Raw genomic sequence first — 219,438 nt, 5'->3', positions numbered from 1 at the left:
TTACTCTCAGCCCGCAACAGGAGACAAGTTTTATGTTATGCAGAAAAAAATCTTCTGCATAATAATAATACACTTGTATGCCTGCTGCCTTCATTTCAAAATACTTCCCCATTTGTCATTTCGTTTCATCCTCAAAAAAGTAAGCAGAACAGCTACAATTGCCTCCGTGTCTCAAATGGGGACACTGAAATCCCTGGGCCGAGAGGAGGTGTGATTCTCCATTCCTCTTACCAAGTGTCTTATTTTGAGTGAAATACAAAAGCCCCTGATGGTGGCAATGCCCTTGGCCCCAACCAGACCACCGCCTGCAGAGACCATTTTGCCAGGGCAACTGGGCGGGGCTACATCAGAGCACACAAGCAGGGCCTGTCCAGCCGCAAGCGGGTATGAGTCAGAAACTTTGGGGCTGTCTCTGGCTTTGTAGCAAAAGCTTCTGTGAGTCTCTTCATCTGCTTTGTTTCTCTTAGGCTATGTGTGTGATCAGTGTCCCCAGAAAAAGAGGGAATGGTCTACTTTAATTCCCCGCTGCACAGAGCCAGGCACCAGGGTGTCCCATAGACTCTGGAGAGGAAAGGAAACAGAGTCCAGAAGGGCCGTGGGCAGCCAGCTGCCAGGCCGGGCAGCCATGGTGGACCTTCAAGTTAGAATGTGCTGTCTACCAGGGCAAGGACTTGGTTTGTTCACAGCAGTATCCTTGACTCCTAGAATGATTCCTGGCACGTAGAAGGTCCCAGAAAGTATTTGCTCAGTGAAGGAACCTGTCCTATTTATACTTCTCCAGGCCCAGGGAAGGCCTCCCAGAGGTCAGGAAGTCTGCCCAGTGCCTGGCCTCCTGGGACTTCCTTGGCCTCCTTTGGGGAAGGATGTCAGTTCAAGACAGCACCTCCTCCAGTGAGGGGCTACCGTGGAGAATGACTTGGGGTCCATGGAGCGGGTTTTCTGATGACGAGGAAGCAGCAGCAACAGCAACAGCAAGACACCCCAGAGCTCCATGTTCAGTATGGCAAGAGGCAACTAGCGCAGGGGAAACAGCCCCGAGCAGCAATGCAGTAGCAGCAGCGGCAGCAGCAGCTGCCTGGGAGCTCGGGCAGAGGAGTGAGACGGTGGGCACTCACATCTCTTTCCTCCATCTCTCAGCCGCACAGCCCGAGTGAGGCTGTGTGAGAACTTCTTAGTGCACATTGTAAATACCATCTGTCACACTGCCTGCCCAGACGCGGCCTTCCTCCCTGGAAGGGAAGCATTCTTTATTATTTATGCAGAATGCACCCTACTTAAGTGTTGCGCCACCAGGAGAGAGGGAAAAAAAAAAAGCCTGTAAGAGTCAAGGACTGCAGGGGTCTGCCCCTCCGATTGCAGACGGTTGGGAGGGTTTGGTTGCCCATCTTTCTGGGGTAGGAGGTTAACTCAGTCGGGCAAAAGCACAACCCTAGGAATTAGGAGGCCTGCATTCTCGGCTTAGTTCTGTCACCAGCTTGCTGCGTGACCTTGGGCAATCACCTCACCCCTGCGGGCCTCCATTTTTTCATCTGTAAATGCAGGGGTCAGACTAGATGATCCGTGACATTCCCTCCAGCTCTAAATTTCAATTGCTGTCCCTCTAACCCTTCTCCCTCCTGTGCTGGGTCAGAAGCCTGTTCATTACCCATTGCCCTTTTTCCCAGGTGGGAGACCGAGAAATACAGCTCAGGATGTGACTCCTTAGTACCTGAGATTGGGACAGGGGTCAGCAGACCTAGGTTCTTATCCAAGCTCTGTCTTGCGACCCTGGGGAAGGCGCAGTCTTCTAATCTTAGTTTTGTCATTTGTGAAAAAAGTGGGAGGGACTAGGAGATTTCTGTAGGAGAGTCCATCTCTGCATTCCATGATCTCTGATTTTCCCTTTCAAAACACTGCTAATAAATAGCTTTACAGACCAAGCCTCTAGACACCGACATTAGTGAGACATAATTCTGTGCCTTCAATGAGCTCCAAGTCAGGAGGAAAAGACATGCTAAAAAAAAAAAATACCCTGCAGGTACAATGTGACAGGTACTAAGTAGAGGTGGATGCAGAGGATGAGGTGGCACAAAGGGGTTTGCCAGGTGGATGAGGCTTGCTGTGCTCCAGACAGATGAAACTGCATGTGTTGAGGCAGGAAGGTGTGACTCTGCGTAGGAACTGCCCACCTGCCCATCATTAGGGTAACGGGACGTTCTGGAGGTCTTTGCATTGACCACTTCCTCTCCCACTCCTTGAGAACAGCCCAGTACTCACTGGGTTGGGGGTGAGGGGGGTTATGGTTGATGGCTCAGTGTGGCCTCCCTGTCCATGAAGTACATCACCAAGGAGATGAGTGACTTAAAGAACAGGTCTCCACTTCCATCTCTTGCCTTTGTCTGTTCTCTGAATTAGAGCCAGTGAAGCAGGCTGAAATTAGGGGGCTGGCTCAAATGGCCACAGGTGACCCACAATTCTCCAGCCTTGCACACCATCAGGCCGGTTCCGAGGAGGAACATGGCACTGTGCAAGATGGGGCCCGGCGGCTGGTGTAGGCAGTCTCGGTTTGCTGGGCATCCTCCCCTGTGCGGTCAGAGCACGTGATCTGTCCTACAGCTGTGGCGGCCTGTTGTGGCTCCTCGGGGAGCTGTCCAAGTCCTCTGCAGAGAGATGGAGTGAACCTGTCCCTTCTCCGTGAAGGACGTCCTGCAACAGAAATGTGCTTCTTCCCCTCAGCTTCTCGATCTGGCTGCTGCAGCTCTGGTCTGCAGCTCAGACGCCCGGCTCTGCATTCTCCAGAATACACAAGAACAGCAGAGAGGGGAGACGCATGCATCCGCGACATCGTTAGCTGTGAGCAGTCTCCCGGGCTACGAGCTGTGGGGTCAACCAGGCTCAGAGAAAGCCTGTGAAGCGCCGGTGAGCGTTCTGCTGGCTTGGCTCCCTGCACCAATTTATATCCCAGAAAAAAGGGGCCACAAGTCAGGGAAATACCAGCAATGCTGAAGGAACTGGCACATTTGCCAGATGGTTCCCGGGGCACGATTGTATCTGCAGAGGGACGTCTGCAGGGGAGGTTCTTTCCTCTGAGAGCAAAGGCGCTGGCTGATGGCTCATTCATTATCCCAGGGCTCGTCTGGAGGAGAGTGGTGGTTGGAGCACACCCACGCTTGTCCTCCCTTCCCAGAACCTGGAAACTGTGGCTGCCTGAAGCCGAAGCATTTGGGGTTCAAACACTCCCAGCTCTGCTTCCTCAGACACCTGCCACCTGTATCTTCTTTCCCGACTCGCACCAGCCAGTCCATTCTCCCGACTGCCAGCTGTCATTCTCTCTGCTTAATGTAACTGGCCAGATTTAGTGAACAACGCAGCTTGGGCTCCGACGATACGAGTTCGGTTATGCTGCCAGGGCTGAACTATGAGCCAGTAGGGACAAGGCTGGGAGGAGGTAAGTGGATTTGAAAAGAGGAATAACTGAAAGGGCATTTAAAATTATTTGCTGCATTAGCGCGGAATTTTCAAGAACTCATTGCTTTTGTCCTGATAACGTATGTGTCTGCCTTTGTCTTCCCCCACTAAACTACAGATTTTGAGCAGTAGGGACTATGCCTGTCTTGGCTCTGCTACATATTCCAGGTGGATTGGTGGTCATAGCCTGAACCATGCCAGTGCCCCCCAGAAGCTCTGGTCACGGGGAGAGGTGGGGTGAGGGTGAGCAGTCACACAAAGGCATCACTACAAGCAGAGCCCAGTGACGCCCTATCGCCAGTGGTCGGTGGCCTCCCTCTGCATAAGGACAGCATCACAGCAGCACGGATAGGCTGTGTGTGGAGACGGCTGCGTTGTTGAGAGGGTGTCCGCTTATTAGGAGTCCTATAACCATTTGTCCACGTATTGTAACTTCTGTGTTATACCAAGACCTCCTTGAGGACAGGATGCCTCTGCAACCACCTCACTGTCTCTACAGCCTCGTACCTGCTGTCACGTGCACACGTTTATTCATGTAGATCTCCATTTGCATCTGGCAGGAGAACCAACCTCAGCAAGTTGGTTGTCCTCAAGGAGCCTCAGTTTCCTTGGATTTAAGTGAGGCTGATATTACCCATCTTGCAAGGGTGTAGATAAAAGGACGGGACAGTGCCTAGCACAGACTAGTCTCCGTAAGCTTCAGTTCTCCCTTCCTTCCCCCTCAGGATACTCAATACATGGTGTTGAATAAATGAATAAATTACTTCAGAGATGAATACACTTTGGCATCTTTCTTGGATACATTCGCATTCCCCAAAGCCCATGTATTGCAGTTAAAAAAAAAAATCCAATGATGAAACCAAATTTGTTGTTTATAGCAGGAAGCAACCACCCTATGGAGGGCTAAAATGGTTTCCAGCAGATGGAGAAGTACCTCTGGTTGTTGTTTTTTAAAGGGAAACACAAAGAAACTACCTCTGGGAAACAATGCCACAGGACGTTGTGTTTGACCTCTTTCATCTCCTTGACACAGGAAGCACACAGTTGGCGCCTAATAAATGCACACTAAAGGCTTTGCCTCTTGAGAGGTGCTGGAATAGCAACCCTGGCTGGGAGCCATGAGAAGTCCTGGAGCCACAGTGTCCTCTAGTGGGGAAGCACAGCCACAGCACCCCACAGAGCTGACCAAGACACACACTGCCCACGGCTGGACAGGTTCCCTAAAGTGACCAGGACCAGTCCCATGGTGCAGCCACCAGGGCAGACTTCCAGGGCTCTCTTCAGGACTGGAAAATAACAAAGAAAAAACCCACATACTTTGCAGGAAATGTTTTCCTGCATATATTACTCAGAGAGCCATTGCAGCCACATTTGTTCCTTAAAATTCATTAATGGGTCTAGGCAATGATTCTAGGCTACTAACATCACAAAAAGAAACCAGATATTTGCTGCCTCTGATGGAAGTACACAGCACCACCTACGAAGTATTTTTACTGCAGAATTAAACCTGAATCTAATCAAGTCTCTAGATCTACCAATTCGTAGGAAATAAATTGGTAGTTCATGAATAAATAATGTGCTGTCTGGGATTTGTTCAAAATAATTCCAGAGGCCAGGCACAGTGGCTCACGCCTGTAATCCTAGTACTCTGGGAGGCTGAGGCAGGAGGATCCCTTGAGGCCAGGAGTTTGAGGCTGCTGTGAGCTATGATGACGCCACTACATTCCAGCTGGGGCAACAGGGTGAGACTCTGTCTCAAAAACAACAATAATAATAATAATTCCAGAATAGGTGGGAGAACAGATGAAACAAGACTGGCCACGTTGTTGAACCTGGGTGATAGGTACGTGAGAGTTCATTATATGGTTTGCTTTACTTTTGTTTTTATTTGAAAATTTTCATAACGAAATGTAAAAAAAAAAATTCCTACTAAAAAACCGTCTATTTTAATTCTCCTCGAGAGAGCCCATAGGTGACTCCTTTAAAAGCTTTATTCTGCTGCCCCAGAGAAAACAGAAGCCCACTATTTGACAACTTCTGCAGGCGCGGGTGTTATAGATTGCTTTCCCCTGGCACACCTGAGCAGCATGGGCAGAATCAGGTGAGCTGCTACGCTTTACAACCGCACCATTTGAAAGAGCATCTGTTCTTTCATTTGCCCCTGGACAATAGGGTGGGAAGAGGCCAAGAACCAGTGGGCAGATCTTTTAAGGGCAGCTTTGACAAACGCTCTGACTCAAGGGAGCCAGTTGCTCCCGTGCTCCCTGCAATTCCCAAATTATCTGTATGACCCTCTCTCCTCAGCAATAACTTCTGACCTCAACTTCCCAACACAATGTGCTGGACATCAGAGCATGAGCAACGGTATAGCAGATTTAACAGCCCCTGCTGCCTTTGTAGCCCTCGTCCTCCCCTCTGCCACCAGCTTACATAAACACAGCTGTATCAGCAGCACCAGCTGCCAACTCTCCTGGAAGATATTCGGCGTTTTTCCTATCCTGGCTAAAAATAAGTCCCAGGCTCTCCTGGGCATCTGCAGGTGGTGCACTCACTCTGTCATGCTGGAGTTTTCTTAGGATACTGTAAGTCAGAAACGTGGAATTGCTTATACCAAGATAGATGGTGGCAGAAGCTCTGCTCCTTCCCTTGGGAAATGGTCACAAGCAAATTCTAAGCGGGAAAGAGCCCTTCTGTCTGTCCCTAAAGGACTTCACTGACTGGGTACTAACCTGGAACATGGCACCTGCAGACAGAGGGCATGGGTTCAAGTCCCAGTCCTGCTACTTAGCTGGGTCTGTAACTGGTTACTCAAACTCCTTTAGCCTTGGTTCTGTTATATTTATAACAGGGATGATGGCAACATGCATACCTCTTGGTTATGAGAATTAAATGATATGTAAAAAGGGTTTTAGAAACAGCTCTGTAAACATGTGAACACTTTTTCCTTCTTATTACACTTGCCCGCCCACTCCCTTGTACCAACAGGCTCCCATTTATGCATTCACACAACAAATATCTGAGACATTATAAGAAAAGAAAACTACAGACCAATACCCTTCAAAACAGTCTTTAAAATTTAGCAAATCAACTCCGAAATACATGAAAAGGATAATAAATACATCATGACCAAGTGGGGTTAATCCCAGGAATGGAAAGTTGGTTTAGCATTTGAAAATCAATGTTATTTACCATATTAACAGACTGAAAAAGAAAAACTGCAGGACAATCTCAATAGATGCAGAAAATCAAATGACAGAATTCAGCATCTACTTATGATAAAAACTCTCAGGTGGCTGCTGTGCTGAGGGCAGCCTGAAGGTGGGCAAAGGGGGAAGCAGGGAGACCAGTTAGAAGGTTTTCACAATTCCAGCTAGAGAAGGCCGGGCACGGTGGCTCACGCCTGTAATCCTAGCACTCTGGGAGGCCGAGCAGGGAGGACTGCTTGAGCTCAGGCATTCAAGACCAGCCTGAGCAGGAGCAAGACCCCATTTCTACTAAAAATAGGAAAAAAAATTTAGCTGGACAACTAAAAATAGAAAAAAAATTAGCCGGGTGGCACATGCCTGTAGTCCCAGCTACTCAGGAGGCTGAGGCAGGACAATCGCCTGAGCCCAGGAGTTTGAGGTTGCTGTGAGCTAGGCTGATGCCACAGCACTCTAACCCAGGCAACAGAAGAAGACTCTGTCTCAAAAAAGAAAAAAAAAAAAAAAATTCCAGCCAGAGAAAGACCAGGGTGACAATTTCATCATGAAGGTAGTGAGAAGTGATTACTCTCCGATTATTTTGAAGGTGAGCTCAACAGGATTTGCTAATAGAATGGCTACAGGGAGTGAGAGAAAGAAAGTAATCCATAAGGATGACTCCGTTATATTCAGGAGTCTTCAGCATATAGTTGATGTTTAAATCCAGGAAAGCAACGAAATCACCAAAAGTCTGAGAAAAGATGGAAAAAAGGTGTCAAGGACTCAGCCCTAGTGGGGCTCTGTCATTAAGAGATCTGACAGCGGAGAAGCCAGCAAAGGAGACAGGGAAGCAGTGGCCAGTGAGGCAGAAGAAAACCAGGAGATTGTGGGAGCCAAGAGAATACAGTGCTCCAAGAAGGAAGAAAATGTTGTGTCAAGTGCTGCTGCTGCAGGTAAGATACTGTCAAGAACTGACCATTGAATTTGGCAACGAGGAGGACATTAGAGACCTTGACAAAAGCAGCGTCAGCACCATAATGGAAGCGAAAAGCTGACTGGAGAGGGTTCAAGGCAGACTAGGAACATCCATCCTCACAAACTCTTCCAAAAAATAGAAGAGGAGGGAACACTTCCCAACTCATTCCACGAGGCTAGTATTACAATTGTAAGTATTAGTATTACTCTGATAACAAAACCAGATGAAGACATTACGAGAAAACTACAGGACAATACCCCTTCTGCTATAGATGCACACATCCTCAATAAAATATTAGCAAACTGAATCTAGCAACATATAAAAGGGATTATATACCATGACCAAATGGGAGTTTCCCAGAAATGCAAGGTTGGTTCAACATACAAAAATCAAGGCAATATACCTTATGAATGGAATAAAAACAAAACCTAAATGATTATTTCAGTAAACACAAAAAAATTACTTGACAAAATCCAACATCCTTTCATGATAAAGACACTCAACAAACTAGGAATAGAGGGGAATTTACTTAATTTGATAAAAGACATCTGAAAAACACACAGTTAATATCATATTAATTCTGCAAAGATCAAATTTTCTCCCTAAAATCAGGAACAAAGCAAGGATGTCTGCTTTCACCACTTTTTTTTTTTTTTTTTTTGAGACAGGGTTTTACTCTGTTGCCCTGGCTACAGTGCAGTGGCATCATCATAGCTCACTGCAGCCTCAAACTCCTGGGTATGGTGGCGTGTGGCTATAGTCCAAGCTACTCAGGAGGCTGAGGTGGGAGGATTATTTGAGCCCAGGAGTTTAAGGCTGCGGTGAGCTATGATGACGCTGCTGCACTCCAGCCTGGATGAAAGAGAGAGACCTTGTCTCTAAAATCAATAAATAAATAAAATAAAAAATAAAATGGGCAAAGGATTTGAACAAATGTCCTAAAGAGGACATACAAATGGCCAATAAGCACATGAAAACATGCTGAACATCACTAGTCATTAAAATGCAAATCAAAGCCATGACATAATATTTCATATCTACTAGGTTGGACAACAATGTGTTGACAGTGGGAAAGGATGGTAGCAATGTCAGTCTTGCAGTCACTTTGGAAAACAGTTTGACAGTTACTCAAGATGTTAAACTTGAGTTACCCCTTGACCTAGCAATTCCACTCCTAGGTACATACATACTCAAGAAAATTGAAAATATATGTCCATATAAAAGCTTATATGCATGTTTGTGGTAGCATTATTGATAATAACCAAAAGAGGGAAATAACCCAAATATCCATAAATTGATGAACAGATAAACAAAACGTAGTTCTTCCTTGCAATGGAATAGCATGCAGCCATAAAAAGAAATGAAGTACTAATACATGCTGTAACATAGATGAACCTTGAAAACACTATACTGTATGAAAGAAGCCAGTCACAAAGACCACATATCGTGTGACTGCATGTGTATGAAATGTCCATAAGAGGAAAATCCATAGAGACAGGAAGTAGATTAGTGGTTGTCAGGGGTGGGGAGAAGGGAGAACTGGGGAGTGACTGACTGCTAATGAGTATCGAGTTTCTTTTTAGGGTGATGAAATGTGTTGGAATCAGGTAGTGGTGATGGCCACACAGTTTGTAAATATACTAAAAGCCACCAAACTGTACACTTTAAAAGGGTGAATTTTATGGTGTATGAGCTATATCTCAGGTTTTGAAGAGACAGAATAAGAGGACACTGGAGAAAAAACTCTTTCAAGCAACGTTGTTGTAAAGGAAACAGAACAGCCAGGCGTGGGGAATCCCAAGGCCGCAGGTTCCCCATCCCAAGAAGATGATTTTTTCAGATGGAAGAAACAATAACATATTTGCTTTTTAACAGAAAGATCCAGGAGGGAGAGGAAAAAAATGGAAGATGCAGGAAAGACAGGGAGAATCGCTGGAGGATGTAGACGACAGGGGCCAGAATCTACTGCTCAAGTAAAGGAGCTGCCTGTGGACAGCGTATGTGTAGTAACAGGACAGAAAGCACAACAGACATGTGCAAGTGCAGGTAGGTGGGTATATATGGTATGAGAGCTTGAGGAAATTCTCTTCCAGGAGCTCTCCTTTAGAGAGCTCGGTCTATTTTCCTTGAACATCTTGCTTATAGTCTCCTGTCTCAAAACATGCCTCCAAAGAAAGCAAACTTGTTTGAAAGAAAACAAGTGAGAAAGCAAACAAATTCCCCAAATCATCTACCCCAATAGCTTTTATTTATTTATTTTTAATTAATTAATTATTTTTTGGAAACAGAGTCTCACTCTATCACCCTGGGTAGAGTACAGTGATGTCATCATAGCTCACTGCAACCTTGAACTCCTGGGCTCAAGCCATTCTCCTGCCTCAGCCTCCTGAGTAGCTGGGACTATAGGTGCACACCACTGCTAATTAGCTAATTTTAAAACTTTTTTGTAGAGGTACGGTTTCACCATGTTGCCCAGGCTGGTCTTGAACTCCTGGTCTCAGGTGATCCTCCTGCCTCAGCCTCCAGACTTGAGCCACCATGCCTGGCCCTTTCTCCCTTTTTTAAGCCACAAATGGTATCCAGACTTACCCACTGTTCTGCATCTTTCTGTTTGTTATATGTTCACACAGTCCTTGATACTTCTCCTTTTAAGCTTGATTCCCTTCCCCTTAAATGTGGGCTGGACTTAGTGACTCCCCTCTAAAGAACAGAGCATGGCAGAAGCAATGGTATGTGCCCTCTGAGATGAGTCATAAAAGACAATGCAGCTTCCTTCTTGTTCCCTACCTTTTGGGTCACTTGATCTGGGGGACGGCCAGCCGCCACATCATTCAAGCAGCCCTGTGGAGGAGGCCCATGTGATGAGGAGCTGAGGCCTCTTGCCAACAGCCATGAGAGTGCACCATCTTGGAAAGGGATCCTCCCGCCCAGTCAAGCCTTCCGGTGACTGCAGCCCTGGCCAACAGTTTGGCTGCAACCTAATTAGAGACCTGGAGCCAGAACCACCCAGCTAACCTGCCCCCAAATTCCTGACCCACAGAGACTGTGAGATAGCAAATGTTTATTTTAAGCTGCCAAGTTTTGGGATAATTTGTTATGCAGCAAGAGATAATTAATACACATTTAAGATGTATGTGTCCTGTCTCCTCCATCATCCCATTTCAATATGAAAAGCCCTTTGCCAGCCATAAGGTGTGTCATGAGTATAAAGCATAATGCTTTCTTGTCCCATTTTCTCTCTCCGCATCTCTGATGGTGATCAGCACATACCCTTGACTTTGTTCAAACCTGTTGCTCTGCAGTAAGACGGTGTGGCATGTGGGTCTTTGAACCAGGTTTGTGCTGACCCATCTCATGTGTTCTCAGCTGATGATTTTCCCCCAGAGAAGTTGATATTTTCATCAGTACTTCCACCTGCAATTCTCTGGGTCAGCATCAGAGCCATGTAATGTGAAGTTTTTGAAATGCTCGAAAAGTGAAATCAGCTCAGAAAAAAATCTGGCTCTCTGGGCCTTTCCTGTCTCTGCTCCTGATCTGGGTGCCTCCCCGCAGTGTGGAGAGGACCTGTCAACTGTACTCTGAAGATAAAGATTTAAAAAAAAAAAAAAGAATCTCATCTTTTCCCTGGAGTGGGAAGGCAGCTAATAGCATTCAGATATTTTGAGATGAAACTGTTACCATGGGAATGTTTCCATATCGCTCCCTTAATAATGATGGGTAGAAACAATGAACAGCACAGCTCTCAAGAATTCTAGAAATAAAGGAAACAAGGAAAGGAAAATGAAAGCTGGAAAAACAGGTCCCAGAGAAAGGATTGATGAGTTCAGTAAGAACCCTGCTCTGGCTGCATTCCAGGTGAATAGGGGAGTCCCTAGGGCAACGGTTTTTCTCCAAGGGTCAAGGTTCCCATATAGGCTAGAGACCGGTGGTCCTGAGGTGGGTAGTGGGCGATTCTACAGAGTTGCTGGTAAGGAGGAAAAGTGGGTCCCTCCTTCTGGGGCTTGGTGTCTGGGGTGGAGAGTGGGGGAGGAAAACTGGAGATGAAACAAACCCAGATGCTTCTAAATACTTCTCCATCTTTGTCCTGGCAAGAGGTCAGAGTGCTTGAGGTTCTCTCCCTCCCCCGGGCCCCAGACTGTGTCCTGAAATTAGAAGCATGCTGGCACATACCTTCATCTCACAACCTCAGAATTTCCTATACTGTACTGTCCTCTGCAAAAGCTCAGGAATAATTTCTTAACCAAGAAAGGACCTTCCCCTCCACCCACTGCTTGAAGCATTGCTGGGGTCCCCACAGGTCATTGCCAGTTGAGCTCCTGTTTCTCTAGGGCCTTGAGAAATCAAAGGACAGATGACTCATTGATGAGCAAAATAATTTTTCTCTTGTGACAGGCATTTTACCCTTGTCTGCCATAACCCTATACCCTCTCTCAGAAGGATTTGTTACCTTTTTTGTCATTTCTACTTTTTGAGAAGGGGCACCCTAATAAAGCCATTACACCTACAAATCGAATGGGAATCCAATCCACTAGCTGGGAATTTAAGAACTCATATTGGTAAGAGGGTCAAGATATACAGATTGGGTGTCTGTCCCCTTTTTATAAGCACCCCTTAAATATCACACAAAGAGGAAAGAAATGGATACCAGCCCAGCAAGCACTCCTACACACCGTGAACTGACCTAAGCTGAGAACTGCCTGCTCACCGAAATCCTTATCTGTCAATTTCTCAACCCCATCCCCAGACCCAAGTTTGTGTGGAGTGTCAGAATCTAGGGATTTCTTCTTTGTTCTTGGGATCTTTACTTAAAATACAATGTAAGCAGCCGGGCATGGTGGCTCACGCAGGTAATCCTAGCGCTCTGGGAGGCGGAGATGGGCGGATCAGCCGGAGACCAGCCTGAGCAAGAGTGAGACCCCATCTCTACTAAAAATAGAAAGAAATTAGCTGGACAACTAAATATATATATAGAAAAATTAGCCGGGTATGATGCCACATGCCTGTAATCCCAGCTACTCGGGAGGCTGAGGCAGAAGGATTGCTTGAGCCCAGGAGTTTCAGGTTGCTGTGAGCTGGGTTGACGCCACAGCACTCTAGCCCAGGCAACAAAATGAGACTCTGTCTCAGAAAAAAAAAAAAATACAATGTAAGCAGCGCTTGAACTGTTCCTTGGAGGTAGCAGCTGAAAGTTAATCCTTATAGGAATGCAGGTTAAGGACCAGAAACCATATTGCGTGGGTAAAAAAACAGAAGACTGAGTGTCTTCTTTCTCTAAACAAGCACCTATGGCTTTGGCACCGTGGCTCACACCTGTAATCCCATAACAGCACTTTGGGAGAGACAGGAGGATTACTTGAGTCCAGGAGTTCGAGACCAGCCTAGGCAACATAATGAGACCCTGTCTCTACAAAAATATTTTAAAAATTATCTGAGTGTGGTAGTGCACGCCTGTAGTCCCAGCTACTCAGGAGGCTGAGGCAGGAGGATCGCTTGAGCCCGGGAGTTCAAGGTTGCAGTGAGCTATGACCGCGCCACTGTACTCTAGCCTCAACAACAGAGCAAGACCCAATCTCTTAAAAAAAAAAAAAAAAGCACTAGTGAAGCAACACATACAGTCCTGTCTCTCATACCCTCCAGAATCTACATTTTCTGTTCAAAAATTCATGATCCACAAGGAGAAAATCAGTTTAAAAATCTGCTGTAACATAAATATAAGCTCAGCAGAGGGAGTGCAGCAGGGAACTCTAAAGATAGGTGGCTCCACCAGCACAGAGAAACCAGCCAAGTGCCACCCAAGGCAAGCTTTCTTGGCTGACTTCCCAGGTCCCTTGGCTTTGGGCTCTTCATAGTCCTGGCTACGTAGGTGACAGGCATCTCTTAATTCTTTACTGACTACTGGGCTGGCAGAGCTTCTTCATTTGGGCTTGGAAGGTCATTTCTGGCAAATAGTAACTCTCACTTCCAAAATATAAATCCTAAAATGTGGCACAATCCTGATTGCTGTGTAAGACGCCACATCTGCACCTGGCTGGCAACAACAGTTATAATCTGGTACTTGTTTCAGCTGCCACTTACGTAGAACAGGTGAGCATAGCTTTTATGCTGCTTGAGATAAACACCTATTCTGTTCCAAGCACATTATTACACAGTGTATTTTTCAAATTCAGCTGCTACTTTGACATTTTTTATGGAAGTATGTGTCTTGATTTTTACATACGAAGCGGGAGACAATTCCTTCAATGAGGTGATTACTGATCTCCATCCCAGGAGTACGAGGCACACAGGCACCTGAACTCTTTCAGCCCAAATGGAACTAACTACTCTTTATGTATGAATCGTTCAAGATGCAAGTTGAACACTACCTCCTCCACAGAGCTTTCTGGGAGCTCCTCAACCGGAGAAAATCTCCCCTTTGCTAAAATTCCCATTGCACCTGATTTTTTATATCTTCTAGATCTTCTCATTTTTCTACCTATAGTGGATACTTGTTTATATATCTTCCTACTGTATTGGAAGATCTTTGAATCAGACACCTCCCCCATAACTATTTCATTTTTATTTCTCACAACACACAACCCAGCACCTTATACAAAGAGGCTCCAAATACATGTCCAAGCAGTATGGAATCCGTCCAGATTAACTAAGGGTAGCAATAGGAGAGAAATCATTGAGCCCCGGCCAACAAGCCTTGTTGACCAGATGACTTGAAGATAGGCTCAGACCCCAATTCTGAGGCCTGTCACCACCGGATCTGAATTATCAAGTTCCTTCCATTCTGTAGTCAATTTTACTGGGGCCTTCCCCACAGTGCAGTTGTCGAAGCCATCTCTGCAGGAAATATTTTGGTTTTCCTTTAGTTTTATTTCCTCCTTCAGTCCAATAAGCTGTACTGACTTCCACAGAGTTTTAAGGCAAATAGCCTGAAGTTCATTTATTTGTCCATTTATTCATTGATTCAACAATATTTATTGAGTACTAACTATATACCAAGTATTATTCTAGGCCCTGAATATAAAGTGGTGATTAAGACAGACAAGGCCCTACTCTTACAGACCTTACATTCAAGCAGCGGGGAGACACTCAACAAATGAAGGGAGACACATGAAAAAAGAAGGAAGGAAGGAAAGAAGGAAGGAAGGGAGAGGGAGAGGAAGGAAGGAAGACAGGCAGGTAGGCAGTGGGATGCTGAAAATCCAGGGTGATGTCAGATTGAGTTTCTGGGTGGTTTCTTTGGATCACATGGTCTAGAAAGGCTCCACTCTGGGGAGGTGACATTTAAACTGATATGTCAGTGACAGGCGTGAGGCAGCTTGCAAAAATGAGAGAGAAGAGCATTCCAAGCAGAGAACAGTCAGTGCAAAGGCTCCGAAGCAGGCACACAATAGGTTTGGAAAGAGTGAGGTCAGAGAAGCAGGCAAGGAGCAGCTCAGGAAAGTGTTATAAGGCAGGACAGGAGTCTGGGTTTTATCTAAGTGTGACAGGAAGACAATGAAAGAATTTAAGTACAGTAGTGGCAAGACGGCTGCTGTAAAGAGAATGGATTTTAGAAGGAAAAGAATGAAATGAGGAGGTTAACCTGCATTTGGTCCCGGTGAGAAGTGTGGTAGCCTGGACCCAGGCGGCCGTAGTGAAGACAGAGACAAGTAGGCAACACACGTTTTGGAGGGAGAGTGAACAGGACGTGGGAGATTTGGAAAGGGACAGTTAGTGCTGGGTATCAAGGGCTCTGTTTAAGGCGCCTCAGATATCCAAGCAACAACAGGCAGGAAACTGCAAATAGGAGCGTGGATTTCTGGAATGAGGTCAAGGCTGGTGATACCAATTTAGGAGTCATTGTCAGATTGTATTTAACGTCAGGGGGGTGCCAGTAGCGATGAGCTATACCTATTGTCAGATCTTGGTTTCTATATACCATGCTCCGGTAAAAGAAACCAGAGTTCCTCGGGGAAATGGCTGATGTCAGGACAAGGGCAGGTAAAGGACAGGATAATGCTGGGAAGTACACAAGTTGCTTGGAACAGCCTGTGGTGCCGGAAAGTAAGGAAGTGCCCAGAAGACAACGGGGCACATATTGACCGGGTACTTCGGCCAACTTGAAGGGGCTCCCTGTGACCACATCTGGGTTAACAACTGATGACCAACAGTGAACAACAAAATAAATCATGATAGTAATGGATTATGACCCATAGAATAAATATCCATGTGTCCATATTGATGTAAATAAATATTGAATAAATAAATGGGGTAAAGGACACTATTCTCCTTTATCATATGATTCCAATTAATAAACATAGAAAGAATGGTCAAAGTAGAAAATGTGGCAAATACCACAGGCACAAATGTTCTGGGGGAAGATCAGCAATTGTCAAAACCACATTCTAATGAGTATAAGATACCATTTCACACTCATTAGAATGGTTACCCAAAAAAGATAACAATAAGTGTTGGCAAGGAAGTAGAGAAACTGGAACCCTCATATATGGCTGTTGAAAATGTGCAGTGGTGCAGCCACTTTGGAAAACTGTTTGGCAGTTCTTCAGAATACTAAACATTAGAGTTACCCTATGTACCCAGCAATTCTACTCCCAGGTATAAACCTAAGGGAAATGAAAACACACATTCACACCAAAACTTGTACACAAATGTTCATAGCAGCATTATTCATTCATAAATACTCAAAAAGTAGAAACAACCCAAATGTCAGTCAACTGAAGAATGAGTAAATAAAAGTGTTACGTGACCGGGCGCAGTGGCTCACGCCTGTAATCCTAGCACTCTGGGAGGCCGAGGAGGGAGGATCGTCTGAGCTCATGAGTTCGAGACTAGTCTGAGCAAGAGCGAGACCCCATCTCTACTAAAAATAGAAAGAAATTAGCTGGACAACTAAAAATATATAGAAAAAATTAGCCGGGCATGGTGACGCATGCCTGTAGTCCCAGCTACTTGGGAGGCTGAGGCAGGAGGATCACTTGAGCCCACGAGTTTGAGGTTGCAGTGAGCTAAGCTTACGCCATGGCACTCACTCTAGTCTGGGCAACAGAGTGAGACTCTGTCTCAAAAAAAAAAAAAAAAAAAAAAAAAGTGTTATGTCCATACAATGAAATATATTATTCACCAATAAAAAGGAATAGGCCGGGCACGGTGGCTCACGCCTGTAATCCTAGCCCTCTGGGAGGCCGAGGCGGGTGGATCTCTCGAGGTCAGGAGTTCGAGACCAGCCTGAGCGAGACCCCGTCTCTACTAAAAAGAAATAGAAATAAATTATCTGGACAACTAAAAATATATATAGAAAAAATTAGCCGGGCATGGTGGCACATGCCTGTAGTCCCAGCTACTCGGGAGGCTGAGGCAGTAGGATTGCTTAAGCCCAGGAGTTTGAGGTTGCTGTGAGCGAGGCTGACGCCACGGCACTCACCCTAGCCTGGGCAACAAAGTGACACTCTGTCTCAAAAAAAAAAAGGAATAAAGTACTGATATATGCTGCAACGTGGATGAACCTTGAAAACATTATGCTAAGTGAAAGAAGCCAGTCACAAAAGCCCACATGTTGCATGATTCCATGTATAAGAAATTCCCCAAGGAGGCAAATCCTGTTATTATTTTTGCAACTTTGTTTTCAATATTTCAAATTTTTCAACATAAAAAGTTAAAAAAATAAAATGAAGGTGCTGCATGAGATCACCTAGAGACAAAGTATAGACAGAAATGAAAAGGAAACTCAGGAAACTAGAGAACCCTGGGGTACTCTCACATTTTAGAGGTTGAGCAGAGGTCAAACAGCCAGCAAGAGGCTGAGAAGGTAACGAGTGAGATAGGAAACTCAGCTGTTTGAGCTGCCTGCCAAGACACTAAGGGCGAAGGACAATTGGTTGGTCCCTGCTATAGTCTGAATGTGTCCCCCAAATTCACATGTTGAAATCCTAACCCCCAAGGTGATGATATTTGGAGGTGGGGCCTTCTGGGAGGTGATTAGGCCATGAGGACAAAGCCCTCAGGAACAGGATTAGTGCCCTTATAAAACATGCCCAGGGGAGCTTGTTCTCCCCTCCCACCATGTTGAGGACACAGTGAGGAGGCACTGTCTATGAACCAGGGGACGGAAATCCACCAGACACCAAATCTGCCAGTGCCTTGACCACAGCACCCTCCAGAACTGTGAGAAATACATTTCTGTTGTTTATAAGCTACCCACTTTATGGTATTTTGTTATCTTATAGCAACCCAAATAGACTAAGACAGTGCTGATACTCAAAAGAATCAAGACATTTCTCAGATACATGTAGACAAAGCACTGGCTGTCACCCAGCCTCTCCAGCTCACTCAGAAGCAGTGGCTCAGCTCTGCCCAAGTGAAGAAAGAAGGGCAGAGGCTTGCTGGGGGGACGCAGATCTACTCTCCTGGGGAAAAGAGGTGAAATAACACCCATCAAGGACGGATCTCCGTGAATGTGCACAATGACCCTCATCTTCATTTTGTAGGGGGAGAAAGAGAATCAGAAAGCTCAAGTAATTTGCACAAGGAACGTGGCAAAGTTGGGATTTAAACTCGGGTCTTAGCTCTTAAGTCGATGCTTTTCTACTCTCCCATCCACAACCTAGTGAATTCCCAATATCGCTAAGAGATCGTTTAGCTTCCACAGCTGCTGGTCAGTATTTCCACGAGGGCTCAGTGACTGAGTAAAGTTGCTTCTCAAGAAAGGGTTGTGCAAATCAAGAAAACTAAGTTAGACACAGTACTCCCTCAATACGTTAAGAGTAGGCAGGCACGTGGCAGGCAGGTGCAAAGATCCAGGACCCAGTTCAGTGCCAGTAGGGCATGGGTGGCAGGATGGAGATGGGTCAGCTTCCCCAGAGCCAGTTCCTCAGGGACAGGGGAAAGAGCAATTTGCTGAGACCTGACTAGTATAGCACTCCCCTGCTTAAAACTCTTTAATAGAATCTCTAGAAAGGATAGGAGAGAATCTCTGGACAAAGCACAGGTGAGAGCAGGGGTGCCATACTGTGAACAGCAGGGTGAAGTGGAGAGAAGCACACTAAATGCCAAGACTCAGCTCCTGGACGCTGGCAGCCAGGCCTGGGCCCTCCTGAGACCTGAAAGATGAAGAGCTGGGAGGACAGGGTTCTAGACAGAGGGAGCATTTGCAAAGGGCCCAAAAGAGAATGAGCAACGTGCATTCTTAGAACTCAAAGAAGTTCTCTATGGCTAGGGTGTAGCTGGATCAGGGGAAGGCAGATTTGGCTACAAAGGTGTGGGGCAGGTCTGCAGGGACTTGTAAGCTACCTTAAGATCTGAATTTTATTCTAAGGGAAAGAGGGAGATATCGAAGGGTTCTTTCTATTTTTAAATCAAAATTATACTTATGCATAATTTAATTATTTTCTAAAAAATTTAACCACTGTACTGCTAGGAAATTTATAACTTAGTTGCCCAAACAGATTTGTAACCTCTTTGACTTCTTTAACATCTAGTGCAGCAGTTCTCAAAACTTAACACGCTCCAGAATCATGGGGCAGGGGTGGGCAAAGGTGGTTATTAACACAGACTTTTGCTGGGTGCCATACTCCAAGTTTCTGATTCAGCAGGTCTGGGGGAGGGGGGATGAAAATTGTATTCCTTACAAGTTCCCAGGTGATGTGATCACACTTTGAGAATCTGGGAGAAAGGTTAAGAGATCTGAGACGGAGTCAGTAAAAATTGTGGATGTGTGAAGACACATTCAGCCATTTATGCTCTAGATAGTATATAGATAGAAGTGGCTGGGATGGAGGAGGCTGAAATTAGAGAAATCCCAGAGGCAGATTAGAGAAGCAAAGATGAAAACGGTTAAGTTAGGAACAAAATTTTATTCTAGGACTTTCCCCCCCATTAAAGCCCCTGACACCAGGTACTTTTCCATTTATAAAACGTGAATAAATAAGAAGCAAGAGCTGGGCATGGTGGTTTATGCCTATGATCCCAACACTTTGGGAAGTGAGGCAGGATTGCTTGAACCTAGGAGTTTGAGACCAGCCTGGGCAACATAGTAAGACCCTGTCTCTACAAAAAATAATTAGCCAGGCATGGTGGCGCATGCCTGTAGTCCCAGCTACCCAGAAGGCTGAGGCAGGAGGATGATTTGAGCCCAGGAGTTTGAGGTTGCTGTGAGCTATGAGGACACCACTGTACTACAGCCTGGGTGGCAGAGCGAAACCCTGTCTCAAGAAAAAAAATTTTTTTTTGGTTTGCCAACATTAACCCTTTTTAGTAGTAATATAAATGTCAAAACTCTTCTGTGGGTTTTTTCTTCTTTTCTTTTCCCCTTAGGCCTGGTTTTTAAAATAGAATACACTACAGATTTCCTACAGGTAGAAAACAAAGCCCAGTCATTAAAGGCCAGCCCCTACAGTGAAAGTAGTACTGAACTGGGAATCAGAACACCTGGCTCCAGTCCTAGCTCAGGGACAAAGTAATAGTGTGGCTTTGCATAAGTCATTTTTACTCTTTGTGCTCAGTGTATGCTAAAAAAGGATGGAGTTGGACAGATGACTTTTATGCTATTTAAAGCTATTTATCCTCTGAAATTTTGACTTTAAAATCTAAAGAAATAAGAAACATTATCACATGGTCATAAACTCCCCAGATAACTAGAGTTCAAACTAAACATTCCCATGGGATTCTTTTACCTTCCCCATGTGCCACTACACAATAGGACAAATTGAAAACAAATGTGTGTAAACTAAAACTAAAATCCTAAACTGCCCCCCCCCACCTCCAACTGAACGGACCTCCTCTTGGCCAAGGGGACCCCAGAATAACCTTAAGGCTGAGTTCTCCACCAAGAAGGGAATGGAGGTCGGACATGCCTCCTAATACTCCCCGCCTTTTGGAGTTTAGACTAATTGTAAACTGGACCTAAGGGCATACAAGGCAAAAAGGTTAAGTCATGCCTGAAGGCCATCAATTTACTTAATCACTTGGAGTATTCTGATTAGCAGACCTGCTTATCTTAACCCAATATTCCTGTCGACTGACTCCAAGTTTTCAGACAAAGCTCTTCCTTTTTTTTTTTTGAGACAGAGTCTCGCTCTGTAGCCCAGGCTAGAGTGCCGTGGCGTCAGCCTAGCTCACAGCAACCTCAAAATCCTGAGCTCAAGCAATCCTTCTGCCTCAGCCTCAGAGTAGCTGGGACTATAGGCATCCGCCACCATGCCCGGCTAATTTTTTCTATATATTTTTAGTTGTCCATATAATTTCTTTCTATTTTTAGTAGAGACAGGGTCTTGCTCTTGCTCAGGGTGGTCTTGAACTCCTGACCTTGAGCAATCTTCCCACCTTGGCTTCCCAGAGTGCTAGGATTACAGGCGTGAGCCACCATGCCCGGCCAAAGCTTTATTTCTTTAACCAATAATAAAATATAATAAATCAAAGAATCTCTGAACCCACTCATAACTTGTAAGCACCCCCTTCAAGATGTCCCACCTTGGCCGGGCGCGGTGGCTCACGCCTGTAATCCTAGCACTCTGGGACGCCAAGGTGGGTGGATTGCTCGAGGTCAGGCGTTCGAGACCAGCCTCAGCAAGAGCGAGACCCCGTCTCTACTAAAAATAGAAAGAAATTATCTGGCCAACTAAAAAATATATATAGAAAAAATTAGCCAGGCATGGTGGCGCATGCCTGTAGTCTCAGCTACTCGGGAGGCTGAGGCAGTAGGATCGCTTAAGCCCAGGAGTTTGAGGTTGCTGTGAGCTAGGCTGATGCCACGGCACTCACTCTAGCCCGGGCAACACAGCGAGACTCTGTCCCCCCCGCCAAAAAAAAAAAAGATGTCCCACCTTTTTGGGCCAAACCAATGCACACCTTCTGTGAACTGATTTATGATTTTACTTGCAATTCCCCTCTCCCTAAAATGTATAAAACCAAACTGTGACCTGACCTCAAGACCACTTGCTCAAGTGTTTTTGGATTTGTGGATCAAGAGCCATAGTCACTCACAGAGACTCAGAATAAATCACTTTAGAGGTTCTTCCCTCCATTAATACATAAAGTGCCAAAAGAATAGCTTTGGCCAGGCACAGTGGCTCATGCCTCAGAAGTGGAACTGATGCTCCCTTTACCTTCTGAGCATTAAACTGCCCTCTGAAGTTGGCCCCAGCGTGGCCAGAGCACCATGATGTTGTGAACAATATGATCAGTAAAAGTGAAAAAAATCCCAGCCTGAGCAAGAGCAAGACCCCGTCTCCACTAAAAATAGAAAGAAATTATCTGGCCAACTAAAATATTATATAGAAAAAATCAGCCGGGCATGGTCGCACTTGCCTGTAGTCCCATTGACTCGGGAGGCTGAGGCAGGAGGATCGCTTGAGCCCAGGAGTTTGAGGTTGCTGTGAGCTAGGCTGACGCCACGGCACTCACTCTAGCCCGAGCAACAGAGCGAGACTCTGTCTCAAAAAAAAAAAAAAAAAGTGAAAAAAATCAAAACCTACTGCATGTCCAATCTTAATTTCCATATAAACAAAACATGACTACAGTATTTTTAAGTTCTTCCTAGTATCGAACCTTCTCAAATCCTAAAACAATCAGGTAACTTTTTTTAACAACGAGTAATTGCTGCTGTGCATTTACTACTATATTCTCATCAGTTACACCAGGTATTGATCAAATCTGGCTGTCAGTTTTTGTATAGTCTGTGAGCTAAGAATAGTTTCTGTTTTTTAAAAAAATAATATTTTAATTTAATTTTGTTTTTTAGAGATAGGGTCTTACTGTGATCACAGCTCACTGTAACCTCCAACTCGTGGGCTCAGGCAATCTCCTGCCTCAGCCTCCTGAGTAGCTGGGACTACAGTCACACATCATCATGCCTGGCTAATTTTTAAATGTTTAAAAAGTTTTTCATTTTCATTTTATTTATTTATTTATTTATTTATTTATTTATTTATTTATTTATTTATTGTAGAGTCAGGACCTCGCAATGTTGGCCAGGCTGGTCTTGAACTGCTGGTCTCCAGTGATCCTCCTGCTTCATCCTCCCAAAGTGCTGGGATTACCGGCATGAGCCATTGTGCTAGGCCTGGCTTCTGCATTTTTAAATGGTTAATAAAAAATCAAAATAAGAATATTTTGTGGGCTAGGTGCAGAGGGTCATACCCTACACTACTCTACAAAAAGTAGAAAAATTAGCCAGGTGTCATAGTGCTGTAGTCCCAGCTACTCAGGAGGCTGAGGCAGGAGGATCACTAGAGCCCAGGAGTTGGAGGTTGCAGTGAGCTATGATGATGCCACTGCACTCCACCCAGCATGACAGAATGAGACTCTGTCTCAAAAAAAAAAAAATTTTTTTTGCCACATAAAAATGATATGAAATACAAATTTCAGTGTCCATAAAGTTTTATTAGAATACAGTCATGTTTGTTTATATATTGTCTACGACTGCTTTCATGCTATGACAGAGTTGAGTAGTTGCGAAAGCCTCAAATATTTACCATCAACCTTTTACAGAAAAAATGTGTGACTCTAAACTACAGCATAAGTACTCATACCATTCTAATAACAAATACTTCCAAGGGTTCTTTGATTATAAAACACTTATATGTAAACTATGAATAGAAAAATGCTGAAAAACAGCATTATTGTGGAATCTGGATTTTCCAGTGGATGAAGATAATACTGGCAATGCCTCTGTGTGTGTATGCAGCTGACACTCAGCTTTTAAACCCAGAAGGAATCACAATCTCTCAGTTTCACTGTTGGACCTCTGCAACTGTCTGCCAAAGAAGATAAAATCTACAGAGCAAAATACTATCACTGGAAAACACAGCCAGGAAACAGAATGGCACTATGAAGTTAGGAAGTGTTTCTTAATGGTATCAAAATCTCACCTTCTAGTAAGGTGTCCTTACTTTCTGAACCCAAAATAACTGGGACAAATGGTCTGACAAGTCTGAGTGTGTCACCGGAGCAAGGGAACACTTTTTGAAATCGGGACATACTAGAGAAATCTGAGGTACACAGCTGTGATACTCACAGGTCAGAGACTTCCACAAAGCTGAGGGCCAAACAGGTTAACAGACACTCACTCTCACTGATAGTGACTTTTGATACAGTTAAAAAGACAACTATCTGCAACCTTAGGGGTTTATACAAGTGTGTTATTGGGCTGTGAATCTGGGGAGGAAGGTATTTGAATGGTCAGGCTACCTGTGTGGAACATTCTCATACTGTGAACATTAAATTTAGCATCTTGAGGCCGAGGTGGGAGTATCGCTCAAAGTCAGGAGTTCGAGACCTGCCTGAGCAAGAGCGAGACCCTGTCTCTACTAAAAAATAGAAAAAAATTAACCAGACAACTAAAACTATACAGAATAAGTTAGCTGGGCATGGTGGCGCATGCCTGTAGTCCCAGCTACTCGGGAGGCTGAGGCAGTAGGATTGCTTGAGCCCAGGAGTTTGAGGTTGGTGTGAGCTAGGCTGACGCCACGGCACTCTAGCCCAGGCAAGAGAGCGAGACTCTGTCTCAAAAAAAAAATAAATAAATAAATTTAGAATCTTGATGAGTGTTATTTCTCAGAAAGTATCTGGTCCCAAATCAGCTTCCAAGACACACACACTGTGTGTGTGTGTGTGTGTGTATATACATGTATGTATTTTTTTTTTTTTTTGAGACAGGGTCTTATTCTGTTACCCAGGCTGGAGTGAAGCAGCATGATCATAGCTCAGTGTAACCTCAAACTCCTAGGTTCAAGTGATCCTCCCACCTCAGCCTCCAAAGTAGCTAGGACCACAGGCGTGTGCCACCACAAGGGTTGATTTTTAAAATTTTTGTTGTAGAGACGGGGTCTCGCTATGTTGCTCAGGCTGGTCTCGAACTCTCAGGATCAAGCAATCCTCCTGCCTTGGCCTCCCAAAGTGCTGAGATTACAGGAGTGTGCCATTGTGCCTGGCCTGGCCTGTTAAATATTAAAGCATAGTGTGGTGGCACAGGCCTGTGACCCCAGCTACTCAAGAGGCTGAGGTAAGAGGATCGCTTGAGCCCAGGAGTTCAAGGTTATAGTGAGCCAAGATTATGCTGCTGCACTCCAGCCTGGGTGACACAGTGAGATCCTCTTAAAAAAATAAACATAGGCCGGGCGCGGTGGCTCACGCCTGTAATCCTAGCCCTCTGGGAGGCCGAGGCGGGTGGATCGCTCGAGGTCAGGAGTTTGAGACCAGCCTGAGCGAGACCCCGTCTCTACTAAAAATAGAAATAAATTATCTGGCCAACTAAAAATATATAAAGAAAAAATTAGCCAGGCATAGTGGCTCATGCCTGTAGTCCCAGCTACTCGGGAGCCTGAGGCAGTAGGATCGCTTAAGTACAGGAGTTTGAGGTTGCTGTGAGCTAGGCTGACGCCACGGCACTCACTCTAGCCCAGGCAACAAAGTGAGACTCTGTCTCAAAAAAATAAATAAATAAAAAATAAAAAATAAACATAAAAAATAATAAGTATTATGCCAAATAAATAAACATGTTAATGAGAACTAGTTCACACACTTACTTTTAAGCTCTGCACATATAAAGACATCTTTATACTGACCTTTATTAGTGCAATTCAGACAAAGCTAACCCCAGTTGTCAAGACTGGCTCTTCAGTATATTTCTTCTTTGGTGCTTTCTCCTAACAGATGAGGGACAGGTGTGCACAGATATCCACGGCCCTCCTACTTCTCCTCTCATGGGCCATTTTGGAATGGTAATGTGCTCCCCAAACTGCTCCAACATTAGAGCCCACTCCTACTGTAGTATTGTTATCACTAACAACAATGTAGGGAATTTCTCATTTTTTGGTCAAATGTGAAAGACAGGAATGGCAAGAAGCAACAGGCCCTTGATGTGCTAAGTCAGGCTAAGTTACTACATTATGCCATAGGACCATACACCTTCAAAGTGATGTTTCTTCACACAACTGCTTTATTATTCACTGAAGCACTGTAGCAGCCTCAGAAGTGTCCATTTGAAAGATAATGCAATTGGTATAAAGTGAAAGATTTCCTTTCAATCCTCCAGTTCCTATTTTCCTCATTTTCCCTCAGTACTCTTACAGCTTGCATCTCCTGAGCAAATTGTAAAAGCCAGAAGAAACCTATTACTGTACTCACGTATTTTCCCACATTCATCTCTAAAGTGGACATGAAATAAAGAAAAATAGCCACATGTGCCTGTGGGTTAAAGAGGAGAAAGCAGTGAACTTTCCTTCTGCTAACCCGCCCCGCCTGGACTGGCGGGAGAGGAAGGCAGCTGGGCTTGGCGAGGGGGTGCAGGGGGTGCGCCTGGAGTAGGCGCAAGACAGGGCAGCTGCCCTCTGCCTTCCTGTGAGAACTCAAGCCTATAAACACACCACTTCTCAGCTCTTGGTAAACAACCTTCTTTCCTCTGTTTCTCAAAATCATAACAGTCTATAAGGTATATTCATTGAAAGCAATATTTCAGTCAAAACAGAAAAGAACTTGGAAGGAAAGAATTAACTGTCATTGAAAGCTATATAACTAACAAATTTATTTGGTAAATGGGAAATTCTGAGAAAATAATAAAAATGAAGAGTTACCAGATTTCTGCTTCATTTTCCTTTTCCTCAAATATAGAAAGGAAATGGAGGGGGGAGAGACAGGGAATATACAAGTAAATATGGCAAATATTATTTTACAAGCTTATAGCTAATAAGTTACGCTGTTACTAGTTGCTCAAGAAGTGTGATCTTGCAAGAAAACGTCCCTCAGAACAACAAAGAGGAAAAATCATGTTAAAGGAGAAAATGAACTTGCACATTATGGCAGAAACCACATCAATCAGGTATGTGTAGGGGAAACAATCGGCCTTTTCTAAGAATAGATTTCCCCAGAACGTTTAAATAGATTTCCGCTTACATATATAAATCATACTTGACTTCTTTCCTAGTATTATCTCTTTATGTAAAAAATAATTTTCAATGTAAGAAAGATAGAAACCAGAGGACTTCACTCACATCTATCCAGTAATATTTACTTTGTATGACAAAAAACTCAAGGTCACAGTACACAGTAGTTATTTATTTAAATACTTGAAAAGGTTGATGATGGAAAAAATAGGTTTATCGTGAGAGTTTATATTCATTAGATTTATTTTATCATTTAAAAAAGTGCTGCCTCTAGGTTATCCTAGCCAGATAGAGAACACACTTCATGACACATGCAGCTACTGCAATCTACTGTAACAGACACAGCCATTATAGAATGATTTACACTTTGGGAGGAAATTCAACAGTAGTAAGGGTGACTCTTTATTTAAACTAAAAACATTGATAATATACAAATTGTTTTTCTCATTTGATTGAAAGGGCTATAAAATTCAACATAAGGACAAAGGAAGCAACATAATCACATAGATAACACCTCTGCTAATTGCTTTTACCTTACTTCTTTCTTAAAAGAATCTTGCACTCAGCTATACAATTCTCTAGACTGAAGGATGGCTTCAAGGCTGGCCTACCAGAAGTGACTGAAAGACAGTCATGTTGGTAAGCTGACACTGGCTTGTGTATTTTCAAAAACGGAGAGAAAATGGCAAATTGTGCCTCATGTACTTATAGAACCCAAAGGATCATTCTGAGTAAATGTGAAATAAATAAGTGATCCATGAGTAAATACAATCTCTGGGCTGACTTAGAACTAGGAGATTGAGCCAAGTGAGCACTAACAATACCATGTAGAAACGTCTAGAAACGTCATTTCTAGTACTCAGTTTGGGAGACCATATCTTGCTTGAATATGTACATTATTTACAAAATATTCCCTTTTGGCCTCGGAAATTTAGCCATTTTAGTTTGGCTGTTAGCTGTTTTCTTTCCATATGCTAGCCAATACTGCAGTTATAACTATCATTAAAATACTCTTATGCATGAATTACAAATATTAATAAAGTAACTCTGCATGTATAAATATCTCAATATTTCTAGCAGAATTTAAAGCATTCAGAATGTACATAAAAGTATTTGTTTTTGGTAGGGCCAGTATTTTTTTTTTTAATCATCGTTGTTTCAATAATGCTTTGTACATAGCAAAGCCCAAAACTGCAAAAACAGTAGCACCAAAACTTGCTCGAAGCCAAAATGTGGAGCTCTTGAGGTCAGCTTGTGTCACGTGCCTGTAGTCAGAAAATATAATTAATATTTAAAACATGATTAGTATGAAAATCTTACACCACTTATGTAACAGTCTACTTTAGGGAAGTATTAGCACACTTGTCAGGCTAATTGCATACAGTAATGCTTACCAAAAACATTTACCAATATAGCCATGTATACATTGCTTAGTCATTACCTTAAGAAAATGATATAATGTAGACATTACTAAAGACAAATGTCTTTGCAATTAGCTATTACTTGGGAGTAGACATCTAAAATTTTACACATTTTTTTCACATGGGAAATGAAGATGTTAGACAAATCAACCTACCACTTTTTACTACCACCACGGTCCTTCAAAATGAGTTCTCACAATTTTGAGGGTCTATTTATGGAACTTGGATAATATGCAATCTCCTGTCCCCACAAATTGAAAGCTATTTTGTAAGCAGTTAAGCGACAAGTGATAATACTTTTCTAAGAGCAACAATTAAAGTTAACTTTGGAAATATTGAGCCCCATAAAAATTTACCAAAAAAATCCCAAAGTGGGAGGAAAAGGTTTACAAGTTTGCATTAATTTGGTTACCGCTATTTAAAGAGAAAAAAAACCAAACCCTGGTGTTAGTCAGACAGACAGTGATAATGGTACCAACTAAAGGACATGATGTAACACGATGGATTGAAAGGTAATGACATAAAAGAAGCCAAATTATGCATGACAAAAACAGGGGCAGCCTGTACCACACACTGAGTTGTGAGCATGCTCAGTTAATAACACTGCTAAGCACCCTCAAGAGTCTCAAGTATGACAGCTTACCACCAAAAGGATAAAGCTTTAAAGCAAAGATTGGAACATTTTATTCAAATTGTCACTGCTGTCTTAGATAAATGAACACAATTGAGGTGATGTAGAAAATTTACAGAATTAAGAGCTTAGAGAGGCTGTCTAGTTTAGGTTATTTTAGAACTAAGTTAAACAAACAGATTTGAAGCAAAAGTCAGACGTCATTAAAAGACCAAGACACTGACACACGCACAAGAGTTAAGAGCCAAGAATTCAAATTGCATAAAACTACTTTGCCTCAGTAATAGTCACAGAATGACGAGATTAATTCTCACAAAATTCAGTCTGTACAACCCTAGAAACAAATCTATTATACAACACAAGCCAGAGTGCTCCATGCTTATCACCATGGCAAAGCAACACACAACACTCCAATTTTTTATCCTTACCAGTCTCTATTAAAGAAAAAAAAAATCACTCCTCACACAATTATTTTTAACAAAGCAAAGTGGTAACTCCTACCTTGCAAGTTAGTTCTTCTAACAGGCAATGTTTTATTTAAAAAAAAAAAAAGTTAGAGGAGAGAATACTTAGGTTTTTTTTTCTAGTTGGAAAAACTTCAACGAGGCCAACCCATTGGTTGTGGGAAATGTTACCTGGCTTCAAGAAAAAGTGGACCATGGGATGACTCCATGAAGATGGAATCTTCTACAGAGCTGACGGCGTGCACCTGATGAGTAATACTGCCTTCGTCGTCTGCTAACAGCATGGCACCCCACTCAGCTACCCGGGCTCTTAACCTTTTATACACATGCACACAGTTTGCAGTTCACAGCAGAGCTCACAAAAGAAGGGGACTCAAAATAACATCTCTCAATTACATATCCCACACATAAATTGAGTTGCCACCCTATATGATGCATCTTATGCTTTCTATATTTAAAATAAATGTATTCTACAGCAAATTGCCAAACTTAAAAGAAATTCTATCTATATGTACTCTTTTAAAACATTCACACACCAGACAAGGAAACCTAAAGCTGTTACATACATTCTCTAAATATCCCTCTGAGGCTGGTCTTGGTATATCTAAAACACTAAGAGAAGTCCTTGAAATCAATACCATAGGCAGTACTCAACATGTGGTAAACCCTAAGTATTCATTTGAAATGAGGGTAACAACTGTTAGTCATGAAGTTTATAGATGCTTATAATTTCAAACTATCAAAAACTACAAATATACGTCTGTGAAAAATTGAGTCCAAAATCCCAAACTCAGACCAATATGGACCCTGAAGAAAGTAACAAAGTTTACAACTTCAAGTCAACAGAGATGTGTAGAATTTAAAGTGAGAACACAGGTCGGGCGTGGTGGCTCACGCCTGTAATCCGAGCACTCTGGGAGGCTGAGGCAGGAGGATCGCTCGAGGTCAGGAGTTCGAGACCAGCCTGAGCAAGAGCGAGACCCCGTCTCCACTAAAAATAGAAAGAAATTATCTGGCCAACTAAAAATATATATATAGAAAAAAATTAGCTGGGCACGGTGGTGCATGCCTGTAGTCCCAGCTACTCGGGAGGCTGAGGCAGAAGGATTGCTTGAGCCCAGGAGTTTGAGGTTGCTGTGAGCTAGGCTGACACCACGGCACTCTAGCCCAGGCAACATAGCGAGACTCTGTCTCAAAAAAAAAAAAAAAAAAAAAAAATATATATATATATATATATATATATATATATAAAGTGAGAACACAGCCTAAAAGTACATAAGAGCTTTTGCTTCAGCTTTGGTCTCCCTTTGACTACCATGCATCTTCATTGTTGGAGATTTTTCATTTTGTTTTTGAATTTTTATTTTTTTTTATCTTAGGGGGAGAAAGGAATTAGGATTTTAGTTAGCTGTAACCATCTTCAAATGAGTCAAAATGATTTCTCATAAATAGACTCCAAGTATGGATATTTGTTTCACACAACTCCCTTTGTTGTGCTTTAAAATGTATTATCATTCATGAACTAGTATATTCTGACTGACTTTATTGCTTAGTTTTCTTTAGCATTTCAAGATCAATATAGATACATGTTCAAGATACAGCTAGTTTAAAATTTAAAGTAATTATTAACTCAAAATATATTCCAATGGCTCCATCAATGTTACAGTAGTTAGTTAAGACACTTTTAGACATAGAAAGCTACTTAGAGAACTATTGTATGCCTTTATCATGTGCATTTAAAAGCTGCACTAACAAACTCTATTTATAAAAGAGAAAGCATTTATAATGGATGGCACACTTGTCCTTGCTTAGCTAACTGACACCACCTGAATAGAGAATAATGTGATCTTAACTGTAACCCATGAGTATCAAAAATGGATTCATGTTTGTCATTTCAGTTCTCAAACAGAGGCAGAGTAACAGTTTTATAAAGCTGCTTTCTGGTTCATTTCTAAACTTAAGCAGAAATAATTCTTCCACAATTCAAAAGCATAATTCCTATAAAATGACACATAAAATATCATCTTTGAGTAAATCATAATATATTATTGCATAGTTTTTCTTTCTTTTTAAAGTTTACTGTCTTTTCAAATACAAAAAAGATAATATATACTTCTTAGAAAATTTATGGAAAAAAAGCAAAGTAAGAAGAGAAAGAAAATCACCAAGTCTTATCACCCAGGGCAACTAATTAAAATTTCAGTATTTCCTTTTAGCCTTTTTCTATGTAGTTCTTACATAGCTGCAAACATAATGTGTGTAATTTATATATATTTTTTCCAAATTTGCTATAAAGTAAGGACTTTTCCATCAATTATGGAAACTTTTTTTTTTTCTGAGACAGGGTCTTGCTCTGTTGCCCAGGCTAGAGTACAGTGGCATGATCATAACTCACTGCAGGTTCAAACTCTTGCGCCTAAGTGATCCTCCTGCCTTAGCCTCAGCCTCCTAAGAAGCTGGGACAACTGGCACTTACTACCATGCCTGGTTAATTTTTAAACTTTTTGAAGAGACAGAGTCTTTCTATGTTGCTCAGACTGGTCAACTCCTGGCCTCAAGTGATCCTCCCACTTCAGCCTCCCAAAGTGCTAAGATTATAGGTATGAGCTACTGCACCCAGCCTGATTATGGGAACATTTTAAATAGCTGGATTATATTCTGTTCTCCTATTGTAGGTTATCTCCATTTATTGATGACTATTAAAAAAGTGATGGAATGTCTTTCTACATAAGATTTTCTCTATATTTAGGATATTTTCCTTAGGATAAACTTCAGAAATGAATACTACAGGGTCAAAAATGTATATTTCTGTGTATATGTGTAGAAGTTCTCTTTTTTACCTAGTAATACATAGGAATCATCAAATGTTCCTATTCTATGTGGAATAAGATCATTTAGTTCAGTAATGTCTCTTTTTAGAACGTAAGAAATAGTGACTAAATGCTGGAATATAATACTAACTAATCATTTGCAACTTGTCAGAGTTATCAGGTTTTTAGGTGGAAAATTCCTGTGTCTGGGATGCTGGCCTTCTGGCTTAGAAGTGCTGAAGGCGCATACATATATCAGCCATCAAGATCTCCTTGACACAGGTGTGGGAGCCAACCGACATGTTTGGACTTGGTATTACTAAGGTTGCTGCTTAATAATGGTGAGAGAAGAAAATGTTTCAAAATTCAGGCAATAAAGAAGTAAATGAAGAATTGTTTGTGTGAACAGTCACACAAGGCATATATGGGGTGACCAAAATTCCTGTGTACCTTTGCACCAAATACTTTAAAAAAGGCTTTTGATTAATTTTATAATTTACGGTGAATATAACAACATGAATTAAAACCTTTATTGGCTTTCTGTATTTAACCAATAATAAATAAAGCAAATGTTATCAATTGTAATATTTAGAAATGTAAAATATTAAATCCTAAAGGGTTCAAGGAATTAAATCCATTCTAGTTATTCCCAAATAGGGTATTTTTAATACTCTAGTTGAAATTGTTTTTTATAATGTGTCACATGACTTTACATGTGAGGTATAAAAACTATATTGTAGAGATCCAAAAGTCTACAAAAATGAGAACTTGAAGAAGGGAAAAGAATTCAGAAAGGTCCAGATATCAATTAACCTTATCTTAAACTGCAAGCAATTATAAAGAGGAAAAAAAACATAGAACTCAACAGCACCAAAGCTAAGAAACTTTCCTCAGAGTGGCTCCAGCCAAATAGTCACTTTTATCAGTCTTCCCATGTAACTTCTGAGAAATGAATTTGAATTTCCTATTTTTTATCCCTCTCATCTTGCCATGTTATCCTTTCCAATCAACTAAGAGATATACAAATGCACTAATATGAATTGTCTCCTAATTTTATAACTCTATCCATATATAAATCTCAGGTATAAACTTTTAAGATAATACTCTGAAACAGTCAATATAACTGTAATACACATGTACCTAAAGTTACTGGGGCACAGAACTATCATATATAGCTCACTCTTATTTGCAATTACATAACTCAAGTTGAAAACTGTACTGAGGTCATCAAAACTATAGTTAACTTTTCTGTCTTTAAATATTCCATTTTTAAAAAAATGTCTTCTGGACCTCCCTGCTTTTTTATTCCTCTAAATGTTTCTATCTGGTAAAGTATTTTCTATTTTTATTTCTAACAATAATACCACTACTGCTAGTGATAATTTTAATAATGACAATTTTCCTAATTGAACTAGTAGGCATGAATATTTTAATAAGATATTTCTCAAAATAGGTTAAAAAATCTATATACAGCGTTTAACAAAGATGAACTGCAACACAAATCATAAGCAAGCTGTTAACTGAGCATGCCTAAATAGTAACACACATTGGAAAAGGACATGGGTGTGCACCAATGTCAAGGAATGCTTTACCAAGCATTAGGAAAATCCGAAATTATAGATAATAAAAGATACACAGAAAATGCTCTAATATCTGTATGTTAACTAGTGATACTTAAAGATCAGATTAGGCAAACTCCACCCTCTCATGTCCTTTAATATACCAACCAAATAGCAAAACTTTAAAAATTATAAGCAGCAGCAGCTTACTTAATGAGAATCTATAAAAGAAACTCTTATATAATTTTAAATTTATGACTATGTATACAAATTTAAAGAACAGCCTTATAAGGACTTCTCACACAAGTGAACATAGAAGTTTCATAAGAAATTAAAACAGGACTTCCTTGATACAATTATTTTACTATAACATTCTAAGAACTCTTAGATTCTAAATACCTAACAACATTAAGATTCCCAGGACACTAACCTCTTCATAAGGCAATCCTACGAAAAAGCTGTTCTTTTTGGTCTAACAATAATAAAATCCTTTCTTCAAAAAAGGGCTCCTATATTAAGCAACATGAGTTCAAAATGCATAAAGAAGGAACTTGGGTGACGAATGCAAGGGTACACGAAGTGCCTTAAAATAAATGTACATATATTCAATTAAAAATACATTAAAAATAGGGTAAAAATTACAATGGGTACGATGACTGTCCATCATCCCTTTGAGTCTCTGTAAAAATTCAGTATGAATTATACACTTGGTTAACAAAGTAAAATGCTGCTACCAAACTTAAGAAGTAACATGAATAAACAACTTACACAGTTAATGCAAATAATAAAATGGAATGTTAGAAATCCTAAAAATCAAATATGCACCAAAGGAAATCACACCAAAATAATAAATTAAAAATAAATAATTTTAATTAAACTATAGGTTAGGAGAAGTGGTGGGATTACACACAGAAACCTAGCTGGGAAAGAGGTCAAGGGGATTAAAAAAGTGACTAAGTGGCACACACAAACAAATGAAAACAAACACCTAAAGGAAAGGACAAATTAAAGTTCACAGCACACTAAAATATAGTTAACATTCTCATGCAAAGTAGGAGTGTTCTCAAGTCAGAGTAATAAATACTTAATAAATAAAAATCCTGGGTAGTTCAAACCAACAATCAAGCTCATTCCCACATAATCGTTTTATCACTTTCAGATTTAAAAGGTATTCAAAAATTAAAATATATTGAAAAGGTATCTTCCCCCAGTAACATGATTTATACCATTTGAAATGAAAGCATTCCCAAAGATTAAAATCATCTGACCACATGTTAATCATCTTCCAACTGAATTTAAATTCAAATAATTCCAATTATTCATAAATTATTCTAAAGAAAAACATAAACCTATCCAGATCTAAGAGTGAAACCATAATTAGCAAAGTACAAAGCTACATGTCAGACAGATGTGTGTCTAGTCTAACACTACTCTCACGTGTTGAAATCAATATACATTCAATTAAATCGGAAAGAAAAAAATTATTAGTACAGACTTAAAAAATCCAGTGTCAGTAAATAAACTTAAGAAAAGACTTAATTTTTTCCAGCAAAAGAGTAAAAACAGTTTCAGAAATTAACCCACTGAAACTACCTAAACTTATGATCAGGTTACAGCACTTTCTTTGTTAGCATGAGGGACTAAGGTCACTGAAAATGTAACCAAAGTTAGAAAAAATTTTTTTAGTGACATTATTTAGAAGGGTATTTAAAGGCAGGTATCATATCTTCTTCATCTTTAAAGTTTGTCTCAGTTCACAGCAAGGAGGTTCTTATCCAAAGTGGGTACTTAAATAGGTATTTAAATATTCTGAATGAATAAATCAAGGAGGGGGTTGGGGCAGTAAGGTAGCAGGAGAATGTAGCCTCAAACATGTATTATATCTGGTAGAAATTTCTATTTCAGCGACCAAAATTTTTACAAGCATACTAAAACAATGCATTAATTTGAGACCAGCATGTATCAATTTTTGTCTACTAATTTAATTCTTTTCAGATATTTAATGAAACTTTTTACTTAAAAATGGCAAACCTTTTAGAACTGCTCTTTCACAGTTGTAAATCAAACACTAAGCATGGTAGTTTGGAACCCTCTCTATTGAATGAAGTACAGTGAAAAATTCTTAAATGACTTTTACTTAGCTAATCAATCTTTCTTCTGCTTATTTAACATTCAGATATGTCTAACACGGCAAACCAATAGTGACCCATCACCAAAGGCTGCCAAAACTTGAGAAGTAATAGGGAAAAGTAGTTCCATTTTCACCCTACCACTCAATTTTTTCAAATTTTTCATGGGAAAGGAGAAAAATATTGGTGGGGGGGGAAACAGAGACATTTTCATTCCATAAGTGTTCTTTTTTAGGCCTCCACTGTCATGACTCTAGGCCATACCTTAAGACTGAGGTTGCAAACTGGTGGCCTATAAACATGCTTTGTTCTGATTAGTACTTTTAAATACTTTTTAAAATTAATTGTTATTTCCTAAATATCAGGAAATTTCACATAAAAATCTTGATTTGCAGTTCTTGTAAGGTCAGAAAACCTGGCAACAGCACGCCTGCACAAGAACACAAGGCCAGAGCTGGGTGGTAGCGGCCTCTTTTAGACCAGGCCTGTCACAGTCCCTCTCTCTCCTTCTTTCTTTAACTTGGCCACTTTCATTCATTTACATTATCCATTCAGGCCCTCTGGGCACTGAGGTCTTGGCCCCCACCCACCTACCTTACTTACCTTTCATCAACTAGAAGAAACTTCAATATAGAACCCCTAAAATTCCACTGTACTTCTATTAAATAAATGATTGAAATACTAACAGGGATAAGGAAGGAGTTCTTTGAAAGGTACACTGGTTTCCCTACTCATCTTTTTCATTCTTTCTATTCTTGATTACCAGATATCAGTGATGTGTGCTGACACTACTACCATTAAATTATCTCTAGTTTATAAACAGATATGACAAAATGTACTGATTTCTCTTTGAGGATCACTGTATAGAATAATTTACTATGAGCAAATGTATCTATTTAACACATTAACTGTCATATGAGTTGCATTTAACTCATGCTAGTTTTGAGCTGGGGGCCTCATGAATCATATGTAAATCACATGTCTCTTTACCTTGGGAGCCACATGGTGCATAGGCAACTCATGCTGCCATGCTGTAGCATACATGTTATATGATGGCTGGCCTCCTGGGCAAAACCCCACAGTTGGTTCATGAAAATCTTGTTGATGTTCTCATTGTTACAATTAATATTGACAATTTAACTGCATATAATTCACATACAGAAAACAATAAAAAATGACAAATTTTTCATTAAATTATAAAGGATTGTTTTGTTTTCAAAGCTTTTATTTTACTTTCATAATAAAACACATTGGCCCAGCCTGGCGCAGTGGCTCACGCCTGTAATCCTAGCACTCTGGGAGGCAGAGGTGGGCGGATTGTTTGAGCTCAGGAGTTCGAGACCAACCTGAGCAAGAGTGAGACCCCGTCTCTACTAAAAGTAGAAATTATATGGACAACTAAAAACATACATAGAAAAAATTAGCCGGGCATGGTGGCACATGCCTGTAGTCCCAGCTACTCGAGATTGCTTGAGCCCAGGAGTTTGAGGTTGCTATGAGCTAGGCTGATGCCACAGCACTCTAGCCTGGGCAACAGAGCGAGACTCTGTCTCAAAAAACAAAAAAAACACATTGGCCCCAAGGAAAAATTTTTTCTAGTGTGGCAGTCAATGTGTTAATGCACATTCACCCTATTTCATTTGGAAGCTGACTAAACTGACCTAGGAATAAAATTGTCACCAGAGATGCAGACAACGAATCAATCTGTAATTATGGACAATCAAGAGCTTCTAGACTAGATAATAAAATAGGTGGTTTGTTATCAGCAATTACTGGGAGCCAAGGTGAGTTCACCAATAAGACATCAAATAGTATTACTTCCTATTTAAATAATGACTACACTGGTAGATCAGAGGAATGTGGTAGAAATCATATACTGGTTTTAGAAAAATCCTTCATGACATCTCTGATAAGACCTGAAGATAAAATGTGGGCTGGATAATACTATATTTTTAATTGACTGAAAAATCCTTCCCTAAGAATTCTGAACCTGACATTGGGAAAGAGTTCTCTAGTGGAATACTACAGGACTTGCTTTAGTGCTCTTTCCCTCTCTCCAACTGCTGGGTATTCAACATTAATTTTTTTATCAGTAACTTGAAAGATAAGATATCTACCAAATTTGCAAATAACACAATGCTGAGAGAGATATATAATGGGACAAATGACAGAAATAATGTTTGAAATGACTGATCTAGAACAAATGGATCAAAAAGAATATGACATTTAATAGAGATATATATGTATCTGCATTTAGATTCAAAGCGTCAACTAAAAATGTCAAATACATGATTAGAAAGGAGGGGACATCTCCCTCAATTAACCCCAAGATAATGTATGTTAACAGCAGGATGGAGCTGCTAAGGTGATTCATGCACTGGACAGGTGCTGTCCTAACTGTGGAACACAATTGCCCACTGTCCTGGACTAGTCAGACCACATTTGGAGCACTGTTATCCATTCTCAGTGGTACCTGTTAAGAGGTACTCTGAAAACCTAAGGGGCTTTCAGATAAGGACAACCAGGAATGATGAGGTCACTAAACCATCTAATTTAAGAAAAGGCTGAAAGAAATGGGGAAGTTCTACCTGGAGCAGAGAAAATTAAGGGAGACATGATGGCCGTCTTCAAAAGTCTGAAGGATTGCTATGTTGAAGAGGGAGTAGAATAGTCGTATGTTGTTCTAAAGGGCAGAACTAAAACTAAAGGAGAGAAAGTTATAGGGAAAACATTTTAGTTAAAAAAAATAAAAGCAAAAGCAAAAACCCTCTCCAATGAGGAAAGCCATGAGCAGATAAACAGCACTCTCTCAGGAAAGCTTGCAGGAAGGCATTCTAACAGGAGGTTAGGCCAGATGAATTCTAGACTCCCTTCCACTAATATTCCCCATGCTGGAGCTCCTGAACGTTGTTTGGTTTGAACTAGCCTTGCATTTTCTCAGTCAGTCATCATGAGAGAATCTTTCTGGGTTACTACTTTACAAGATGTCACTCGAAGGACAGAGGGAGAATTTTACCACCAAATGAATGTGGTGATTCCTTCAAAGCAGTCACCTGAGAGGCTGCATTCTTATTCCAGAGCTGCTAGCACTCAAAACATCACGGAAACTCCCAGAATACCTTCAAAATCTGTTTCTGACTCACATAAGAAATAGACTCACTGCATCATAGACACATCTACCATAGTGCTGGTAGACACAAACTGTATCATCACTTGATACAGATGGAGTCTAGCCCTCAGTGAGTGTCCAATGGTGAACCAAATAACTGACCTATTTCTAACCAAAATCTATTATTTAGCTTGATCATCCATTTTAATCAAGCCCAGTTCCCAATGACTTTTAAAAGACTTTAAAAACCTAATTCATCCTTAGACACATACAAATTTGATGTCAGATACAAATTAATATTACATAGGCTCTTAAATGATCAAAAATGTAAAACTGATTTAACAAAGGTAGCATGAACAGAATAAGAATATAACCTTCCAAGTTCATTGCTTTGAGAGAATGTATATATCCTTTTTTTCTCTTTCTTTTTAAAAAGCATATTACTTTACAGGAATGTTTTTGGCTCAATTATAAAGACCTCAAAAGCCAGTAGTACAGATCTTTTTTTCTTTTCCATATTCCTGTGAGTCTTTAAAGTTACTATCTTCATTTCTAGAAACCATGTTCTTTCAAATAAACACTCCAGGTACTTAAAAGTAGAAGTACGATTATGATTATAAATGGTTTCAAGAATAGAAATTTTCTTCAAGCCCCAAATACTATTCATATTACTATGGTTTTAGTAAGATATATTAATTGACTATAAGCTGAGTATAGTATAACACAATATCTTTTATTTGGGATCAATGTGTCTTTTCCTTACTATAAAAGTCCTAATCTATTTTTACCACTCACAGCCAAAAGATTTTTATCTCCCTATACATATTATCACCTAATAATAAAAACACTCCACCTTGCTTATGAAAAAAAAACCCAAAAATCTTCTTTTATAGTCCTTTAGATATACCTATTAATTTAAAAACATTATTAAGGATGCTTCCAAAACTAAACATTGTCATCACAGTGAGAATTTTAGTGGAAATTAGTTGGGCATCAGTCAGCTTGTTGTCTCTGTAGTGAGTATCTGTATAATAAATAGTTATCCATTTTTTTCTTTTGTATTTTAACAGAATGCCTGGTACCCAGTAAATAAAGTTAAGAACCTGTTAAGAACTGCAGTGAAGATTTTGTTCTTTACAGATTGCAGCAAGTCTGAGTTGAGGAAGTTCTGACAGATGCAAAATGTACACCTGTTGCAGGTGCACATACAGCGTAACCGGGCATGGCTGCGAAAACACACAGAAGGACAGGAGTTGAGTTCTTACTTATAAATACGGCACAAGTCGGGGTGTGCCAACTTAAAAAAAAAATATTTAGGCATAAGCAACACTCTTTGTAGAAAGAAAAAGGACAGTGTGGGGCATGCTAAAGTTGTGCAGAATTCCACATTTACCAAAAACATAATAAAAAGTAACAGCTTCCTCCTCCCTCCCTATAGAAAAATCTAGGGAAAATTAGCTAACGCTTTTGCTTTTTTTGGAGGGGGGATGGAATTATTTTTACATGAGTTTTAGTGGAATAAATATGCACAGCAATAGATGGCACCCTCATCTAAATTAATAAAAAGAAAAACTGAGTAAGCCATAGCACCCGCCAAAAGGACAAAGTTTGCTAGCATTTAAAATAACATTCCCTCCTCCTCCTCCTCCTCCTCCTCCTCCCTCAGCATACACACATGCCTGAAAACCAGGAAGGAGAAGAATGATAATACACAAAAGAGTCAAAAGACGAGTATATTCAACCCTAAGAAGATATGAACATCGTCTTTAATTCATCAAGCACCCTGGTTCCCAAAGGAAATCAAGATGCTTCATGAATTTCTCCTCGAACAAAATATAGGGTTAATTTCATCTGCTACCAAAACACAGCAGCTAAGTATGACAGTATGAAACTCTGGGTAAGGATGTAAAAATCAACAATGGAACCAATTGAAATTGGGTATGAAATTTGGGAAGGCTTTCTGACTCCTTTCTGGTTGAGTGGAGTTGCACTAGTTGGTGCAGGCACATGGGACAACCCATTTCACCTCAGCTCTAACTACCAAAGTAGGGTGTCTCCAGTGACTGTTCAGTGGTCAGAGCCACTCATTCATACAAAGCCATCACACCACCCATGAAGAGATACTGGCGCAGAACCCACTCAGAAGAGCGCCACCTGATGAATCAATGCCATTACTTCCTGTAACACCTGAACATTTTAACAGGCTTCTCAGTCAAAGGACTGGCCCAATCTGACTTGGCTTAGCTTGTGAGATCTGATGAGACCACAGCACACGGTGGCATGGTTGTGGAGATTAGCAGCATCCCAATAATGCCTAATTCCCAACATGAAGAAAAACAAGAATTAATTTTTTAAAAAACTTTTATAGGCTCAAGACATTCCTTTTTAAAATTTGACTTGTGATGATGAACATATCACTGCTACTAAGTCACTGCCAGCTGTCATACTGGAATCCATCTGTTATTTTATAAATTGAATCTGACTCTTCAACATACACCAGGCTCCACCCACCAAAAAGGAGAGATGCAAAGTATGCTTAGCAACAGGGAGATGCTTCATGAGAAGTAGTTTGGGATTAACCATATAAACAAGTGTCCAGGGTATGTACATTTATCATATACACACACACACAAACACACACAAAGAATTAGAGTCAAATGTTCTTAAAGATGCAGATCTAAAAACATAGTTGCAGTTATTTACAAGATTTAAAAAGTACATTTACATCGCAAAGAAGACACCATAATATATAGTTAGGCAGTAAGCCTGACCAAGCAGTGCGTTTCTAGATGATTATTAAATGTTAATTATGGCAAGAAAGGAGATCTGGTCATCCTATAAGAAAACGTCAACAAAATCCCCACAGAAGTCATAAAGAAAAAGCAACTTACAAAGCAGTTTTTAGAAAGACCCAGATTTTTCTCAAATTCTCTATTCTATCAGTGTTGCCCGTGTCTCGGGAGAGTCTGTCTCTGTAATGATCCTCTCTGCAGATAACATACATGAGAGTTTTAAAGCAAAGGTAAAACATAAATAAGGTTTTGCTTATCTTATAGTAATAGGAATGACTTGTCTTCCAATACAAATAGAAATTCAAGGATTTGTTGCCTATTCTAAAAGTATTAGTTAATAGAAGAGCAGTAAAGTTAACTTTGATTTTAAAAATCTATACAAATTAATACCTTTCTTAAAAACTTCAGTGTTGGTTTACAGCAATGTTTATTACTCTATTTTATACTGTGGTTTTCATAAGAAGAAAAATAATTTAGAGATTAACATAAGAATAAATAGAATAAGCTATAAAGTCCTGAGAAACGCACTGCCTGAAAAACTATTAATATTTTGTTACAAAACAGAGTTTATACAAACACGCTACTTGAAGAGAATGCCATAAGAACCATGCAATTTTAAGGCAGTTAGTAAACTACAAAGATGACCACAGTTATGTGCTTGTGCATATGCATGTATAGATATATAATAAATGTACATGAAATTTGTGGCTCATAACACTTAATGCAAAACATTTACATAGTGGAAATTACAAATTACAACTACTTTTTACAGCACTTAAAAAAGACATACTGAACTCAAACATACCCATAATTTCCACATAAATTCATAAAAGATTTTAGAAACCTTCACATATCCAAAGTCAATTAATCAACAGAAAAATATAAAAACAAACTTTTTGTTCATATTGAAATGCTTTATAAGCATAAAGCAACATGATGACAAACCCATTTACTGTAGTAAGACTATTTTTTTATGTTGGGTGGGGGGCTGTGTTTTATTGTACTATCCTTATTAAGATAGTTACAGCCTGCTCAAAAATATACAAATGTCTCAGAAGTATTGTTTACATCATTTTATTATGATAGCCAAACCAAACTTGCATTTACTCAAATTTGTACCTTCTCATTACAAAGTCTCTTTCTGTTGCTGAACAACTTCTATGTGACAAAGAATTCCCCCTCATGGCTAATAATGGCATGCAATGTTATTATGAACCATGCAACATGAAAATGAAGACAGAGCAAGTACTTACGGGTACATGGCCATTGTTGTCAACTTAACAAAGATATCCTTACTGGGTGCATCAGCAGTATTGCAAGTGAAGGCTTGTGGTGGAGGCATTTTATGTTTCCTGCAGAAATCAGTAGGTGAAATACTATATTCTTGTTTAACTTCATGCAGGTCTGACTTTGCAGCTATGATTAAGCAGGGTGTTCTGCTGTCCATAAAATGTTGCTATGGAATTAAAAAATGAAATCAAAATCTGATAACAAGTTTAAAGACTACTATTTAATTAAAGTGAAAAAAATTTTTCTCTGGATAGGCAAAGCAACAATAGTTTCAAAGAGAGAAAATGAACCAAATGGCAAAGAATAGCAGTGGTCTAGGTCAGTCTCATATAATAAGTAAGACTAGGACCATTTTTCTAATGCTGATAACAAAATGGACCAATACCGATTCTTTAGATTATTTACAATTTTTAAAAATATACTTTTTAATTAAAAAGATACATTAAACATTTTGAAATACTAAAAAAATCCATCTAAATTCTTCTATCCTAATGAAGACTATTTTCATATTACCTCTAATCCTGGAGCACATTTATATATCTGTCTATATAACTGCAGTCATACCAGATATAACCATTTAAAAATGCAATACTGTATCTTCCATGTTCTTCAGAACCCAAAATTATTATTTTTAATGGCTGCTTAATATTCCACTAGATTATTTTATCTTACTTCAGTAAATCATCCTATTGTTAGCCATCTAGATTTCTAGTTTTTTGCTATTAAAAGCTATGCTAGAATAAATACCTTTGTACATATAGCTCTTTACTCCTACTAAATCTTATTGATAATCTCAAAGTGACTGGATAGACTTTACAAGTTTCTGGTTTATCCCCTTACTATGGCTATTATTCTTGGTATAACTGGCAATATACAATCCATATGCATTTCTAACAGTCAAGAAGACCCCCCATTAGTACAAAAGTTCTTAACCAGGAATGTACATCACAATCATGTGGAAAATTTTTTTTAGAAATATATATGTCTGAGACTCTACCACTTCAGAACAAAACTAGAACCTTTAGGGACAGGGTAGAGATGTATTTAATGTATATTTTTAAAAAGCTCCACAAATGATTTTGTTGCATTTTTATGGTTAGGAAAGACCATACTGCAATTCCATTAAAACTACATATTTTATATTTAGTCATAGTCTGTAAGAGCAACAAACCTTAAAAATCCTGGCACAGTATTCAAAGGATTTGGGATTACTGACATCATATACCAGGCACACAACATCACAAATGATCTCAGCCTCAGTGAGAAATTCCGATTCTGAGATATCATGCAACTTGTAAAAAGAAAAAGATAATGAGAAATGTAAGTATCATCATATTCATGTGTAAAGCCATGATGTTTTATTACTTGCTCAACTGGACTTCCTAATAAAATTGTACTAGTTAAGCGTAACTTTCAGACCATCATTAGGAGTAGAAAGTATGGATAAACAAGTATCTTCTGATTCTGTAGATTAAAAATGGTGATTAAGATTCTACAGATGCTAACATTTTAGTGGGTGGCTCATTTGTGGGGATGGGCCCTTTGCATGCATTGTCTACATTCTACAGATAAAGATTCAGGCTAGAAAGATTAAGTCAACTGCCCATCTGATGACATCTAAGAAGTCATCAGACCAAAATCTGAACTCAGATGATTCCCAAGTCTATTTTCTTTCTACCACACCACCTTTTCTCCCCCTAACTGAAAACACAAAGCAAATAAATCTTTACACTAAAGTCATTTCATTCTACTTCATTGCCTACTTTTTTCAATGTTTATTATAAAACCTCTTAAATATCCCATCTGTGATATGATAATGATCCAACGAGAGTAAAACTCAGTACGGAGTTAGTTATATAAGAGAGTGTGTCTTTGCTGAGAAGATGAAAGGGGACACGTAGAGTCAGAAATGACTCAATATATTCCAAATAAAACACTACTATAGCGTGCGCAGTCAGAGACATCAAAGATATGAATTTGTAAAGAATAGTGTAAGAATAAGAAAACAGGAAAACAGGCTCCTGGCCTTAATTTTTTTTTTTTACTTTCTTATCATGGTGTAGCTAACATATAAGTAAGTACACAAATAGATGAACTTTTACTTATATCTATACCCATGTAATCACCACACAGATCAAAAGAATTAGAATTCCAAAGTATAAAGGTGAAAAACATACACAAGTTCTATGTATACCAATTAATTTAAAACCAGTTTGTTTTCAGAGTCATTAAAAATGTACCCAATAATTAATAATCTTTTTATGCCATAGAATTTCTTACCAACAAGTATTTCTCTTGTCCATATACATAAACAGTGTTAATCGCATAGTAGGATTTATGATCATCACGAATTTTCTTCTGCCTCTGAAAACAGAACCAAAAATCTCAATATTTACAGTAACTGGTTTTCATCAACACATACAGCTCTGTGTGTATATGTGGGTGTGTTATAAATAAAAGGGCATTTTTTCCTACACTATGTACTATTTACCAGTACAAAGGAGATACTGATTTTATGTTTCTTAGTTCTTAAGATCTAAGACAAAAGATGCATTTGTTCTGTATAAAGTACAAGCAGTAGCTGAAAGGGAAGGAAGCTATATGCATTATTGAAAATATATTCTAGAGCCACCTACTGGCAATCCTCATTATACTCTAATTTGGTCTGATATAAAACTAATCTGGAAACACATTAGTCTTCTTACTCAAGGAAGTAGTTAGAACTACTTATCAGTATTCAATTCGAAATATTTACTGTGCATTTACTTCATGCCAAGGACTGTGTTAGGTGCTTTCACATGTGTAGTCATTTAATCCCCATCTAGACATTGGTTAAAAAAAAAAGACAAATGATAGCTAATACCAATGAAACAAACATAAGACAGTTCAACAAGATTATTGTTACATTTAGATTGTACTTTACTAACATACTGCAGGCCACTGAGTTCTAGAAATCTAAAAATGTTAACAGCTACGAAAATATTATGTAAATTTGTGACTATAAAAATTTGTTGGACACAGTTCTATTTTCTGAGACCTCTTACCATTAAGTTTCTTCCAAGAAGAGACTGAAGAACTCCACTTTTCCCACAGTTTTTCATTCCAATTACATTACATCTGAACACATTTCTTTGAGTCTGTTTTTTCTGCAGGTCTATTTTTTTATCTCTTGTTACTAAAAAGAAAAAAACCCACTAAATATGTACCACTTAGATTCACTGAACCTCTCTATTCTACCTTTTGCAAAATAGGGTATTGCTATGTATAACTTTTGTGGAGTGTCTGATCTTTAAACAAACATTGTACAATAGTTAAGCTGCATGTGAATAAAGTACTAAATATAATGCAGAAGGGGCTAACTTAGTAAAAAAGATGCATTTCTGAAAGTTGACTGTAAAGTGAATTTCTAGTAACCAAATATTTGTATCACCATAAATAAAATATCCTACAAGTGAATGAAAATTACAATGAATATATCCAACACTATATCTCATCTAATTTCTTCTGTGATAAATTATCATAAATTACAAACTAAATGAGGCCATTTCAAATCTGTGCTCTCTTGGAGCTGCATCTACATATGGGAAAGGGACATACACTCTGGGTTAACCGGCCTTTCAAATGTGAACTGTAAAAGAGGCCAAAAAACAATGCTGTTATTAGGACAACGTGGCATCTCTTCCTGAGATACAGAGATCTCCTTAAGTTATACTCAAAGACTCAACTACAAAAGTCCTCACCAGAGGCTCTACTGATAGTAGCAAAAACTGAAAATGATACAGTATCTGTATAATGATACAGTATTTAACATTAAGATATATAAAAGTATACTTATTGATATAGAAAGATGTTCGCAATACGTTTTTGAGTGAATGAACCTCACTGCTGGCTAGTGATTAGTTTCTTACCCTCTAAAGCTAAATTAAATACTGTCTAATTGGTTAAGTACTTTAAAGCAGCGGTCCCCAACCTTTTTGGCACCAGGAACCAGTTTCATGGAAGACAATTTTTCCACGAGGTGGGGTGGGAGGTGGTGGAGCTCAGGCAGTGATGCAAGTGATGGGGAGCAGCTGTAAATACAGATGAAGCTTCGCTCATTCACAGATGGGGTGGGTAAGGGGAGCTCAGGCAATGATGCATGGCCCGGGGGTTGAGGGCCGCAGCTTTAAAGTGTATTTGCTCTGTCAATTTAAGAGAGGCTGTCTTCTTGTGCTAGAGCTTCCTAATCAGATATGACAGATTTTCCACCAATTGGGATATAAGAAACTCTTGAAATGATCAGCTCCTTAATTTGCTATTTCCATATCTATGGGTTTTCTTTAAGTGAAGCACATTGCTTAGCAAGAATGCCTGGTTTACATTACAAGATCTGTGAAAGATTTATTAATATAGAAAAAGGTTACAAAGCTGAGAGAAGTACAATTAATCAAGATCAATATCATGTGTTAATATGCTTGTTTAAAGAAAATTAAAATACAAGATAGATTGGTAAATCCTTAATAGCTGATAGTCCTCATTTTCATCAGTGGAGTACTGCCAGAGAGTAGACGGGAAGCAGAATATCCACTCTTTCTTTTTTGATAAACAATAAAATCAAGCATCTCAACTCAAAAGAAATTACTAAATCACAAGGAAAACGAATAGAGTATAAACAGAAGACAAGAGGATGAGTTTATTGTTATTCTTCGTTACATTCGAAACTGGAATCTTAAAAAATGTCACCAATCATAAGGTGAATAGTATCCAGATACTGACCTGTAATGGCTGAAGCCTGAGACTCTTGTTCAGTCAATATTGAATAGCCTAGATAGCCCAAATACTCCAGGCACCGCTGTACATCTAAATACGTTGTGAGTCTATGAAAGGAATGAGTTTAAAATGTGAAAACTTCCTGAATGAACAAGGAAAAAAATGCCAACAGCTCAAAAAATTTTATGCATCAGACCTAGAAAATTTTTGTCAGACTGCTTTAATTTCCTATGTGCCCAGCTATGGCTTTTCCTACACTGCCATTCTTAAGGCAGGGAAGAAAGGCAGGAGAATGCAAGGGGTAGGGAGGTGGAATTCCTTTATCTACTCCACCTGCCCAAAAAGCAAGGCCACACTAATGAGCAGTGAGTGGCTGGTAAAATTTAGAGTGGAAATATTTTATATAATCTGCTTCCCAAGTTAATATCCCATAAATATTGGCTAGTTGAGGACTTAGTGATAATTAAACACATCTGAAAAGGTTTGACAAAGGCACAAAATGACTGACCGGCACGTAAAATTAGCCCTTCTTATGTATTTCAAAAAAGAAAAGATCCTAATGATGAGGAAGTCTCACCAAAGCTAAAGCAATGTCATCTTGCAAGACCAGAGGATTCCCTTAATACCCCAGGCATAATGTTAATGATGCTATAACTAGGTTGTAGACAAGTCCCAAGTCTTATTAAGAATTCATTAAAAAAAAACAACAAAAAAATGCAAAACAAGTCTTCAGTTCCAAGTAAAATACGCTTCTTCCCATATTTTGAAGGAATAAGAACTGTGCAATAGCAATGACATTTCCAATTCCCTTAGTCAAACTAAAAAGTACTAAAATTTAGTACTTTGATGTAAGACTTATTACTTTTTCCATGTATGTCACCCAAAAGAAAACAATCCCTACTGGATAAATTTATAGAACATCTATAGTTCATCTTAGAGATAGCAGCAGCACAATAAATCCTGCTTAGAGGCAGCTATGATTGAAGCATTTTATAAGATCTGATAAGCTTACAAAGTGACAAATGTAATACATCACAATTTTAAACTAGTTGTAACTCCAGAGGAAAGAGGTGAGCTCTATACTCACGTCCACTGGGAAAGGAATCCCTGGTAGGTTATCCAGCCTCTTTCATTGGTACATACTGTGTTATTCACATCTGGCCCCCAAGGTATGTAAGGGAAAACTTTAAATAAATCTTTAAGCTCATCAGGTGACAAAGCACAGTCTCTATCCTGAAGATACACAAGGAAGCATACATAATATTTAGATACCTAAGAGAATAATTCCCAAACACAAAAGCCCTCTAATCTAGTAAAGCCATGCTTCTAAAAACTAATTAACAAATGACAAGAAATATTACATTTTACCAAGAAAATTCCACACATGTATATAAGAAAACCTGTAAAAGAATCTATCGGATACTAGACTTTTTCATCTTGAGAAAACAAAAAAAGTAGATAGCAAAAAAAAAATTTTTGCTAGTTTAAGAGAGTTTGAGTAATTTTTGGCTATATGACATAAGCATCCCATAGCTAAGAGAACAGAGTTAAATCATTCACAGAAAAATATTTGCCATATATCATGGAAAATTACAGCTAAATGCTTACCAAATCATGTTTGTCAAAGGTGCTTTGGAGAAACAAATATGCATGATGATTTAACTCAGTAGTGCAATCAGGAGGTATTTTTAGCCTGTTGATAAAAAAAAAATTTAGGAGTAAAATAAATCATTAATCAAATATTAAAATTTAATTTAAAAAATGAATATAAAATTCCAATGAGTCTTTCTGTGGGATGACATCATTTACAAAAATATCTTCATTGGCACTATTTAGATTTCCCCAGGGAAAGTCTCTGGAGTGGTTATGGAACTCCTCAGAAGAGTCATAATAATGCTCATTCCAAAGTGACACACGATGTTTTCTTAATTATCAGAAGGGCAAGTTGAAATAAAAATTTTACCAATAATACTGATTAAACTGTAATGGGTTTGTTCTTCCTATGTATAAATTATAAGTCATAATTATGAGGTTTATATTAATTCCAACATTGTAATGAGTTGCAAATGATGTGAAGAGATGTTATTTTTACCCAATTTGACCTGCTATCTAACCCACCTTAAATTCGGTTCAATAAACATTAACCAAATGCACTGAGCTAGGTACTATGAAAACAAAAACAAGACAGGCTCCCCACTTCTAAGGAACCACATTGAGCTGGTTCAACAGAATGAGGCATATGCCAAGAATGGGTAAGCTAAGGATGGCAGGGGAGCCCACATGAAAGTGGAGCCTGGGGATGGGAAGCCATCAACACTGCTGAGACACGGTCACTTGAATTGAAACTTGAAGGATGAAAGGCATTAATTAGGTTGGGGGAAGAGGGAGGGAGAGAGTGAAAATAGCATGGGCAAAATCCTGGAGTAGGAAACAACATATGTTTGGTGGACTATAAATAGTTCGATATTTACTTCCAGAATGAAGGCAGAGAGTGAGCATGAGCAGAACAGATCATGAATGACCTTGTACAACCATGTTAAGAAGCTTGGGCTTTATCCTGTGTCTTGAAGGGAAGTGACATGGCCAAATCTGTATTTATCCATCTACTAATCTAGCAGCACTGTGAAGGACAGAGGCAGAGAATTTAATAAGAAGACTAGAGAGATTCAAGTGGTGGCTACAGGGGGCTATTCTGCAGAAAATTATAGGTAGACAGCATAAAGAAACTGAAAGAGATGATTAGTGTAAGCCACAATGCCATAAGACATGTAGTTTCCTAAATGTCATACTTAAGAAAGCAGTAACAAACCTCCTGTAGAATTTATCTATTCACATAAACAGGACAGAAAAGAAAACTAGATGAAAGGGCCGTGGGACAAATTCGTTCATTCAGTACATATTTATTGAAAAATCTGGGAAATTAACTTGAGCCAAGATATGGTAACTTAGTCAAGGGAAATTTCAATTTAGAACTGATTAATGGACTAGGAATCTAATCAGAAAGAACTTTGCTTTCTCCATGATGGAGAAAGAGAAACAACAAAGTATTTCTCAACCATTACAGAGATAGCTGGAGGCACTATGCTGAAAGAAAAAGGATACTGGTAATGTACCACTGAAAATGTGAAGAAGAAAAGCTGAAGTCTCCAAGGCCAGATCTTGGCAAATCACCATCCCTGAAAAGCCTGCTTCCCATGGATATAAAAGAGGCATCCTGTGGCAAGTCAGTCTCCTGTTTGTGGGTGGCAGTAGGTCCATTTTTAAACAAACAGAACTTAAACATAGCATTATCAAAGGAAAATAACCACAAATAGACTGGTTGTTTAAGAAAAATACTTATTTCATCCTGAGCTAAGAACAGGCTATAAAACTGAGGGAGGAGAGGAACTGATGAAAGAAAAAATGATAACCAACATATTTCTGATCTCTTTATTCCAAAACCAAGTTTGCCTAGCATCTTTTTCTCCTTCAGTAAAATGAAATTTTAAAAGATGCTTGTATTCTCCATGAAAAGAGGAAAAGTTTCAGCCATACTATAAACCAGTGGCTCTCAATTGATTTTGCTTTTAAGGGACATCTGGCAATTTCTGGAGACAGTTACACCTAATAGCCTCTGGGGGAGGAGGTGTTACTGCCACTAAAGTTGTGCCAAACATCCTACAATGCACAGGGCAGGCTCCACAACAAAGAATTACCTGGTCCAAAATGTCAACAGTGCTAAGAAGTGTTGAGAAACCCTGCTAACGTCTGCTATAGTTCCAAATTATTTCTGGGTAGCTTGAAGCCTACCTATCTATGTACTAAATAAAACTTAAAAATACTTCGAAAGTAAAATCAATTAGAAAACAAAAAGTACATACAGGGGGAATAAATATTCAGGTGTCAAATCCAGATCATCATCATAACCAAATCGCCGAAGCACAGTCCAAGTAGTTTCGTGTCTCCCTCTCTGGATAAAAAGTGTGTGTAAAAAGAGAAAACCTGAAAATAAAGTAAATTAGTAAATACAGTTGATGTGAAGAAAGGTACAGAGTCACAGGGGAGAAAAGCATGTAACATAATGGCAAGAGCTAGATTTGTGAACATATGTATGCTAGTTTTGCACAGTAAAGGTCAAAACAAAGTTCACAAGTGTCTCAATGAAACAGAGCTGATTTCAGAATCATTTCACAAATACACCCAGCTCAGCAAGAGAGAGCTCTGGAGGAAAGGGCCAACGTTACACCCCAAGGAATATACCCACATTCACAAAGTTATATGACAGAAACAAATGACAATGTTTTATAGATCTTTGAGCTTATTTCTATAATGGAAAATTGTGGTTTTCAATTTCATTTCTTATTTCACTGTGTCTCTATAATATATTCCACAGGGAATATCCTATACTTGGTAAATTTGACTCATAGACAAAATTCCCTAAAAATAGGTACTATTTAAAGTAGGAAGAATTTTAAGATATATTTGTTTATCACAGATGTTTCTTTACCTCAGATGGACACTGCATCCCTGAGATCCAATTTCCCTACCTCTAATTTATACTGACAGTAAAGGATGATAATCCCCAACAATGGCCTGTCTCTTCCAACTCTTAAATATCCAAGTCAGATTTTAGGCATATTAGTAAATACTAACATTTCCTTAAAGTATAAATAATGCAATAAAGACCTTCACCTTCTGCCAAATTTTGAAAGTAGTAAGTTCCAAAGGGGGAAAAACACCATTCACCCACCTTTCAGTGTCAATCCACTGTCAGCCACACCATCACTTATATGTTTTCTGACTACATTCTTGACATCTTCCAGAGCTTGCGGTGCTAATGGAGTGTTGAAACAAATTCTCTAGCAAAAAACATAAAAATAAATTTAAAAACAAAGCAGCATTAAAACCACAAATAATATAAAATAATCTACAGCTTTAAATCAAAAATTTGCAACCAAAAGAAACAAATTCTACATTAGGATAGTCTTCACTTTGTATTATTTATGTAAAACATGTCATACTTAGAAAGAAACTTTCCTAACTTCCCCCATCCTATTTCTAAAACATAGGGTTCTTTGCGTAGCTATGTTATATAAAACCCAGAAAGCAAAAATAATTCAGGGTTCAGATTTCAAGCCATCCTTAATACACCCACTTTCATCACTTTATACCATGGAATGAAACCATCAAAAACTCCCCTCAATTCCTAAGCATACGAGAGTTTTATAGCATAAGTAAAGGCTATTTAAGCTACTTAAGCTTGATGTGAAAGATAGTTTTATATGAAAGAGATATATGTTTTTCAATATATTGTTTTTGTTGTTTACACTAATCAATTTTTTATAGCTTTTATCAGCAAAAAAGACAAAGATACACAAACATCTGAAATAAAAAGACAGCTACCTGAAAGAAGTTGAGTTCAGCATCATTGAGGGTACCATCATTATCTTGATCAGATATTTTAAATATACGAGTAAGGGCTTTTATACAGGCTGGTTTCATCTATAAATCAATGAGAAAGGAAACAAGTGTTTTAATTAAAGTAGGATTTTAAAATGTGATTTTCATAAGCAATGCTGGGAATATTATGATTGTTTTGACATAACATTAAATACACCCAACAGGAAAAATGAACTAAAGCAAAGCCATTTACTTTTATACTCAAGCCTTTTTAAGTAAATTAGGCAATTTTTACTTGCACTGATATTTGGAATGGTCAAACTCTCCCCTCATGACCACAAATCGTCTAAGGATGGGCAAAAGAGAAGTTCATCTTTAGGAGAGATTCATTCTTCCAGTCACATAAAGAAGAACTATTTATTTACTTATGTCCTCTCTCACTCCATAAAGAATTTGAGCTGAATTTTAAAACTACTAAGTGCTTTTTCCTTCCCAATTTCTGGTTTCTGACCAACAACCTTCTGGTAGCAGAATGGGACTTGTTTTGATCTGTCTCTTGTGTGCATATATTAAAGTTGGTATATAAAATGTGCTTATTTACAAATAAGTGGCAAAATATCACGGGCTATTAGGTGTAAAAGACTTTTACTACCTTCCTATTATAAGAATTATTTACATTTTTAAAAAGAGGCTTGCCTTTTATGACTCTAAAGCTTTTATAAGTAAATGCTGCTGGAAATATATTTGCCAACTTCCTTAATTTTTGTTTTAGGATTTATAATGGATAGAATGTTTCATTATTTAAAAATAAGGTCCACATGCTTCTACTCTGTATAACCACTATAGGGTAATCACTGCCAACAATTCTAAGAATAAAACTTTCAGGAATGTTTGATCTAAAAAACTTTCTTAACGGTGTCTGGGAGCTTAAAATAATAAGATCTTTGAACTCTGTGTAAGCTTGCAGGTAGATCTCTTACAGACCTATCTAAACCAGAGAAATGAGATGGCAAGGTGAGGAAATGTGTCCTTATTAACTAAGAACTTCAGTCATATGGCTATCCAGAGCAGAATGGTAAGGACGACAGCTTTGATCATGCTTTCAAACTCAAACACAGAAAAGAAATTCTTTAAAAAATAGGAAAGGAAATTGTTACTTTCCAAACATTTTTTTTGTTTGTTTTAAATGGTGTCTCTGGGAGAGCAATTTGATATAGTGAGAAAAAGATAAAATGTAAGATATGAGATTAGAAGGAAATGAGAAAAAGAATTCAAACATCTAAAGAGGATTTGACAGGGCCTCCTGTGTAAGAGTACTAAATGGAATATAACCTATAACATCTACAATCATGGGTTATTTATATTCAAAAATAATGAATGGTAAGATATCACTTCTATAAATGTGATCCTTCTATTAGACATTCCAGACAGATTATATTCTTATATTTTACTTGCTCTAAAAAATCCCATTATATAATAATCTAAATGTTTCCAAAAGTAGTAAAAGCTAGAATGATGTACAAAACAGAACCTAAAAATAATCTTTTATTTTTCCTCATAATAATAAAAGGCTACGTTTAAAAAAAGTAATTTGGAGACAAAAATAAACAGTGATATATTTTTCATTAAAGCTTGATATGAATCAGCAGCTAAAGTGGGCTCTAAGGTATTGATTGGCTCAATGCGATATTCAAATACTAATCACCTTAAAATATAACATCAAAAAATTACCACTATTAAAAATTATACTCAATAAAGCTACAAAAATTTTATAGTAATAAATAAAAAATATGTATATGAGTAATCTAAACCCTCACACAGTAAGCACAATTATTATATAATAGTCACATCTTTTTCATTATTAGGTAAGCTGAGGGCACCATGGGTCACACAGAGTTCACCATCACTGGAAACATATTTATAGCTCAGGCTTTAATTTTGAATATGATCTTTTTGATGATTCCTCCTCAAATCCATATTAAAGGCTTATTATTGCAAAGATTCTGGTTTAAGCTTAGATTTAAGTTTGTACTTCTTTGGTCCCCCACCCCTGGTACTGGTCCCTGTGGCCTGTTAGGAACTGGGCTACCCAGCAGGTGAGTGGCGGGCTAGTGAGGGAAGCTTCCCTTGTATTTACAGCTGCTCCCATTGCTTGCATCATCACCTGAGCTCTGCCTCCCAGCCCCACCCTCCCCCTGGTTCCGTGGAAAAATTGTCTTCCATGAAACTGGTCCTTGATGCCAAAAAGGTTGGGGACCACCATTGTACTTGTGTAAAACAAAGGACAGTGTAAAAGTCTGTTATTATTTTTTTTATTTTTAATGATTTCAGGTAGATGTAAAAGTTGATAATTTTTTACCTAAGAAATGAATAACAGACGGTGGCAGATGTTTTACTCTTGTGGGACTGGGGGAGGGGAAGAGGGATTAGCAGATTAGCAGAACTAATAATAGGGTTGAGAACAAAGTAGCAATTAAAAAATTAAGAACAAACTAATAGAGGAGATTTAATATACTGCTAGGCTAAGGCCTCAGAGGTAAATCCTTACAGTATAAGACTGTTTCCCAAATTTCCTTGATCACAAAATAAATCCCCTGGCTGAATCAGAATAGATGCTATGTTTTTAACAGGTACCCCTGTTAACAGGTGACCATTATAATGAGGCAGGTTTCAGAAATACTGGATTAAGAGAAAATCAGACAGAAGCATCCTAATTAAGGAATAAGAGTAAAACAGGGTCAGATTAAGGGCTAATTCAGATTAACTACTTATATCAGCAGTTGGCACTTTTTCTGTAAAGGACCATGCAGTGAGTATTTAGGCTTCGGGGCCAACAGGCCAAACCAAGGATATCACTCAGGTACTTACATTGCAAGAAAGAAATCAAATTTCCACCAAATTTTTATTGACAAAATTCAAAGTATAATAACTGAGTATAACTCTACAATACAGACCTAGTAATGAGAAGAATGGAATTCTTTTTGGAAGGATAACATTTTGCTTAACGGGTTCAAAGTTAGTGTTCTCTACCATGACAATTAATTGCTATTGTTTATATGTTAATGCTGATCTATAAAAACATTTTACATGTTTCATCTATGAAAATGTCTTTTTGCACAAATATATACTACGAATACTGATACATATCCACAAAACCATGAATTTAACAGAGTACATTCATTGCTTGGAAGGTATTTATAGAATTACATTAGATTCTTGATGTTTGCCTTTTAGCATGTTATTATACTGCAGATTAATCAGTTTCAACTGAAAGTTAGGGGGAAACTCAGCTGCATAGTTAAATGGATTATGAAATAAAGAAATTTTCTTTGCGCTTGCATCAAGGTCCAAAAAAATGATGCTGGAACTGTAGTTTGAGCTTGGAAAATATATCTGCTTTCCCATCTAAAAATCCACTTTTTTCTTTTCTTTTTTTGGCATAATTGGTGTGCACTGAAAATAAATAAAATGTCATGGTACAGTGATATACATGATACTTGAAATGCTGTCAAGTTATAACTGTGTCAATACAATTAGGAGTGCACTGAGCAGCAGTGATAAGAGATGAGAGTACCACATATGAGCTATCTTGAAAATACTCAATTCTGTCTTTATAGCATGAAAACAGCCACAGACAAACAAACAAACGAGCATGACTGTGTTACAATAAAACTTCATTTATGAAATGACAACATTTGAATGCAATATAATATTCACATATCACAAAATATTTCTTTCCGTGTTTTTTCAATCATTTAAAAAATGTTAAAATGTAGGTGTGGTGGCTCACACCTGTATTCCCAGCTACTCAGGTGGCTGAAGCAGGAGGATCACTTGAGCATGGGAGTTAGAGAGCTGCAATGAGCTATGATTACACCACTGCAGCCTGGGTGACAGAGTGAGACCCTGTCTCTTAAAAAAAAAAAATGTAAACTGTATTTTTAGCTTACAGGCTATACAAAAATAGGTGGCATGCCAAATTGGGTCATAGTTTGCCAACCATTCATGTGTACTATAAACATTTCTTGAAAGAAATGTGCAACTTTTTATTTCTTAAAAACAATACCTCACCTGGGTGCAGTGGCACACTTCTGCAGTCCCTGATACTCAGGAGGCTGAGGCAGGAGGATTGCTTTAGCCCAGGAACCTGAGCAACAGGCTGGTATTTAAAAAAAAAAAAAAAATCAAATAATAAAAAGAAATAACCCACTTAAAAACCGGGCAAAGAACCTGAATAGACATTTCTCCAAAGAGGATATAAGCACATGAAAAATGTGCAACTGTCATTAGTTATCAGGGAAATGCCAATCAAAACTAGATACCAATCACATCGACTAGGATGGCCATAATAAACCAAAAAAAAAAAAAAAAGTAAAACAACAAGTGTTGACAAAGACGTGAAGGAACCAGAGCCTTGATACATTGCTAGTGGGAATGTAAAGTGGTTCAGTCATTGTGGAAAACAGTTTGTGGTTCCTCAATAAGTTAAAAATACAATTACCATGGGACTCAGCAATTCCACTACTAAACATATACTCAAAAGAACTGAAGACAGGTGTTCAAACAAAAACTTGTATATGAATGTTGATGGCAGTTTATTCATAATAGCCAAAAAGTAGAAACTGCCCAAATGTCCATTAACAGTTAAGGGGATAAACAAAATGTACTGTATCTATACAATAAAGTATTATTTGGCCACAAGAAGAAATGAAACACTAACACATGCTAAAATGTGGCTGCATCTTGAAAACATTATGCTAGGTGAAAGAAGCCAGAAACAAAAGGTCACATATTCCATTTATATGAAATGACCATAAGAGGCAAATCCATAGAGGCAGAAAGTAGATTAGTGCTTGCTAGGCGCTGGGCGAAGGGAAGAATGGGGAGTGACTGCTAACGGATACAGGGTTTCCTCTGGGGTGATGAAATATTCTACAATTAGTGGTGATGGTTGAATAACTTTGTGAATATACTAAAAACCACTGAATTGTATACTTTAAAGGGATTGATTTTATGGTACTTGAGTTGTATCTCAATAAATTTAGTTTTTAAAGTCTATGACAAAATATTAAATTTTAGATATTTCAATAAGGAATTATTGTGTTTCTTAGCTATAAAACAAAAGGGAGCATTCAAGTTGTATTACATGTTGTACCTATCTCAAAAAAAGTACGCAAATTTTTTGTTTGTCTGTGTTTTTAAGTTTGTATTTTATAAGAGCAAAGCAGGTAGACCATTAGCTAAGCCTTTGAATTTTTTTGTTATTGTTGCCAATTCTTCTATTTACTTTAATGGCACTTCCTGCAATAGTATTTGATGTGGAAAATAGTCTAAGTATTTAATGTGAATGTCATTGAAGAAAAGTATCTTGAAAATGTAACCATTTAGAATAAGCAATAAATTTAAATTTCAACAGTTTCATCTTCACAAAAATACTTAAAAGTTAATAAAAAATCACTCTCATACTAGAGTTACTACCTACACATTCTAGCCCCTACAAACACAGCCTGGGAGGTTACCTCCTTCTCCTCTGGACAGTACAGGGGCCCTGTAGGATGAAGAACAGCTTTCTGTGCATAATAAAAGAGCTCTGATATGTTCTTCAGGTTTTTTGCTGAACACTGAAAAATAAAGTTTAAATTTTACATTCTGAAGTCAATTATGACAGCTAAAAACAATTTTCAAACTATCAACATAAGGTAATAGTAAAATTTCTGGAAGAAAATGAAAAATGCATTTTTCTTTGTAGACATCACAATGTGAATGTCTACGAAGAGCTCAGGCGTCAGCTCCAAGTTCCCTGTTTTATTTGGTTTACAGGACTTCACAAAGAAAAGGAAATTTATTCTATCCCACATTGTCCCCCCACTCCTATTCAGAATCTTAATTTAGTGAGAATTCACCAAAAATAAATTTTCAAATCAAATGATGAGGCATACCTCCACACAGGTTTCTATTTCTGTATACTGGTTCATAATAGGAAGGATGGTCTCCATACTACTATATTCCACCAGATCAGATTTGTTCCCAACCAATATTAAAGGCAGCCTGAAATAAACAGGGAACATTGTAATAAGGAAGGCGAAAGACATTAGGTTTATACTGTTATTTACATAATAACCCACTCTTCCCACTGTAAAATGGGAAGCCATTGAATGGTTTTAAGTGGGGGGGGGGGTCAACATTTTTAAGAGCAGTAATTTGTTATCTTTCAGAGAAATATATTGAAATATTCATAGAATGATATAATATCTCAGTTTGCTTCAAAATGATAAATATGGGAAGGGTAACAGATGAAACAAGACTGGACATTAGTTAATAATCGTTAAAGCTCGATGACAGACACACAGGGATTCATTATACTATTCTCTCCACCTTGGTATGTGTTTCTTTTTCTTTCACTATGGATCGTTTACAACAAGATCTACCTTGGTACATTTTTTTATTAAGAACAAAATTCTTTAAATGTGGTGACTTGACTTTAAATTCTTTAAGTACAGTGACAGTGAAGACAGAAAATATTCATATTTGAGATGTATTTTAGAACTGATAGGAACAGTTGGTAGATTAGATGTAAAGATTGAGGGAAAGGCAGAAATTAAGAAAAATATACAGGTTTTAGCTGAACAAAATGGGCAGATCTCCTAAGACTGAGAAGATTGAGAGGGATTTTTTCCTTTGGCAGCAGGTAGGCAGGGAGGGAATTAAAAATTTTGTTTCACACAAGTTAAATCTGAGAAGCCCATGGGGAAATATAAACGGGGATACAAAGAACGACCAGCCTAGCAGAGAGAGAACTGCTGTGAATCCTGTAAGAGACCTTGGAAGGGAAGCAAATTATCTTGCTTGAACTCCAGACTGCAACAAAAAGACCTGAACGCATTTAGCTTACCTAACCCTTGGTGTGACCATTATGCTTAAAAGGACTGACTCTCTATATGCCCCAAATAGAGAATTTTTTTTTTTTTTTTTTTTTTTTGAGACAGGGTCTTACTTTGTCACCCAGGCTAAATGCAGGATCACAGCTCACCACAGCTTCAAACCCCTGAGCTCAAGCAATCCTCCTTCTTTCAGCCTTCGGAATAGTTGGAACTACAGGCGTGTGCAACCACACCCAGCAAATTTTTGTATTTTTTGTAGAGACAGGGTCTCGTTATGTTGCCCAGGTTGGTCTCTAACTCTTGAACTCAAACAATTCTCCTGCCTCTGCATCCCAAAGTACTAGGATTATAGGCATGAATCACTATGCCCAGCCCCTAAATATAGATTCTTAACAGAAGCAAGAGGTTTTCCAAAAATGTAGTGGTTTGTAATCAAAGGTATATAATCAGGATAATTTATGGAGCTTAAAAAAAAAAATATATATATATATATACACACACACATATACACATATCCAAGTCCTAAACCTAAACTTGCTGATTTTAAAATTCTAGGAGTGGAGGCCAGGTACAGTGGCTCATGCTTGCAATCCTAGCACTCTGGGAGGTGGAGGCAGGAGGATTGCTTGAGGCCAGGAGTTTGAGGTTGCAGTGAGCTATGATGATGCCACTGCACTCTAGCCGGGGCAAAAGAACAAGACCCTGTCTCTAGAAAATCAAAATAAAAAATAAATAAAATACCAGGGGTGGGACAAAGGCATCTATATTTTTTGGAAAGTGCCTCCCGTGATTGTGATAGGTATGCCTCATAAAGAACCACTGTGACAGCTGGGCGTGTACCTGCAGTCCCAGCTATTTGGGAGGCTGAGACAGGAGGAACACTTCAGCCCAGAAGTTCAAATCCAGCCTGGACAACATAGTAAGACTCTGTCTCTTAAAATAAAAAAAATTAAAATAAATAGATTAATTAAGGTTCTGAAGCTGAGATGACCTTTAAAAACAATACAAAAAATAAATTAAAAAAAGTAAACTGGGGCTGGGCTCAGTGGCTCATGCTTATAATCCTAACACTTTGGGAGGCCAAGGCAGGAGGACTGCTTGAGGCCAGGAGGTCCAGATCAGCCTTAGCAAGAGTGAAACCCCATGTCTACAAAAAATAAAAAAATAAGCCTGGCATGGTGGTATGCACCTGTAGTCCCAGCTACTCGGGAGGCTGAGGCAAGAGGATGGCTTGAGCCCAGGAGTTTGAGGTTGCAGTGAGCTATGATGCCGCCACTGCACTCTAGCCAGGGCAAAAGAGTAAGATCCTGTCTCAATCAATCAATCAATACTGAAGGTATGAGGCCTGGGGAAGAAGGTATTGGAAGTATAAGGTTCACATAATAAAAAAATATATTACCTTGGGAAAAGTCAACAAGAAAAATAAGTATGCTCATGTGATTCAGGGATGGAAAAATAAAAGTCCAGGGATAAGCTGGAGCATGACTATGGACCACAGCCACACCTGAGAATGCTAAATTAGATTTTCAAGTGTCAAAAGTCACTTCCAGATGGCACTGAAAGGGCCACCAAACAAGCCAGAGCATTTTAGGAAGCTGTTGTAGTAAAGCCAAAATTTCTTGATTTGGTGGCCGAAGATGGTGCTTAATAGAGCCTGGCAAAACTATCTTCTCTGAAGTGTCCCTCCCAGAAATGCCTTAAGCAATGGGTGTTTGATCCTCCAAGGCAACTCTGTTCAATACAACATTCTATGGTGGTGGAAATGCTCTTTGTCTGTACTGTCCATTATTGTAACCATTACATGTTGCTACCAAGCACTTGAAATGTATTTTTAGTTTTATAATATTTAATTTTAATTAATTTAAAGTTAAATTGCCAAAACTGATTAGAAGCTATTGCACTGGACAGCATAGCTCCAGAGGGTCATTCTCTCCTTTCCACCTTGTCAATAAGCCAACATAGAGTTCAAACCATGATGAAGAGGAGCCATAGGAACTGCAAGGCACAGCACACACAATGCTTCCATAAATATGTAAGGCAGAGGCAATATGGCCATAGTTATCTGTTTAGAATCAGATCTTTGGAGTTTCAAGGCACAAAAACATTGAGAAACCTAAAACATTGAGTAAAGGACCAAATGCATACAATACGTAGATATTAGTCTGATTTTCCTAACATACAAAAGGACTCAAATACTTTGTAAATAATTTATTTTTGATTAAATAATATTGTAAGAAAAACATTTTGTTTCCATTTTGATTTCAGTTTAGCCCAGGCAACAGAGTGAGACCCTGTCCAACAACAACAACAACAAAAATCACCAAAAACTAAAACCTCAAAACATTAAAACCTAGTACTGCCATTCTGCTCAGAAAAGTACAGAATCTGTTTTCTCTTGTTTTTTCTCTATCACACATGTATTTCTTTCGAAGAACTGCAAAGAAATTTCCCTGCATGAATTCCTAAATGAAGATCTCTACAGAGTTTTTTAGAGAACTTAAGTGCTTACACATGTATTATTTCATTTGATTCTCAAAATAGCCACATGTAGCCAAGACAGGTATTATTCTCATCTTCACATACAGATGAGGAGACTAAGAAGCCAAATGAAATTGAAGTCATAAGTGGAAAACTAGATTTCAAAGGTTGTTCATTCTTCTCCAAGTCTGTGCCCTCACCCAGGCCACTCTGTAAACAATCAATGACAATGGGGAAGAGGACTATACCTCACCAAAGGGCCATCTCAAGAGAGATGCACATACAACACAGGTGGAAGATGTATTCGAAAGATGAGACTAAGCAGTTTGAGTTTCTCTTACATTTGAAAGATTTATGATCAAAATATTTAATCTGTTTGAAGCTGTGAATCATTACAGTATCAGAGCTCTGTTTCCTGCTTTAGTCATGAATATATTTATTACCTCAAATGACTCCCCCGAAAAAGGTGTGTGGGTACGTGTGTGAACAGGGAGACAAACCAACAGAGAAAGCAAATGTGGCAAAATGTTAACAACTGGTGGATCTATATGAAAGGTTTACAGAATTTCAATGTACTATTTCTTGTACCTTTTCTGTAAGGTACAGAATTTTTCAATACACAAAGTTTGAGAGAGGAAAAAATACCTGCTGTCTTTGTCCGTTCTTTCATTTATGAGAGGAATCCATCGACTTGTTACCTAAAATGAAAATCAACAAGAGCTAAGTCATGATGAGGATCTTCGTTGAAAAGCACATCCTCCTTTAGACCCATGAAACTCTAAATTGAGGATCAACTTTGAAAATGCCCCATTGAAATTTAAATATAGTGAAAAAAAGATCACATATTCATACCTTATCAATAGAATGCTTGTTGTTAACAGCATAAACTATGCAGATGACATTAGCCTAGAAGGAAATTTAAGAAATTAATAGTATTTTTAAATCACAAAAATATAAACAGCAGCATTTAATTACCAAATAGTTAATATATCTGAGACAAGGGAAGAAAACATTTTAAAAACTCAAAAAAAAAAAAAAAATAGCTTGCCTCTAAGAGGAAACAGGCCCTAAGGACTTATAGCAAAAATGCATACTCAGTATCAGCAGTAACAACAAAGAACTGAAAAAGCCCTCTTGGTAAGTGAGAGAATGAAAAAGGTAGACTCATAGGATCATCACTGTTTTTCCACAAAAAAAAAAAAAAAAAAAAAACCCTACAACTATTTCTTTTGAAACTCACCTGTGATATTTCTTGATGAAGTTGTTCATCACTTTGTTCTGCTTCTACAAATGACAGAAAGTCAATGCTCCATATTGTAAACACTTTCATAAACACTAATGGTCACGCTAAATAAAATATATGCAACACCCATCCAACATCCTTCAAAATGACACGGTACAGTGGACACTAGGTGGCAAACACAAGGGCAAGCCAGGGGAAGGAAATAGTTAAACTATGATAAGGTAGCTGGCTAGCACTAAAAGATGAGTCTACAAGGGGATAACTCGGGCCCAGAAAAGCAGAGGCATTGTGTAATATAATAAATCTAGGCTGACATCTGATCAAGAGTTGAAAAGAGTCAGACAAAAGAGATCAGAAACCCAAGCAAGACGACTAGGTGCTGAAGAGTGAGAAGCTTGGACAAAGAGTCTACACACACAGAGTCAAAAGGCCACATGAAAATCTGAGTAATACAAGCTTAAGATCTAGAAAGCAGATGGGAGTAATAATAACCATGGCCCAGAAGCAAAACTGTAGCATAATAATGAAGAGTCAAGAATTCCCTCTTATAAACTTCTTGCTAGAACTGGTCTCAATGAGTGGATGTGTCTGCAATTCTATAGGTGCAGGGGATATGCATGATATAGCTAGGATGAGGAAATAAAGAACTGATAAGCAAAGCAATTACTGGCATACTAATTTAGACCATCTTAGGTTACATATGTCTCCCCATAAATGCCTCTTATTTCTGACATATGAACTGATATATGAGTTCAATGGTATTTTATACGACGCTAAATAACAGGCTATATTTTTAATATCTTTCCATATGTTGCATAATCAATGGGTTAAGGCTTCAAGTCTAATACTGAAGTGAATCTAATTATGTGACTATACATATTGAAAAAGAATAATTCTGCAAATAAAAGTAGTTATGAGACTGATTGTAACAGAAGATATTCATCCTCCCTCAGTTTATAACATACAGTGCTGTCCAACAAACAATAAAAGCCATGTAAGTAATTTGTTTTTTTTAAAAAAGACAAGGTCTCGCTCTGTTGCCCAGACTAGAATGCAGCGACCTGATCATAGCTCACTATAACCTCAAATTCCTGGACTCCAGTGATCCTCCCATCTCAGTCTCCCAAGTAGCTAAGACTATAGGTGTGCACCACCATGCCCAGCTAATTTTTTAATTTTTTGTAGAGACAGCCTATATTGCCTAGCCTGGTCCCAAACTCCTGGCCTCAAGTGATCCTCCCATATCGGCCTCCTAAAGTGCTGGGATTATAGGTATGAGCCACCATACCCAGCATCACATATGTGGTTTTTAATTTTCTAGTAGTAACCTTTAAAATAGGTAAGTTAACAGGTAAACTTAATTTAATCCAGTATCAAAAATATTTAAATTTCAACATGTACTCAATAGAAAAATGACTAATGAGATATTTTACATCCTTTTTTCATTCTAAGTCTTGAAAATCCAGTTGTATTTTACACTTATAACACATTTCAATTTAGAATAGTCACATTCAAGTGTTTAATAGCCACAGGCATTGAACAGCATAGTTCTAGTGTTTCTTTTTTAGAATATATGGAATACCAGCTAAGCCAAACAAAGTATTATCAATGATTTATGCCCATTTTTAAAAAAAGAAGTTCTAGAACAAAACAAAATAATTTAATAGTTCAGTAGTATGTAAAAAATTTTTCAGTTATTGAAAGCAATACTGATATACTTCTAATATCATATATTAATAATAGGAGCAAGCTGACAGTTGTTTTAATTATTATCTTATTTGGAACAAAAATATTGACAAATTAAAGAGCAAATTCAGAACTCAACAAATTCTCAAATTCAGAACTCTTTCTAAATCATAATAGCATGCTTGAATGCCTGATAACAAAACTGACCCAGAACTTCTCTCTGCAAACATGTCAATTCAAGGAGGGTAATGACTGCTGGTAATTTACCATTCCTCCTTCCTTTGTATTATTATGGAACCCAACTTAGTAATTTGGGGACAGAGAATTGGCAGACAGAGGCTTTGGATGGGGTGTGGGGTTTGTCAGAGAGACATATATGAGACAAGAATTGTAAAGGATCATTTACTGCTACAAAGAAAGGACGACTTTTCTTTGAACATTTTTAAAACCTCAGTAAGTATCTTTTCCCAAGAGTAGTTAACCCTACACTTTTACCTACAAGAGGACATTTATTACCTGAGTAATCTACAATGTGTGTTGGAACTCTCTCAGGGGTGACATCAGCTGGAATGGTTATTTCTTCTGCCCGAGGAGGAACCTTCATTTGCAAACAAATATAGAAAAGGAAAAACCTTTGGATATTATCAATCAAACTTGTGAACAGATTATATAAATTTATCTGTACAGGTTGAATATCCCTAATCCAAAATGCCAAAAACCAGCCAGGTGCAGTGGCACACACCTATAATCCCAGCACTTTGGGAAGCTAAGGCAAGAGGGTTGTTTGAGGCCAGGAGTTTGAGACCAGCAGAGGCAACATAGTGAGACATCATCCCTAAAAAAAAAAAAAAAAAAAAAAATTAGCCAGGTGTGGTGGCACACACCTGGAATCCCAGCTACTCAAGAGGCTGAGTTCAAGGCTGTAGTGAGCTGTGATTACATTGCTGGGACTACAAGGCGTGAGCCACCAAGCCTGGCTAACATTTTTATTTTATTTTTTTGTAGAGATGGGGGGTCTCACTATATTGCCCAGGCTGGTCTCGAACTCCTGGCCTCAAGCGATCCTCCTACTGAGCCTTCCAAAGCGCTAGGATTACAGGTGTGAGCCATTGTACCCAGTGTAGATTTTATATATGTTGTTTTCTTTTTTTCTTTTTCTCTTTTTTTTTTTTTTAAGACAGAGTCTCACTCTGTCACCCAGGGTAGAATGTGGTGGCCGCATCATAGTTCACTGCAACCTCAAACTCCTAGGCTCAAGTAATCCTCTTGCCTTAGCCTCTCAAGTAGGTGGGATTACAGGCGCATACCACCATGCCCAACTAATTTTTCTATTTTTAGTAGAGATGGGGTCTCCACTCTTGCTCAGGTTGGTCTGGAGGCCCTGAGCTCAAGCAATTCTCCTGCCAAGGCCTCTCAGGGTGCTAGAATTATAGGAATGCTCTTTTTTTTTTTTTAAAGAGACAAGGTCTCCCCATATTACCCAGGCTGGTCTTGAACTCCTGGCCTCAAGCTATCCTCCCACCTCAACTTTCCGAGTCACTAGGATTATAGGTGCGAGCCATCACACCCAGCTCATTCTATTTTTTGTTTGTTTTAAGCTAACACACAAAGTATTGATCATTCTATTTTGCTGAAGGCTTAAGATACTCTGCAAATGAGGAGCTAAATTAATTCAAAATAATTTCAAATAAACCAATAAATTATCAAAATTTATTTCTTCTAGAAGATAACTGATTTGCTACATAAGCCTGGTATTTAATGATTCCATTGTTCAGAAAGGATATATGATTTTTTAATTAATTAAAAAACCTTACCAACACTCAAGAGGACTATGCTAAAACAATTTTGATTTAAGTTAAACTATCATAGAAAACTTTTAGGTATTATACTGAGTGATTATAAATTAACATTACTGATTCCACAAACAACACATGAAAATATACATTTCTTAAATTAAGTAATTACTTATGTAACTATCTTATCTAAGAAAAAAAAGTAAAACATCAATGAATAGTCATGTGGTAGCTATAAATGTTGAAAACACTACTACATAACACATCATATTCCTGTCTGAACAAGAAATTATACAGATATTCCTACATAATGTAAAGACAGGGTAAATGTGAACTGTGACACTAATAATACCTCCTATGTAAGAAATACATGGAAATCATTTTTATCCCATTGCCTGGATCCCATTCCCTATAACAATATCCTAAATTTACATAAAGATTTAGCCAATAGCCCTTCACACTAGAATTTCCAAAATATAATATACTGCCAGTAATAATAAAACTACTTACTACTTTTGGTGGCATTTCACTACTATTAAGGTTATCTCATTTGAGACCCACAACAATCCTTTGCGGTAGGCAAAGGTGGAATGAATTAGTTTCATCATTTGTAAAGCAAAGGAGGCAGATAATATTAAAGGTTTTCAAACATATGTGTCAGAATTTTAGTGGTTCTGACCAAAACACCTCAAAGACTGGGGAGTGTCAGGCAGAAGTCAAGTGGGGATCCACATCTTTCATCCTAACTTCAACTGGAACACTCATCGTATCTTTTATATTTTGAACCTATGAGCAACATTTTATTTTTAAGAAAGGGTTGTACAGCTTAGATAGATTATATCCCCTCCACTCCCATTTTACAGATGAGACAACTAAGTCACAGAGAGAACAAATATCCTAGATAAGGTCAAAGGTAGGAAATGCAAAGGACTTAGGCAAACTTAGATGTAGTTTGGTTCTTTCTTCTACACCGTATTTCGTAGATGTCCTCTATAAACTAATATGAGCCTTTTAAAAGGTCACAACTGTCATCACCAAAGCATTTCCTTCAGTTAAAAAAAAAGTCACACCTGTCAGAAAGGAAACATGTGCCACAAAAAGGTAGAGTTTATTTCATTTTAACTTAATTTTGATAAATTTAAAAAATTTTAAATATGGAAAAGAAATAAAATGTTTACCTCTTCTGGAAATTCTTCACTGACGAGAGACATAATCAGTGATGTCTTCCCAACTCTAGCTGTGAAAAGAAAAATCATTACTTTAATAAAGTGTTTAGATTCTACATAAGCTCAAATTCAGCAACCACATAACGAAGTCTGTTATTTGTTACCTAAAATCAAATGAATCCAAATTACCAAGTTTTAGTATAATGCTTAAAAGTACATCTTTTTTCCTGCTCAGAAAAGTTAACACATAGTTGGCCAGGTGTGGTGGCTCACATCTGTAATCCTAGCACTCTGAGAGGCCGAGAAGGGAAGATTGCTTGAGCTCAGGAATTCAAGACCAGCCTGAGCAAGAGCAAGATCCGGTCTATATTAAAAATAGAAAAATTAGCCAGGTGTCATGGCGCACACCTGTAGTCCCAGCTACGCGGGAGGTTGAGGCAGGAGGATTGCTTGAGCCCAGGAGTTTGACGTTCCAGTAAGCTAGGATGATGCTACTGCACTCTAGCCAGGGTCACAGTCCAAGACTCTGTCTCCTCCCACAAAAAAAAAAAAAAAAAGTAACACATATTCATTGTTTTTTAAAAAATTACCAAAATATATATAGTTTCCCAGATTTTTCCTATACTTATGCTAACTTATAATAGTTTACCACAGTGGAATCAGAGTATTCACACTACTATGCAGTTTTTCTTTATCAATTAATTATGCATTTAGGCAGTATTTCATGTCAATACATAAAAACCTCCTGGGAGGGGAGAAGGGAAGAGTTATTGTATAATGGGTACAGAGTTTTTGTTGGGGATGATTAAAAAGTTTTAGGTACAGATAGTGGTGATGATTATACATATTGTGAATGTACTTCCTGCCACCAAATTGTATACTTATGAATAGTTAAAATGATAAATATTATGTTATATATATTTAGCACAATTTTTAAAAATAGCAATAATAAACTCATTTTATACTACCATTAAAAAATTTCTCCCAGTCCCAGCAAGAACAAGACCCTGTCTCTACTAAAAATAAAAAATTACCTGGGCATGGTGGCGCATGCCTGTAGTCCCAGCTACTAGGGAGGCTGAGGCAGAAGAATCACTTGAGCCCAGGAGTTTGAGGTTGCAATGAGCCATGATGACACCACTCACTGCACTCCACCCAGGGCGACAGAGTGAGACTCAGTCTCAAAAAAAAAAAAAAAAAAAAGCCAAACTTCTGCATTATTTTTAATAGTTGTGTAAAAACCCATTATATGATATATTATAATTTATTAATGTAATCTCCCAACAATGAACATTGGGTTGTTTTCAAGTATTTACTTTTACAAACAATGCTACAATTAGTATTTCTACAGGGTAAATTCCCAGAAGTGGAACTCAAGTCAGCACACATGATCTTTTTTATTTTTAATAGATATTGTTAAACTGTCTCCCCCAAAAAATAAACCAATTTACATCTTCACCAACAGAATATCAGAATGCCTATTTCTCTATATTCCTATATTCTTTCTTTTTTAGGAGTATTGTAAAGAGTTAGAAGAAACTTCCCTGTTACATTTTGTATTCTAGAAATTTAATATACAAGCTTTAAAATATTAATTTTTATGAAATTTGACTTGTCATCACTTTTTAATCATATAATTACTATTGTTAGACATTCAACTGCTTATCAACTAAATCCTTTTATGATTCTAGAGGAAAACAGTCTACCTGCCTATTAATCTCTTCCATAATAGCAAATGATAGTTTCCAAAAGTAAAGTCTAAATGGAAATTTCTTTTAAGGTAAGTTAAGAAAAGTCACATTCCCTTCTTAAATGATTAAAAGAAAAAGTAAACTAAAAACACAAGTCAAGTCTCTGGGAAAATAATAAATGGCTGGAACACAGGAAGCATAGTCAAAACAATTTAGAGAGTGCTCTGAACAACTGAGTACTGATGATTTAACAGGTGTCTTCTAGCTGACTTCTATGGACCTTTTCGATTGACTTGTGTAAGAAAGCGTGGGCCTTTTTCAAGTGGCAGACGATAAGGTTAACGTTTCACTGGGTTCTGATGATGTCACTGAATCCAGAGAAAATCATCATACAACTGCAGGAACCTAGTCAACAATGTCAGCTTACTCAGCTCCCTGCAAAATTTTCAGATAAGGAAACTGGGACCCAGAGACAGTGATTTTCTCAAGTCCTCACTAAAAGATTAGTTGCAGGTCAGGTGTGGTGGCTCATTCCTGCAATCCCAGCAGTTTGGGAGGCTGAGGTGGGAGGATTGCTTGAGGCTAGGAGTTTGAGAACAGCCTGAGCAACATTGTAAGACCCCATCTCTACAAAAAAAATTAAAAGATATTCAGGCATAGTGGTGCATGCCTGTAGTGTCAGCTATTTAGGAGGCTGAAGCAAGGGGATTGCTTGAGCCTAGGAGTTCGAGGCTGCAGTGAGCTATGATAGTGCCACTGCACTGCAGCATGAGTAACAGATCAAGACCCTGTCTCAAAAAAAAAAAAAAAAGGTTAGTTGCAAACTGACTCATCTCTGGCAGGCCAAACCAGTGCTTTCTGTTTACTATGTCATACTTTAAAAAATATCACTAACAGTTAATAATATCGAAAGGGAACAGTGATCCCTGAAGACAGCATGGATCACATACACACACACTGTTTTTTAAACAGCTAATTAATCTTCAGGTCACATATGGTGAAAAAAAAAAATAATAAACATCTAATTAAAATATTTACTGATTCACTGGTGACTAATTCATCAGCTCTGGCTCAGTTTTACTTTTTTTTTGTTTAACTTATTTTGAGAAAATTTCAGACTTACAGAGAAATTGCAAAAATAATACAAAGGATTCATGTCTATCCTTTATGAAGATTCCCCACAGGTTAACATTTTACCATATTTGCATATAATTATCTCCTCTCATATATATACACACATATATTTTTAAAACATTTGAGAGTAAGTATAACCTTAGTGTATATTTCCTAAAAACAAGATCATTCTTTTACGTAACCATACTATAGCATCAAGAGTAGGAAATTAACACCAATACAATCCTATAGACCTTATTCACATCTTATCATTTGTCTCACTATTATCCTCTATGGAAAAGAAAAAAAAATTTTTTTCTGGTCCAGGATCAAATACTGCATTTGGTTGTCATGTTTCTTTAGCTTCCTTTAATCTGGAAGAGTTTCTTATTCTTTTTGTCTTTCATGACCTTAACATTTTTTAATGTTTTTGCATATTTGGCATGAATAATCCAGAAGTGATACTGTGTCCCTCTCAGTGCATCATAGCAAAAGGCAGATAACATCAATTTGTCCCATTACTGGTGATGTCAGCTGTGATCACTTGGATGGGGTGGTATCCCAGGTTTGTATGCTCTGAAGTTATTATTTTTCCCTTTGTATTTAATAAGCATCTTATAAGGATGTTATGTAAATATCCTATTTCTCATCAAACTTTTGCCTACAAGTCTCAGCACTCATTGATGATTCTTGCTTGAAACAAACATTGCTGTAGTAGTTACTAGATAGTGATTTTCTATTTCTATCAATAGTTCTACAACACTTCACATTCTACTATGAGGAAAAACTTTCTGATTCTCTCTCTCACATACACATACACACACACATACACAGGCATACGTTGTTTCACTTTATTGCACTTTGCAGATACTGCATTTTTTACAAATTGAAGGTTTGTAGCAACCCTGTTTTGAGTAAGTCTATTGGTGCCATTTTTCCAGTAATGTATGCTCACTTTGTGTCTCTAGGTTACATTTTGGTAATTCTCGAAATAGTTCAAGCTTTTTCATTATTATTATATCTGTTATAGTGATCTGTGATCAGTGATCTTACTTTTTTTTTTTTAAGAGACAGGGTCAGGCTGGAGTACAGTGGCTATTCATAAGCACCCTCCCACTACTAATCAGCATAGGAGTTTTGACCTGCTCCATTTCCAACATGGGCCAGTTCACCCCTCCTTAGGCAACCTGGTGGTCTCCCGTTCCCAGAAGGTCACCATATTGATGCTGAAATTAGTGCAGACATCAGAATGGCATAGCACACTACAGCCAAGAATTCCTGGGATCAAGCAATCCTCCTACCTCAGCCTCCTGAGTAGCTGGTACTACAGGCACCTGCACCTGTTACTACTGTAATTGTTTTGGGGCACCATGAACCATGCTCATATTAGACAACAAATTTAATCTATAAATGTTGTATGTGTTCTGACTGCTCCACTGACCAGCTGTTCTCCTGTCTCTCTCTCTCATCTTGAGCCTCCTTATTCCCTGAGACACAATAATACTGAAATTAGGCCAATTTATAACCCTACACTAGCCTCTAAGTGTTCAAGTAAAAGGAAGAGTTGCACATCTCTCATTTTAAATCAAAATCAAAATGATTAAGCTTAGTGAGAAAGGCATGTTGAAAGCTGAGATCGATGGATAGTACCAGTTAGCCAAGTTGTGAATGCAAAGGAAATGTTCTTGAAGAAAATTAAAAGTGCTACTTCAGTGAACACACCAATGATAAGAAAGTGAAACAGCTTTATTTTGATAGGGAGAAAGTTTTAGTGATCTGAATAGAAGATAAAACCAGCCACAACATTCCCTTAAGCCAAAGCCTCATCCAGAGCAGACCCTAACTGTCCTCAATTCTGTGAAGCTGGGAGAGGTGAGGAAGCTGCAGAAGAAAAGATTTAAGAAAAGAAGCCATCACCATAACATAAAAGTGCAAGGTGAAGCAGCAAATACTGTAACAAGTTACCCAGAAGATCTAGCTAAGATCACTGATGAAGGTAGCTACACTAAACAAGACTTTCAATGTAGATGGAAGCCTTATATTGGAAGAAGATGCCATCTGGGACTTTCAGAGCTAGAAAGAAGTCAATACCTGGCTTCAAAGCTTCAAAGGACAGGCTGACTCTCATAAGGGACTAATGGAGCTGGTGACCTTAAGTTGAAGCCAATGTTCTTGTACCATTCTGAATATCTTAGGGCCCTTAAGTATTATGCTAAATCTATTCTGCCTGTGCTTTACAAGTGGAACAACAAAGCCTGGATGACAACACTTCTGTTTACAGAATGGCTTACTGAATACTTTAAGTCCACTGTTGAGACCCACTGCTCACAAAAAAGATTCCTTTCAAAACATTGCTGCTCATTGACAATGCACCTAAGATCACCCAAGAGGTCTAATGGAGATGTACAAGGAAATTAATGTTGTTTTCATGCCTGCTAACACAACATCCATTCGTCAGCCCACACAGATCAAGAAGTAATTTCAACTTTCAACTCATATTATTAATATTTAAGAAACATATTTCAGGCCGGGCGTGGTGGCTCACGCCTGTAATCCTAGCCCTCTGGGAGGCTGAGGCAGGTGGATCGCTCGAGGTCAGGAGTTCGAGACCAGCCTGAGCAACAGCGAGATCCCGTCTCTACTAAAAATAGAAATAAATTACCTGGACAACTAAAAATATGTATAGAAAAAATTAGCCGGGCATGGTGGCTCATGCCTGTAGTCCCAGCTACTCGGGAGGCTGAGGCAGAAGGATCGCTTAAGCCCAGGAGTTTGAGGTTGCTGTGAGCTAGGCTGACACCACAGCATTCACTCTAGCCCGGGCAACAAAGTGAGACTCTGTCTCAAAAAAAAAAAAAAAGAAACATATTTCATAAGGCTATAGCTGCCATAGATAGTGATTCATCTGATGTATCTGGGCAAAGTAAACTGAAAACCCTCTAGAAAGAATTCACCTATCTATATGTTTTTTTCTTTATAACTATTTTTAAAATTTTTTCCTTCCTTTTTCTCTCTCTAGCAGTAAATAAAACGCCAAAGAATTCACCATTATAAATCTGTGATTCATGAAAGGAAGTCAAAATATCAACATTAACAGGAATTTAGAAGAAGTTAATTCCAACCTTTATGGATGACTTTGAGGGGTTCAACACTTCAGTGGAGGAAGTAACTGCAGATATGGTGGAAACAGCAAGAGAACCAGAATTATAAGTGGAGACTAAAGACGTGACTGAATTGCTACAATCTCAAGATAAAACTTGAACAGATGAGGAGTTACTTATAATGCATGAACAAAGAAAGTGGTTTCTTGAGATGTGGTTCTGGTGAAAATGCTGTGAACACTGTTGAAATGACAACAAAGGATTTGGAGAATTACATAAACTTAGCTGATAAAAGCAGTGGCAGGGTTTGAGAGGATTGATTCTAATTTTGAAAGAAGTTCTACTGTGGGCAAAATGCTATCAAACAGCATCACATGCTACAAAGAAATCTTTTATGAAAGGAAGAGTCAATCAATGTTGCCTTATTTTTAAAAATTGCCACCGCCACCCCAACCTCCAGCAACAACCACCCTGATCAGTCAGCAGCCATCAACACTGAGGTAAGACCCTTCACCAGCAAATAAGATTATAACTCACTAAAGGCTGAGACGATGGTTGGCATTTTTTTTTTAGCAATAAAGTATATTTAAATTAAGGCATCTATATTTTTTAAGACATGATATTGCACACTTAATAGACTATAGTACAGTGTAGTTTCCCAGTGCATAGAATTTTTTTATTGCTGTGGTATAGAACGAAACTTGCAGTATCTCCAAGGTATGCCTGTATATATGAGCATGGACTGATAGATTCCCATATTATCCTATTATTTTATAGGTTGTAATCCATTGTTGTCATTATTTGGAGGCTCAAATTTTTCCATTTATTTGTTTATTTATTTATTTGAGATAGGGTCTTGCTCTGGCACCCAGGCTGAAGTGCAGTGGCATGATCACAGCTCATTACAGCCTCAAACTCCTGGGTTCAAGCGAACCTCTTGCCTCAGTCTCCCAAGTAGCTTGGATTACAAGTATAAGCTACCATGTCTAGACCATTTTACTTTTAAAAATGACATTTATATAGGTATAAATCAACATGTGCAATATGATCCCATTTTATAAATAAATATGTAAGTACACAGAAAAAAACCCTGGAAAACATACACACCAACTGTGGTTATCTCTGAAGTAAATGTAATTGCAATTTTCTTTTTTGTATTTTTCCATATTTTCTAGATTTTCTCTTTTTTTCTTTTTTTTCTCAGCGTGAATTTCCAAGTCATAGATTTTTTAAAATAAAATTTTTACTACTAGAAAAGATTAATAAGTATTATTTTAGAAGTCATTTTTTGGTAGCAAAACTTGTCATGTTCTAAATTGACAGAGGGCAACTGAAATTCACCCAAAGGTTGACAGGTTAAATCCATTCTTTCATCCCTTCAACAAATATTTCTGGAACACATCTACATGCCAGGCACCATTGCTGATGATGGGGCCACCACTGATCATGGTGACCACATCTTCCCTACTTTTATGCATATTACATTCTAATAGACTTACATAGCTATTTAACACCTTCTACACATCAGGATAAAAAGAAAGATTCAAAACTGTAACCATCTCTGATTCACCTTTCCTCTATATTTAGCAGTCAAGATCTGCCAAATTTTCCTTTAAAATTTCTAATATTCATTTCTTCCTCTTTGTTCCTCTATTTCCCTAATTATGGTACTTTTATTAAAATAACTCCCAGTTGCCACCTTTCTACCCCCTGCTCCAGTCTCTTCCCTCATTAATCTACCAACAATACAAATACCAGTCCATTTTTCTTACACACTCTTCTCATTTTCTAACTCACCTAATCAGAAGACTTCTTTGACTCTCTACCTACCACAGCAAGGTGAAACATTCTATTGGCCTTTGAAAATCATATATAGTCTGACTTCAACTCACCTATCTAATCTCATTTCCCACTATTCCCCACAGACACAATTTGCTCAAATAAGGCCATTCTGCTCCAATGAATCCTGTCCCCCTCACACGGTTTTCGTCATCTAAAATGTCCTTCCCTTTCTCCTCTCTACTTTTCCAAATCCTAATCACCTTTCAAGGCCAGTTCAAATCTACCTCATCCTTGAAGACATTCCAGACATACTGTAGCTCTCAATTCTTCTACTTCCTCCTTTGAACTACTGCTGTGCCACATAATTTTTATTGGATTATAATTTATATATAAGGTATATACTCAAGGTAAGAGTCTACATTAACACAATAACCAAATATTTGGAAACACTTGGATAATCAACTAAATTTTCTAATTTTATAGGAATGGAAAAAGGACCTCTGACACTTCAATCAGACTGAAATTTGTGACTTGCTTTCACTTTGCCCAAGCACAACAGTATTGCTACAGCTTCAGCACTACCACTAGGGAAATCAGTCTCACCTCCTGGAGCTTCTGGAACTCCCATTCAAAGCTTTCCTTAAAAGCAATTGGAGAGCTGTGAATAGCAGGTAACTGCTAAGGCAATTCAAAAAAAGTTCTAAAATTACTTTATTTGATTAGTTTTTAGTAAAAAAAAAATAATGTTGAAATTTCAAATAATATTAAGGAGGGTGTGGTATAATAAATACATCTGGTCTTTGTCCCCAGTTCCTGGCATAGAGCTACAGAATCCCATGGAATTTCCTGAATGATAGGAGCATCTTTTGTTATGAATAATGAGCCCCTTTCAGCCACACTAGAGTTCATCATCCTAATGAGGTGACTCACAGGGAAGAGGGGGAATGGAGCAAGATAGCTTCAGGATGGGGGCTGGTCACCAGAAAAACCAACTACATGATCAGAAGCTTGGAACTTTCAGCCCCAACTCAAACCCTCCAAAGACAAAACGGTGACTGGAGATTGAGTTCAAGTACATGGTCAATGATTTACTAAATCATCCCTACAAAATGAAACCCCATATAAAAACTCTAGACATCAAAGCTCAAGAAAGCTTCCTGTCAATGAAGCAGGAAGATGGTGCACCTTGACTCTATGGGGGAGTGCTCTTGCACCCAGGGCCCTTCCCTGTGTATGCCTTCATCTGGCTGTTCATTTGTATAATTTTAAGTATAGCACTTTCCTGAGTTCTGTGAGTTATTCTAGTGAATAACTGAACTTGAGGGGTTGCGGGAAACCCTGAATTTGTACTCAGCCAGGCTGAAGTACAGGTAACTTAAGGGGCCCACTTGCACCTGGCGTCTGAAGTAAGGGCAATCTTTTTGGGAAACTTGCTCTTTGGTGAAATCTGATGCTAACTCTGGGTAGTGTTAGAACAGAATTGAGTTGTAGGACACTCAGTTAGTGTCAGAGGGCATGAAAGGTTTTTAAGTCATAGCTTAAAAAAAACTGAGAAACATTGTAATAGATTTTCTACCCAACATCACTACTTCCACCCAGATACATCTGCACCCTGTCTGGATCAAACTAGGAAAAACATTAGAAGAACATACAGAGTATTAATTTACGCTTCTATACAACCTATCTTTTTTGTGCAGACTCCTACTATTAGTTCATTTGATAATTATTTACCTGATTGTCTTATAAGTACAAAGTTTAGTTTTAGATACTATGTGGGGATAAGACAAAAAAATGTATTAAATAAGACAAAATTTCCATAAATGCATGGATCAAGTGCTATGTTCAGTCATGCATGTAATTTAAAAATGAAGGAAGGGAGGGGGGGAAGGAGGACGAAGGAGGAAGGGGAAGGAGGAAAGAGAAGGGAAGAGAAGGAAAGGGAAAGGAAGAAAAGAAAGGTATCTATTTCTCCCAGAAGTCTCTAAACATAAATTAATAATCAGTGATTCAGTTAAGTAGTCTGTATTCTTAAGACAGTGTTTCACCTGTGAGATATCTAGGCAACCTTCTAGCATACCACCAGTGATCTCCTCTAGGACTTCCTAGACCTCCTTGATGAAAGTATGACATTTCTAACCAGCCACTGAGCATCTCCAGAAAGATTAAGGAACATGTATTTCACTGTCACCCATAGGAAAATCCTCAAGGGCAGAGAACGTATCTTTATTGTTCATTGTTGAATCCCTAGCTCCCAGCAAATCATAAGGCACTTAATAAATGCAGCTGTATAGCTCAGCGGTTAAGAGCACAGATTTGAAACTCAGGAAAGTGGATGATTACTTCTGAGGGAAAAAGAGGGCAATAAAATGAGAAGGGAGTGTCAACTGGTAATATTTTATTTCTTCAGCTGAGTGATGGGTATTTGTTTTATTATTCTTTATTACCTTTTATATAAATAATTCATCAAAAAAGAAGAAAAAAGAACAGTCTTTGGAATCAGACAGAATTGGGTTGAAATCTTAGTTCTAGTACTTAATAGCTGTGTTTCCTTGGGCAAGTCATCAAGTTTCAGTTTGTTCATCCATAAAATATAGCAGAGGAAGCAGGGTGGGAAGGTGCAGAAAGTAAAAAATAAAAAATAAAAAATTTTTAAAAATTAAAAAAAAAAACATAATACAGACCAGCCTCACAGAATTGTTAAGAGGATTACTTAAGATGAGAGCTGTATAATGCTTAGCACGATACCTGGAACATATTAAGTAAACAAATGTTAGTTGCTGTGATGATGATGATGATGATGATGAGTTTGAATTAAAGGAATTAAGTGAGCACAGGCATGGGCCAAAAAATCTGGATTCAGGAACAAGCTTTTGCCTTTAACACTATGACCCTAAGTTGTCACTGACTCTCCCTAGACCTTAGTTTTCTCATCAGTTAAATCAGTTTAAAAGAAAAAGGTGGGGGGTTGGACTATCTAAATGTTTATAATATATGCTTAAACTACCATGTAGCAAACCTAGAAAACAGGTCTGGGCTGGGCACAGTGGCTCACGCCTGTAATCCTAGCACTCTGGGAGGCCAAGGCAGGAGGATTGCTTGAGCCCAGGAGTTTGAGGTTGCAGTGAGGTACGGTGACGCCACTGCACTCTACCTGGGGCTACAGAGGGAAACTTTGACTCAAAAAAAAAGAAAAGAAAGAAAACAGGTCTGTAACACACACACAAAAAATGCATGTTAATGTTAGATAAGATACAGTACCCTAGGCCGGGCACGGTGGCTCACGCCTGTAATCTTAGCACTCTGGGAGGCCAAGGCAGGAGGATTGCTCGACGTCAGGAGTTCAAGACCAGCCTGAGCAAGAGCGAGACCCCGTCTCTACTAAAAATAGAAAGAAATTAGCTGGACAACTAAAACTATATATAGAAAAAATTAGCCAGGCATGGTGGCACATGCCTGTAGTCCCAGCTACTAGGGAGGCTGAGGCAGTAGGATTGCTTGAGCCCAGGAGTTTGAGGTTGCTTGCACTAGGCTGATGCCACAGCACTTGAGCATGGGCAACACAGTGGGACTGTGTCTCAAAAAAAAAAAAAAGATACAGTACTCTAGAAATGGCAGAAAGATCTGCAAATTGTATCTGTTTTAATTATGTATGGAAAAGTGATTTGGCAGAAACATTTATCTAGCTACAAGAACAAAGTAGGACTCCACAAGGGTCCAGGAACTTCTAGATCTTGCTGACTTACATGCAACATTTTATAACTTTTTTCCTTAATAACTCCATTCATCTTGGCTTTGTTTAAGGTCCCAGCAACCCCAAACCTTCAGCTAACTTAAGATAGTATTCCTCTCAACATCCATAGCAGTCCATCCTAATTCCACGTGAGTATATACAATGGCAGCAAAATACAGATGCTTCTTGACTTACCATGAGATTACTTCCCCATAAACCCATCATAAATCAAAAATATCATAAGTTGAAAATGTCTTTAATGCTGGCAATACAGCAGATGGTCCCTGACTCACAACGGTTCTTCTTGGGATTCTTCTACTTTAACAGTTGGTTTATACAAATAACAGACAGCAGACAGAATGCTTCTGTGAAGTCTCCTCAAGTCTATCAGGCCCTGTACTTTATGTCATTTATTTCAGCAGTGCTATAATTCCCAGGTACTCAAAACAACAAGCCTTTTAAGGGATCCAATGCCTTTATAATTCCTATGACCTTTGAACTTCTGGGCCTTTCTGGTCCCAGTAGAGATGTCTGCTTTTCCCTAGTGTCTCCAAAATTCCACAGCTACCACCAGCACAGATGTTCCCAGACATACAAGACAGTGGTACCAAAGAGTGGGAACAATCCAGTTTAAGTTACTTACATCAGCTATTACCTTTTTAAGTGTGATATGTTTATTTATTTCTTCATTCATATCCTGTCTTATCTGGAAAAGAATTTGAGGCAATTTAGCACTGACTATGACATAAAAATACCATCTAGTTTGCGAAGTAACTGCATAATAAAAGATCCTTTAAAAATCAAAGAACATGGCTAGACACAGTGGCTCATGATTATAGTTCTAGCTACTTGGGAGGCTGAAAGTCCCATTGGATTGCTTGAGTCCAGGAGTTTTGAGATCAGCATAGACAACACAGCAAGATCTGGTTTCTTAAAAAAAAAAAAAAAAAAAAAAATCAAAGGATGTGAATCTCTTCCACATAAAAATCCAAGAGTAATTTTCTTTTTTAAAAAAGTTCAAAATTGGAGCAAGAAAGACTGACTACAGTGAACTTAGGGGAAAAGTCTGGCATGTTTTCATCAGTAGCCTTTTGGAAGGCTAGTGACATGATAGCTACTTCAATAAAGGATTATACAGATGTGACTGAGTTAAGAAATGCTTCAGTGAATCTAAACTAGAGCTTTTTGCTTCCCCTAAGGCCTGCCTACCTAACTCTGAGAGAGGCGATCAAAGAAATAATGAAGCAGCAAGTTTAAAATTAAAATAGGCCACTTTTTTTTTTTTTTTTTAAGACAGGCTTGCTCTGTTGCCCCAGCTGGAGTGCAGTGGTGCAGAGGCATCATCATACTCCTGGGCTTAAGTGATCCTCCTGCCTCAGCCTCCCAAGTAGCTGGGACTACAGGCATGCCACAAAGCCCAGCTAGTTTTTCTATTTTTGGTAGAGACAGGGTCTCGCTCTTGGTCAGGCTGGTCTCAACTCCTGAACTCAAGCAATCCTCCTGCCTCAGCCTCCAAGAGTGCTAGGATTATAGGTGTAAGCCACCATATATGGCCAAAATAGCAAATTTTATTTATTTTTTAATTAATTAATTAGTGTTTTTTTTAATTTCAGCATATTACAGGGGTACAAATGTTTAGGTTACACGTATTACCTTTGCCCCACCCAAGTCAGAGCTTCAAGTGTGTCCATTCCCCATATGGTACGCACTGTACCCATTAGGTGTGAATATACCCTTCCCCTTCTCCCCACTTAAGCTAATTTTAATTGAGATATAAATAAGAGTGCCTTAAAGATAATGAAACATTTTAGAATATTCAATTTTAAAAACTATTTAAATAAGCCTTATAATCAAAAAAGTCCCTTAACAATGAATGATAGATATGAATATAAAGATTAGATACATTTTTATTAATAACCGCTGCAGAAAATAAATATTACTTCCATGAGAGAACAAAATCCCAAGCTCTTTTTTAGTTATTATATCAATTTTATATTTAGTGTAAAAGTTATAGAACAACTACATATAAAATATATGAAAAATAATTTATTACAAATGAAAATTTATAATATATAAAAATGTAATATAAATATATTTTTAATTTTAGTTTAAATGTAAATATTAATATGGAGGGGAAAAAGTATCCTTTGTTAGCCAGCCATCTAATGGTCTCTATTTCTTCTATTTTGCCTGAGAAATACTGAAGTGATCTATAAAAACTAAAAGGCCATAATTATCCCCAAGGACAGAAGGCCTTCTGATCCAGTTCAACACAACATGCCACAATTTTGTCTGAGACTCCATGCTTCTAAGTAGGTCATCCATGGAAAACATAATTCATCACTACAGAACAAATTATCTAGATTTATCCAAGCTATAAATTTCTTTGTCTTTGCATCACATCTTTTGAATATCCAGTTCCAAATGACAGCAAATTCCTAATATTCATGAAGCAGAAATAACATTCTCTGGTTCCAATTACCACCCTACCATCTATATTGGCTATTTTTCTTGATAACCGACACCCCTTCCTTCAAGTAGCAAAGGGAACTACTCCTCATTTTTTATCTGCTTCTTTATTAAGAAGCCTTGTTGGCTCTTCCTAAATTATTGTAATTAGAATACACTAGGGGGAGGACGGTGACTGTGGAGTGATATTTCTAACTGGAAACTTTCAGCATTTGGGGAAATAGCTAAACATTGTTCCAAAGGAAAACTTCTCTGACCATATGCAGACGATGTGGCCTGCAGGACAAATGCTGTCGCACAGCTACAACCTAACCCTCTCCTTCAAACCAGATCAACACTGGTGCCAGAGGAGCAAAAACAACAAAGAATAGGTTTCAAGACACATGTGAGGATGATATAGAAAAGACTCTATTTATGAATAGAATGGACTCTTTAGGCAGAATGGCCATGCAGAAATCTGAACATTCTTGGCCACAGAATATCACCCAAGTAGTAAACAATAGTATAATTGAAACTGGAGCAGTTTAATCTTTAAATATCATTCCAACAAAGACGAGAATGAAAAGTAATATGGCCTTAAAATGACCCTAGAGAGTTTTTTTCTAAAATAAATGCTGGCTTATACCTAAGTCTCTTTGACTCTTACACCTAGCTTATACATGAAGCTCTTTGCTCCCACCCCTTCTATCCTCTAAGATGGCCTCTGTTGTTTCAAAGCAAAGTTGACCTCTTGGCAAGACTATGATTCTGGCAGCCAAGACACGACACAGACATAGCATTATCATCCTAAAGCACTGTTCTACTTTACTGCCAGAACACAGGAATCTCCCAAACAAAACCAAGCTAAGGACACAGAATAAGAGAATGAATGAATGCCACCCCTTCAAATCCTAACAATGACCACATCAGACTGGATTTAAGAAAAGAGAATGGGCTGGGCGTGGTGACTCATGTCTGTGATCCCAGCACTTTCGGAGGCAGAGGCGGGAAGATTGCTTTAAGCCAGGAGTTCAAGACCAGCCTAGGCAACATAGTGAGACCTGTCTCTAACAAAAATAAATAAATAAGGAAAGGAAAAAACGAAGGAAGGGAGAGAGGGAAGAAGGGAGGGAGATATGGAAGGAGGGAGGGAGAGAGGGAGGGAGAAAGGAGAATGACCACATTTTTATGACTGAGAGGAGTAGTTTGGAAAACAAGTCTAAACAAACTGAACTAGCTTGAACTCATTTATTCTTGCAAGAAACACTTAAGTGCCCACTTTGTGCCAGACCTCCTCTAGCCACTGAGGATATAGCAACAAACAAGACAAATCCTCTGTCTTTATGAAGCTTCCTTTCTAGCCTGAGAGACAGGAAAACAAATGGGCATCCAAGATCAAGCCACCAGGAAAAGAAAAAGAAAAGAAAAGAGAAACAAATGAACAAATAAGCACAGTAATAGAGATAATGACTAAATCGGGGCCTTCTTATAGAGAAAGGAATGAAGGACAGAGTAGTTACACAACTGTTATGTACTTACAATCAAAAATTAAAAATTGGCCAGGTGGGCGCAGTGGCTCACGCCTGTAATCATAGCACTCTGGGAGGCAGAGGCGGGAGGATCGCTTGAGGTCAGGAGTTCAAGACCAGCCTGAGAAAGAGTGCCTGTAGTCCCAGCTACTAGGGAGGCTGAGGCAGGAGGACTGCTTGAACCCAGGAGTTTGAGGTTGCTGTGAGCTAGGCTGACGCCAGGGCACTCTAGCCTGGGCAACAGAGTGAGACTCTGTCTCCAAAAAAATAATAATAAAATTTAAAAAATTAAAAATTGGAAGAAAAAAAAGAAGTAGTATAAAAGAGAAACAAGGGCCTTCTCTTGTGGGCCTACATTAAAAAGCTTGGACTCTAAGTGAAAGTAGAAATCATTGGATAATTTTTAAAGTGGATAATAGGATCTGAGATATTTTTTAAAGGTGGATCTGCCTGCTACATGAAAAATGATGAAAGGAGAAGCAGAGAGACTGATTAAGGGGATATTGCAAAAGTCTCGGCCAGAGCCACTCAGAGTTTAAACTAGTTTATCAGAAGTTACAATGATAATCAGAGTTAGACAAACCAGGTAAGAGCTACCAGATTCATTTAAAAAGAGGATATTGGTTCCATTTTCTTAATGAATATGGCCACTAGAAAACAAATATATCTCTAATTTAATTTAAAAACAAGACTTTATTAAAACTAAAACTATCCTGTGTATTTTTAATGTAGCTACAGGATTTAGATAAAAGGATAATAAGGCTTTTGTGAATTTTATCTCAACAGGGACATTTGTTAAGCACACTAAAGCAAATCTAGTTAAATATTTAGGCCAGTGAATTCGACCATAAATATTATGACCTGAAGAACTAAGTTTTGGGTGGGTGCATTTTTAAAGACTTTTAAAATTTTGTTTTGTTTAAAGAATAGTAATTGACTTTTGATTTGGGCTGAAAGGGATTGATATTTTCAATAATTAAGATGCATATATTTAAGACACTTTGGCTTTCTCTTCAAATAAATACCTTAAAATTTATAGACAGCTTAACTTCTTTGATCTAAGCACTAAGTAGTCATTAAGCAATTAGCATTAAAGCCTGGCTGGATGAGAACTGAGCCAAGAAAAGATACATTTCACCTCAACAGTATAGATAATGGTTTAGCCGACAGAATATTGAAACCATTCACAACTATTTCAGAGCTTCAGTGAATGAAGCTGCTACTATGTGTTTCAGGGAAAGACTGACAACAATAAAATGTACTGAAGTGACAGAGAGTGAATGAACAGGCTTTACAACAATAACACCAGAGATGACACTTCTTTGTCTTGGCTTTTCCCATTCCCCTCAGTTAACCATCTTAAAATGACAATTGAAAACCAAACTTGTTCAAATAAGCAAGTAATAACTCACATTGCTACCCTTTTTTCTTTTTTTGAGACAGAGTCTCGCACTGTTGCCCAGGATAGAGTGCTGTGGTGTCAGCCTAGCTCACAGCAACCTCAAACTCCTGGGTTCAAGCAATCCTCCTGCCTCAGCCTCCCTAGTAGCTGGGACTACAGGCATGTGCCATCATGCCCGGCTAATTTTTCTATATATATTTTTAGCTGTCCAGATCATTTCTTTCTATTTTTAGTAGAGACGGGGTCTTGCTCTTGCTCAGGTTGGTCTCGAACTCCTGACCTCGAGCGATCCACCCGCCTCGGCCTCCCAGAGTGCTAGGATTACAGGCGTGAGCCACCGCGCCCGGCCACTACCCTTTTTTCTAATATCAGTGGTGTAGATAAATCCATATATCAGACCACTATTAAAAAAGCCTTGGTTGCACTTATGTTTAATGTGTGACCTAGCATTTAAAAGTAATACAGCTAGGCTAACAGTTGTCAAATATTTACATCAAATCTCAAAAAGTAAAGACTCAAACAATTCCCCCCAAAATATCATCCTTTAAAATAATAATTAAGGCTGTGCACGGTGGTTCATGCCTGTAATCTCAGCACTTTGGGAGACTGAGGCAGGAGGATGGCTTGAGGCCAGGAGTTCAAGACCAGCCTGGGCAACATGGTGAGACTCTGTCTCTATAAAACAAAAAAAATTTTAAATCGGCTGGGCATGGTAGCCCATGCCTATAGTTCTAGGCACTCAGGAGGCTCAGCCTAGGAATTCCAGATTACAGTGAGCTATGATCTGACCACTGCACTCCAGCCTGTGCACTCTAGCCTGGGTGACAGAGTGAGAACCTGTTTCTAAAAAAAGAAAAACACTAAAAAACAAACAAACAAAAATTCAAATTATATATTCTGATTAACTATAATTCTATTTCTAATATTTTTAAATGTGAAAAAAATCATATATATGGCAGATGGCTAAAGCATCAGGTACCATACTTTTAAGAAAAATGACTTCCTATGGCCAGGCACAGTGGTTTACACCTGTCATCCCAGCTACTTGGGAGGCTGAGGCAAGAGGAATCGCTTGAGCCCAGGAGTTGGGGGCTGTAGTGCACTTAGATTCTGCCTGTGACTAGCCACTGCACTCTATCTAGCCTAGGCAATACAGCAAGATCCTGTCTATTAAAAAAAAAAAAAGAGTTTCTTTCTCAAAAACTAAGGCTTTCTCCTGTGTCAAGTTGCTCAATATGATCAGAAAATTCTTGCACATACATACAGTTTTATCAACTCTCTTAATAGCTTTCATTTCTACGGAACATGGCTTGCAATTTTTCTAACAAATTTTAAATTATTTTATGCATTCCTAAATAATACTGTTAATATTTTAACTTAAATGTCCTAATGCTGACATATTGTACATATGTACAGCATTTCTATTAGATGTTTTATACACTAATGATATGTACTTGCTTCCTTCCCAAAATATGGGATCTTTCTTTTTAAAAAAAATTAGTGTAAAAATTATTATAAAACTATTTTCTGATACATTTAAGGATCAGTTTTTTAAGCAGGTCATCTAGTCACTTTCCCTATCTTGCTCCAAAAGCATCAGTATGAATCATAACATCTTCATGAACTTTTGTCAAGGAAGTCCATGCAAAATGGTGATTAAGATATAGTTAGTTATAAATAAAAACTAAAATCTACAACTGCAAACCAAAAAGTAAACTATTAGTATGTCTGGCTAAGCTTACTTCTAAATTCTAATTCTAAAGGAGTTTTCTCCAAACAACAGGTGAACAGAGATGTCAATGAACATCAAAAAACACTACAGAAGAAGGTAAAAATGTGTTAACTTTCTTCCTGGTGAGTTCAACACAGTGATATGGAGGGGCTACTCAAGAATGGAATGCCATTTAGAATGGAATGCTTCAAAACAGCAATGGCAGAGAATTAACTAACGTACTTGAAAACAAACAATCCAGTCCTCCCAGTCCACTTTCTTATTTTAGTCCTAGCAATGAAGTCACATAACTTGCACATTGATATCAAGTCCTGCTGTTCTGTCCTCATGTCAGTGAACAGAGGCATTTCTCCTTTATTGTAACTTCAAAAGGTGAAATCTAAGACTCTCTAGGGGTGTCTCATGCATCTGTTTGGCTCTCGTGCCCATTGTTATTTATGAATTAACTACCAAGTAACTGTGGAACAATAATGCTTAAAAAGAGGGTGAAAATTGGGCTTCAGGGTAACAATAATTGCCTCAACTAAAGGACCCTCCTGGATAATTATCATTCATTGAGCACTTGCATAACTTGAAGTTGAGACTAAATTTTTGAGGAAATTACACGAGTACCAGGAGTTATTCCAACGCAAAGTATAATCATCGCTTTAAAAGCTCCCTATCTTAATGTCAATGCGTAGAGGGAGCGAAGACCGCGAACGCACAAAAATCCAGAAACCTGACCTTGTCCACAAGTCGAATAGTTCTGCACCCCTCCCCCTAGCTTTCCCGGGAGCCAGTTCAGGCAATCCCAATTGGTCAGTCTGCCTATTCCAGCACCTGCCTGGCAGTGACAAGGGGATCTCCAGGGAAGACAAGAGGGTCTGAAAGCAGGCAGCCTGGGAGACGGTGAGGCCCAGGAGGAAAGCAGTCGAAGAAGAAAGGGAGGAGAGGATCTTCGGACGCATGCGGTCGAGCGGTTAGAGCTAATGGGGACATAGCTCGGGAGCCGACTGGGGAAAAGGGAAGAAAGGAGGGCCCAGGTGAGGTGAAGGGATGAGGGCCGCCGGCAGGCAGCTGAAAGGGCAGAGCGAAGCAGCCGGGAGGCCTGGGGAGACGCGGAGAGAGGGGATGCAGAGAGGAGGGCTGTGAGGGGCGAGAAGGACTCAGACTGCAGGGTCGGGGGCTGCAGGGGCTTCCGGGGACGCAGGGGCAGGGCAGACCGGGGCTGCAGCGGCCAGGCCGGGCGTGCGGACTCACGTTCTCCCACCAGCAGGATCCGCACGTCTTTCTTCATGTCGGTGGCTCGCAGGGGCCGGCCTCGGCCCGCACGCATGGAGTGGACTCCTCTCGCCGGGGGCGCCCACTCCACGGCGGCGCTCAACTCGCGCTGCCGGCGCCACCTGCCAGCCTCTTCGGCCGCCGGAGCCCGCCGCGCCGCCTACTCAGCCGCTTCCCCGCACCGGAGCCGGGACAGCGCCAGCTCCGCCTCCTCCGGCCCGGCGGGCGGTGGCGGGGACGACGGCGCGCGGCGAGGGACATGCGCTTCCGGAACGCGAACGCTCTCCGGGCCCGACTGGCGCTCCTGCAGTCGGGCTCCCCGCCGCGCCGAGCCGGAGTCTCGCCCACCTGCCCCCCGGGCACAGCGGCTGGGGGTACGCTTTGGGCCCGTAATTTGAGTAACACATTCCCTAGTCCAGACCCATTTATTTTGCGGATAGGAGCAGGAGAAGTTTCTCGTCCAAGATCACATAGCTAGAGGTTGCCAGTGACTCAGAGCAAGGATCTAAGAATGGTCTCACCAGACTATAAATTCCGGGACGGCAGCCACCTGCCTACCTGGTTTTCGGCTGTGTCACCACCGTGTTGGACATTGCCCTGAGAAAACGCTTGATCCAGTAGGATGACTGGCTCCCAGGGTCGGGCCCTTTTCCACTACCCAAAGCTCATCATCTTAGTTGCTTTTTGCCTGTGGTGCTTATAAAATATAATTATAAAGTAATGTTGTTATATTGTGTGAACAGACTCATTTCCTCGTAACCAAACTAAGTGACTTTCTTCTGTCTACGTGGCTTATTTTATGGCAGGGTCTTCTGATGCTTCTCTTTACTGAGGCTTACCCAGCCTAATGCTACATACACAGGAGGCCCTGGATAATAAACTCTGATTTTCCTAACGTTGCCTTAATGTTCTCCTGACCCTCTCCATCTGGAGGAATTTGTTGCTACATCCCTAATGCTTGGCACACAGTGGGAAGTAATTAAGTAAATACATAAATGATATATATATATTTTTTTTTTGAAGTAAAGAGGAAGCACTATCTGGGCATAATGTACCTTTTTTCTATCTTAAATATATTACATAATAAATTTTTAAAGAGAATAAAATGTGCATAATACCAATCTCCCTCTCTCCTAGGAGAAGCCATGTGGTCTCCCGCAGCAGTTAAGAGCTGCTGGCAAATTTCTGGGGTTTGAATCCAGATTCCATCATGCCTAATAGCTATGTGATCCTAAGTAAGTTCTTTTACTTCTCTCTGCCTGTTCCTCCTTCTGTAGCATGGCAATACTGATAATAATACCTACCCCTTAAGGTGGTTGTGAGGAATAAATAAGATAATACACATCAAGCATTTGGTACAGTGCCAGGCTCAGAGTGTGTGCTCTACTGATCTCAGCTATCATTATTATCACAAAAGTTCACCGTAAAGTTGTACTGCACAGGTTTAGAGACAAATATGTTGTGTTCACTACAATATTTCACCATCTTCATTATATGATGTCCCAAAGGAGCACAGGAGAGTTAGCCCTTTCAAAAACCATTCTGGCTAGGCACGTGACTCACACTTGTAATCCCAGTGCTTCAGGAGGCTGAGGCGGGAAGATGGCTTGAGGCCAGGAATTCGAGAACAGCCTAGGAAACATAGCGATACCCTCATCTCTATAAGAAATTTTTTTTAAAAATTAGCCTAGTGTGGTAGTGCACAACTGTAGTCCCAGCTACTCGGGAAGCTGAGGCAGGAGTATCACTTGAGCCCAGGAGTTCAAGGTTATAGTGAGCTATGATCGGGCCACTGCCCTCGAGCCTGGGCAACAGAGTGAGACCCTTTCTCTAAGAAAAGTAATTAATTAATTTAAAAGAAAAACCAAACCACTCTGTCCCTGTCCATGACAGGATAGGATAAGGATAGAGATGAGAAAGACACACTTCTTGTTCACTGGGAGATAATGAAGTCATATTCCAAGGTGGATGCAAGATGCAGATAAGGTGCTTTAGTCTCCCTTCTCTCACCCATACCTCAATGAGTGGAAATGTGAAATTTAGGAGGCTTGATTACCTAATCTTTCAGGAAAAAGTATTCCTCAGAATTTTAGTGTTACAAAATGTTTAGGTTAGGAGAACTCTTAAAGAGCACCTTTTCCAATCCCTTTACTCTGTAGGTAAGAAAAGCAAGGTCCAGGCCAGGTGCGGTGGCTCACACCATTAATCCTAGTACTCTGGGAGGCTGAGGCAGAAGGGTTACTTGAGGCCAGGAGTTTGAGACCAGCCTGAAATAGAGCAAGACCCCATCTCTACAAAAAACAGAAAAAATTAACAGGGCATAGTGGCACTTGCCTGTAGTCCCAGCTACTCGGGAGGCTGAGGCAGGAAGATGGATTGAGCCCAGGAGTTTGAGGCTTCAGCGGGCTATGATCACACCACTGTTCTCTAGCCCAGGTGACAGAGCAAGACCCTGTTTCAAAAAATAGATAAATAAATAAATAAAATAAATTATGAGGGAGGTGACTTCTGTACACCTCTCTGAGCCTGAGGATAGAGCTTCATGATGACACACACTGCAGCAAAACATAAGCCAGAGAATAGAGTTGTTGGCATTAAATTTACTGTTGGGATTTTACAGATTGATTGTAATATATTAAATAGATTGGCTAAGGCCAAGAAGATAGATTGGTATCTAGACAGCACGGATGGAATTTTCCTCTAGAGGGCTAGGAAGAAGTTCTACCCTCACTATACAGGTTTCATGACTCCTCAACTTGCAGGGGGCACCGGGAAGTCAGAGCAAAATGCTTTGGACAGGAGATAAGAGAATCCATCCTTTATGCCTATCAACAGGGAAACTTGCAACACAGCCTCTCTGAGTCTCTGAACAGCAGAACACCCAAGGCCAGTGGGCAGGCCTGCTGGGTAGAGGTAGTGTGTGTGAAATGACTGACATTGGGTGGAACAAGGGCCCGTCTCTGATTGGTGACTTAGACACAGTCCTGGGCAGGAGGCCAAATAAGACTGGGTTTGGCATCAGTCCCGCTCTTCAGACCCATCTATCTTTGGTCTCTCAAGTTAAACCCAAAGCAGCATCCATTATCTGCCTTTTCTTCACTTTTGTCTCCCATTCCTTCCAGGACGCCTTTCTCCTTTTCGTAACAAGTACAACTCTGGTGGAGCGGAAAGGCCAGTGCCTTAATACCAGGTAAATACTGAATTTCATCTTGCCTTTTAATGCACTTGTTCTTGGTTCATTGTTTAAACATCCATGTCCTCTACATAGTCACAAGGGTCAGTCTCTAGAGGACATGGATTCTGTTTGCTTGATTTGGCTTGAAGGTACCTCACTCAGCATAATTACTTATTAAAAGGCGTTTGATTATAACTGAGTTGAAAGAACATTTCCAGACAAGAGCCTCATCTGTTGATGAGCTTGCATCCAGTTTTCCTTTTCATTTCCTCAAGTTCCTTCCAGATACGTTGGAAAATGAATACCCTTAATTAAGAAATAATTGGTATTGAGAAGCCTCCCTGACCTTCCTCTCCCCAAATGGTCTGAATTCCCTGTGGAGTGGTTAAGAGCATAGGCGCTGGAGTCTACATGTTATCTCGAATACTTTGCTAGCTGTGCAACATTAGGCTAATGACATAACTTCTCTGAAAAATATAAACCTCATCTGCAAAATGGAGCTATCTCATAGGGCTCTTTTGAGAATAAAATAACACAGGTAAAGGATTCCTCACATTCCTTACCACACAGTGCATGCTCATGTATCACCCTTAACAGCTGCATTTTAAATTTGGAATTCATTTGCTGATTTGCATTATCTTTCCAAGGCAAATTGATTAGCCTGTCCACCATATTGTAAACTCTGAAAGGCAAAAATGCATTTAATTTTTAATCACTTTAGAGATATTAAAAATTTTGCTGACTTATATATATAACAACCAGTGATTCTCAAAATTTCTTAGGCCACAGGCTAAATTTTTGCAAAACAAAAAAAAATTCTATAGAATAGTAAATTTATAGTTTCTGTTTACCTCTGCAAAGAAATCACCAGAATTAAATATATCCCAAGAAAATAACTCAAAAGAATTATACAGATAGATAGATGTGATATATACAGTCAGCCCTCCCTATCCACAGGTTCTACATCCTTGCATTCAACTAGCCAGGGACAGAAAATACAGTTTTCCCAGAATTTGGAACCCATGGTTACAGAGGGCCTACTCTTCATATCTGCGGGTTCAGCAACTGCAGGATTTGAGCATTTTGGTATCCATGGGGGTCCTGGAACTTATCCCCTGTGGATACCAAGGGATGGCTCTGTGTGTGTGCGTGCGTGCGTGTGTGTGTGTGTGTGTGTGTGTGTGTGTATAGTGTATTTTTACTATACTTTTTCTATGTTTAGATATGTTTACATACACAAATACTTACCATTGTGTTACAATTGCCTACAGTATTCAGTACAGTAACATGCTGCCCAGGTTTGTAGCCTAGGAGCAATGGGGGACAGTCTTGTGGGACTGAGCCCTTAACCTGTGGGATCTCCAGGTAGATAGTATCAAAACTGAATCGAATTAAAGGACACCCAGCTGGTGTCTGCTGCAGAACTGCTTACTTGGTGTATGGTGGAAAACCCACACACATCTGCTATCAAAAGTGTTGTGACTAGATTTTGGTTTTTTTCCCCCGATATCTCAGATAGATATATTTTGTTTATACCAATACTACACAATAGTAAAAAAAATAGAAAAATGTACAGTTGTAGGGTAATAGCTAAATTATGATAGAATGATTGGAATTTTATGATCATTAAAATTAGTGACTATTAATGATAGGAAAAGTATAAAATGAGTGAAAAAATAGTTATACATGCAACTATGACTATGTAAAAACTATGTGATATATTCATGCATTTTTAACCCTCTATACTTTTTAAATTTTGAACTTTTACAAGCATGCGCATGTGTCACTTGGGTAATTAAAAACTAATGGATGGGCCAGATGTAGTGACTCACACTTATAATTCCAGCACCTTGGGAGGCCAAGTTGGGAGGAACGCTTGAGGCCAGGAGTTTGAGACCAGCCTGGGCAACAGTGAGAACTTGTCTCTACAAAAAAATTTTAAAAATGAGCTGGGCATGGTAGTGCATGCTTGTAGTCCCAGCTACTCAGAAGGCTGAGGCAGGAGGATCGCTTGAACCCAGGAATTTGTGATTAAAATAAGCTATGATCATGCCACTGCACTCTATCCTGGGCAACAGAGCAAGACTCTGTCTCCAAAAAAAAAAAAAAAAACCTAATGGTTGTACATAAATATATAAATATTAGATGATGAGAGCAGTACAAAGAAAAAAAGGTGTTAAATATTATGAATTAATTTTTAGTACAACCATCTTTTATAAATTTTCAAAGTTCATTTAATAATTATATCCCTTAAACACAATAAATAGAAACATTTAGAATGTTAGCAATGCTTTAAGTGAGATGTTAATGTAGGACATCATGTTTATTAAGTCATTCAACAAATATTTACCAAGTTCTATCATGTGCAAGGCGCTGTGCTAGATTCTAGGAACATAGTAATGAACAACACAGATTTATTAAGAGAAGCAAGTTGTGAACAAGAAAGTTCATCTTTAAGCATCCATCTTTCTTCTCATCAGAATCCTCCAAATGATTCCCTATCTACCCAAACTGCCCCTTTCAAAAACCATTTATATGAGGTGTATCTCCTAAGCTACATCTCTACCTTCTCGGCCCTCACCCCATCTATAGCCCAAACCTCCCTGGCCCATGGACTGTGTTCCATTCCTTCTAGCAATCTGCTCCCCCTGCTTGGCTGTGTTACTAGATGAGCTCCCAGGCAACACAATGCTTTAACCCCGCAAAAATGCAAATATTGCCAGAAATGTCCTAGGAAAGTGAGCAGCCTTCTTGTCCCTGCTTCTACTCTTATGGGTCAGCTTTGATCTGATCTAAACTTGCTGTGCGCACATTCCCATGTTAGAGTGTCAGTGAAAGATGCCAGTCCCCGTAGAAACCAGTTCTGTATATACACTCTGGGGAAATATAGTTTTCAACTGTGACTTCTTTCTGGACAAGGGGAGGACAGTATAGGCAAAACAAACTGGAGATGCAAAAGTACATGGTGTGCCAGGTGCGGTGGCTCACACTTGTAATCCAGCTACTCAGGAGGCTGAGGTGGGAAAATCGCTTGAGCCCAGGAGATTGAGGCTGCAATGAGCTGTGATTGTGCTACTGCACTCTAGCCTGGGCAATAAAGCAAGACCTCATCTCTTCAAAAAAATTTTTTTTGAAGTATGCAGTGTGAGCCAAAGCAAGGTAGCTAAGATCAAGGGTATAGGTGGGAGAATGACAGGAAATGAGGACTCGGGGCAGAAAGAGTAGAGAAGTAGGGAAGCTGAACGTGAAAACTGGTGGTGAGTCTTAACCAGACAAGTAACATAATCTGATTTGTGCTTTGGAAAGTTCATATTAGCAGTATTAGGAGAATAGACAGGGAAGGGGTTCTAACTAGAGCTAGAGGGGCTCTGTGATATTGTAAAATATATACAAGGGAACTTCAAAAAGTTCATGGAAAATGCATATTATGAAAAAAACATGCACAGATTTCAAAAAATGTTTGCACCAAAATAACTCATGTTAACTTGTTATAACATGTCTGAACAGGTTCTAGTTTGAGGCACTAAGAAGGATAAGACATCAGTTTGAAAAGATCCCCCATTAGAGCAACATGAATTCTGCAAAAATTGAAGAACAAACATAAATTTATGGTGAAGCTTGGGTGGAAGAACAGTGAAATCATTGATGCTTTACAAAAAGTTTATAGGGACAATGCTCCAAAGAAACCAGCAGTTTACAAATGAATAACTCATTTTAAGAAGGGACAAGACAAGACAATGTTTTTGTTTGTTTGTTTTGAGACAGGATCTTGCTCTGTCACCCAGGCTAGAGTGCAGTGGCATTATCACAGCTCCCTACAAACTCCTGGGCTCAAGGGATCTTCCCACCTCAGCCTCCTGAGTAGCTGGGTCTATAGGCACCTGCCCCCATGCCCGGCTAAGATGATGTTAAAGATGAAGCCTGCAGTGGCAAACCACTCAAGTCAATTTGCAAGGAAAAAATACATCTTGTTCATGCCCTAATTGAAGAGGACCAATGATTGACAGCAGAAACAATAGCCAACACCACAGACATCTCAATTGGCTCAGGTTACACAATTCTGATTAAGAAATTAAAGCTGAGCCAACTTTCCAAAAGCAGAGCCAAAAGTGATAACCACCTTCCCTGCTTTCAGGACTCCCATGCTTTGGCTCCAGTGTGGGGAAATCATGTGGCCAGCAGATAACCCCCCACACTCCTGGGGGCCCCATTATTCAAACTGAGAGACAATATTTAACCAAAGAACCTAAAGAGGCTAAGACCCTGGACTCCAAATTCTGATTCTTGGCACAAAAGGCAAACATCAAGGTAACTCTGGGTGAGAAGATAAAAGCTCCATAATGCCGAAAAGTGAGGGCAGAGAGCCTCTTACTGGTCACCTGGCACAAAGAGAGAAGCCCTGTCTCTGCTTAGACAACCCAAGGCCACAGTACTAACTTGGGATGACTACCAACAATCAGATAAAAAGAGTACCTCATGACTTCAGGGCTAGCTGTGTCCCATCGAAGCAGAAGGCCAGGTCCTGGTCTCAGCGTGGGACCTTATCAGAGGGTAATAAGAAGGTTAGAGACTTGATAGCAGGAAAACTGATCTGGTCCCAGCTCTGCCATGACCAGCTGGTTGGCCCTGGACAAACCACCAAACCTGTCCCGGCCTCTGCTTCCTTGATGATAATGCCCATCCTGCAGCATGGTCTTGAGGCCCAGAGAGCAGATCAGTAGATCATGTGGTAGAATTCTTCTTGCCCCTGTTTTGAAGGCTATGTATAGCAATTAGGTGTGACTCTCGAGATGTTAGAGGTATTAAAATGTAGTTTTCATCGCTGCTGTGGTTATAATCACCCTTGCATTCTTCAGATGTCCTTACCTACTTTATTTAATTCTTTCAGCAACCCTGTAAGGAAGGTTAGGAAGGGCAAAGAATAATTATCTCCATTTTATGTGGGAAAGAGAGGCAAAGAGAGGTTAGATGTACTGTTAAAAGTTGCCTGGCTGGTTTGTGTGACAGGGCTTTCTGCTCAATCCAGTCCTACAGAACTGAATTTCTGCATCTCCAAAACAGGTGCTGATCCAGACTGGGGTCCTTCTACAGATGAATTGTAAGTGGAAAAAAAGGGAGACATGTGTAGATTAGGAGACGTAAGGGACGTGTCAATTGATAATGGTTATGAGGGTTCTTTCTGGGGCGATGAAAATATCCTAGATTAGGGTGATGGTTTCACAACTCTGTAAATATACTAAAAAACATATATTTGTACACTTTTTAAATAAGTGAATTTCATAGTATATAAATTATATCTCAATAAATGTTTAAAAAAGGGCATGTCAATTTTTTAAAAAATGGGCAAGACTAATCTATTACGGCTATGGATGCATATTTGGGTGAATAAAACTCTAAAGAAATGCAAGGCAGTGATTAGTTTGGAAGTCAGGATTCCTGTCAGGTGGAGGGAGGGTTCCTTGATTGCAATGGGACACAGGAAGGAGCTTCTGGAGTGGGGAGCAGGTTTTATTTCTTGACCTGAATGGTAGTTACAAGGGCGTTTGCCTTATGATAACTCAGTAAGCTCTACATGTGTCTTGTATAGTTTTCTGTAGCTGCTTTGTTATATGATAAAATGGTTTTAAAAAATAGAGGAAGCCAAGTATACGTAACACCCTGTGCCAGACATACTCTAAGGTGGCCCCCAGGAACCCCACCTGCTGGCACTCATGCCCTTGTGTAATCCCCTCCCCTTGAGTGTGGGTGGGACCCATGACTTGCTTCTAACCAACAGAATGAGGCAAAGGCCATGGGATGTAAGCAATTCCATGTTTATGTGATTATGTTATATAAGATTTTGTGTCCATCGTGCTAGAAGATGCCCTCTCCCTTGTTGGTTTTGGAGAAGCACACTGCTGTGTGCCCATGGGGTAAGGAACTGAGGGTGGTCTCCAGCTGACAGCCAGCAAGATTCTGAGGCCCTCATTCCAACAACTTGCAAAGAACTGAATGCTACCAACAACCACGTGAGTTTGGAAGCAGATCCTTCCCCAGTTGAGCCTCCGATGACACTGAGGGCCCCAGCTGAAATGTTGGTTGCAGCTTGTGAAACTCTAAAGCAGAAGCCTTAGCTAAGCTTTGCCCTGATGTCTGACCCAAAGAAACTGTGAGATAATAAATGGGTTTTTTTTTTTTTGAAGATAGAATCTCACTCTGTCGCCAGGGCTAGAGTGCAGTAGCATCATCACAGCTCATTGCAACCTGGGCTCAAGCAATCCTCCTGCCCCAGCCTCCCGAGTAGCTGGGACTACAGGTGCACACCACCACCCCTGGCTAATTTTTCTAGTTTTTATAAATATGGGGTCTCGCTCTTGCTCAGGCTGGTCTCAAATTCCTGACCTCAAGTGATCTTCCCACCTTGGCCTCCCAAAGTGCTAGGTTTACAGGCATGAGCCACTACAGCCGGACATAAATGTGTAGTTTTTCAAACCACTACATTTGTGGTGGTAATATTACACAGCAATTGATAAGTACCACATGACCCTTATGTTTAGGGGTCCCTAAGACCACCCTCAGGTTCAGTGACTCACTAGAAGGACTCAGAGAACTCAGCAAAACTGTTATACTCACAGTTACAATTTATTATAGTAAAAAGCTACAGATTAAAATCAGCAATGGAAAAAGGCACACAGGGCAGGGTCTAGGAGAAATTCCAATTATCCTCTCCCAGTGCAGTCATGAGGACGATGCTTAATTCTCCCAGCAATGACATGTGGCAATATGCATGGACTATCACCAACCAGGAAAGCTCAGCCAGGCCTTGGTGTCCAGGGCTTTTATTGGAGTCAGTCATGTAGGCACAGCTCACTGCCCACATGGCTGGCTTAGTCTCCAGCCCCTGCTGAAGACAAGTTAATACTGCATGGCCCAAGGACCCCAGGTAAACAAGGACACTCTAATCAGCCAGAATATTCCAAGTGCTTAAAGATTATCTCCCAGGAGCCAGTCCTTTCTTTGGAATGTGCAGGGTTCAAACACCCTAAGTGTAACTGCTGAGTTAATCCTGTACTGCACAAAAGAATTAACTTCTTCTTCTTCTTCTTTTTTTTTTTTTTTTTTTTTTTTTGAGACAAGGTCTTGCTTTGTTGCCCAGGCTGAAGTATAGTGGCATAATCACAGCTCACAGCAGCCTCAAACTCTTGGGCTCAAGCGATCCTTCTGTCTCAGTCTCCCCAGTAGCTAGGACTACAGGCACATACCACCACACTGTGCTAGTTTTTTAAATTTTTTTGTAGAGACAGCATCTCACTATGTTGCCCAGGCTGTTCTCAAACTCCTGGCCTCTAGCAATCCTCCTGCTTTGGCCTCTCAAAGTACTGGGATTACATGAGCCACTGCGCCTGGCCAAGAGGATTAACTTCAGAAGTGGTTTTCTTAAGCCAAGTTACCACTCTGCTTGAAGGCAAGGAAAGAGACCAGGAAGTCACTGTGATTTAACCCCTGAGGAACCCTTACTCCCTTACTTGCTTTAGGATCAGGGAATTTCCAGGATGTAAGCCGTACAGCCAGAAGGCAGGGTGCAGAGGAGCGGAGGCAGAGACCGGGCACTCATACAGAAGTTTCTCCTGATTGGCTACTGAATAGAAGGCAAGCTTCCCCTCCTCAAGGTCCAGCCAGATGCCCACCACCCCAGGTCTGTCTGAGCCAAGGACAGTTTCCTTGACCATGTGCCATGCAGAGAGCTGGTTAGTCCCCTTCCACTCTACACAGCAAGAGTCTATAGTCCTTCCCAGGATCCGGTCACGGCTCATCCCCCAGGAAGCCACTCCAACGGCCCAGTGGCTGCAATGCCTGGTGTCCACTTCCCAGTACTGCTGCCCAGAAGAGAAGGCCTGGGAACATAAGACCTGGCTGGTTGAAAACCTTTCACAGCTCCGGGGATAGGATTGTGGGTGGTGAGACACAGTCACTATCTGGCAATCCTTGGACACCTCCAGGCTACAGGAGAGGGTCTGCAGGTCAAAGGTTGGATTGATGGCCCCTGGGTGGGGGGGGAAACAAGAACATAGCCCATCAGCTTTTGATTGTCCATGCTAAGAGGTCCTCAAACAGCAAAATGCACCTTTGCTTTTGGCGTGATAATATTTTACTCATATTGGCATTAAATCGATACACCAACTTGCAATTTTCTGTATGTATCCCTGAGGTTGTTATATCAACAAAATCCCTTTCCCACCTTAATTTTTACCTACCCATTAGCCATCTTTCAGGAAGCCCCCTCTAAATCTCACCAAGGAAAAGTCATCTCTTGCTTTTCTCAATTCTAGGGATTTATGTGTTCTCTCAAGATACTTACCATCTTCTACCTATAGCATGGTGATTTATGACCATTTATCTCTCCAGTTAAACTGAAGCTTCCTGATAAAGGACCGTATCTTTTTCTTTTTGTATATTTCATACTGTTTCCTATAGAGTGAATAAATAATTGCTAACACTTATACGGCATAACTATGCCAGGTGCTTTATACACATTCACTCATTTAACCCTCATGGCAATCCCACAAAAAAAGTACTATTATCTCCATTGTACTGATGAGGGAACTGAGGCTTTAGGGGGTTAAGTGGCTTGTCCAAGATCACACACCCAGTGAGCAGAGCTGCTGGGAGTCAAACCCAAGCAGTCTAGCTCCGAGATCCATGCCCTTAAGGACTGCCCTAGACTGGGAACAGGCAGTTGGGGAACAGGCAGTTGGCTGTAATTAATTGTTGGCCCCAGCACAGACACCCAAAGGTTGCCTGGGCTCTGAGTGCTCGTGGATCTGGCTGAGCCTGGAATTTGGGAGTCTCAGCCTGTTTTGCCTTTGTAATCAGCTCCCCCCTGTGGAGGAACCTGGTCTGGGGAAGAAATTCAGGGACAGCAAGGCAAGGAGAGGCCCTAGCAGCAGGAGGATGGACACAGCCTGTTCTCGGCAGCTCCTCTCTGCAGCAAGCCAAACCCAACTCGTAAGTGGATCACATATTACTACTTACATGGAGCAAACCGAGAGGCTCTCTTGGGTGCAGGGAGGCTCTGGTTAGGCAGTGGGCATGAGGAGGAAGACGGAGCTTCTGGGAGTTCCACTAAGGCATCAGAGAAATTGGAAGGAGAAAGTCCCATCAGAAAAAGGCAAACTGAAGGTATCCAAACGTCATGCCCAAGGCACATGGCTTGTCTTCCTCATTATTGGCACATTTTTGAGCATCAGGCCTTGATCGGGCAGTACATGCAGCCCAGGAACATCCAGCCCCGTGTTCTCACTGTGGACTTTTTTAGGCCAGGCGCGGTGGCTCACACCTGTAATCCTAGCACTCTGGGAGGCCGAGGCGGGTAGATCGTTTGAGCTCAGGAGTTCGAGACCAGCCTGAGCAAGAGCAAGACCCCCGTCTCAAATATATATAGAAAAAATTAGCTGGGCGTGGTGGGGCATGCCTGTAGTCCCAGCTACTCGGGAGGCTGAGGCAGGAGGACTGCTTGAACCCAGGAGTTTGGGGTTGCTGTGAGCTAGGCTGACACCACAGCACTCTAGCCCGGAGAACGGAGTGAGACTCTGTCTCAAAAAAAAAAAAAAAAAAGACATTTGCTAGTTAAAAATGAAAAAGCAGCCTCCAGGAAGATAACACAGATGATCTATAAGGTTCTAGGTTTATGAGTCTTAGAAAATGAGTTTCTATTTATTAAGGGCCTGTGATACATCACACCTCCAGTCATTTCCAAAAACATATCTAGCCACAAAAACACCTTAGCCCACTCCTACTTGGTTTACAAACACCACAAATGATAATGCAACTGAGCTCTGGGATCCTGTCCCTAAAGAACAAAACCATGGAGCACTTTACCATTTCCCCCCGGCTTCTCTATTTAATCCTCCTCCATTAAATAAAATCAACTCACCCTGTATTTGTTCTTCAGAAGCCTCTTTCCACGTGAGGTTTTCTCGTAATTTTTCCTGAATTTCTTCTAGATCATGGAGAACATCTCTCATTTTTCCCTCAGATGTGTTGGAAGTCACTAGCCTTGGAGAAGCCAAGGAGAGGTTCACCCCAGAAGAAAAAGTCTATTGAAAAATCATTAAAAAAAATAAATCAATGCAAGTTCCCTATGAAACCTATAAATATATTCAAGTCCTGTCATCCATCTTTAATTTTCCATCTAACTCCTAGCAAGTTTTAAAAACAAAATTAGGCCCTTCAAGTTGTGCCTTGGAAACAATCTGGAATAACACATAGTTCCACAAAAATATCAGAGTGGTTATTTCTGGGTGATGGGCTTATGGAGGATCTTAATTTGTTTTCTCTAAACTGCTATATATTTTCTAATATTTTGTACAACAGACATGGATCTCTAAGGTAATACCAAAAACAGTTTGACATTTGTAGGCCCATCTTGTAGGGGTTTACAAAATAAATAATACAGATGGTCACTGAGATAAGCCACAGAGGTGAGAATAATGTCACTTCTCAAGAGCCACCTCTCAAGTTGCCTGCATCCAGCCCTGCTTTCTGGGGACTCCAACACATGCTCCCTGATTTTCTTTAGCCCCAAGTCCTGTTATTCCTCAATACAGCCCTGCATTTGCTCCCCAATTTCAACCCTTGACTTTCCCTCCCAGGTTTACATGATCCATTCCCCATTCTTTTCACCAATCATAATACAGTAGTAGTAGGCACTACACTTACTGTTTTCCACATGCTAGGTATCCCCCACCTAGCAATGCCTATATGTAATTTGCACAATAGCCTCACAAAGTAGGTTAAAAAACACCTATTAAAAAATCCTCACATTACAGGCCAGGTGTGGTGGTGTGCACCTGTAGTCCCAGCTATTCAGGAGGCTGAGGCAGGAGGATCACTTGAGCCCACAAGTTTGAGGTTACAGTGAGCTATGATGATGCCACTGCACTCTAGCTTGGGTGACAGTCTCTGTCTCAAAAAAAAAAAAAAAATCTCCTCACATTATAAAAAAAGTTGATTTGCATGGAGGTTAACAAGTAATTGCCATCATTAATTATATCATTCTACATTTTCACCTTGCCCAAGCACTTTCTTATGCAAGACCTCCTTTAATCCTCACAGCAAACCAATGAGGTGGCAATAATGTCATTATTCCTATGTTATAGATTGGAACCTGAGACTCAGAAAGATGAAATGACTCGCCCAAGGTCCTAATACTAGTGAGTGGCAATGTCAGGTCTGAAAGTCAGTCTCCCACGCTTTCTATCCCAACATGCTGCATCCCTGAAGACGCATTTGTCACTCATTCAGTGGGTATTTATTGAGCACTTACTGCATGTGCCAACTACTATGCTAAGGCCTGGGAATGCAATGGTGAACAAAAGAACAAAAGCATCAGAGTCCCTATCCTCATGAAGCTGAGTCCAGTGTGGCGGGAAAGGAGGAGATAGCTGTTAATAAAGTATGGCACAAATCATCACAGAGTTGCAAATGTGGTAACTACTACAATGGAAAGGTACATGGAATTCCAAGAACCTCTGGTAGGGGGTTTTGATGTGTTCAGGGAAATCAGTTGAGGTTTCTCTTCAAGGAAGTGATGATCTGGCAAGGATCAGCAAGCATTACCTAGGTGATGGGTGAAGCAAGAGCATCCCATGAAGGGTGCCCTGCAGTGGGAAGAAACAAGCCACACTGGAGGGACTGAGGTGGCTGGAGCTCACAAAGCCAGGGGGAGGAGGGGAGAGATGAGATGGGAGAGGCAGAAAGGGATGGGATCCCACAGGGCCTGGTTGGTCCTGTGAGGATTTGGGTCTTAATCCTAAGCAAACTGACGTCACTGGAGTGTTTTAAGCAGATAAGTTCCATAATCAGATTTGTGTTGGAGAAGGTTGCTCTGATGACCATGGGGAGAACAGAATAGAGGGGGTAGAGTGGAGCATTTAGAAGGCAATTATGGCAATCCAGACAAGAAATTATCAGAGGCTTGGATTAGAGAAATCTTAAGGGAGCTCAAGAGTAGTGCTGTCCGAAAGACCACCAGGATGGCCAACTGGTAGAAAGGAGAGTTGTACTGGTGGTATCATTTTGCAAACCAGGAAGAGACAGTCTCCAGCATGTATCAAAGGTGCTCTCTCTTCGAAGAAGGAAAGGGCAGGTTGGTTTGTATGCCTCACAAGATTTATATTATACAATAGAGTTATAGATATTCAGCAGGTTTGGGGGGGAAACTATACATATTTATGAGGGGAGTTGAGCACATGCGCAATGGGTAGACCATACATAACATACATCCCATGTTCACTTTAGGACAGGATTTTACCATTAAAATGAGGTGGAATTTGGCTGTCAAAAGGTGAACTATAGGACACAAAGACAGTTCGTGTAGTTTCTTTTCCTTTTCCTTTTTTTTTTTTTAAGAGAGAGAATCTCACTCTGTTGTCTGTTGCCTGGGCATGAGGGCAGTGGTGTCATCATAGCTCACTGCAACCTCTAACTCCTGGGCTCAAGCAATCCTCCTGCCTCAGCCTCCGCAGTAGCTGGGACTACAGGAGCTGCACTGCCAGGCCAGGCCTTGAGTGCAGTTCCTATAAGGTGACTGAAACTGGCCTGAGGTCTGCAGTTGCTTATCAGGAAAGAATGTTTGTAAGGCTGGTCCTCTGTCTAATCAGAGTTGTAGTGGCCCTGGTTGTCAATCTGCCTGATAGTTCCTATTGTTAGGGAGTTTAGCAAGCATGTCTTTTTTCTTGTAGGAAGTTGCCATGCCAGTTGCGTCCTAAACTCCTGACCCGTAGGTAACATTTATTTCCTTAGCCTTAGAGTCCATCTTAGTTGATAAAGAGACATCTATTTTGGTCTCTCAGATCACATTAGTGAATAGATTTGAGACATATTCAGGCAGGTCTTGGAACTACAATATACTGCACATTAGGGTGAGGGAGAAGAAGGTGACATCACCCCTAGGTCTCAGGCAGTGTACTTGGAAGGGTAATGGGGCCATTATTGAGATGGAAAATCCCAGAGGAGGAGCAGTTTGGGACTTGTTAAGTGTGATCTGCCTTCGAGACATCCAAGAGGAAAAGTTGAGAAGGAACATACCAGCTTAGTGCTCAGAGAAGGTTCCAGTCTGGAGCTGTATTTGTACCCAGAGGTGGTAATTAAAGGTACTGGTGTGAGGAAGACAACGCAGAGGGGAAGACGAAGGGATCTACAACTCAGCCTTGAGGATTCCAGCACTTAATTGCTGAGCAGAGGAGAGTGAGCTTGCAAACAGACTGAGAAGGATCAGTCAGGAAATCCAGAAGACTTGTGTTCCAAAAGCTAAGGCAAGAGGAAACTTCTAGAATGAAGATGTGGTCAACTGTGTCAAAGGCTGCTGAAAGGGCAGTGTAGAGAAGGTCTGAAATGTCTATAGGATTTATACAGAGGAGAGAGATCTGGTTAGGTAGAGTGATCCTAGCCCACTTGAAGCTTCCAGACCCTATCTCAAGCATTCCGAACTTTGAATCATCCATGTTTTATAGTAAAGAGAATGGTAAAAGATTGTGACTTTTATTGCATCTTTCGACTTCAAACATATTCATGTTGCTCCACTTGAAAGCTGTCCCTAGCCCCATCCCCTCCCACATCCTTTCCTCTCCCAGCTGAGTTTACCGTGCCCAGGATGCCTAGTTCGTTGTCTGGTCCAGATTCTGTGTAGCGTCTCTGATTCTGAAGGCTCCTGACAATGTCTACGAGCTGTTCCACCAGCTCTGTCAGCTTCTGACCAACTTCTGGGATGCTCTTCTGTACTGCCGCCTTTAAAAGAGCAAAATTTGGTTCCTGGGGTCCATAAAACTGGACAGAGGGAGCCATAAACACTCTGGTACTGGCATGAAGATAGACATATAGACTGACGGAATAGAACAGACAGCCCAGAAATAAACTCTCACCTTTATGTTCAAATGATTTTTGACAACGGTGCCAAAACCATTCAATGGAGAAAGGACACTCTTTTCAGCAAAAGGTACTAGGAAAACTGGATATCTACATGCCAAAGAATAAATTGAACCCTTACCTAAGACCATATACAAAAATTAACTCAAAATGGATCAAAGGGCGGGGTGTAGTGGCTCGTGCCTATAATCCCAGCACTTTGGGAAGTCAAGGCAGGAGAACGCCTTGAGGCAGCCTGGAGTTCAAGACTAGCCTGGGCAACATAGTGAGACCCCGTCTTCTCCAGGTGTGGTGGTGGTGTGTGCCTGCAGCCCTAGCTACTTCGGAGGCTGAGGTGGGAAGATTGCTTGAGCCCAGGAGTTCAAGGTTATAGTGAGCTATGATCGAGCCATTGCACCTTGGGACACAGAGCAAGACCACCCTGATCCTAAAAAAAAAAACAAAGAATGGGAGAAAATATTTGCAAATCATACATCTGATAGGGGGTTAATATTAATATCCAAAGTATTATATATAGAGAATTCCTAAAACTCAACAACAAACGGCAAAAACAATTTAAAAATGGGCAAAGGAGGCTGGACACAGTGGCTCACGCCTGTAATCCTAGCACTTTGGGAGGTCAAGGCAGGAGGATGGCTTGAGGCCAGGAGTTCAAGACCAGCCTGAGCAAGAGCAAGACCCTATCTCTACAAAAAATACAAAAATTAACTGGGTGTGGTGGTGTGTGCCTGTAGTCCCAGGTACTTGGGAGGCTGAGGCAAGAAGTTTGCTTGAGCCTAGGAGTTTGAGGTTGCAGTGAGCTATGATGGTTCCACTGTACTCTAGCCTGGGCGACAGAGCAAGACCCTGTCTCAAAAAAAAAAAAAAAAATGGGCAAAGGACTTGAACAGACATTTCTCCAAAGAAGATATACAAATAGCCATGAAAAGTACGTGAAAAGATGGTCAAGATCACTAATCACTAGGGAAATACAAATCAAAACTACAATGAGACACCACCTCACACCAATTAGGATGGCTACTATAAAAAAAGTAGAAAATAACAAGTGTTGGTAAGGATGTGGGAAGACTGGAAACCTTGCACACTGTTGGTGGGGATGTTATACACTACGGCCACTGTGGAAAACACAATGGTGGTTGCTCAAAATATTAAAAATAGAATTACCATACGATCTAGCAATTCTACTTCTGGGTATATACACAAAAGGATTGAAAACAAGATCTCAGAAAGATATCTGTAAACTCATGTTCATAGCAATGCCAAGTGTCCACACCCAGATGAATGGATAAGCAAATATGGCATATACACACAATTCAATATTATTCAGCCTTAAAAAGGAAGGAAATTCTGACATATGCTACAACATGTATAAACCTTGAAGACATTATGCCAAGTGAAATAAGACAGTCACAAAAAGACAAATACCGTATAATTCCACTTATATAAGGTATTTAGACTAGCCAAAATCAGAGACAGAAAATACAATGGTGGTTGCCATTGTAGACCTAACAGACATACACAGAATATTCCACCTAACAACAGCAGAATACATATCCTTATCAACTATACATGGGCTGGTCCGAGTGCAGTGGTGTTTACAACTAATTGATCACAAATAATTACAGGTTCCTTTGTTCCTTCTCCACTCTCACTGCTTCACTTTACTAATTTTAAAAAATTTAAAAAGTTTAAAAAGTTTTAAAAATTTAAAAAGAAAAAAAACCTATACATAGAACATTCTCCAGGATAGACCATCTGGCCACAAAACAAGCCTCAATAAATTTAAAAATCATAGAGTTATACAAAGTATCTTTTCCAATCATAATGGAATGAGGCTGGAAATCAATAACAGAAAAAATAAAAACTTCAAACTCATGTAGTTAGAAAACAACACACTATTTTTTTTTCTTAAAGAGATGGAGCCTTACTCTGTCACCCAGGTAGGAGTGCAGTGCCATGATCACAGCTCGCTGCAGCCTTGAACTTCTGGCCTTAAGAGATCCTCAGCCTCTGGAGTAGCTGGGACCACAGGTGCGCACCACCACACCTGACTTAAACAATACATTTTCCAGTAACAAGTGGATCAAAGAAGAAATCATAAAAGAACTTAGAAAATACTCAGAGATGAATGAAAATAAAAACATAACATACCAAAACTTATGGGATACAGTTAAGGCAGTCCTCAGAGGGAAATTAATAACTATCAAAGCCTATATTACTTATTTTGAAGAAAAAAATCTCAAATTAATAACCTAAATTTATACCTTGAGAAACTAGAAAAAGAAGAGCAAAACTAAACCCTAACTAGCAGAAAGAAGGAAATAATAAAGATTAGAACATTTTATTGCCCTTACTTTCTGTTTGATAGTTTATTTTCCTCTGTTAGATAGGTTATTAGTAAGGCCACCTTTCGTGGGTGCAGTGGCTCACACTTGTAATCTTAGAACTTTGGGAGGCTGAGCAGGAGGATTGCTTGGGGTGAGGAGTTCAAGACCAGCCAGAACAACATAGCTAGACCCTATCTCTACAAAATAAAATAGAAAAATTAGCTGGGTGTTGTGGCATGCACCTGTAGTCCCAGCTACTCAGAAGGCTGAGGATGAGGCAGAAGGATCTTTAAACTAAATTTATTGTAATATTGTCTTTTGACATAACAATTATAAATATTTATGTACCAAACCAGAGTCCTTAAATATATGAAGCCTCTGGACTCTAGCCTGGACAACAGATAAAGACTCTGTTTCAATAAAATAAAATAAAATGAAATACTATGCTCCTATTTTTTAAAAAAAAAGACATCACAAGAAAACTACAGACCAATATCCCTTATAAATAGTGATGCAAAAATCCTCAAGAACATACTAGCAAACCATATCCACCAGCATATTAACAGGATGATACACCATGACCAAGTGGGATTTATCCCAGGGATGTAAAGGGGAGTCAACCTAAGAAAACCAATGTAATATATCACATTAACAGAATGAAGGGAAAAAAACACATGATCATCCCAAGTGATGCAGAAGGCATTTGACAAAATCCAACATCCTTTCAAGATAAAAAAAAAAAAAACCACTGGGAATAGAAGGGTATTTCCTCAATGTGATAAAAGAAACTTATGAAAAACCCACAGGTGATATCATACTTAATGGTGAAAGACTGAAATCTTTCCCCCTAAGATTGAAAACAAGACAAAGTTGCCTGCGTTTGCCACTATTATGCAACATTGCACTAGAAATTTTAGTCAGAGCAATTAGACAAGAAAAAGAAATAAAGGCATCCAAATTAGAAAGGAAGAAGTAAAATTATCTCTATTTGGCATGTGACAAACTCATAAGGAGAAAATCCCAAAGAATCCACAAGAAAGCTAATAGAACTAATAAATGAATTGGGCATAGTTGCAGGGCACAAGATAAATACACAAAAGTAGTTGTGTTTTTATATACCTGCAATGAATAATCTGAGAAGGAAATTAAGAAAGCAATTCCATTTATAATAGCATCTAAAAGAATGAAAGACCTAGGGATAAAGAGGACCAAAGAGGTTAAAGACTTATACCTTGAAAATTATAAAACATCACCAAAAGAAATTAAAGATCCAAATAAATGGAAAGACATTCTGTTTTAGGGAAAGACAACTTAATATTGTCAAGACAACTTAATATTGTCAAGACATCAGTACTACCCAAAGTGATCTACGGATTCAACACAATCCTTATCAAAATTCCAATAGCTTTTTTTGTAGAAATGGAAAAGCCAATTCTCAAATTCGTGTGGAATTGTAAGGGACCTTGAATAGCCAAAACAATCTTGAAAAAGAAGAACAAGTCAAAGGACTCATACTTCCCAATTTTAAAATTTACTACAAAGCAATAGTAATCAAAATAGTGAGATATTGGCATATGGACAGACATATAAACCAATGGAATAAAATTGAGAGTCCAGAAATAAACCCATACCTCTATGGCCAGTTGATTTTTGACAAGGATGCCCAGTCCACTCAATGGGGAAGAACAGTCTCTTTATCAAATGGTGCTGGGACAACCAGATTTTCAGATACAAAAGAATGAAGTTGGACCCCTACCTTACACCATAAAAAAAAATTAACTCAAAATGGACCAATGACCTGAATATGAGTTAAAAACCATAAAACTCTTAGGAGAAAAGAAAGGGGTAAATCTTCATGAATTGGGATTTGACCATGGATTTGTAAATATAACAGCAGAAGCACAAGCAACAAAAGAAAGAATTGGACATCATGAAAAATTAGATTTAAAACTTTTATACATCAAAGGACACTATCAAGAAAGTGACAAAGCGACAAGACAACTTCTAGAATGGGAGAATATAAGTAAGTCATATATTTGATAGTATACCTGTAAGTCTGATTTAATATCCAAAATATATAAAGTAAAATATATAAAAAGTAAATATTTATAAAAAGTAAATATATAAAATAAAATGAAATACTATGCTCCTATTTTTTAAAAAAAAAGACATCACAAGAAAACTACAGACCAATATCCCTTATAAAGAATCTCTAAAAGTCAACAACAAAAAGACAACCCAATTTTAAAAATGGTCAAAGGACTTCAATAGACATTTCTCCAGTGAAGATATACAAATGACCAATAAGTACATGAAAACATTGTTAGTCTTTAGTCACTGGGAAAATACAAATCAAACCACAATGAGATACCACTTCACACCTATACTAAGGTATGAAGGCTGTACTAAAAAAACAAAAACAAAAACACCCAGAAAATAACAAGTGCTCACAGAACGTGGAAAAATTGGAACCCTCGTACGCCACTGGTGGGAATATAAAAAGGTGCAGCCACTGTGGAAAATAGTTGGGCCATTCTTCAGTAAGTTAAACATAAAATTACCATACAGTGTAGCAATTCTACTCCTACATACATACCAAAAGAATTGAAATATGGACTCCCGATACTTGCACAATTTCCCCTACAGCATTATTCACAATAACCAAAAGGTGGAAACAATCCAAATGTCCATGACAGATGAATGGATTTCTTTAATGTGGTATATCCATATAATGGAATATCATTCAACCATAAAAAGCAATAAAGTTCTGATACATGCTACAACTTGACCCTTGAAAACATTATGCTAAGTGAAAAAAGCTAGACACAAGGGGACAAATACTGAATGATTCCACTTACATGAAATATCTAGAATAGAAAAACTCAGATACATAAAGTAGATTAGATGTTACCAGGGCTTGGAGGGAGGGGCAATGAGGAGTTTCTGTTTGTGTTGATGAAAAGGTTTTGGAAACAGTGGTGATAGTTGCATGGCATTGGAAATGTAACCAATGTCACTGAATTGTACACTGAAAAATGGTTAAAATGGCAAACTTTATGTTATATATATATTTTATAACAATAAAAAACTTTTCAAAACAGAGAGACTGCAGAAAGAGTGGGAAGAAGTGGAAATATGCCAAGGTGTGCAGCAGCTAGGCTTTCCGGAGATTTGGAATTTTATTTTTTCTGTTTCTTCATACTTTTCTGAACTTGATTCTCCCAAGAGCAGGAGTCGACTTTTGGACGGAGAAGTGTAATGTACACGTAGAACGGGTGGGAAAGGGGGGGACGGGAGCCTCCCTACCTGCCGCCGTGCTGGGTGGGGCGGGGGCCTGGGGCCCGGGGCGGGGGCCCGGGAGGGGCCCGGGGCGGGGTCCTCCCCCAGCTCGCGCGCCGCCCGGCGGTACTTGTCCGCCAGCTCCTGCAGCAGCGTGTTCTTCCGCAGCTGCGGCTGCTGCCCCGCGCCCTCGCGGCAGGTGGGGCAGGCCCAGGGGCGCCTGGCGCCCCGCGCGCCCCACAGGTCCTTGAGGCAGTCGCGGCAGAAGGTGTGGCCGCAGGGCAGCGTGGCGGGCCAGTCCAGCAGCCCTTGGCAGATGATGCAGCCCAGGTCGTCCTCGGCCAGCCACACGGGGACCGCCAGGCCCGCCATGGTGACCAGGCCGCCGGGGCACCGGGGCGCGGAAGTCGGGGCCGAGGCTGGGCCCGCCCTCGGCCAAGTCTCCTCCCTCGCTCTTCCTCTCCCCTCCTCTTCCTCTCCGCTGTCCCGTCCCCTCCTCGCTTCGGTTCACCCTTTTTTCTCTTCTCCGGTCCCGCTGGAAGCTGACTCACAGCCCACAGCGTCCTGGGCAGAGCTGACCTTCAGTAACGGCCTCTTGCCCTGGGAAATTGGCTCGTCCCAAGCCACTAGGAACCCGCTGATGTCCCCAAGATTCCCTTTGGCTTGATGTCACCCCATTAGGATGCAACCCTGACAACTCCTGGGAAGAGAAAGAGGATTCGATTCAGGAACTCACGTATGAGAGTGTGCCCACTAGGTGTCATCCGCTCCTCTAACAAGCAGAAGGGATTGACGAGCGCCTGGCGCGCACCACCTGGAACGCTCCTTTAAAGTACTGATATTCGGGCCCCACTCCCAGAGAGTCTGATTTTATCGTCTGGGGTTCAGCCCCGGCACGAGTATTTTATAAGACCTCCCCCGAAGTGATGCTAAAGCGCAGTCAAGTTAACTGACTCCTCGTCGTTTAAAATCGCTATTATAATGCAGAATCGTGCCGCGCTCTCCTTACTGCCCTCTGCGGGCTGAAAGCACGTTGCCCAACAGGCACCCGGACAAATACACGAGAAAGTGTTTTCCTGAGATGGCAGGCCTAGCTCTTGGGCTTGCCTTCTCCCCACTCGCCTCTTATTCCAGTCCTCAGCGCACAGCCAGAAAATGTTAGAGCTGGAGAGCACTGAGTCCTCCCCAAAGAGGTAAAGGAACTTCCAGGCTCAGGCTCACATAGCAATAGCGAACCACAATTCTCTAATCTGTTGAAATGAACTGACAATGGCTTTTGCTTTACCCCATCTTGCCTGGGCTCAAAGTAGGTACCAGATAATACAAGTCTGTGGCTATTTCCCTTATGGGATATGACATGGAGTAGTCATTAGCGCTGCTCAGCAGTTTCCAGAAGTTTCCTTTTCTAGGCACTTGGTAGGATTGGCGCTCCTCTGACCCATTTAAAACAGCAGAGGTAATACATGTCACTTCCCTATCTACTTTAAAAGGTAGTGGACGAGTCGTTGTATCCCTTTCTGCCAGCTGCCCCAGCTATGGGCATGAAACCATATTCTGGTGATCTGGGTCATTGAGTGACCAAAATGAGCAGACTCCTTGCCAACCCACCCTAGGACATGTAAGGGAGAGAAATAAACTTATGATATGTTAAGCTTATTGAGATATAGTGAGTGCTTGTTACTACAGCATAACCTGGCCTATCCTGACTGATACAACTACCTGAATCTTGTTCCAGGGTGTCCATGTTGTAATAAACTCATAGCTTCTCTGTGCCTCTCTTTCTTTTCTGTAAAATAGGCATGGTATTAAACATTTTATTTTTTTTTTTTGAGACAGAGTCTCACTCAGTTGCCCAGGCTAGAGTGTTGTGACTGATGCCTCAGCCTCCCGAGTAGCTGGGACTACAGGCATGTGCCACCATGCCCAACTAATATTTTCTATATATTGTTAGTTGTCCAGCTAACTTCTTTCTATTTTTAGTAGAGACGGGGTCTCGCTCTTGCTCAGGCTGGTCTCGAATTCCTGAGCTCAAACCATCCACCCGCCTCGGCCTCCCAGAGTGCTAGGATTACAGTCGTGAGCCATCGCGCCCGGCCTTAACTATATTTTTGTACCCATTAACCATCGCCACTTTATGCCCCCTTCACTGACACCTTTTCCAGCCTCTGGTAGCTGTCATACTACTCTCTGTCTCCAGGAGATCAATTGTTTTTAATATTTAGCTCCCACATATGAGTGAGAACATGTGAGATTTGTCTTTCTGTGCTTGGCTTATTTCAGTTAACATAATGGTCTCCAGTTCCATCCATGCTGTTGCAAATAGCAGGATTTAATTCTTTTTGTGGCTATATAATATTCCAGAGTGTATATGTACCACAGTTTCCTTATCCATTCATCTGTTGATGGGCACTTAAGTTGATTGCATATCTTGGCTATTGTGACTAGTGCTTCGATAAACACGGGAGTGCAGATATCTTTTCCATATACTGAATTCCCATCCTTTGGATGTATACCCAGCAGTGGGATTGCTGGGTCATATGGTAGTTCTGTTCTTAGTTTTTTGAGGAACCTCCATACTGTTTTCCGTAGTGGTTGCACTAATTTACATTCCTACCAACAGTGTACGAGGATTCCCCTTTCTCCACATCCTCGACAGCATTTGTTATTGCCTGTCTTTTTGATAAAAGCCATTTTAACTGGGGTGAGATGATATCTCACTGTAGTTTTGATTTGCATTTCTCTGATGACTAATGATCTTGAGCATTATTTCATATACCTGTTGGCCATTTGTATGTCTTCTTCTTTTTTCCTTTTTTTTTTGAGACAGAGTCTTGCTCTGTTGCCTGAGCTAGAGTGCTGTGGCGTTAGCCTAGCTCACAGCAACCTCAAACTCCTGGGCTTAAGTGATTCTCCTGCCTCAGCCTCCCGAGTAGCTGGGACTACAGGCGTGACACCACCACACCCAGCTAATGTGTATGTCTTCTTTTGAGAAATGTCTCATCAGATCCTTTGCCCATTTTGTAATTGGATTATTAGATATTTTTCTTACTGAGTTGTTGGAGCTCCTTATATATTCTGGTTATTAATCCCTTGTCAGATGGATAGTTTGCAAATATTTACTTCCATTCTGTAGGTTGTCTCTTCATTTTGTTGATTGTTTCCTTTACTGTGCATAGTATTTCAAATTGTTTCTTTATTTGACATCCCAAAGATTTTTATGCCCTGGAGCAATGTACTCTATTAAGTTTTGTGGTGCGTGAGAAGTATACCTGTCTTTTCTAAATAGGAGCAGAATAATGTGTAGGAAAGAAGTGGGACAGGAGAGCTGGTATGATGCCTCAGACACAGGCCCACAATTACAAATTACTGTTGTGTCCATGATTTACTGTAATGGCCTTTTAATCGGTATGTCTCCTACCTACGCTCTAGATTGCTGCTTTCTTTTATTAAAACTCAAATCTGATTATGTCCCTCCCATGCTTAATGCCTTCAGTGCTGGAAGTCTAAATGCCTTAAAATGGTTTATAGAGCCCTGCCTGATCTGCTGCCAGCCTCTTCTGTCTCATCTGTAATTCTGCGCTACCCCACACCATCCCATCTCATCTTTTGTTTTTTATCAGTCTAGCCAAGGGTTTCTCATTTTTATTGATCTTTAAACATACTCTCTCTCTCTCTTTCTCTCTGCCTTTGCTCATTTCCTCCTTTATTTGTCTGTTTTCTATTTCATTGATTCTGCTTTATCATTTCTTTTTTTCTACATACATTGGGTTTACTTTACTCTTCTTTTTCTAGCTTATCAATGCAGAGCCTAAGTCAATGCTGTCCTATAGAAATATTATGTGGTACCACGTTTGTGATTTTAAATTCTCAGTACTCATATTTAAAAAACTAGGCCGGGCGCGGTGGCTCACACCTGTCATCCTAGCAGTCTGGGAGGCCAATGTGGGCGGATCGTTTGAGCTCAGGAGTTGGAGACCAGCCTGAGCAAGAGTGAGACCCCGTCTCTACTAAAAATAGAAAGAAATTATCTGGCCAACTAAAAATATATATAGAAAAAATTAGCTGGGCATGGTGGCGCATGCCTGTAGTCCCAGCTACTCCAGAGGCTGAGGCAGGATGATCGCTTGAGCCCAGGAGTTTGAGGTTGCTGTGAGCTAGGCTGATGCCACGGCACTCTAGCCCGGGCAACAGAGTGAGACTCTGTCTCAAAAAAAAAAAAAAAACAAAACTAAAAAGACACAGATAAAATTAATTTTAATAACATATTTTACTTAACCAATATATCTAAATATTATCATTTCAACATGTAATCAATATAAAACATTTTAATGAGATGTTTACATTCATATTTTTGTACCAAGTCTGAAATCCAGTGTATATTTTCTACTAAATTTTCACTGGAAATACTTGATTTGTATTTAGATTTTATGAAATTTAGAGTTGAAAAAGTAGGTTCACATATCCAGTTGTTCCAAATATGCTTAGAAGTATTCCAGTAACTGAATCGACTATCAAAACATCATCTTCCTTTAATATTCACATTTGTGTTGACAAAACTATTTTATCTTTTTGGGTAGAATTGATTTGACTTTGAAACAAAAGCGTATCAGTTTCAAAATTATGCCTACCCCAAGTTGAATAAATTCACTAAATCCACTGTGATCTCAGTATTATTAACATTAAGTTCAAAAGGATAGTGCATAAATTTAAAAGCAACTTTTTTGTTATTGTTGTTCTTTTTTGTGTGTATGAAGATACCTGAAGGTGGATAAAAGCAACTTTAGTATCTATAAAATGTTCTTCAATATTTCTTATAGTGTTCATGGCCAATTTACATAACATTATTGATTATAATTAAAATCTTCTGAATGTTGATTCATGTTAGAAAAATATGTAAAATTATTATTGATTTATATTACTAAATATTTTGCTTTCAACATAAATTCTTATAACTGTCTAGTTAGGCTACAAATTAGCTTTTCCTTTCTTTTCTTTTTTTTTTGAGACAGAGTCTCACTTTTGCCCTGGCTAGAGTGCCTTGGCGTCAGCCTAGCTCACAGCAACCTCAAACTCCTGGGCTCCAGTGATCCTCCTGCCTCAGCCTCCTGAGTAGGTGGGACTAAAGGCATGTACCACCATACCCAGCTAGTTTTTTCTATATATTTTTAGTTGTCCAGCTAATTTCTATTTTTTTAGTAGAGATGGGGTCTCACTCTTGCTCAGGCTGGTCTCAAACTCCTGAGCTCAAACAATCTGCCTGCCTTGGCATCCCAGAGTGCTAGGATTACAGACGTGAGCCACCTCACCCGGACAGCTTTTCCTTTCTTTGGAGCTTCAAAATTAGCTCATTTATAAGTGGTGTGGTATCAGTGAGAAAATATTATCTCACTGCTTTATACCTTTGGTTTCAAGAAAATCTTGAATTGGAATTAATGGTACATTAAGTCATTATAAAACTCATCCAAAATTCAACCAAAAGCATTGGCAAATAAGATCACTAAATTACCTTCCATTTCTTTCAACAGTTTCATAGTATTGGCTTGTATACGCTGAATAACAACTGTATCCATGACAATTTATTTCATAGAATCTGCTTCAGAAAATTGAGCACAAATATTTTCACTATGTATCATACAATAGCACAACCCCATAAGGGAATCTTTAGTCTCTTGTTTTAAAATTTCAACATATTTTGATTTTCTTAACCTAAAATAGCTTAAAGAACCATCTTTCACAATAGCAATTAAGTTTTCTATATCTACCTGAAATTCTTCCTTCTGTCTCTACCAAAAAGAAAAAAGAAAAAAAAAAGTAGAGTTTCTGTCTGGTTTCATTTCCCTTCATACCAAAGAACTTCCTTTATCATGTCTTATATTGCAGGTCTCCTGGAAACAAGTTATTATTTTTGTCTGGAAATATTTATTTTGCCTTTTAATAAAATCTCTCTCTTTACTTTTTTTTTTTTTTTGAGACAGAGTCTCACTCTGTTGCCCGGGCTAGAGTGCCGGGGCATCAGCCTAGCTCACAGCAACCTCAAACTCCTGGGCTCTAGCGATTCTCCTGCCTCAGCCTCCCAAGTAGCTGGGACTACAGGCATGCGCCACCAAGCCCGGCTAATTTTTCTATTTTTATTAGAGACAGGGGTCTTATTCTTGCTCAGGCTAGTCTTGAACTCCTGAGCTCAAGGTATCCTCTTGCCTTGGCCTCCCAGAGTGCTAGGATTACAGGCGTGAGCCACCTCACTTGCCCTAGATTGGTAAGTTTTCATTGATCCATCTTCAAATTCACAGACTCTTCTGTCATCTCCAATTTACTGTTAAGCTGAATGATTTCTTCACATTGTATTTTTCAGTTTTAGAATTCCCATTTGGTTCCTTTTTAGAGTTTTGATTTCTCTGCTGAAGTTGCATATCTGTTCATTCAAAGGGATCATATTTTCCTTTACATAGTGAGCATAGTTATAATAGCTGCTTTAAAATTCTTGCCAGCTATTTTAACATCTGAGACATCTTGGACGTCAGTCTCCATCGATTAACTTTTCTCTTGAGTATTGTGACGGTCAATTTTTGTGTGAACTTGACTGGGCTGTGATGCCCATGTAGCTGCCAAAACATTATTTCTGGGTGTGTCAGAGAGGTGTTTCTGGAAGAGATTATCATTTGAATTGGTAGAGTGAGTAAAGATTGCCCTCATCAGTGTGGGTGGGCATCATCCACTCCACTGAAGGCCTGAATAAATAATAAAGGGAAGGGCAGGGCCAATCCACTCTCTCTGCTTGGGCTATGACATCCATCTAGCCTTTAGACATGGGCACTCCTGGTTCAGGCTTGAACTGGAATAGCACCACTGGATTTCTTGGGCTTTCAGCTTGTAGATGGCAGATTGAGGGACTTCTCAGCTCCATAATCACCTGGGCCAATCACTCATAATAAATTTCTTTGTGTATATCTATATATGTCCTATTGGTTCTATTTCTCTGGAGGATCCCAATACAAGCATGATTCATTTTTCTTGTTTCTTCATATGTCAAGAAATTTAGGGTTATATCCTGATATTGTGAAAGATACATCATAGACATTCTGGATTCTATTGTTACTTGAGCAATTAGGCAGTTCATATACAGAATTTAGGGCTCCCCTTCTGTGGCCCTCTCCTCCCAAACTTTCCCCTTTAATTTTCCCTTAACCTCTATCCTCTGTAAAAGAAAATAAAAATCTCAGGACCAGCCTCCCTCCCGCCAACTCCTTATGCAGAAGAGAAGGTAAAGTCCTCAGGTACCTGCGAAGGACTGGCCCCACAGATCATCCATTAAGGAAATTGCTTGCTGGACTCCCATAAGCAAGGACATGCAAATTGTCACTTTAGCTCTGCAGGCTACCTCTAGCTCCTAAAACTAAAGTCTGTTTGATTCCACACTGATAACCAACTATAAGTAGATCTTCACAAGTGAAGAACAGAGACAAGACAGGATCAGACATTCTTCCACCTACCCAGGGACATCTACAAAAATTGATGCTTCCTCTGCTCCCTTCTTCTCTTCTAACATTTGCCTTGTCTTATGTAAAAGGTAAATGTTTTTGGGTCTCACAAGAATGTCATCATTTTTTCTCGCCACCCACCCAAGCTCTGCCATATTCAATTATTTGAAGTTTCCAGAACAGGCCATGTTCTCTCTTGTCTCTGGGCCTTTGTACGTGCTTCTTTCTCTGCCTGACCCCACCCCCGCCCCCCAACCCAAGTATCTCCTACTCATTCTTCAGGATTCGGCATAGATACCATCTCTATTGGAGAACTATATCAGTCGGAACTGATTCAAGGAACTTCCATGCACTAACAAGCCAAAAAGGAAGAGGAGGACTTAATGCAAGGGTACGGAGGTATCTCTGGGGAAGGAGCTAACCAACCAGGCACTCTGTTTCACTGGGACTTTATCTCTTGTCTGTTCTCTGTCCCTCTGAGGAGCTCCCACCCTTTTTTTTTTTTTTTTTTTTTTGAGACAGAGTCTCACTCTGTTGCCCAGGCTCGAGTGACTGCTGTGGTGTCAGCCTAGGTCACAGCAACCTCAAACTCCTGGGCTCAAGCAATCCTTCTGCCTCAGCCTCCCAAGTAGCTGGGACTACAGGCACATGCCACAATGCCCGGTTAATTTTTCCATTTTTAGTAGAGACAGGGTCTCGCTCTTGCTCAGGCTAGTCTCAAACACATGACCTCGAGTGATCCTCCCAGAGTGCTAGGATTACAGGCGTGAGCCACTGTGCCTGGCCTGCTCCCACCTTTAGAATCCCAGTTTCCCTCTTCGAGTAGCTTTGTTCCTGCTTGCTTACTTCTCTCCCTGCCTCTCTAAACTGTAAGTTCCTTAAGGTTGGGACTATGCCTTTATTAATTTCCTCACCTCCAGAATTTAGCAGAGTACACCCAACAGAGCTCACAAGTGGTGAAAAAGGCAGACAAGTAAACTGACCCTTCATACTTAACCTAGCAAGTGTTGAAACAGGCAGTTTCAAGGTGCTTTAGGAGCCAGAGGAGATGGATGACTCAGGCCTCCATCTGGGCAGCCAGCAAGCTTCAGGAGGAGACACCTTGGTGTGTTGCTTGTCCTTTGACTGGAGGATCCAAAGGAAAGTCCCATAAAATGCAGAGAATCTCTTAAAGGCTCTCCCACCCCTCTGAGTCTCCACCTAAGTAAAGAGAGAACACAGAGGGTGTTTCTGCATGTCACTTGAAGGAAGGGGAAAGGAACAGCGAATCACAGAGCAGGGACCTTCATGATCTGTTTCTCTAACATTTCAGCCATTTGAGATTTCTTCCAGTCCCTCTTTCCCATCTGGGGGTCTTTGAATATTTTCTTCCCTCAGCTTTGAGTGTCTACCTTACCCTCTTCCCTTTGACTAACCTCTAAACAGCTTGAAGGTTTCACTCTCTGGAGAGGAAGGAGGCTTCCCTCTCCCCGTCAATTAGGGTGAACCCTATCGCCACACCCTCCCGCAGCAATCTGCTCTTCCCTTTTCTTAACACTCACCTCATTGTGCTGCCCTTCTGAAGGGCTGCACCCCAGCAGTCCATGATCTGTGACAGCAGGAGCACGTCACGTTCCTGCCTATTCACAGGGCCTGGCACACAGCCTGGCACCTCGGAGGTCGTCAAAAACACTTGTTACTTACTTTGGATCTCAAGAGTTAGTGCAACTTCCTCATTTTAAAGAGAAGAACCAAGGCACAGAGGTAAGGAAGTGAATTTTCCAACGGTCTCAAGTTAGCGGTAGAGCCACACAGAGCCTGGGCTGGATCGGTCTCCGCCCTGTGGTCCAATGAAGCTGTGTCTTCTCAGCTTTCTTCTTTTCTTCCCAATCACTGTGATGATCAATTTTTTATATTATCTAGGCTTTTATTTCTTCTAAAATGTGCACAATGATGGCACTTTCCCAGGAACTTTTGAGATAGGGTCTCGCCCTATTGTCCAGGCTGGAGTGCAGTGGTGTCATAATAGCTCACTGCAGCCTCCAACTCCTGGTCTCAAGTGATCTTCCTGTCCCAGCCTCCTAACAGGAACATTTTTTTTTTTTTTGAGACAGACTCTTGCTCTGTCGCCCAGGCTAGACTGCCATGGTGTCAGCCTAGCTCACAGCAACCTCTAACTCCTGGGCTCAAGCGATTTTCCTGCTTCAGCCTCCTGAGTAGCTAGGACTACAGGCACGGGTCACCACACCTGGCTAATTTTTCTATTTTTAGTAGAGACCAGCTCTTGCTCTTGCTCAGGCTGGTCTCAAACTCCTGACCTCAAGCGATCCTCCTGCCTTGGGCTCCCAGAGTGCTAGGATTACAGGCGTGAGCCACCGTGCCCAGCCAGGAACATTTCTGACTCATGCAGAAATACCACTGCTTTTGAAGAATGAAAAATTGGTGTTTATTTCCCCCAACTTGTTAATTTGAAAACTTTCAAATCTATATAAAATTTGCATGAATAAGACAATAAACACCCATCTATACTTCATCTAGATTCATCAGTTGCTAACATTTTGCACAATGGTGTGCACGCTCTCTCTCTCTCTATATATATATATGTACACACACATACATACTCTATACATATACATGTACACATAAACTTATTTTTTGCTAAACCATTTAAGAATCAATTGTAGACATCATTATATTTTACCCCTAAATTTAACTTCAGCATGTATCTCCTAAGAACAAGAACATTCTCCTATACAAATACAGCATAATTATCACAATCTTACAATTCTGTTAACTAATCTACATCCATATTCAAATGTTCCCAATTATCTCAGTTATGTCCTTTACAGCTGTTCTTTGAAAGAATAGGGTCCAGGATCCAATGGAGAATCAAGAATTGCATTTGGTTGCCATGTTCGGTCTCTTTTAATCTAGAACAGTTCCCAGACTACGTTAACTTCCATGATATTGACATGTTTGAAGAGTCCATCCCAGTTGTTTAGCAGAATGTGGATTTGTCTGATTATTTCCTCATGGTGAGATTCAGATTAAAAAAATTTTTTTTGGCAAGATGCCACTTGCATGGTGCCATGGGGGCCTTTTCATGGCAATGCCTCCATTTCAGATGTGAGAAAGTTCTGGGACTTGTTGTTTTTATTTTATTTTATTTTCCTTTTTTTATGTTTACTCTACACCTCTTTCAGTGCCACACCTCTGGAAGTTCTTTGCCTTAAGGACGTTTCAAGCCTGGATGTGTATGGGGAGGAAGGCATACGTGTTCATCCATGTACCAAACCCCCAGACCCCTAGGGCTGGGCCGCACGGAAGGCCCAAGGAGCTGGCGGATAAAGCCACAGCTTCAGTGTTGGCAGAGTTCACTGCCAGGGATGGCTGCTGACTGTAGGGCACTAATGCTGGGCAACCAGGACCAAGGTGAGAACCTCTCCTTCCCACCGGGAGCTCCAGGTGTTTGGTGGTCCGCTGGTTCCTCAGCAGATGGGTCACCTGGCGCTGCAGCCACTCTCTGTTGATGCTGCTGCAAGAGAAACAAGAAGAGGGCTGAGGGAGGTGGCCATGCCAGTGCAGTCCTACTGGAGGGAAGGGACAGCGAGGGGACAGGCATAGAAAGACAGAGGGAGCCAGAATGAAAAAGTGAGAGAGGAGACACACACACCAGAGAAGGAGAGAAAATCCGAGAGACACACACACAGAGACAGAGAGAAACCAAGATAGACTAAGACACAGAGGCCCACAGAACAAAGAAAACACCAGCTGATAAGCTTCACTAACAGTTTACAAGTCTGTTTGGCTTTGGGATTTGGGACAGTGAAGAGTGTCTGTGTTTATACTGGTCAGACTCCAGGGCCACAAGGGTTTCCCCCAAGGGGCCGTGTGGGGTCACCTGCTCAGTCTGTACTTTTCCAAACAAACAACTTCTCTCTTGTGCCCAGAAGCCAGGCCCTGGGCCAGCAGTTCCCTGCTCCAGCTCAGCATCTCTGTCCTTTTTTCACAGGGCTGTCAGCAGAGAGAGAAGTCCACTCGTGACACAGGACAGAGGCAGACAGAAGAGAGGGTCCAGAGAAAAGAAGGCACTAAAAATAGCCTTCCCTCTGGGGTAGGGAGGAATCCAAAATCCCAGGAGCTGCCCAGCGGGTGTGACCTTAGCTAATAATAACAGGCCAGGGTTTTCTCACGAGAACAGCAATCAGGGAGGAGGAGGAGTGAGGGAGAGAGGCTGCTCAGCTCCTAGACGGAGTGGGGTACACACGGCATCCAGGGTTCTGCCAGAGCCAGTCTCCTCTGGAAGCTCCTGGGGAAGGGCTCTGTTAGGGAACTGAGCGTGGCAGTGATGCTCACTGTCTTGTGCTTTTCCTTGGCAGGAAGAGAAGATCGTGGAAAGAGCATGGACAGGGCACTCTTTTGGCATCACAGGTGAACCTAAGTGACGAAGCCCCTTTCTGCCCTCTGCCCTTGGCCAAAAGAACAACCCCCAGTTCCTGTTTCTTACTGATGAGGTTGAGGGGTGTTAAGGGGCGAGACAGGACATCCCGCAAACTCTCCAGCCATTCCCGCTGCTCCTTCTCGCTGGGACAGGTGAGGACGAATCTCCGCTCTGGGGTGACAATAGTGATGCCGGCTTTCCAGCGATTCCCTCGGATGCCCTTGGGGAGGTCTTCATATATTTCGTATCCCTGCTCATTGCTCCCGAGAAAAACCTGGCCCTGCTCAAAAGCATCCTGAAAATAGAGGGTACGTGGTCATCAGAGGCCACCCCGGGGTGGGGAGCAGGGGGGCCCCTGCAGCCCTGACAGCCCTCAAGTTTTATTTTGGGAAAGGGGTGTGAGTGTCCTTGCCAGGATTTCTGCTAGGTGGGACCCAGAATTTGGAAGATTAAAAAACCCTGGAATAAATCACACACATCATCTGTTAAAAAGACACTTAACATTTACAGAGAGCTTATTAAATTCAGCACCAGGAATTTAAGTGCTTTATATGTAGTAACTCACCACGCAGCCTCTGAGAAAGGCATTCTTGTGAAGCCTATTTTTCAGAGGAGGAAACTGAGGCACAGAGAGCTAAGTGCTCTTGCCCAGGGCACACCATTACAAGTGGCAGGGCTGAGACCAGAGCCCAGACAGCCCACACTCCTAAGCACTATGCTTCATGGGACTCAAGGAGGGAATACACCTTGTTTAACTACAATTGGCAGCATTTTGGATCCTAAACATGGACTTCCTGAAGGTGAGTGGTGAAGCCTCCTATTGGAAAAGCTGCAAGCACAGGAGATGCAAGGGGTAGAGGTCTTCCCTCAACCTCGGATTTCTCTAGCCCTGGGGCCCTGGGAGGTGTGTTCATCTGTAGCTTCGCCAGAGTCCCACACAAGCACTGACGCAGCTTCATGTGGGGGTGCCCTGGGGAGGGACCCCGTGTGGCTCTTACCAGTGGGTGCTTGTAATACAGCAGCCTCCGCTCCTGGGAGTCCAGAGCGAACCACCTTTTCTTGAAAGGTTCTCTCTGCTGCAAAAGAGGGAAGCTTTTACCAGGGATGACAAGATCTCTTTCTGAGGACAGAGGTCAGGGGCCAGCCCAGGCCAAGCCAAGGGAGCTGGCCAGTCCCACGGGTTCTCCAGCTGAGCTTCCCCAGTCAGAGACCCTAATACTTCTCCTTGGGGTCTGGGCTGGGGCCCTTGGGCTCTGAAGGCTCTGCCTAGCCCCCTCCCCACCGCCCACCTCACACCCCACCCCTGCCAGCTTCACCCTGCTGCCGCCAGGTGCTGCCTTGAGTTGGAAGATGGGCTTCCCTCTTTCAGGCTGTGGACAAAGAAGTCTCAGAAAAAGGAAGTTGGGGAAATCAGAAGTGACTACTTCTCAGCAAGGCTGAAAGTGCTGGCTTTGGCCAAATTCTAACCTAGGTCAAGGGAGACGAAGCCCTGGGACGAGAACCACAGGGAGGGGCTGTGCCCTTGGCTAGTAAAGGAAGGGAACCTAAAACAACCTCAAACTGCTTTTTCAGCCTGCCCCGGGCTTTCTTTCACACTGATCGCCCAACACCTTTCACTGTCCTCTTATCAACCATCCTATAAACATATCAAACCTTTTTTTTTTTTTTGAGACAGAGTCTCAGTCTGTTGCCCAGGCTAGAGTGCCATGGCATTAGCCTAGCTCACAGCAACTTCAAACTCCTGGGCTCAAGCAATCCTCCTGCCTCAGCCTCCCAAGTAGCTGGGACTACAGGCATGCGCCACCATGCCCGGCTAATTTTTTCTATATATATTTTTGGTTGTCCAGCTAATTTCTTTCTATTTTTAGTAGAGACGGGGTCTCACTCTTGCTCAGGCTGGTCTTGAGCTCCTGACCTCGAGCGATCCGCCCACCTCGGCCTCCCAGAGTGCTAGGATTACAGGCGTGAGCCGCGGCACCCGGCCTCAAACCTTTTTTAAAAAAAGCACTGGAATACTGTGCTTTTGGGGAAATTTTTAGGGAGCTCCCTCTGCCATTCCCCTCCTTTTCCCTTCTCCTCCTTCCCCACCTCCCCTTGACAGATGACAGTCGCCCCACCCAGCATCCAGGCTCCGCTCCTCTGGACCCTCCTTGGGAGGCACCAGGACAGCCTTCCCCTCCTCCATAGATAAGTGGGGATTGAACAGCCACTGGGGAGGGTGTGCACGCAGCCCCTGGGTGCACATGTGTGTTTTCTCAGACCCGTCACCAGCCCCTTTCTCCCTTGGACAGTCCTGGAAGGCTCCAGGCACACAGCACACAGGGTCCTGGAAAGCCTAGAAGCTCTCAGCTCAGGGAGTCCCTTTTCAGCTCTGCTTTCCCAGGGGCAGGGCCAGATAGATGGAGCTAGGATGGAAGAAGCTGCTGTGGGCGTCCCTAACGCTGGGGAGAAGCACCGTGGCTCACACATCAGCTAACGCCCAGTCTCCACTGCTCAGTCCACGAACATCGCTGTACTCAACAAACATCTGTTCGCCTCCCCCAACCTTACCCATTTCCCCACCTCCCAAGTTCTGCCCTCCTGCTGGCTGGGCCGGGGCCGTGTAAGTCCTCCAGGGAGTGTGTACCTTTGGGCCAGTCTTTTCCATGAAGCCTTGTTTGAGGTAGTTCCTGGTGAGGAGGGGCACGAGCTGGGGGAAAAGAGACAGACATTGACCCTCCACGCACACCCCAGGGGCTCAAGGTTCCCCACCGAGCTTGGCTCCCCGACAAAGGGGAAGTTTGGAATGGGGAAGGATATGTGTTCATGGTTCACAGGGTTATATTTGGAAAGTGGAATGCATGTAATGTTAATATTTCAACAAAGCCAGTGAAGAGCACCCCAGATGTTTGCAGAGCTTACTGGCATGTTTGAGTCTTGGTCTAAGGAGTCCTTCTTTAACCCCTGGGCACGGACACAGGCAAGGCTCAGAGGAGACCCTCTTGGTGTCAGGGAGCATATTCTGAGGCTCTACCATGTGTCAGGCTCTGGGTACAATTCTCAGCCACCCTGTGAGGTGGGTATTATCAGCCTCATTGTACATCTGAAGAAACCAGTCCTCAGAGAAGTGGTCAGGATTTTCCCTAAGTCACAGAGCTGGTGCACGAAGCACTGGGATTCACATCTAGGGACAGTGGACGCTAGACTGTACCCCTACCACTACACTACGATGCTAAAGTATAAACATGCCAGAGCCCTCTGAGCAGGCCCCTGGCCGAGACCTGGTCACTGGTAGGGATTCTGACACAGGGCCACGAGGAGGTGACAGCAGAGTGGGCACACAGAGCTCTGGACTAGGAGTCGGGAGTCAAGGTTCCAGCTCCAGTTCTGGCCTCTACCAGCTGTGGCCTCGGTGAGACCCGACATCTCTCTGGGCCTGTTTCCCCTGTGTAACACGGAGACTGGACCATGTGACCCCTAGGATCCCTTCCGGCCTGCCATCCTGTGCTCAGAAAAGCTTCCAGGGATAGGCGCTGGCCTCCTGTGCTCCAGGGGGTCCACCTGGAAAGTCAAGAGCTTCAAATGACAGTCTCAGTTTCCAAGAACACAGGAGGTTCCCCGGAGCTCCAGGGCCCAGGGCAGGGGCAGAGGGGAAGTGAGGTCTGGGGAATAGCGATGGGAAATCTGAAAGGGGGAGAACTGTGAACTGAAAATGAAAATATAAATTATACCATCCCTCTTTCCCTAAAATATGTTCACTAGGCTTCAAGTCCTCCATTTGGAGAGAATAGAGTCCCTAATGGCTCAATATTCTGAACTTGAGCCAATGCAGAGCTACTCAAGGCTACTCGGGAAACAACTGGAAGAAGGAAAATCTTCACATGGTTGGAGTACTCCTTCCTGCACTCAGACACCTTGGCACACTCGATTATCGCAATAGGCATTGTCCCCACGGTGACAGATGGGTACACTGAGGCTCAGAGAGGTGAGGTGACTTGCCCCAGGTAACACGTCGGCTCCTCTGACTTCCATATGCCTTTCCTACTGCAGGGCCACAACCCCACTGGCACTCCCTGGGCTTCCAGCATCTGGAGCCCTAAGCCTGGGCCAGGCCGGGGGATTGCCCAGAGCCTCACACCGTACCCTGACACAGGGTGGCAGGAAAGCAGAGGAAGAGGTGGGCTGGGCGGATACTGGAGAAGAGGTCATGATGGTGGAGGAGTGGGGCAAGGCAACGTTGAGGATGTTGGCCAAAGACTAATTTCCTCCACTCGGGTGAGCAAAGATGGGAAGCGAGCCCGGGTTAACAAGGCTGAGGTCTGCACTTTGTCCTCCCTTCATGCCAGTCAGCAGTCAGCACTCTCAACTCCCGCCCATGGGAGCCTGCGTTCACCAGTTCTGGGTGCTGACTCAGCAGGCCGACCTCGAGGCCTGGCCCAGGCCTTGCTGGGACTGCTCCCAGAGAGCTGCCATCTCAGTGAGTCACTGAGAGGTCAACAGAGGCTCCAGGTGTCTGGGGACAATCAAAATGACGTTCTCAGGCTAACCAATACCTTGGCCACAGGAGGCAGACCGGGTCCTGTGACAGTTGTAATGAGGAGGACCCCGTGGCCTTCCGGAGCCCAGAACACCACAGGGCAAAGGGAGGATGGCAGAGAGGGAAGAGCACCTTTGGTTATTCACTTAACCTTCCTGGGACTCAGTTTCTCATCAGTAACATGGGAATAATCACCCCACCCCCACTGCCCACATAAGAGATTACTCGATAAAAGGGATTGCAAGGTAAAACGGGCTCCAAAGCACTTTGTAAGCAGTATGTTAGGGATCATTTGTACATTTCAGTGGGAGAAGGGGTCAGAAAGAGATGCCCAAATGCTGAGTCCCTTGACACCATGGATAGCAGCCGGGCATCCTCAGGGGAGAGACTGACCTGCTTCCTGGAGGTGGCGGGTTAAGAGCAGCTCCCGTGTGTGAGGCTGTAATCCCCCCGCTCCCCAAGAGATCGCTCTTGGTTTCCTTCTGTGCCCACCCCTCGAGTCTAAGGCCTTGCCTGCAAACACATCTAGCTTGGCCTCTGAGTGTCTTCAGGGTCAGCAGACAGAGGAGGAGGTGACAGAGAGGAGGCTGAGAAGTTGGGGTCCACGTTTAGCTCACCTCAGACTCCGGGAGCTCAGGAAAGGCCATTTTTAGGTATTGCAGGCGGGCTGCGCGGAGGGCGTTGAACCAGTCCACTATCTCCTGCCGAGAAAATTGCAAAGGACAGACAGCTGGTGAGATGGGTCGGGGTGGAGGCTGAGTCGGTGGCAGGAAGCTGGCGGGGCTGGCGGGTGTGGGGCAGCAGTGCACCCAGCACATGCAGACACCCCACAGCTCCACTCAGGGAATCCCGAAGGCCTCCGTCAGAGCCCCAGGGGCTAAAGCGGGAAGCCACTGACATGGAGAACCGCAGAGCCACGGGAAAGGCCTGGGGTGAACTGCACCGGCATTCCGAAATGGCCTAGGACAGAGCTTTTCCTTTTCTAACGTGTGCATGAACCTCCCAGGGATCTTGTTAAAGTGCAGTTCAGTAGGTTTGGGGCGGGCCTGAGACTCTGCATTTCTAACAAGCTCTCAGGCCATGGAACACACTTTGAGGAGCAAGGGTCTAGGAAAGTGCTGTCCTCAGATGTCAAAGCCCAGCCTTTGGGGGCGGGGCAGGTGCTCCTGGAGATGCTCCTCCAATAGGCATTCGCCCGTGGCCTGGAGCGCAGCTTAGGCCACAGCTGGCTCGACCCTTTCTGCTATCTCTCTGCGAGAAGGCATCCCTAGGCAGTGCGGGCCCCCACCATCTCCCACCTAGACAACCACGCATCCAGCTGGCCTTGATCTTCTGCTCGCAGTTGGCCCTCTGACGGCAGCCAGAGTGATTTTCTAATCACTGACCTAACGCAGTCTGGCTTGGGGTTCTCTCGACTACCCTCAGGAAAAAAGTCTGAGTTCTGTAATATGACTTGCTTTGTCCTCTGAGCTCCTTCCACCCCCAACTTTTTGCAACCCCCCAACACATGCTGTTCCCTCCCCTTGGGACATTCTGTGTCTTCCACCTCCCTCCCACACACACCTTTTCTCTACAACATTTTACTCATCCTGCAGGTTCGTTTAGATGTTGTAATAGATAGATTTTTGGGTGCTTGCTCAGCCCAACCCCTGCTTCTATGGGAACTGCCCCACCGGTCCTCACCCACCCCCTGCTGCAACGCCATTCACCACTGTGATCCTGCCCCTCCTTGGCCACAGCAACTGGACCAGGGCTGGACCAATACAAAGGCTCCCCTGGGCTTATCAGATTCTTTCTCCCAGGAATTTGGAATTGGGAGGCCAAAAGACTTGTTCAAATAGCTGCAGTGCTGGACTTTGGTGTAGGATGGTGACTGGGAAAGTCATTTGAATATGGTTCCTTTGAAACCATTTCCTGTCCTCTCCCACAGGCCAGTATTCCAGGGTTCTGAGCTCTCTCCGTGCAGGGGTTTGTTAAGAACCTTCTTAGGTCTCAGGCACTAAGGGAATGGGGCCAGCCCAGAAAAGATGCCCCCCGGCCTTCACTTTGGAAGGTTTTCCTATCACAAACTGGTGACCTTGGGGCCATGTTTGTTTGGCTCCTGAAGTTTTGTTTGTTTCAATCCTTGATGCAGGTTTTCCTGTTTGCCGCAGCCCCCACCACTCCTTATTCCTGTCCACTTCACTTTGGAATGACCCACCTGGCTGCTAAGGGCATGAGTTTGCAACCCCCATGATGCCATCTGACAGAGGCTGCAGCATAAGTGAACAAGGAGCACGGCCAGCCCCAGGCTGTCAGATGCTCCGCAACTGGGCCAATGAGAGGGAGCCGGGTCTCCTAAGTGTCAGAGACCTCTGGCACCTCAACAAAAGTCCTCATGGCAGTGATTGGCATGGACAGGTGGCCACCAGTGTCCGCCCAGTCTGGACATGGGGCAACAGCAGGGAGCCCACCATGGACTGAGAACCAGGGATCCCCTCATGTCTCCCAGATGGCATAAGACCCAAGATTCTGGTAAAACCCAGGAAGGGAGCCAAAGAAGGGAGTCAAGGAAGGGAGCCAAGGGAATTAGCAAGGAGATTTCTTGCTAATTTTAGGAATGGAGCCCTTGAATTTAGAGAAACAAAGAAGTATGACATTATTTGTATCCCTGGTGTCATAGAATAGTTTGTTAGAGTGTACTTTCTCTCTCTCCTTCTCTTCTCTCTCTCAAAAACATACACAGAGTATCTGACTCTAATTTCTCATGAGTCGCAGCCATACTTTTTGCCCTTGAAGTAAATATCTCTGTATTTTTCCTGTCTATGCCCCACCTTTTTTTTTTTTTTAGGAGATGGGGTCTCACTATGTTGCCCAGGCTGGTCTTGAATGCCTGAGCTCAAGAGATCCTTCTGCCTCAGTCTCCTGAGCAGCTGGGACTATAAGCACGCACCACCACACCTGGCTCCTCCATGCCCCCTTTAAGCAGGTTCAAGTGTGTTCCTATTTAGTCTATTCACATAATTATTATTATTATTATTTGAGATGGAGTCACACTCTGTTGCCCGGGGCTAATGTACAGTGGCACAATCATAGCTCACTGCAGCCTCAAACTCCTGGGCTCAAGCCGTCCTCCTGCGTGAGCCTCCTGAGTAGCTGGGACTAGAGGTACACACCACCACACTCAGCTAATGTTTAACTTATTTTTTGTAGAGACAGGGTCTCACTATGTTGCCAAGGCTGGTCTTGAACTCCTGGCCTCAACCCATCCTCCCACCTTGCCCCTCCCAAAGTGCTGGGATTACAGGCATGAGCCACTAGACCTAGCCACACAATTCTTAAATAGCAACCACTTCCTACAAAAAGCCTTTTTGACCTCGTCCACCCCCACTATGCCACTTCCACGTCTCCTGGGTGTCCACAGCATGACCACCACCTATCACATGGCGTCCTCAGCACCTGCTTCCCTGCCTGTGTCCCTCCCTACACTGCAAGATTGCTGAGGCCCACAGCTCTGCCCTATCCACTGCCACACTCCCTAGAACCTAGCACAGCGCTTTGCACATTACAGGGGCTCAATAAGGACTTGTGAATTTCAAGAGTGGATTTATAAATTAATAAATGATACAGGTGTGAAATTAGCTGCAAGACTTTGCCTTTTACATCTGCTACAATCATGAGCAAATACTAACTGCAGTGACTAACATTTGCGGTGCACTCCATGGTTATGAAATATTCATGGTTCACGTTCACTCAATCCTCAACACCCCTCTGAAAGGTGGGTATTATAATCTGCAAACAAGCAAACTCAGGAGGGAAGGGGCCTGCCCCAGTAACAGCTGAGAGCAGCAGAGCAGCTCTGACTCCAAACTCCTGCTCTTCAGGTTGTCCTACCAGGAACTCTACTCTGACTAGGAAGAAAGTATGAAGCCTGCTGGGAGGGTGACCATGGTCGCCACCTTGGTACTGGGCCCCTTAGGAAGGTCTAGTCCCTGCATCTGGTTCCTGGCTCCTGCTGCCAACGGCTCTCCCTGTAGCAGAGGGACATAGGGTAATACAATGGGTGCAGGGCTCGGGAACCATCGGCTGTGTGGCCTGGAGCAAGTTACTTACCACGTCCCACCCAACATGGGTGTTGTTCTGAGGATTAAGAAAGGGCAGATAGGCCGGGTGCGGTGGCTCACACCTGTAATCCTAGCACTCTGGGAGGCCGAGGCGGGTGGATCGCTCGAGGTCAGGAGTTCGAGACCAGCCTGAGCAACAGTGAGACCCTGTCTCTACTAAAAATAGAAACAAATTATCTGGCCAACTAAAAATATATATACAAAAAAAAAAAAAATTAGCCGGGCATGGTGGCGCATGCCTGTAGTCCCAGCTACTCGGGAGGCTGAGGCAGTAGGATCGCTTAAGCCCAGGAGTTTGAGGTTGCTGTGAGCTAGGCTGACGCCACGGCACTCACTCTAGCCCGGGCAACAGAGTGAGACTGTGTCTCAACAAAAAAAAAAAAAAAAAAGAAAGGGCAGATAGCAATCACCAAGAACAGTGTCCATAGGAGACTGTAGACTATCACAAAACATCAGCCCCCACCTTCACCCTACCCCCACTTAGCATCTCTGGCCCCTGTGCAGTCACATGACCCTGCCCAGGCTCTGACCCAGCTTATTTTCTTGGCTTGCTCTTCTCTGCCTGGACTGGGTTCCCAAACAATTAAGTGTGCCCCTCAAACTTTAACATGCATAGGGATCACTGGAAATCCTATTAAAATGCAGTTTCTAATTCAGTAGGTCAGAGGTAGGCCTGAGACTCCATTTCTTTTTTTTTTTTTTTTTTTTTTTTCAGACAAGGTCTCACTTGGCCCCCAAGGCTAGAGTGCAGTGGCATCATCATAGCTCACTGCAACCTCAAAGTCCTGAGCTCCAGCGATGCTCCTGCCTCAGCCTCTCAAGTAACTAGGACTGCAGGTGCACACCACTATGCCCAGCTAAATTTTCTGGTTTTTGTAGCGACGGCGTCTTGCTCTTGCTCAGGCTGGTCTCGAACTCTTGGCCTCAAGCAATCTTCTCTTCTCATCTCAGCCTCCCAGAGTGCTAGGACTACAGGGGTGAGCCACTGTGCCCAGCCCTGAGACTCCATTTCTAACAAGCTTCTGTGTGATGCCAATGCTATTAGTCCAGGACCATACATTGAGAAGCAAGGTGCCCTTGCACTGCCACCTGATTGTCTATCCATTCCTCCCCCCATATTTGGAATCTCTGGCCCTACCTGGTTTGCCATCCCTGGGCATAGCTGCTTCTGCTAACTGGACTCCCACAGGTGGCTGTGCACTGCCAGATATATCCATGGCACCAGCCAAGTTTTCTCCCTGATCTTGCTCTGCCTTCCTCCTACCTCTGTCTCAGGCTGGGAAGTGACAATAAATAAAGCAAACAGCAGCGGAAGAATCTCAAGAGGCAGCTGAGCACATCACCAAACGGGCAAGGCAGGTGGCGAGCTGGGCCTGCGGAGTCCTGGAGTGCTGAGCTGCGGTGGTGCTCCTGTCATCTCACCTTCCCGTTTTCATGGTACACGAACAGGTTCCTGATGTGGCCCTCTCTCCTGTAGGTGATCTGCAGCCCGTGGGGGTGCCCTATCTTCTCTGTCTGGAAGGTGGCATTCAAGTCCTTGATGCTGATGACAGCTTTAGGGCTTTTACCCTGAAAGAGAGAAAGAGGATACTGAAGACGCTGACAGTCAGCAGGGTGACTTCTAGTCAACCTTCACCAAGGCCTTAATGCAAACAAAAACCAATGTGTAACTTTGTATGTTCCTGCTCTCATATCAAAATGCACTGGCCAGGCCTGGAGGCTCATGCCTGTAATCTTAGCACTTTGGAAAGCTGAGGTGGGAGGATCACTTGAGTCCAGGAGTGTGAGGTTGCAGTGAACTATGATGACATCACTGCCCTCATGCCTGGACAACAAAGTGAGACCCTATCTCCAAAAAGAAAGGAAAGAAAAAGAATAACTTAGATCAATATTACTAATATGAAAAAATGTAATATTGTCCATGATATTCATGAGTGAGAAATACCAAGTCCCAGAACAGGAGGTATAGCAGGAAACTATTAATATAAAATTTATACACAAAGGCACATATACACATAAATATATTAACACATAGATATATATAATGTATACTTGTGTGTATATTTGAATAAGCATAAAAAGTATAGACGGATTTGCAACAACAGTCTTAACAATAATTTTCTTGGAAGATTACTGGAAGACTTTCCCTTTTAAAAATTTACTATGGGAGAGGCTGGGCATGGTCGTTCATGACTATAATCCCAGCACTTTGGGAGGCCGAGGCAGGAGGATCACTTGAGGCCAGGAATTTCCAACCAGCCTGGGCAAACAAAGTGAGACCCCGTCTCTGTAAAAAATGAAAATATTAGCTGGGTGTGGTGGCACCTGTAGTCCCAGCTACTACTCAGGGTCAGGGGGTGCTGAGGCAGGAGGATTGCTTGAACCTGAGAGTTTGAGGTTGCAGTGAGCCTTGATGAAGCCACTGCACTCCAGCCTGGGCAACAGAGTGAGACTTTGTCTCAAAAAAAAAAAAAAATTTACTATGAGAAATACTAAAAATACATGAAGTACATTTAATTTTGTTAATATTCCTCCTAACTTTTTAAAAAACAAATATGACACTGCTAATAAAGCCAATCCCTTTAACCGAGACTCACCAATCCCATTCTCTTCCTCCATTCTCCATGGGCAAGCACTGTCATGAGTTTGATGTTTATTCTTTTAGTTCATTTTTTATACTTTTACACACATACACACCTATGCATATATCTATGAACAATATATAGTATTTTTATTTTACATAAATGGTATCATACTACATGGATCATTCTCTATCTTGCTTTTGTCACTCAACATTATATTTCTGAGGTCTATCCATGTTGAGAGACACCAATCTAGTTTGCTCTTGTAAATGACTATACCAAAAGTTATCAACCTCTTTTCCTGTTGACCTATATTGAGATTGGTTTTGATTTTTTGCTATTGTAAGTAATGCTGCAGTCAGTGTGTATCCCTGGTAGACATATATGTGAGTTTCTGTAGGTCACAAGATACACCTACGAGTGGAATTGCTAGATGACAGCTGTGTACATCTTCAACTTACTGGAAACTGACAAATTATTCTTCTGAATGGCTCCACAGTGCTTATACCAATATTTACTTCAATCAATAACGCAGAGGAGGCCGGGCGCGGTGGCTCACGCCTGTAATCCTAGCACTCTGGGAGGCCGAGGTGGGTGGATCGCTCAAGGTCAGGAGTTCGAGACCAGCCTGAGCAAGAGCGAGACCCTGTCTCTACTAAAAATAGAAAGAAATTATCTGGCCAACTAAAATATATATATAGAAAAAATTAGCCGGGCATGGAGGTGCCCACCTGTAGTCCCAGCTACTCGGGAGGCTGAGGCCGGAGGATCGCTTGAGCCCAGGAGCTTGAGGTTGCTGTGAGCTAGGCTGACGCCACGGCACTCACTCTAGCCCAGGCAACAAAGCGAGACTCTGTCTCAAAAAAAAAATAAAATAAAATAACGCAGAAGACTTTCCTTTCCTCATATCATCACCAACACTTGACATTGCCAGATTTAAATTTTTTTGCCAATATGATGGGTATGAAATTGTATCTCATTGTTAATTTTTATTTAATCAACTTTATTGAGGTATAATTTATAAACAATATACTGTACTCATTTTAAGAGAACTGTTTGATTTTTTTCTTTTCTTTTCTGTTTTTCTTTTCTTTTTATTTTTTTTAAGATAGAGTTTCACTCTGTCACCTGGGCTAGAGTGCCATGATGTCAGCCTAGCTCACAGCAACCTCAAACTCCTGGGTTCAAGCAATCCTCCTGCCTCAGCCTCCCCCACCATCCCAGTAGTAGCTGGGACTACAGGTGCCACCACACCCAGCTAATTTTTGTATTTTTTATAGAGACGAGGTTTTGCTCTTGCTCAGGCTGGTCTTGAACTCTTGATCTCAAGCGATCCTCCTGCCTTGGCCTCCCAGAGTGTTAGCATTACAGGCGTGAGCCACTGTGCCTAGCCAAACTGTTGGATTTTTGACAAATGTATATACCCATAACCACCACAACCATCACGGTATAAAATATTATTGAATCGAAACTGACTCAGAGAAAAATAAAAATTAAGAATATATAAAACATTACTATTACTCCTCCAGCTCTGCCCAATCCCCAGTGAAGTGCGGCAGAGTGAGGGGCCCAGCTCACGGGGAGTGGAGCACACTGGAGCAGCCAAGGCCTGCTTGAGTCCCTGACCTGCAGGATTGGGAGAAATAGAAGTTGATGTTTTAACTCAGCAACAAACAACCAAACTACTCAGTCCTTGGACATCCTTTCTCTGCTGAGGTGACCCCAGCCAGTCCCGTTGCTAAACCAGCCTACATGCCAATGACTCCAGCTCCAAACTCTACCCAAACCTCCACACTCATATATCTAACTTCTCTCTCAATGTCTCCACTGGATGACTAATATGCATCCCAAAATACAGAGGACTCTTGATCACCCCCGTAGAGGGCTAAGTCTTTGCCATCTCAGCAAATGGCAAATCTATCCTTTTAGTTTCATAGGGCAAAAATCTGGGAATCATCCTTGATTCCTCTTACTCTTACAACCCATATCCAAAACCTCAGGGAGCCCAAGTTTTTGCAAACCATATATATGATAAGGGACTCATATTTAGAATATATAAAGAACTATTGCTACTCAGTAATAAAAAGACAAATACCCTAATTAAAATGTAGGAAAAGGATCTGACTAGACATTTCTACAAGTATTATATACAAATGGCCAATACACACATAAAAAGTGCTCAATAACATTAGCCATCAGGGAAATGCCGATCAAAACCACAATGAGATACTACTTCATACCCGCTAAGATGGCTATAATAAAAAAGACAGATAAGGCCAGGCATGGTGGCTCATGCATGGAATCCTAGCACTGTGGGAGGCTGAGGTGGGAGGATCGCTTGAGCCCAGGAGTTGGAAACCAGTCTGAGCAATAGAGTGAGACCCCATCTCTACAAAAAACAAAAAAATTAGCTGGGTATGGTGATGCATGCCTGTAGTCCCAGCTACTCCAGAGGCTGGGGCAGGAGGATCACTTGAGCGCTGGAGTGTGAAGTTGCTGTGAGCTAGGCCATGGCACTCTAGCCTGGGTGATAGAGCGAGATCTTGTCTCAAAAAAAAAAAAAAAAAAAAAAGACAGATAATAACAAGTGTTGGTGAGGATGTAGAGAAACTGGAACCTGAATACACTGCCAGTGGGAATGTAAAATGATGCAGCCACTTTGGAAAACAGTCTGGCAGGTTCCTCAAAGGTTACACATAGGTCTGCTCTTTCCTCACATATCCATGCAATTCACTACTCATGTGTTTTCAGTTATCTGCTCAAAAGTTACCAGACAGGCCCTCTGTGACCACTCTGTGGCAGCACCCCTGCCACATTCCCATTATTCTCCACCCCTCCCCTTCTTCTATTCTGCTTCATAGAACTTACTGCCACCTGGTATAGTATATATTGATGTGTGTTCTGGTTACCAGCTTACCTCCTTCTACTAGACTGAAAGCTCCATAAGCACAGGAGCTTTGTTTAGTTCATTGCTGTATCCCCAGTGCCTAGAATAATGTCTAGCGCATAGTAGGTGCTCAATAAATATTTCTTTATTTTATTTTATTTTATTTTTTACTTTTACCACATCTGAGTTTCTGTATTAATAAATATTTTTTAAGTGAATGAATAAATGAAGTAAAACCAAGTGGTCATCATAAGTTTAAACATGGACCAGTCTAAGCTGCTTCTAGGTGAACAGAGTGTGTTATTTATTTATTCTTTCGAGACAGGGTCTTGCTCTGTTGCCTGGGCTAGAGTGCAGTGGCATCATCATAGCTCACAGCAACCTCAAAATCCCAGGCTCAAGTGATTCCCCTGCATCAGCCTCCCAAGTAGCTGGATTACAGGCATGCACCACCATGCCTGGCTAATTTTTCTAGTTTTTGTAGTGATGGGGGTCTCGCTCTTGCTCAGGCTGGTCCCGAGCTCTTGGCCTCAAGCAATCCTCCTGCCTTGGCCTCCCAGAGTGCTAGGATTACAGGTGTGAGCCATCATGCCCACCTTCTAGGTGAACAGAGAGTGTTATTTATTTATTTATTTATTTATTATTTATTTTTTGAGACAGAGTCTCGCTTTGTTGCCCGGGCTAGAGTGAGTACCATGGCGTCAGCCTAGCTCACAGCAACCTCAAACTCCTGGGCTTAAGCGATCCTACTGCCTCAGCCTCCCGAGTAGCTGGGACTACAGACATGTGCCACTATGCCCGGCTAATTTTTTTTTTCTATATATATTTTTTAGTTGGCCAGATAATTTCTTTCTATTTTTTTTTAGTAGAGACAGGGTCTCGCTCTTGCTCAGGCTGGTCTCGAACTCCTGACCTTGAGCGATCCACCCGCCTCGGCCTCCCAGAGTGCTAGGATTACAGGTGTGAGCCACCTCGCCCGGCCAGAGAGTTATTTTTCAGTAGACTGGATTGATTGTACAGCCAAGGAAAAGGAGAATGTTGTGCCTAACTCTTAAGTGGCTGAGATTATCCACAAGACAAGGCACCATTGATTAAAATGTAGACCTTAGTGGGGTGAGAGCCCAGTGCTCAGGGAGGGAACCCCTTGCTGGGCTGACCTCTTACCTCTTCCTTAGTGTAGTACTTCAGGAGGCCCTCTCTTGCCAGAAGGACAAACCTTCTTCTCAGGAACTGTGCGTTGTCCCTTCCCCGCTTCCATAGGAATCCTTCTCGGTTACCTTAACCACCAACAATCAGAAAAATTGAACACCCATGACCTTGAGGCACATGAGCAGCTCACAAAACTCATAGGGTCTCAGGGTGGAAAGAGCCCTCCACCAGCTGCCCAAATATCTGCAACTAAACTTGGCTATTTCAGCTGCAGGACACAAGGGTCCCACCTGGGGCCAATTCTGCGATGTCTCACCATTGCAGTTGGACTTCCCCCACTGTGCAAAACCTTTCCTCTTTGGCTCTCCATGGCACCAGGCTATCTCATAAGAAGACATAACAAACCCTGAAGAAGGCTAAATCCTGAGAGACTGGACTGATTCTAAATATGTATGGTCCTCCCCAACTTCACATTAACATAAGCCTAACGTAACTTCAGGAATAATGAATGATTTCTAGGCATCTCTGGTTTGAGGAATAACTTGTGCTCCTGGTAGCCAGGAGAGCTGAGCATTGGCTGCCTCGTGTCCTCCAAGAGTGGTTTTGAATACTTTGCTCTCTGGGTCAGTCTCAGCTCGGACTCAGGGCAGCAGGGTGAAGCTGCCACAGGTCCAAGGCCACTAAAGAGGTTGTACCCTGCACAGTAGCAGAAAGGGAGGCTGAAATCCAGCCCATGCTCCCCACCCCAAGCCTCGAGCTGTACCAGGAGCGACTTTAGCCAAGGGCAGGGGTGCCTTTTTCTAATCGGTCTGCCCACTGGAGGCGTCTTCTTGCAATTTATACCAAAACTCTATACGTGCTTGTGGCCCAAGGACTTGTGAAACATATGCTTCTCTGCTGCTCAAACCATAAAACCCCACCAGCTGATGTGTTGCTATTTCAAAGTCAGAGAAACTCACACCTTGCCCTCCATGGCCAAAGCTAGGGCAGCAGTTATCTCTTGGGTGGATCTTGCTTTTAACATTCAGGCACTTTATTTTTTAAAACTCATTAGAACAGAGATCTCAAAAGATGATGAAAATAACTTTACCTGGGGGTGAGATGGTTTTCCCATCAGCCATAAATTCCTGTCTCTCATACTTAGCTCGAATCCATTGTTCCTTTAAGACCCTACAGAGAGAGAACCTTTGGTCAGCTGTGTCTGATGCACTCTTTTCGCACTGTAATGTTCCAAGACCCTGCAGCTGAGAGTGGGAACATCACAGCCGCTGCCTTGCTGCCTGCTCGGGCTATCCGGGGTTTCTCAGCCGCGGCACTATTAACATTTGGTGCTGGATAATTCTCTGGTGTGGGGGGCCGTCCTGTGTTTTATAGAATGTTTAGCAGCCTCTCTGGCCTCTACCCATTAGATGCCAGTAGCACACCCTCCCCAGTTGTGACACCCAAAAATGTGTTCAGACATGGCCAAATGTCTCCTGGGGGAACTATTTCTCCCAGTGAGCTATATGAGAGCCACTGCTCTGGGCTGTTCCAACCCCAGCCTCAGCTCTCTAGGTCAATGAGACAGGTACCGACTCCCCTGGACCATCTACACTCCCCCCTCCCACTGCCCGTTGATGAGGTTAAGCCAGGAGAGTCCAACAGCCTCTTCCTGTGGCCTGCCCATGACATCTGGGCATGCTACACTGGACACAGCAGTGGTCTTGGGGTCTGACCACCTCGGACTAGGTTTCACTCCATCATTTATCCACTGTGTGACCAAGAGCAGCTCACTTAACTCCTCCGAATTTGGGGAGCATATGCCTATCCCCCAGAGTTGTTGAGATGTTTAAATGTATGTAAAGGGCTCAGCACTATGCTCGGCACATAGTATGTATTTAATGCTACCCCAATGAGATATTGTCATCTGTGACCCCTGCAGAAAAACCATGCAGCCAAGAGTAAACTTAATTTAATTGTTTGATTCCCTCTCACCTTTTCCAGGTAAATGTTCCAAGGTTGACATGACCTTACCCCATAGCTATGAGAATGCTCAAGACCAGGGCATATGGCATTCAAAGCTCTGGGCGCTCCTGGATTGTGGGACCAAAAGGACCGGAACTGTAGGAGAGACTGATTGGAAGCCCCCTCCAGGGGCACGCTGGGAGGTGGAGCCTGGCATCGGGAAGTGGCCTTCCTGCTGGTGGCATGAAGCCAGCCTGGCCACTGATCACATTTGAGCTCCTGGCTTGGTCCTTCCTGAGGCTGGCTCTACCTCTGTCCTTCCTGTGGTCTGATCCCCAGAACCCATAATATCCTCTTTTGCCTAAGTTAGTTTAAATTGTGTTTCTGTCACTTACAATCAGGAGTCCTTCCTAATGCACAGCCCTCACCCCCCAGACAGGGAGGAGAGTCACCAGGCCCACCATGGGGTGGGAACCCTGGGTCACAGGATCAGAGCTGGGAGAGGGAATGGGGACCAAGAGACACCAATCCTAGTCCTGGGGATGGGGATTTAGAGGAGTTTTGGAACTAGGGGGAGGCAGCCATTAGTATTCAGCTAAAAAAGGTTAAAGTGCAGGGCTGCTGTTAGAGTGATAGCAAGTAATGTCTATGTGGTGCCAGCAGAAGTCCTAGCACATAGTAGACACTCACTGGGAGCTTGGAACAAAGAGCAGAGTGGCAGCAGTGAGACAGGAGGAGACAGGCCCACTCGAGTTGAGCCAGCACTTCCTGCAGCTGGGCTGGGCACTGGCAGTGTTCTGAAGCTGACACTGAGAAATGGATTACAACTATTAATAGTATGTCGGGTGGCATGTGAGAGGTTTTACATAAGTTATTTCATGTGATCTCTACAACCATGCTACATGGTTGGGCAACATGATCTACATTTCAGAGATGAGGATGCTGACAATCAGAAGTCTGATAACTTGCCCACCTCCTTACAGCTGGCTAGGGTAGAGTCGGGAAACAAAACCAAGGTCTTCTAAGTAGAAAGCTATGCTTCCCCCACCACTCCACCTGCATCAGTAGCCCTTGGGTTGACTAAGTACTGAGAACTTGCAACACTACCAGGTACAGTTGTGTAGTTTGTGCACTGCCCAAAAGCACCCTACTGAGGCTAGGAAGCTGCGATGCAGCTTGCTCTCTGCTTGCCAGCCATGTCCCTAGAGGGATACCTTCTCCTCATTTACACAAGGTACTGTCTAGTAGCCCTGGTGGTGAGGCTGAATCCCTGGGAAGAAGTCTTAGGCTCAGGCAGTCTAGTCCCACAGAGGTCCAGTGTCACACTGACCCCCATCTCCAGGGCACCTTAACCTCCTGCTGCTTCACAGCCATCCCCCCACCGCCATCATATTAGATTCTCCCAGTGCCATGATACAGTCCCCCAGGCCCTGGTGTGTGATGGACTAGACTCAGGTCTGCCTCTATAAAACCCAGGTTTTCATCTATGTCATGGGGATAATATTAATAGCGGTACTTATCTCATAGGGTTGTGAGAGAATTAAATTAATGCACATAAGTATTTAGCACAGAGCCTGGTACAGAGGCAAAGCTCAATAAATATTAGTAGCTACTTTTTTTTTTTTTTTTTTTTTTTTGAGACAGAGTCTCGCTCTGTTGCCCGGGCTAGAGTGCCGTGGCATCAGCCTAGCTCACACCAACCTCAGACTCCTGGGCTCAAGTGATCCTCCTGCCTCAGCCTCCCAAGTAGCTGGGACTATAGGCATGCACCACCATGCCCAGCTAATTTTTTCTGTATATTTTTAGTTGTCCAGCTAATTTCTCTCTATTTTTAGTAGAGACGGGGTCTCACTCTTGCTCAGGCTGGTCACGAACTCCTGAGCTCAAATGATCCGCCTGCCTCGGCCTCCCAAGTGCTAGGATTACAGGCGTGAGCCACCTCACCCGGCCTAGTAGCTACTATTATGTTTATGGTTATTATTTAGGGATCTGCAGCTCAGTTACGTGGAGCCAGCTTGAGCTTGGGTGGGACAGTCCTAGAACATGACTTGATAGGAACTAAGTGAAACACACTTGTTCTATTAAAATAGCAGCATTTCTCACCTCTATCTGAAGGCTACAAGAACATCAGAGGCAAAAACATAGATCATAGAGAAAATCCCCCATTTCCCAGCTGTGGAAACTGAGGCCCAGAGAGGGGACGTGACACACCCAGTAGAAAGAGGCTTAACCCAGGTGTCCCACGTGCTCTCCATGCTGGTACCGAAGGCTGTCCTGGATCTTTCTCTTCCGTAGAAGAGACCACCACAGACAAAGGCTCCAGAGACAGGCCGGGCTGGGGAAGGAGGAACCAGGAAGACCCTTCACCCAGTCCCTAAGGAATCACCACTCACAGGCAGTCGTTGGCCTGGGGGATGTAGTAGAAAGCTGGAACTCTGGCTTCAAACTTGGCCTTTACACGGAGGTTCCCGTTGTGGGTCATAAACTGCAAGACAAGAGCAACTCAAAGTAATATTAGAACTCGAAAAAATGTGAAATGAAACTATGGTCTACCCAGAAGGCTGTTGGTCTCACTGACTCCTAGGCTGAGTCAGTGAGAAACTGCCCCCAAGGAGGAGATGTTCCCCCCCGGGCTTGTGCGTCCACACTGCTGGGCAGCCCCAGCCTGGAGCAAGGAGGGTAGTAATAACTGTGCCTCACATAGGCACAGCACTTGACAGTTCTCATTGGATCCTCAACTATTAAATAGCACCATTCTCATTTGAGAGAGGAGGAAACTGAGGGTCAGAGAGAGTAGGTGACTTGCCTAAGGAAACACAGCTATAAGCAGGAGAGCTGAGATTTAAACCCAGATCTGTCTGACTCCAAAGCTCATGTTCTTTGTCCAAGTCCCTCCACAGACGGCCAGGACCCCCCGCAGCCCTGAAAGTCTGCAGGAGACCAGTGTAGCTGGAGGGAGGGAGAAGCGGGTGCAGGCCCCATAGAGCACACAGGTCCGGATGACTAGTGGGGCCCCTTGGCACCTAAGAGACCCAGAGGCTGATGTGCCAAGAGGGGCCTTGGCAGCAGTGGCATATCTGGGGCGAGGGCAGGAATGGGAAGAAACACCAGGTTATTAATTCACATCCCTTGGGCAGAGTGAACCCTACTCTCCTCCCCTGTAGGGCCTGCTGGGCTGTGTCACAGGATTTGCACCAGCTTTGGACCCAACGGAGCAGAGTTCAAATCCTGACTCTGCCATTTATTCACTGAGTGAGCTGTGGGACCTCACCTGGAAAAAGGAAGAAAATATAACAGGGGAGTTATCAGGCACCAATAAAAACCCTCCAGGTGCATGTGCTGATTTGCTGGTTTCCCCTGAGGAGAGCAGAGCGGTCCTCTTCCTGGCTGGGGGAGGGGACCACAGACCGTGAAGTAGGATATTTCCCTGCCCTGTGCCAGGACTTCCACTAATGACAACAGCAACTATTAACCGACTACTTGGTGCTTGTACTGAGCCTACGCTGAATCGTCGCAGCAGCGCTGTGAAGGGGTGGCGGCTTCCCTGTAATCCAGACGTGGAAACTGAGGGTTCGCAGCTGAGATTAAGTAACTAGTTCAAGGCCCTCACAGCTTGCAAGTAAGCAACTGAGGGAGCCCGAATTTGAACTCAGGGTCTCTGTCTCAGCCGCCCTGTAAGAGGCTGTGTTCCCTTTTGCTAGAACTGCCCCGCTCTGGGCCTCAGTTTTCCTCCTCTGTAGAATGGGAGCGTCCCGCCCACCACCTCCCCCCCAGCTCCGCGTTCCAGGGCTCTCCACACGCACGCACGCCCTTCTACCTCCACAATACTGTCGTCCCAGAAGTCAAGTCTCACGGATTTAACCTTGCTGATGTCCGGGAAGTTGCGGTGGACGCCGGAGCAGTTGAGGCAGATGAAGATGCCCAGCTTGTAAGAGGCCCAGTCGGGATCTGCGGGGCAAGAGCGCAGGAGGGGAGCTGAGCGGAGCAAGGCGAGGAAACCAACTCCAGGCTAGTGGCGCAGGGACAGGCAGGGCCCGACAGGATTCTGGGGGCGGTGGACAGCTCTGCGCACCCCTGGGACCCCTTCTCTCTCGGTCTAGGGGTAACTAGGCTCCCAGCGTGGAACCTTTTGGTCAGCCCACGGGCGTGGCACGGTGGCGACCGGGGTGAAGATCTCGGAGGGAGTCCAGGAGCTGGAGGCGACAGTCTGAGGCGGCGCGACGTGGAAGTTACGGGACTCAGGGGAACCGAAAGGAGGACGGGGAGGGCGGGCCCCGCAGGTGGGGAGGTCTGAGTCAGGGTCCCTGGGCGTCCGCGGGGTCGCAGCGCTGTGCAGTGGGACCTGGGGAAGGACCTTGGGCGTCCGGCGCCAGGCAGGGGGCACAGCACGGCCAGGGGGCCTGGGTCCGAGGTCTGGGGTCCCTCGCGTGTGGGATGTCTGTGTCCGAGGGCTTGGGGCGCGCCTGGGTGGGATCTAACATCGGGGTCCAAGGACACAGAAAGGTCCGTGTCTGCTCTAGAGTGGGGAGGCAGGGGCCCGGCTTCGGGGGCTTGGGGGACGGGGTGCCGGATGCTCAGGGGACTGTCTGGGCCCGGGTCGGAGGTTCCCGGTCTGGGTGACAGAGGGTCCGGGCCCGAAGGCGCCGTGAGGGTCACGTCTGGGTCCCGCGGGGCCGGGGCGGGACTCGGCGCGGTGGGAGGGAGGAGTCTGGCGGCCCTGGGTCCGGCGGGGGGTCCCGGGCTGCGCGCGCCGCCGCGCCCTTACCCGCCGCCCCGCAGTCGGCGCAGTGCGCGTTGCCGGTGCCCGCCGCCTGCAGCAGCTCCAGCAGCCGCTTCTTGTTGCGCTCGCGGTCGCCCATGGCCCGCTCGGCGGGCTCAGCGGGGCTCAGCGGGGCTCAGCCCTGCAGCCCCCCGACCCGCGGCCGCCCATGGCCCGTGCGCTCGGCCGGGCAGCGGGACAGGGACCCAGCCCGCGGCGCCCAGCCCCGCCTCTCCAGGACGTCCCGCCCCTCCCTCGGCCAACCCAGCCCGGAGCTCCGCCGACCGGCGGGGAGGGACAGGAGCCTGGGACTTGGGGTTGGGCACCTGGCCCGAGATCAAAAATCCTGGCCCGCCACTTGCTAGCTGCGAGACCATGGACAACCTATTCAACCTCTCTGGACCTCAGCTTCCACCTCTGTAAAAGAGGAACAAGGGCATATGTCTGCATCTCAGAGCTCCTTGGAAAATTAAACAGAATCTAACTTCTACTAAAGCGTTCTCCGAGGTAGGATCTTATGTCTACTGAGAGACATAGCTATATGCAATGCCACCTCCTCAGGAAGCCCTCCTTGATACCCAGTCTTGAGCAATCTCGACATCCTCTGGTCCTCCTAGAACACTGATACAGGATCTGTCCATTTCTTTTGGCCTTCTGCACATTTTTTTTTTTTTTTTTTTTTTTTTGCGGTGGGTATCTAGCTCTGTCATCTAGGCTGGATGCATAGCTCCCTGCATAGACCCTGACGGTCCTGCTCCCCGGGCCCAGGGTCTTGGTGTCTTCCCTCCCACCCAGGCGCGCCCCACGCCCTCGCACACAGACATCCCGCATGCGAGGGACCCCAGACCTCCCTGCATAGTGGTGGGTTTCAGAGCTTCCTGCAGCCTCGAACTCCTGGGCTCAAGTGATCCTCCCTCCTCAGCTTCCCGAGTAGCTGGGACTACACGAACCGCGTGCCACCACACCCAGCTAATTTTTCTTATTTTTTTGTAGAGACAGGGGTCTGTGTTGCCCAGGCTGGCCTCAAGCTATCCTCCCACCTCTGCTTCCCAAAGCGCTGGGATTACAGACCTGAGCCACCGCACTGGCCATGGTCCTGAGTACTTTTTTTTTTAAGCAAGAAAATGAGGTTTATTGAGGAGAGAAAGATAGGATTATAGAGCAAGAGGGAGATACAGGTTTACAGAGCAAGATACATCGTCCACAGATGACGACCGGACCCATTGTCGTAGCAAAAGAGCCTGAGCACTTTCTATCTATCTTGCATCACACTTATTTATATACTTGTGTTAATTTCACCCCTTGCCACCAAACACTTGGCCACACTAGAAATTTTCACCTCAGCAATTTTATTTCTGTATCCTTCATAGCTGCTAGAAACAGCACCTGAACATTTTTAGAAATCCAATAAATAGTTGCATGGTTGTGTTCACCAGGAAGTGTGGTTTCACGGAGGTGGACACAGCTGGGCACATTGATCTGTGAAGTTCCATCACCATGAGGTGACAGCAGGGTGTAGGTGGTCTTGAATTTGGGCATTTCATTAATCCCCTTCCTCTGTTCTGGAACCTTGTCACTCCTTGACATCATCCTTGGTGACTCCTGGAACTCCTGGTAAAATATATACTGTGCATCCTTGCTCTCTCCTCTGCAGGTAAACACCCATCTATTATATGCACGTGGCTTAATGCACACAGATGATGGGTTTCCATCCCGATAAATTGCAGCTGATATTCTAGCTGACCTGTCTACACCCGCTTTCAACACACATGCACAGGGCCACCTGGCATAACGGAATGAATCCAGGAATCCCGAAATTCAGGCTTTAAGCGTTGGTTCCATCACTGACCAGCTGTTTGTCCTTGGGCAAGTTCCTTTGCTTCTTTGAGCCTTGAACTCCTCATCTGTAAAATGAGAATTGTGAGATCCACTAATAGGGTTGTTGAGGTGGCACACAAAGCCCTCAAAACACAGTGGTTCCCTTGCTTCCCCTATCCCTCTGGTCAGCTCGTGGAATTGCCATTTGGAATGCTGTGTGTTATTTCCCTCCTCCCCAGGGTGGAGGAGGTCAAGCTGCCAGGACTGCAGGGGGCAGAGGAGGGGGCAGAAGATTCCCAAGAATAACCAGCCCTGAGGGGTCTTGCTTGTGAGGGGGTAAGGCCTCGCTCTGGAGCAGCCACAGAGGAAGCAGTGGGACAGCTGGGGTCAGGGGGCATGGGGCTGTTTACTAAACAGGCTGAGAGATGATTCATTTCCGTTGCTTTAGATGAAAAAAGAGACAGAAATAAATCTCCCAGGAGAAAGATGGGAAAGGCAACCTAAGGCGGGGAGAGGAGGAGAGGGGACACGGCGAGGGCATTTCTCCTCTGCCTAATGCTGGGGCAAATTGTGATGTTGGGGGTGGCTCTTCGGTGCCTCAGCCTTCCTGTTTCTGCTCCTTTGCTCCTCTAAACTGCTCTCCTCTGACACCTTGAGTCTCACCGTCTCCTCCCTGGGAGTCCCACAAAAGCCAACCCAAGAGAAAATACAGCATCTCGTTTACGGAGAGGAGCCAGAGTTTGAGAGATTCCTTTAGTTTCCCCTTTTCCCTTCCTTGTTTCTGGAGGTTTCCATTTAACAGTAATCCAAGCCTCAAGGTGGAATTTCAGGTATCCTCAGAGCAAAAGAATAGTACTGTGGTGTTTTGATTATGATGTGTTTCTTCCTTTCTTTCCTTCTTTCTTTCTTTTTTTTTTTTTTTGGTGGTGATGGGGTGATAATGGTAATTAATTATTGAGGCCAGTTGAGGTGGCTCATGCCTGTAATCCCAGCACTTTGGGAGGCTGAGGCAGGAGAATCACTTGAAGCCAAGAGTTTGAGACCTGCCTGGGCAACATAGTGAGACCCCATCTCTAAAAAAATAAGGAAAATTAGCCAGGTATGGCCTGTAGTCCTAGCTATTTGGGAGTCTGAGGCAGGGGGATCAATTGAACCCAGGAGTTTGAGGTTGCAGTGAGCTATGATTGCACCACTGCAAAAAAAAGCCCAACAACAACAATGACAACAACAAAAAACTAAAATAAGTTTTGAATGTTTTACAAAAGAGGTTCACACATTTGATCATATTTGAGCTTCATGAGCACCGTGTGAGGGCAGCATGGTATCAGGCCATTTTGCAGAAGAGAAAGCTGAGCCTCAAAGGAGTTGGAACCAAATATGGAGCGGAACAGGCCTAAAGCCAGGTCTCCTATCGTGGTGTTGGCCAGTCCTAGGTTATTTCATGAAAGCCTCCCTCCCTTTAGTCCTTTCATCCCAGGTTTTTTTTATTTATAAAAAAAAATTGTGGTAAAACTTATATAACATAAAATTTGCCATCTTAACCATTTTCAAGTGTACAATTCAGTGGCATCAATTGCATTCAATTATATTCACAATGCTGTGCAATTATCACTATTCTTTTTAAAAATGTTTCATTGACAAATAAGACTGTATATGTTCAATGTGTACAGTGTGATGATTTGACATACACATACTTTGTGTAAGGATTAGCACAATCACATTAACGAGCTCACGCTGTACCTTAGAGCCCCAGAACTTGTTCATCTTGTAACTGAAAGTTTGTAGCCTTTATTTCCACCACTATTTATTTCCAAAACTTTTTCATCAACCCAAACAGAAAGTGTAGCCCATTGGGCATTGGCCGTGGTAAAAGTTGAGCTTCGCTTCTAGGCTCAGAACCAGAAGCAGCCCCTGAGGGAAGAGTACTGCACCAAAGGCTGTCGTGACTGAGGCGGACACGGAGCACTGTGACCCAGGGTTTGAGGCCAGGGTGGGCCGAGGCAGCCTCTCTGGCGGCTCAGTCCATACAGCAGATGCTGGAGTGAGGGAGCAGATCTGGCCCTGGGACAGAGTGTCCTCTATAAATAAAGCTCCCGGGGTCCCTTCAAGCACAAACATCCAGCTCTGCTCTCAGATCACTGTCTTTGTCCAGCCAAGCCAAGCCGCAGCAGGGCTGGAAGAAAGCCTCCAACTGCATTCCCAGGAACAGGCTCGCGGTCCCCAGGGAATGGAGCACAGCCCCTTTGAAGATTAAATAATTATGTTTGTTAGCTTTAGAATTAAAGAAACAAAGCTGTAATTATTAATTATAGGAAATTTGGAAAATACAGTAAAGAAGGAAGAACACATCTCCCGCAATGATGGCCACCATTTATTCAGGGACTGCAGTGAGCCATGCACCTTACAGGCGTTATTCCATTTAACTTTCACCACAACACTGAGATACAGACTATTTTTCTGCCCATTTTACAGATAAGGCAACTGGCTGAGAGAGAGGTTGTGTCCAGGGTTACACAACTGAGGTGAGGCAGACCGAATGATGCATACTAGAGCCAGGATTTGAATCCAAGTTTGCCTGGGGCCCTTTTCACCAATCTATTAGGTTGAGCTGTATGAAATTGACTTACAAAAATGGCAATGTTGCTGGGGACAGTGGCTCATGCCTGTAATCCTAGCACTCTGGGAAGCCGAGGTGGGAGGATCATTTGACGTCAGGAGTTTAAGACCAGCCTCAGCAAGAACGAGACCCCATCTCTGCTAAAAAAATAGAAATTAACCAGACAACTAAAAATAGAAAAAATTAGCCGGGTATGGTGGCAAGTGCCTGTAGTCCCAGCTACTCGGAGGCTGAGGCGGGAGGATAGCTTGAGTCCAGGAGTTTGAGGTTGCAGTGAGCTACGATGATGCCACTGCACTACCCAGGGTGACAGAGCAAGACTCTGTCTAAAAACAAAAAAGGATGGAGGAGAAGGAAGAGAAGGAAGGAGGAGGAGGGAGGAGGAGGAGGGAGGAGGAGGAGGGAGGAGGAGGAGGGAGGAGGAGGAGAAGGAGAGGAGGGAGAGGAGGGAGAGGAGGGAGAGGAGGGAGGGGGAGGAGGGGGAGGAGGGGGAGGAGGGGGAGGAGGAGGAGGAGGGGGAGGAGAAGAGGAAGAGGAAGAGGAAGAGGAGGAGGAGGAGGAAGAAGAAGAAGAAGAAGAAGAAAGAAGAAAAGTTGCAGAAGCCCCAGGCACCAGGAAGATGAGATCTTCGACATAGAAAAAGAGAAATATTAACATGAGATTACACAGCAGCACATGGTTGATCAGAAAGCTGTGGACTGGCAAATTTTACCAAAAATCAAATCGATTCCTCAGCTCCAGGGCTACCTGCGATCTGTGTTTGCCCTGACAAAGGAAGTTTATCTTCACAAATTGGTGTTTTAAATTTCTTAACAAAGAACCTAATTAAATAACTGATACATTTTTTAAAAAATGGCAGTATCATGCAGTTCAACCTAATACCATGCTTTTAATAATTCTGCCACCAACCATCAATAACATTTTTGTGAATTTCCTCTGGCCTTTTATGCATATTTAAATATGACTGGGACCATATTTTTCCTACAACTTTATAGTCCTATTTTACTTTCTTTACATAGTAAGCCTTGTATCATCTTATTATGGCTGTTTCATGGCATCATTTTAATGGCAACGTAATGGCGCATGGAATATATGTCTTTCTTTACTGTTGGACAAAGAGATCGTGACTGACTTTTTGCTGTTAATACATAATAGCGTAATGAGTATTTTTGTGCCCAAAGATTTTCTTATCTTTAAAACTGTATCTTCAAGCATCACATGCACTGCAACTGCTTGCTGTTTTACTGGTCTCCCTCACTCCTCAAAGCTTCACGAGGACAGGGGTTGGGTCAGTTGTGTTCTCCGTATCCCCAGCACCTGCCTGCCACATAGGAAGGATTCAGTAAATATTTGCTGAATAAGCAAAGAAATGAGTATTGGTAAAAAAAAAAAAATAATCATAATAAACAACGAAGTGAGAGGACTTGGGATCACAAAGTGCTGTCCTCTTTTTGAAGGAAAGAAATAGCAGGGAAGCAAGTGAAACAGCTGACCGTCAAGCAGAGGGTCTGATTGAGTTTCCTGTATATTTGCATGTTCAATGTCACGTTGTTTTCAACAACAGGAACCAGCTCAGATCCCAGAGGAACTCCCCGCTGCAATACTGCCAAAGTGTTTGCTCATTCAGTCATTAAATATTTAGGGGGCACCTACTATGTGCCAGGCACTGTTACGGATTCTGGGATATAGCCATGTAGCTGGGGATAGAGCTGCCTTCATGGAGCTTACCTTCAAGTTGGGGAGATAGAATATGAACAGAGAAGCAAATATACATATTAATGTATATAATATGGGGCAAGAGTGATAAGTGCTATAAAGAAAAAAAAACAGAGTAAGGGGATAGAGAGGGATAGAAGATGCCATTTTGATAATGAAGTCAAGGGAGTCCTCTCTGAGGAGGTGATATTTAAGCAAAGATCTATCTGAAGGAAGGGATCCAGCCAACCTGGCAGCTATCTGAGAGAAGAGTGTCCTAGGAGAAGGGAACGGCTAGTGCAAAGGCCCTGGGGTAGTAACGTGCTTGGTATGTGCTTTGTCCACCTCCTTTGAACACAGAGCTGTCCAACTCTATGCCCTTGTGCCTTGTTGGTTGATCCAAAATGTTGGTTGATCCAGTTATATGAAATATCCGGAATAGGCAAATCCATAGAGACAGAAAGCAGATTAGTGGGTGCTGGGGGCCAGTAGGGGTGACTGCTTAAAGGATATGAGGATTCCTTTTGGGGGGATGCAAATATTCTGGAACTAGACTATGGTGATGGTTACACAACACTGTGAATGTACTAAATGCCACTGAATCGTACAATAAAATGGTTAAAATGGTGAATTTTATGTGACATGAACTTTGCCACAATTAAAAAAGATAGTTGAATTGAGTGGAGTTGACACACCCATTTACACAGGCGGTCCAGTTTATAGGAATTTGCATTGTGAATAAAATGCGATGACCCAACAGAGATCCAGAAAGCTGCAACATCCATTTGTGAAATCTGAAGTGTCAGAAAATAAATTCTGAATAGACACAGGATTGTTTGCATTTTATATTGTTACCTGGAACACTGAGTGAGAAGTTAGGCATAGAGCTTTAGTCACAACTATAACTGAAGGGATTAGAGTGACACCTGTTGGAAATTTGATTTGAAGACTGGGATGCTCTTCTGTGGAACTAATTTTAAAACCGGGTTCAAAAATCCAAAACCAGCTGGGCGCGGTGGCTCACACCTGTAATCCTAGCACTCTGGGAGGCCAAGGCGGGAGGATGGCTCGAGGTCAGGAGTTCAAGACCAGCCTGAGCAAGAGCGAGACCCCTGTCTCTACTAAAAAATAGAAAGAAATTATCTGGACAACTAAAAAATATATAGAAAAAATTAGCTGGGCGTGGTGGCGCATGCCTGTAGTCCCAGGGACTTGGGAGGCTGAGGCAGAAGGATCGCTTGAGCCCGTGAGTTTGAGGTTGCTGTGAGCTAGGCTGACGCCACGGCACTCTAGCCAGGGCAAAAGAGTGAGACTCTGTCTCAAAAAAAAAAAAAAAAAAATCCAAAATGTCTCTTTCCTTTAGTTATACCCAAATCAATCACCTAAGGGGTAGTCTTATCAACCATCTGGGTATTTTCTTCTTCAGGTAGTTTCTTAGACAATCACAGCCCATTTCAGTCTATTAATATATAATCAATTGTCCAATTAATAACATCTCTCATTGTCTAACATTCTCTATTTTACCAATCATCTATATAATTTTATTTCCACAACAACCCTGTATGAGTGGGGTTTTTCTGTTTTTTGCTTGTGATGGAGCCTCGCTCTGTCACCTGGGGAGAGTCCTGTGGCGTCATATTAGCTCACTGTAACCTCAAACTCCTGGGCTCAAGCAATCTTCCTGCCTCAGCCTCCCCAGTAGCTGGGACTACAGTCACATGCCAAGACCCTCTGCTAATTTTTCTATTTTTTTAGTACAGATGGGGTCTCACTCTTGCTCAGGCTGGTCTTGAACTCCTAAGCTTAAGCGATCTTCCCACCTCAGCCTCCCAGAGTGCTAGGATTACGGGTGTGTAATCTGATTTTTATCACCATAGATTAGTTTAGTTTGTTTTTGTACTTTATATATAACTGTGTGGCTTCTTTCACTCAACATTGTATTTGTGAGATTTATCCATGTTGTTGGGTGTAGTTGAAGTTTATTCATATATACACAATAATCTGACATTGAAACATTCCAGGTTTTGGCTAATACGAAGAGTACTGCTAAGAACATTCTTGTAATTAGGTTTAACCATGTGAAATTGCCATTTTTGTAAATCAACAACTGTCAAATACTGGCAATTTTATATGTATAATTCAATCTGTTACATGTCTTTTAGTGCAGGTATGTTTGCATTCTGATAGATATACACCCAGGGGTCAGATTGCTGGGCCATGGGATATACACACCTTCAGCTTTAGTAGGTATTGCCAAACAGTTTTCCAAAGTGATTCTACCAACCCACCCTCCCATCAGCAAGTATAAGATTTCTAGTTATTATACATCCTTAACACTCTGATTTATTGATATATCAGCATTATATGTGTTTTCATTTTAGCTATTCTCATGGGTGTGCAGTGGTATCACAATGTGGCTTTTTTTTTTCTTTTTTGGAGACAGGGTCTTGCTCTGTGGCCTAGGCTAGAGTACAGTGGCCTGATCAGAGCTCACTGTAGCCTTCAACTCCCCAGCTCAAGCGATCCTCCCACCTCAGCCTCCTGAATAGCTGGGACTACAGATGCAAGCCACCATGCCTGGTTAACTTTTCTATTTTTTGTAGAGGCAGGATTTCGCTCTTGCCCAGGCTGGTCTCAAACTCCTGGCCTCAAACGATCTTCCTTCCTCAGCCTCCCAAAGTGCTGGGATTACAGACATGAGCCACCATGCTCATGCTACGATGTTGTTTTAATTTGCATTTCCCTGATGACTAATAAAGCTGAACACCTTTCATGTTATTGGTTATTTGAGTGTCTTCTTTAGGTGAAGTACCTATTCAAGTATTGCCTGCCTTTTTCTTACTGATTTGTAGAAATTTCAAAAATATTTTCTGGATATAAATTCTTTGTCAGTTATATGTATTACAAATATCTTCCTTCACTCTGTAGCTTGCCTTCTCACTTTTTCAATGGTGTCTTTTAATGAACATTCTTAACTTCAATGAGATCCAATTTTTCTATTTTTTTCTTTATGGTTAATGCTTTTTATGTCCTGTTTAAAAAATGTCTGCCTACCTCAATGTCATGAAGTTATGGAACACTAATTTTTAATGTTTTTCCCAAACAAAATCAACCTTTTGAATTTGTCATATATGTGATTTTCATTTATTTCTTCAACAAATGCTTAATGAATCTCTAAAAGTGCCAGGCAATGTGCTAGATATTGTAGGGGATATAATTATAGTCTGTATTGCTCTTCTGCTGGGGTGCTCACTTATGGAACCAGAGTTTTAAAATTAGGATCTGAAGATGCTCAGAAAGGTGACATCACTTGCCCCAGTTCACACTGCTGCCACAACAGGATTGGAACTCAGGGTTGAAACACAGGAGTGACAGATTCCAGAGTTTGACTTTAGCCATTGAGCTCCTCTGTTTCCAGAGGGATGTTGAGGCATCAGGAATGGATTTTTGACACATTCTGGTTGGCAGTTTCCAGATCGCCTTGGGAATATGCATAGAGTCAAATAAGGGGGCAAAGACATGTAGTCAACACACACACACACAAAAAAAACAAAAACCCCACAGTTCAAGACAGTACATATTATGAAGGAGATATGGATGAAATCTTTGAGAGGAGAGAGCGAGAATACTTCTGGTTTGGGAGACAGGGAGGCAATGGGCATCCCAGTTGGCCCTTAAATGGTGAGCAGAATTTAGATTATTTCAGGGAAAGAGCATCCCAGGGAAAAGAACCGGCAGATGCAAAGGTGCAGAAGTGAGACAGCATGAAATGTGTGCAGGAACTTCAAGCCACCCAGTTTGGCTCCTGAGTGGGTGTATTAATCAGCAAGTTATCAACTCCAAATAACAGAACACTGAGCTAATGTGGCTCAAACAATAAGCTTGGCCCATCATCTGAACAATGTTATCAAGGCTCTGGTGCTATTCGTCTTTCTGCTCCTCATGCCACGTCAGCACTGTCTGTCGACGGACAGACAGCTGCTCCTCTCAGCTCTTCCTCCCCTAAAGGGAGCCACAAGTAGAAAGGGGAGGTCGCTGGTTCTCTTTCCACATCTCTCTCCTACTCTTTATCAGGACATAAAACATTTCCCTGATATGCCCCAAACAGAATCATATCCCCTTTTATCTTAATTGTTAGCACTGGGAAATGGGACTACCATTAACTGGTCTACCTTCTCTCAGGACATGGCCACCTGCCCACAACCAGGGACCTATCAGAGGAAGGAGGAGAGGCAGCACTGTAGGTGTTGAGTGCCACAGTGGGGTGCCTGGTGGTGAGCAGAGAAAGAGCTGGAAGGTTTAGGCGAGGCCCCATCATGGGGCAGGAGCTGGAGCACTGGGACTGCTGGCCAGGACAGGTAGCATGTGTGTGGAGGGGGTGAGGCTTATAGAAAGCTGGGAAATCAGGTGGGTGGGTACTACAGGAGCCCAGGTGAGAGACAGTGAAGCTCTGATTAGGATGGCCATCGTGAGGGAGAAGTGAAAAAGACATTTGGCAGGTCAGGCTGATGGAATTTCGTGTATTTTAAACTGCAAGCTGCCACAAAATAGTGAAATTAATATCAATTTCATGGCTCCAACTAACCCAGCTTTTAAAAAAAAATCCCTTTCCTCCTCAAAATCCTTTATGTCTGAGGCCGGGTGTGGTGGCTCACGCCTGTAATCCTAGCCCTCTGGGAGGCTGAGGTGGGTGGATCACTCAAGGTCAGGAGTTCGAGACCAGCCTGAGCAAAAGCGAGACCCCCGTCTCTACTAAAAATATGGAAAGAAATTATCTGGCCAACTAAAAATATATATAGAAAAAATTAGCCGGGCATGGTGGCACATGCCTTAAAAATATATATAGAAAAAATTAGCCGGGCATGGTGGCACATGCCTGTAGTCCCAGCTACCCAGGAGGCTGAGGCGGTAGGATCCCTGAAGCCCAGGAGTTTGAGGTTGCTGTGAGCTAGGCTGACGCCACGGCACTCACTCTAGCCCGGGCAACAGAGCAAGACTCTGTCTCAAAAAAAAAAAAAAAAAAAATCCTTTATGTCCTTAGTCACTTTAACTTGACTTTATCTTGTTTCCTTTTACATCTCTCTGAAAATTGCTTCTCGATCTTTTAGGGCATCTGACCCCTCTACCCACTGTAATGCTGGTGCTTCCAAGGAGTTCCATCCTTGCCTCTCTGTGCTTTTCTTACACGACCTCTCCTTGGCTCATCACATCTTCCCTCACGGGTAAAGTACCATCTATCCATGCTGACGGCCTCCACACCTATGCCCCAGCTCGGCCCTCTTGCCTAGCTTCAGACTTCCCTGTCTATCTACTGGATATCTCCACTCAATGTCCTGCAGGTTTAAAAACAGACCAGTTTTGTTTTTTTTTTTAAAGAAGGAAATAGAAACTATCAGTGTGTATCACATGTAAAAACAGAGCATGTTTTTTTTTTAATGAAACTTTTGTTTCACACATGTATTTATGTGTCCTACGTCACAGTCAAAACAAGTTTTATTTATTTTTTATTTTTTTGAGATACAGTCTTGCTTTTTTGCCCAGACCAGAATGCAGTGGCATCATCATAGCTCACTGCAACCTCAAACTCTTGTGATTAAGCAATCCTCCTGCCTCAGCCTCCAAAGTAGCCAGGACTACTGGTGTACTCCACCACTCCTGGCTAATTTCTTTTTGTAGAGACAGGGTCTTGCTATGTTGCCCAGGCTAGTCTCAAACTCCTGGCTTCAAGCGATCCTTCCACCTCAGCCTCCCAAAAGCTGGGATTACAGGTATAAGCCACCATACTCAGCCTAAAAACCTTTAAAAACATGGAAATTAGATGACAGGCTAGATATAATGATGAAAGGAGTAGGAGGAGCCAGGGACATCTGCATCTGGATGACAAAAACAGGGAAGTGAAAAGTTAGTTTCTGGAGGAAGATGAAGACTTTCATTTTGAATGCACTGATTCTGGTTTACAGTAAATCGTGCACAGTGGTTGTCTCTTTCCCTACCACTTTCAGCCTCTGGTCAAAGTGTAATCCTGAATGAATCCTCTCAGGAATGAGGGTGTTTCCCCTACAGGTCATTAATTATTAGTTCTCAAGAAGAGGTGATTCTTTAACAGGGAAGCCAACATTTTCTTGAACTCTTATTTTGTGCTGGGTTCTCTGCATCCAGTTTCTTGTTAATCCTTCAAGCAGCCCTGTTAGGCAAGTACCATTATTTCTGTTTTACAAATGAGGAAGCTGAGGTTCAGAGGGGATGAGAAAACTGCCTATGGTCATGCAGTTAGTACGCGATAAATTGTGTCTTGCCAGCAAACCACACCATCTCCAAGAGCATCACCAGGATGCCCTATGGCCTCATGCATTAGTTTCCCGTGACTGCTGGAACAAATTACTACAAGCTGGGGGGCTTAAAACAGCAAAAAGTTACTCTCTCACAGTTCAGGAGGCTAGAAGTCCCAAATCAGGGTGTTGTCAGGGTTGGTTCCTTTAAAGGACTTTGAGGGGAATCTGGTCCATGCCTCTCTCCTAGCTTCTGGTGACTGCTGGCAGCCCTTGGCCTTCGTTGCCTTGATCTATCACTCCAATCTCTGCCTCCATCTTCAGATGGCATTCACATGCCTAGCTTCTCATGAGAACAACAGTCATAATGGATTAACCCCTGCCCCAGTCCAGTGTGACTTCATTTTAACTCATTACACCTACAATGACCTTATTTCCAACTAAGGTCACATCCTGAGGTACTGGGGGTTAGGACTTCAACATATCTTTTCTGAAGGATGCAACTCAACCATAACACCTCATTAAACTGAATAAGCCCTGGAGTTAAGAGCAACTTATTTCCTCCTGACTTGGAGGATTTTGCATAAAAAGTTGATGTTCATTTCTTGCTAGATTCCTAAATTCCCCAGACACTGCCAAGATTACTAGACTTTCTATGAGTAATTCTTCTTAATGATTTCCCACATCTCCACTGCCTGCTAGACAACATCCACACGGACAGTCACTCCGCTGCCACTTCATGAGAAATATAAACCTATCATCTTTCTCTCCTTCTTGAATTCCCTGTTTTCCACACAACTGGCTAACATCACCCCCTCTTCCAGAAACAACCCTTTTCTTTCCACTCTCCTCACATCTCCCAGGTTCAGTTCCTTACGGTTGTCACTGTCATGGGAGGATACACTACCTTCTCAACTCCTCTCCTTGCTTCCAGGCTCTTCACCTCCAATCCAGCCCGTATACAATATAAGGCCAATTTTCCAGAAACACACCTCAAGGCTGACCCCACAAATCAAAAATCTCCGGGGCTTTGGGACAACCTGGTGGAGTTATTCAACTGCTCCACTCCGCATTCAAGGACCAACCAAACTTGACGCCAGACTATCTCCCTCCATCCCTTCCCAATGGAATACTACTCCCTGTGCCAAAGCCATCTCCTCCTCCCTTGCCCTTCCCTAGTCCCTTACCTGCCCTGTTTCCCTGCAGAATTCTGAAACACCGCGGATCTCTCACGGTCATTCCCTTCTACCTGGTGATGTGGTTATTTGTACCGCTCCTCTCGCCCCAGGATGGGCCTAATAGGGGCTCCTCAATCTGTTTTCTAGCATGAACCCAAGGCCGGGCGCGGTGGCTCACGCCTGTAATCTTAGCACTCTGGGAGGCCGAGGCGGGAGGATTGCTTGAGCTCAGGAGTTCGAGACCAGCCTGAGCAAGTGCGAAACCCTCGTCTCTCAAATTACTAACTAACTAACTAACTAAATACATAATTAGAATAAACTCAAGGAGTCTCCATGAAAGAGGGAGCTAACAAACTGGCCTAGGCGTTTCCTTCCCAGAGATTCGGCCAGGCCGCTATCAGAGTCCGCTGCGGGCGAGAACGTTTCCCTGGTACAGTGGATTGAGTCTGCGGGCCAGCCACGGGCTCGGGACCCGCACAAGGCCTCCGCCGGCGCCCCCGCAAGCCCGCAGTCAAGCCGCGACCAACGCACCGCTCAGTGGGACACACCTCGGGCCCGATCCCTGAACGCCGCCTGGACCGGAACCTTTCCACCGAGTCCAGCCCGGGCGCTTCTGGGCGAAGCACACAGGAACCGGAAGTTAGTGGAGGAGGCTGAGCCGTGGGAGCCGACTGGTTTAACTTGGAAGATGAGCGTCCCTGGTCTCCTCATGGCGGGAGGTAGGGTGTCTGGAATACTGGGTTAATTTCCCGTCTGTCATTAGCCCCTGATCCTGGAGTGTTTCCCTCTTCATGTCCCGTGTCCAAGTACCCCTCTTGGAGCGTCCGCTGCGCTGACGGGCGGTTCTGGTCCCCGAGCCTCGGAACGTTTGTACTTCCCTGGCCCAGACATCTGAGGGCGGGTCCTCCCCGGACTGGGCGTCAGGCAGAGGATGCAGATTTTAAGAGCCGCTTGCCTACTTCTGGCTGCAGTATTTTCCTGTGGCTGCGATGTTAGAGTGACTTTCCTTTGGTTTTACGAAATTACGAAAATGGTGTTTCTTCTGCTTGCAAAAACATAGTAATGATAGATATCTTGAAAAGTGCAGCCGGGTGCGGTGGCTCACGCCTGTAATCCTGGCACTCTGGGAGGCCGAGGCGGGAGCATCGCTTTAGATCAGAAATTGGAGACCAGCCTGAACAAAAACAAGAGCCCCGTCTCTATTAAAAATGGAAAAATTAGCCAGGCGTGGTGGCGCGCAACTGTAGTCCAGCTACTCAAGAGGCTGGGGCAGGAGGATTGCTTGAGCCGAGGAGTTTGAGGTTGCTGTGAGCTATGATCACACCACTGCACTCCAGCCCTGGTGACAGAGCAATACCCTTTGTCAAAAACTAAATAGATAAATACATAAAATTTAAAAACATTTTTTAAAAGTGCACTTAAGAAAATAAAACCACCCTTAAATCCACCACTTAGCTAAAACATTCCTTATAAACGTATGAAATTTGATTTTATTTGGTTTCACCAGATGAAATACTAGTTACAAGAAGATCCCACTAAGGTTAAGAATATCAAAAACGTTAAGCAATTGAAATCATTATTTCAGCTACATGCTTCTTGGTGAGTTTAAAATACAATTTCCCAGGTAGTTAAACTTAGGACTGATTCATAAAGATCACGGGACATCTCTCGTGAGTTAACAACAAAAGCCCTATTTTAAAAATACTGTATAGGCTGGGCACCTTGGCTCATGCCTGTAATCCTAGGACTCTGGGAGGCCCTGGCAGGTGTATCGTTCAGGCCAGGAGTTCGTGAACAGCCTGGGAAATCTCTTATCATAATAAAACAAAACAAAAAACTATAGCTATGTACAACTGTGTATTTACATTTATGTATATATTGTATGTATAGTTATGGTCAAGCCTGCAACTACCACTAAAAGGAAGTAGGACATTCCAACTTACATTAAAAAAATTTTTTTTTTTTTTTTAAGAGACAGTGTCTCCCTTTGTCACCTGGGCGGAAGTGCTGCTGCAGGTTCATAGCTCACTGCAGCCCTTAACTCCTGGGCTCAAGCGATCCTCCTGCCTCAGCCTCCCCAGTAGCTGGGACTACAGGGTTGTACCACCACACTTGGCTAATTTTTTTATCTTTTGTAGAGATGAGGTCTCACTCTGTTGCTCAGGCTGGAGTGCAGTGGTGTGATCATAGCTCACTGCAACCTCAAACTCCTGGGCTCAAGCAATCCTCCCACCTCAGTCTCCCTAAGTGCTGGGATTATAGGTATGCACCACTGTGCCTGGCTTGACTTACATTTTGCTAAATTTTCCTTTCAGGGAGGTGGAGATGCTTTCCAGTTCCTTTGGGGTCATTCCTGTTCCAGGCTCTACGTAGTTCCTGCTGTCGGAAAAAATCCACTGCACCTAAGAACATTATTCCCAATGTTGCTTTTTGTGATGAAAATGCAAAGAAGTCTCAAAATGCACTTGACAAACTCTTTTCTTCAGAACAGCAGGCTTCCATCTTGCATGTGTTGAATACAGCATCTAGTAAAGAACTTGAAGCTTTCAAATTGCTTCGTGGAAGAAGGTCCACCAATGTTGTAGAGCACAGAGAAAAGTTTGGGCCATTTCAGAATTTGGAGAGTTTAATGAATGTGCCGCTGTTCCAGTATAAAACTACAGTTCAAGTTTGTAACTCCATACTTTGTCCAGAGACTGGAAGGAAAAAAAAGTTACAGGAAAACCGGCTCCTGGGAAAGCTCATCAAACCAGACGTAGGAAGAGAAAGACTTAAGGTATATTCTTTTTCTTAGTGTCTGTTATACTGTCTGATATTTGAGACCCTACTCTGTAAATCACTCTTATGGGCATTGGGTTGGGAGTTAATGAGGTTCTTCAGGTTTAGCTGGTGGATCTAAATGTACATGTATACATAGATAACCTATTATACAAATTATGTGATCACTACCAGATAATGAGATGTATAGTAAGTTGGTAGTTGAGAGGAGAAAAAACTGTGGGCTATGACTGTTGGGGAAGGTTACTGGAAAAACTTAATTTGGATCATAAAGGAGAGAGTGAATGAAGCTGGCTGGAAGAGAAGGGCATTCTAGGTAGAAAGTTAATGTTGAGAAATAGATCTGTGCAAGGTTTATTTAAGAGGAATCTTGCAGAGATACCCAGCTGTGTCTAAGGATTATGTTGGCAGTAATGGGAAATTAAGGTGCAAAAATGGGTTATGGCCAAAGAATGACTTTGAACATTATACTTTTTTTTTTTTTTTTTTAAGACAGAGTCTCACTCTGTTGCCTGGGCTAGAGTGCCATGGCATCAGCCTAGCTCACAGCAACCTCAAACTCCCAGGCTCAAGCAATCCTTCTGCTTCAGCCTCCCAAGTAGCTGGGACTACAGGCATGTGCCACCATGCCCTGCTAATTTTTTTCTGTATATATTTTTAGTTGTCCAGCTAATTTCTTTCTATTTTTAGTAGAGACGGGGTCTCGCTCTTGCTCAGGCTGGTCTCGAACTCCTGAGCTCGAGCAATCCTCCTGCCTTGGCCTCCCAGAGTGCTAGGATTACAGGCGTGAGCCACCCCATTATACCAGTAACAGTAGGATTTAAAATTATTTTCTGTTCTCTCCTCTACTTTAAAAAATCATTCTAAAAGTAATTCTTTTTCAGTGTTATCTTAAAAATAAATATTACAGTTAGTTGACACATCAGTCAAACATTAAACTCCGGAGGAATTTATGTCCCATGTAACATTGCTTGATAAAATAGTCTCTTATCCCATAACAATAATGGGCATCATTTGTTTCCTGGGCCAGTGGTTCCGTTTTTGGGGGAATATGGATACTTTTAACACCTTGACTGCCACATTAGAAAAAAATAATTTTTCCTTGGAGCCACAGTGTTTTATTATGAAAATAGAATAAAAAACTTCAAAACCAAAATGATCCTTTCTAATTTAATGAAAAATTTGTTATTTTTTATCATTTTTTGTGCGTGAGTTATATGCAACTTGAAAAATAGTTCTCATGGCTCCCGAGGTGAAAAGACATATGAGTTACATAAGCTTTATGAGGCCCTGGGCTCAAAACTAGCCAGAGGAGTTAAATACAACTCACATGGCAGTTAAGGTGTTAAAAACCTGATGAAGACTATGGACCCTCTTCCCAGGAAAAAAATGTAGCACATATGCACAGAGTACTACGTATACTTTCAGAGGACTGGCATATCCCAGTAAGTCCATCCATGGACGCTAGATGGAACTGCTGTGGCAGTTGATCTGGAACATATTTTAACCAAATTTTTCAAGGAGGCTTTTCATCCAAATTCATGGCTAAAACTGTTTAAACTCAGATTATAGTGGAGTTGCAACTTATTTACGGGACTAGGTTCTGAAGTCATTTTGCACAGAAAAAGTCATGCAGTAAAATCCTTTAAAAAAACATTTATTGCCCAGGAAATACTGTGTGCAGCCTGGTTCAGTGATGCTTATGCACACTAAAGCTTGACAGTCATTGAGCCAAAGAAAAGAACTAAAAAGAGGTCTGTATTTTGTAGATGTCTGGGCATCCCAACTTTTCTGCCTTTAAGATATTTATCCACGCTGGGGCGCGGTGGCTTACGCCTGTAATCCTAGCACTCTGGGAGGCCGAGGCGGGAGGATCATTAGAGCTCAGGAGTTTGAGACCAGCCTGAGCAAGAACAAGACCCCGTCTCTACTAAAAAAATAGAAAGAAATTAGCTGGACAACTAAAAATATATAGAAAAAATTAGCCGGGCATGGTGGTGCATGCCTGTAGTCCCAGCTACTCGGGAGGCTGAGGCAGGAGGATTGCTGGAGCCCAGGAGTTTGAGGTTGCTGTGAACTAGGCTGATGCCATGGTACTCTAGCCGGGGCAACAGAGTGAGACTCTGTCTCAAAAAAAAAAAAAAATATTTATCCAGTTCTTAGCAGTGAAAGGGAGATGGGTATAGAATTCTAAATTGTTCCTGCTTATCTGCCTCTATCTATAGAACATACTAGTAGTTTATTTATCAATATAACTAAATGAGCCATGGGGGAGTGAGGTAACAGCATTGCACTGTATCCTCAGCCCAGACTTGGCACAGAGCTAAGTCCTTATATCCAATCATGCGTTATACATTTCCCTTTAGAAGTCCTATAGGCAACCCAAACGTAATAACATTTAAAAAACAACTCATTCCCCCCCACCTTCCTGAGTTGATGTGCCTCCTATCTCCATCTTGAATGATGCCACTTAAGTCAATGGAGTAAAGCTGGAGTTATCCTATGCTCCTCCTTCAACCTATATATCACTTCAACTCCCACTATCTCTAATCTGTCTCTTTTCCTTCTCGCTGTCATTGTCTTTGATTCTTAATACTTTGTCATTTTATATAATAGGTACCCAACACAAATCCCTACCTTTAGTCTAGTCCCCTTCGATCCATTTTCTACACAGTTGTGATTTTTCTGAAATATAAATCTTATGCTGTTCCTTAAAATTTTGTGCCTTGGTGGCTCCCGTAGCTCTCCGGATAAAACAAGTTAATTAACTTTACAGAAATCTGCCCTTCTGCCCTTTTCCCACTCAGTCTCTATTCCACCGGCAGAGTGTGAGATGTCAAACAGCCTATGTTTGCAGACAACCGGGCGAAATAACTTCCTGTTTACCATCCTACTCATTCTCCTAGTCCTCCAATAAGCCTTCCCTGACTGCTTCTTCTCTTTACGGTAACTGTTTTATGGTGGCATTTCTTATAATGTACAGTTATGTTCCTTGTTTCCCAGTATCTAGCATAGGCCGTGGCTACACTGGAATATTTACTTTAGGCTAGGTGCTGAAAATAAGTTAAAGGTTCTTTGTCTATAACCTGATCACTGCTGGTTACCTTTTAATAATAATTACTCCTGCATTTTTAAACAATTTTTGGGTCATAAACCAAATAAATTTGTATTCCATAAGCAAGCTAGGCATTATGAGTTTGTAGATTAGGTTTTGTATCTGTTAAAATGTTTACACCTGGCTGGGCACAGTGGCTCACACCTGTAATCTCAACACTTTGACAGGCTGAGGTAGGAGAATTGCTTGAGGCCAGGAGTTTTAGACCAACCTGAGCAACATATCGAGACCTCCACCTCTACAAGAATAAAAAAAATTAGCCGGGTGTGGTGGTGCATGTCTATATGGTCCCCAGCTACTTGGGAGGCTGAGGCAGGAGGTACACTTGAAGCCAGGAGTTTGAGGTTGCAGTGAGCTAGGATGATGCCACTGCACTCTAGTCCAGTGACAGAGTAAGACCCTGTCTCAAAAAAAAAAAAAAAAAAAAAGAAATTGTGTTTATACTTGTAATTAAACCAGCCTTTTCTTTTAGGCAGTTAATAGTATCGTATCTATTGTTTTTGGTACTCGAAGAATTGCCTGGGCTCACCTTGATCGTAAATTGGCAGTGTTGGACTGGCAGCAAAATGACCGTTGGAAATTAATGGACAGAACATACTCATCATCTGTCTATTTAGAAGTGGTAAGGCAGTTACACCTTCAAATTCTTACCTGCTAGAGCTCCTGGTATACTTTAATTTTCTAGTCCCAAAAGAAATGTAATAGAATAGTAAGAATGGATTTTCTTATTGGTGAGTATTATTACTCACCCATTCCTAATGTTTTCCATCACCTTTGATTTTTAAAAATTGAATCTTTCTTCAGTGAGTTCAAGAAATGCCTTATGTATCAAAGGCAGATACTGACAAAAATCAATGGTAAAGTATATCATTCTAAATGTTATAGAATATCTCTATCTTATAAAGTTTATTTTTCAAAATGTTCTCACATTGTCTCAGCCTTCAAAACCTTGTGAAATGGGCAGGAATTATTATCTTGATTATAAATATGAAAACTGTGCTTCAGTCAAGCATCTGATGGTTAGTCAGTTGCAGAGGTGATTGATTCTTGGCTAGTTATTCTAACCCTATGCTCTACCGTAGAAATTGTTTAAAGGTTAATAAAATAGTTTTACCTTGTCTAATCTTAAAGGCAATGTAGACTTTAGAAATTATGAAGCCTATTTTTCAGATGAAGAAACTGGTACGTAGGGAGACTGAACAGCTAAGCTTAGCTTAGTTTGTTCCTGATAGAACTATGACCAGAACTTGGCTGCCCATAAAATGCTTCTTAAATTATTTCAAAATTGTCAATAGCAATATAAGTTACCTAAAGTAGAAGTGAAACAGAGAGGGGACCCAAACACAAAAATTAATGAATTATTTCTGCTCACTTATTTTGTCTTTTTTTTTTTTAAGATTTCATCCATCATTTCAAAGATGCCTAAAGCAGATTTCTATGTTCTGGAAAAAACAGTACTTCCCATTCAGAACTCATCTCTGTTTCCTATATTGTTACATTTTCATATCATGGAAGCCATGCTGTATGCCTTATTAAATAAAACTTTTGCTCAGGATGGGCAGCATCAGGTGCTGAGCATGAATCGAAATGCAGTAGGGAAGCACTTTGAACTGATGATCGGTGACTCCCGGACTAGTGGAAAAGAACTAGTGAAGCGGTTCCTCTCTGAGTCTGTACTGAAGGCAGATCCTCGGGTGGTCTTCCCAGCAGATAAAGTAGTCCACTACAGACACATGTTTTCATCTACCGAATCACAAAGAGTAGAGGAGTTGTATGATTCATTATTACAAGCTATTGCCTTCTATGAATTAGCAGTTTTTGATGCTAAGCCTTAGAATTCTGAGGTTAATGTACCTGCCCTAATGTTATATTAACTTATTTTTATTAGCTCCAAAGTTGTAAAACCAATACTTTGAACATCCATGTTAATGAAAAAGAAAACATATTTTGAGTGTATTTTTCATATCAAACTCAAAGATGTTTAAAAGTCTGACTTTCAGCTGTTGAATGGTTAACACAATAAGGATCCAATTCTATTTTTGTTTTTTTTTTTTTTGAAATGTTTCAAGGATCCAATTCTAAACCAATAAATATAGTATTTTGAGATTCTGTGCCTTTCAGGTTTAAATGTTAAACAGTAAGATGCCCCCCAAATAGCCAAAACAAGAAACTACATTATCTCTCCTTAAAAACAAATACCATCTATACTAAGGATTTGCATTATTATGTTGTTAAAATAAGGAATAATGATTTTTCTGTGTGGTACTCATGAGAATAAAGCTAAAGACAAGTGATAACACAACTTGTAGAATCCTCTTCTCTTATTCTCTAGGTAGAACGTGGTTTGCTACACTGCCTCAAAAGGGCAATTTTCATCAGCTCCAATCTATTAACCCCAGAACAAACAAGATTTGTCTAATAGGCTCATTTTTTTCAACTGAAATATTTTACTTGACAGACCATCGTTTGATAAAAGTAACACTTAATTTTTTCCCCATACCCCTCCATTTTTTCATTATGTCTGCCTTAGTTCAGGCCCTTACCCAAGTCTCTTTGATGTCAAAGTATTAAATCTTTTCTGTAATCCAGAATTAAAATATGCTTTTCGGAAAAAAACTCAAATAATCAGAAGTATATAAAGGAAGAAGTGGAAGTCCTCCCTTCACTGGCACCTCCAACTCCCTAGAGCTGGTATACACTCTAGACTTGCTGCCATGCACATACAAGTCTCTACATTTACATACACGGTTGTATACCTAAACAACTCCACCTTGGAAATGTCGATAATATCAAACTATCCATGCCTAAAAAGGAAATCATTCTCTATCCCTCCAAACCACCTCCATTGGCACTGTTTTCTACTTTGGTAAACGGCTTCCTCAGCCACCCAGTTGTTCATCCCAGAAACATGGCATTCTGCCTCCCACATATTTCTGAAATAGCTGTAAGTGAAAATGTGTCACTTTTAGACATTTATAGGATAAAATGGAAAGTATTGAAAAAGTCACCAAAATTTGGTTACTTTTATCACAAAAGTGAATTTGAATCTTGTAGGCATTTATCATTTTTTAAGAATGATAAAGATTTTCCCTCAAATTATACTAAATCTAAAAAAAAGAGATATATGTCCCTATTGGGGAGGAAAATACTCCCATTATTTCTTAATTTTTGATGACTTGAATATAATTGTATGGAGTTATTTTACTTTGGTTCATCAACTGTTGAGAATTACCAGAATTTTCTAATAATAAAACACCACATTAACAGGTAAGTGATCTACAGGAGGAACTCTGTAGAAAAAAAAAAGAGATCAGTATACTTTAAAAATTCTATAAGATATAGCCTATATCCAAACCTGCACAGTATACATATTTACCAAGATGATTACATCTGAACCCTTATTTAAATACTACAAAGCCTTTAGCTTTAACCTTTAATTAGATCAATATACTAATCAACACAAGAAAAGGTAAGTTGAACAAGTAAGAGGTAAAAACATATATTTTCATACACATTTGTAAACAGGTATGCATCTGTACTTTTCAAAACTGTACAATATTAGGATCCTTTTGAGTTAAAAATAATTCACCATATAATGTATGAATATTAAACCAACATAAAATACAAACACTGGAAATAGGGAGCTACTTTAAAACACCTGATTATCTGATTGCAAAATGATTTTAAGTGAAATGTGACATTTTGAAATCTTGTTATTAACAATACTTTTTTCCAAAAACATAACCTTAAGTGGAAATGGCTATTATGTAGAAATCCTACAGCAGAATCCTCTTTTGTTAGTTTTAATGAATAGCAGTTTGTCCAAAATAGACATTAATGTTATTAACATTTTTATGAAGTAAAACATCAGTGATACAAAAATATAAGAAACACATACAAGGTAAATGATTTGAGTTGGCAAAATATAAAAGATACCACATGGGTGCTAAAAAAGATTTATGAAAAGTATAATTCATAATCTTGATTTTACTTTGTCAACATTCAATGATTCAATGGTAAAATATCCTGTTGGAGTATACTAGGAATAAATTTATCAGGAAGATCTTACTTTTTGAAAAATGATGCATAATTTTCTTCCTAGGAAGTTTTCTTATGTATTACTTATGTATTTTATATTTTGTATTATGTAAGCTTTTTTTTAAAAGATTACCATTAGGTGATTCATACTTGATGGGTGGATTAAGGGTAACATGAACGGGAAAAATTATACATTAATTTAGCATTGAAACATCTTTAGAAATATCTTAGTGAGCTCTTCCTTCCAGAAACAGCTCACTCACATACAAAAATTCTAAGAAAGCTAAGTTAGATAATACAAAAAATTCAGAAAAAAAAAAATACTACCACAATCATATATACAATTTGTAACTCAAAATTTTTTGTCTTAAATATTTGCACACCAATAAAAAATATACAAATTGTCTGTTTTAAATGTACATTAAGAGAAATAAACTTTTCCATGAAAATCAACATAATATAAAAATGCATTCTAAGGACAATAATCTGTACAAGGCATCATTGCAGAATATTAAGGGAAGTCAGCTGCCAAAGTATTCACAGTCTCTTTCGGGATGTCAAGGTGAATTCCTTCAAAATAGTGCAGGAACCTGTCAAAATTACAAAGAAAAATAAAACTTAATATATCCATCTGATGAAAATATTTATTAATCTTAAAATAGCCATCTAAAATGTTATTTTTATAGAGATTTTACCTTCTTTTACTTTTTCCTTGTTCTTTTAGTTTCTCAGATCTACAAATGTTTCGAAGAGTTGGCAAGTATTCAATAATACTAGCTTGTCTATTACCCAGGTTCAGAAGAGATCGACTAGAAAATACACTTTTAATTACTGCTATCCTCTTCCAAGCATTACTGTAAATTAAAATTAATACATTACTTTTTATTTTTAACGCCCAATAAAAATGCAAAAAATCTCAAATACAACCAGTTTCCTTGCCTCTGGTCTAGACTATATGACACTTCCAGATTAATTTCCTGTGAACACATCAATTACTCCCATACTAAAAAATCTTAATGGCTATCTGCTATCTGTCACACAAGTCCAAATCTCTTTCCCTGTCATTCAAGAGTTTCCCAAATCTAACCCATCCTAATCTCTCATTATCTCTTCCCAGCAAGCTGGTTTCCTTAACTGTCTGATTAGAAGCCACATTATTAAGGGCTTACTATGATCCCAACATTTTAAAATTTCTAAGACAAAACTCTAATGATTTCCCGTTTATCATTTTTACTGAAAGAGAAAAAGTAAAGGGAAGTAAGACTTACTCTAAATTAGCTGCTGTCTGATTAAAGTATACATTATTGCACTTTTGTGAAACATAAAAAGTAAGATTGTTGGTCGGATCTCTTCCTAATTTCTTGCAAGAACTCAAGGTTTCCAATGCTTTTGAAATGGTGGAAGAACATTTAGTAAAGCTGAGAGCTTCTGCAGCTGCCTTTAATTCTCCAGAGCTTTGAGAAGTCCATCCATCATTACTCTCAAGACTAAACTCATCACAAAGTCCACTTTTAACCTTTCCATTTGTCCAACTAAAGTCATTTTTACCAAATTCCTTTTGTCCCTTTGCACCAGTTAAAAGGGCATCTAAGAAGGACATGTTATCCATGAACTCAGTGAGAGAATTTAAACAATGAGCAACAAGGGCAGAATGTTTTCTTTCTGCTGGTGTTTTAGGAGGATGAGAAATAGATTCAATGTTAGACTCTAAACATTTGTTTAGTTTCTTTGTCTCTGGATTGCGTTCTTTGTCTCTGGCTTTGCTTTCTTCTGAATTTGAGGAAGAAGGCACAGTGGATAGGCTAACAAATTCATCAGGAAAGCCCAATTCAGTGTCAAATAAGTCACTATCATCTAATACTACCATCTTTTTCTTTTTTTTCTTCTTTTTTGACTTTTTCAATGGCTGCTCTCCAGAATGTTTCCTAGCAAGACATTTCATACGTTTTGTTGCTGCACTGGCATCCACAGTTACTGATGAGCCACAGAGGTTTTTTGTTTCTGGAATAGTATCAACTGGTAATGGTAGAATGAGCTCAAGATTACTATACAAAAAATCTACATGCTGCATTTGGAATTCTGTAAGAAGCTGGATGAGTTTATGCCATTCTTCCTTTGTTGTAATTTTGTGCTGAAAAACAATTTTGAGTAAATGTTACAACAGTACATAGTTTGAACATTTTTCTACCCATATGAATATAGTGATTTTCCTATTCTGTCTTTAAATACTGAGTCACTACCCCTCACTGTTATTAACTTACACTTAATACATCAAAACAGTACTATGAGTCTAAAAATTACATTTGGACTGTGAATTTGAAGAATGAAACTCTCTAATATTTAGTATATACTACAATTACAATTAGAAGCTAATTTATTTAAAAACTTCTCTGAAATTGTCTATCTGAAAAATTTTCTAAACTCTATTTTAAATCCTATAATATACATTCAGAGCAATGCCTATGCACCATTTGTCAAAGTGATAGTATGTGTTAAATTCAGAGATCTAAAGCCTATTAAAGCTATAGGCAAATGTAAGTTAAAGATTCAAAAGACCGGAGTTAGTACTGGCAAGATGAAAATGAATATAATAAATTCAATATTCCAAAATAGACATTGAAAATACCTTTAAAAATGAAAATAAGTCTTCAGAAGGGGAAAAAATGTTCTTAAGGCCAAACAAGGTCTCAACACAGCCACTGTCACATTTGGGAACATCTGCACGATTCTTTTTAGTATTTTTAGGGTTATTTTTGGAATCAGGGCCATCTTCAGAGGAAACTAGTACATTTCTGCTATTTCCTCCTACAAAATTAATAAAAGAAAATTTTAGCTATATGTATTTTAAATAAATTGTATCAAACAATTATTTAAAGTCTGAGATCCTGTGACATCTTTTGGACTTACACCCCCATTTTGTTCTCCACATATGTGTCTAATTTATCAAGAGTACAATATAAAGCATTATTTCTAACAACACATAAACTAAGTGAGGTGATGGTGGGGGGCTTTTGAAACAATCCAAAAGAAAAAGTGCAAGGACTGTGAATAAGCAAATCACAGACAAAAAAGAAACATCCAATAAATTCAAAGATCTAATAAAAAGATGTGCAATTTCACCCGTGAGCATGGAAATGCAAATTTAAATAGATACTGTACTTGTTTCATCTCTTAAATTGGCAAAGTTAAAACACTGATAATCTAGTTCTGTCAGCAGTACACATAAAAAACCATCACATACTATTCATGGGAGCATAAATTGGTAAAATTATCTTCAGAGAGCAACTTGACAATACCTATCAAAATGTAAAGTGTAGGCCGGGTGCGGTGGCTCATGCCTGTAATCCTAGCACTCTGGGAGGCCAGGGTGGGTGGATCGCTTGAGGTCAGGAGTTCCAGACCAGCCTGAGCAAGAGCGAGACCCCATCTCTACTAAAAATAGAAAGAAATTATCTGGCCAACTAAAAATATATATAGAAAAAATTAGCTGGGCATGGTGCCGCATGCCTGTAGTCCCAGCTACTCAGGAGGCTGAGGCAGTAGGATCGCTTGAGCCCAGGAGTTTGAGGTTGCTGTGAGCTAGGCTGACGCCACGGCACTCACTCTAACCCGGGCAACAAAGCGAGACTGTCTCAAAAAAAAAAAAAAAAAAAAAAGTAAAGTGTATATAGCCTTTGACTCAGCAGTCACACTTCTAGAATTCTCTCCATCAGAATTACTAATAGACATGTTCAAGGATATATGTATAAAGATATTCACTGCACTTTACTGTAATGCCAAATTGAAGATAATTTCAATGTCTATGAATAAGTAATGATTTATTGAATTTGATACATCCGTTCATTCTATGGAATGGCATGCAGCCATGAAAAAGAGTGGGTTAGAAATGTATGTGCTGACAGTAAATTGCTGAGTTAAAAATAATTGCTGGCCAGGTGCAGTGGCTCACACCTGTAATTCCAGCACTTTGGAAGGCTGAGGCAGGAGGATTGCTTGAGCTTTGGAGTTTAAGACCAGCCAGAGCAACATAGAGAGACCCTGTCTCTACGAAAAATAAACAAAATTAGCTAGGCATGGTGGCTACTGCCTGTAGTCCCAGCTACTCAGGAAGCTGAGGCAGGAAGATCGCTTACACCCAGGAGTTTTAGGTTGCAGTGAGCCTATGATAATTCCACTGCACTCTAGCAGGGGCAACACAGTGAGACTGTCTCAAAAAAAAATAAATAAAAATAATTGTCTGACTATATATATATGTATAGTACTGGTTAATTTTGCTAAATAAGTATGTATCAATATTTTATATGCATAGATAAAGGTCTAACAGTGGCTACCTTTAAGACGTAGGGGACTATCTTTTACTTTTTACTATATATACTTCTGAACTGTTTGAATTTCTAATGAGTATGTGACTGTGCTTTCTAAAAAAGGCAGGAATGAAATGCATATAAAATAAGATCTTTAAGAAGAGAAACTATGTTATACTTAGTTTCTGTCTTCTAAAGTTCTTGGTGTAACAATTTGTATTCAGTAGTAGGACAATAGTTATTCATTTGTTTTTTATACTAGGATATTTTCCATTGTGTTATTTATCATATTTCCTTTTTAAAAAATTTTTTTATAGAGATAGGGTCTTCCTATATTGCCCAGGCTGGTCTCAAACTCCTGGCCTTAAGCAATCCTCCCGCCTCAGCCTCCCAAAATGCTGGGATTACAGGCATGAGCTACCTCACCTGGTGAAAATATATATTTACTTTTGAGAAATAAAGCTACCAGCTTACACTGAATTAAATATATAGGTATATCTCCTTTGAAAAAGAATATGTTGAAATTTTGAACTAGTTAAAGGGGAAAAAAACCTGATAGGGGATTAATATTACAGAACTTCACCTTGGTTTTATTTAAATATTTGTGTATTGGCCAGGACTGGTGGCCCATGCCTGTAATCCTGGCACTCTGGGGAGGCCGAGGTGGGAGGACTACTTCATGTCAGGATTTCGAGACCAGCCTCAGCAAGAGCAAGACCCTGTCTCTACTAAAAAATAGAAAGAACTTAGCCAGGCAACTAAAAGTAGAAAAAATTAGCCGGGCATGGTGGTGCACGCCTATAGTCCCAGCTACTTGGGAGGCTAAGGCAGGAGGATCGCTTGAGCCCAGGAATTTGAGGTTGCTGTGAGCTAGACTGATGCCACAGCATTCTAGCCTGGGCAACACAGCAAGACCCTGAATGAATGAATGAATGAATGAATAAATAAATAACTGTGTATTTACCAGAGCAGAATCTGTAACTATAGAACTGTGACTATGGAGATGGAAACCACAAACTAGGAACTTCTTCAGGGAAGGAACTATGTCTTATTTATGTAAACACAGGGTCTGACGTGGAGAAAGTACTCAAAAAATATCTGTGACTTGAATTAAGTAACAATGATGATCAAAAAATAATAAAAAATAAAAGCATTTCTGAAATAATAAAGTTCTTAGGAAAAACAGAATTAAAGACGATTGAAGCTAAAAGGGATCTTACATTACAGTCATATAAAAATAATATATATCTGTATTTACTTGTAGAAGAATCAGTGTTTTTAATAAGTGAAAAAAGTTGCTAAATAATTATAGTTCCATTTGTTATATAAGAAACCATATGTTTATAAATGTATAAGTAACAGTTTGAAAACTAATTTTAGCTACTCAGGAGGCTGAAACAGGAGGATCACTGAAGCCTGGGAGTTCTGGGCTATATTTAGGCCTGTGAATAGCCACTGCACTCCAGCCTGGGCAACATAGCAAGACCCTCCTTCTTAAAAAAAAAAAAAGAAGAAGAATGAAAAACCTTTTGGGAGGAAAGGGAATAGTAGGCAGGTTTTTTTTTGTTTTTGTTTTTGTTTTTTTTTTAAGGCTAGTCAAGTGCAGCAGTGGGAGTGGAGAAGGAACAAAGGAATCTCTAACTGGTTGTGATCAATTAGTTGTAAACACCACTGCACTCAGACCAGCCTACTTTTATAATCTTAAAGAACAACCACAAAATAAAAAGATTATCTAGTTCCAACCTCTCACTTTTGAAGGTAAAGAAACAGGATCAAAGAGGTAAAGTGAATTTTGGAGCTTAAAAAAGTAGCATAGGACGGGCATAGTGGCTCACGCCTGTAGTCCTAGCCCTCTGGGAGGCCGAGGCGGGTGGATCGCTCGAGGTCAGGAGTTCGAGACCAGCCTGAGCGAGACCCCGTCTCTACTAAAAACAGAAATAAAAATTATCTGGACAACTAAAAATCTATATAGAAAAAATTAGCTGGGCATGGTGGCGCATGCCTGTAGTCCCAGCTACTCGGGAGGCTGAGGCAGTAGGATCGCTTAAGCCCAGGAGTTTGAGGTTGCTGTGAGCTAGGCTGATGCCACGGCACTCACTCTAGCCTGGGCAACGAAGTGAGACTCTGTCTCAAAAAAAAAAAAAAAAAAAAAGTAGCACAGCCAGGAGAAGAATCCATGTTTCCAGGTCCAATTTAATTCTATGTACCCCATATTTAATGTTTACAAAACTTTTCATGAACAAAGTTCACATTTGTATATTTATTCTGAAAATTAACATAACTGGATGCTCAAAATTTTTATAATCTTTCCAACATTTTAGTATAGCATAGATTTTAAAACAGGGCCCCATAGTAGAAATCTTTTATAACAGATCAACTTACGACAAAGGGTTAATGGCCTTTCTTCTAAAAATCCACCTCCACTTCTAATCCAGAATTGTAAGTAAAGGATACTTTTTCTGATATCACAAGTATTTGCAGTTACCAAGGTTACAAAGTCTTTCACATCAGTTCTAAAATTCTCAGTTAGGCAGATCATTTGTAGGTAGCTGGCAACATTTAGCTTAAAAACACACAGAGAGAAACGTGGTTAGTTGCAGAGTTAGCACACATACAGCAATAATACATATGAACAATGTTTAAAAGTGAGACAAATTTTGCTAAAATTCTTCAATATTTTAAAGCTCTTGTTGAGAGTCAAGCTGCTCTAAAAAGCATAAGGGAATATACTACTAAATTTAAAACATTTATATATACTTCTTTTATCAATTGTATATAGTCTAAGACAGCTGGAGATTCTCCAATCTGAACACCGGATGCAGTTTTATAAACCCTAACAAAAGCCCTTAGGATTAAGGAATGGTATAGCTTGATAGAATAGTTTACAGCCATCAAAATTATAAATATGAATACTAGAACACTGAAAAATACTTACATAATTTTTAAAAACCAGAAAATTAGAAAACTGTATCAATGAGTGCATAAAAGCATATATGTATGTAAATAATAGAAGGGAAAATTTTTAAACTATTTGATTTGTTGGGAGTAAATGGACAGTGAATTTTCTCATTTTATTGCTTGTTCCAGTAATATTGCTATTATTTTTTTATAACATGTACAATTCTCTTCCCATTGTTGTTTATAAAAAGCTTTGTACCGTGAAAAGCTACAATAAAATTATATTTACATTTTACAGATTTTATATGAGATTATTAGCATTTTCACTATACTAAACAAGGCAATTAAAAAAAAACCTTTTTTCCCTATGAAATGTCTGACTTTATTCTATAGTCATACATTACTCCTGCATAGTTCTGGGACTTCTTCCCATAAATTGGGAATTCTGCTTTCAATAATGAAAGAGTAGCTGCTATCAAATAAATCCTGCCATCGGGAATAACTATAAACTCTATAATTAATTATAAATAAATCAACTACCTGAAATCACAACAAAGTGAACAAAAGCAGATGAAAACTGTAGGGGAAATCAACACATGGGCAAAGCAAAGGGCCCTGGGAGATTCCCAGCTGTTTGCCCCCCACTTTTAAATTGATTTTTGAGAGCATGCTGCAGCAGAAGTGGTAAAACTCAGACAGAAATTCAATTATTAATATTTGCTTAAAGAACCAAAGGATAGAGTTTGGGATAATTACAGTATCTGGAAAGCGAGAAGGGAGGTTCCAGAAAGTAAAAAAAAAAAAAATTCTAGCTAAAAGGACTCAAATGACTGGCTGATGCTGGAACTTCACACATGAGGTCTTCTCAAAGCAGCCCAGGTGAAACTAAAATAACTGAAGAGAATTTTTTTTTTTTTTTTTTTTGAGACAGGGTCTCAGCTCTATTGCCCAGGCAGGAGTACAGTGGTGTCATCATAGCTCATTGTAGCATCAAACTCATGGGCTCATGCGATCTTTAATTTTGTAATCTTCAACTTTGCTGCTGAATTCATTTATTAGCTCTAACAGTTTTTGTGTGGACTCCTTAGGGTTTTCTACATATAAGATCATGTCCTCTGCAAAGAGAGAGAAATTTACTCTTTCCTTTCTTATATGGATGCCTTTTATTTCTTGTTGTTGCCTAATAGATCTGTCTAGGACTTTCAATGCCATGTTGAATAGAAGTGTCGAGAGTTGGCATCCTTGCCTTCTTACTTATCTTAGAGGAAGAGCTTTTGGCTTTCACCATTAAGTATCATGTTAGCTGTGGGCTTTTCATATATGGCCTTTATTATGTTGAGGTAAACTCCTTCTTTACCTAGTTTGTTGAGGGTGTTTATCATAAAAGGGTGTTGAATTTTGTCAAATGCTTTTTCCACATCTGAATGATGATCATATGATTTTTATTCTTTGTTCTATGAATGTGGTACATCACATTAATTGATTTTTGTATGGTGAGCCATCTTTGTATCCAGGAATAAATCCCACTTGGTCATTGTGTATGATCCTTTTAATGTGCTGTTCAATTTGGTTGGCTAGTATTTTGTTGAGGATTTTTGCATTTATGTCCACCAGGAATATGAGCCTTTAGTTTTCCTTTCTTATAGTGTCTTTTTATGGCTTTGGTATCATAGTAATGCTGAACTCATAAAATGAGTTGGGAAATGTTCTCTCCTCTTCAATTTCTGGGAAGAGTTTGCGGATTGGTGTGAATTCTTCCTTAAATGTTTGGTAGAATTCATCAGTGAAGCCATGTGAACCAGGGCTTTTCTGTGTTGGAAGGTTTTTGATTATTGGTTCAATGTCCTCATTTGTTAATGGACTGTTCAGATTTTCTGTTTATTCATGATTCAGTCTTGGTAGGTTTCTAAGAATTTATCCATTTCTTCTAGCCTACCCAATCTGTTGGCAAGTAATTATTCACAGTAGTCTCTTATAATCCTTTTGAAATCTGTAGCATCAGTTTTAATGCCTCCTTTTTTATTTCTGATTTTATTTGAGTCTTCTCTTTTTTTTAGTCTAGCCAAAGGTTGGTAATTTTGTTTGATGGCTATTATCAAAAAAACCCCAAAAGATAACAAGTGTTGGCAAGGACACAGAAAAATTTGAACCCTTACGCAAATTTGGTGTTGGTGGGAATGTAAAATGGTGAAGCCAGTATGGAGGATCCTCAAAAAATTACAAATAGAACTACTGTGTGATCCAGCAAGGCCACTTCTGGGTATATATCCAAAAGAATTGAAATCAGGACCTTGAAGACATACTTGCACTCTCATGTTCATTCAGCATTATTTATAATAGCTAAACTATGGAAACAACCTAAATATCCATCAACAGATAAATGGATAAAGAAAATGTGGTAGACATATACAAGGGAATATTGATCAGTCTTAAAAGAGAAGAAAATTCTGCCATATGTCAGAACATGAAGGCCGGGCGCGGTGGCTCACGCCTGTAATCCTAGCACTGTGGGAGGCCGAGGCGGGAGGATCGCTCGAGGTCAGGAGTTCGAGACCAGCCTGAGCAAGAGCGAGACCCCGTCTCTACTAAAAATAGAAAGAAATTATCTGGCCAACTAAAAATATATATACATAAAAATTAGCCGGGCATGGTGGCGCATGTCTGTAGTCCCAGCTACTCGGGAGGCTGAGGCAGTAGGATCGCTTAAGCCCAGGAGTTTGAGGTTGCTGTGAGCTAGGCTGATGCCACGGGACTCACTCTAGCCCGGGCAATAAAGTGAGACTCTGTCTCAAAAAAAAAAAAAAGAACATGGATGAATTCTGAGAATATTATGCTAAGTGAAATAAGCCAGTCACAGAAGGACAAATACTGGATGAGTCCACACATATGGGGTATCTAAAATGGTCAAACTCATTGAAACAGAAAGTAGAATGGTAGTTGCTAGAGGCTGAGGGGAGGAAGAAATGGAGAGTTGCTGTTCAATGGGCAAAACATTTTAGTTATTTATGCAAGATAAGTTCTAGAGAACTGCTGTACAGTGTTGTGCCTACTGTTAATAATACTGTATTATGCACTTAGAAATTTGTCAAAAGGGTAGATTTCATGTTATATGTTCTTACCACAACAAAAATAAATAAACATGATTGATATATTACCCCCACCCCCAAAAGAAAAGACAATCTGTAGGGATATAAAAGATTTTACAAGCAACTTTTCTAATTGATATTTATAGAACACTCTACCTAACAACAGCAAAATACACACTGGAAAGAAAAAAATAAGTGTTTTTAATCAACATGACAATCAATGTAAAAAATCCTAAGGAATCTACTATTAGAACTAATAAATTAATTTGGCAAGGTCATAACATTCAAAATCAATACACAAAAATCAACTGTATATATATATACACAGAAAGAAATAATTGGAAATTAAAATTTTAAGGCCGGGCGCAGTGGCTCACGCCTATAATCCCAGCACTCTGGGAGGCTGAGGTGGGTGGATCGTTTGAGCTCAGGAGCTCGAGACCAGCCTGAGCAAGAGCGAGACCCCGTCTTTACTAAAAATAGAAAGAAATTAGCTGGACAACTAAAAATACATAGAAAAAATTAGCCAGGCATGGTGGCGCATGCCTGTAGTCCCAGCTACTCGGGAGGCTGAGGCAGGAGGATCGCTTAAGCCCAGGAGTTTGAGGTTGCTGTGAGCTAGGCTGATGCCACGGCACTCACCCTAGCCCGGGCAACAGAGTGAGACTCTGTCTCAAAAAAAAAAAAAAAAAGGAAACTAAAATTTTAAAATACCATTTACAATACCATCAAAAAACATTAAATAATTAGGACTAATTTTAACAAAATATGTGCAAGGTCTGTACAAAGAAAACTATAAAACATTTATGAAAGAAGTTAACCCTTCCAAAAAAGTAAATTATTTTCATGAATCAGAACACTCAACATTGTTAAATATCAGTTTTCCCAAAATTGATCTATAAATTCAATGTGATTCCAACAAAATATCAGAATAAACTACAAAAATTGACAAGATATTTCTAAAATTAATAGAGAAATGAATAATACCTACAATAGCCAAAAAAAATTTGCAAAACAACAAAGTTAAATGACTTACACTACTTGATTTCAAGACTTGCCTATAGGGTATAGTGATCAAGATAGTGTCATATTTTCACAAAAATAAATAGAACAAGACTCACATATAGTCTTAATTTTTGACACAACTGCAAAGTAATTCAATAGAAAAAAGTCTTTTCAACAAATACTGTAGTCCTTGAAAAACTGAGTATCTATAAGGAAAACAAATGAATATATCTTAACTCATTGCATACGAAACTTAACTCCAAACAGATTACAGACCTAAATTTAAGAATTAAAAGTACAAAACTTCTAAGACAAACTCTTTGTAAGCTTCAGTTTGGTAAAGATTTCTTAAATTGGATCAAAAACCACAAACCATAAAAGAAAAACTTGGTAAAGTGAACTTCATTAAAATAAAAAATTTTACTCTTCAGAATTTAAAGAAAATGAAAAGGAAGCCACAAATTGGCAGAAATCATTTATAAAATGCTTATATAATACAAACTTGTATCCAGATTATATAAAAAACTGCCACAACTCAATAAGAAGACAACTAATTTAATAAATGGGCAAAAAAACACACACCAAAAACAAAAACGGGCAAAAGATTTGAAAAGACACTTTACCAAAGAAGAGATGTGGATGATAAATGGACATTTGAAAAGATGCTCAACATTCTAAGTCATTAAGGAAATAAAAATTAAAACCACAGTGAGATACCAATATATAATTAGTAAGATGGACAACATGTTTTTAATAGACATCTCCAAGTATGTGAAACAATTGGACTCTTATACATTGCTGGTAGGAATGCAAAATACTAGAAAACTTTAGATAAGTTTGCCAGGCTTTATAATGTTAAATGGGCCAACAATTCCACCTTTAAGTAGTTCAGTAAGAGAAACAGAAACATATGTCCAAACAAAGAGTTTTAATATGAACATTCATGGCAGCTTTATTTATAGTAGCTAGGAATAACCCAAATATCTATCAATAGGTGAATGAATAAACGTATTGAGATATATCTATACAATGGAATATAGCTCAAAAGAACAACTAACACATATAACATGAATGAATCTAAAAAGGCTTCTTGATGAGTAAACACAAAATACTACATATTATAACATTCCATTTACATTAAATTCCACAATGAGCAACACTATAGTGATAGAAAACAGACTGGTAGTTGCCACGGGTTAAGGGTTATGGCAAGGGACTAAACATAATGGGGCAAGAGAGAACTTTCTGAGGTAATAAAAATGTTCTATATCTTGATAGACATGTTTTATCTACATTTGTCAAAATTGACCCATATACTTCGAGTGAGCTTTACTGTATGTAAATTATATTTCAATAAAGCAAACACACATGCACACAGATGAATACCACTACAGTGGCTAAAGTTAAAATGACTCGCCAGGTGCAGTAGCTCACGCCTGTAATCCTGGCACTCTGGGAGGCTAAGGTGGGAGGTTTGCTTGAGGTCAGGAGTTCGAGACCAGACTCATCAAGAGCAAGACCCCATCGCTACTAAAAGTAGAAATTAGCTGGACAACTAAAAGTAGAAAAAATTAGCCAGGTGTGGTGGTGCATATCTGTAGTCCTAGCTATTCAGGAGGCTGAGGCAAGAGGATTGCTTAAGCTCAGGAGTTTGAGGTTGCTGTGAGCTAGGCTAACACCATGGCACTCTAGGCCGGGCAACAGAGTGAGACTCTGTCTCACAAAAACAAACCCAAACAAACAAACAAAACAAAACAAAAAACCACTAGAGTCTAATGAAAATTTACATATTTCAAAAAAATCACTTTTAAAATAAAAGAAGCAATAACAAGTTTCCTAAAACTTAAAAATTTGAACATATCTTTAACAACCACATTTTAAAATTATAATTAAATTTAATAATAAATCTCACAACCAGTTACAGATTCAAAAAAAAGAAAAAATAATAAACCACCTTTTAAATAATTATTATATGTAATTTATGATAATCAAAATTCAAAACTTACCAGGGAAGGAGTACTGAAATTGATTTCTTCAAAGCAACCATCAAATGTTAAACTAAATGTTGGATCTGTACACACAAGAAAACGTTTTTTAAACTTTAAGACCACTAAATAACTTTTTCCAGTTATACTTTTCCATGAAAATTGCAGTTCATCAGTAATAAAAAATACAATACTTTGCAAATTATAAATCTTCAAGGAACTAATTTTCTATCTTGATCGAAAGTAACTGTGATGTTTTGATTAAACTACCACCTAACTTGTGATTAATAAGATTTTTATCAAAATTTAGAGTATAATACTATCAAATGCACCATTACTTTGTAAGTGCAGTCTAACACAAACACATTTTCCTATATAAATACATAGCAGGGCTAGCCTCATCAATATTTATAATGAAAAATATTAATACATTACAATATAAATATCTATAATTTTTAAAAAAGAAATTGAGTTTTTAAAATTAAACATCCAATGCTAATTCTTTTTTTTTTTTTCTTTTGAGACAGAGTCTCACTCTGTTGCCCGGGCTAGAGTGCCATGGTGTCAGCCTAGCTCACAGCAACCTCAAACTCCTGGGCTCAAGCGATCCTTTTGTCTCAGCCTCCCGAGTAGCTGGGACTACAGGCATGCGCCACCATGCCCGGCTAATTTTTTCTATATATTTTTAGTTGCTCAGCTGATTTCTTTCTATTTTTAGTAGAGACAGGGTCTCACTCTTGCTCAGGCTGGTCTCGCACTCCTGGCCTCAAGCAATCTTCTCTTTTCCTTTCAGCCTCCCAGAGTGCTAGGACTACAGGTGTGAGCCACCGTGTCCCACCCAATGCTAATTCTTGAGAAGGCAGATTGATTCTGTTAGGCTGATGATGGTTTACTTTAGCTAAAATATGCAATAATCTATATAAGAGTGTGATCAGGGAGTAAGGAATGGTTAAACTCAATATTAAGGAACTGCTGAAAGGTTGCGTTCCATAAAAAATCTTGACCACTCCGTGAGGTTTGGTGATCTAATTACAGGTATGATAAAGAGGCAAGGAGAAGAATCTGATATTTTCCCTAACAAAAAATACCTTTACTAGCTAGTCCATAAGTCTTTCTATCTGCATTCTAAGCTGTTCTCAGCTTCCTAAATATCTAATACCCAACATAGAGACCCAAGGTAGTATCCATTTTTAAAAAGTCATTGCTATTTGTGAGGTAATATATTAATTTTATAACTCAAGGCTGCAAATCAATTGCAAATTTGAATAACTGTTTCAAAAATATCTAGGCACTTCCTCATTTTAGAAAAAAAGACTTAATTGGCTGACTTTTAAAGGAACATTTCTAACTAAAATTAGAAGCTTTTATCAAATATTTTTAACCAAAAATAATTAATTGTATTAAAATCATTGTTACTTACCACTTGTAGTAAGGATTACAGGTCGTTTAGTTGTTGCCATGAATGTTTTGATTGCATTCAAAAACCCAGCGTCTTCATCAAAAATTACATCAACCTACAAACCGTTTATTAGAATATTAACATAATGAGTAACAATACACTGGATATCAGTTATGTATACATAGTAGATATACTATATGTCTGCTAGAGACAAAATTTGTGAATTTATGAACAGTGTGAATTCAGCCCATGCTAAAAGCTTACAATGTCTTACACTGTAAATGAATTTTAAAATAATCAAATATCAAACATTAAAAATAAATATATACAGCCACCTGTAACTGGGGAAGTATGAATCAGAATAACTTCTATAATCATTGAATAATTAGTAACCATGAATTGCATTCATCATCTTCCTCAAAAATTCTAGAGTTGATGGCTTCATTTGCTTTAATTTCAAATAGATGGAAGTATTACTGACTTTCTTAGCTATTTTGCGCTTCTTTATAAGAAAACCTATAGTAATCTTTTAAAAAGTTTTTATCATGAAATATCATGAATGCGTACTTCTGTGACCCTACCTCCTCAAAAAGAATAAGAGATGTTGCATTTTTCTTGCTGGGTTCCTCAGATCCAAATTCTTTGACATTTAAATTAGTTGCACTTGTAGATTTAATCTCAGTAATTTGTTTCTGTTCAAAAAACTTTTTGACTCCTGCATAAATAAAATATTAATATTTTAGGTAAAATCAACTTTTAATAAGGCCCTGGATATTTCTACAGCATAAGCTCAAATTGAAATCCATTATCAAAACTAAAAGAAAATATTAAAACTTCCATATGTAGACCTTCAGTGTAGCTGAGGTTTAACAAATAGCAATAGGAACTCATAAAATATGTTCATATTTTTATGTGTCAGGGTCATTGATATTTAAATGTGTAAAATTTATTTTGTCAACTTAATGTCTTACCTTTATTATTTTCTAGAAGTGCTTCTATTTCTCCATTATTTTTTGGTTTGGAAGATACTTTAAAATAATTTGCTAGCGTTTTAGGTGGAAGTACACGCTTTGGTCCACTACTTTTGGGTGATGGTGGAAGTTTTCTTGGTGATGTAATAACTTTCTTAGGGGAGCTTAATTTTTCTGCCAAAAACAAATTGCATTTAAAAATAAATATTCTAAAAATTATACAGGTGGCAAGATTGACTTACCCACACTCTGTATTTCTACTCTTACCAGTTAAAGATCAAAGACATAGATATTTTCTTTCATTCTTTCATTTAAATACTCTGTACATTCAAGTATTATTGTGTTGTATTTATTCTATCAGCACAGAAAGTTAAATCAGTCATTTGGAAAAGACACTCTTTTCCAAAGAAATACACATTCTTATAGCAAGTAATGTTCACACTCTCTCCACAGACTCTTTCTATATCTCCTTAGTCAGAAGAAGCAGGAGGAAAAATGGTAAAACAGTATACACTGAGAACATAACAGAATTTTGCTATCCATCTTCAACTTAGCCCTATAGTAAATTTCTGTTCCTTTTTTTTTTTTTACCTAAATTGATACTGCAAGCAAATAATATGTATTTCTAGAGATGCTTTAGAGAATGGACATAAAATTCAAAAATAAATAATTGATCCGTACTCTCCAGATGCCCCAGGGCATTTTTCTAGAGCATATTTCCTTTTTCCCCCTCTAAGTACCATGATTTAGTCCTTACATGTCCTAATTATTGTATAGTCTCAGAGCAGGATCTTCCTCCCATACCATCTTACATTCACAGTTCCATAACTGTGTCCAGTTCTCTTTCTGTACCCTCTGTCTCCCCAGATCTTATCATACCCTTTCATATTATTAGCAGTGTTCAATAAACTTACTGAAATTTTTGAGTTTGAAAAAGTTATCATAGACATCACCATCATTTCATTAATATAGGACATTTCAACATCATGGGTAAGAGAGGCAAAATCTTAAAATACAAAAAGATTTCTTTATATTGAATGATTTCAATTTATAAAAAACACTATTTTGTCCTCATTTTTCTTATTTTGACATTGACCAAATACTGCTTGATCAGGGACTGGTATCAGTTCAAAGATTGGTTTTAAATAATACATGCTCAGCCTGGGCAACATAGCAAGACCTCCACCTCTACAAAAAATTTTAAATATTAGCCAGCCATAGTGGTGCATGCCTATAGTAACAGCTACTTGGGAGGCTGAGGCGGGAGGATCACTTGAGTCCAGGAGTTCGAGGAAGCAGTGAGCTATGATTGCACCACCATACTCCAGCCTAGGCAATAGATCAAGACTGTGTCTCTAAGGAAAAATAAAATTGAGTACTCATCACTGAAGTATCAGAGGAAACAATCTCTGAGGCTCACAGAAAGCTGGGAATACTTCCTCTTTCCACCAGACAGCAGATGGGCAAACAACATAATTAATGGGGTACTGGGATAGAGTACTCAGAAACGTTTTGCTTAAGTAGTGAGGCAAAATTAGCCCTAGACTAAATGCTGCCACTGTCTTGCTTAATACAGCTTAAAAGACCTGAAAAGAATAAACTGTTTCCAGGTAACTTAACTGCATCCTGGAAAAAAAGTTGAAGAATAGTTAGAGATGAAAAAGAAAAAAGTTTTTAAAAATTCTCAACACAGTATCCCTGGCTAAAAGAAAAGAAAAAAATAATTACAGGAATACAGAAATACCTAGCACCCAACAAGGTAAACTGTACAAAGTCTGACGTGCAATCAAAATTATCAGACATCCAAAGAAGCAGAAAAATTCAAACCGTATGAGGGGGGGAAACATCAATCAATTGAAACACCAACTTACAAATGACACAGATGATAGAATCAGTAGACAAAAGCATTAAAATAGTTTTTTGGGGTTTTTTCTTTTGTTTTAGAGACAGGGTCTTGCTTTATTACCCAGGCTGGAGTGCAGTGGTGTCAACATAGCTCACTGTAACCTCCGACTCCTGGGCCCAAGCAATCCTCCTGCCTCAGCCTCCTGAGTAACTAGGACCACCGGCACGTACCACCACACCCAGCTAAATTTGTTTTTTTATTTTTAGAGACAGGTTCTCACTATGTTGCCCAGGCTGCTCTTGAACTCCTAACCTCAGTTGATCCTCCCAACTCCTAAAGTGCTGGGATTAGAGGTGTGAGCCACCACGCCTAGCCAAAATAGTTATAAATGTATTCCACATATAAAACCTAGAGGAAAGACTGGGCACATGGTAAGGAGAAAAACAAAAGATATAAAAAGGACCCAAATCAAATTTCTAGAAATGAAAACTACATTGGATGGCACTGACAGCATACTAGATATTGCAAAAGATATGTGAACTTGAATAAACAGTAATAATAACTATCTCAAACTGAAATACAAAGAGTAAAAAGACAGAAAAAGTGAACAAAGCATCAGTGAGCTCTGAGACAGCTTCAAGTAGTCTAAAACGCCTATAACTGGAGTTGACCACAGAGATGATTAGGACAGAAAAAATAAAACCAGAAATAATGGTTGAAATTTTCCCAAAGTTGATGAAAATTATAAACCCATATATCCAAGAAGCATAACAAACCCCAAGCACAAAAAACATGATGAAAACTACACCAAGGCACATCATAATCAAATTTCATAAAACCAGTAATGAAGAGAAAATCTTAAAATCAGCAAAGAATAATGGACACAAAGGATTAAAACATTAAATATATACAAATCCATGAGTTCATAATAATACTAAAAAAAATAAAACCACAAAAACCCACTGGTCAACTTTTCAAGGTGGCTAGGACAGCATTACTTTAAGAACTCACAAATAAAGAATGAAGCATTTCTTGTGCCTACAGATTATATTACAAAGTATCCAAATGGTTGATGAGGGCTAGTGCTTCTTAGAATTCTAATAAATGCAAAAAGGCTTAAAGAATTAGAAAATCATCATTTTTTAATCCCTAATGAATAATAAGTCTGCTAGACCCAGATCACTAGTGGTTGCTAATTACCATTAAATAAGAGAGTGATGGCGGAACTTTATAATGGACAAGTCAGAATGAAAACACTTGAACTCATCAACAAACCTTAGTATCACTAAAAGTGGGCTGTGTTTCCTGCTATGATGTCATAGAAAGTACACAGCCTGGCTGAGACCAGCCTGGGCAACATAGTGAGACCCTATCTCTACAAAATATTTAAAAAATTAGCTGAGTGTGGTAGTACACACCTGTAGTCCCACATACTTGGGAGGCTGAGGCAGGAGAATCATTTGAGCCCAGCAGTTCAAGGTTGCAGTGAGCTATGACGATGCCACTGCACTCTAGCCTGGGAGACAGAGACTCTGTCTCAAAAAAAAAAAAACAACAAAACATGTTGGTGTGGATGCGGAGAGACAGGAACACTCATACACTGCTGGTGGGAATGCAAACTAGTGCAACCCCTGTGGAAAGCATTATGGAGATACCTTAAACAGATTCAAGTAGACCTACCATTCGATCCAGCAATCCCATTATTGGGCATATACCCAGCAGAACAAAAGTCATTCTATAACAAAGACACCTGTACCTGAATGTTTATAGCAGCACAATTCACAATCGCAAAGATGTGTAAACAACCCAAGTGTCCATCAATCCACGAATGGATTAGTAAACTGTGGTATATGTATACCATGGAGTATTATTCAGCTATAAGAAATAACAGTGATACGACATCTCTTTGGTTCTCCTGGAGAGAGTTGGAACCCATTATATTAAGTGAAGTATCCAAAGAATGGAAACACAAGCATCACATGTACTCACCAGAAAACTGGTTTCCCTGATCATCACCTAAATGCGCATCGGGGAAGGATACCAATTGGATATCAGACTGGGATGGGGGGGTGGGGAGAGGGGATGGGTGTATGCCTACATGATGAGTGTGTTGCGCACCGTCTGGGGAATGGTCATGCTTGAAGGTGCAGACCCGGGGAGGTGGGGAGGTGGGGTGGGGGGAGGGGATGGAGGTATGACTACATGGTGAGTGCCAGGCGCACTGTCTGGAGAATGGACGCGCTTGAGACTCTGACTCAGAGGGATGGGCGGGACATGGACAATGTATATAACCTGAGCTTTTGTACCCCCATGAAGAGCTGAAATAAAAAAAAAAAAAAAAGACTTGGAAAAGTACACAGCCTGCCTATGCAGGCATGCTAGCCCCAAAACAGAACCTGAATCTAATGAAGCCCATGCTCTACCTACCAGTTTACAAGAAATATAGGGAAGAGGAATCTGTTAACTGATACCATGAGGATATAATTATCAGGCAAATCCAGAATGTGAGAAATTCTATAACACTGAATTCTATAGAATATAGAAATTCTATAAATGACTCAGGTTCTTCAACAAATGACACAAAAAGAAAGGTGAGGGAATTGTTAGAGAGATTAAAATAAATTTAAGAGACATTAATCAAATGTAAAATATGGACTTTGTTTGGATCCTGATTTGAACAAACCATTTAAAACAACAGAAAACTGACAGTAGACTGTATTAGATGATATTAATGCATACCGTTAATTTTGTTGGGTCTGATTATGATATTGTACTTATGCTTTTTAAAAAGCCCTTATCATATAGAGACTTATTAAAGTATATATGTGTGAAATAATATTATGGTCGTCAGATTTGTTTTAAAAATAGTCTGGGGGAAAAGCATGTGTATTTATAGAAGATAAAAAGCGAATGACAGAATGCTGATAATTAAAATTATTTACTTAGATTTTTTTTTTTTTCAAAAGGTTATGGCTTAGGGAAAATAATTTACTTACTTGGTGACTTGCCTATGTTGTAGCTATTAAAAAAACAAGGTTTTTGTGAGTTTACACCTTGCTTGTCTACTTGATGGGACTGAGTAGCTTCCTTCAGCTGAGATAGAATTTGTCTACCACTGCGCTGGGAAGAGGCATTCACTTCAAATATCTAAAAGAAGAACATAAGAACAAAAGGCAGAATGGTTTATGTTTTCTTTTAATTCAAGGGTAATTATGTTAACATTCATTGTTTCATCGTAGCTATTACTAACCTTAAATCCAAGCTCCTGAGCACAAGCATACACTGCAGCAGTTTTTCCCACTCCTGTTGGCCCTGTTATAAGAACAGTATTGCAAAGGCGACTCTCTTCTTCATCATCTGAACTGCCTTTAAAGTCTATGCTAGCCGACAAATCTGAAAAATTATTCAAATGCATATAAAATGCATAATTGCTTAGGCAGAAATTCTACTTCATGAAACCCAATAATTAAGTATCACAAACTTCTTGCCAATAAATGCTGAATTTATAAAAAGTAGAAAATCAATTATAACATGGCCAATTAAGAAATTTTTTATTTTTTTTATTTTTTATTTTTTTATTTTTTGAGACAGAGTCTCACTCTGTTGCCTGGGCTAGAGTGTTGTGGCGTCAGCCTAGCTCACAGCAACCTCGAACTCCTGGGCTTAAGCAGTCCTTCTGCCTCAGCCTCCCAAGAAGCTGGAACTACAGGCATGTGCCACCATGCCCAGCTAATTTTTTTCTATATATATTTTTAGCTGTCCAGATCATTTCTTTCTATTTTTAGTAGAGATGGGGTCTTGCTCTTGCTTAGGTTGGTCTCGAACTCCTGACCTCGAGCGATCCTCCCACCTTGGCCTCCTAGAGTGCTAGAATTATAGGCGTGAGCCACTGCGCCTGGCTTTTTTTAATTTTTTAGAGATGGAGTTTCACTCTGTTGCCCAGGCTGGAGTACAGTGGCACAATTATAGTTCACTGCAGCCTCGAACTCCTGGGCTCAAGTGATTGTCCTACCTCAGCCTCCGGAGTAGCTGGGACTACAGGAGCATGCCACCACATCCAGATGACTTTTTAAATTTTTTTTAGAGATAGGATCTTGCTATGTTGCCCAGGCTGGTCTTAAACTCCTGACTTCAAGCGATCTTCCTGCCTCAGCTGTCAGCATAGCTGGGATTACAGGCTGCTAGGCCTGGTCCAAGTAAGAAATTTTATAAAAATTTTTAGCTAATCTAACTCTAAAAATGTTCCTTGAATGGGGAAAAAAAATGACTCAAAATACCTTCCTGTTTCTCATCTCTTTTTCCCTTCGAATTTTGTCTTTCTTCCAATTCAGCTCTTCTTTTCCAGTCTTTCAACCAGCTGCCGTAAGAAAATGTATGTTAATAAAAATAATTCGTAGAATACAGATATCTCCTTAGACTTTATGTTAAAATGGTTGTTGAGGGAAGTTATGGTATACTGATAGTTTTTAAGCACTCCATAGTGAATCATCTAAATAGTAAAATATTTTGACATAAGCATGAATATTTTAAAATGAAGTAATTTTGCCTAAATATACAAGACTATACGTGCAAGAACATTCATTGCAGCATTATTTATATTAGCCTCTGGAAAGAAAAACCTAAAAGTATACCAGTAGGGGAAAAGATACATTATGGGATACTCACACAGAAACCAGTATGCAGGAATTAAAAATGACTGAGGTAGACTATATGATGACACAAAAGGTATCTAATATAAAATGCTAAGTACAAGCAGAAAGATTAAGTTCTAGTCTGGAGCTAGACTGCTTGAATTTAAATCCCACTTCTACCACTTTCTAGCTCTGTGACCGTGGACAAGTATCTCAGCTTCTCTAGGCCTGTTTCTTCATCTATGAGATAACAGTATTTACCCTTATGGGTATTGTTCTAAGGATTAAATGAACTAAGAACAGTGCAAGTACTCAGAATAGTACAAAGTTCACAGTATTAACTATTATTATGGGTCCACAGTTCCTTATATGAAACCCTTTGGGCCAGGTAGTTTTAGAATCTGGAATTTTTCAGTTATTAGAAAGGTAATTTGGCACATATACCACATATTAAATAATATCTCTAATGTGGCCTGGGGCAGTACATTCATAATCATTTAATATTCCTATTAAAAAAAGTATGAATTTCTACTAAGTGTAAAGACATAATGAACTTTGTATAATAAAGTTAATAATCTTTAAGTTTTCAGAACTTTTCGGATGTGGGAATTGTAGACAAAGGACTGTGGAACTGAATTAGTAGTAATATGATCACATTTGTTAGAAAGGAACTAACCTAAAGTTTTTTCTAGGTTTTACAAAAATTTTCAACAGTGGTTACATGTGGGAATGTGAGGAAAGATAAATACTTTTTACTTTAAATCCTTCTTTTTTGTAAAAGATTTTACCATGTAATATATTACTTTATAATTATAATTTCTAAATTTTATTATAAACAAAAAATAAAACTAAATTCACAAACTATTTCTTAGTTCCTTTACAAATTTTACCAACCTATGTAACTTTTTTATAGCTAACTCGTTGCCTATGAGTTCACTGGAAGTCTGAGGTTGATACTTCTCTGTCCAGAGCATGTCTTCAGTTCTAGAATCTAAAGCAAAAGAAAATATTAAGGTATTTGTTCCTTGACATAATATATCTGTATTTATAGACATTTATTCTTACAATGTAATAATAAGCATTTTAAAAAACATTTATATTTACAAAATACCAAAAAGGTAACTTTAAAACTTAAAATTACATTTAAAATTCTTCACACCAAACTCTTCCCCCTTAAAAAAATAACCACCATAATGTTATGAAGGTACAAAAGTGTACATTTAAATTTTTAATAACCACTCAAGAAATGAACTGTGAAAAATAATTTGTAGCATAAAACCAGTAATGTATAGAACAAAGGCAGCATTATCTTAATAGAGACCCTTCTGACCACTGAAAAGAAACATTAAAACATCCTATAAAATCAACCTGAGTAAACAGAGAGAGATGCTACACTCTTAATTGAGAAGACTAAATATTGTAAAGACGTACATTTTTTATAGCTAATTCATTGCCTATGAGTTCATTGGCAGTTTGAGGTTGATACTTTCTCTCCAAATGAATTTATAAATTAATGCAAAATCAAAATTTCAATGGGATTTATGGATATAAGGTAACCTATAGTTCACCTAGAAGTAAATGCATAAAAATTCTTTGAGACATGATAGGATACTTGCCATACGAAATACTAAAACATACTACAGGTTGAGCATCCCTTATTGAAAATGCCTGGGACCAGAAGTATGTTGGATTTCAGATTTTTTTTGGATTTTGGAGTATTTGCATGTACATAATGAGATATCTTGGGGATAGGACCCAAGTCTAAACATGAAATTCATTTGTAGTTCATATACACCTTATACACATAGCTGTAAGTAATTTTATACAATATTTTTAACAATTCTGTGCATGAAACAAAGTTTTGACTATAGTTTGCAACCTGTCACATGAAGTCAGGTGTGGAATTTTCCATTTATGGCATCATTTCAGTGCTCAAAAAGTTTTGCACTTTGGAGCATTTCAGATTTCAGATTTTTGGATTAGGGATGCTTAACCTATATAAAGCTATATAAATGGGTGAATTAAATCCATTCATTGGAATACTATGGAAAGGGTACATAAACCAGATGGATACATGTCAAAGACATGTGAAATACATTGTAAAATAGTATGTATAGTATGATCCCAGATTTTTAAAAAAGCGTATTTATTTACAGAAGCACAGAAAAATCAAAGACTATTAATATGGTTATTTGTAAGCCTCTAAGCAGTGAGGCTTCCACTTATCTTATACACATATACGTTTTCTTAAAGTTGTGATAAGCGTATATTAAAAGAGAGCGGAAAACAATGAGAGGTTATAAAACAAGAAAGTTTTGGAACCAGAGGGAGAAAATCTAATTTGCCAGGAAAAGAAGATAATTCTGATGTAGACTCTTTGTCATTACCTGTTATCAGAACATCAAAATCTTCTGCTTCTGTTTCCACTTCATGTGGACTCAAAGCAGTTTGTTTCTTCGGGATCTTTTAGAAAACATACCTTTGGAAGAATCTATCTTGATACTAGAAGACTTGTTTCTTTTGTCAAGTTCTTCTGGCTTCCCATTTATCTTTTCTGGACTTCCTGAATTTTCATTTGGTTTCTTTCTTTTTGACTTATGATTTCCTGTTTCTACTCGTTTCCTTTTGGTTTCTTTTTGATTGACATCAGGCTCTTGCTGTGGACTTTCTATTATAGGAATTAAAGAAATGCTTACTAATCAACAAAAAACAATTTTTAATACTTAATAATCTTTTATCACCTTCAAATATCCAATTTTTTTTACTTTAAGAGATAGGGTCTCACTCTGTTGCCCAGGCTGCAATGTAGTGGTGTGATCATAGTTCACTACAACCTCCAACTCCTGGGCTCAAGCAATCCTCCTGCTTCAGCCTCCCAAGTAGCTGGGATTACAGGTGAGAGTCACAAGGCCCAGCCCAATAGCCTTATGACTTTAAAATGAAAAGGCAAGAATCAAACATGACATACTGAAAACAAGCTAGAGAGCTTAATATTTAGACTGCCTTTGTTCCAGCTATATAAGTTCACATCATTTGATCTAAAGCTTTCCTTAAATGAATGATTAGTATTTCAACACAATTAAAGTTGTCTTTGAATTGGCATCTTTGGAAGCTGGCAGGGACTAACATTACACTGTACAAGATGCTTTTACTTCAGTTGAGCAATTCTCCCTGCCAACTGTAAGCAATGTTTTGTCTGTAGTGACCACTTTCAAGAGTCAATGGCTAAGTCTTAGTGTTTTCAAATCTGACATATTAACACAGATAATAATTATCACTAACCTTGTTTACCATGGCACTCAGAAAGTACCTGGTGCTCAATTCGTTTTTTTAGAAGCAAGGGAAAATATTTTCTCAAAGAAAATTCAGGATTTGACAACCTAATTTCCTCCAGCAAAACATTTCTTACTTCTTCAGTAAAATCTTTCCGTGTCCTCATAAACTGCAATAAAGAATAAAATGCTCCTTGGGGCTACAGAGGAGTGAAAAAAGACAAAGGAAAAGAAAAAAAAAAAAGAAAAGAATAAAATGCACAATAACAGACCCACATCATCTACTAATGTTAATCACAATATTATCAACCACTTGTCCATAAGTCAGTATCAATGTAGGATTAGCTCTACTCACTGAACACAAAGCTGCATTTGCATAGCTTTTGAAGGATTTAGTTCATATTTTTACTTCTCTCCCTTTCAACTAATTATAATTTATACACTTAATAGATTATAATGTTGATTTATAATGTATCTAAATGTGCTACATAATCTAATATTCTTTCAAAACTGGCTTTCATTAATTCTTTTTTTGCTTTAATTTCTGCTGTGTGGTCGATATCTGAAAATTCATTACTTCTTAAAATGTTTTTAAAGCTCTATGAGTATTTAAAAGAAAAATGTGCTACAATTAGGATTTATTTTTTAACATTAGACTCTAGGAAAAAAGCAACTCTAGGCTACAACAGTAGATATTCAAAAAAAATTTTTTTCTCTGAAAGATGTAGGAGAAATGAGCTCTCTAATACTTACCACAACTGCAGAATTACTGCTTTTTGAATTTGAATTCAACGTTGAAAATTCACCAAGAGCAATAACACATTTTGAAAGATCTATTACTTTAGTACTGAGTTCTTTAAATGTAGTTAAGAGAGGACAAGAAGGTGGTTTCAAATGCCACAAATGGCACCCTAAAGAAAGGAAAACAGAAAAGTTATCTTAATTAACTTTATTTATATATTATTCATTTATTAAATGTAAACATGAAAAGATTTGACAACTACATAGTTAACACAAAAGTACCAAAAACCCAAATGAGTATGTAAAATCCTCATCTCCAACAAATACAATTAATAAAAAATACCTAGTCTTCCCTCCCAATTGGTAAAAACCAAGTAAATATTAGCAAACTTTGCCTTCTTTTCTTTTCTTTTCTTTTTTTTTTTTGAGACAGAGTCTTGCTCTGTTGCCCAGGCTAGAGTGTAGTGGTGTCAGCCTAGCTCACAGCAACCTCCAACTCCTGGGCTCTAGGGATCCTCCTGCCTCAGCCTCCTAAGGAGGCTGGGACTACAGGCGAGGGCCACCACGCCCAGCTAATTTTTTCTATTTTTAGTAGAGACGGGGTCTTGTTCTTGCTCAGGCTGGTCTCCAATTCCTGACCTCAAGCAATCTTACTGCCTCGGCCTCCCAGAGTGCTAGCATTACAGGAGTGAGCCACCATGCCCGGCCTTTTTTTCTTTCTTTTTTCTTTTTCTTAAGAGTTGAGGTCTCCCTCTGTCACACAGGCTAGAGGGCAATGGCACAATCCTACTGCACTGCAGCCTCAAACTCCTGGCCTCCTGGATTCAAGTGATCCTCTTGCCTTGGCCTCCCAAGTAGCTGAGATTATAGGCATAGGCCACCATACCCAGCTGAATTTTCATTTCTTTTTAAATCAAACTTGATACACAGATTAAAAATTTTAGGGGCAATTAGTATCCTGGTTTAAAGTCTAAACTTTTATTTATTTATTTATTCATTTTTCAGACAGAGTCTTGCTCTGTTGCCCAGGCTAGACTGCCATGGCATCAGCCTAGCTCACAGCAACCTCAAACTTCTGGGCTCAAGCGATCCTCCTGCCTTGGCCTCCTGGGTAAGTGGGACTACAGGCTAGTGCTACCATGCCTGGCTAATTTTTTCTATTTTTAGTAGATATGGGGTCTTGCTCTTGCTCAGGCTGGTCTTGAACTCCTGAGCTCAAGTGATCCTCCTGCCTCAGCCTCCCAGAGTGCTAGGATTATAGGCATGAGCCACTGTACCCAACCTAAAGTCTAACCTTTTAAGTCAGACCTGGATTCCAACCCAGACTCTGCCACTTACTAGACCTGTGAGCATGAAGAAAGCAGTGGCGATAGTTATAATACTCAACCTCCTAGAGTTATTATGGGGATTACACTAGACATGTGTATGAACTGCTCAACAGAATTCTAGACAATTATAATACGTGTTCAATAAGTCTTAAGATTGTAAGATAGAGAGGCTCCCTCTGTACTTGCCTCTGCTCATCTATAAACAGGTAAAAGTTTTATACCAGCACTCCTATGAAAATGGGTTTATCAAATTCAGGAAAGAAAAGCATAACTAATTTCTATAATTGAACGTACTATTAGAAAATGCTATTAAAAACTCCATTAGTGAAAATAACAAGAAAACCATCAACTGAATGGCCAGTGCCAGAGATGGGAAATAAGGAAAAGCAGAAAAAATTACTAGGAAGACTAGCTAGCAAATTCCCCATGCAAAAGAGAGGCTGAACAAAACTCACAAAGTATTAATGTCAGAAACTCAAAAGGCAAAGAAAGAAGAACAGAGCACAATGCACCTTCATGGGCAGAGGGAGTGCACTAAACCAAACCACAAATCCGGCAGAGAACTTAACAGTTTTTGTGCTTAAAAACAACACACAGAAGAAAAAACAACCCATAAAAAACTCTAGGTAGGAATGAGGACAAAGTTATAAGACTTCACATATTATCAGTAATTAAAAACTATAAGTAAAGTAAGATTGGGCTTGTTACATCATTTGATTTCAAATAGATTATGATCAGGCTAATATGACCATACAAAGGGCCTGTGCAAATAGCTCACTTGCTACTTGTTACCTGCATATCCGGAAGATACTTATATACTAAGCAGCAAAAGCTGTCCTACAGAGGCAGCAAACACACTTCCTTTCAGAACTCAACAGTAGATAGGGCAAGGGCAAGGCTGCAACTTCTCTGAGAAATTCTTGAAGATGATCTGATCACACACAGGCTATGATTTCAGAAGGAAACTGCCTTCCTTTTAAAACATAGTGCCTTATAGCCAGGCGAGGTGGCTCACTCCTGTAATCGTAGCACCCTGGGAGGCCAAGGCAGGAGGATCGCTTGAGGTCAGGAGATGGAGATTAGCCTGAGCAAGAGCGAGACCCCATCTCTACTAAAAACAGAAAAATCAGCTGGCCGTGGTGGCGTGTGCCTGTAATTCCAGCTACTCAGAAGGCTGAGGCAAGACAATCATTTGAACTCAGGACTTTGAGGTTGCTATGAGCTAGGCTGATGCCATAGCATTGTAGCCCAGGTGACAGAGGGAGATTCTGTCTGTAAATAAATAAATAATAAAAAATAAAACACAGTGTCTCTCAAGAGAACATTAATTCAAGGTCCCTCACGTTTGCCTGCTCTCTTCTGGCATAAGGGGTTAAGGACTAAGGATATGTGTGGCTTCCATGCTCCACTTCCCCATCCTCAGTAAACTGAGTCCAAGGCTGAGGAAGAGAAGATGATACACATACAGCCAGCCCTCTGTATCTGTGGGTCCCACATCCATGGATTCAATCAACCGTGGATCAAAAAATCAGGAAAAAAAAATGGATGGTTGTGTCTGTATTGAACACGTATAGACTTTTTTTTCTTGTCTTTATACCCTAAATAGTACAGTATAACAATTATTTACATAGCATTTACATTATATTATATATAATCCAGAGGTGATTTAAGTATACCAGAGGATGTGCACAGTTTATATGCAAATACTATGCCATTTATATAAGGGATTTGAGCATCCATAGATTTTGGTACCCAAAAGGGTCCTGGAACCAATCCCCCATGGGTACTGAGGAAAAACTAAAAATTTCCATTAAAAGCATCAGAAGAATGACACTTCAACCTTAGTGCATCTTTAACCAACTGACATAGTGTAATATTACTTCTAACTGTAGAAGAATAAATATTCAATAATAATAAACAAACTTACCATCATCCTTTTGTTGTACATGAACAACTCTCTGGAAACTGGCACTCACTGCACTGTATACATCCAATGCAGCAGCTTTCTTTGCAATTTGTCGTTTCAACAAATCTGGTAAACCACTCATTAGGAAGTCACGTTTTGCTTTAAATTGTATGTTGCAATCCTGAGATTTTTCAGATGTATCTTGACTTTTACGAAAATAATTGGAAAAAGAAAAGCTAAGGTTATGAACACTTAAAAGAATAAACTATCTAGAAAATAAAACCTTTTAACTTAATTTAAAAAACTGGCTGGGCACGGTGGCTCACACTTATAGTCCTAGCACTTTGGGAGGCCCAGGTGGGAGGATTGCTTGAGCCCAGGAGTTCAAGATAAACCTGAGCAAGACCTAGACCCCCATCTCTACAAAAAATAAAAAAATTATCGGGGCATGGCGGTACATGCCTGTAATCCCACCTACTCAGGAGGCTGAGACAGGAGGATCACTTGAGCCCAGGAGTCTGAGGCTACAGTGAGCTATGAAGACACCACTGCACTCCAGCCCAGGCAACAGAGTGAGACTTTGTCTCAAAAGAATAAGTAAATAAAAATAATCACCTACCTAAGATGTTAGCTGGTGAAATTCCTTTTTGCTTATCACAAAAATGAAAATCTATTTATGTTAAGAAATTAAATAAAATAAATTTTAAAAATGCCTGGAAGGACATCCACCAAAAGGGTAACTGGGACTAGCTGTGGGTGGTAGGTGAGTTTTCCTCTCTTGTGTTTTGTTTTCTTCTTAAACATGCATTTGTATTATAATCAGAAAAAATCAGTGCCATATTTCAGAAAGTTAATATAAGAACTTCCAGTGTTATATTATTTTCAATATAATAGCAGCGAAATTAAGGCACTTATTGATGTCTCGGTTTAACTTGGCTTATCTTTAGATTACAAATCATAAAAATGTTGACTACAGTGCATGAGGTAGGAAGTAGGTGAGAGGGTGGAGAGAATGGGAGGCTAGAGCGGTGGCAGGGGAAGGAGTGTGGTGGTATGTCACAGCTTATATGCCCTTCCTAGCCTGCTGTATACAGAGTTAAGAATTGCAATATTCTCTGCAAATAGAAATTTGGGTTGGTAATTAAAAAGAGGCTACAAAACCTTTTACTGTACTTCTGTTTTCCTTTACTGTTTGAGTGAAATGAAAACGAACTCTGAAGCCAGATTAATTAATCATAGAAAAGAGGAGGTGGTACATTTTTTTCTATAGTTACTATGAGGGAAAGAGGAAAAGATGGGTAAAGTTGTGGTTAAATTAGTATGTACCTATAGCAGAAGGTAAACTTAAAGGAGAAGAGTATAAGGTACTTATATAAAATATACATATATCCTATATATGTGTATTATATGTTACACATATATTATACACACAGAAATATAATAGTTTTGGATATGTATGTATGTGTATGCATATACATACATATATATCCCAGCTTTATCTGTTGAAAAAGCCTAGAAGCATTGACACCTCCAGGAGCAATGAGCACAGTGAACACCTAGATCTTGGTTTCTAAATACCATCTTCCACTGGAAGGAACCAGGGATCCTTGCAGAAATAGCTGATTACAGGCTGAGGCAGGGCAAGTAAAAGATGAGCCTGGAACATGTACCTGTTCCAGAAAGTAAGAAATGCTCCATAAATTATAAGGAGATGTCAAGGAGACATATTTACCAAGCTGAAGGGTTCACACTGGCCAAATTAAAAACAATTTGAGCATCAAAATAAATAATATTAATGGATTACAAGCTGCCGAATAAAATAGGAATGAAGAGGTAAACGAATAAATAGATAAATGTGAGGAGACACAAAAGCTCTTCCCTAAAAAGCAGCCAACTAACAAATAAAAAAGCAATGACTGCAATGGAGAATCACCATTTGGCAACCATCCTAATGTGACTAATTCAGGTAGAAGTCATCAATGTTAAGGCCAATAACTCTGCAGGTTTGATGAGGAACAAGATATTGGCATTATCTTAGAATACCTTCCAACCAAATATTAATTTCAAAGGGAAAAAGATGAATTTAAGATCGAGAAATCTGGCAGATACCAACACATCCAGCTTATCAAGGTTAACGTCACCGGGAGTGGGATGGGTTAATGTCACATGCCTGCCTCCTTTATGTGATACACTGAAAAGAGCAAAGCACTGTTTCCATGGTAATCCTGACAAACAAGAGTATACAGGCTGAGTCTGGTCATGAGGAAATCAGAGAGACCCAGGTTGAGGGTCATCCTATAGCACATAAGGTCTGCACTCCTTAATAAAAGCAGTCAAGGACATGGAAATCTTGGTGAAAAGGATATGGGAGTCTTTGTAGTTTTCTGGAAACTTTTCTTAAGTTTAAAGTTATTTTAGGGCCAAGTGCAGTGGCTCATGCCTGTAATTCTGAACTTTGGGAAGCTGGAGGCAGGAGGATCATTTGAGGCTAGGAGTTTGAGACCAGCCTGGGCAACAGTAAGATGCAGTCTCTACAAAAAATAAAAAAAATTAGCTGGGTGTGGCAGCACATGCCTATAGCCTCAGCTACTTGAGAGGCTGAGGCAGGAGGATCACCTGAGCCCAGGAGTTTGAGGTTGCAGTGAGCTATGATGACATCACTCCACTCTACCCAGGGTGATACAGTGATTGATATGATACACTTCTCAAAACTGTATGTTTCAGATTTGTGCACTTAAAAATATGTACTTATGCCTCAATAAATTTGAAACAGAGGCTGGGTTGCAGTGGCTTACGCCTGTAATCCTAGCACTCTGGAAGGCTGAGGCAGAGAATCCCTTGAGCTCGGGAGTTCAAGACCAACCTGAGCAACAGCAAGACCCCGTCTCTACTAAAAATAGAAAACTTAGCCAGGTACAGTGGCACATGCCTGTCGTCCCAGCTACTGGCGAGGCTGAGGCAGAAGGATCCCTTGAGCCCATGAGTTGGAGTGAGACAATAAAATTGCAACAGAAAAAAAAAATAATAACCTAAACCCATAATGTCCTTAGACCTGATCTTTTTCCATCATGCCATCCAAGTGCATAAACCAGAACTTAAATGTCATCCTTACACCCTCCTCTCCCCCAACCTCCATCCCCCAAATCTAATTAATCATCACGAGTTTTTATTTAAATGTATCTCCTAAAATCTTTTTATATGTCATCTCTAACACCCTAGACCTCACCGCCATCATCTCACATCTGTACTCCTAGATCCCCTCTAACCCTTCTCCCATTCCATTCTTTATGCAATAGCTAATTCATCCAGCACACAGATTAAAGTTTCAAAATACAAATATGTTTATATTCATACTCTTGTTTCAAACCATTTGGCTACTTCTTATCGCTCTTAGCATAATAACAAATTTTTTAACTTGGCCTGCAAGGGCCTAAATTGGCTGGCACCCACCTCTCTAGCTTAATCTCACATTCCTGCCCCTTCCCTCCCTCCAGGCTTCTTCCCTCACACTTCTTCCCCTCCCCCATCCCTTAAAAAAAAAAAAAAAGAATCTCACATTCCTCTCACCCCTGCCCTCTGTGCTCAAGTCACAGTAGCATTCTGTCAGTCTTTGGTATTTACTGTGCTCCTTCCAGCTATAGGGACTTTCCACAGACTGTTCCCTCTGGCTGAACACTGTTCTTCCCCCTGATGAACTCCTGCTCATCCTTGAGATTTCAGTTCAGGTGTCATTTCCTCAGTGAAGCCTTCTATACCAGACCAAATCTCCTTAACATAAACACTAATAGAATTTTTTGCCTCTCCTTAGCACAACTACAGTTTTTCATTTCTTGGCCAAATTAATGTTTAATCTTAGATCATCTTCCCTGTAAGCCTTATGAGGACGGGGACTGTTTCTTGTCTTGTCCCCGTAATATCCATAATACCAAATGTACCTGGTACATAGTAGTAGATATTTAAATATTTATTGAAAAAGTCCATAATCAGCTTTCTGTATTTTTGGTTTGCTTATTTATTATTCTATTTTGTCCAGAGATGGTCATAAAACATTTGCAAAAACCAAGATCTTTACCAATTGTAGCACTGTCAATATTGTCATCTTTTAAAATGGACTTATAAAAGCTTCAAATGATAATTTACATGCTTTCTCATCAAAGTAAAGGAATAAATATAAAATGTATTCCATAAAACATTTTGGCATTTTAAAATTTGTATTGGACTGACCTTCTTTCATCAAAACCAACAATAGGATCGACTGGTTTTTGTGGTTTTCTGGGAAGAAATAAAGGAGCAACTTTCATGTTTCCTTAGGAAAAAAAATATTTAGGTTAGTATCAATGTTTACAATCTCCATTTACCTTCAGATGATTTCAAAGTATCTTTTCAAATTTTTAAAAATTTTACTTTTTAATTTATTTTAATTAGAAAATTTTTATATGGCAGGCGCGATGGCTCACACCTATAATCCCAGCAACTTGGGAGGCTAAGGTAGAAGGATCACTTGAGCCCAGAAATTCAAGCCTGCAGGGAGCTATGATCAAGCCACTGCCCTCTGGACTGGGCAACAGATGGAAACCCCATCTCTTAAAGAAAAAAAAAAATTTTAAAGAATTTTTTAATATAATGATCTGTTGCCTCAACCTCGTGGTATCAGACTCTCCTGAAGAACTTTTTTTTAAACTACAGAATCCCACAACCCACTTTGGAAGATTTTTATTCAATATGTCTAGGAAAGAACCTAAAGATGTTTAAAGTGATTTTTATGATCAGCTTTAGGGACCACCAACTTAACTAACACTAAAAAGATACACAGAAATGCAATAAATTAAAATATGCTCTATTTCCCTTTGAAAAACTCTTCACTACATCATACTCTTATTTATCAAAATAGAAATAATATGAAACAATTAAAATTTTACATTTTATAAGAGATTAGATTTGCATCATGAGCACATTCAGAACAATCCCCCAAAACATTCTACTATTCATCATAAATGTCAATAAATCTGATCACCTGGTACATTTTTAGTAGACTTGCTAAGTTTTTTTCCAAGCACATCATTCAAACACTGAAGTTTCTTCTGATTTTTCTCTGGCTGCTTTGAAGAAGGAGGACTTGAATCTATTATTATTACCGAGTCCTATGACAAAATAAGAAAAAAAAATTTAAATATATCATATAATTACTGTCATTAAAACTTCAAAAGAACTACAGTGATAGAAACCATAGACAACGATGGGCACAGTGGCTCACACGAGGCAGGGGCATCACTTGAGCCCAGGAATTTGAGACCAGCCTGGGCAACATAGCAAGACCCCATCTCTACAAAAAAAATTTTAAAAATCAGCCAGGCATGGTGGCATACCTCTTTAGTTCTAGCTAATCGGGAGGCTGAGGCAGGAGATCACTTGAGCCCAGGAGCACAGTAAGGCTACAGTAAGCTATGACTGCACCACTACACTCTAGCCTAGGTGACAGAGCAAGACCCTATCCCCTCCCCCGAAAAAAGACAAAATAATTAAATTAGTGGCTCCATCAGACATTATCTGATTGAAACAGAAAACACATGATAGAATGGTAGGACTCTATGCTTACATCACACAAGTTTATATGATATCAGAGTGGGTTTATTACAACCAAGGGCTTTCTTTTTTAAAAAAGTAACTAATAGACTATATTCCAAATAAAAGAATCAATATGACCAAGCTATTAACATTCTAGTTAGACCCCTTTTAAAACTATACATACTAGAAATGTATTAGAATAAAGTCTGATGTTTTCCTGTGGTCAGCTTACATTTATTAAGCACCTACCATGTGTGAAGCAATATAGAAGGAATTGGGAATACACAGGCAAATAAAATTCAAGAATTGGCCTCAAACGTTACATTAGGGTTTACAGAACAGAGGAAGAACTAGTCCATGCATAGATGGTAATAATACAGTGGAGTGAGAGCAATATTGACTGAAGTTCCAAAAAACAAGAAAAGTAAAGTACATATAGGGAAGGAAACTATTTGTCTTGAAGGCATCAGCACAGCTTTCAGGAGGTGGTGGTGGAATATTCATAAGATTAGTCAAAATAGCAAAAAAATGGAAACAACCCAAATGTCCACTAACTGATAAATGGGCAAATAAATGTAGTGTATGCATACAATGGGATATTATTTGGCAATAAAAAGAAATGAAATACTGAGGTTTACAACATGGATAATCTTAAAATTAAATCCTAAGTAAAAGAAGCCAGACACAAACGACCACGTTATATGATACCATTTACATGAAATGTCCATAACAGGCAAATCTATAGAGACAGAAAGCAGATTAGTAGTTGGCTAGGGCCGAGGGAATGAGGGATTGGGAAGTGACAGCTAAGGGAAATGGGGTTTCTTTTTGGGGTAATGAAAATGTTCTAAAATTGATTGTGGTGATGGATACAAAACTCTGTGAATATACTAAAAGCCACACTTTGAATGGTGAATTGTATGGTATGTGAGTTATATCCTGATAAAGCTATTTTTCAAAAAAGAAGAGGTAGTGGCATTTAGCAAGATCTTAAAGTTTGAGTAGGAATTCCTCAGGTAGAAGAGAGTGCTTGGAAGCTATATTTCAAACAGAGCAAATAAAATGAAAACAGTGAAAGCTGCACCATTTGGGGAGGAATGAATAGTGTTACTAGAGCAAAGAGTTGTTTTGAGGGAAGGGAAGGGCTAGTTCAGCCTATGAAGGATCTTGAGTTACTTGAGAAAAATTTGGACTGTATTCTATAGACAAAAGGAGCCAAAGTCCTTTGAAGCGGAAATAAAAATGATATTCCTTCTACTACTTCAAAGCTATGACACAAAGCTACTTTGTAACTTTATAATGGTGTCCTTCTCCCACTCCAAACAACAAAATAGGACAGAATTTCTACCAATAGATATTTGTTAATACTTACTTCTATTTCTGACAATTTCTTCTTTTCAGGAAGTGTCTGATGTCTAGAGGAACGCCTTAAGGGTATCGCTATTTCTTCAGTGGCCTTTGATCTACTGATGTGCAAAGCTTTTGCTTTTTCAATCAATTGTTTTGCTTTTGATATATTTTTTGAAGCATTGCTTGCCTAGACAAAAATTTGAAATATTAATTTAGATTGCTGACAAATATTTAATAGTAATATATAATAACAGAAAAAATGCAATTGCAAATCACATTAAATAATCAACAAAGTTCTAGCAGTCTTACTGATCACACATAAAAAAGAAGAATTAAAAATGAAAAAAAAAAAACAAAGAAGTAGTTATTCAAGTCTACCAGGAACTTTAAATTAAAATATGTCTAGTTATAATTAGTTTACCTTTGTTTCTTACTTGAAATTGTCCAAATAAATATATTTAAACATGTACAAAACACCCAGAAGGATATCTGTAGTATAGATTTGGCAATCTATTTTTTATGCTAGTCTTCAAATTCAAGCAAAGAACTTTCCAAATACAAATACTCAGCCTACTGTATGCAAGGCTCTGGGTTGGATACTATAAAGGAAAAATTTTATAATACATGAACCTAGGCCTCAAGGTACTTACATAGGATAGAGAAGGAAGACTAAGAACAGATAGGTATGGTACAATTATATAGTATACATTATTATTGTGTGTACTATTGTGTGTATATACACATCACACATACATACACACAGAGACAGAGACAGAGAGAATGATACACACCAGGTCCATAAAAAATATGTCATAACTTTAAGAGTTGAGAATACTTTATGATGAATCTTTCAGAGCAAAGCTAAAAGTGTATTATGGTATGGAAAAGAGCACTAGGTAAGAATAAAGTCTGGCCTCAGGGCTAGCTCTGCCATCGGTGCACAATGTGACCATGTGCATTTAAATATTATCTTCCAGAATTCAGAGAATGTGCTTTCCATATTCTGGGTTCTACAGGTTTTTATGTTGGAATTAAAAACACACACAGCAAGATGTAAAACAGTTTACATTATGTGATCCCTTTAAAAAAAGATAATATAGCTATTTAAGCACAGAAAAAAGTCTGGAAGGATAAACATGTAACTCATATACCTATTAAATTATTATTTGGAAGGATAAACACTAAACTGTTATGACTACGGGGCTCTTAGGAAACCAGTTTACTCCTCATTCTCATAAAAACATGAAAAATCTCTCCCAGAAAATTACTAAGATTTTCTCCTAGATCTAGTACATAAGCCTGGATAAGGCTTCAGAGAACAAGGGCCCTGTGGTAAGAGGTTCACTGACAGACTATGAGATAAAATAACCGATCTAAGTAATTTCGGAAGGGCCCCAATTTGGATACATTTAATTTTGACATTGGTCTTGCTGGAAAATTTATTACTGAACCCCAATTCTAAGCAGTACATGATGCAAACAAAGGCACAATATTTCTAAAATTAAAGTTGAAGTTATCCTCTAGAATTATTATCAGGCAGAACAAAATATATGGGATAAAGTTCACCTCAGAGACTTTTAATCTTTAGCTATGGTACAGTCAGCTTTCCAATAGGCTAAGGACTATCTTTCTAACTACTCATAGTTGTATGACTCTAGGAAAGATTCTTCCTGGAGTCACACATAAAAACACATTTCCTCATCTCATGAACTAACTGCAAGTTCGTTCATCTCTAAAACAGGGTTAAATGATATTTACTTTATGAGAATTTCCACTATTATATCCACTAAGAAAAAAATTTTTTAAATACTTACTTTATGACAATAATGATATGAGTACTAAGCACAATGCCTAGAATGTGATAAGCAGTCAAAAGTATGACGCTATTAAATAAAAAAAAGAGATACCAACTTTCTGTAGCAGTGGTTTTCACCCAAGGATTATATCAGTGTCACCTTGATGGCTTTTTCAAAACACACATACCTACACCTACTCACCCTGGAGAGAATCCAATTCTCCCATGGTGGGGACAAGCAGCTTATTTTGCAGAACCAACTAAAGTATTCTTATATATCATACCTCTCCCTTTAGAGCTGTCATTTTTCAAGTAGGGGTGGTTTTTTCCTCTCCAGGGGATATTTAACGTCTGCAGACATTTTTTGTCACAACTACAGGAGTTGAGGTGCTACTGGCATCTTATGGGTAGAGGCCAGGGTTGCTGCTAAATATCCTACAATGCACAGGACAGCCCTCCACAACAAAGAATTATCCACCCAAAACATCAACAATAGCAAGACTGAAGAACTTTACTTATGAGCCTCTAAGCTATAGAAATAAACCAAAAATTCAATCATGACCTATAGGCAGACTGAATGTGCCCCCCAGAATTCACATGTTGAAATCCTAACCCCCAATGTGATGATATTAGGAGGTGGGGCCTTTAGGAAGTAATTATATCATGAGGGTGGAGCCTTCACTCTGCCTGCTCTTCACCATGTGAGGTCATCTGCAAACTTTACCAGACACCGGATAGACTGGCACTTTGATCTTGGACTTCCCAATTCCCAGAACTATCAGAAATAAATTTCTGCGGTTTAAGTCACCAGCCCATAATTTGTTATAGCAGCCCAAAGTAAGACAGGCAGCCTTAGAGAAAATTATTGGAATGTAAACTAAGAAAGCTTTTTATAGGTAAATTATACTCTGCCCTTATCGATTGCATTCACCTCACAATAAGATATCTTAATAAAATATCTTAATAAACTAACTAGAGGAATGGAATAATAGTGAAAAATAATACAGGGTTGTAGTTAACCAATTTGTTAAACATATGAATTTTCTTTTAGCTTATTACTTCCAATAGTAGTGTGGGTTTTTTGTTTTATTTTTAGGGAAACAGAATGCCACTTTTAGGACTCTCTAGTACTTTAATTACCTTTCTAGTTGGAGAAGTAAAATCTCCATCAGTTGCTTCAGATTCCTCAGATCTTTTCTTAGATTTTTTCTTAGACTTTTTGGGAGTACTAATTCTGGTGAATTTCATTCTGAAAAAAAGAAAGTATTCAGAAACATTTTCATGATTACAATGTGTAAGAATCTCAATTAAATATAGATAAAAACCAACTAGTGCTCCAATTTCTAGACTGTTCTAAAACAGGAAGAAAAAAATAACTGTCAGTTTCAAACCACTGATTCAAAAGAAAGCCAAATTTTATTATTTCCTTTAGAAATAATGAGCTTTATAGAAAATTAGCCTTTAGGATCATTCTCATATTAGCGAGAACCAGTATGTAAGCACAATATATACTTCATAGTGCATGGGTCAATTTACTCAAGAAATAACATTCTATGTTTTTTTTTTTTTTTTTTTAAAGATGGGGTTTCACCCTGTCACCCAGGCTGGATTGCAGTGTCTTGATCACAGTTCACTGTGGCCTCAAAGTCCTGGGCTCAAACGATCCTCCTACCACAGCCTCCTGAGTAGCTAGGACTACAGGTATATGCCACCATGCCCAGCTAGTTTATTTTTTGTAGAGATGGGGTCTCACTATCTTGCCCAGGCTGGTCTCAAACTCCTGGCCTCAAGCAATCCTCCTCCCTCAGCCTCCCAAAGTGCTGAGATTACAGATTATTTTTAATCTCTTTTTTGTTCAATCCACAGAATTCATATTTCAAGGATATTTCTGTAGGAATTAGCAATTGTGATGACTAAGAGTTTAGCTCATCCAAAATATATCTAGAACTCATCTGAAATTAAGCCTGACTTTAAATTAAATGTGGAAAACAAGAAGCATTTTTTCAAACTGTTCTTTTTCTTATAAATCAGCTGTTTTCTAGAAAAAAATAACACCCTCCAATACTTGATGTATTTTCCTCCCCAGGTAATAATACATGCAGAATACTAGAACAAAACAAAACTTTACCTAATAGGGCTCTCTGAATCAGAAGGTACTGTTATTAATTCCGCTGTATATAAGCTATGCTTTTCTGATAAGCTGGCTGCTTTTGGAGTGGAAGCCTTTACTGGACTATTATCTTGTGCATCTTTGGAATCAATATCTCTAATGGTTACTGGAGTAGGCATGCTTCTACTTCTTACAGACCTTCTGGCTGACTTGGGCGTGGAAACAATTACCAAGCTGTCTTCAGGTTCAGCTTTAGAACACATAACCTTATCATCTTTAACTGGTGTGCTGGTTTTTCTTGATGATTTATTGTTACACAAACGGGAAATCTTTAAAGGGTCATCACTTGCTACACAAACAATACTTTCACTGTTAAATAAAGTGCTGCTTTTGAAAACTTCTGTTTTCTTTTGTCTTAAACTCATTCTTATCCTATTTTGATTTTGTTTACCTTTTAAGGATAAGGTTGTTTCTTTCTTTTGAGTATTTCCCTCTAGGTTTTCACTTGGAATAGCCCCGGTATCTAATGTTTTCTTACCCTTTTTCTTTAGTTTTTTACTTTTCGCCTTAGGAAAACTTCCTTTATCAGTATGTGATTGTGAATTGTCATTATTTGAAACTATTTGAATACCAGGATTTTCCATGATTTTTTTAGAATTATTATCTCTTCCTTCCTCATTTAGAGATTTTTCATTAAGGTCTTTCTGCTTATCAGAAGACTTTTTAACTCCATTTTTAAGTGCATCTGATGCTGGCTGCCTAAATGCTTTCATAAATTGCTGTCTTTCTTCTAGAGTACATTTTGGTTTTGCCACTTCAGAACTTCCGGCTTCCAACACTGCCAATTCTAATTCTTCCTCCTGTATAACAACATTAGATTTTCTTTTCTGAATTGTCTGTTCATTCTCAGGATCAGATAGACTATTTTCCATTTCAAGTTGCTTTTGTTTCAAGAAAATTTGAGGTATTTTCCCCATCTTTTTGGGGGGAATAGGGTGAACTTGTGCAAGAACAGTAACTGTCTTAAAGTGTAGATGCTGGGAAATTTCACAGTTTTCTGTATCACTTATATAACCACCTTTGACTATTTCTTCAACAGTTTCAGAAGGTACACAAATTGACATTGTTGAGTCCGGTATCTGTTCCACTTTATTTTCCCTGTGACTTTTTAAAAATTCCTCATATGACACAGTTATTGTATTATCATTTAACTGGGCTATTTTAGTTACATTATCTCTAGAGTTTACATTATTTGTAGTAGTCTCAATTTCATTAGTCAGGAAAGGCATGATCTGTTTACTATCTTCACCATCTTTTTTAAGCAGATTTACTTCCTCCGCCAAGGGTAAACTTTCAGATAGATCTATCACATCTCTGCGCTTCCTTTTTCTCAACTTTTTGCAATCATTTTTCGTGGTCCCTTGTTGAGGATTTACATTTTTAGAATTTTTCTTGGAGGTCATAGTACTTGACTGATTTTTTATATCCTGGATGCTTTCTGCAAGTACCTCTACATGTTTCTTGTAAAGTGAAACAGAAGTACTACTTTCCACAAAATTGTTATTTAAACTAGAATCTTCTTTGCTATCATCACTATTAATTTCAATTGGAGATTCATTTTCAGTTTTAATATTATTTAGTTGATGAGATAAATTAACCTTCTTTCCTTTCTTCTTAAACTCTTTATTTGAGAACATTTCCAAAGGTGCCTTATAGTCTTTGCTACTGTCAATGGGCAATGATGCAGATGACTTTATCTTGCACTCTCTCGTTGATTTTGTCTTCTCCTTTGTGGGTGAAGTCTTTCTAAAATAATCCAGAATATTACTGGGTTTCGGTGAAGCAAAAACTCTGCCTCCAGTCTTCCCGACTGGTGATAAATACTTTGTAATTGTTTTACATGAAGATCTGTCACCATCTTTCCTTCGCTTTTTGCATGGCTAGCAATTTAAAAGAAAAAAAGGCATTTATTTCAAGCAAAATAATACAAAATATAAATTTTAAACATGATCTAATAATTTAAGTAATTGGATAAAAATAAAGGAAGGCTTCTTTAGGTGAAAAACGTGATCTATTCGAAAGAAAATGAGCTATGAACTTTAAAGTTAAACCTATATTCAAATCTCAATTTCATATCAAGCTGTACACTCACAATTTGTGCACTTTACTGTATACAGATTATACTTCAGGAAAAGTTTATATTAAAACAAAACCAAGGACACTATACTTATAAGAAAATTTATTAATTTCTCTTGGCCTCTGTTTATAACCTTTGAAAAGCACTACCCACCCCACAGAATCTATACTAAACGCCCTACATAAAAATACGTTAAGTCTGACACATGGTAAGGACCTTACAAATATTAATTCCATTCCCTTTTTACTTTTTTAGTTAAAAATACACACATTATTCTATTTCTAAGAAACAGGTACTTAGTGAACAAGCCCAAGATCCCAAAATATACCAACAAAGTAGAAATTATGGTGAAAGATCACCATGAGAACACCTACTACAAATTCCGTGGTTTTAGTTTGCTACTAAAAGTTACAACCTCTCTCCTGCATTAGCTATTGCTCTCACAGTATCAAGATGATTATAATGCTAAGCATAGTTATATTTTTGTTGCTCATAAATTAGTAATCTACATTGACTTTAAGGGGGAGTAAAAATAAACAAAGTAACTTACATAATAGAAAACAGTATCAACTTATTGGTTACAAAAAGTCACATCAAAAAATAAATAAATAAAATAAAAAATAAAAAGTCCCATCATTCTTTTCTTTAATTTTAACTTCTCTCAGTTCATTTGTTAGAATAAACTTGCCAGAATAACAAAGACATTTCTTAAAAGATAAGTAATGAATGGAGGATTTCTATTTCTAGAAAATTAAAACATATTATAAAGCCATCATGATTAAAAGCATAGTACTGCAGGGGAGGGAGGAAAATAAAAATAGAGAAGAAAAAAAGCATAGTACTGACGCAGGAATAAGCAAGCAGCTCAATGGAATGAACCAGAAAACATAAAACAGGCCAGACACAGTGGCTCATGCCTGTAATCCTAGCACTTTGGGAGGCCAAGGCTGGAGGATCACTTGAGGCCAGGAGTTCAAGACCAGCCTGAGCACCAAAGCAAGATCCCATCTCTATAAAAAGAAGTATAAAAATTAGCTGGCCTTGGTGGTATGCGCCTGTAGTCCCAGTTACTGGGGAGACCGAGGTAGGAGGATCGCTTGGGCCCAGAAGTTTGAGGTTGTAATGAGCTATGATGGACACCATAGCATTCTAGCCTGGGCAGCAGAGAGAAACCCTGTCTCAATCAATCAATCAATCAATCAATAAATAAATAAATAAATAAAAATTTTTAAGATAGAAAACCAGAAACAGACACAAGCATATATTTAAAAATTTAGATATGGTAAAGTAGTATTCAAGTTAGTGGGCAAAGAAGCAGTTAATAAATGGTACTGGGACAAATTTCTAACCATTTGGATAAATATGAGGCAAAATAAATTATAGAGAAGTTACAATTATATATGTTAAAATGAAATCATAAATGTATTAGAAAAATGCTGAGTTATTATTTATAACTCTGAGATGGTATCACAGGCACTATACAATAGGCTGGAGTCAGGCAGATCTAAGTTCAAGTGCTACCTCTGACATCTACTGACTGGTGTGGAATCTTAAGCAAATTATTTTTAACTTTTAAAAAAATTTTTTTCTTTTCTTTCTTTTTTTTTTTTTTTTTTGAGACAGAATCTCACTCTCTTGCCCTGGGTAGAGTGCAGTGGCATCATCACAGAGGATTGTAACCTCAAACCCCTGGGCTCACACGATCCTCCTGCCTCAGCCTCCTGAGTAGCTGGGACTACAGGCACGGGTCACCAAGCCTGGCTAATCTTTTCTATATTTTGGTAGAGACTGGGGTCTTACTCTTGCTCAGGCTGGACTTGAACTCCTGACTCCAAGGAGTCTTCCTGCCTTGGGCTCCCAGGGTGCTAGGATTCCAGGCGTGAGCCACCACACCTGGCCACTTTTTAAAAAATTTTAATTTAACTTTCTTTGAATTACTTTTTAATCTCTTTTCACCTGTACAACACAGATAATAATACCTCATCACAGTGTTGATATTAACCAAAATAATGTGTATAAGGCCCTTACCCTTACCATACTAAATAGCATCGTTATGAAATAGGCTCTCCAAGCAGGGTACCAAAAGCAGAAACTGTAACCAAAAGACTGACAAGACTGACCATACAAAAATCAAGAACTGTGTAAATCAAGTACAAGAGAAATCCTCCTTCACACCTGAGACAAGCTAAGTAACTCACATGATTTAGCAAACACATATCAACGTAACAACTATTATCAAGTAGACAAAAGTCACTCCATCCTAAAAAAAACTAAGAGTCACAGCTAAATGAACATACATCTTAGCTCACTTCAAGGATGCCAAGATACATACTTCAGTTAGAAAGCTAGCCTGAGAAGAAAAGGTGTAAACATATAGCAAGTCTACCTTAACATGCTAGCCCACTACTTCATGGCATTGGAATCTCATTATTATAATGACTGCTTAGTGCATTGCACTGAAACCTGATAAACACAGGAGAACATCTGCACACCACGCTGGGACTTGTAACTGCCGTATATTAAGCTCTGGAGCCATAAGAAACTGATTTCTTTACTAAGTAGCTTGTTTGATTCATGTAGTGACACTCTAAGTGGCATTGTTAGAACAGGTAAATGTATGAACTGGTTGAACTTAAAGATTTTGTTCAACGCTAAAGTTCTATGATTCCATATTATGAACCCAGAACTTGACTTCGTGACACGTCAAAAGTCCAAAACAGGCCGGGCGCGGTGACTCACGCCTGTAATCCTAGCACTCTGGGCGGCCGAGGCGGGCGGATCGCTCGAGGTCAGGAGTTCCAGACCAGCCTGAGCAAGAGCAAGAACCAGTCTCTACTAAAAATAGAAACAAATTAGCTGGCCAACTAAAATATACATAGAAAAAATTAGCCGGGCGTGGTGGCGCATGCCTGTAGTCCCAGCTACTCGGGAGGCTGAGGCAGGAGGATCGCTTGAGCCCAGGAGTTTGAGGTTGCTGTGAGCTAGGCTGACGCCACGGCATTCCTCACTCTACCCAGGGCAACAAAGTGACACTCTGTCTCAAAAAAAAAAAAAAAGTCCAAAACATCATTGTCCACCAACATATCGGGATCTGGGAACTGGCCATCGTAACTTAAATTCCGATTTATCTCACAATCCCAGTGCTTGTCAGGACTTATCACGACTCTAAGAAACGACACACTTCGGCAACTGTTTCACACAATGTCCCTCCTTTCCCCTCACAGAGGCAAAGTCGGGAGCACCTTCCACACACTCCAGGCCCCCAACACACAGAGAAAGGAGCTCGACAAATATTCGACCTCACCTCGATCTCGTAATCCTTCACGGGAGGGGGTGCAGCTGCAGCCGCCATGGCTAAGACCCCCACCATGCTCCCTGCTTCCCGGAATCCCAGCCCCTAGGACCTTACGCGGTCCGGGCCGACCTTCTTGGAAGCCATGGAGGCGGCCCGCTCCGGTAGGAGCGACTTGCTGGGCTGCCGAGTCCGTCTCGGATTCCCCGCGCTCACCGGCACGGAGCCGGCGCAGAGGCTGGGCCCAGCTCGGCCAAGCCGAAAGCGGAAAGAGGCGGTGAGAAAGCGCGGGCAGCGAGGCGCCTGGGGCGCGGCCCGTGTGTGCAGGGTGCCGCCGAGGCGGGCACTCCAGGATGATAGCTGGAGACTGGGGTCCAGGTGGGGACAGCAAGCGGAAAGCAGATCGGACCGAAGGGCTTCGGAGGGAGTTCTTGTCAATTGGGTTTTCGCGCCGTCCAGAGCGCAGGGGGCGGAGCTTACAGCTGCTTCTGGAGGCTGCGCGGACGGCGAGCCGAGAGGGCCAAGACTCTTCCCTTGGCGAAAGTGTGGGAAGCGGTGAAATTTATCATAAAGGCAGCCGAGAATTTGGAGATTTGAACTTTTGTCCAGTTTCACCGTTGAGGATGCAATTTGACCAGGTCACCTACTCAGTTGATACCAGAGTTGCAACTTAGACTCTTGAAGATCTAGGCTAGCCCCTTTTTCAAAGTGGATATTTTAAAAATACAGAAAAGGAAATAATTGATCACATTGCTACCACCTAGAATAAGAGGTTAATGTTTTGGCGAGCGTCCTATTTCGAGATACTCCCTTCGGGGTCCGAAATTTCGACTTTGATATCATTTTAACTGCACAGTGTCTAAGAGTCATGTTATGCAAACTGATTTTAAAGATTGACATAATTGTTTCCATCTTTATAGTATTTGTTATTGTCGTAACATAGGGAGTACAAATTTATCCAGTGAAATTAGTGGTAAATACTTTTCCTTTCAAACTTAACCCTGGATAAGTTTTTCAGGAAGGGAAGAATGCACTGTTTTCAGTCTTATTCTAGCTATATACTGTTTTGCTGTTTTGGTTTGGGTTTTTTTATAACTCATAAACTGTAAGAACGTTGTCCAAGGGGAGGGGGGGAATGTGAGAAGGAAGGAGATGAGAGATGAGAAAATTACAAAGAAAACTAAAACTCTCCTTTGACTTCCAGCCCAAACTCGGCCTCTTTCTTTTCTTCCCAGTGGCAGCCACTATTATCTATTTGGTAGGTGGCATTGCAGCCTTTTAAAATACTTTTACATACATATATGTATCCATAGAAAAATCTTTTGTTTTTATTTACATAAATAGTAATACCATAAATATCACTCAGCAAAAAATTTTGCTTTTTTCACTCAACATTGTTTTCAAGACCCATCCATGATACATGTAGATTGCATACATTCCCTTTCTTTCCCAAGCATTCTATGCAATGATGTATTACATTTTATCTATATATTTCCTTTTTGATGAACATTGAGGTTGTCTCTAATTTTCTGTTATTTGAAGAATGAGTCAATGAACAGTAGTGTTCTTGTCTTCTCGAACACCTGTAATGTTTTCCTAGGGTACACATCTAGAAGTAGAATTGCTGGCTTATAGGGTATGTCTCCAGTGCTGTTTATTCTTCTGAATTACAAAGTATTTAGACTACATTGATTTTTTTAAGGATTTGCACTGAGTTTATTTTTAGATTTGTAGTTAGTATTTTACTGTCTGTTATTTAGGAGCTCTTGGTATTTATCTCTTTTATTTTATTTTAAATTTTTTTAGAGACAGGGTCTCACTCTGTTGCCCAGACTGGTGTGCAGCGGCATGATCATAGCTCACTGCAGCCTCAAACTCCTGGGCTCAACCAATCCTCCTACCTCAGCCTCTCAAGTAGCTGGGACTACAGGCACATGCCATCATGCCCAGCTAATTTTTCTATTTTTTGTAAAGACAGGGTCTCGATATGTTGCTCAGGTTGGTCTAAAACTCTTGGCCTAAAGCCGTCCTCCTGCCCCAGCTTCCCAGAGTGCTTGCATTATAGGCATGATGGACCTCAACAGGTCCATTTATCAACTTTAAATTAAATGAACTCTCACATTTGTAAAGTAATTTACAATTTACAGTATGCCCATGTCATTTTAGATTATCTTCCCCATCTGGCTAACCCATACTTTTAAAAATTGTAACTATAAACTTTTATATTTATCAGAGTAATGCTTGTACTTGGTTTACAGTATCAAAGAACATTACAAAACTTACTAGCAAAAAACAGTTGATTTCTGTTTCATACCCGAGGTCTATATCCCAGTGGCAGCTGCTTTCAAAACTCTTCTATCATTATAAATATGTCCTTATTTTTAAGTACTATAATATGTGCCAGGTGCAGTGGTTCATGCCTGGAATCCCAGCACTTTGGGAGGCCGAGGTGGGAGGATCTCTTGAAGTCAGAAGTTTGAGACCAACCTGGGCAACATAGCAAGACCCCATTTCTAAAAAAACCAAAAAAATTAGCCAGGCATGGTGGTACTCAGGTGGGAAGCTAAGGTGGGAAAATCCCCTGAGCCCAGGAGTTGGAGGCTGCAGTGATCGGTGATCAAACCACTGTACTCCAACCTGAGCAACTGAGCCAGACCCTGTCTCTAAAAAAACCCAAAAAACCAACCAAACAAACAAACAAAAAAAACCTGTATAATAATATGCTTGTACAGATATTCTTTGATTTAACAAATTTAAAAAGATATTCATTAATGCCCTGTCATACTGGTTTTAGAATTTAACTTTCTTATGACACCACCCTCTACACTTCCTCTCCTCCCACCTTATCAACAGGTAAATAAATAAGCAGATTTTATAATAGTATGCCCATACAATGGAATGCTACTCAGCAATAAAAAGGAATAAACTATAACATTAATACATGCAACAACCTGGATGAACTGAAAAATCCTTATGCTGGGTGAAAGGAGAGATGAAAAAAGAATACATACTATATGATTCTATTTATGTCAAATTCTACAAAATGGGCTGTGTGCAGTGGCTCACGCCTATCATCCTAGCACTCTGGGAGGCCAAGGTAGGAGGATCGCTTGAGGTCAGGAGTTCAAGACCAGCCTGAGCAAGAGCGAGACCCTATCTCCACAAAAAAATAGAAAAAATTACCCAGGTGTGGTGGTGGCACCTATAGTCCCAGCTACAGCTATGCCGAGGCTGAGGCAGGAGGATCCCTTGAACCCAGGAGTTTGAGGTTTCAGTGAGCTAAGATGATGCCACAGCACTCTACCCTGGGTAATAGAGCAAGACTCTGTCTCAAAAAAGAAAAAAAAAAAAAAGATTAAGTGAATGAAAGTGGAGAAGAGGGTTTTTTTGTTGTTGTTGTGTTTTTTGTTGTTTTTGTTTTGTTTTTGAGACCTGTTACCTCAAACTCCTCCTGCCTCAGCCTCCAGGCACCTACCACCATGCCAGGTTAAAAAAGGATATTAAGAAGAGTTTCTATGACTTATGAATTGGAGACTGTCAGGTGATATATGACAATTCAATGCAACATGTGATTCTGAACTGGACCCACTGCTATAAGGGACATCATTGGGACAAATGATTAAACTTGAATAGAGTCTGAGGATTAGATAGTAATAAAGTATCATTGCTAAATTCCTATTTTTGATGGTTGCACCTTGACTTTGTAGGAAAATGTATCTGTAGGATGCTGGCACTTACTCTCAAATAGTTTATTTAGGAAAAAATATTTTTTGTACTGCAATTTTTCTGTAAGTTAGAGATTTTGAAAATTTGAATTTTCAAAATTAAAAAATACATAGCAGTAATAAAAATTTTTAAGAGACATAAGCCAAGATTAGTTATTTCTTGATTATTTTTGGTTGTTAGATGGTATTTCTTTGTATGAGTTGTTATTCAAAACCTAGGTCCTCAGATCCACTTAGTTGTAGCCAGTTGATTCTAAGGAATGTGTTAATAGTATTAAGTGTGCAAAAAGGGAAGTCAGCAAAAATATTGTCAGTATGGGCCTAGTACCATTAGGAAATTTCTGGAAAGAGGTTGTAGAGAGGAGAGGGGAAGACTTTGCTGACCAGATGACCAAAGTATTCTGAACTAAATCCATGTCTTCCAAGCAACTCTATTTACAACTTGATTTTCCAGCTGTTGTGATTTTTTTCCAACAATTATATTCTTTATTTTTGAGACAAAGTCACACTGTGTCACCCAGGCTGGAAAGCAGTGACACTCACTGCAGCCTTGAACTCCTGGCTTCAAGTGATCCTCTTGCCTCAGTCTCCTGGTAGCTAGGACTAACAGGCACCACCATGCCTTGCTAATTTTTAATTTTTTTTTGTAGAGATGGGGTTTCACTATGTTGCCCAGGCTTGTCTCAAACTTCTGGCCTCAAGCAATGTCCCAGCATCAGCCTCCCAAAGTGTTGGGATTATAGAAGTGAGCCATTGCACCCAGCTAACAGTTATATTCTCACTGTAAATAAATAAATTGACAAGCTGCTTTGTTTATTTCTTGTGAGTTTTATTAATGTGAGTCTCTGCAGCAATGTAATAGCTTGAAATAAACAATAAATAATAAATTTAAAAAGTTTAAAAGACAAATTTTAAAAAACTGACAAAAAAATAACAAAAAAAAAAACAGAAAAGAAAAAAATAGTGAGTCTCTATACTCCTGAATCTGCTTACATCTGGGAACACTTGAAAAGTCAGTTCTAGACCAGTGTGCTGCTGTGGAGATTATGACTCTGTAAAACCCTGCCTGATGGCCAGCTGGCATCTATCATTGCCACCTCCAGACCATCTTCCTCTCTACAATGGACAAGACTATTGACTCTTTAGCAACTTGTGCTCTAACGTTAAAACAATGCATCCAAAAATTTTAAGCCTGGGGGTAAAAAGTAGTTTTACAAGATTTCCTTCAGTTTTCTTTGTTCTGTTTTTCGGTATAGTGTGGATATATTAGGTATACATTTCCTGCCTCCCATCAATTAGTAGACTAAGAAAAAATAAAGTTGAATAAGGCTAACATTAGTGTGTTAGTTTTACGGACATTTCATTTTCATTTTTTTTTAAGGCACCTTCCCTCCACATCCTGGGCAGACATGGGGAAAGGGCCCCTTTAATTTTTTTTCCTTTTAATTTAATGTGGTAAAGCCCTCAGGGGTAAGGTCCGGGATGCTGTTCAATTAGCTTTAGTGAACATACAGAACATACTGTGTTCAAAAACATCTAATGAATCCTGTTTTTACTCATTTAGTCTGTGGCTAAGTGCTCTTATTCCCTTGAACCATTAGACTTTCTTTGCCCCCCTTTTCCTGTCAAACCTGTTAAAGGCCACCATCCTAATTCAAACCTCTATCCTATTATACCTTCACTAATCCCATATGTTTTTTCCTTATTTACCCCACTCTCCATCTATTTTATGTATATTCAGTTCACTGAACAAATATTTATTGAGAATTTACTGTCTGCCAAACCATACCTCATCTTAAAACAGACCCAAGTCCCACCTAACATTTATCTTCCTAAAACATTGTTTTGCAAATGACACTGCACATGCAAAACCCTTTAATGCATACTCATTAAAGTCAAAACTTCTTACACCTGAATTCCATGGCTCCTACCTTTCTTTCAACTTCATCTCCCAATATATTAATAGTAGTCAGTTCTACCTTTCCAGTCAAATTGGTCTACCCCTTTTTTTATCAAACAATCCATTTATATTCCTATCTCCTAGTCCTTACATTCCTTCCCACTTAGGTTGTCCTACCAGGAGTGCCTCCTCTCCCCCCTTTTATTTAGTTAATAAACTTTAAAAAAAAAAAGCCTGTATTCATTCAACAGATACTTATTAAGTACAGTACCTAGGATTCAGGGTAAAGCTAATTTCCCATTTTCTCTCCAGAATGGT

At 40.4% G+C, this 219,438-nt stretch overlaps 5 protein-coding genes and 1 long non-coding RNA gene across 14 annotated transcripts; 2 read left to right on the top strand and 4 right to left on the bottom strand.

Moving 5' to 3' along the window:
* Positions 1 to 26,625: 26,625 nt before the first annotated feature.
* Positions 26,626 to 88,095, bottom strand: RHOT1 (ras homolog family member T1). 5 transcript variants are annotated; one of them, XM_045525442.1, is made up of 22 exons: positions 87,822 to 87,863; positions 76,345 to 76,380; positions 68,067 to 68,125; positions 65,612 to 65,693; positions 63,407 to 63,450; positions 63,019 to 63,072; positions 62,812 to 62,864; positions 58,747 to 58,855; positions 58,327 to 58,428; positions 52,811 to 52,909; positions 52,158 to 52,266; positions 51,289 to 51,409; positions 49,037 to 49,121; positions 48,516 to 48,661; positions 47,435 to 47,535; positions 45,724 to 45,854; positions 44,960 to 45,043; positions 43,851 to 43,970; positions 42,643 to 42,845; positions 39,701 to 39,823; positions 29,162 to 29,305; positions 26,626 to 27,739 (listed from the first exon to the last, which is right to left on the bottom strand). In XM_045525442.1, the coding sequence occupies exons 2-22, from the start codon at positions 76,367 to 76,369 to the stop codon at positions 27,622 to 27,624; spliced, it is 2,112 nt and encodes a 703-aa protein (XP_045381398.1). In that variant the 5' UTR covers positions 76,370 to 76,380; positions 87,822 to 87,863; the 3' UTR covers positions 26,626 to 27,621. The 5 variants fall into 5 exon arrangements, with proteins under 5 accessions (XP_045381398.1, XP_045381397.1, XP_045381400.1 ...); XM_045525441.1 differs by lacking the exon at positions 76,345 to 76,380 and having other exon boundaries at positions 87,822 to 88,069; XM_045525444.1 differs by lacking the exons at positions 29,162 to 29,305; positions 39,701 to 39,823; positions 76,345 to 76,380 and adding an exon at positions 41,489 to 41,584 and having other exon boundaries at positions 87,822 to 88,072.
* LOC123620317 lies at positions 88,027 to 122,949 on the top strand. The gene is made up of 5 exons (XR_006728803.1): positions 88,027 to 88,216; positions 88,980 to 89,077; positions 90,965 to 91,032; positions 121,189 to 121,417; positions 122,365 to 122,949. It is a non-coding gene; the product is annotated as an uncharacterized LOC123620317 (long non-coding RNA).
* RNF135 (ring finger protein 135) lies at positions 98,494 to 110,910 on the bottom strand. 2 transcript variants are annotated; one of them, XM_045525450.1, is made up of 5 exons: positions 110,556 to 110,910; positions 104,641 to 104,784; positions 100,931 to 101,093; positions 100,030 to 100,119; positions 98,494 to 99,040 (listed from the first exon to the last, which is right to left on the bottom strand). In XM_045525450.1, exons 1-5 carry the CDS (start codon positions 110,898 to 110,900, stop codon positions 98,511 to 98,513), a joined length of 1,272 nt encoding a protein of 423 aa, XP_045381406.1. In that variant the 5' UTR covers positions 110,901 to 110,910; the 3' UTR covers positions 98,494 to 98,510. The 2 variants fall into 2 exon arrangements, with proteins under 2 accessions (XP_045381406.1, XP_045381408.1); XM_045525452.1 differs by lacking the exon at positions 100,931 to 101,093 and having other exon boundaries at positions 98,875 to 99,040.
* Positions 120,445 to 144,540, bottom strand: ADAP2 (ArfGAP with dual PH domains 2). Of its 4 annotated transcripts, none has more exons than XM_045525448.1 (11): positions 144,373 to 144,540; positions 143,425 to 143,555; positions 142,001 to 142,092; positions 138,754 to 138,833; positions 137,679 to 137,791; positions 132,468 to 132,614; positions 127,560 to 127,643; positions 125,053 to 125,115; positions 123,425 to 123,502; positions 122,493 to 122,721; positions 120,445 to 121,520 (listed from the first exon to the last, which is right to left on the bottom strand). In XM_045525448.1, the coding sequence occupies exons 1-11, from the start codon at positions 144,464 to 144,466 to the stop codon at positions 121,486 to 121,488; spliced, it is 1,146 nt and encodes a 381-aa protein (XP_045381404.1). In that variant the 5' UTR covers positions 144,467 to 144,540; the 3' UTR covers positions 120,445 to 121,485. The 4 variants fall into 4 exon arrangements, with proteins under 4 accessions (XP_045381404.1, XP_045381405.1, XP_045381402.1 ...); XM_045525449.1 differs by having other exon boundaries at positions 120,445 to 121,517; XM_045525446.1 differs by lacking the exon at positions 120,445 to 121,520 and having other exon boundaries at positions 121,552 to 122,721.
* Positions 144,541 to 158,558: 14,018 nt separating this feature from the next.
* On the top strand, positions 158,559 to 166,126 carry TEFM (transcription elongation factor, mitochondrial). The gene is made up of 4 exons (XM_045525440.1): positions 158,559 to 158,662; positions 160,259 to 160,719; positions 164,309 to 164,458; positions 165,234 to 166,126. Exons 1-4 carry the CDS (start codon positions 158,632 to 158,634, stop codon positions 165,669 to 165,671), a joined length of 1,080 nt encoding a protein of 359 aa, XP_045381396.1. The 5' UTR covers positions 158,559 to 158,631; the 3' UTR covers positions 165,672 to 166,126.
* Positions 166,127 to 167,319: 1,193 nt separating this feature from the next.
* Positions 167,320 to 213,692, bottom strand: ATAD5 (ATPase family AAA domain containing 5). Its single transcript, XM_045525436.1, has 23 exons — positions 213,508 to 213,692; positions 208,085 to 210,006; positions 207,097 to 207,205; positions 204,184 to 204,348; positions 202,261 to 202,387; positions 201,471 to 201,552; positions 197,268 to 197,452; positions 194,025 to 194,182; positions 193,282 to 193,471; positions 192,479 to 192,667; positions 190,894 to 190,990; positions 189,646 to 189,725; positions 188,619 to 188,761; positions 188,365 to 188,515; positions 183,523 to 183,696; positions 183,133 to 183,266; positions 182,573 to 182,666; positions 181,174 to 181,238; positions 174,561 to 174,741; positions 170,501 to 170,679; positions 169,143 to 170,005; positions 168,570 to 168,728; positions 167,320 to 168,464 (listed from the first exon to the last, which is right to left on the bottom strand). The coding sequence occupies exons 1-23, from the start codon at positions 213,571 to 213,573 to the stop codon at positions 168,386 to 168,388; spliced, it is 5,592 nt and encodes a 1,863-aa protein (XP_045381392.1). The 5' UTR covers positions 213,574 to 213,692; the 3' UTR covers positions 167,320 to 168,385.
* Between the last annotated feature and the right edge of the window lie 5,746 nt (positions 213,693 to 219,438).

This window comes from Lemur catta, chromosome 15 (genome assembly GCF_020740605.2).
Source record: "Lemur catta isolate mLemCat1 chromosome 15, mLemCat1.pri, whole genome shotgun sequence".
Classification (NCBI taxonomy): domain Eukaryota; kingdom Metazoa; phylum Chordata; class Mammalia; order Primates; family Lemuridae; genus Lemur; species Lemur catta.
This window is presented reverse-complemented; position numbering and strand designations above follow the sequence as displayed.

Coding starts and splice junctions, on each gene's coding strand:
- RHOT1 (XM_045525441.1), bottom strand. CDS start 87,897: ATGCGTGCGGGCCGAGGCCGGCCCCTGCGAGCCACCGACATGAAGAAA. Junction 68,126..87,821: donor GATCCTGCTGGTGGGAGAAC/GTGAGTCCGCAC, acceptor TTCTTTTCACAG/CTAGAGTTGGGAAGACATCA. Junction 49,122..51,288: donor CCTGAATATTTATTCCCCCT/GTATGTACTTTT, acceptor TTTTATCAACAG/GCTAAAAATACCTCCTGATT.
- RNF135 (XM_045525450.1), bottom strand. CDS start 110,900: ATGGCGGGCCTGGCGGTCCCCGTGTGGCTGGCCGAGGACGACCTGGGC. Junction 100,120..100,930: donor TTCTGAAGAACAAATACAGG/GTGAGTTGATTT, acceptor CTGATGCCTTAG/TGGAACTCCCAGAAGCTCCG. Junction 99,041..100,029: donor AGCCTCTCGGTTTGCTCCAT/GTAAGTAGTAAT, acceptor CCCCCCACCCAG/GGGCCATCAATCCAACCTTT.
- ADAP2 (XM_045525446.1), bottom strand. CDS start 144,466: ATGGGCGACCGCGAGCGCAACAAGAAGCGGCTGCTGGAGCTGCTGCAG. Junction 143,556..144,372: donor CGCCGACTGCGGGGCGGCGG/GTAAGGGCGCGG, acceptor CTTGCCCCGCAG/ATCCCGACTGGGCCTCTTAC. Junction 123,503..125,052: donor TGGAAAAGACTGGCCCAAAG/GTACACACTCCC, acceptor CCTCTTTTGCAG/CAGAGAGAACCTTTCAAGAA.
- TEFM (XM_045525440.1), top strand. CDS start 158,632: ATGAGCGTCCCTGGTCTCCTCATGGCGGGAG. Junction 158,663..160,258: donor TGGTCTCCTCATGGCGGGAG/GTAGGGTGTCTG, acceptor TTTTCCTTTCAG/GGAGGTGGAGATGCTTTCCA. Junction 164,459..165,233: donor CATCTGTCTATTTAGAAGTG/GTAAGGCAGTTA, acceptor TTTTTTTTTAAG/ATTTCATCCATCATTTCAAA.
- ATAD5 (XM_045525436.1), bottom strand. CDS start 213,573: ATGGTGGGGGTCTTAGCCATGGCGGCTGCAGCTGCACCCCCTCCCGTG. Junction 197,453..201,470: donor GTTGGTTTTGATGAAAGAAG/GTCAGTCCAATA, acceptor TTTTCGTAAAAG/TCAAGATACATCTGAAAAAT. Junction 168,729..169,142: donor CAGACAGCAGCTAATTTAGA/GTAAGTCTTACT, acceptor TTTAATTTACAG/TAATGCTTGGAAGAGGATAG.